This window comes from Podarcis erhardii (genome assembly GCF_964252035.2).
Source record: "Podarcis erhardii genome assembly, chromosome: 15".
Classification (NCBI taxonomy): domain Eukaryota; kingdom Metazoa; phylum Chordata; class Lepidosauria; order Squamata; family Lacertidae; genus Podarcis; species Podarcis erhardii.
This window is the reverse complement of record NC_138505.1, coordinates 40,966,343-41,254,700: the sequence shown is the minus strand read 5'-3', so window position 1 is coordinate 41,254,700 and position 288,358 is coordinate 40,966,343. Positions and strand designations below refer to the sequence as shown.

Sequence of the window (288,358 nt, the reverse complement as noted above, 5' to 3'; positions counted from 1 at the left end):
TCCTCCCCCTTCCTTAGATAAGAAGGACTTAAAGCATCCCTGTGCTTTGCTCCAGTCAGTGATGGAACCAGGAACCAGGATAGGGAACTTCTTCTTGGGAGGTCACTCTTGTCTGAGAGAAAAGGAGGACATTTCATTTTTAAAAATCTTAAGGTTAAAACTTAAAAATATGAACAGTTAAAAATAAAATCCAGAAAAGTATAAAACAATATACAGTACAAAATAACTAAGATGCTTGTTCAATAACACAATAAATGGGACAAAGCCTCAGTGTTAAATGTGCAATGGATCATTCAATCTGTGTATTGTTTTTAAGGATTACTTGGTGTGTAATAATCTGGATATGGACTCTTCACTGTCTGTTGTTTGCTTTCTTTACATATGGTGGCCTTGTTCATTTGTTTTCATTCCATAAATAAAATAAAGGACAAGTCCTACCTCATCCCACTAAAAAGCAATCCACAGAAAGAGACCACCACTGCAAAGGCCTGTCCTCGTGTGCCTGCTCTCTGCACCTCCCTCAGGTAAAGCAGAGGTAAATCCTGCTACTCTGCACAAACTGGCAGCTGTTAGAACACAGACTACCCTGGTTGCTGTGGAAATGTGGATAACTGAATTTAAGACTGGGAAAATGAGAACCTCAAATTAACAGATCCATCCATCGTGACACCTGACTTCACTCTGATATTGGGAAACAGGAAAGATAACTGCTGATTTGGGGGTGCTTGTATTACTTGTGAACATTTAAAAATTGGTAATTTAGGCTCTTCCACCTGACTTGGTTATACCTCCTGTTTGGACGTCTGTTACATGTAGTTCTTTTGGCCATAGAGTTCTGGTCATAATTGTCAACAAATGCAAAGCAGGGAGAGCTCAAAGAGACAGGGAAGGAGAGTTTAAAATCTGAGTCTTGGCAGATCTGATTTAAGAAGGCTATTTTGGCTAAGTTTGCAACCCTCTCTTGTAAAACCCAGGAACTATAATCCACATTTTCCCAGTCAGTAATCCCTCATTTGAACTTTGACTCACAAAACCAATTTCCATCAGACATTTCCTTGACATTGAGATTATCCCAAATGGCTTCTGGGCCTCCAGTACTATTTGCTGAGGTTTAAACTCAATGGATTTGAGATAAATCAGTTTTTTATAGCTATTTTTAATGGGAGCTGACGCAGAATCAACCCGCAGACTTTTTAGACTGGTAAGTGCTTAAGAAAGCAAGAATATTGCCTTCCCATCATGTTCTACTTCTGTAAAACCAGAGTGCCTGAATATTTTATGGAAAAGGCATTTAAAGGCTCTTTCCTTTTGTCTGACAAGGGTTTATGTAATGAATCTCATACTGTACTCTCTGAAAAAGAACAACAAGGAAAAGAAGTGGAGGCTTAAAAACGTTATGTGATACCCTTTTGGAAATGCTCCAATGGATTTTTCAGCAAGCATTGAACTGCTAGTACAAAGACAGCACCGTTAAGGTTGTGATCTGAAAAGGCTGTGTTTCCTGACAACAACAAGTTTAAGATATACAGTTGTCACATTATCCCTTTGATTAGGTAAAAGAATAGTCTTGCCAACTGTTAGGATTTGATCCAGACATTTCAGGTTTCCCCAACCAAAGAAGCTCACAGGAGGAGCTGCGTATATTCTCTCTCTTCCACCTGGGGATGTAAGAAGCCCTGCTCTTCTCTTCTGCCCTGCTATCATTCATTGCATTCAGCACGGTTTCCTTTCCGCTCAGGACTGCCTTACCTCAAGGGGGGCGGAGTGGTTATTCTTATTTTTTGTTATTATGGCATATATGTTTGTGTTTTTGTATTGTAAAGCGCCCTGTGATCTTCCGATGAAGGGCGGTATAGAAATTTAATGAACAATACTGAATAATACTGACCCAGACCCCCATGATTATCAATGGAGACCCTTCTTTGTTTGCCTCCTCCATGAGAAGCCCAGAGGGCAGCAACAGGAGAACAGGCCTTTTATGTGTGGTGTCAGGGACTGGGCAGAGGAGGAGGAATGGTGGAGACCACCTCAAAATCCAGGGAGGAGGAAGAGGAAGATGGTATAGATTTACAACAGGGGTTTGCGGGAGCTCGCAGCTCAGAGGCATATGGAGGGAAAAGTTGGGAAATCATGGGAGAGCCAAAGTAACACCCTTCTGACATGTTGTCACTAGACCCTCCACCTCCCAGAACCCGGCGAGCCTTAAAAGTAGGGGAGCTGTTATGTACTGAGTCGAATAGGATCCAAACTGCAGCAGTCTGATTGGTCCTAGAACAATAGGATCCAAAAGGCAGCAGTCTGATTGGTCCTAGAACAATAGGATTCAGAATGCAGCAGTCTGATTGGTCCTAGAACAATGCAGCAGTATGATTGGTTGGCAGGAACCACCCAATCATGCTCCAGATTGAAGTGAATCCACAACCTGATTGGTTTACAGTACAATTCCGGAATTAGCCAATCATGTGCAGCCCATTGTGTAAATAATGTATATAAGGCAGATACTTTGAGGGGACATTCATTCATTCCTCCTCACCACTATGAGCTGAATAAAGAGCATGAAATCACTTTGCGACTCCGAGTATATTTCACTGGCGACGAGGATGGGATCCCGCTGAGCTGACTGCCACACACAGCACCGCAGCACCGCCACCTGCCGCACCGCTGCCTCGCACCGTGTATCCAGGCTTCAGCTCCGGGACACAAGGAACTCAGAATGGCAACTGACAGCAACTTCTCGCCGTTCAACCCAGCATCTGGAGACTGGGAAGCGTACGCCTCCCGTTTCACCTTCCTCCTAGAAGCCAAAGGGGTCACCGATGATGAAGACGCCAAGAAGAGGGCAATATTCTTCAGCGTCTGCGGAGAGGAGACATTTGAAATCGCCCGGGCTCTCCTTGCGCCTGAAGACGTTGCTACTGTTCCATACAAAACAATAATGGAACAGCTGAAGGGGCACTTTTCGCCACAGCCCTCAGTGGTGGCTCGTCGAAATGCCTTCTACGCAAAGCGGCAAGCCCCTGGGGAAACCATAACTGGGTTTGTGACCTCTCTCTGCCAAGCCGCCCGGTTCTGCAACTTCTCAGAGCTGGAGAACATGCTTCGTGACCGCCTCGTCGGTGGCCTGAGGGATGAGAAGCTGCAACGACGCCTCTACGCTAAGAAGAACCTAACGTTCCAGGTCGCTCTGGAGGAGGCCCTGGCAACGGAAGCTGCCGAGAGGTCGACACAAGAGGCACGGCCGAGCCAGCCGTCCCAACCGAGGGTCCACCATGAAGACCTCACCGACGACTCAGGATCTGACAGGGAGGAGGTGCACCGAGTACAGCAGCGCACTCAAGCAGCCCACATACCACAGCTGCCTCGACGAGAAGGAGGGAACTGCGCAAGCTGTGGAGAAAGTCATGAGAGGAGGACCTGCCGTTTCCGCAATGCAGAGTGCAGACAGTGCAGAAAATCGGGACACATCGCCCGGGTGTGTCGGGCTCAGCCCACCCGACACCAGGCATCAGACGACCAATCCAAGAACCCCAGGTCCCGGGGCCCAACGCACCAAGGCAACTCGACAGAGCTCACGGACTTCCAGGTATACCAGTTGCCCCACCCCAACATAGAGAAAATTTATGTAGAGGTACAGATAGAGGGGGCCCCATGCCGCATGGAGCTTGACACGGGTTCAACTCTATCCATAATCTCGGCAAGGACCTTAAGGAAACTGTGTCCTACTGGGGGTCCCAAACTCAGGCCGGCCCCATTCACCCTCCGGGACTTCCAGAAACGTAAGGTCCCCACAATGGGGGTGGGGACCTTCAGGGTGCAATACCGAGGGCGGACGCGGCAACTGGACTTGCTTGTGGTCAAGGGCCCCTACATTAGCTTACTGGGATTGGCATGGTTTGGACCACTGGGGCTAGCTGTCACCGGGGTGAACCACACTAGCTTACAAGTGGACGTGGACGCCATATGCAAGGAATTTCCGGGGGTTTTCGATGGGAAATTGGGACAGTATACGGGCCCCCCCATTGCTCTACAGCTTGACCCCGCAGTACGACCAGTCAGGCTCAAGGCCCGCCGGGTCCCGTTCGCTCTGAAACCCCGTATAGACGAGGAATTGGACCGGCTCGTGGAGCAAGGAGTGCTGGAACCGGTACCTAATGCCCCCTGGGAAACCCCAATCGTCACACCTGTCAAGCCTAATGGCTCAGTCCGCATCTGCGCAGACTACAAATGTACCATAAACAAGGCCCTCACGGCCCATGCATACCCAGTGCCAGTGGTCAGCCATGTCCTTGCCACCCTGGCTGGGTCGAAAATTTTTGGCAAGCTGGACTTGGCCCAAGCATATCAACAGCTGCCAGTAGATGAGGCAACAGCAGAGGCACAGACGATTGTGACGCACAGAGGAGCATTCAGGGTAAAGCGGCTGCAATTCGGTGTCAGCGTGGCACCAGGCATATTCCAGAATCTAATGGACTCTCTCCTTAAAGGGATTCCTGGCGTCACCCCCTTCTTCGATGATGTGTTGATTGCCGGGCCCACACCAGAGGAGTTTGAGGACCGCCTCCGCACCGTTCTGCACCGTTTCCAGACAGCGGGTCTCAAGGTAAAGCGGGAAAAATGTCTACTAGGAGTGCCCCAGGTGGACTTTCTGGGATTCATGGTGGATGCAGAAGGGGTCCACCCGACTGGGGACAAGGTACGGGCCATTTGTGATGCCCCAGCGCCCAGGAACAAGACTGAACTTCAGGCCTTCTTGGGACTATTGAACTTTTACCATTCCTTCCTTCCCCACAAGGCGGCGGTAGCGGAGCCCCTACACAGACTCCTGGACAAGCGGGCCCCTTGGGTGTGGGGCCATCGCCAGGAGGCCGCATTCCAGGCAGTCAAGGACTTGCTTGTCTCAAACTCGGTCTTGGCACACTTCGACGAGAGGCTGCCGGTGGTGCTAGCATGCGACGCCTCACCCTATGGCATTGGCGCTGTCCTGGGACACCAACTCCCAGATGGAAGAGAGGTACCGGTGGCATACTTTTCCCAGACACTCAACGCAACCGAGCGGAACTACTCACAAATCGACAAGGAGGGCCTGGCAATCGTGAAGGGAGTAAAAAAATTCCATGATTTCTTGTATGGGCGGCCCTTCACCGTGGTGACTGACCACAAACCGTTGCTTGGCTTGTTTGCCCCCGAAAAGCAGACCCCCCAAGTGCTGTCTCCTCGTGTCCTCAGGTGGTCAATTTTCCTTGCCAGCTACCAGTATGCACTGATTCACCGCCCTGGGAAGGCGATGGGCCATGCGGACGCCCTCAGCAGGCTACCACTACCAGAAACAGGCCCCGACCCGGCACCTGCACAAGAGGTTATGAGCCTGGAGCTGCTTCCCGACCGCCCCATTCAGGCACAAGAAGTTGCACACCATTCCAAGAAAGATAGGGTCATCTCCCGGGTCCTGGACTGGGTGTGGAGGGGATGGCCCAGCAGCAGCCCCGGGCCAGAATTCGCCAGCTACACAACCCGCAAACATGAACTGTCGGCCCACAAGGGGTGCCTGTTATGGGGAAGCAGGGTCGTTGTTCCCCAGCCCCTCCGCAAAAGGGTCCTCACAGCCCTACACGAGACACACCCAGGGGTAGTAAGAATGAAGGCCCTTGCCAGGAGTTATGTGTGGTGGCCGGGGATCGACGGAGAGATAGAGGCCTGGGTCAAACACTGCCAGGCCTGCCAAGAATCCCGCCCAGATCCCCCAAGGGCCCCAGTCCAGTCCTGGGAGTCTGCCCGAGCACCATGGTCACGCCTGCATGTGGACTTCGCTGGCCCCTTTCAGGGGAAAACATTCTTCATAGTGGTGGACTCCTACACCAAATGGCTGGAAGTCGCACTGGTACCATCCACTTCTACATCCGCAGCCATCCGGGTACTACGCAGGCTGTTTGCAACGCACGGGCTCCCTGACACTCTCGTCTCAGACAACGGGACTGCATTTACGTCAGGAGAATTCCAAACCTTCACAGCGCAGAACGCCATCCGCCACATCCGTTCGGCGCCATTCCACCCTGCCACCAATGGCCAAGCAGAACGCATGGTGCGGACCACCAAGGACACCCTTCGCCGCATGACGCAAGGGGATTGGGAGTACCGCCTTGCCACATTCCTTCTAGCACAGCACAGCACCCCCAGCTCAACGACTGGCCGGAGCCCCGCTGAACTACTAATGGGTCGGCGCCTTGCAATCAGATTGGACCGCCTTCACCCCGATAGAGCTCAGGATGAGGTAGGGGTGGGGGAAGGCAGGAACCCCCGGACCTTCGAGGCCCAGGACCCAGTGTACGCAAAGAATTTTGGGGCAGGCCCTGCATGGGTACCCGCCACAGTCACCAGGGTCACTGGCCCCGTGTCGTACGAGGTGCTAACGGATGGGGGGCAATGCTGGCGCCGCCACTGTGACCAGATACGGCGACGATTCCCGGGAGAAAACCAGGAGGAGGAGGACAGGTCAGAGGAGTCCCAGGGGAACAGTGGGGCAGTGAGGCCCATAGAGCAGCAGGGGCCAGCAGGAGAGGCAGAACCAGTAAATACAGAGAGGTCCCGGGAGGCTGAAAGGACACCGGAACCAGAACCACGACTGAGCGAGCCGGTTGCGCCAGACCAAACAGCCCCATCACAGCCAGCATCCTTGGAACACGAGCCAGAACCAGAACCCCGGACCAGGGAACACCCCAGGCCGCAACGCACACGTAGGCCGCCAGCGTACCTTGAGGACTATGAATGCGACCTCCCGGGCAGGACTGGAACTTAGAGGGGAGGGGTGTTATGTACTGAGTCGAATAGGATCCAAACTGCAGCAGTCTGATTGGTCCTAGAACAATAGGATCCAAAAGGCAGCAGTCTGATTGGTCCTAGAACAATAGGATTCAGAATGCAGCAGTCTGATTGGTCCTAGAACAATGCAGCAGTATGATTGGTTGGCAGGAACCACCCAATCATGCTCCAGATTGAAGTGAATCCACAACCTGATTGGTTTACAGTACAATTCCGGAATTAGCCAATCATGTGCAGCCCATTGTGTAAATAATGTATATAAGGCAGATACTTTGAGGGGACATTCATTCATTCCTCCTCACCACTATGAGCTGAATAAAGAGCATGAAATCACTTTGCGACTCCGAGTATATTTCAGGAGCAAAGAGCTCAAAGACAGAGGGCACATAGCAGCACCCGTAGAGGAGACGATGACCAATGAGGAAGTGGGAGAGACAGGGTGGGGGTGGAGAGTCACTCAGGACAACGCCATTATCCAAGAGGCTGGGGTCTATAGCCTCTCTCTGTAAAGATCAAAATAAAAAAGGACTGTAAGAAACTTTGCCTTGTCTTTATAATTTCCTAGGCAACCAGCCAGGAGCCGCTGACAGCCAGGAGCCGCTGACAGCATCCTGACAGGTGGCTCCTCATTTGCAGAAGGCTCTCCCCAGGGAGAGTCGCCTGGTGCCATCATTATATATCTTTAGGTACCAGGCGAAAACATTCCTTTTCTCACAGGCCTTTGGCTGATTAAACACTGTATGGCTTTCAGACCCTCTGAGTGTCCCTATTTTCCAGAGACAGTCCCAGATTTACAGAAGCCCTCTCAGTTTCTGATTTGATCCTGGAATGTCCTGCTTTTCCTCAGGATGTCCCTATTTTATTTGGACAAATGTTGAAGGATATGCATTTATGTGACCCCCAAATGACATCTGAAGGCAGCCCTGTATAATGGGGAAGTTTTAAAAATGTTTAATGTTTTATTTTGTTTTTATATATGTTGGAAGCCACCCAGAGTGGAGTGGCTGGGGCAACCCAGTCAGATGGGGGGGTGGTGGTATAAATAATAAAATTGTAGTGCTGGTGGTGGTGGTTATATAGGATGTCCCCATGTTCATCAGAGAAATGTTGGAGGGTATGGGCTTTTTAAATGTGTGTGTGTGTGTGTGTGTGTGTGTGTGTGTGTGTGTTGTTTTGTTTGCTTTTATGTTCCTGCATTGCAGGGGGCTGGACTAGATAAAAAAACCCCAGAATAAATAAGGATGTCACCAATAAATAGGTCGCAAGCAGTGCTTTCTCTGAGGGCACTCAAGGGTATGCAGTACTGGCACCTGGTTACAAATGTGGCGCTTACGGTAACAACTTCATAGTGATTACTGGAACCATGTTTTCGAGAAGAAAAGCACTGGCCACAAGTATCTAAAGCCCTCCAAATCAAGGGCCAAAAGCCCAGGTAATAAACATTTTTTTTACTGGTGCCTAAAAATGGATAGTGATGGTGCCTGGCATCTGTCCCTGGAGAGAGCATTCCATAGGTGAGGAGCCCACAGTGGAAGCCCCCATGTCCTCGCCCTCAGGAGAGGCACATGGAAAAGAGCCTTGGGTGCTGAATGGGTTGGTTCATGCGGGGTGAGGCAGTTCTCAAGATATTGGGGGTTAAAACCAGGACCTTGACTTGAGCCCAGAAACTAATTGGTAGACACTGCAAGTCAAATGACATCAGGAAGGATGCGATTACCCTGTCCCTGTTTTACATGAGAACTTTTAGTGGGTGTTAGAAGTGGGTCTGAGACTCTCAAGATAAAATCTGAACAAAATTGGTGAAGTAGCAAAGAGTTTATTGATTACAAAAATATTATTGCAAGAGTGGGTGTCCCAAAAGTAGGCACACCCTAAATTGATAAAACACAAGCTTATATTCCCTTTACTGTACTCCATACGCAGGTCTCTTGTCTCCCTCGGGTGGCGACTATCACCACCGCCTAATTACCCATTACATTATTCATTATTTCCCTTATTTGGTCTATTTCCTATGCAACTATTTGCTAATCCAAGCAAAAACACCTGCATTGATCTCTATACTTGCTGACGCTTGTCTGCTTATCACACCCACACTCTGACCACCAGCAGGTGTCAGGAAGTTCTCGACTCGCTGACGCCTGCTAAGCTAAACTATCTAAAATTATCTAGTGCTACAGCCTTGCGGCCCAATGTGAAGAAAAGCAACATTCTGTCCAAGGCTGGCTAGTAGCTATGGCCTTGAGCAAAGCAGCGTTTTCATTTCTTATGGTCCATGTTTCTTGCGTTTTTACACATTGACTCAAGTGATAACGCGGCATCCTAACCACAAGCTATTCTAAAGATACTCCCTATAAGCAAGTCTGTGGCTGCCCAGCCATTGCAATCCTTATGGCCTTTTTATTCCTCACAGTGGGCATTTCATTACATCATTTCATTATTTTATAAAATTCAGTTTTCCACAGTCATTTTGTCCCTGGTCTGTACCGGGTCAGGATCTCAGGGTACGCAGGTTATATGTGGGCCCAATATATGGAGCTGCACTACATCTTTGTGGGCTTTGCAGTCACATACACACCCTGCCTGTCATAATTAATCTATTCTATATATGACTTTCTTTCTTCTCTGCCCTTTAGCAGCTCACAGAGATAGTAAGAATAAATCCTATTTCCTACAGCCTGGAAATCTGTTTTTGGTTAGCTTGGAACTGGGGGACATCAAGAATCCAGGCACTTTTAATCATTTATTTTTGCATCAGTGTTATCAGTGCTGGCGCTCGATCAGACACATCCAAGCAATGGATCCAGCTTTGAGAACCTGCCAAAAAGGAAAATATTAAAATATTAAACTATCTTATGTCTCAGTTAATGACAGGTAGGGTATGTTCGTTCTCGTTCTCTCTCTCTCTCTCTCTCTCTCTCTCTCTCTCTCTCTCACACACACACACACACACACCCCACTCTGAAAGGGCCCAAATCATCACTAATTTACAAGAACCACCAAATTGTATTCCCCATGTATCCCTTTTCAAGAGGAGTAGGTAGATTGCAATTGTTATGTACTTAAACTATTACAGAAGAGCAGCCTTTCTGAATCAGGCCAACAGTCTGCCCACCCTGTTTCCCACAGTGGCAAACCAAAGCCCTCAAGCCGGGCAATGGCCCTCACTCCCTGTTGTTCCCATGCTGTTGGCCATGCTGAGAAACTGGGCTAGATGGGCTATGGGCCTGATCCAGGAGGCTCTTCTTGTGCTGTCTTTCTGTGCCCCTGAAGAAGCAGAGGCAGAGAAAGCTCAGCTACTTGTGAGAATCCCTGTCCCTGTAGGAATTCCTGGCTAGTAGGTGGGCCCTCTACCTGAGGAGTTGAGTCTCCTCAGTTCCCAGCAGAAGAGAGTCCATGTGCCCTTACAAGGCAGAGGAGTAACAAGAACAAGTCCAATCCAGGGGCAGGGGCCAAGTTTGGCAAGTCTGAGATTTGTAACAAGAGTTCCACAATTGCAGGGGAGCTGTGGAGTTCTTCCAGTGAGTTTCCCTGCCTACTTGACAAACTTTTTAGCAGAGGTAGAACATGCTCAACTATAATCCCTGTCTGTCTGGGAATTCTTGACCTGCAGGCAGACATTCAGCATGGGGGGGGGTGAGTCTCCTCTTTTTTAAAAAAAAATAGTGACTGTCTGGAAACACCACCAACTGTTCAGGCCGCTACTGCAATATGGGAATGATAACTGTCATGGTACTTCTCCTGCCACATTCATTGCAAACACCACACCCCAGATTCTGTCCTGGTTCCATCCTATGCACTGAGGGGGTTGGGGGCTGAATTTCAAATATTGGCAGGTCTAAGTACAAATTGCATTGGCCTATGTCAGTGCATTCTCTCTAAATATACATGCATACACACATATTTGATAATAGCTCTACCTTTTAAAGACAGTGCCTCTCATCTGTTCCTGATTTTTAGAAAAAATCATGGTGGATGTTTTGAAGATCCAGTTTCCTTGTGCTTTGAGGAAGGCAAAAGAATAACATGTGGAATAGTCACGAAGTGAAATTCAGGTCAGAAGTTGGGTAAGTTCTTCCTTTAAGGGATTCCTGCTGTTTTTTTAAAAAAATGAACTTTGAATTATTGCGCTTCAAAACTTTTTAATGTCTCTGGTGCCTCCTTCCTCCCAAATGCTGTCTTGGTTTGTTCTGTTGTGTGTCAAGGGGAGCCCTTTAACTCAGAGTGTTCTGAGCATCATACACAGATGTCCCAGGCCTGCTGGCTTCTTCTCTGGTGGCTGTGCAGTCATTGCTGAACCAGGGAGCAGAGGGACAGAGGAAGCTGCCTTGTACTGACCCAGTACCTTCACCCTTCTACCTTGGCATGGTCTTCAGTGGCTCTCCAGAATCTCAGGCGGGGGCCGTTCTCACTGCTGCCTGGAGATGCTGGGCACCGAAGCTGGTGCTTTTGCACAGCAGATGTTCTACGCACTGAGCTTTGGTCCTTCCCCAGAAATCAGTTTCCCATCCACAAACCAGTAACTGATTGAAGGATGAAACTATGGAAATAAATGACATAATTGCTGAGAACAATGTCACCCATTGTCTTCCAGAGGAAATACATAAGTGTATTAATTTCTCTGTCCCTTTGTCTTAACAGTTGATTTTTTTAAAAGGGAGCATACAAGATTGTTACATAGCAATTATCAAGTAATCTAGAGGGTGTGCCGGACTGAGATCCTGCCACTGCTTGGGCATTTTAGTTTGTTTGTTGATGCATTTGACTGAGAATAACAATGGAAACTGAGGCATGTCTTTGTCAAAGTAAGTTGCATTGATATCAGTGGAACCTCCTCACAGGGGAAATTATTTGGGATTTGTAGCCTCAAATATTTTTAAGTGAGGAAGAATTATCTGGGCCTACCTACCTGCTGCCTGCAGATACATACATTTAATAAAATACTCCCTAAGAAAATAAGTAAAATGGATGATTTGGCCGTCACACACATATTTTTAAAATCTTTTATCAAATGCTTTTAAATTAATAACTTGATAAAAGTGAAGATCAGCTGGAACCCATGAGAAACCTGATCTTCTGGTACAACAAAGGATTGATTGAATTTCCTCTGGCTATTATAACATTAAGCCCTGAAAATTAAATTTGGCTATAGTTTCTCTTCTGGAAAAGCATTCCTTCTTGATTTGAAAGCTATGAGCAAGTACCAGTCTCTGTCACAGCCACCCACACTCCTTCTCTTGGTAGTGTTTACTTTGTAAGTTTATCAGAGCTGAATTATATTTTCTCTTTTGTTTTCTCATGTGCTTATCACAATCTTTGCAAGATGAGGGCTGAATCTCTGGGATCAAAAAGGAATTCCTTCGTAGAAACGTAACAGATTTCGGAGAGGAAGGGGGAAATCAAGTGAATAAAAAGTCAGTATGGTGCAGTAGTTGAGCCTGCCAAACAGGGACCTGAAAGACCAGTGTTCAAATCCCCATTTGCCTAAGAAGCTCACTGGGTGACCTTGAAAGCCAGTCATGGGCACAGCCTCTCAGCCTAACCTACCTCACAGGGCTGTTGTAGGGATTAAATGAGGAGGGGAGGAAATCGCATATGCCACCTTGAGCTCCGGGAAGAAGAAGCATGGTACAAATGCAATAAATAAATTGTTGTTGTTGTTGTTTAGTCGTTTAGTCATGTCCGCCTCTTCGTGACGCCCTGGACCAGAGCATGCTAGGCACTTCTGTCTTCCACTGCCTCCCACAGTCTGGTCAAACTCATGCTGGTAGCTTCGAGAACACTGTCCCACCATCTCGTCCTCTGCCGTCCCCTTCTCCTTGCGCCCTCCATCTTTCCCAACATCAGGGTCTTTTCCAGGGAGTCTTCTCTTCTCATGAGGTGGCCAAAGTATTGGAGCCTCAGCTTCACGAACTGTCCTTCCAGTGAGCACTCAGGGCTGATTTCCTTAAGAATGGGTGCGTTTGATCTTCTTGCAGTCCATGGGACTCTCAAGAGTCTCCTCCAGCACCAGAATTCAAAAGTATCAATTTTTCGGCGATCAGCCTTCTTTATGGTCCAGCTCTCATTTCCAATAAATAAATACATGAAAGCAAAGAGGGCATCTGGTTCCCGAGATCTACTTTTGGGGGAGTCCTCCAAGGAGGAGGGAGCCGCTGTACTCCAAATGAGCTTTCAAGGCTGGCCATGTTCAGTGTCTTGGAACTCCATGACCTCTTCATGTTTCAACACTCACATACTTGTGATTTGCTGCTATACGTAAACCACATGAGGACACCAAGGTGAGACATTGGTAGTGCAACCTAATTCCTAGGTTGTTTGTATCTTAGCAAGGGAGGGACAGATTTTGAGGTGGAGAGTTGGTCATGGGCCATTGCAGCCCTCAGCTCCCTCCCAAAAATAGTATCAATCAGGTTGCCATCCCTGATTTTAAATGTACTCTGAGCACGTGCAATTTTGCGCTTTAAATTTACTTAAATTACAGAACTGACACGACTACAGAAATAAAATGCAGTTTGCTTCTGCTGCCCAGATGCTTGACACATTTACTTGGGAATCCTCTTTGCTGGAGAAGATGATATACTCAAAGTTAAAAATAACAAAACGAGCATCTGCAACTATGTATATGCCTGGCCCGCTGCCCCAGCCCATAAAATTTAAAAATAAGAAAAAAGGAAGGGAGATGTGGAGAAAGGAAGGGACCAGGCCCGGAGGTGTGGTTTTGCTGTCTTACTAGTAATCATTGATAGAATAACCTTCCGCAAATTTGTCAAATCCCCTTTTAAAGCTGTCTAAGCTCAATGCTATCTCCATCCCTTCCAGCCCTACAATTATTCTCTGTCTTTTGCTAGTGATCCCGTAAGTCTGCATCCCCGGACCTGATGCTTTTCATATATTGCTGGACTCAAACTCCCATCAGCCCTGGCAGCACTGTCTAATGGTCATGGATGATGGGTGTTGCAGTCCAACATAAGGTTACCAGATTGTTTTCAATGAACCTGGGGACACACTTCAACTACAATGGATTGTGTATGGGGACTGATGTGTAAATCCGGGGACTGTCCCCGGGAAACGGGGATACCTGGTAACCTTAGTCCAATAGCATCAGGAAGGCACCAGGTTGGAGAAGGCTGTCATAATTATGCACGGGGTTATTTAAAAAAGAGAAAAGACTCCTGCCAGTCCATTTTTTTGCCTGGCTCCACAGCCTGGTTTCACCTTCAACCACCCAGTACTCCAATCAGCATTAGGCAGCTGAATCTGAAAGCCTCCATTTTGATTTCCCATAGCATCTCCCAACGTAGCAGCAATCCAAGGCATGCTCTGGGATTCAGTGGCATAGCATTGGGGGGGGGGGCAGAAAGGCTGTTGCCCCAGATGCAAAATTGGGGGGGGCACAACATTTCAAAAGAAAAATAAACCACTTTGAGGGGTTTTTTAAAAAACAATTAAGTGGTGTAAAAATGTCATTAAATAAATAATAAAAATAAAATAAATGGCTGCTGTCACCTCCCCAGCTTCCCCTTCCCTGCTGGAAAGACACTTCTTGCCCATCATTGCCACTGCCACCTGACCCTACAGGAACCACGGGTTACGGGGCGCAATACCTGCCTTGCCCTGGGCACTGGCAACCCATGTTACACCACTGCTGGGATTTCCACGAAGCAATGCTGCATCAGGAGCAGTGTGGGAAACAGCAGCTCTCAGTCACCTGGTGTTGATGGGAGTATTGGGTGGGGGGATTTTTTTTCCAAAGAGGGGGCACCAGCTGGGTGTCAGTGGTGGAAAACGCTGGCTGCTGCTGGTGGTTCTGCTCAACCAGCCCAGGGTGCAGCTCTCTGTACATATGGATTATGCAATAGGAAGGCTTTAAATAGTGCCCTGATGCAGCCACAGGGAATTCACTTCAATAGCAGCTCAGCGGCTCTCCCCACCATTTCCCAGAACTGTGGAGAAACCAGCCATGCTTTGCAAGCAACAAAAATAAATGTGACTTGAAATGAAAGCTGCTTGGCTTCAGAAAGTATGCAGGCTCTGGGCATTTTGAGCGCATCTCAGCTTTCTTCTTTGTTTCGCTTCTAAATGGCATTGATTCATTGACCGCCAATGGTGCATGACCACCGCACATCTGGTTTGATGGTTAAGGAAATGGCTGATTGAATCGATCCCCTGAAACGCAGTCGACATGAGTAAATAAAAAGGAACTCTGGAGGGCTCTATTGTTTTCCCAGCTCATGCTGAGGCCCAGATTCATTTCAGGGAGTGGGAATGATCAACATGGGGTAGAAAGTGGCATTAAGGTGTGAGGTGGGTTTAGTGTGCTTTATCAGTCTTGTGGGTCCCCCCCCCCTTGGCAAATCCAGGTTTCTCCACTTCTGTTTCTTAAACGCCCACCAGTCTTCTCCACAGCTTAGCAAAGCCTAGCAGTGTGACAAGGCCACTTTCGCCCCAAAGCCTCCTGGGGGAGCTGCCTCGGCCCTTGTAGGACCCTCCCTTGGGGCCCCATTTTAAACTGCCACTTTTATTTCCCACAATGCTCCAGAGTGATGCTATGTGGGGGCGCTGTGGGATTGTATGAATAGCCCACCAAAGGCCCACCAAGTCATCACTCTTGTTCTCAAAGTGGCAAAAAACTTGCCCCTGGGAAACCCAAAAGCAGGACATGATTTCAAGGTCTCAAATGGATCAGAAGACCCAGAATGTTTTTACGCTCTGTGATGGGACTTTATTTTGTATACTTTTGGAACTGGTGCAAAAAATTCTCTGCAGGCACTGATGAGGGAAATCTGGTTATGATTGACTGTTTTCCTGAAAATCCAATGTATGATGATAAACTGACCTTTATATTCCACTCCTGTATTCTTTGGTTTCTTTATTGCTTAAATAAAGTTTTATAATTTTGTTAATGCACATACTGGGGTAAAGTGTGCATGAGAATGCATATATTTATGAAAATGCCATACAAAAATGCAATATAGTATGTGAATTGCTTGCAAAAATGTGCAGATTAGGAGCAATTCACACTAACATGCTGGTGATTTTTTAAGTTAGACCTTTAAAATATGCCCTTGTGAGTTCTAAAACTTCCCTCTACTTTTAGCATAGAAAAAGACCACACACTTGGTAAGTTTTAAAAGGTTTACTTACAAACTCTCCAAAGGTCAGGTTCATGTGGCTTTTCCATACAGCAGTCAGAAAAAGTTGCACAGGTAGTAAAATTTGGCTTAGTTACAGAGGTGAAAGTTTCTAAATTATTTGTATAGGAATACAAGAACAGCTTATGAAATCTATGCTGAGCTTCTCAGGTAGACTGAGGTACAGTAATACCTTGGAAGTTGAACGGAATCCATTCTGGAAGTCCGTTTGACTTCCAAAACGTTCGAAAACCAAATTGCAGCTTCTGATTGGCTGCAGGAAGCTCCTGCAGCCAATCAGAAGCCATGGAAGCCCCATTGGACATTTAGGTTCCAAAAGAATGTTCACAAACCGGAACAATCACTTCCAGGTTTGTGGCATTCGGAAGCCAAAACGTACGAGTTCCGAGGCATTTGGGATCCAAGGCACGACTGTATAACAGTAGTCCTGATTACCTTCCTCCCGAGGTGAGAAGCAGACATAGCTAAGTCTGGCAGGACAGCTCCCTCTTTGGCATTAACCCCTTCATGCACTAATTAGACTTAAGCATGTTATCCCACACCCTCGACACGCATGAAGCCCTTGAGCTCCCCTTATCACTGCCCCCTTGGTTACGAGCTGATAAGGGTGGTTACCTTTTTCTCCCTTGAAAAGTAGATAAGAGCTGGTGGAGGAAGTCTGATCCGCTTTTTCTTTTGACTATATGTTCTTGTCAGGTTTCCAACTGGGTCCAACTTTTAAAAAACTAAGTTTGTGTTTGTGTTTCCTGATCCAGATGAGTGAGGGGAAAAGCGAACAGAGGTTGTGGCACTCATCACACTCGATCAAAAATCCAAATGTGCCACCAAAAGAGGTTGCAGAGCCATGAGTTAATGCGTTGGGTGAGAGCAGAAGGCAGGCATTAAATCTGCTCCGTTTTTTTAAACCCAGCTGCTAATTCATGCATTTAATCATTTTGAAAGAACGTGACTTTACTGTAGCATACAAGCACAAAGAAAATGCAATAGCCAGTGTCTGTGTGTGTGTGTGTGTTACAAAATGAGCATGTAGAAAACCAGATAAATAGTTGCAGTGGCAGGCAGGAAAATAATAGGCCAAGAGAACTGGGCCCCTGGCTATGAAAACAAAGCACGGGTTTAAGAAAGGCAGGCATTGTGGTTTTGAACTCTTTATTGTATAATGACCGGGGGGAGGGGCTGTGGCTGATTCCCTGGATGTTATTACTTTTGCAGCTCCATGCCAAGGTATCTTTGGCTAAGGAGGGGTGTGTAACAAATGTTGGCCATAAAACAGAGTTGCTTTCTGGAGAGCTGAGAGAGCTGAGGAATGCTAGATAAAGGAATTTGTTAAGCCCCTTCCTCAAAATTAATGATACTGTAAATGGACCTTTTCACATGAACAAGGCCTAGAAAAGCAGAGCCAGGCCACATTATGGGTATTACCAAATGTGCTCATTCTTTAGAATTGTGTTTTGGAGTTTGCTGGTTAGTGTGACAGGGTGTGGGAGACTTAAAAAATTACACACAGAGACAGACAGACACACACACACACAGCAATTCCTCTCTGTCAAACAACAAATCCATTTGTAAAATATAAATATGAGCTTGCAGTAGAGGTACACACAAGATTCTAAAACAGGGAGAGAGCCAACGCACATATTGCTGAAATCTCTTTACAGATGCTGCCCGCCCCCAACCACACCATGCAGAAAGCAGCCAGGGTGGGGCTGGGGAGGGAGGCCAGCAGCTGTCACTGCTTTCTCTCTAGACAATTACAATCACATGGGGGAAATTCAAGCAAGTTTGCATTTGAAGGCAAAGCTGCCAAATTCGCATTCTCTGAAAAGGTATGCGAAACAAAACTCTGCTCTCTTTTGAAATTTGCATGTCTCTGAATTTCACAATGCACTACTCCGGCCATAAAAAAATGCATGTACTAGAGTAGAATGTGCATAAAAGTGCCTCCTGGCCTCCATCTATCTCAAGAGACAATGGAGTGCGCCTCCAGGGGTGTGTTAGCAGCACCAGAGTCACCTCTCTGGGGCACAAGCCTGGGCAGTGTGCATGGAGGACCTGGGCTGTGAAGTCGCATCAGTCTCACTGATGTGGTCCAAAGGAAAGCAGAGCAAGAGGTTTGGCACCAGCTTGGCTGCAGGAGTTGCCAGAAGGAGGCGTACAAGGCGCCATCCAACCCCCTTAGGGACTCCACTCCAGATGTGTGTAGGGCTTTCTCCTTAGCCCTTTCTTCTCCCAAATATGTCCCATAAGGCAGTGGAGGTTTAGGACCAGAGTTTTCTTTCTCCTAGATGGGTTCCCTTCCCAGTTGCACAAGCCCCAACTGCCCCTCACTTCCCTCTTTAACACATACAAAAACCACCTTCTTGACTGTTTTATTCAGGGGTCAGCAAACTTTTTCAGCAGGTGGCCGGTCCACTGTCCCCCAGTGCTTGTGGGGGGCCGGACTATATTTTTTTTGGGGGGGATGAACGAATTTCTATGCCCTGTGAATAACCCAGAGATGCATTTTAAATAAAAGGACACATTCTACTCATGTAAAAACACGCTGATTCCTGGACCATCTGCAAGCGAGCAATTTGATCTATCTTTAGATTTAGGGGAGCTAGTCTCAAACGTTTGTTGGGGGAGACCTAGGGTTTTTTGGGGGGGAGTTACTTGTCCTGTCTGCACGCTTCTTATGATGGAGGACCACTGTAGCCAGCCCCAACGACACGTTCTCAAGATGGAGAGTGAGGGAACAGCTGCAGTCGCCTGCGGTTCCTGCACAATGTTTGCCATCTTGCCAAAGGTTGCAGGCAGCTTTACCTGCAGCAATTGCATGTTGATTGCCCTCTTAAAAGACAAAGTCCAGCAACTGGAGGAACGTGTGGCTACGCTCGAAAGAATTAGAGAGCTGGAGCTCTTCTTGGAAGCAACAGAGCACACCGTCTCCACCAAGGAGGAGACAGGGGACTCCCCTGAGAAGGAGGCTAGTTCACCAACACAGGAGCCAGATATATGGAGAAACGTGACTCAAAGAAGTAGGAGGCCCAGGGTTCGCTCTGATTGTTTAGAAATACACAATCGCTTTGAGGTCCTCTCCCCTAGAATGGAAGACGAAGAGCAGACTCCATTTGAGGATCTCTCCCTCGTTACAGTCGATCAGGTATATGAAGACGAGCAGCAAAGTCAGTCCTCAGGGAATGTGCAGGCGACCTTGGAACGGACAGATCACGGAAGAACCCTGACCAGACCTAAGAGGAGGCGTGTAGTGGTGATAGGGGATTCCCTACTGAGGGGAACAGAAGCAGTGATCTGTGGGCCTGACAAGATGTCTCGGGAAGTGTGCTGTCTCCCCGGAGCTAAGATCCAAGATGTAACTGAACGACTGCAAGGAATCATAAAACCCACTGACAAATACCCCTTCCTCTTGGTTCATGTGGGAACCAATGACACTGCAAGCAATAGCCTCCAGAATATCAAAAGAGACTATGAGGCTCTGGGCAGGAAATTGAAGCAATTAAATGCACAAATTGTCATCTCATCTGTCCTCCCAGTTGAACGACGTGGCCCAGGGAGAGAGAGAAAAATAGTGGAAGTGAACAGCTGGCTTCGCAAATGGTGTAAACAGGAACGGTTTGGATTCTTAGATCACGGACTGCAGTTTCTTGAAGATGGACTTCTGGCAAGAGATGGGCTGCACCTCACAACGGTTGGGAGGAATGTTTTTGCCAAAAATCTCAGAAATCTCATCAGGAGGGCTTTAAACTGACTAATGTGGGGGAGGAAGACAGTGCTCCTGAAGGTAGGAGTCTATCAATTGATGAAGATGATCATCCAAATGTCATAGACCAAATGGAGCAAACAGCACGCAGACCTAGTGGTGGGAGGAAAAAATCCTTAAATAAGAGACACGGGGGAATGATTAATGGACTTCAATGTCTGTACACTAATGCGCAAAGCATGGGTAATAAACAAGATGAGCTTGAGCTCTTGGTACAGCAAACTAAATATGACATAATAGGCATCACTGAAACCTGGTGAGATAAGTCCCACGACTGGAATGTAATAATGGAGGGTTACAATCTATTTCAGAGAAACAGACCAGACAAGAAAGGAGGAGGAGTGGCGTTATATGTCAGGGATGTGTATACCTGTGAAGAGATCCAAGATTTAGAACCTCAAAGCCAAAGTGAGAGCATTTGGGTCAAAATTAAGGGAGAGAAGAATAACAGGGACCTCATTGTGGGAGTTTACTATAGATCCCCAAGCCAAACGGAGGACATAGATGATGCCTTCCTGGAACAGATGGCCAAGCATGCAAAAGGAAGGGAGACAGTAGTAATGGGGGACTTCAATTACCCGGATGTTTGCTGGATGTCAAACTCAGCCAAGAGCATAAGGTCAAACAGATTCCTCACTGGCCTTGCAGACAACTTCATTGTCCAGAAAGTGGGAGAAGCAACAAGAGGAACAGCCATTTTAGATCTGGTCCTAACCAATGTTGATGACCTGGTTAGTGGGGTAGAAGTGGAAGGATCATTAGGCGCGAGTGATCATGCTCTTCTGAAGTTTACTATACAGCGGAAAGGAGCAGCCAAGCATACTAGGACTCAATTTCTTGACTTTAGGAAAGCCGCCTTTATAAAACTTAGGGAAGTGCTGGGTGAGATCCCATGGACAGTAATATTAAAAGGAAAGGGAGTTCATGATGGCTGGGAGTTTGTTAAGAGGGAGATAGTAAAAGCACAACTTCAGGCAATACCAATGAGACGGAAACATGGAAGGTGCCTAAAGAAGCCAGGGTGGCTATCTAAAGAACTTTTAACTGAGTTAAGATTAAAAAAGGATGTGTACAAAAAATGGAAAAGGGGGGAAACCACCAAAGAGGAATTCAAACAAATAGCCAGCACGTGTAGACACAAAGTCAGAAAAGCTAAAGCACAGAATGAATTCAGGCTTGCTAGAGAGGTTAAAAGCAACAAAAAAGGCTTTTATGGGTATGTTCGTAGCAAAAGGAAGAACAAAGAAACCGTGGGGTCACTCAGAAGAGAAGATGGTGTAATGCAAACAGGGGACACAGAAAGGGCTGAACTCCTCAATGCCTTCTTTGCCTCAGTCTTCTCCGATAAAGAAAACGATGCCCGACCTGAAGAATTTGGAGCAAAGGATTCAGCAGAGGAAACACAGCCCAGAATAACTAAGGAGATAGTACAAGAATACTTGGCTAGTTTAGATGTATTCAAGTCTCCAGGGCCAGATGAACTGCATCCAAGAGTATTAAAAGAACTGGCAGATGTGATCTCAGAACCGACCGCCAAGTATTATAAGACATTAAAAGACTATTTGATTCAACCAATGATGGAGGTCAGCAACGAAATCATGGAGGGGAAGAGGGCGCCGGAATCGTGGAAGGAAGCTTTCATCACATTGATACCAAAATCGGAAACTGAAAAGACACAACTCAAGAACTATCGTCCCATCTCCCTTTTAAATGTGGATTACAAAATATTTGCAGATGTCTTGGCAAGCAGACTTAAAAGAGTTTTAAATGAAGTAATCCATAAAGACCAGGCAGGCTTTCTCCCAGGTAGACACATGTTTGCTAACACAAGGAACATTATTGACATCTTGGAACTTTTGCAAACAGACATAAATACAAAAGCAGTGTTAATTTTTATAGATGCGGAGAAGGCCTTTGATAATATCTCTTGGAAATTTATGAAGGGAAATCTAAAAGAAATGGGAGTGGGACGGGGTTTTGAGAATGGGATTGATGCAATATATTCAGAACAAAAGGCTAAATTGATAGTTAACAATGTGGTTACAGAAGAGTTTAAAATTGAAAAAGGAACACGACAAGGCTGCCCGATTTCCCCTCTGCTATTTATATTGGTTCTGGAGGTGCTCTTGAATATGATCAGAGGGGACCGGTTGGTGGAAGGGATCTAGGTCGGAGCGAAACAATATAAACTTAAAGCCTTTGCAGATGACCTAGTTTTGACTTTGCAGGAGCCAGAATCTAGTACAAAAAGAGTATTGCAACTGATACAAGACTTTGGTCGGGTAGCGAGATTTAAACTAAATAAACAGAAAACCAAGGTGTTGGGGGAAAATTTGACAGATACAGAGTCAGAACGGTTTCAGAGAGAAACAGAACTAACTGTGGTTAAAAAAGTAAAATACCTAGGGGTAAATATAACAGCAAAAAATCTGAGTCTATTTAAGGATAACTATGAAAAATGTTGGTCTGAAATTAAGAGAGACTTGGACAGTTGGACAAAATTGAAGCTTTCTTTGTTAGGCCGAATTGCTGCTATTAAGATGAATGTATTGCCAAAAATGTTGTTTTTGTTTCAAACATTACAGATTGTGGACAAGACGGAGTGCTTCCGGAAGTGGCAGAAAGATATCTCTAAATTTGTCTGGCAGGGCAAAAAGCCCAGAATTAAGTTTAAGATATTAACTGATGCGAAAGAAAGAGGGGGCTTTGCCCTGCCAGACTTAAAGTTGTACTATGAAGCCGCAGCTTTCTGCTGGCTAAAAGACTGGCTACTTCTCGAAGACACTGATGTACTGGATTTGGAAGGTTTTAACAATGCTTTTGGTTGGCATGCATACTTATGGTATGACAAGGTTAAGATCAATAAGGCCTTTAAGAACCATATTGTCAGGAAAGCAGTATTTAATGTCTGGACAAAATACAAAGACTTATTGGAAAACAAAACTCCAAGGTGGCTTTCACCTCTGGAAGCTAAGGCCCGAAAAAGACCCAATATGGAGGCCAAATGGCCAAAATATTGGGAAATATTAGAAAAAGATGGAGACAATTGGAAATTGCAGAGTTTGGATAAAATGAAGGACAAAGTGCGAGACTGGTTACATTATGCTCAGATTAAAGAAGTCTTTAAAAATGACAAAAAGCTAGGGTTCCAGGTGGAGAAATCGAAATTGGAAACAGAATTGTTGGAACCAAAAACTAAGGTACTTTCAAGAATGTATAACTTGCTGTTAAAATGGAATACACAAGATGAAATGGTTAAATCAGCTATGATAAGGTGGGCACAGGACATTGGGTATAATATTATGTTTGAGGACTGGGAAAGGTTGTGGACCACTGGGCTGAACTTCACTGCATGTAATGCTTTGAAGGAAAATGTAATGAAGATGATATATAGATGGTACATGACCCCAGTTAAACTTGCCAAGATATACCATTTGTCTGATAATAAATGTTGGAAATGTAAAGAAAATGAAGGAACATTCTTTCACCTCTGGTGGACCTGCCCTAAGGTGAAGGCCTTCTGGGAAATGATATATAATGAGCTGAAAAAGGTATTTAAGTATACCTTTACCAAGAAACCAGAGGCCTTCCTTCTGGGCATTGTCGGCCAGAAGGTGTTAAAGAAGGACAGAACATTTTTTATGTATGCAACAACGGCAGCAAGGATACTCATCGCTAAGAATTGGAAAACTCAAGAACTACCCACACTGGAAGAGTGGCAGATGCAACTGATGGACTATATGGAACTAGCTGAGATGACTGGCAGAATCCGAGACCTGGGAGAGGAGAGGGTCGAAGAAGATTGGAAGAAATTCAAGATTTATTTAAAAAAATACTGTAATTTGGTTGAATGTTAAGAAAGGATGCTAGATCATAAATAATTGTGCACCACTAAAATAGAAGGAATTAAGATGATAAGTAAATTTGAGGAAAAATTATAAACCTATTGGAGAATTTATAGATTATATTTAAATGAATTTGACACAAGAGTGTAAACAAGATGATAAATTGCTGGCAAGAATTGAAAATGATGCAAATGAGAGCGGGAGGCGGGAGGGAGTCCATAGATGTCAAGAAAAGATGTTATGATATATGTTATGCTGTTTTTATTTTTGCATTTATGTTTAAAACCCAAATAAAATATATTTTAAAAAAAAGATGTGATCTCAGAACCACTGGCAGTCATCTTCGAGAATTCTTGGAGAACAGGCGAAGTCCCGGCAGACTGGAGGAGGGCAAATGTTGTCCCTATTTTCAAAAAGGGGAAAAGAGAGGACCCAAATAATTACCGCCCAGTCAGTCTGACATCAATACCAGGGAAGATTCTGGAGCAGATCATTAAGCAAACAGTCTGTGAGCACCTAGAAAGGAATACTGTGATCACCAATAGTCAGCATGGATTTCTGAAAAATAAGTCATGTCAGACTAACCTGATCTCGTTTTTTGACAGAATTACAAGCCTGGTAGATGAAGGGAACGCAGTGGATGTAGCCTACCTTGATTTCAGCAAGGCATTTGACAAGGTGCCCCATGATATTCTTGTAAAGAAGCTGGTAAAATGCGGTCTTGACTATGCTACCACTCAGTGGATTTGTAACTGGCTGACTGACCGAACCCAAAGGGTGCTCACCAATGGTTCCTCTTCATCCTGGAGAAGAGTGACTAGTGGGGTGCCACAGGGTTCTGTCTTGGGTCCGGTCTTATTCAACATCTTTATCAACGACTTGGATGATGGACTCAAGGGCATCCTGATCAAATTTGCAGATGACACCAAACTGGGAGGGGTGGCTAACACCCCAGAGGACAGGATCACACTTCAAAACGACCTTGACAGATTAGAGAACTGGGCCAAAACAAACAAGATGAATTTTAATAGGGAGAAATGTAAAGTATTGCACTTGGGCAAAAAAAATGAGAGGCACAAATACAAGATGGGTGACACCTGGCTTGAGAGCAGTACATGTGGAAAGGATCTAGGAGTCTTGGTTGACCACAAACTTGACATGAGCCAACAGTGTGACGCGGCAGCTAAAAAAGCCAATGCAATTCTGGGCTGCATCAATAGGAGTATAGCATCTAGATCAAGGGAAGTAATAGTGCCACTGTATTCTGCTCTGGTCCGACCTCACCTGGAGTACTGTGTCCAGTTCTGGGCACCACAGTTCAAGAAGGACACTGACAAACTGGAACGTGTCCAGAGGAGGGCAACCAAAATGGTCAAAGGCCTGGAAACGATGCCTTATGAAGAACGGCTAAGGGAGCTGGGCATGTTTAGCCTGGAGAAGAGGAGGTTAAGGGGTGATATGATAGCCATGTTCAAATATATAAAAGGATGTCTCATAGAGGAAGGAGAAAGGTTGTTTTCTGCTGCTCCAGAGAAGCGGACACGGAGCAATGGTTCCAAACTACAAGAAAAAAGATTCCACCTAAACATTAGGAAGAACTTCATGACAGTAAGAGCTGTTTGACAGTGGAATTTGCTGCCAAGGAGTGTGGTGGAGTCTCCTTCTTTGGAGGTCTTTAAGCAGAGGCTTGACAACCATATGTCAGGAGTGCTCTGATGGTGTTTCCTGCTTGGCAGGGGGTTGGACTCAATGGCCCTTGTGGTCTCTTCCAACTCTATGATTCTATTCTATGATTCTATGATTTATGTATTTTTTGAGGTTTCTACTGTATTTTTTTTTAATGATATTTTATTAAATTTCCACAATAAAGAAATTATATATATATATTTTTTAATAATATTTATTAAATTTTCCAGAATAAAGAGGAAAGATAGAAAGAAAAAAAAAATATAGTTTACACTTAGTTTCAGTAACATTTTTCCCGGACTTCCCCCCCTCCCCCTCTTGTATTCCATTTCCCTTAAGTTGATTCCACAAATTCTTACCCCAAATTTTAAAGCCTTATTGTAATTTTAAATAACCCATTTATTCCAAATTAATTTATCTTATTTATCTTATTTAACCATTTCTCCTTATATTTTATATACTTCCCTAAGGTCGACCCCATTTCCCTTCCACGAATTCCCCTAATTTCAAACAACAGACAAGAAAAAAAGAAAAGAAAGAGGAAAAAATATATATGTAATTTTACAGCCTTTGGCTTCCAAATCTCCCCCCCCCCCCCCATTCCCTGGTTCCGATCCCCAAAGTTCATCCATTGTCTACTGCCAGCCTGGTGCATCCACATCTATATCTCAGTTCCACTTTGCCGTCTTTTGATAGCTTTTAATTTCAGAAAGTCCAATCTTGGAGAAACTCTCAGAAAAGATCATTCTTCTTCCATCCAGACCTCTATATTTAAGAGTATAACTCAAATTCTGTTTCTTGATCCTTTTAAAGTCTGGATGTTCCAAATGCTCCAACTTCAAGTTTAGTCCAGCTCTTATTCCTCAGGTTGTTTTTTCCTGTTCTGCTGCAGAAACCTTCTAATTCAGAAACTTCTTGTTCTCCACAGAGGCTTTTGTTATTCAGGAACTTAAACTTACGTCAAGTCCCTTCCTTTCTTCAATAGATAAATCCATTGTCTCCTTTAGTATAGAGACCTCTGTAGACAAAATAATGCTTCGTTTTTGCAGCTTTCCCAAGAGATAACGAATCCTGCTCAAATTCATAGTATTTTTCCACTTGCTGCTACTGTTGCAATGTCCCGGCCTCCCTCTAGAGGGAATATGGTAACTTAATTTCTTTCCAGATCAGACCCAAAAGTCAAATAACTTGTTGCCTTTATTTCCAGTAATTTATGTCCAAATTGTAACAAATCTAACCAGCAAAGCCATCGTAACAAAGTTCTCTTTTGTTTTCCTGCTTTGACAGCTACTTTGACAGCTGTCAAAGTTTCTGTGTCTCCTCGCCAGTCTCTCATAGCGGATCGTTCCCGGTTCCCGGGGGGGTTGCACTTTAGTTCCCACAAACCAATCTTCTCCTCCAGCACAATTATTGTAATTTCCCTTCGTGAAGTTAATTTTTTTTTTTCAAGTAAGCAAGTTCATCTCTCGATCTTAGTTGTCAAATCCTTGCGTTAAGCCATCAACAACCGGGGGGGGGGACGGGACTTCCTTTTTGCACCTCCCCCGCTCGCTCCATTTTAAGTCCAATAAATTTACTCACGGGTTGTTCTTTTTAATCCAGATCCGAAATTTCCAAAGAAGAAGTCGTTGCTCTCCGCCGAATGGCATGCGGCTTCGCTAGGCAGGGGAAGCAGTGGACTCATGGCACCACACCCCCCCCCTGTCACCCGCTCCGTAGCCTTTAAAAAGGCTCCTTCGCGGGTCGGGGGGGCGCAAACGGTGCCCGCCGAGTCACCAAGTCCATGGGCTTCTCCGCCCATGGTTTTTGAGGGTCCCCGCGTCGCCAGCGCGGCAGGACCCGACCCCTACCCAGCAGACTCCCTCCGGAGCTCGGAGGGAGTCCGCCATTCGGCGATGGCGCGACCCGGAAGTCTCCACAATAAAGAAATTATAAACAATAAATAGGAAAAGCACAAAAGAAATACAAACCACAAAAATACAAACACTTAACATAAAAAAAGAAAAAAAAGAAAAAGAACACTCTTTTCAAATTCATGTCCTTCATAGCCTTATTTTCTTGACTTCCACCCGCCCTCCTTTCTTGTATTCCACTTCAAATTTAATTTAGCAAATTCATTTATATTAGTTTTATCCTTTAAAAGTTCCTTCAAATATTATATTATTCAAATTTTCATCCAATATCTATCCCTTCTTTCATATTCTTATTTATCTTAGTCACTTGAACCTCTTCTTTTCATTTCAGTGTCCTCAACATTCAAAGATTTTGCAATGTTTTTGTAAGTAGTTTTTAAACTTCTTCCAATCTTCTTCCACCTGCTCTTCTCCTTGATCTCGTATTCTGCCAGTCATTTCTGCCATTTCCATGTAGTCCATTACTTGCATCTGCCATTCTTCCAAGGTGGGTAGATCCTGTGTCTTCCAATGCTTTGCAACAAGAATTCTTGCTGCTGCTGTGGCATACAAAAAGAAAGTTCTATCCTTCTTTGGCACCAATTGGCCGACCATGCCCAGGAGAAAGGCCTCTGGTTTCTTCAAGAAAGTATATTTAAATACCTTTTTCATTTCATTCTAAATCATCTCCCAGAAAGCCTTAATCCTTGGGCATGTCCACCAAAGGTGGAAGAATGTACCTTCAGTTTCTTTACATTTCCAGCATTTATTATCGGGCAAATGGTAAATTTTAGCAAGCTTGACTGGGGTCATGTACCACCTATACATCATTTTCATAATATTCTCCCTTAAGGCATTGCATGCCGTAAATTTAATTCCAGTGGTCCATAACTGTTCCCAGTCAGCAAACATAATGTTATGTCCAACATCTTGTGCCCATTTAATCATAGTAGATTTCACTGTCTCATCCACAGTATTCCATTTCAACAGCAGATTATACATTCTTGATAATATCTTAGCATTGGGTTCTAACAATTCAGTTTCTAACTTTGATTTTTCCACCTGGAAGCCAATCTTTTTATCTAAATGATAGGCCTCTCTTACTTGAAAATAATGTAGCCAATCCCGCACCTTATCTTTGAGTTTTTCATAACTCTGCAATTTCAATTTATCACCCTCCTGCTCCAAAATTTCCCAGTACCTTGGCCAATTGGTCTCCATGTTAAGTCTTTTCATGGCCTTTGCCTCCATTGGCGATAACCACCTTGGGGTTTTGTTCTTGTAATGGGATAAGGGGTTGCTTGTGCGTAAGCGCTAAAACGCTCCCAGTTTTGTGGTTAGTTTTAAACTCTCCCTAACCGGACAGCCATGAGTGCGTGGCTGCCTTAATCACTGGCAGAATCCGTCAGTGGGCATTTCCTGAATTTCTTCCAACATAAAAGTTCTTTGACAGAAAGTCTCCTCCTTGATTCTCTGCGCGACAGCTTTCTGCGCAGAGTGGGCGTTCCAAGGGGAGGTCCTGGGCTCTCACCACTGGTCTCGCTTGAAGCGTCTCTGAGCCTCACCTCCGACGCTGTCTTTTCCTTCCCTCCTTCTTCAGCGGAAACTCTCCCTCTCCCCCTGCTGGTTCCCTCCTCAGCATCCGAGGGTCTCCCAGCATCCGAGAGCCTCTCCACCACCCTGAGCTCCGATGGCAGTTCCCTGACATCCACCTCCCCTCCAGGACCCCCCTCTCCCCCTGTCCTCCCCTTTTCTTTGGGCAGTGAGGCTGGGAACCCCCGGAAAGAATCTCCCCCATCTTCTGATGACTCGAAAACTGCTCTCCACCTACTACTATCCCGTCTTCCTGAAAAATCTTCCCAATCTGATTCCCCCTCTTCAGATTCTTCTTCCTCTTCCTGCCCAGAGTCCGGAAATCCCTCAAACTCCTCTTCATCGTCGGTGGTGCCAAATTGCTCCTCCCAGAACCTAGCTAAGGGTTTGGGCCTCCTTGGGAACCTACGGTGAAACTCACCCAAGAGAAACTCATCCTTGATGGTTTCCGCTGGTACCCATGCATTTTCTGACTCCGGTTCCCCTTCCCACGCCACTAGGTACTCCACCTGTTTACCCTTCCACCTTGAATCAAGTATTTCTGCTACATGACTGCTGCGTTCCCTCTCTTCTACTTGTGGTGCCGCGGGAACCTCTCCCTCTAGTCCCTGCAATTCCCGCCCTTCCCTGTATGGTGATAGTAAGGATCTATGAAATACTGGATGTAGTTTCATGTTGTCCGGCAGGTTGAGCCTAAAGGCCACCGGATTCACCTGTTGTGTAACCTTGAAGGGGCCCAGTCGTCTCGGTCTCAATTTCTTGCAACCTCCCTTGAACGGTAACCCTTGTGTTGACAACCACACCCAGTCCCCAACCCTTATGGTCTCTCCTTCCCTCCTGCTCCTATCTGCCTGCCTTTTGTACGCTTCCTTGGCCCTCTCTAAATTCAACTTCAGCTGTTGGTGTATTGCTTCCATTTCTTCTACGAAATGTTCCGCCGCCGGTACACTCCATCTTTCCTCCCCTCCCCCTGGAAAGGCCCTAGGGTGACAACCATAATTGGCCATAAATGGACTCATGCCCGTGGACACATGCTCGGCGTTATTGTAGGCAAATTCGGCCAGGGCTAATTTTTCCACCCAGTCACTCTCCCTCTCATTGACATAACACCTCAAGTATTGTTGCAAAATACTGTTTGCCCTTTCCGCTTGCCCGTTGGTTTCTGGGTGTCTGGCCGTCGAGAAATTGACCTCCAAGTGCAGTAGGCTCATGAGCTTCCTCCAGAACCTGGACGTGAATTGTTTTCCTCTGTCAGAGACCACCCTCAAGGGGGCGCCATGCAACCTAAAAATGTGTTCTACAAACAGCCTGGCGGTTTTCTCTGCCGTCACCGCATGTGAGCAAGCTATAAAATGACACATCTTAGTTAACAAGTCGACTACCACCATGACTGCTGTTTTCCCCCTAGATTTGGGCAAATCTGTCATAAAATCTATGGACACTGCCTCCCATGGCCTTTCTGGTGTGGGTAATGGTTCCAGCAACCCCGCTGGGGTTGCCCTCTCCCCTTTGGCTCGCTGGCAGCGGTCGCACCCCCTTACATATTCCCGTACATCTTCCCTCACCTTTGGCCACCAGAACTGCCTGGTGACTAGCAACATGGTTTTGTGTTGACCAAAATGTCCCGCCGTGGGGCTGTCGTGTAATTGTTTGAGTACTCTACTCCTCAATTGCCCCTCTGGTATATACAACGCCCCCCTGTAGTACAGCGCCCCATTTTTTCCCCTCAACCCCCCCCGGGTTTTCCCCTGCTCCCCTGAGCTCTCTGAGCTTGTTTTGGGCATACTCGTCGCCCTCGGTCCCCTCTACCAGTTCTCGTTGCCCAACCAATACTGCCCCACACACCCAGTGGTCCTTGGGTATCACATGTCTTTCTTCCGGCGCTCCCTCTCCCTCCATATATTCTGGCTTCCGGGAGAGAGCGTCCGCCCTTACATTTTCTTCTCCCGGTACGTAGCAAATTTCAAAATGGAACTTGGAGAACTCCTGTGCCCATCGCACTTGTCTCTGGTTGAGTACCCTTGCCGTCCTCCAGTATTCCAGGTTCTTATGGTCTGTGCACACCTGGATCTTGTGTTGTGCCCCTATTAGTAGATGTCTCCAGCGTCGAAATGCTTCATAAATGGCCAGCAGTTCCCTGTCGTACACTGTGTAGTTCCGTTCCGACTTGTTCAACTTCCGGGAGAAGAAGGCACACGGTCTCCAGTCGGACGGATCTCTTCCCGGCTGGAGCAGTACTGCCCCTACCGCTCGGTCTGATGCATCGGTCTCCACCCTCATTGGTTTCTGCAGATCCACATGCAAGAGCTGTTCTTCCGAAGCGAACGCTTTCTTTAGTCGGTCAAACGATTGCTGCGCCTCTTCCGTCCATACGAACTTCTTCTTGCTACTGAGGCAATCGGTGATGGGTGCAGTTAAGTGGGCAAAGTTTTTGATGAACTTCCGATAGAAATTTCCAAACCCCAGGAATCTCTGCACGTCCTTCCTGGTCTTAGGTGTCTTCCATTCCAGTACCGCTTGTACCTTGCCCGGATCCATGGATAATCCCTTGTCGGACAACCAGTACCCCAGGAATTCCACCTCTCTTGTATGGAACTGGCACTTCTCCAGTTTGACCCATAGCTGGTTCGCCTGTAACCTGCTTAGCACTTCCCGGACATCTCTGACATGCTGCTCCTCGTCCTCTGAGTAGATCAACACATCATATAAGAAGGCTACACAGTTCTTGTACAGCAAGGGTCCTAGAACGTGATGCATGAAAGATTGGAAGCATGCTGAACCCCCTTGTAATCCAAAAGGCATAACGAGGTACTCGAAGGCCCCCAGGGAGGTAAACATGGTGGTTTTCCATTCATCCCCCTCCCTCATTCTGATCAGGTTGTACGCCCCCCTTAGGTCCAGCTTGGTAAAAATCTTTCCCTTCCTAACCCTGGTCAAAATGTCGTCAACCCTGGGCATGGGGAAGGCTACTGGTTCTGACACCGAATTGACGGCCCAAAAGTCCACTACAAGCCTGGGCTTATTAGTGTCTTTTTTGTCTACAAAAAACACTGGACTGCCCCCCACTGCTCTCGACTCCCTTATGAAACCTCTCTTTAGGTTCTTGTCTATAAATTCCCTTAACTCCTGCATCTCCCTGTCCGACATGGCGTACAGTTTGCCCACTGGCAGCTGAGCTCCCGGGAGTAGGTTGATTTGACAGTCAAAGGGCCTATGAGGGGGTAGTCTATCTGCTTCCTTCTCACTGAAGACGTCACGCAGGTCGGCGTATTGCGGTGGTATCTCTCCTTTTTCCCCCACCGCCAGCCCTGCCAAACTGGCCATTGCCATCCCCGGGTTTCCCCCCTCCCCCATGGCAGTGTTCCAAGCAGTGAGCTGACCCGAAAGAGACCGTCCGCTGGTGCCATCCCACTAACGGATCATGTAGCGCCAGCCAGCTCATTCCCAATATGATGGGTGGTCCTGCCAGGGTGGCTACGTGAAAGGCAATGACTTCTGTGTGCCTGGCCACCCTCATTCTCATGGGGACCATCTGTTGGGTTACTTCTCCCCCCAGAAGTTCCCTCCCATCAATCGTGGTGACTTGCAAAGGACTACTTAGGGGCAGAGTCTGTATCTGATGCTCTGATGTGAATTCCTTACTCATGAAATTGCAAGAGCTGCCTGAGTCTAACAGAGCTTTTATCGTGAGTGGATGTCCGTTGGGAAGCTCTAGCACCACCCCTATGGCGATGGCTGCTCGGGGGGGGTCAGGCTTGGGCACGTTCACTGGTCCTTGGCCTGGCTGCTGTGCCCTGTCATCGGCAGCCAGGCGTTGGCTTTTACCTGCTCCTTAACTCCCTCCTCCTTACTCCCAACAGCCCCCACCATTCCTTGCCATGCCTTTCTTTGAGGGCAGACCCTGGCAAAATGTCCTGGCTGTTGGCAGAGGAAACACTTTTTGGCGGCTTTCCCCTCCTTCTTCCGCCCTTCGTTTGAATTTGAAGCCCCACACGCGCGCGCGCCTCCAATTTCCATTGGCTCCACTGGCTGGGAAGACTGTTCTGGCATCTCAGGAATGCGGAAATCATTCCAACGCTCTCCTCTGCCTTCCCGCTTCTCTAGAGCCCTCGCTTCCTGTCGCGCCCCAATCGCAAGTGCAGCCTTGGTCAGCTGATCCATCGACTGCGGGCGGAGCGCACGGGAAAGTTCATCTTTCACTACAGGGGCTAGGCCTTCTTCGAATAACATCTGTATCGGGTCCAAAGCCAGATCCCACCCCAGTCTGTGTATGATCATGGCAAATCGCGCCCAGTACTCTCGGACTGATTGATTCCCTTGTTTGCACGCCATTAACTGCCTGCGTACAATGCCCTGCTCAATCTGGCTGGAAAACATCAAGTCCATAGCTAAAAAAAATTTCCTCAAGTCTTTCAAGGCGTCATTATCCGATGCCATCAGGGGTCTAACCCATTCTCTAGCCCCCCCTTCCAGGTGTCCGATCACAAAGGCTACTCTCGCCCCCTCGTCGACAAAGTCATCATACTGCAGGTTCAGTGCATACTGCATCTCTGTCTTAAAGGCTTGGTAGTCCTTTGGATCACCCCCGAATTTATGCACCAGTCCCGGTACCTTCCTTGCAATGGGGGTGGGTTTCCCCTGTGCATCCTGAGCTCGCCTTTCATCGAGTCGCGCTGCTAGCAGAACCAGCTGGTGTTCCAAATCTCTGTTTCTCTCCTCCAGAGTTGGTCCTCCTCCGGCTCCCTCCACTCCTCCGACTCCCGTTGGGTTGCTCATGATGCCCTTCCTTCGCACAAACAACGTCAAAGACTGACGGATTGCTGTAAAGGGATAAGGGGTTGCTTGTGCGTAAGTGCTAAAACGCTCCCAGTTTTGTGGGACTCTCCCTAACTCTCCCTAACCGGACAGCCATGAGTGCGTGGCTGCCTTAATCACTGGCAGAATCCGTCAGTGGACGTTTCCTGAATTTCTTCCAACATAAAAGTTATTTGACAGAAAGTCTCCTCCTTGATTCTCTGCACGACAGCTTTCTGCGCAGAGTGGGCGTTCCAAGGGGAGGTCCTGAGCTCTCACCACTGGTCTCGCTTGAAGCGTCTCTGAGCCTCACCTCCGACGCTGTCTCCTCCTTCCCTCCTTCTTCAGCGGAAACTCTCCCTCTCCCCCTGCTGGTTCCCTCCTCAGCATCCGAGGGTCTCCCAGCATCCAAGAGCCTCTCCACCACCCTGAGCTCCGATGGCAGTTCCCTGACAGTTCTCCAACACATCTTTATATTTAATCCAGACATTAAATAATGCTTTTCTGACAATATGGTTTTTAAATGCCTTATGTACCTTAACCTTACCATACCACAAATACGCATGCCGTCCAAATACATTATCATATCCTTCCAAATCTAAAATGTCCGTGTTTTCAAGAAGTAGCCATTCCTTCAGCCAGCAGAAAGCTGCTGCTTCATAATATAACTTAAGGTCCGGCAGGGCAAATCCCCCTCTATCTTTCACATCCGTAAGTATCTTAAATTTAATTCTGGGCTTTTTGCCCTCCCAGACAAATTTAGAAATGTCCCTTTGCCACTTCTTGAAACAGTCCATCTTGTCTATAATTTGCAATGATTGGAACAAAAACAACATTCTCGGCAATACATTCATCTTGATGACAGCAATTCGTCCAAGTAAGGAAAGCTTTAAATTTGACCAAATTTCAAGATCCTTTTTCACTTCTGACCGACACTTCTCATAGTTATCCTTATATAAGTTAACATTTTTAGAAGTCATATTCACCCCCAGGTATTTTACTTTCTTTACCAATGATAAATCTGTCTCCTTCTGAAACTTTTCTTTCTCTATTGGCGTTAAATTTTTCTCCAATACCTTAGTTTTTAACTTATTCAGTTTAAAGCCAGCCACCTGACCAAAATCCTGGATTAATTCTAAGGCCCTTTTAGTACTGGGGACTGGCTCCTGCAGTGTCAAAACTAGGTCATCTGCAAAAGCTTTAAGTTTGTATTGTTTGTCACCGACCTGAATACCCTGGATCTGTTGGTCCCTTCTAATCATGTTCAGCAAAACCTCCAGGACCGAAATAAAAAGCAATGGGGAAATTGGGCAGCCTTGTCGTGTCCCTTTTTCAATTTTAACCTCTTCTGTAACTACGTTATTAACTATTACATCTGCAAGCGAGATTTAGAAGGCGCTTGGGCTGGATCCGGCCCCCGGGCCTTAGTTTGCCTACCCATGGTTTTATTGCTGTCCGTGGTAAGTAGACATATTAGGAGACCAATAGTTTTTCTGCATGTGTGGACTGTATTTCTAAGTTCTGCTAACCCCATCTATTTTGGCGATGTCTTGGGACTTTTTGGAAGATCACCCTAACAACAAAATGCATTGGCAGATGAAGTTCAGCACAGGTTTTTGTGCATATTGATTTAATAAATATGCCCTTTAAATACTCTGGAAACACTCCCAGATTCTGAACAAGACTGTGCTGAGAATGGGCAACAGCGAAGGAAAACACAAACACACAAATGCAGCAGGAACTGAAAGCAAGTTATTGCAAAGATGCAGCAATAAACTTAAGTTTGCTAATGTGGTGTAGTGCAGGGGGGGATAAATTGCTGCCCTTGTAAAGCAGAGGCGGATTTCAGAGCAGCACAAATGGGGCAGAGGCACTGGGCACAGAGCCGAGAAGGGCGCCTTTGCCAAGTAAGCGCTCACCGTGCTTTGGGAAGGAGGCATGAGGGCTCTAGCCGGGCACCTTGTTACCTGGCTTAAGCTGGCGCTGTGATGGCTGCAATGTTGCTCCTGCACAGGGTGGCATATTACCAAGGTCAGCCCCTGCCAGAAGTTGCTGGACTGCCAACTCCCATCACTCCCAACCAGCACAGACACTGTTTTAGACGATTATGGGAGTTGCAGTCTGATGACTGGGTTGCCTCTGCCACTCTGGGCAGGTCTTATGCAGAGGACCACAGGTTCTCCACTTTTGCTGTAGTGGATAGAATATCCACATGTAGGCCCCACCTGACCATCTATTTAAAGCAGTATTGTAGCATTTTAAATGCAGTTGTTTGGAAGAAGATAAGCAACTGTATTTTACTCTCTTTCTAGAGCTCAACATTCAGCCTTCTGTATAACAATTCAACCATCCTTTGCAGCTCCTATAAGAGATTTCCACTTTTCCCTTCGATCAGAAAAGCCCTCCAACACTCTGTTCAACTTAGCACAGTTCACAGCGGATTCTGAAGCACAGTCATCTTGCTTCACATACAATGCAGTTGCTTCTTCACTAGATACCTCCCATGTCACCAACATTAGCCAATCACATGGGAACTACTAGAGAACTCTCTAGAATGCAAATACCAACCACTGGTGTTTTATTCGATTTGTATTACTTTTGATGCAAAAGCCAGTAAAAGACCCCAGAAATGAAGCAAAACCAGAAGAGGCATACAAATATGCAAACTCAATGGAAGAGAAGCAAAACCACCTGTTGGACAAATCTGCCCCAGGGATCTTCCCCAGAGAGAATCAATTGCTCTGTGAGAAGAAGGAGTCTGACCCCGAGATCAGCCAAAAACACAAGTTTCAAGACAGCGCTGCAGGGGCTCATCCTGTAAAGAGGGAGGGCCCCGTCCTGTTCACATCAAAGGTACTTTATGTCCTATAGAAGTCCATCCGACTTTCCCTCCTACAATCTCCTATTGGTTAGGAGTAGCAGTTTACAGACTTCCCGGTCTGCCTAGTACATGTTTTCCCCTTGATATGTACCCCCACCATTACATACATCCCATGTTTATGGTGATGAGCTTTAGTTCCACCAGGGGCAGTTTGACTAATATTCAAAACCCTTTTAAGCATGTGCAATAGCTTTCTAACTGTTCTCCTCCATTTTCCCTTGTGATTCCGAGTCATCCACAAACTGTCTTAAGACCTTATAGGGCATTAACTTTTGGCTACTCTCACCGATTTCTTAACTTAATGTATTATGTATTACCACGAGTTTCCTTTTTCTTTGCAATGGAAGCAGTTACAACAGCAAGGCAAGGCATGGTCATTTCTGCTAAGCTTTTCTTACCCGTTTATCCCACACCACCAGAAACAAAAGAACCGAATGGCCAAGACGCAAAACCACCACAAAACCAATAAATAGGCTGCTAATGGAAAAACGAAAACACTAGAAGCCCCAAAAGCAAGTAACTCACTCTGTTGTACTTTTGAGGCTAGAGAAGGATGCAGCATAAAGTACCTGGGCCTCTATTTCAAATTGAAATGCCGGAAGTGAAAAAAGTAAAGATAAAGAGGAACCTTTTGGAAGAGGTATAAATCCTGAGAGGTCTAGTTTCTTAGGGGTGCTGGGATTTGTAGCTGTATGAGGGATAAACTGCAGTTCCCACAATTCTTCAGGGGAAGTAATGAGCTTTAAATGTATTCTGTGTATGAAACCTCAGACGTATCCAGTGGGGTATCTTCTTGTATTCTTGGACCAACGGAAAAGGCTCTCTCTCCCCCTGCCCCCCCCCCCGCTTATTTTGACTGCTTCTAGGTGGCTGCTGTTCTGTGGGTGGGATTAAATTGCATATTAGCCAACTCGTGATGTGCAGTTACAGTGGATTTGACACTCTTGCACAACATACGGTATCTACTTATAACGCCCCCCCCCCGACCTCTTTCAGTAAAGAGAGTGGAGAATCACAACTGCTTGGTGCAATGTTGTACTACTTCTCTCCTCCCACTCCCACCAAAAAAGAAAAAGTCAGAATTAATGCTCCATAAACAGCAAATACCATATAACTGCCTTGCAAATTTTGTGCAAATTGATCAGGATCAATGCTCTACTAAAAAATCACCCGGAAGTGACCATCACAACCACACTATACATTAAAAAAAACAAATTTATTGATTTTTTAAAAAGCAATCACCAAGCACAAAGTGTTGTCTTCCAGAACAAATACATTTACAGATGTTAAGTCTTCCATGCAGTCATCAGCATGGCATCAAAGGATGTGGAAAATCTTTTACATTACCAAATAAGCTCACATCCACATGGTATACTTCAATCAAGAGCATTAAGATAATTTCTCCATAGTGGCTTCTGTGACTGAGACAGGAAGGAGATTACTGTACTATTGTTCATAATATATACCACTTTAACAGTTGTGGCTTTCCTCAAAGAATCTTGGAAACTGTAGTTTGTTCAGGGTGCTAGGAATTGTAGCTATGTGAAGGGTCTCCTAACAGTTCTCAGCAGCCTTGACAAAGTAAAGTTCCAATGATTCTTTGGGGGAAGCTTTGACTGTTAAGGTGGTATAAGAGAATAGAAACACCGCTACCCGACCCCACCCCCATCCATCTCCCCTCCCTCCACCCCCCTTTCTTTCTTTTTTTTTTCTTTTCTTTTTTCTTCTCTCCCTAATGCCTCAACAAATGAAATGGATTTGTAAAAATGTTACATGGGGGGGAAAAATACGAGGCATTACACTTACACTGTAAAACAAGAAAACCCTTAATAATAATAATAAAAGGTGGTATAAGAGTTTTTTAAATGTATGGTGTGTATAGTTCAGTTCCAAGAAGGTGATGTGCTATTCTCATAACTGTCAACCTTCCCTTTTTTTTTGCGGGAAATTCCCTTCTTCCAGCGCCATTTCCCGCTGCTTTCTGCTGCTATCCTGGATTGTTAGATATCCCATAGACTGTCCCCGGGACAGGTGAGGCTGCTGATCCCTTATTTTCAAATCTGAAAGTTGACAGTTATGGCTATTCTTGTTTGTAAATGCACCACGTAAATCTTTGGTAGTTTGTGAGGAAGGTATGCAAGGAACAATGTTTCAGAATCCTTCCTTCCTTCCTTCCTTCCTTCCTTTAAAAAGCTAGGCGTCCAAAAATAAATGTGAGGCAGGCAGCTTGAGCCAAGATTAATGACTCTGTACAGTATTCACTCTGTCAAGGTTGGTGAGAGAGTAGTCATTCAGTCCATGCTATGATGGATGAGCATGAGGAAATAGCTGAGAGTTAAACAAGAGAGAGAGAGAGTCTGTTGCAAAAATGCTTTGCATATTGGGGCCATTATTCAGTTATAGAAAGGAAATCCTTTCAACAGAGATACAGCTACTGCTGTTCAGTATTTGTCCAGCCCCAAAGTGAACTTGAAACTGTATAAAAAGCAGCTCCAAAAGTGAGCTAGGAATCTAGGAAGAACACACTGCCTCCATATGCAATTTCCCATACATGAAGATCTTTAGCAAGAGTCAGTCTCTTAGTTGCTCAGATCTATGAGTAAACCTGACATGTAAGAAATACATCAGGAAGAAGGTGAGGGACAAGGCACAGCCAGGGGTGCACAGATATGGGACTCATAAAATACTCCTTCAAACCTGAAATGGGGGTCCAGTCTTGGGAGATGCTCCTTTTAAGGATAATTCCCCTAAATGTCAGATAAAGGCAAAAATATGCTATAGAAATCCTTCTCTGCTGTACTTGGAGTTTGATGTTTTCATGGATTGTTATATATGCCTCTACTGTTTAGATGTGGTTATGCTGTACATGCTATTTTGGAATACTACAGTACTCGTTTTTTATAATAAAGTTTTTTAAGAATTTTTTTAAAAAGAGGACACAGATTTGCACAATACTTTCATATGGGAAGTGAATATACAGAGAAATACAATGCAGATTTTTGTGCCTGCACTTTCTGCCGCCTAGGTGCTAAATGTTGGTGACCAACATTTTCTTCTGCTTTTCTCCCTTCTTGGACTTCTATAACTTGAAGCTGGACAGCCCTACAAGCAATGGACATATTCTCATTTTTTATAAATAGTTTTTATTAGTTTTCAATAACAATAATCCAATATTCTTCATTGTATCAATACCAAATTATAATATCAATTCCAATATCAATCAATCAAATACCCAATTACATAATTTAAGTGCCCCCCGTGTGCTAGAATTGAAGGTTTGATAATTTACTTTAATTCTGCTTCCAAACTCTTATTTAATTCCATTACTTTCCACTCGTAATAATAACTCCTTATACAACAGCTGCAATATTCCTAACTTTTATTCGTGTTAACACATTTAATAATTTATAAGTCTACCAGTGAAGATCAGTATCCTTATTTTTCCTGTGTGAGGTATTTATTCAGTCCATATTTTCTTCTTGTCCTTGCTGGATATTATGTCTCTTTTGGTTGCTGCTGCTCTCCATGATGCCTTGTGCACTGCTGATGTCCCAGTATTGTTCCAAAGGCATGTCTCTCAGTCAGAACTGAGCTCTCTTTTTTCCACAGTCTCTGGCTGTGGCAGCAAGAGTCCGTGACTTTTTCTCCACCATTTAAGGAGTAATGTGGCAAAACCACCAAAGTCCTGGAAATTCTCCAGATTTTTTCCTTTCTCTGTCCAGCCAAAAGAATAACACGTCTGGTGCCCCACCAAAGCCTTGGCAAGTCCCCAACCTCCATTCATCTCTCCGCTCAGCCAGAGATAACAAGCTCAAAAAGAGATAATTGGCCCAGTCCAATTTGTTTAAGTTCCAAGTCCTTTCAATATTATTCCATTTTGTTTTATTTTTTCACACACACAGTTCCATTTAATACTGTAATCCATATTTGTAATCCTGTTCTCCCCCAATTCTTCACTTGCTCATATTAAAATTGTTTGTCCTTCTAGGGGGGGTTGCCGAGTAAAGAGAAGATAAAACTGATGTAAAGAAACCGTAGACTCCCTCTCTAATGAACAGGAGAACCTCTGCTTCTTAATGGCGCCGTAGGAGGGTTACCAACAGGCAAAGTGCTTTTGCAATCAGTGCCTCCCTGCTTCCCGCATTCCATGCCGGAGCAAAAGTCAGGTACTGAGACAATCTGTGAGTGCAGCCCATTCCCCCCTGTCCCTGAGGCAAGTTTGCAAGAATAATTACCCTCAGTCATCATTGTTTAATCTTCGCCAGTGATCTCCCATTGTCGTGGGAGCTGGTTCCATTAAGGCGCACCGGAACCGGAAGCTGCCATGGACATATTCTCAATGTAAGACAGCAGAAAGCATTCTCACTTCACATGGGCCACTTCACATGGCATGCTCCAAAAGTATCACCCAGAATTCTCTGCAATGCCCAAGGATCCTGTGGCAGACCTGCCAGCGAAAAAATTGATCTCTGAAAGCCAAATTCTTGACAACAACCAACAGCATGATTTGTTTTCTTTAAATATATAATTTTTATTAAAGATTTCTTAGTTTCCAAAAATACATGATTTGTCTCTTTTTTGAAGTTGCGTTTTCTACATATCAGTTTTATTGGTTATGAGACATTAGTGTTGCATGCAGTATTAGGTTAGGAAGGAAAGAGGAGGAAAGAGGGGGCGGGGATGGTGAGTGGGGTGGGGTGGTCATGCTTCTATTCTTCTACTTAGTGTATGTGTGGGGTTCTGTCTCAGTGTCACTTGTTTGGGTTCTCTTTTCTTAGATATTTTTATTGAGTTTTACATTATTGTTTTTTCCATAATCACATCATGACAACTAATGACAAATTAAATTCCCCCCCCCCCATGACTTCCCTCAACTTCCCCTTCCGGTTTATTAAATTTAAACTTGTCCTGCTTACCATACTATATTTCAATATTATATCCTTAAATTAAATGTTATATTCTCATCATTTTAACTTCCTCTTTACTACTTCTATGTTTACAGTGGTACCTTGGTTTACGATTTGGGTTATGAACTCCGCAAAACCAGAAGTAGTGTCCCGGTTTGTAAACTTTACCTCGGTCTCCGAACGGAATCTGAACGGTGGACTGTCTTAGAACTGATTTTTTAATAAGCTGCTCTGTGAGCCTTTTTAGTTAAAGGACAAGGTATAAATGCTGCAGATAAAAGACATTATAAATCCCCATAGGGCATACTCTCAGGTAAATGCATATGGAACTGTGGCCTGGGAATTATTAACTTAACTTTTCCGCACTAAAGCAGCATGTAAAACATGCATTGTCTTGGTAGGCAGTTGTAGCCTTCCATTCTTATGCCAGAGGCTGGCACTGGGTGCCACAAGTCACCGCGTCCCTTCTGGAAAGGCTCCACCCGGCCGAGGGAAAACGAAATGAAGTCTTCCCAGGAAACACAGCATAGTTCCATCCCACCAACTCCTGTGTTCTTTGCCAGTGGCTGCTGTTCCCTGGAATTCAAGCCCCCAAATGGCCAATATTATTCTATATATTTGCAGAAATTTTCTGAGCTTTTGAAGCAACTTCCCAGGCCTTGCTCCATGCTGTGTCAAGCCAAGCATCTCTCTTCAATAATACACATTGTCACAGGCATCTTAAGGTCAGGTTTGTTTTTCCAGCAGAAGGCTCCTTTCTGTGCAGATACATTGTCCTAAAAGACACGGTGTTCCCATTTTAGGATTTCTCATGCTGGGCAAAGGCCGCTGTCCTCCTGAGAAAATAAATACAATTTAAAATGAAATGTGCCTGGGCAGTAATCCCCATGATATGGGAAGATGGGGAGTTGCCTATGGCCTGCCTGGGTATTTGTTAATCTGTCCCAGGATAGTCTCCTGTAGGGTTAGGAAACTGGATCTGTCCAGCAGGCTGGATTCTGTTCTTCCTCATCTGCCATGGGTCAGAGTTTAGCTAGTGGGTGGGACTGCCAACTGCCCACCTATCAGTCACCTGATGTCATGAATCCCATGGAAATGTCTTGGAAGGGAAGGTTGGGTCCTGAGGAGGAATGGGAGGAGCTCAGGGAGTTGGAGCTACATGAATTTGACGAGGGTCCCCTAGGATTGAGGAAGTAAAACTGGAATCCCAGGAGGTGTCTGAGTCAAGCAAGGAGCCTGGATGTTGAGGGATGCAGAGCTGAATCCAGAGGAGGGACCAAATGAGCTGGCCGAATAGTGTTCCATCTCTGTGACAACAGACATCCTCCTGCTGCTGCCAAGATGCTGCCCCCAGCACACTCCTCAGTCAGTGAAGAACCTTTTTCTTCAGGGAGGTAGCAGGGAGTAAATTGGAGACTGAGTCACCCCCAACACCACCTCCATCTCCAAACAAACCTTGCGGACCCAACACTCAAATTTCCATGAGGACTTCTCATTTTGTAATTGCAAACTGATGTGGAAATGTGAAGATTGGGACAGATCTGCTCAACTCTACCTGAAAGGTGCAGTATAAATAATTGTAACAGCAGCAGCAGCAGCAGCAGCAGCAACTGAAGGCCCTCCTGGATTTGGGGCAATGTCATACAGAACATAATAAGCTCCATAGAAATGGAGCTGACTCTGAGGGAAGTTAGAAAGTTGACTCCAACGGAAGTTTGTCTGCCATTTATGATCTTTTAATTCAGAAGCCCCTGATAAGCATCTGAGTACCTCCAGGACAAAGTCCCTAAACACTGGGATTAGGAAAAAGGGATTTCATGGGCAAATTCCTAACAGCCTTGAATTGTGCTACTCTAATTTCACTTTCCTAGCCGTAGGCCCTTGCAACCAAATAAATCTTTTGTTCAGGCTTTTCTGAAGCTCACACTGCAGGCTGGAAGCCTGTTACATCTGTGCTCAGGAGATATATATATGTATGGAGAGCATTGCTTGTGCTACCCCAGCCAGCATCAAAAGCACCACCCTAGCAGAGGCCGTAAAAAGGCAATGATTGTTGCTTTCGCATTCAGTTCAGATGGATTTTTCCAAAAGGCATTGCAAGACACCTACAAAAGAAGCACTGTCTACCGGGGTGGAAATCCTTTCCAACTGCATGTTGGAATGGAGGAGGTGGAAGATGGATAAATTAATTCCCGCATCTCTCCAAGCTACGTACGAAAAGGATGGGCTTGTTTCTGTAACAAACCTCTTAGCATCAGTTAGTGTGGGAGGTGCAAAAAATTTTGAAAGTCAGGCCTGCAATATCTAAGCCAATACATTTTGGCAATATATCGTGGTTCTAAATATAAACAGCTATAGATTATAGGCAAGAAACCAAAGATGTTGTTTCTAGATTGCAATCAAGTTATAGTTTTGTGCATTTCATGGCCACGTGGAAGCACAGTGGGTGGGCAAAATGGAATGCGTGAATTTTTGTTAAGATGGCAATGTTTAGTTGATTAATCAGTTAGGCTAATCAACTAAAAAACATTGTGTTGGATACAGACTTACAGTGCAGTGCTAATTGTACTGAGAAGTAGGGACGTCAGAGAATGCTGACCAAAACAGAAACGGGAGGAGACATTGTTTTTTGTTTTGTTTTTAACATATTTTTTATTAAAGATTTCTTGGTTTACAAAAGTATGTGCAATGTCTCTTTTTTCAATTCTTGGTGATTCATTGCTTGTCCAGAACAGAAATAATTCCGGAGAATACAATGGGTGCTTGCTGTGGCTGTTGCATTCAGATTGCAAACAACATGCACCTGATCACAGTCCCCCGGCCGCCTGTTTGCATTCTGCTTTCTTTGCATTGTAATGAACGGAGTGGAATGACATAATGACAGCACATAATTTTGCCACAGTAGACAGCAAGACAGATAACATAGTTTTTTTGTGTGAAAGACAAACTGCAGCAGAACACAAACAGGGCTGCATGTGACACATCCAGTGCATGTCTGACCCAGCAGTGGAAAGCAGGAGGAGACTGGGCACAGATTCCTTGCCCCTCTCCTACCCTCTGTGCCCTGCTCCCCTTGGGCACACGCCTCCTCCTGGGCAGTGCAGGCATACGCACCACCACTGGATTTGGGGATGGCATAAGGCATGGATGGCGGAGGAGAGAGGGGGAATCCTTGCCCTTCCAATGGGTTAGTTGACTACAAATCCCCACTCAGCCATTAAATTCACTGGATGACCTTGGGCCAGGAACCACCTCTTGACCTAACCTACCACACAGGGTTGTGTCATAAGAATAATATGGATGGGTTAGAGCCATGTATCCCACCTTGAGCTCCTTGGATGAAAGGTGGGGTATAAAAAGCAAAAATTAAAATATTACAAGCTTATAAAATCTACAAGTGTGTGAGCGAGAAGGGGAAATGCCTTGTTTAAGATGATTCTTGCTGCCACACGTCACACCTCCTCTAAAATCAAAGGGTGATCTCCAATTTTAATCATACTTAGGGTAGACTCATTGATATCAATGGACTTAAGTAACAAGCCCATTAATATCAATAAGTTACTCTGAATGTAACCTAGCTTGATATCACCCAGAGTACGTGTTTTTTCTTATCTGATATAATAATAATAATAATAATAATAATAATAATAATAATAATAATAATTTATTATTTATACCCCGCCCATCTGGCTGGGCCTCCCCAGCCACATGGGCTGCTTCCATAGAAACCAAAAATACAGTAAAATATCACACGTTAAAAACTTCCCTGAACAGGGCTGCCTTAAGATGTCTTCTGAATGTCAGGTAGTTGTTTATCGCTTTGACATCTGCTGGAAGGGCGTTCCACTACCGAGAAGGCCCTCTGCCTGGTTCCCTGTAGCTTTGCTTCTCGCAATGAGGGACCTGCCAGAAGGCCCTCGGTGCTGGACCTCAGCATCCGGGCAGAACGATGGGGGTGGAGACGCTCCTTCAGGTATACTGGACCGAGGCCGTTTAGGGCTTTAAAGGTCAGCACCAACACTTTGAATTGTGCTCGGAAACGTACTGGGAGCCAATGTAGGTCTTTCAAGACCGGTGTTATATGGTCTCGGCGGCCGCCCCCATAATTATGCAGATTTAACCAATTAATCAACTAAAACATATGAATGATTAAGATTCTCTGGAAATCTTACTTACTCTCTCTCTCTCTCTCTCTCTCTCTCTCTCTCTCTGAGAAAAACCAAGTCTATAGTCCTTAAGGCTGAAATGATGGCTTGCAATGCCCATCGCGGCAAAGTCTTAGGAACCCAGTACAGTGGTACCTCGGTTTAAGAACAGCCCTGTTTATAAACTATTCGGTAAAAGAACTCTGCAAAACCAGAAGTAGTGTCCCGGTTTGCGAACTTTACCTCAGTCTACGAACGGAAGCCGGATGGTGGAAGGGCACCGGTGGTGGGAGGCCTCATTAGGGAAAGCGCGCCTCTGTTTAAGAACGGTTTTGGTTTAAGAATGGACTTCTGGAACAGATTAAGTTCGTAAACTGAGGTACCACTGTACTTGATTTCCTAAAAATCCCATTGTCAGAGTGCTGCTTGAGTGCCCTGCCATGTCTAGCAGTTCCCCTTGTCCAGCAGGATCAAAACAAATTATGCAAACAAATCGGTTTCCTGCATTGAAGGGGGTGGACTAGATGACCCTTGTGGACACTTCCAACTCTACAGTTCTAGGATTCTATTATTCTATGACTTATGTACAGTCATACCTCGGGTTAAATTTGCTTCAAGTTGAGCGCGTTCGAGTTGCACTCCGCGGCAACCTGGAAGTAACGGAGCGCGTTACTTCCGGGTTTCGCCGCTTGCGCATGCGCAGGCGCTCAAAATAATGTCACGTGCATGCGCAGAAGCGGCAAAAAGCGACACGCATGTGCGCAGACATGCCGTCGCTAGATACGTTTACCTCTAGATGCGAACGGGACTCCGGAATGGATCCCGTTCGTATCTAGAGGTACCACTGTATAATTATTTACCGTATTTTTCGCCCTATAGGATGCACCGTCCCATAAGGCGCACCTAGTTTTTTTGGGGGGAAATAAAGGGAAAAAAATTATTTCCCCCCCCCAGGCGCGGGGCTGGGGCGGGGGAGGCCCGAGCTTCCCCCGACCCCAGTCCCCAAACAGGCAACTCTCTGCAAGCCGTGGGAGCCCAGGGCTGGCTCCCGCTGCTTGCGGAGAGGTTCGCGAAGCCTGGACGCGCTGATCTCAGCGGGCGCAGGCTTTGGCATGCAGGCAACTCTCCGCAAGCAGCGGGAGCGCTCCGCTGCTTGCGGAGAGGTCCGCGAAGCCTGGAGAGCGAGAGGGGTCGGTGCACACCGACCCCTCTCACTCTCCAGGCTTCAGCGAAAGCCTGCATTCGCCCCATAGGACGCACACACATTTCCCCTTCATTTTTTGAGGGGAAAAAGTGCTTCCTATAGGGCGAAAAATACGGTCATTTACATAATCTACACAGTTTTAATTTTAGGGTTGAAAACAGATTTCAGCAGGCAGAAACATATTCCAAAAGAAAACTCTCATGTACCAAATGTTAACCATGCTCGAATCCTAACTGGTGCTGTGGTTTATGCTCAGGACCAGTTTCCTCTCCTGGTCATTTTTGCAGGCCAGTCACATGGGTGCTGCTGATTGGCTAATCAGGGATTGCCCGTGGTATGGTGACGACGTGGCATTGCCAGTCAGACTGAAGTTCTGTGTTCAGTGGAAGCAAGAGATGACAATGGAGAGAAGGAGAGCGAGAGAAATGCTGGAAGTGCCAAGGGAAATCCTCACAAAAGGGAGCAGCAGGGAGGCAGGGGAACATGAAGAAAAAGCTCCTCCAAAACTGATGAATTTCAGCACTATTAATTTGTTCCCACTCTTTAAAAATATTGTCACACTGGGCTGTGCACATAGAAGAGGTGGCGTTCCACACACTGGCTACCTCAGAACGGCTGCTAGCTGCGGTCTGCTGCACTGTCTGAAACATGTATTAAAAGCCCCGTTTCAGTCAAGGTAACCATTCTGCTCTGGCAGCCAAGACAAATATTAGGTTTATTTTCAGACCATTAAGAGCAGTCGCCCTCAGCAGACCTGGTTTCCTCTCCTTTTTGAACAGGCTCTTTTCAACTCCATAGCCCCCGCACCCTTGAGCTGTATGCTTGAGTTGGAACCTGACACAAAAATAAAATAAAATTGGCTAAGTCTTGGAAGATATTTCCCAGATCCCGCCCTGCCTGTGCTACTGACTACTAATCTCAGTCTTTCATGGGGAAGCTGAGATTTGTAACAGACAATAGGCCCGGCCCAACGACAGCAAACAGCACCCTCAGGAATGCCCAGCGCCTGACAGAGCCTGTCCCTGCTGATGCCTGCCCTGGACCTCCTGCACCATAACCCAATTTCCCACGATGCTCTAGAGCAATGCCATTATCAGGGCACTGTGGGAAATTCAAAATGATGGCTCTTAGCTGTCTGCAACTGATGCCAGGTAAGTAGGGAGGAGGAATAAATTCAAATCAGTTCGTATTTGAAGGTAGTCAATAGCTATTTTAAAGGGCTCAGGACCACAGTACCTCACGGACCGCCTCTTCCCATATGCACCTACCCTGAGAACATCTTTTGTGTGTGCCTCCTCCTCCAGAGGTCCGGAGGGTAGCAACACGAGAACAGGGCCTTCTCTGTGGTGGCTCTCCATCTGTGGAATGCTCTCTCCAGGGAAGTTCGCCTGGCGCCTTCATTATTCACTTTTAGGCACCTGGCAAAAACATTCCTTTTTAACCAGGCCTTTGGTTGATGTTATTAACATCCAACACCCTTTTAGAATGTGGTTCTTTTGGGGGTGTTTTATTGGGTTATTGTTTTTGGTTTGATTTTATATTTTGTGGTCTTGTTTGTGAACCGCCCTGAGACCTCCGGGTATAGGGCAGTGTATAAATTGAATTATATTATTATCCTCTCCCCCATGCTTTTTAATATCTATATGAAGCCGCTGGGAGAGATCATTAGGGGGTTTGGGCTGGGTGTTCATCAGTATGCAGATGACACCCAGCTCTACCTCTCCTTTAAATCAGAACCAGTGAAGGCGGTGAAAGTCCTGTGTGAGTGCCTGGAGGCGGTTGGAGGATGGATGGCGGCTAGCAGATTGAGGTTGAATCCTGACAAGACAGAAGTACTGTTTTGGGGGGACAGGGGGTGGGCAGGTGTGGAGGACTCCCTGGTCCTGAATGGGGTAACTGTGCGCCTGAAGGACCAGGTGCGCAGCCTGGGAGTCATTTTGGACTCACAGCTGTCCATGGAGGCGCAGGTCAATTCTGTGTCCAGGGCAGCTGTCTACCAGCTCCACCTGGTACACAGGCTGAGACCCTACCTGCCTGCAGACTGTCTTGCCAGAGTGGTGCATGCTCTGGTTATCTCCCGCTTGGACTACTGCAATGCGCTCTACGTGGGGCTACCTTTGAAGGTGACCCGGAAACTGCAATTAATTCAGAATGCGGCAGCTAGACTGGTGACTGGGGGCGGCCGCCGAGACCATATAACACCAGTCTTGAAAGACCTACATTGGCTCCCAGTACGTTTCCGAGCACAATTCAAAGTGTTGGTGCTGACCTTTAAAGCCCTAAATGGCCTCGGTCCAGTATACCTGAAGGAGCGTCTCCACCCCCATCGTTCAGCTGAGGTCCAGTGCCGAGGGCCTTCTGGCGGTTCCCTCGCTGCAAGAAGTGAGGTTACAGGGAACAAGACAGAGGGCCTTCTCGGTAGTGGTGCCCGCCCTGTGGAACGCTCTCCCAGCAGATGTCAAAGCGATAAACTACTATCTTACTTTTAAAAGACAACTGAAGGCAGCCCTGTTTAGGGAGGTTTTTAATATTTAGGTGGAAGCCACCCAGAGTGGCTGGGGAAACCCAGCCAGATGGGCGGGGTATAAATAATAAATTATTATTATTATTATTATTATTATTATTATTATTATTATTATTATTTGCACTTTCTGAAATAGATGAATGAAACCACAGCTGCACTTCAAAATTTGCCCTTGTCTGAATTTTGCAGTGCAGTTCTCCAGACAAGTAGTGTGTATACAAATGCAAATACTAAAGTGTGCAAAAGTGCATATTTTAGTGAACATGACATACAAAAATGCATTATATAGGGGGATATGGTTTTGCAGAAAGGTGTATATTTGGCAAAATTGCACATGAAAATGTTTACAGTAGGATAAATTTGAACAAAAAATGCTGATTAATTTTAAGAATCTTTAAAAAAAAAATATCATAAACTATGTGGAAATGTGGAGAACTGAGCCTAAAACTGGAGAAAAAATGAGAAAGTAAGAGAAACCTAAATTGGCACATTCATCCATGACTATTATTGAGTTTATTGAGATTTGGGATGGTTGCTTTTAAAGAGACTACAGATAGCAGCAGGTCAAAGGAAATGAGAAAGGATTTTATTTTAAGCCACATATCCATGGGAAACCAAGACTCTTCATACACACCTGGGAGTTAAATTGCAGGGAGCTGCCATCAGCCTTCCAAGCTGCCTGTGGGAAGAGCAGACCTGACCTCTTAATGTGGACATTGTTGTCTACTCAGCCACTAGATTTGGTTGGGGGGGCTGAAGCGGAGGACCCAGACAAGGGGGAGCCCTGATCCTGAGCTGTTATTGCTGCGAGGCATACCTGAGGGTGGAAGAGAGGGTAGCAGGGTGGGGTGCCCACCCCCATACTCTCTGTAACAGAAGCCCAGGTGGCAGGGATTTATTCATTTATTTATTTGATTCCACTTAGGAATTGCTTCCCATAAATATTCCAATCGTGATTTCACAGTAAAAACATCAGTGACCCAAACAATTCCATATATAAAAACAATTTCAATCAGTCATTTTTGAGTACAGTAGAACTTAGTTGGCTATAAAGCCATATATTTTTTTAATAATAAAAAAAAGATATCAGAGGGTAGCATTCAACTAAATTTTACTCAAGGTAAACTACTTGGTTGACCACAAACTTGACATGAGCCAACAGTGTGACACGGGTCACCTTCAAAGGTAGCCCCACGTAGAGCGTGTTGCAGTAGTCCAAGCGGGAGATAACTAGAGCATGCACCACTCTGGCAAGACAGTCTGCGGGCAGGTAGGGTCTTAGCCTGCGTACCAGGTGAAGCTGGTAGACAGCTGCCCTGGACACAGAATTGATCTGCGCCTCCATGGACAGCTGTGAGTCCAAAATGACTCCCAGGCTGCGCACCTGGTCCTTCAGGCGCACAGTTACCCCATTCAGGACCAGGGAGTCCTCCACACCTGCCCGCCCCCTTCCCCCCAGACTCAAGGAAGAAAGGTTCTTTTCTTGCTTCGAACTGGGATTGGGGTGTGTTTACTACTGACCTGACTTCAAAGACTCAAGGAAGAAAGGTTCTTTTCTTGCTTCGAACTGGGATTGGGGTGTGTATGTGTGTGTGTGTGCGTAAGGCAGAGAGAGACTGTGTTTATTTTGGAAATGCATCCAATGGAAAAAATACTTCCCAACACATTTTGCTTGGACACAGGGCCTGTTTTATTTGGAGAACAATTGATGATGATCAGGAGTGTTATATATGATTGTTTGCCTGACAGGTTTTTGACCAACTCACATGCCAGGATAGCACATTCCACATGTCAGGGCAAGTGCATTAAGAAAAAGTGGGGGACCTTTGATTTATGGAACCACCTAGCAGCTGTGCTAGCCAGAGCGATGTGAAGAATTCTTTACTAAAACTGCCTTCACCATTATGGTGCCCACCAGATGTGTTGGTCTGCTGGTTAGCGCTGGTCAGATTTGAGGTCCAAAACACCTGGAGGTCACCAGGCAACACTAGACTTAGGAGGGCATTGGCACACACACGACAGGATGAGGTGATGGAATGGGCAGGCCGGGTGGGAAATGCTGTCTCCCCCCCCCCCAATTTAAAATTCACATTAATAAATTTCAGTGATATAACATTTAACTGAATATAAAATTATACATCTGAATGCCAAAGATTATGCTAACAAAATACTTCCTGGATTTTTTCCCTTGTTCTTTTTTTTAAAAAAAAAAACCATTAAAGAAATCCAGAAGAGATCCATGGATGCCACTCTGAATTTATTGAAGTAAATACATGAACATGTGTGTGCTGTAATGAATACATGGGCATACTGGCTTGTATTCAATGTAGCACTAAGTTAAAGCCACTTGGCAGTCTACGTCTTCTACTGGATAAATGTTTTGTGACAGTGGAATGTTGTTGCACAAGGGAATGCATAGGCAAGTTCATCATCACCATCATCTTATTTGTATTCAGGCTTTCCATAGTTAAAACAGTGCTCAAGGTAGCTTACAACATAAAATGATTTACATAATTACAGTGTTGTTGTTGTTGTTTTATATAAAAAAGGTGCCAGTACTCGCCATGAAGTTGTTAGATGAAGTGCCACACTTTTAACATCGGGGGGGGGGGGCTGCCAGTACTGTGCACCCTTTACCCCCAGAAAAAAGCACTGATTACAAACATAACAAAAGCAGTCATAAACAATAAACAAAACAACATAAAAAGTACACAACCAAAGTGAACAATTTCAAAATGAATCATAAGATCTAAAAATAAAAATACAAAAAATAGTATCAGCAGCAACCAAAAAAATCCTAAGAAATACCCCAATTGGAAACTTTATTATACAATCAATTGTGCAACCTGTTGCACGATGAGTTTCCACTAGTGCAACTGCCACCCTGGATTCCTTTGTTGTGCAACATGAAATCCACCCCATGAGGCAGAGAAAATTGAAAATAGGTCTCTGAGTCCCCCTTGATTTATTGGTCCCCTTGGGGCTTCCAGTTTCAATTCAGAAAAAGGTGTGCCTCACGGCTGGCAGAAGGTTAGGAAACGCAGGTGTGTGGATGCATCACCTCTCCCTTGGCTCCATGTGACAAATTTTAGCTCAAGCCCCTTGCAGGATCAGATTCCCATTGTGTGGGGGGACATGTGTGCCTTGTGGCCAAACCACTTCCTGGGTGTCGCCTAATGTGAGAGAAGAAACTGGTGAGCAGTTCCACATGCCTGAATGTGCTAAGGAGGGAGGGGAGGGGAGGGCTCACCATTGGAGGCAATCATCTTCTGAATGCCTGTTGCTGGAAACCAAGGGACGGAATAGTCCCCTTGTGTGCTGGTCCTGCCATTTTGCCTTTGGTGTTTGCTATAACTATTGATCTCTCTCTCTCTCTCTCTCTCTTTCTTTTTCTTCTTCCTGGGATGTCTGAAAGGGAAAGACAAGGGATGAAAAAGGAAGTAGTAGATAAACAAAGGGATGAAATCAGAGCAAAGGACCCAGAAATTGGTCTTGATAAGGAGGATGTGGAAGCTGTAAAAATAGCTCGAGTGGCAGATGTGACTCTTACCTTTGTCGGGCTGCATTCCAGCCAGTGGTCAGTGGCCTGAGGAGAGTCCATATTTGGCCCCTGCACCTGAGGCTTCCCACCCCTTCAGGAATCTAGAAGGAAGAATTTGGGAACCAGAATCTGTAATCCACTGAAATGGAAATTGACAGAGACATAACCCCTCCACATATTTCCTAGCATATTACACTTTTCCTTATATTTTAATTGTAAAACTGCTTTAGTAGTCAATATTGGCTGAAAAGCTAAACAAACAAACAAACAAACAAACAAACAAACAAACCCAAATAATGCAAGCAAGGTATCATTCATGTACCTGTTCCAAACATTTCTTTAGCTATGAGCCTCTCTCCATTTTTTTATTTTTAATCTTCTTTACGATAACCTACTTTTCCCTCTCCAAGAATTTAATTTAATTACTCGCACTGGAAACACAGTAACAGATGGCCACAGAGATCAAAGTTAATCACCAGTTGGTGATTCATCTGGTTTTAGCAAAAACTTTGCCCAAAAGCTTCCTGATATTTAAGTTCAACCACACAAGTCAGTGGAAGACTGCATTTGCTTATTGGAAGAGCAATGGATTGGTATAAAATAGACCATCTCTGTTTTTAAAGGTACCCAGGGCAGAGAGGCAAACTGGTGTTTGCCTGGTCGCCAGTGGCAATTACGATTCACCTCTTAGCAGGTGAGCAGGAAGAAAGGCTGCGAAAGCTTATTCTCTGCTTCTGTTGAGACAGAAATGTCTAACACTGCAATCCAAAGTACACTTGCCAAAGAGTAAGCCCCAATGAACACAGAGGGACTGACTTCTGAGAAAATGTGCACAGAAATGCATTGTGCGGATGCATTCCCTTAAAAAAAAAATTTTTTTTAAATTCATTTTTCATTAATAACAATCCAATATAAACCACATTAATACAATGCCAAATCATAATTCAGTTTAAAAAGCCAATTGTCAGATTCCAAATTAAACATTTTGGTTGACTTCCCATGTTCTGATTTTAGGAGATTTTCCTTGTTCCTGCTCCAATTCACTTATTTAATCCAATTAATACAGTTCTGATGTTGATATTTTATTTTAACAGCCACTGATGTGTTGACTTTCATTCGTATTTAACTATTCCATATCCTTTAATGTGCAAGAGGAGTTTATATCTGGTACCTTTCTGTGGGCTTGTATACTGCTGGCACATAATAATGGCTATTAGCTAGTTTCAAAAACTTACTATTTGTTCCTCCCCCCAAAACACACATTATTGATTATTCCCATTTTATAACTGGGAGACAGAGGCTGGGGGGGGGGGCTGTGTCCAGCATTCGTCACATGGAAGTCAATGGACAGGATTAACTTAGGTTTAGAGTTGCATGTGTTGGAGATGAGAGGAGCTCAGATGGAACTCTCTGCTGATAGCTGTGGCAGCTGCTGGAATCATAAACCTCTGCAGTCACCAGGATGCTTCTCACCCCATGGAGTCTCATGGACAGGCCCTTGTGTGAACTGGGACCCAAAAGGGGTCTTTTGGGTATCAAACCCAACTTTCTGCTTTGGGGTAGAAAAGCCTAGATGCTCCCATGCTTCCATGTACAAGTATTCCACATAGGGATGGGGAAGAATTTGGATTCAGTTTGCATTTAAATCTAAATCTATCAAATTCACACTGAGCAAAACAACATGAGAACCAAAACACTGCCATCATTCAAAATTCACACTCACCTGAATTTTGCAATGGAATTCTTACAACCAACATTTACACAAATCTTTATGTTAGGAAGAAATATGTATAAAAATGAATATATTTGTGAAAATAACCTACCCCAAATCCATTGCATTGGAGAAAATTATATTAGGAAAAAAACATTGGGGGGGAAATGTGTACATTAGTCAAAACTGCAGGAAAAAAATGGTTTATTAGGATAAATTCTCCCTAAAATGCTGGATAATTTTCATTAATTATGTGATTGCAAATTGCTGCAGAAACCTAGAGAATTGAATTCAAGATTGGAAAAATAAGGAACAGAGATAACTGAAATGGACAGATCTTTCCATCCCTATTTTCAGATACTATGCTCTGCAACTGATGGATGAATTCAGCATGCCAGGCAAGCAGATAGTATTTCCTGGGGATCTGTGACCACATAATAACATTTGATTGACTCATTGGTATTTCCTGGAATAATGTTACTGCAATCCAAAGCCAATACTATGGTGCCAGTGCTGGCACAGTTTCAAAACGAAGTTTATCGGCTCTGTGTTGCCTTTCCCTGACTTCCAGAGTGAGTGTAAAGTCATCCACTGGTCTCTTGGATTCAGCCATAAAGCCAGCATTTGGTGACGTTTGTTTTGTCACCCAGCCTTTACCTATTCCCAATAAATCTTTTTTTTTTTTTAAAAAAATAATTTTTATTGATTTTACAACATAAACAAAAAACAAATAAACATAACACGACTTCCCCAAACCTCCCCTTCCCTGCATCCATATTTTAAAATTTTTAGCAATTCTTCATCCCATTTTTATATTTAGTTCTCTTTAAAAAAATTCTATTTTATAAATTTCAATTTATAGCTGTAATTCTTTGTATCCAATCCCTTGACATCTTAACATTCCGAAATTTTACAACAATTTTTAAGATAGATTTTAAATTTTTTCCAGTCCTCCTCCACTGTCTCTTTCCTCTGGTCACGGATTCTGCCGGTCATCTCTGCCAGTCCCATAAATTCAGTCACCTTGGTCTGCCATTCTTCCAGAGTAGGTAATTCTTTAGTCTTCCAATACTTCGCCAAAAGGATTCTTGCTGCTGTTGTTGCATACATAAAAAAGGTCCTATCTTTCTTTGGTACCAATTGGCCGACCATGCCCAGGAGAAAAGCCTCCGGTTTCTTTACAAATGTCCACTTAAGGATTTTCTTAATTTCATTATAGATCATTTCCCAGTAGGCCTTAATCTTTGGGCAGGTCCACCAAAGGTGATAAAAAGTTCCTTCACATTCATTGCACTTCCAACAATTGTTATTGGGCAAATGATATATCTTTGCAAGCTTGACTGGAGTCATGTACCACCTATAGATCATTTTCATTATGTTCTCTTTCAGGGCACTGCATGCCGTAAATTTAATACCTGTGGTCCATAACTGCTCCCAGTCAGCAAACATAATATCATGACCAATATCCTGTGCCCACTTAATCATAGCTGATTTAACCGTTTCATCCTGTGTATTCCATTTTAGCAGCAGATTATACATTCTAGACAAATTCTTAGTATTGGGTTCTAGCAATTCTGTTTCTAACTTTGACCTCTCCTTCTGAAATCCTAGTTTTCTGTCCTGCTTAAAAGTTTCATTGATCTGGAAATAATGTAACCAATCTCGGACTTTAGGTTTCAATTTCTCAAAACTCTGTAGTTTCAACTTTTCACCATCATATTCTATAATTTCACAATATTTTGGCCAATCTGTATCCATGTTCAGTCTTTTTACCGCCTTGGCTTCCATTGGTGACAACCACCTGGGGGTTTTACTTTCAAGCAAATCTTTATATCGATTCCATACATTATACAATGCTTTCCTAACAATATGGTTTTTAAAATTTCTATGTACCTTTACCTTATCATACCATAAATATGCATGCCAACCAAAACTATTATCATAACCTTCCAGGTCCAGAATGTCTGTATTCTCAAGAAGTAGCCATGGTTTCAGCCAGCAAAAAGCTGCTGCTTCATAATAAAGTTTTAAGTCCGGCAGGGCAAAGCCCCCTCTATCCTTTGCATCAGTCAAAATCTTAAATTTTATTCTGGGTTTTTTGCCCTGCCAGACAAATTTAGATATGTCTTTCTGCCACTTCTTGAAACAGTCCATCTTATCTAGAATTTGCAATGTCTGGAACAGAAACAACAATCTCGGCAATACATTCATCTTGATAACAGCAATTCGGCCTAACAAGGAAAGTCTCAATCTTGACCATATATCGAAATCTTTCTTCACTTCGGCCCAGCATTTCTCATAATTGTCTTTAAATAGGTTCACATTCTTAGATGTTAAATTCACCCCCAGATATTTTACCTTTTTAGTAATTTCCAAACCAGTTTCTCTTTGAAAACTATCTTTTTCCCCCACCGTAAGATTTTTTTCCAACACCTTTGTCTTATGTTTATTTAATTTAAAACCTGCTACCTGACCAAATATTTCAATAAGTTCCAGAACTCTTTTTGTACTGGTTTCTGGCTGTTGTAATGTCAAGACTAGATCATCTGCAAATGCTCTTAACTTATAATGTTTAGTTCCGACCTGTATACCTTTAACCAGCTGGTCTCTTCTAATCATATTTAGGAAAACCTCCAGTACCGATATAAACAATAGAGGGGAAATTGGGCATCCCTGTCGTGTCCCTTTCTCTATTGGAATTTCGTCCATAACCATACCATTTACAATTAGTTTGGCCTTTTGCTCAGAGTAAATTGCACTTATACCATTTTCAAAGTTCTTGCCTACCCCCATCCCTTGGAGATTCCTCTTCATAAAGCTCCAACAAATGTTGTCAAAGGCTTTCTCTGCATCCACAAAAATCAAAACAGCTTTTCTATTTATGTCAGTTTCCAGAAGTTCTAAAATGTCTATAATATTCCTCACATTGTCTGACAATTGCCTGCCTGGTAGAAAGCCAGTTTGGTCCCTGTGAATCTCCTCTAACAAAACTTTTTTGAATCTTTTTGCTAAAATGTCTGCAAAAATTTTATAATCCACATTCAAGAGTGATATAGGGCGGTAATTCTTAACTTGATGTTTCTCAGTTTCTGTCTTCGGTATAAGTGAGATGAATGCTTCCTTCCACGATTCGGGAGCCTTTTTCCCTTCCAAAATTTGATTGCAAACTTCTTTCAATGGTTGTATTAACCAATCCTTCAGTACTTTATAGTATCTCGCGGTTAGTCCATCTGGTCCTGGTGATTTTCCCAGCTGCATATCCTGAATGGCGCTCTCTATTTCTTGATCTGTAATTTTCTCATTCAAACTCCTTCTATTATTTTCAGAGATTTTTGGTAAGCCGTATTTTCCAATAAATTCTTCTATCTCCTGTTCGTTTTTTGGCCCTTGTTTGTATAATTTCTTGAAGAAACTTTGAAAACAATTACTTATCTCATTTGGTTTATTAATAGACTTCCCATCTACTTCGAGTGATGTCACTGTATTCAATTTTTGCCTCTTTTTCAATTGCCAAGACAGTAGCTTCCCACATTTATCTGCGGACTCAAAAGTCTTTTGTCTCATTTGTTTAATTTTCCATTCTATTTCCTGATTCATCAATTCCATATATTGTGTTTGATAGAATTTTATTTCTCTTAATATCTCTTGAGATTTAGGCTTAGATCTCAATTTCTTCTCCCCTTCTTTTATTAGATTCCAAATTTTCTCTTTCTTCTCATTCTGTTTTTTCCTCTTTATTGAATTCTGTTGTATTAGGAAGCCACGCATCACGGCTTTACTTGCATCCCAAATAACTCTTTTTTCAGTGTCTGATCTCAGGTTAATCTCGAAGTAGTCTTTAAGTGTCTTTTGGGCCTTTTTACAAATTTCTTCATCTCCAAAAAGAGTGTCATTCATTCTCCATCTAAAGGTTCCAGCTGTTGTCAGTTTCATTTCCATCTTGACAGCATTGTGGTCAGAACAGGTCTTTGGGCAGATTTCTATTTTTTTAACTTTTGATGCCAGATTACTAGAAGTCCATATTTGATCAATTCTAGTCCATGTCATTTTTGCTTCAGAGAAGAAGGTCCCCTCCCTTTCCAGAGGGTTCCTAGTTCTCCAAATGTCAATCAGGTCCATAGTGTCAGTCAGTTCGAAGAATGTCTTTGGTAGTCTTCCATCATTAGATATTGTTTGTCTTTGGGCCTTGTCCATGTTTGTGGAGACGACTCCATTCATATCACCCATCATTATAATTTTAAAATCCAAAAAGTCCATTAAAGTCTCGTGCAACTTCTTGAAGAATTCAGCCTTCCCCTCATTTGGTGCATAAACTCCAACAATCAAAATCTTTTCTCCATGAATTTGAATTTCCACTGCCAGGTATCTTCCTTGGTCATCCTTAAAGATCAGTTTTGGTTCAAATTTTTCCTTGACATAGATCACAACTCCTCTTTTCTTAACTCTATCTGATGAAATAAATTCTTGTCCTAATCTCTTATTTGTTAAAAGTTTTCTATGTATCCTGGCAATGTGAGTTTCTTGTAGACAGATTACATCTAGATGTTCCTTCTTTAATAGATGGAATACTTGACCCCTTTTTCGAGGGTGGTTCAAACCATTACAATTCCAGCTGAAGAGTTGCAGAGACATTTTTGTTACTGGGTAGCTCTTCCACCGACTGCACCAAGTTGTTGTTCCTCCTCGGTCGGTGCTCGGTTCAGTCCAAATGATAGATTTGAAATGTCCGGTACTTCCCCCTCACTAACAGTTCCTTTCTGAAGATCCTCTTGATTTCTTTCCAAAAAGAGTTCTTTATCCTGGTTTGTTTTTATTTTAATTTTCTTCCCTTTAAAGTTAAAGGACAGCCCTTGTGGAAATTCCCACCTGAATGGGATATTATTCTGTTTAAGTAGATCAACTAATTCTTTAAATTGAGATCTAACCTCCAAAAAGTATTTAGGAATATCCTTGAAAATCTGGATCTGAGAATTTTTAATGACCAAGGCCTTCTGGAAATGTAGGTTCAGTATTTTGTCTCTTTGTTCCTTTGATCCCAAGGTAATTAAACAGTCTCTTGGCTTCTTCCCTTGCTTCCTGCCAATCCGAAAGGCTGAGGTTATCACAAATTCATCTTCTTCTCCATCTAACTCATCATTCCAAAAGTCTTGAAATTTATCTGTGAGGAATTCCCCAAGCTTGTCCTCTTCCTCTTCTGGAACCAGTCTTAATTTCAGGTTCTTGCTTTTCCTTTCCAGTTCTAGTAGGGCTAATGCTGTATCATGTTCATGTACTTTTTTTGCAATAGGCGCAAACTTTCCTTTGGTTTCTTCGGCAGTAGACCTAGCACTCTCAGCTATTCTTCTTGTTTCCGTAGACTCTTGAACCAAACGGTTTATAGAATCTGTATTAGATGAGATTGTTGTTGTGTTCAGGTCTAGTCTTGTTGTCAGCTCCGTCAGTTTCTTAGAGTTCTCTGTAGACTGTTTAGTAAGTTCTGCAGATTGCTTGGTGAGTACTTCTAATGACTGATTTATTTTGAGCAGAGCCTGTGTCATTGACTCCATTGATGCTGCTGTTATTTTTTCTTGTGCAGCTGCTGCTCCTGATAAAGAGCCTCTTTTTTGAGCTTGTTTTTGAGCCTGCTTTGTTTTACTTCTTGTTGAAATCTCTTCTGGCGGGTTGCTCATAACTCAAGGTCATTCACACAGGAAAGTTGCAAGTGGAAAATCCCGCTGGATACACCGTAATACAACTAAAGCCCTCTAGAGGAGGAAATTGTAGCCATCCAAAGGCACCCACAACAAAGAAACAGAAAGTCCAAAGGCAAAAGTCCCACTAAGAGTCTTTAATTTGTAGCACTTTACTGTTAAAATTGTAATCCACCAAAGTCCCGTTAATCTGTTTCAAATAAGTCTTATTTTGTAGCCACTGTCTTTTGACAGCTCACTTGACAGTTCCTTTTTCAGGCGATCGCTGCTCCGGCAGCCTGACCAGAAGTGTCAGCAGCAGAGGTTTTTTATTCCTTATCCCTTTCTTTTGCAGGTTAAATTAATTCTGTTTCCTCCCCCCCTTCTCCTGCACTACAGGGGGGAGATCTTTTCGATGTCTGGTTTAATAAGAGTTAAAAGGAAAGTCCGTTTAAACACAGCTCAGTCTTTCATTGCTCCGTTAATCATGCAGATCCGGGAGGCTGACTTCCTTAATTTTTGCCTTCCCGTTTTCAGCCAAATCTTCTAGATTTTTAAGTCCCGTTTTAATTTTGCGTTCTTACTCACGGGTATTGTTGTTGCCAATCTTTAGTTTCAGAAAGGAATCGGCGCTCTCCGTTAATGGCGACGCGGCTTCACTCCGTAAGCTGGGTAGCGATCCTCAGCACCGCGCTCACCCCGATGCCGCTCCGGAGCCTTTAAAAAGGCTCTTTCACGATGCCGGGGGGGCGCAAAGGTGCCCACCGAATCTCCTTGCTCACAGGCTTCAGCGCCTGTGATTTTAGGGGTCCCCCGCTTGCCGTAGCGGGTAAGACCCGAACTTACGGAGCAGTCCTGCCTCGGAGCTCGAGGCTAGGACCGCCATCAAACGCTGGCGCCGACCGGAAGTCGCTCTATTCCCAATAAATCTTGGCCCAGTCATGTTGTTTTGACAGCTGTCAAGTATCTGCCTCTTGGCACTTTCCCTTTCCTCTTTTCTTTTTTATTTAATTGAGTTCAACTTAGAATACAAGCCAAGCCAGATAGCCCCAGGTCTATCTTTCAATATGGCAACTGGGAGATGAGGAATGCAGGGGTTAACAATAGCCAAAGGAACACTTACTTTGAATTTATAGCTTTTTGGCATACCTGCCAAATTCAAAGGAGAGACTTCCTCAGCCCTTGAGGTTAACAGTTGCAAACCTGTCTTGAAAGGCAGATTGTATATCAGTGAAAATTGTAGGAGAGAGAAACAACAGTGACCTTCCTGTGGTTGTCTGCTATAGACCTCCAAGCCAAATTGAGGATGTGGATGATGCCTTCCTACAGTAGATGACCAAACATTCAAAAAGGAGAAATGTAGTAGCTATGGGAAAGTTCAGCTACCCCAGGTATCTGCTGGAACTCAAACTCTGCCAAGAATGTAAGGGCCAGCAAATTCCTCAGTTGCCTCACTGACCATTTCCCAGAAGGTGGAAGAAGCAACAAGGGAGAGATCTTTCTTGGACCTGGTCCTCACTAACAGGGAGGAACCGCTCAACAAAGTGAAAGTAGAGGGAACCTGGGTTTCAGCAAGGGAAAGATGAATGTAGTCAACATGCACTTTGAACGGACATTTCGAAAAGCTTAAGGAGTGACTGGGTGAGATCCCATGGTCAGAAATACTCAAAGAGAAGGGAAGAAGAAGAAGAAGAGGAGTTTGGATTTGATATCCCGCTTTATCACTACCCTAAGGAGTCTCAAAGCGGCTAACAATCTCCTTTCCCTTCCTCCCCCACAACAAACACTCTGTGAGGTGAGTGGGGCTGAGAGACTTCCGAGAAGTGTGACTGGCCCAAGGTCACCAGCAGCTGCATGTGGAGGAGCAGGGAAGCGAACCCGGCTCACCAGATTACGAGTCCAATATGAAATTGAAGGCACAAAGGCTGACAATTCCAATAAGAAATAAAAGTGGGAGGCACCTAAAGAAACTGGTGAGAGTTAAGAAGGGCATGTATAAGAAATGGAAGAAAGGGGAAATCACAAAGGAGGAGTAAACACAAATAGCCAATATTTGCAAATCTCAGAATGAACTCAGGCTTGCAAGAGTGTTAAAAATAATAATAAAAGTTTTTTTCAGCTATGTTTGAAGAAGGAGGAAGAACAAGCAGATATTAGGTCCCTTGCATGGAGAAGATGGAAAAATGCTATTGAGTGACAGAGAGAAGGTGGAAGTGCTCATTAGTCCCAACTCAAGGGGACTAAAGGAGATTGCAGATGGAATCTCAGAGCCTCTATTAATGCCCAGTGGCACGGGGCGGAGGCCCCTTCTCCCTGCCTCCATCCCGCACCTGCGCCCCCATCCTGACCCCATCCACCACTTTTGCTGGGTGTCCTTCTTGGTCCTCACCCTCGGAGGTCAGCTGCCGCCACCACACACACTGGCTCCCCTCAGGCAGCCTTGGGGCAGGCCGGGCAGTGGCCCCATGTGATTTCCAGGGTGAGAGTCTCTCTCTCTCCGTCTCTCTCTCTCTCTCTCTCTCTCTCTCTCTCTCCTTCCTGCGCACCCTCCCTATTAAAGTGGGGTGTTCCTCACATTACATGATTTCACTTAGGCAAGCAGGGGGCCTGGAACGTAACCCCTACAAAAGTGTATAAGTGCCTGTATAAGGCAGTTGCCTATGTAATGTAATTCTAGGAGAATGCAATGCCCTTCTGCAATATATTCTATTCAATCAATGTGTTCCAGCTTGTACATGGTGTTCAAGCAGAAATGCATCATTTGTCCACAAGATGAGCCAGCACTGCCTGTAGAATCAAGATCACCCTCATTAGCCAGAAAAGGGAGGGTTCAATACAGTCAAAAGCTTGATGTCAACTAGTTAGACAATAGCATATTACAGTAAATTGCCTTCCTGAGTATCATAGGAAGTTATTAGGGGTTGCTTAAAGTTCCCTGGTGCCAAGATGCTGTATTTCACTTAAGATGCTGCACTGAAAAATCAAGACCCTGACCATTCAAAATATTGATCAGCTTTTGAAAACAACAACAATCCATTAAAAAAAATCCAGTAAGAATACCAGTTAGAATCATAGAATTGTAGAGTTGGAAGGGACCACAAAGGTCATCTGCTATACAGGAATCTTAAACCAGCTTCATAGCTTATATGGAGTTCAGGGCTGGGGGATGGGGAGTCTGGCCCCCAGGACTCTTCCCAGGCCAAACCCATCATTAGCCACGCTTTATCCTCTCCTTGAATGGTTCACACACACAACCCGCCTGGCTAGGATGTGTCTGATAACTCTTGCTTGCCTGGATGTAGGGCAGAGAGTTGGTGTTGAGTGTGTATGTGTGTAGAAAGCAGTGGCCTGCACACATTGCCTTGGTACGTGCAGTGTTGTACACATTGCTTGGCTGAAGAACTGCATTGCAAAATTCAGAGCTGAGTGAATTTTGAAAGGATGGTTCTCACATTGTTTCATAAAGTGCAAATTAGGTCTAGTTTGCCTTATTTACAAACTGAATTAAATCTCTCGCCCAACCCTGGTACAGGGTAGTGCTCAAACTGCAGTTAAGTGATTGGCTGCATGGGCCCTGTGGATACAGGGGACGAAACATAAGCGACAGTCAGAGAAAGTGCTTGAAAATATCCTGCATGGTGATGCAGCTACGCTGCTGTTGTGTCCGCAACATCCTTTTGCACTGTGATGCTCTGCACAGCTTCTTAGCATCCTGTTTGCCAGCACAATAACTGCTACTTATCTGCCCTTCTTTCTTGAGTGTGACACAGAGGAACCCATCAATGTTTTATTTAAATGGATTGCCTTAAAGTAACTCTGCAAACGTTGTAAATGTTCCATTTAATAATAGCTCAGAAACTTCAGTGGCTCCCAAGTGCAGTGGCCAGACTCTTCTCTGGCGCCCCATGCCCAGAGCACGGGACTCCCCTCTTTGCCCGAGCTACAGGGTGGTTTACAACAAAATCACAGTGCCAATGCAACAAAAAGAATCCATAAAATGACGCAATCATTAAAATACACAACACAGCAACTCGTAACAACTCAGCTAATGTAGCATAGTCCTTAAAAAGCAACACAATAGCTCATAGCAACTCATAACGATTGCACAGTCCTTAAAATACACAACTCATAACAACTGACTGGATAGCATTTCGCTAATAGCAGCAGCAACTAACCCACTGAGCTGCAGTTCAGCTTAATTTACACCAGACCAGAATACTCTGAATTTAATGGCACTTTTCCACTACAAGAAGTCTAAAAATGTTGTCTAAATGTGTTATTCTGTCAACCTGATTGCCTCAAGGACTGTCTGTTCCCCTACAGGCCTGCTAGGGCTTTAATTTGGGTAATCTGGTGAGCAAGTACAAGAGACAGGGCCTTCTCAGTGGTGGGATCACAGCTCTGGAATATCCTGATGAAAATTTATCAGGTAATAATAATAATAATAATAATTTATTTGTGCCCCACCCATCTGGCTGGGTTTCCCCAGCCAATCTGGGCGGCTTCCAACAAAGATTAAAAATACATAAATCATCAGTCATTAAAAACTTCTCTAAAAGAGGACTTCCGGGTTAGCGCGAACGGCTAATGGCGGATTCCCTCCGAGCTCCGGAGGGAATCGGCTCTGCTGAAGACGGGTCTTGCCGTGCCGGCGACACAGGGACCCTCAGAAACCACAGGCGCGGATGCCTGCGGACTTGGTGACTCGGTGGGCACCTTAAGCGCCCTCCCCGACCCACGAAGAGCCTTTTTAAAGGCTACGGAGAGGGTACGGAGAGTGGCGTGGTGCTGAGAGTAGACCGCTACTTCAGTGGAGCGAAGCCGCAAGCCATGGCCGGAGAGCGCAGACTTTCTTCCCAAAATTTGGACTGGATAACAAAGGACCCGTGAGTAGTGGAATTTGGACTTAAAAATTTTTTTTTATCCTGTGAATTCGGCACGATCGGGGGATGTGTTAAAGGGAAGTCCGCACCCCCTCTACTTATAGACGATTTAAAGCAATGAACGGAGAATTAAGGCGGAATGAATACTGTTTTGATGATTTAAAAGTTTTTCACAAATTCGATAGAAGAAGATTTTGTGCTGGAGAGAAAGGGAGGAACTTTGGAACTTTGTGTGTAATCCCCCCCCAAAAACCCGGGAGTGTCCTATTTGGGTGCCGGAGGAAGAAGTAAAAGGAGTTTGACAGCTGTCAAAGAAGCTGTCAAACGGGCGGACAAAGTAAAGAATTTTGTTATTTAACAACTCTTTGAATTAAAGGTGATACATTTGAACTGAGGCGATTGGAAACAAAGTATTGATAATAACAAAGTAACAGATTATTGGAAAAGGACTACTAAATAACTGAAAGCCCCCTAGGGGGAATTAGTGACATTACAATGGCTGCAGAGGGAAAATTACAGGCGGAGATAGAAAAAATGTTTTTTCTCGTGGGAATCCTGCAAGAGCAGAGTATGGCTCTGAGTAAAGTATTTATGACCTTGAATTCTGAAACAAACAACTCTGCTGAATGCACAAAGGAGACGTATGATAAAGACTCTGCAGCTGAGCAGGAAGAGATGCCTTTGGAATTGACAGAGAAGAAAGAAGGAGTTCAGACACTACAAGTGGAAAATATCAGCCAGGAATCTACATTGTTAGAGTATGAGCAAGAAGACCTTTGGATTACAAACCTGCGAAAGATGAGAAAGAAGAAGAGGGAAGTCCCTGGAGTACTTGGAATATTAAAACTAAAAAGAATAAAGCAACATGATTGGGACTTTCCTCTTGAGTATGGAAAACTGGATGGTTCTTCGCAGCAAATACTTTTTAACATTCTGGATGAAAGAAAATATGTTGTGACTCTGACTGAACTCCTTCGGGGTCTTAGGACCAACAAAGAGGACTACCAATATAGTTGGCAGAGAGGAACTGACAGAGAATCAGACGCCTCGGACGTGAGGAATCCGGGCTAAGAACTATTTTTTGTTTGTTTTTTGGACATTTGTTTGGGAAGGGACAGAAACCGGGGCGGGGGGGAGAGAGAGAATAGAATTATAAAATGTTATGATTTGTTTTATTTGGTCAATGTGACCTATAATTAATATAATAAAGGGAAAATTTGTGGAAGGGAAGTTAGATCGACCTTAAAAAAAAAGAAATTAATGATTATAAGAGAATTGGATAAGTTGAATATAGATAAACAAAAAGAATTAATTTTTTAAAAGCAATATGAATATGTTTAAGAGGTTAGGTAAGAACTTGCTGAATTAATTATTGGAACTGGGATGTAAGAGGAGGGGGTGGGGGGAAGTCAATGAAAGTGGGTAAAGAAAATTAGGGTATGTAATTGTATTTGTGTGTCTTTGTCTTTGTGTGTGTGTTTGTTGTTATAAAATGTAAAAACCCAATAAAAATTATTTAAAAAAAAAAAAACTTCTCTAAACAGGGCTGCCTTCAGATGTCTTCTAAACGTCAGATAGTTGTTTATCTCTTTGACATCTGATGGGAGTGCGTTTCACAGGGCTATATTTTAGACAGAAATTGAAGAAAATTGATTTATTTCTTTTTTAAAAAAAATATTTATTAAAGTTTTAAATGTTACAAAAAGAGGAGAGAATTCCAAGTTAAACAAAAACATAACAACACATCACAGTAAAAAAAGAAGAGAATAGAAAAAAGAAAAAAACCCAGAAAAATAGAAACAATTAAAAAACACAACGAACCTTTCCCATAACTTATCTTTCATTTACTTGTTTCCTTGACCTCCTCGCACCTCCCTTTTTTGTATTCTAGTTTGGTTAGCTATTTCAGCAAATCCTTTCCATCTTTCCCAATTTTTATCCTATAATTTATCTTAATATAATGTAACTTTACCTTTCCTCCTTTCATCCATTAACAATCTATTTTTACTTAATCCTTTGTAATATTTCCGCTAAAGCCACATAACTTCATTCCATCCTCCTTCTAACATTCCGAAAACTGATTTATTTCAATGGCCATTTAATGTTTGATTCGGTTACAGGAAAGAGATTTTTTTTTTCAATTAACGATTGCCTTCAAATTGTATTATTTTAAAATGTATGCTTCTGCAATTTCTGTTACTTTGTTTAATTGTTTATACAGCACTGTGCAGGACGGAATGCTCATCAGCAAAAGAAAGGGATGATAACAACAAGAACAACAACAATTTGGAATGTATGCTTCCATGATTGCTGTTATTTTGTTTTAATCGTCAAATTTCCTCATATAAGTAAGGTGCGTGGAATACTCTAGCATGGAAGGTTAGGATAATGATGATAATAATAAAAGTAATATTTAGGGATGAGGGAGAAATTTGGTTCAATTCACATTTAAAGGCAAATCTATCAAATTTGCACTTTCCAAAGCTATATGGGAATTGAAACACAGCCATCCTTTGAAACCCACATTTATCTGAACTTTGTGATGCAGTTCTTCAACCAAAGTATGTTTAAAGAAATGCATATATCAGTGTAACACGTGTGTTAAACTGAATTTATTAGTGAAAATAACATTTAAAACTTGCATTGTATTAGGGGAAATTGCTTGCAAAAATGTGTACGTTGGTCAAAACTGCATGTGAAATTGTGTTTATTAGAAGAAATTCACATTAAAATGCTGATGAATTTCATGAGGATCTCTTTGAAACTTGCAGCAGAAATGTGGAGAACTGAATTTAATACTGGAAAAATGAGAACTTGAAAGAACCAAAACTGACAGATCCATAAATCCTTACTACTAATACTATTAAAAATAATCATTATTATATCTGATGCAAACAGCATAAGGTACTCTGGAATTTTACTTGGCATGGCTTTCAATGTTAACCTCTCACTAAACTTAATAAAACTTGCTTTAGAGTTTCGTGTAACTTTTCTGCCACCTGCTGTTTATTAATCAAACAACAAAAAGTATAGACCTGCTACAAGTATTACTGGATCCAGAAAACGATTGAACCTTGCTTGCTTGCTTCCTTCCTTCCATCCATCCTTGAACACCTCCCCATTGCAGCCAGGTGGACTGTTGCCCGCTCTGCCCTTAATGCCATATAGCGAAGTACTGTAGTAACAGTTGACTTAATGTTGCCCCAGTCACTGCCAGGAAATGAAATTATCTTCTGGCTAAGATCCCTGGGGAACCAGCCTATTCTGTCTGTTCCTCTGACCTCTAAATGGATCCTGCATTAAGAACCCAAGATGCTGTGTCAGGGCTGCTTTTTCCAGCAAGCTTCTTTAAAATGTCTGCACCTGGGGGATGTGAAAGAACATGTGAGCCAAAGCAGAAGGAGATCTCAGGTGAAGGCTGAATCTCTCTGCACCTATTTTTTGTGCTATCTGATGGGTTTTACATGATAGGTGAGGGAATGCAATTAACTATATTATACTGTATTTGTTTACAGACCCGCGTGTGGCTATTAACAGACAAAAAGGACCACTTGCATTTAAATAAACTGGGCAGAGCACCTTATGCAGTTTAATTGAAAGCATAGGAATTAGCCATTAGGCTGAACTCCCCTTTTGTTACCCCGTTCTTCAAAGGAACAGGCTACAGACTGAAAAGTTTAAAACATATATTTTACTCACAGTCAATCATTCATCCTTAGCAGCAACAGCAGTAAAATAAATGCAGGTAAAATACTTTTATTTACAGCAAAAACAGCTTAAGATATGTGCCTGAGGATGGAGAAGCTGACAGACATCTTTTTCTATGGTTGGTTGAAGAGAGAAGGTGGGGGAAGGAACAGGAAATACCTCTTTTCTTCTTCCCCCAGTGGCCAATCTGAATTTTTTCTATGGTTTATTTCTGTCGATTGTGGCAGCAGGACAGTTGGTATAATTTGATATAAAAAGAGACTCCAATTATGAAACATTCTGACCTTGGTACTAGTTCTTAGCTAAACCTGATGTACTATATATTTTGGAAAGTGTTTTCTCGGTCAGCTTGTTTGTTCTGCATGTAGTAATGTCAGCTTTAAAAAGTTTGTGTTTTGCTGGTCTATGGTGGGAGGGAGGGAGATTGGACCATGATGGGAGGGAGGGAGATTGGACAAATAAGAGAGAATTTTTTCTTCCTTGTTTGCCTTTTGCAAGATTTCAGAATGTTTTCCTGGTCCCGGTCCCCTCCCCCCATCATTTTGGGGTCAAAATTCTGCAGTTGGAAACGCATTGAAAATCCCCCCCCCCATAGGAATTAATGGAAATCATTGACTTGTTATGTGAACGCTCACCTAACCAATGATTTCCTGAGAAGGCCTTGTGTTCAGATAGTGGGACCTGCATGTAATAAACCAATCTTTCTTTATTCCTCTTGTGTGCGTGCACTTATTCTAAGCATAAGGTTAAGGGTAAACACGTATTCATAAGGGAGGTATGTTAGAATTTCAATACATCTTCCTCAGACACACACCTTGTAACCTAAGTACAGGAAATCCTCGTTTTGAGTGGGGGCTCTGTTCTGAAACACACACCCCTGGTGTCGGGGGGGGGCTGCATAAAGCGTTCTGCTCCACTCCACCTGTTCTGCCCCACCCTTTCGGTGACGTTTTAGCGACGTTTTCGGGTCACTTCCAGGTTCGGCACCTTCCACACCTGCACGATCACACATCAATCGGACACATGTAAATTGGTTGTTGCCAGAAAAACCTTAAGTTTACTTCTTCTTTCAACCAGCATTCTTACCAAACCATTTACTGCTGCTCTATATTTACCAGACTCCATACAGTCATACCTCATGTTACATTTGCTTCATGATGCGTTTTTTCAGGTTGCATCCTGCGGTGACCTGGAAGTACCAGAAAGGGTTACTTCCAGGTTTCGCCGCTCGCGCATGTGCAGAAGTACTAAATTGCGCTTTGCGCATGCACACAAGCGCCAAATTGTGCCGCGCACCTGCGCAGATACGGCGCTTCAGGACACGGGCTTTTCATGTTGCGAACGGGCCTCCGGAATGGATCCTGTTCGCAACCAGAGGTACCACTGTATATTGTTGGACTCTGACTCCCATCGAGCTCAATTGCCAGGAATGATGAGAGCTGGAGTCCGCCATCTGGGGGGCTGCAGTTTCCCCTCCCCTGTTCTAGGGAATGAGATGCTTTTAATGTCTTGTTTAAGGATTCTTGTGTCTGATGTCTGACTGGTTTCAGCTGCTTCCTGTCAACCCCAATTCTTTTAAAGTTTGGAATGATAAAAAAAAAAAAATCAGCAAGTTTTGAGATTGTATGAAAAGCAAGTTGCTTACTTTTCCAAACTGAAAAATAAAAGTTAAATCTGATCATGTGAAAATCCTCCGGTAATAATTCCAAATGCAACATTTACTTCAAATCCCACCATTAAAAATGAGGTAACGAGAGATAACATGGGCTTTGAAAACCTTTTTACAGGCAAATGGACACATAATAAGAGTTCTGTTTCTCTTTTGTATAAACAATTGGGCTCCTGTGTTTGAGCCAAAGAGCCAATTAATATTAAAAGAGGGAAGGAAGACATAGGCATCAATCCTGACATAGGCACGGGACCTTCAGTGTCTTTTAAATATGCCTTTTAAACTGCTTATGAATGCAATCCTATACATGCTTCTATAATAATATAAAATGATTGTTAATTGAGCACATATATTATTTCTTACAGTATTGTTTCTTATATTATTTCTATACCTTTGCCACCAAGAAACTCAGTGTGGCTTTCACTCTCCCCACCTTATCCGCACAACAACCCTGTGAGGTGGGCTGGGCTGAGAGGCAGTGACTGGCCCAGAGTCACCCAGTACACTTCATGGCTAGGGGGGGACCTGAGCTTGATCTCCCAGGTACCACTGCATCCCTCTGGCTCCACAGACCACTCGACAGCATAAGCCATTGAAGTGGTGGTGTGCAGGGTGAAAGCAGAACAAAATGCAGAAACAGCAAGCTCCAGGCATAAAAAATCAATTCGATAGACTTTAAAAACAATTAAGCAATTCCATCAGATATAAAACTGATCTTTCATAAATGACCAAGACACACCTCAGGGAAAAGCTTCTTAGCCAAAAATGTCTTCGGGCACTTTAAACATCTTTGCACCAGGCACCTCTTTGATTTTGGCTGCTAATTTATTCCAGAAAGCTGGGGCTGCAACGCTAACAGCCTGGTTTCTAGCACAACTATCTTCATTAAAACAAGAGATAAAAATCAACAAAACTTTAAAAACAGAACCACAACAGTAAATTATATGTGTGGGCTGGCTTGGCAAAACAAAAGTTTTCAGCAAGCACCTAAAACAATGCAATTAGGGTGCCTTTTAGCCTCCCCCCCCCCCCCGCCTTCCAGGCTGAGTGGACATAGAATGTACCGAGAAAATCTGCAGGATTGTTTTGCCTGATGCTGACCCTATACACAGATCAGAAGGAAAGAGTCTATTATGCTCAAGAGCTACAAAATTCCAGCTCTCCCCCTATTCGGTGAGTGAGTGTCAGACCGTGGGAAATGTTGTTGTGGTTTAGTCGTTTAGTTGTGTCCGACTCTTCGTGACCCCATGGACCAGAGCACGCCAGGCACTTCTGTCTTCCACTGCCTCCCGCAGTTTAGTCAAACTCATGCTGGTAGCTTCAAGAAGGTCCTCTCCCCTAGCATGGAAGACGAAGAGCAGACTCCATTTGAGGATCTCTCCCTCATTACAGTCGATCAGGTATATGAAGACGAGCAGCAAAGTCAGTCCTCAGGGAATGTGCAGGCGACCTTGGAACGGACAGCTCATGGAAGAACCCCGACCAAACCTAAGAGGAGGCGTGTAGTGGTGATAGGGGATTCCCTACTGAGGGGAACAGAAGCAGTGATCTGTGGGCCTGACAAGATGTCTCGGGAAGTGTGCTGTCTCCCCGGGGCTAAGATCCAAGATGTAACTGAACGACTGCAAGGAATCATAAAACCCACTGACAAATACCCCTTCCTCTTGTTTCATGTGGGAACCAATGACACTGCAAGCAGCCTCCAGAAGATCAAAAGAGACTACGAGGCTCTGAGCAGGAAATTGAAGCAATTAAATGCACAAATTGTCATCTCATCTGTCCTCCCAGTTGAACGACGTGGCCCAGGGAGAGAGGGAAAAATAGTGGAAGTGAACAGCTGGCTTCGCAAATGGTGTAAACAGGAATGGTTTGGATTCTTAGATCACGGACTGCAGTTTCTTGAAGATGGACTTCTGGCAAGCGATGGGCTGCACCTCACAACGGTTGGGAGGAATGTTTTTGCCAAAAATCTCAGAAACCTCATCAGGAGGGCTTTAAACTGACTAATGTGGGGGAGGAAGACAGTGCTCCTGAAGGTAGGAGTCTATCAATTGATGAAGATGATCATCCAAATGTCATAGACCAAATAGAGCAAACAGCACGCAGACCTAGTGGTGGGAGGAAAAAATCCTTAAATAAGAGACACGGGGGAATGATTAATGGACTTCAGTGTCTGTACACTAATGCGCAAAGCATGGGAAATAAACAAGATGAGCTTGAGCTCTTGGTACAGCAAACTAAATATGACATAATAGGCATCACTGAAACCTGGTGGGATAAGTCCCACGATTGGAATGTAATAATGGAGGGATACAATCTATTTCAGAGAAACAGACCACACAAGAAAGGAGGAGGAGTGGCATTATATGTCAGGGATGTGTATACCTGTGAAGAGATCCAAGATTTAGAACGTCAAAGCCAAAGTGAGAGCATTTGGGTCAAAATTAAGGGAGAGAAGAATAACAGTGACCTCATTGTGGGAGTTTACTATAGATCCCCAAGCCAAACGGAGGACATAGATGATGCCTTCCTGGAACAGATGGCCAAGCATGCAAAAGGAAGGGAGACAGTAGTAATGGGGGGCTTCAATTACCCGGATATTTGTTGGATGTCAAACTCAGCCAAGAGCATAAGGTCAAACAGATTCCTCACTGGCTTTGCAGACAACTTCATTGTCCAGAAAGTGGGAGAAGCAACAAGAGGAACAGCCATTTTAGATCTGGTCCTAACCAATGTTGATGACCTGGTTAGTGGGGTAGAAGTGGAAGGATCATTAGGCGCGAGTGATCATGCTCTTCTGAAGTTTACTATACAGCGGAAAGGAGCAGCCGAGCATACTAGGACTCAATTTCTTGACTTTAAGAAAGCCGACTTCATAAAACTTAGGGAAGTGCTGGGTGAGATCCCATGGACAGTAATACTAAAAGGAAAGGGAGTTCATGATGGCTGGGAGTTTGTTAAGAGGGAGATAGTAAAAGCACAACTTCAGGCAATACCAATGAGACGGAAACATGGAAGGTGCCTAAAGAAGCCAGGGTGGCTATCTAAAGAACTTTTAACTGAGTTGAGATTAAAAAAGGATGTGTACAAAAAATGGAAAAGGGGGGGGGGATGTGTACAAAAAATGGAAAAGGGGGGAAACCATCAAAGAGGAATTCAAACAAATAGCCAGCACGTGTAGACACAAAGTCAGAAAAGCTAAAGCACAGAATGAACTCAGGCTTGCTAGAGAGGTTAAAAGCAACAAAAAAGGCTTTTATGGGTATGTTCGTAGCAAAAGGAAGAACAAAGAACAGTGGGGTCACTCAGAGGAGAAGATGGTGAAATGCAAACAAGGGGACACAGAAAGGGTTGGACTCCTCAATGCCTTCTTTGCCTTAGTCTTCTCCGATAAAGAAAACAATGCCCGACCTGAAGAATTTGGAGCAAATGATTCAGCAGAGGAAACACAGCCCAGAATAACTAAGGAGATAGTACAAGAATACTTAGCTAGTTTAGATGTATTCAAGTCTCCAGGGCCAGATGAACTGCATCCAAGAGTATTAAAAGAACTGGCAGGTGTGATCTCAGAACCACTGGCAGTCATCTTTGAGAATTCCTGGAGAACAGGCGAAGTCCCGGCAGACTGGAGGAGGGCAAATGTTGTCCCTATTTTCAATTCCCTGTATCTTTCACTATCTCCCTCGCTTTTTGCTTGCCTTCTCTCCCCCGCTATTTGTAAGGCCTCGTTGGACAGCCACTTTGCTTTCTTGCATTTCCTTTTCATTGGGATGGTTTTCGTTGCTGCCTCCTGTATAATGTTGCGAGCTTCCATCCATAGTTCTTCAGGCACTCTGTCCAGCAAATCTACCGTATTTTTCGTCCCATAGGACGCTCCGTCCCATAGGACGCACCTAGTTTTTTGGGGGGAAAATAAAGGTGTAATGGGGGTTGGGGTTGCTTGTGCGTAACCCGCAAACTGCTGCAAGCTGAGTTGTTTGGTTAAAACCTTTCCCCCGGCTGGACAGCCTCCACTCCGTGGCTGTCTCAATCACTGGCAGAATCCGTTAGTGGGCGTTTCCTGAACTTTTTCCAACATAAAATTCTTTGACACCAAGTCTCCGCCTAGCCTCCCTGCGCGGAAGCTTTCTGCGCAGAGTGGGCGTCCCAAGCGGAGGCTCTGTGCTCTCCTCGCTGGTCTCGCTAGAACAGTCTCGGAGCCCTCCCTCCGAAGCTCCCTCAGCCTCCCCTTTCTTCCTAGCATCACGCCTATCTCCTTCCCCAGCGGAAGCTCCCCCTCTCTCCTTGCTGGTTCCCTCTCCAGCGTCATTGGGGAGCCTTACCTCTACCCTTGGCTCTGATGGCAGTTCTCTGACAAAAGGGAAAAAAATTTCCTTTATTTCCCCCCCCCCCAAAAAAAACTATGTGATGGCCTGGGATTCCGATTCAGAGGATGAACCAGAGGAATCCCAGCCTGCACAGGAGTCCCCGCCTCCAGGGCCGGCTGAACTGGGGCAAGGCCTAGATGCTGAAGAGCCTGCACCTGTGGCAGAGCACCAGGAGCTGGCCCCAGGTGAAACCCTTCAGGCCCCAGAGGGGCTTGAGGACTCAGTGGCTACAGGTGAGCCTCCTCCAGGGCCCAGTAACCCTTCGGCCTCTCCTGATCTGCAGAGGCTTAGGGCAGAGAGGCGAAGGGAACTGGTTGCTCCCAGGAGGAGTGCTCGCCTTAAGGCCAGAGGAGGCGGGGCTCCTGGGGGCCGGGACCGCCCCTGGCCTTAGAAGAGGATAAAAGCCCAGTCAGCCCGGTCCCAGGTTGCGGGAGCAACGTCGTTGTTGGCTTTGGACCTTCCTGTGTTCTTGATCCCTGCTTGGCCTCCTGTTCCTGACCATCCGGTGCTCCTGTTTCCTGCTCGGCCTCCTGTTCCTGACCATCCGGTGTTCCTGTACCCTGCTCGGCCTCCTGTTCCAGCGTTCCTGTTCCCCGCCCGGCTCTCTGCCTCGGACCTCGCCCCTCTTCGTGTGGACTCAGACTACGCTCAAGGTACCTTTCCCCCGGGTCCAGCACAGTTTGCTCCCGCCACACCCGCACTCCCCCTTTGTTGGGGTGCGTTCGGGAAGAGCCAGAGGCCATGGCTGACCAGGTGGCTGCGCTGGTGGCTTTGGCCCAGAAGAACCAGGCCTTGACTCACACCGTGCAGCAGCTCAGCGACGCGGTTACGGCACTTCAGCAGCGCTTGGAAGCCCTACCGGCTCCTGGGGCCGACGCCCCGGCTCCTGGCAAGTACCCAGTGGCTTTGCCCGAGAAATTTGATGGAGCCCCGGCCAGCTTTCCCATGTTCCTCGCCCAAGCCAAGCTGTATATTCAGGGGCGAGCCCGGAACTTCCCTGACGACCGCACCAAGGTGCACTTTTTGATTAGTTTGTTAAAGGACCAGGCGGCCAAGTGGGCGTTGCCGCTACTCAGGCAAGACTCCCCCTTGCTGGCAGACTATACGGGGTTTTGCAATCTTTTGGAGGCCGCGTTCGGCAACCCCCAGAAAGGGAGTCAAGCCAACCGTGCGATTCGGCAGTTGAAACAGGGCGAGTCCACGGTGGCCGCATATACCACGGAGTTTCGGCTGTTGGCACAGGACTTGACCTGGAACGACTCGGCATTGCGGGACCAGTATCTCGAAGGGCTTTCGGACGAGATACTGGACCAGCTGGCCACAATGGAACGCCCCACCACGCTAGACACTCTCATTCAACGGAGTCTACAGATAGACGACCGGCTGGAGGATCGTCGCCAGGCCCGGGGCCGACGACACCTCCAGTTCTCGGCACCAGTTTCTTCCGGCAGCCCCACGGTCACAACTGAGTTATCGGAGGAGCCTATGCAGCTCGGGGCAGTGCGTCCACGCCTTTCCCCCGCAGAGAAGGTGCGGCGTCGGGAGGGGAATCTGTGATAGTTCAGAACTTAACTGGTTAAGTGTTCTGAGATGTGCGTCACTTTCCGACGTCAGCTATGGAAGCTGGGAGGAGTCTGGGAGGAGTCTGTATTCTTGTTGTTCCCTCTGTGTATCCGGAGAGGGAAGACATGTTTTGCAGCAATGGCTGCCAGCAGTGACGGACTTTGATGTTGTAATGTTTTAATAAAGACCTGTAAATAGACACACTGTCTATGTATGCTTGCATGGAGAAGTAAGGCTGCTTTACAACGCTGCGTGTTTCACTCTGCTTAAAGCCGTGACTGAAGAGACAGCAGAAGAAGCGTGCCGGACCGCTGTAAGTGATTGATTGGGATCGTAAAGCTGTCTGAGATCGCGGCTCCATCGATCAAGCTCAGAGATCGATTTCCGCATAGGTTATGGGAAGGTCAGACAACGCTCGTAAAGCAGTCGGTGTGAGCTCCAGGAACGCTTTGAAGTCAGCGTGGATGCCGGTGAGCAAGAATGATTAATTGCCTGCTTCCGAGAGACAGTGAGAGCTTCTGATACAGAGAGCTGGCCGGAGGCGGAGGCTGCTTTCAGTGAGTCTTGCCTGATGCTGGAAGGCAGAGCTGCTCAGAGACAGAGCTAAAAGCTAAAAGGCAGCTGAAAAATCGTTTCTCCACGGAGAAGGGAGAGCCCGGAGGAGCTGGTACTGAGTTCTGAGTAAGTACAGCTTGAGGGGCACCTTGGGAGAACGGGAGAACATGGCAGAGAGCCAGGCTCTTGTGGACATTCCGTTTGCAAAGCTAACTTTAAAAAGTTGGCAAGAATGGTCAAGAAGAGTCAGGGGTTGGTTCTTGGTCACTGGGCTTTGGGAAGGAAGCCAGTCAGAGCCAGCTGAAGCAGGCTGTGAATCTGCGGTGCCTGGAGATGGCAAGCAGAGAATGCAACAAGAGCTGAATATGCTCAGAGCATGCGTTGATGCTTCACTGAGACCCCACTTGGAAGGTGTACAGACACCAGGGGCTGCCTGGAATGTGCTGCGAAGTTTGTGTGAAACTGCAGCAGGAGGCCAGGGCCCTGGAGAAGAAATGGAGAGCCCCAAGATGGCTGCGGCCCCAGTTCCCGGTACTTCAGTCTCAAGGAGCACTGTTGGGCAGATCGGGGGGGCGAAGAGTTCCAAAGGCAAGTTTAAGAAACTTTCCACTGTTGCTGAAGCGGAGAGCAGCTTCAAGGGGGGCCAGGCTGGTGGGAGGTGCCGTTCCAGGAGAAGGAAGGCCAGGCCAGCTGGGAGGAGCCCCGGGCAGTGTTTTTCCACTGGAGTACAACGTCTGCATGGCAGCTGCCCCCACCGGAGCAGAGAGCCGATGCAGGATGTTTGCAAGGACACTTCCCATGGGAATCAAGCGGGTTTCCATGGCAACAGGCCTGGGAAGACAGGCAGGCGTGGAACTGAGCCAGGTGGTCGTGGTAAACAACAGGAAGAGGCTTATCAAGTCTCTGCGAGTATGGCATTGTTCGAAGACGGCCGAATGGAAAATTTGGAAATGGCTTTTGTAATCGACTCTGCAGCTAACCGCAACATGGTTCCAGAGACCCCTGCAGGCGGGATGTGGAATTGCACGCCAGTTCCGAAGGGACAGACTGTTACATTCGCGAATGGACAGAGAACTAAAATTTCCAAGAGCACTAATGTATTTCTTTCTGTTTTACAGGAGTCGGTGGATTTTTGTATTGTTCCGGAGGTTCATCACTGTTTATTATCTGTGCCTTATTTGTTAAATAAGGGGTTCAAAGTTTGTTTTGAAAATGATGTCTGCACAATCTCCAGAGGAGGGAGGTTACTTGCCAAGGTTAAGAAGGGGCAGAATGATCTTTTCATTCTTAAAACGTCTCTTGGGGGTGAGGGGAAGGTTGAGAGAGCACAGGCGCAGCGTGCTACAGTTCCCACTCATGTTCAATGTGCTTGTGCATGGCATCAGAGGACCAATCATAGTCCTGTAGAGGAACTGCAAGTGCTTCCTGAGGTTACCAGAGGGTGTAAAATTAGAGATTGTGGACGTGCCATTAATTGCACCACTTGCAAGCAGGCGAAGGAGAAAGGGTGCAGTTACCCAAAGGTGGAACGGATTGCGACTAAACCTTTTGAGCTGGTTCACATAGATTTGGCCGGTCCTGTCAAGGAACCAAGTCTGGGAGGGGCCAGGTTTCTGCTAACTTTTTTGGATGATTTTTCGCAGAGCACCTGGACCCACGGCCTCAAATCCAGGGAGGATGCAGCACAGCTGATCAAGAGCTGGATTGAGGGGGTGGAACAGAGATTCTCCACCAAGGTGCAAGCAATCATCAGTGACAGAAATGCTAAGTACACTGGTTCTGCTTTGCAAAAGTTCTTTCGACAGAAAGGGATACTTCACACAGTTACTTCTCCCCAGCAAGGGGGGGTGGCAGAGCTACGGAGTGGAGCTCTGGTTAAAGCTGCACAGGTGATGCTGAAAGAAGCTAGGTTACCTCCTAAGTTTTGGCTGGAGGGAATCCGATGTGTGTCTTTCACCTGGAATCGTGTCTACAACTCACTGGTAGGTGACACACCGTACTCTTTGTTGAATGGCAGAAAACCCCAGGTTCATTTTCTGCGCAAGTTTGGATCTCCTGCGGTTGTCCCTGTGCCTAAGGCTTTGCAAGGGCCAGATGGAGCCAAAGTCCAGAAAATGATCTTCTGTGGGTATGAGCCAGACGCTCGTGCATGGAGATTTGCTTACCCGTCAGGTGATCAGAGTAAGGTGCTGATCAGTAAACACGCTGAATTCTTTGAGCAGGATGAAAGGCCAAAGATTTCTGCACAGCGTGATGTTCTTTCAGAATGTCTCTCTGATCCAGAGGACAGTTCCGTTGAGGAGGAAGAAGGGGCTGAGTCTGCTGATGACGACCAGGTCACTGACCAAGGTCAGGAGCAGGATGGGGCGTCTCCACAATTTGCCCCATCCATGGAGAATCTATAGAATCTATGTCTCTACTGTGGCGGAAGTGGACACTACGCTCGGTCCTGCCCTGAGAAACGCCAGCCGCAGGGAAACCGCCAACCCCCAGTAGCTGATGGCCCTAGCTACCGGGGGTCCCAAACAGCGCAGAATGGGCCCGCACCAATGGACTTGCAACATCTTATGGTTCCGGTACGTTTATACCCTCCAGGTGGGCCCTGGATTCTTACCCATGCTTTGGTGGATTCAGGAGCAACCCGTTCTTATATGGACGCTGCTCTTGCTGCCCATCATCAGGTGCCACTTCGGAACAAGCCAGAACCGGTCCAGGTGGAAGCAATTGACGGACGGCTTCTACGTTCAGGAGCCGTTACTCAGGAGACCCAGCCCCTGGTCCTGTGTCTCCAGCAGCACCGGGAGTTGCGAACTTTGGACATTGCCTCTATGCCCCGGTTCCCCCTCGTGCTCGGGATGGACTGGCTGGAAGCTCACAACGTTCAGATTGACTGGGTCAAACGGACTGTGCACTTCCCAGACCCATGTTCCCATGCTCAATCCGAGACGCTGGCGGCCGCGCCCACGGAGGAGGCAGCACCCACGCTCCCAGCCGTGTACCAGGACTACCAGGACGTGTTCGAGGAACGGGGGGCAGACCAGCTGCCGCCGCATCGGCCTTTTGACTGCGGCATAGACCTCCAGCCCGGAGCGCCCTTACCAGTGAGTCGCTTATATTCTCTAACAGAGCCAGAGCGCGAGGCTTTGCAGGACTTCTTGCGCAAGAACCTGGAGCGTGGGTTCATTAGGCCTTCCACCTCGCCTACCGCGGCACCAGTGCTCTTTGTTAAGAAGAAATGTGGGGAACTTCGCCCTTGCCATGATTACCGAGCCCTGAACAAAATTACCATCCCAGACCGGTACCCCTTGCCCCTTATCTCGGAGTTGCTGGAGCGGGTGCAAGGGGCACAGGTGTTCACCAAGCTGGACCTCCGGGGGGCCTACAACTTGATTCGGATCCGAGCCGGGGATGAGTGGAAGACAGCATTTGGGACCCGGTACGGGCAGTTCGAATACTTGGTTATGCCTTTCGGTTTGTGCAACGCGCCTGCTGTGTTCCAACGCTACATCAACCACGTGTTCCAGGACTTGTTAGACAAGTACGTGGTGGTGTACTTGGATGACATACTGGTTTACTCCCGTGACCCGGCTCGCCATGAGGGACATGTCCGGACCGTGCTGCAGCGCTTGCGTGAGCACCGTTTGTACGCAAAGCTCAGCAAGTGCGAGTTCCATCAGCGGACTGTGGACTTCCTTGGACACCGGCTCTCTCCAGATGGACCCTGGGAAGGTGGCAGCGGTTCGAGAATGGGCGGCACCCCGGAACCGCAAGGACCTACAGCGTTTCCTGGGGTTCGCCAACTACTACCGGACCTTCATCGCAGATTATGCTCATCGCACCACCCCGTTGACCCGGCTACTGCGCCCAAAGACGCCGTTTTCCTGGGACAAGGAGGCAGAGGAGGCGTTTCAGGGGTTGAAGGCCTGTTTCCAGAGGGCGCCAATCTTACAACATCCTGACCCCTCTCGACCCTTTGTGGTGGAGACCGACGCCTCCAGTACGGCTCTCGGTGCCGTCTTGTCTCAACAGAATGGACCTGAAGCGCCACTCTTACCCTGTGCCTTCTATTCCCGCCAGCTCCTACCAGCGGAGCGTAACTATACTGTGTGGGAGCGGGAACTACTGGCCATCAAGGTGGCCTTTGAGGTCTGGCGCCACCATCTTGAGGGGGCACGACATCCGGTGGAGGTGAGAACCGACCACCGGAACCTGGAGTACCTCCAGACCACCCGCAAGCTGAACCAAAGACAGATCCGGTGGGCGTTGTTCTTTTCCCGGTTCCAGTTCCGGATCCGCTACATCCCTAGCTCTCAGAACCAGAAGGCGGATGCCCTGTCCCGGAAACCTGAAGACAACTCAGACACGGTACAGCAAGCAGAACCCACCACGATCCTACCTCCAGCTGCATTCCTGGCCACCCAGGAGGCGGAGCCACTGCAGGCTCGGGTGCGGAAACAGCAGCGGGTCGACGCTTGGGCCCAGGAACGACTCCAGGAGCTGGCTGAAGGGTCCAGCCCACAGTATCCGGGGCTGGTCCTGCATCAGGGCCTTCTGCTGCACCACGGTCGTCTGTACATCCCGCCAGGGCCACTGCGGCTGGAGGTTCTCCGGATGGCCCATGATGCCCCAGCAGCGGGGCACTTTGGACGGTATCGGACCACCCATCTGGTCAGTCGTGAGTTTTGGTGGCCCCGCCTGAAGGCTGACGTGGCTCGATACGTTGCTGGTTGTGATGTCTGCCGGCGCGCCAAGGGCCCTACCGGGCGACCCCCCGGCCTACTTCAGCCATTGCCAGTTCCACCGCGCCCTTGGCACACGGTTTCGTTGGACTTTGTAGTGGACTTACCCCCGTCTCGTGGTTGTACCTGCCTCCTAGTTGTCTCCGACCATTTCACCAAGATGGTGCACTGCGCCCCCTGCCCATCTGTACCCACAGCCAAGGAAACCGCTCAGCTGTACCTTCAGCATGTCTTCCGCCTGCATGGCCTACCTGAGCGCGTGGTGTCCGACCGGGGCGTTCAGTTCACATCCCGGTTCTGGCGAGCATTACACCAGACCCTCGGGACAGAGGTCTGCCTCTCGTCAGCCTACCACCCACAGACCGATGGCCAGACGGAACGGGCGAACGCGGTGCTGGAGCAGTACCTCCGGTGTTACTGCAGCTACCAGCAGGATGACTGGGTCGACCACCTGGCATTGGCGGAGTTCGCCTACAACAACGCGGTGAATGCGTCCACCCAGCAGACCCCGTTCCAGGCCAGTTACGGTTATCATCCACGACTGTTTCCAGATGTGCTGCCGGCATCCGCGGTCCCGGCGGTGACGGAGTGGCTTCAAGAGCTCCAGTCCCAGCAACAGCTTTTGGTGGAGCAACTGCACCAGGCCAAGGAAGCGTACAAAGCCCAGGCCGACCGCCACCGCCAGGTGGGGCCGGAACTTCGCGTCGGTGACCTGGTTTGGCTCTCCACTCGCCACCTCCACCCTTCTCGACCTTCGCGGAAGTTGGACGCCCGATTCACCGGCCCGTTCCCTATCGTGGACCAAGTCTCTCCTGTGGCATTCCGTCTCCGGTTACCCGCAACCCTGAAGGTTCACCCGGTCTTCCACAGGTCCCTTCTGAGTCCAGTGGCCCCACCCGACGAGTTCCACCCGAACCGTCCCCGACCGCAGCCAGTGTTGGTTCAGGGAGAGCCTGAGTACGAGGTGGAACGCATCCTGGACTCCCGATACCGCAGGGGAAAGCTGCAGTATCTCATTGACTGGAAGGGGTACGGACCGGAGGACCGTTCCTGGGAACCAGCGGCCAACGTCCACGCACCTGCCTGCCTCCGAGAGTTCCATGCGACGTACCCCGGCAAGCCGGGTCCGGACCCTCGGTTGAGGGGGGGGCCTGGGAGGGGGGATGGTGTGATGGCCTGGGATTCCGATTCAGAGGATGAACCAGAGGAATCCCAGCCTGCACAGGAGTCCCCGCCTCCAGGGCCGGCTGAACTGGGGCAAGGCCTAGATGCTGAAGAGCCTGCACCTGTGGCAGAGCACCAGGAGCTGGCCCCAGGTGAAACCCTTCAGGCCCCAGAGGGGCTTGAGGACTCAGTGGCTACAGGTGAGCCTCCTCCAGGGCCCAGTAACCCTTCGGCCTCTCCTGATCTGCAGAGGCTTAGGGCAGAGAGGCGAAGGGAACTGGTTGCTCCCAGGAGGAGTGCTCGCCTTAAGGCCAGAGGAGGCGGGGCTCCTGGGGGCCGGGACCGCCCCTGGCCTTAGAAGAGGATAAAAGCCCAGTCAGCCCGGTCCCAGGTTGCGGGAGCAACGTCGTTGTTGGCTTTGGACCTTCCTGTGTTCTTGATCCCTGCTTGGCCTCCTGTTCCTGACCATCCGGTGCTCCTGTTCCCTGCTCGGCCTCCTGTTCCTGACCATCCGGTGTTCCTGTACCCTGCTCGGCCTCCTGTTCCTGACCATCCGGTGTTCCTGTTCCCTGCTCGGCCTCCTGTTCCAGCGTTCCTGTTCCCCGCCCGGCTCTCCGCCTCGGACCTCGCCCCTCTTCGTGTGGACTCAGACTACGCTCAAGGTACCTTTCCCCCGGGTCCAGCACAAACTAGGTCGGGGAAACCGAACCAGGTCGAGGAACAGCAGGATGGCGGTGCTGTGCCTCCTTGCTGTCCCCCGAGCTTGTGGGGCTGGCCGATGTCTGTCTGGCGCGCGGGGCGCTCTGCTTCAGGGTGCCTTGCACGCCGGGCGGCAGGCTGCTATCCGCAGCGTGGATAGAGTGGATAGAGCGTGGGGAGTTCCCCGCAGGGCTCCAACACGTTGCGGATGTCTGTCTGGCGTGCGGGGCGCTCTTTTTCAGGCGCACCCGCCGCTCCGGGAAGCAGGCTGCTATCCGCTGCCTAGGCTGCGGATTGTGTTCCTGAGGCGGCGGGCGCTCTGCTTTCAGCGTGCCCGCCGCTCCGGGAAGCAGGCTGCTATCCGCAGCCTACACATCCCTGTGGGACCTCCCGCAGGGCTGCCTGGGCTGCAGATGTCTTCCTGAAGCCTGCATTCGCCCCATAGGACGCACCCAGATTTCCCCTTCATTTTTGGAGGGGAAAAAGTGCGTCCTATGGGGCGAAAAATACGGTAAATCCTTAAACCTGTTCCTCACTTCCACTGTGTATTCATAAGGGATTTGATTTAGATTGTATCTTACCGGCCCAGTGGTTTTTCCTACTTTCTTCAGTTTAAGCTTGAATTTTGCTATAAGAAGCTGATGATCTGTGCCACGGTCAGCTCCAGGTCTTGTTTTTGCTGACTGTATAGAGCTTCTCCATCTTTGGCTGCAGAGAATATAATCAATCTGATTTCGATGCTGCCCATCTGATGATGTTCATGTGTACAGTCGTCTCTTGTGTTGTTGGAAAATAGTGTTTGTGATGACCAGCTTGTTCTCTTGGCAGAACTCTATTAGCCTTTGCCCTGCTTCATTTTGATCTCCGAGGCCAAACCTGCCAGTTGTTCCTTTTATCTCTTGACTCCCTACTTTAGCATTCCAATCCCCTATGATGAAAAGAACATCCTTCTTTGGTGTCACTTCAATAAGGTGTTGTAAGTCTTCATACAATTGGTCAATTTCAGGTTCTTCAGCACCAGTAGTTGGTGCATAAACTTGGATTACTGTGATGTTAAAAGGTCTGCCTTGGATTCGTATCAAGATCATTCTATCATTTTTGAGATTGCATCCCAGTACAGCTCTCGCCACTCTTTTGTTGACTATGTTGTACTTGTCCTCCGCTCTTCCTCAGTAGCATGTTGGACGCCTTCCGACCTGAGGGGCTCATCTTCCAGCGTCGTAACTTTTATATGCCTGTTGTCTTTGTCCATGGAGTTTTCTTGGCAGGGATACTGGAGTGGCTTGCCGGTTCCTCCTCCAGGTGGATCACGTTTGGTCAAAACTCTCCACTATGACCTGTCCATCTTGGGTGGCCCTGCATGGCATAGTTCATAGCTTCTCTGAGTTATTCAAGCCCCTTCGCCACGTCAAGGCAGTGATCCATGAAGGGGGTGGGAAATGTTAGTTGCAGATAAAATTTCATCACACTGGGTGGAGCTTCTAATACTTTTGACAAATTACAGTCCTTTCCGTTCAAGCAATTTCTTGTGGAAATGATTTCCATCTTTAATTTTTGTTGAATCAGCAAAGGCTTTTAGTAGAGAGGCTTTGTTCTTTATTTCTTTAGAGGGAGAGTCATTTATGAAACTTGAATGTATTGTTTTGTACATTGACTGTTTTCTTTTCCTGCCTGTATTTTACAATTTAATTATAGGTGCTTATTTTAATGTTTTTATGAAATTATTTTAATGTGCATTTTAATTATATGTGCTTTTTATAATTGGTTTTATACTCATCAACTGCTTAGAAGCTACCTTAGCAATTAAGTGGCATATTAAAAACGATAACCACCACAACGTATCTGCCTCTTTTGCTCATTTATATATTTCCATTATCTCCACTTTTGGTAATTGGTTCATTATTACTTTACTTTACGTTCTTTACTTTTGTTTAGATATTAAAAAATATATGAAATTGTTCAAAAATAAAGTTTTTATATTATATTTTTATATATTAAAATAATTATTTTACTTTGACAAATTACAATCCATGGGTAAAAACAAAGGTTTTTTTTTTTAAATAATCAGTAGGCATTTATTAAATTTATCTGATTTTATTTGTCTCTTTTGTAACTTTACGGTATGTCACTTAGAAACCATGATGCTAAACAGTATATACTGTAAATTGTTCAAAGAAACAAGCTACACTCAGAGTAGACCCACTGATGTTAATAGACCTAAGTTAGTCACGCCCATTATTTTTAATGGGTCTACTCTGAATAGAATTAACATGGGATGCAACCCAGTTGCAATTAAGTTTATCCGTTTCTTTTTCAGATACTGAAGGAGGTGCCACTTCAGCAAGAATTAATTGAACAAAATGACTACTAGTTTTTCAATAGAAATGCAATCTTGACAAATATGTGGCTAAATAATCATAATCATAATTTATTACTTATACCCCGCCCATCTGTCTAGGTTTCCCCAGCCACTCTGGGCAGCTTCCAACAAGAGATTAAATATGGCTGTTAGTCATAATGGGGAAACAGAGCCGCTCTATGCGGTGGGATTAGACCACGATATTTATTTGGGCCATGGCTCATTGGCAGAGCACATGCTTTGTGTGCAGAAGGTCCCAGCTCCAGGGAGGGCTGGGGATCTCTCCTGTTGGAAACCCTGGAGCAACATCTGCTGCCAGCCAGTGTAGGTGATGCTGAGCAAGATGGAGAACTGATGTGAGTCAGCAGGGGCGCCGACTTATAAAAAATATTGGGGGGGGGCCCATACCGACTTATAAAAAATATTGGGGGGGCCCAAGACCTCCAAACCGCTGCTGCTGGGGGAACGAAAGGGGCGAGCCCCGGGCTGCCCCGACCTTAAGTGAACCTGTGAGGGCCCGCCCTTTGCGGCAGCCGATTGGCTGCCGCCGTGGGCGGTGAATATTAATGAGCTAGGGGAAATCCCCGCTTCTCGCGGGGCTGACGCCAGCCCCGCGAGATTGTTGATGGGTCGAGAGCCCGCAACCCCACCCCCTCTCTAGATCGGGAGTGGCTTTGTTTTAACTCATTACTGAATGTATTTTAAAAGGTAACTATCGTCAAACAAGGAAAATAAAAAATACCAACATAATTTTGTGATTTTACAAAGCATAATATAACTAATAATTTTCTTAAATTATTGGGGGGGCAGAGCCCCCCCAAACGAATTTTTGAGGGGGCTGGGGCCCCCTCAGGCCCCATGGAGTCGGCGCCTATGTGAGTCAGCATAAGGCGGCTTCCCTGTTGGTTGGATTTTAAACCTTTGCTGTAAGCGCGTTCTGTTTCGATGCAGAAAGGTGGCAAAGATATTATTTTAACACCACTTAAATCCAAAGAAAATCCCATTAAAATCAATGGCACAAAATTAGTTGAAACTGCTGTAATAAGTAGTAGTAGAAATAATAATAATAATAATAATATCACAACAATTATGAGGTAATGGCTGTGAAGCGTGGTTTGTTTCCTGGTTCTTGTTTTGTACTGTTTCGCCCACCTTTTTTCTTTTTTCCTTATTATTACCGATTTATTTCATTTTATTTATAGATAGATAGATCACTTGATTGTAGGGAATAATCTTCAAGCCTATTACAAATAAGATAAAGCAAGAGACGGGCTTCTGGCCAGATCTACACCGGACGGACTTCCGGCTGCTCTGGCAGTGGGCGGGGCTTGGAGGGAGGCGGGGGGAGAGGAAGCCTCAACCGACGCCGGGGGAAGCGCCGGCCTGGTTGCCCCGGCAACGCAGCTGCTGTTTTCGCCGCGGCTGCACCTGAGCCTCCGCGCCTGCGCAGTTCCTCTGCCCTCGACGTCACCCCGGCCCCCTCCCTCTTCCTCCCTCCCTCCCCCCCGGCAGGGGGCAGCGCTTGCCCCTCCCTCAGCCTCCCTCCCCCCCTCAGGACCCGAGTGGGGCGGGGGGAGCGGCGGCGGCGGCGGCGGGTGAGTATGAGAAGCGCCCCCTCCCCGACCCCTCCTGGCGTTCTTCCCAGCATGCACCGCCTTGTGGGACTGACTCAGCCCGCCCTTCCTTTCACACGTTCAGTTGGCGGGGGGTCTTGACGCCCCCTCCCCCATTTGCGTCAGAAGAGGTGGAGAAAAGGGACCCCTCTTCGCGTGGGGGCAGAAGAAGGTGAGCAGCTGCTTCTCCTCCAGGACTCCTCCTGTTATGGGGAACCTCCCTCCCCTCCCCTGATCAAGGTGGGTGCAGGTGGCACCCTTGGGGGGCTGCCAGGGCACACGAAGGAAGGGGCCTTCTGGCGCCTGCCCTGCCCCTCTCTGCTTACCTGCTTTAATGCCCATCACTTGGTCAGCTTGGTCAGGGCACCCTCTTGGGTTCCCACAGACCCCACCTTGTGTCCCAGGGCATTGTGGGAAATTCAGCTCCCCCTTTCCGCTGGCAGCGCCCATGGAGGGGAACACTTTCTGGCGCCCGGCCTGGGTGGTGGGTGCCTCTTCTCCAGTGGGTCAGAGCTCATTTCCCCCTCTCCCTCCACCATATGGAAAGGGTGTAAGGGGGGACAGGGGCAGGAAGTAAGACTCCAACCGCATGTTCTAGCCTCCCCATTTCCTGGGAAATAATGGGCATCCTCATACCCAGGTGAGAAGTCCACTGCCCCTCCCCACTGTGGGGTTGGAGAGGACAGTTCTCCCTCAGTTCAAGTGGGGAGTGGGTATTCCTCCAAGTGGGAGAAAGACTCCAGGAACACATTCATGTTTCAACCAACCACCTCACCTTGGTATTCTTGCTCATACCAGAGAGGGCCAGAGGCACATCCATTTCCTCTCCATGTAAGTTTGGTATGAGTATTCCTGCAGAAAGGAACTTTGGGGGAGAAAGTACCCATTCACTTAAGTATCCCATCCTACCTGGCGAATTAGAAATCATAACACTTGTATCTCTTTAGTTAGTAGAAGTGGAGAGCAGATGCTCTTCCAAAAAGAAGTGGGAAAATAAAAAAGACGCTCACATACCCATGTAAACCCTGAATTGATTGCATGGGAGTGTCCCCTTTCGTAGAATTTAGGAGAGAACGTGCATGCAATGGGCCTCCCCAGCAACCCAAAAGAGTTCTTGCAAAGAAGATTAATTTAGAGGCAGCCCATATGTGGGCTAAAATGGGACACACTTCATTTGGGCATTGGTTTCCCCACAAACAAACAAATAAATAGGTTTTATAGAAGTGAATCCTCCTCCAGGAGGGATACTGGAAAAAGAGACACATACACACACTCACACTCCAACTGTATTGGACTGAAGACACACTAGGATCTTCATAGGGACCAGGGAAATGTTCTCATTCTGGCTTATGGATGTGTGGCTGAGGTGCCTGGAGGGCCAAGAGAGCCCCCAAAGAAGCCTGCTGGAGTTGGCTTTCTAAGGAGGATCAAAACACCCCATCCTGACAGATGAGGAAAGGGAACCCGCATATGGGACAGATAGAGAGATACCACCATACTTTAACCTGCTTCACTTTGTTTCATCTCTGCCCTCGTATTCTTTTCTACCCCACCCTAGATTTAAATCAAGATTGTGGAGCTGGTGGGAAGAGAAGAGAAAGATCTGGGCATTTTCTTCCCTATAGAGCTGTGGTAGGTTATCTGTGGTATTCCAGATGTTACTGGACTCCCAACTTCCAGCCGCCCCAGCCAGCATGGCCAACGGCTAGGGATGATGGGAGTTGTAGTCCAGCGACATCTGGAGGGGCACAGGTTATTCACCCCTGCTATATTTGGGGGTGGGAGAAATACCCAGAAGCTTTTGCCCAAGTGTGGGATCAGGGTATGCCTTGTGTTTTCCATCTCTATGTAAGTGTTTGAAGGGGGATGGTTGCAAGTTTTCCCTAAACCGGTTAAAGAGTTATGTTGTGGGTGAGAACAAGGCAGTCTCCCCTGAATAATTAGCTCTGGGCGTGATCTCAAAGGGGAGGGGTTCAAAGCATCCTATTCTTGTAAATGAATAGGACAGCTGGCTTATATAGCGGGGGTGGGTAACCTGTGGTCTTCTGGATGTTCTTGGACTACAGCTCCCATAATCCCTGACCATTGGCTATGCAGATGGGGGTTGCTGGGAAATGGCAACCCAGCAGCCTCCCAAAGGCTACTGGTTCCCCATCCCTGCCATATAGCAAAGAGGTGAAGACAGTTGGAAAAAATGAGGCCGCTCACTGTCCCTTCCATTAGATAGAGAGAGAACTCAGGGCACTCCTTTTTAAAAAAGGAGTGACAGTGGGGCTCATGTACAGTTAAAAAGGCAGCAAGGTCTCTCTCCCCCACCTTCGCCTTCCCCAAGTCAGGGAACTGATTCTGCCTTTTCAGTGCCTTTGGCTGCCTCTTTCCAACTTGGATTTTTCTTCAAGCGGAAGGACCAGTTTGTGCATCTCTCTTTGATTAGGCAACAAAGGTGGATGTTTCCCCTCCTGCCACTTGGTTTCTGCAGTGACTTTGCTTCTTCCCCTGCTCAGCATTCCATGGGGGAATTTGGATTCCTTTCTGGAGTCTCTTGGGAGCAGTGGCAAGTGGGGAAGAGGGGAGTTGCCTGCTCTGCTGCCCCTCTTTCTCAGAATGTGTGACCCCACTGGCAAAAGTGCTAGCCTCATTTATTTAACTCAGCATACATTGGACTCACATTCCCTCTATCCCTGCAGGAATCTTGTTCCGTGGGAACTGTCCTTTATCAAGGGTGCTGGGAATTGTAGCTATGTGAGGGGTAAACTACAGTTCCCAGGATTCTTTGGGAGAGGGTGCTTTAAATGTATGGAGTTTACACAGCCTCCTAACCATGTCTAATGTGAAGTCTTATCCCCACCCCCTTTGCCAGCTCTGGTCCCAGTGTTGTATTTTGTCTGGAAAATATAAATACTCTACGCTGGAGCTGTTGGATTTCAGGGGAGAGTTGGCTTTGGTCTGGTTTCCCTTTCAGCTTAGAGAGAGGAAGGATTCTGAAGGGCAGCGCTGTGCTTGAGCTGCGGGTGGGGAGGGGAAGAGGTGACCTTATCGCCATCATCAGTCGCATCGCAGTCGCATCGCGTGGACAAGCAGAGGGGAAAGATGGGAGTATTGTGGCATGTGTGGGAAGGAGGGCTTGGGTCTGGGCGCAAGCCCGTCTGGTTGTCCTGTCCTTTGTGGAAATGCTAAGAAGGCAAGGCACGGCACGCTTCTCCCCGGAAATGGAGTTCCTCCCAGCTACCAGGCTGGCCGGCCGTGCTCTGCATATTTCTTCGGCTTAAGCCTAAGGTGGGACATAAGGGTGGGTGGGTTTTAGTTTTTGCTAATCACTGGAGCTGACGCTGGCTGGGAAATGTGAAATTTATTAATGTATGTTGCTAAGTTGTGGCAATGCGTTTGGAAATGTAACCTAAGACGGAAGTAGAGAGGCGCTTTGGCATCTCTGAGGGGGGGTTGTAAGACTGCCGTCCGCATTGCAGGTTCATAAGAGATCCAGGAGACTTTCCTGCTTTGGGGGATGTGGAATGCTTGAGCAAAAGGTATTTCTCTCTCCATTCTTTAGTAGCAGTAATTAACCATCTTAATACTGTATTGCTGTTGCTGGCTTTCAAACTGGACTTGCAACAATCCCTCCCGTTTCTTAATTGTTTCTTCTTTTGACTATAAATAAATCATGATTATTCTGAGATTGATTGTGTGAGAGTCTTAGTTTGTAGGGGAACTGGTCTATTTTTGATTAACAGAAATATTTGGTTTTCCTTCCTCATCTAAATTAGTTTAATTTACCTTAAATCAGTTGCAGCATGTGCCTCACACACATACCCCACCTGTATTTTGTAGAATTTGAAGTCTGACCACAATCTTTGTTACTATATGTTTTCAACTTAAAAGGTGGGGCAGCCATGTCTGAGGGAGGGGTTGCCTTTGTAAAAGAATTGGTAAAATTAATATATTAGACATTAGCAATAATACTTGGCCATCTTCCTAATAATTTTTGCATCTGCTATCCAGTTTTAGATTTTATACAAAAATTGCTATAACATATAAATCAGTGCTAGTTTGTAAAGTCTGAGTACAAATTTTGATTAGTAATGGATTTTTTTTCAAGGCCGTTGCTTTTTAATTGGTCCAGTTGAGCTCTACCTATGTAAAATAGAAAATTGCTACTGTTAAGAAGTAATGAATGGGACACAATCCCTTGTGATTAGATGGGCAGGAACAATGGGCAGCCCCCCTCCCTCCTGACTTCATTCTTGTCAGCTGGCAGGTAATTGGAATCTGTTTACCTTTGAAGACTGTGGAAATGACATAAAGCTTTAGAATAGCAGAAGAAATAAAACTTTCTTCTGGGTTTGGTACAGATGACACTTGTAGCCTGTCATTCCTTTTATTTTAGATGATTGAAGTACTCAAAGTTGCTGAAAGTTAAGAAATGGCGTTAAGAGGTACATTTAACTTTAAGACTAATTTGTAAGTTAATGCTGGTGCAGCCTACTGTAGTAATTAACTTATTAGTATTTGTTATATAGCCAGTTTTTAATGGTGGAAGACATTACTTGTTTGCTTGCAGTCAGTGATTAACACTGTGTGTGTGTGTGTGTGTGTGTGTGTGTGTGTGCGCGTGTGTGTGTGTGTGTGCATTTTGTAAGACAAGGGACAAATGGCTCGTTCACTAAGTTTGATGTTCATGGGGGCATTGGACTCTATTGGCTGGAAAAGAGTCTGTCATAATTACTGTGTAGATGATTGTGGTGTCAGCTTTTAATAATTTTAAAAAGAGGTAAAGATTTTTGGAATTATCTGAGGCTAAACTTTGATGACTTGTTCCTTTTGCAGGCATTCCCTCTCTCCCCTTTACTGCAGTGCACAGTTGAAAGCCATCATATTGCAGCAACACCCCTGCTGTGTCTCACAAGCATCTCCACCTTTTCAGAACTTGGCTGGAATATTTTTCCAACTGAATTCTTTCCCAGGCTGCTTCTGCTACATCACTGTAAAAAAACGGTGCTGCTTGGGTGAGGCTAAGCAAGACAGGTTGCCCTCTGTCTGTAAAAGAGAAGTATCCTTCTCTCTTTGCCCTCAAAGCTGTGCAACTAGAACTTGTTGATTCGGCTGTGCAGATGGTTGTCTGCTAAAGAAACTTTAAAGCAACCTCACTCCCTGCCTGCTTCTTACGTCTTTGTTTCAAAATTAATGTAAAACAAACAACTTAGTAGTGATTATATTTTTATCTGCACAGATAAAAATGGTTCGCACTCATTCTTCTGTGCTTTACTTGGCTTCGATTCCCATGAACACAAGCTTTTGTGATTTTAAAATAAGGAATAAGTTTCTAGTCCTGACTGTTGAAGTGGTGAATTTCTAATGCTGAAGAAAGTTGTCCACCTCAGTTGGAGAATAAACTGATTAAGGCAGAGTAATGTAGCCCTGGTGGCTTCATGGGTTTCTCTCTGCTGAGTTGTTGGGTTGCCTGTAGTGGGATCTGGCATTTGCCAAGGCCTTGTCTGCACTATGCTGTCAGCAAGTGGCAGGTTGCCATTCCGCCTTAGCAGCAGAATGCTTGCCTGCTTTGGGGATATGGATGGAAGTGTAGTGCTTGCATCGTGATGGGAAGAGGTGCGGGGCCAGTGACTGCCTTCTTTGTGAAAAAGGTATGTTGGGCTAGATGGATCCTTGATCTGATGAAGTATAGATTAAGAGGTTTTAAAAATGTAATGCATAAAGATCTGTTCTGCTTGCATGGCATGACCAGAGTGTGTTTCTGCAAAAGTGTGGAAGAAGCCCTTATGCTGCAGGGAGACAATAACTTTTAAGAGTTGAAAGTGGTATGTTCAGATGTCTGTCGCTGCTTCCACGGTTTACACACTACGCTCTTTCATTCTCTTGAATAAACGGGTCTTGCAAGACAGAATCAGAATTCAAAATAACCTTAAGAGATTGGAGAAATGGGTGCAAGCTAACAAAATGAATTTCAATAGGGACGAATGTAAGGTTCTGCACTTGAGGAAGAACCAGATGCACAAAGATCGGCAGGGGGACACCTGGCTTACTAGCAGTACATGTAAAAAAAAATCTAGGGGTCCTTGGTGGACCACAAGCTTAACATGCGCTAACGCTCTTCTAGGCTGCATCAACAGAAGTATTCTGCCTTGCTCAGACCACACCTGGAATACTGTGACCAGTTGTGGACACTGCAATTTAAGAAGGATGTTGAAAAGCTAGGAAGTGTGCAGAGAATGGCAACCAAGATGATCAAGGATCTGGAAACCAAGCCTTTACGAAAAATGCTTGAAGGAGCTGTGTATGTTTAGCCCGGAGAAGAGGAGATTGAGAGGAGAGAGCTGTCTTCAAATGTCTTAAGGGCTGTTACATGTAAGAGGGAGCATGCTTGTTTTCTCCTGCTCTTGAGGGTAGGACTCAAGGCAATGGCTTCAAGTTACAAAAAAGGAGTTTCCGACTAAACATTCGGAAAAACTTTCTGGCAGTGAGAGCTGTTCGGCAGTGGAGCAGACTCCCATGAGAGATGGTGGACTCTCCTTCCTTGGAGGTTTTTAAGCAGAGGTTGGGTGGCCATCTGTCAGGGATGCTTTAGCTGAGAGTCCTGCATTGCAGGGGGTTGGACTAGATGACCATTGGGTCCTTTCCAACTCTAAGATTGTATGATTCTAAGCTCTTGGAGCGCTGTTAGAATTTGCAAGTTGTGGTGATAGGAAGGTGAGTGTGGCTTGCTTACCATGGGCAACTATGGTCCTCTCCTCTCACCTCAGCTTCATGAAAAATGCTGCCCATCTCCAGCCTCAGATAACTTCCCACCCAGGAAGGGTGGAAGTATGTTAATTTCAGGGCTTTGAGATTGCAGCCCAAGATGTCCCAAAATTATCCAAGATTCATTGATAGTATACGGAGTGTGTTGCTTCAGTTCTTCCATATCTTCAGCCCTAATAACCACTTTTAGGAAAGTGGTGTTTTTTTAAATGTCAGCACACACCACTGGGAGGTGCAGCTGTCCCGTCCCCCCATCCCCCCCCCCCCCCCGTCCCCAGATTGTGCCTCAGTATCTGTATAAGCATTTGCAGGTTCCACTTGCTACCATTCCCACCCACCCATGTCTGTATTTTAGGAAAAGATAACAGCACTAAAGGCTGCCAGAAGCAACCTCTCTGACACCAGTAACACCCCAAGTTTTGATGTTAGTTGATATGGAGGCAGGATGGAGAGATTCAGCATTCAGAAGTCCCACAGCCATACTAGAAGTGTCTTTGTATTTAATACGCATGGGTGTTTCATGTCGCTGCCATCAGCTCCGGGTTACGTTAGGCAGGGAGGGGGGTCTCACCTTTCCTCCTTCTGCTTGGAGTGCTGAGGATAATCCTACCAGATGCTGCTGTGTTTGTTTTTGGAGGGTGGGGGATCCCTCATTAGCACCAGTAAAGGATCCCTTCCTCCCCCCAAAAAACAACACCTAAATACCAACATTACAAGAGGGTTATTCCTCAGGATTGCAGCAGGGGAGGAAAAGGTTAAATCCCCCCATGCGTGATCCCATTAATTGCCTTCCAAGTTCATGATGATATTTGCATTTTTTAAAAAACAAAAACCCTGCATATTAAGTGAAAAGATGTATTTAACCTCCCTCTACTAGGAGTGTCAGAGCTTCAGAAATGACAGACACACATTTTTTCTGAGTGTAAACAGAATCCTTGCAACAGAACAGCTGGTTCAAACAGTCCCCCCACCCTGAAAATGTCTCACAGTGAGAGCATCCCTCTCCTAGAATCTGCAAAGCACCCACTTAACAGTAATTTCTACTGGAGAGGCTGTTTGAAGTGGGCTAAAAATAAACACTTTTAAAAATTCAGCCACTCAGGGCTGCTTGCAAGCATAAGCAGAGGGTGGGGCAGTTTGCCGCATCTCTGAAGCCAGTAGACTACAGCCATCCAAGATTAAATTTTCAGAAGTGTTTTTGCAGATGAGTATAGACTGCTGGGTACCTTTCAGATGTGGTTTTGGTGATAACATATTTTGAGTGCATATGGATGTATACCTTTCTTTTCAGTTTCCGGCTGCTCAGAAGAGACTGCTGTAAATTTGCCATTTTTTGTTCTGCCCAGAAAATTGGGAGAGTAGGGAGGGATAATAGTACAAACTATGCAGAATGAGGTGGTAGAATTTTGGATTGTGCTACTTTAGGCTGCTTTAGGTGAGGTAGTCTCATTTTTATTAATGTGTTGTTAAAAACATATATTTGCATGCAATTAGTGAAAACTAGCATGTTGAAGAGTCGGCCTTGAAGAGTGGGCCATGCTAAGCCTTTTCCCCGGTGGACTGATTCTAGTTCAGCCTTTGCTACCCTGGTGACACCAGATGTTTTGGACTACAACCCTAGCCAGCACATCCACATTTACTGCATTTACTGCATATACATTTACTTCGCAGGTGGTGCTGGGGGTTAAACCACAGAGCCTAGAGCTTGCCAATCAGAAGCTCGGCGGTTCGAATCCCCACGACGGGGTGAGGCCCCGTTGCTTGGTCCCTGCTCCTGCCAACCTAGCAGTTTGAAAGCACGTCAAAGTGCAAGTACGATAGGTAAGGTAAGGTAAACGGCATTTCCGTGCGCTGCTCTGGTTTGCCAGAAGCGGCTTAGTCCTGGCCACGTGACCTGACAGCTGTACGCCGGCTCCCTCGGCCAGTAAAGCGAGATGAGCACCGCAACCCCAGAGTTGTCCGCGACTGGACCTGATGGTCAGGGGTCCCTTTACCTTTACTTCCTCCCAGTAACTCCATGTTCTCTCAGTTTTTTAGAATGACAACACAGGACAAGCCCCTTGTAGGAAGTGGTTTGCATTTATGCGGGGAGGGGGTGTTGATTAAAAAATCAGACACAAGACCCACTTGCCTTTCAAAGTGACGCAGCTGCAAATTTCACCATGTTCTTCCACATAATCTATAAAATGGTTCTGAGGGAGCATGGGGTGGTAGGAGAAGAGTTTGTTGTGGATGCTGACGTGGCCAGCCATGTGTCTTCAGTCTCTTCCCCTCCCATCTCCTGTCTCTGCACACTTTTTTGATGTCTGGCTGCCAGTATGTGAGCCCTGGTGTGCACTTGACAGCAGGTGGTGGTGATAGGAACCTGAGGTGGTAGATTGACTTTAGACAGAGAAGAGTTTAGAAGTGGATTTCCCTAAGGATTAAAACAAACAAACCACCCACCCCTTGGCAAGTAGAAATATAGCACAAGAGAGGGAGAGAGGGAGATGGATTAGAACATTTCTCCCTGATGTACTAGTTTTCCATTTGTAGGTGTTTGGGGAGAGCATAGAATGCTCACTGAAGTGGTACAATCCACTCTGTCCCCTCATGATTGTTCTACATCGTTCTGCTTCATGTGCAGACCAACCCTCCCTCCTTCCTGCTAGCACTCTTGGCTGTTGCACCTCTGTGCATCCATTGTTGCGCAGGGATGGGAGACCTCCAGATGTTGTTGGGCTGCAGCTCCTCATCAGTCCAGGCAGCATGGCCAGTTGCTGGGATCTGTAGTCCATCAACATCTGGAGGCCACAGATCCCCCACCTTTGTTGTGAAGGAAACAACATGGCCTGGAGCTTTGGAGGGCCTGGAGCCCCAAGAATTATAATATGCAGGGCACAAATTGCACAAAGTGGCAACAGCCCTTGGGCTCCACCCAGATGGAGTAATTTCATTGCATTAGGTCACATGAAGGTGTTTGTGTTGTCCTGGGCGTTGGCACCTGGTTGTCTTTCTAAGATGGCTGTTGCAACATTGGCTCTCAGGTATGAGCTATATTAAACTGCACCTACCATTGTTGGCCCAACAACCCAACACCCTCCAGTTCTAGCTGGACTTCCAGCACCCCTGACTTTTGGCCATGCAGGCTGGATCTGATCAGAGTTGGAGTCAAATAACATGGAAAGGGCCAGTGGTCAGCCACACCTGGCCCTGTGACAATCTTCCCTCCCTGATTTAAAGTAAATTGCATCAGTTTTCCAGAAAGCATCTTGGGGGAAATTAGAAAAGCGTCCCTATTGCTTATCTCTGCTCATTTCCTGAGTGCATTGGGGTGTTCCTCTTGATAGCCTTTGAGACTTTCTCCTCTTAATTGTTCTTCCGTTACTGCTCCATCAGAGACTTGCCACAGTACCTAAAAATAACTCCACAGTGATATTAAGACCTGAGACATTCAGAGGTCGACTGAAAGGAGACTACAGCATTCTGTCTGGGAGATTGGGGTGGTGGTTCATAAAACATGTCATATGCCTTTAAAAATAGAAAATGTTTAGAGGCTTTTTATATTCTTTTGAAAAGAACATGAGCTCACTGAGCTTCTTAAAGGGCTGGTTCCATATTTTTCTGGAAACTCCCTGTGCCTTTTGGTTGTGAACTCAACCAGTAAGAAGACCAAGTATTAGAGTGCTGGCAGAGGACACATTTTTAAGTGTCTGGGTACCAGGATCTAATGTTTAGTTGCTTTGGTGACTAGATGCCTTGGATTTTCATGCTCTACTAATTTTATTTCAAAAACTAAAAACAACTTTATTTGGCATTACCTATGACATATGCCTTTGTTTTGCTGACTGGTCGAAATCATGCCCTTCACCCAGTTGTGGATGGTTGGTGGACTGAGAGGAGCATCTCCCAGGGGAAGAAGCTGGTAGAAGAAAGGAAAGCTCCCAGATGAGAGCTAGCAGGGTGGGGTCCAGCCTCTCTGTGCGAGACAAGGCTTCAGAGCTGCCTTTGGAAGAGAACTCTGCACTTTCTTCTCTCTCTCTCTCTCTCTCTCTCTGTGTGTGTGTGTCTGTGTGTGTTTTTGTTTAGATTAGTTCCTTTTATCTTACAGTATTATGAAAAAGCTGTAATCAAATCTTATTAAAAGGAATCATGCCCCCTTCACCCAGCCCTGCTTTAAAAATCAGCATTCCTCCTTTTAATTTATTGCCCTATTTAATCCTGCTCTACATAGCACTTACCCATGGTTTCCACAAAGCAGTTCTGGAGACAGTTCCTGTTCTTGTTTTATTTTTATTATTTTTCCCTTTAGCGTGTTTATTGTTATTGTATTATGATTTACTGGTGCTGTTGTCCTTTTAAAATCTTAGTAATAAAAGGTATTTTTTTAAAAATAATAAATCTCAAAATCTTTTAAAACATCCTTCTTGGGTGGCACTGAGTTATCAGTGGAATGCTGAAACTGGTGCCACAACTGTGTTTGCATGCTTGCATTTTTTAATAGTTTGTTTAGTTCAGGAGTTCTAAAAATGACACAACTGGAACATTTTTGCGGTACTTGGAAAAAAACCAAAACCCTGCAATAGCACCTGCCATTATTCCCCCCACCCACTTTCCTCACAGGTGCCCAGATATGGAAGCTCAGTGGCAGAGAATATGCTTTATTTGAGAAAGGTTCAATCCCCGGTATGCCCAGCCAGGGCTGGAAAAGACTCCTACCTGAACCCTGCAGAGCCACTGAGTGGACAGTACTGAACTAGTTGGACCCAGGGGTCCGAGGCAGGTTTCCTATGTAACTAACCTGGTTCGGGGTCTTATGTTTTCTTCTGCCGCCTCTTTCTTCCCTTTTCTTGTAGGTGGGCCAGGAGATGGCATGAAATCTGTAAGGGCAAACGGGGCCTGCACAAAACGTTGCAGTGCAGAGCACTACTGCTCAGGTTTCCAACCAGCCAGGCATGCCCGTTCCAAGAAAACTCAGTTTCTGGACACCCCCCCCCCAGTTGTTGTTGTTTGGGGAGGGAATACCCGTGCAGACCTTGGGATTTCCCCAAGCCTGCTGATGCCACACACACTTTTGTGTGTGTATGTGGAAGGTGACGGTTACATAAGGACCCACACTCAGAGAAGTGGGTAGCCTAAATGGTGCCTCTCAGGTGTTTTGGACCACAGTTCCCCAAATCCCTGGCCATTGGCCATGATGACCAGGGGTGATGGAAGTTGTGGTCCATGACATCTGGAGAGTACCAACCTTGGCTGCCTGTGATACAGGATTTTGGTGGTGGTTAGTGATGAATGCTTTTGTTGAAATATAATAGAAATATAGAGTTTAAATCCATGGTTCCCAAACCACCCCCTCATTGTAGAAAGTGTAATGCTGTGTGATTTTCAACTGCATTTTTACAGACATGCTGCAGACCACCAGAATGAAGCTTGTGCCCACGGTAGTCTGCAAAACACACTTTGGCAAACCCTGCTCTAAATGACTCAGTTAATCCCTGTTTTTTAAAGGTTTGTTTTTTACCATGCAAGTTCATTGTAATGGATGGAGTGTGTTACCTGCTTCTGGGTTGCCTTTGTTCTTTAGGTGAGTTCTGCTGTATAGAGAAGGCATGCAGAACCTCTTTTCTGCCTGATAGCTGTATTCTTGTGTAGGAAACCTTCCAGGGGTTGCATGCCAGAGGCAAACGTGGCTGGGGTAGTAGAGGCAAATGTGGGGTAGACCAGAGGCAAATGTGGCTGGGGTAGTAGAGGCAATTCTTACTTCTGTGCAGCAGGCTGCATTCTAGCCATGCAAGAGGCAGAAAGTCCTACATGCCCACACCATGCTCACCTCTCCATTCTTCTTCCAGGCAGCAAGTGCTGTTATCCTTGTTCTAAGAACACATTACAGGAAGGCAAAAGCACTTAGGAAAGTGTGGAGCCGGGTCAGTGAAAGCTGTAGCTGGAGGTGGGGTGTGGCCATTGAGAAGAAACCTAAGAGCTGGACAGAGAGGCCTGGGGGTGGTACTTGGACCCTGGGCCAAAGGTTCCCCTCCCCTAGTTTAGAGAGATGGTGTGGGGAAGAGGAGAGGAAGAGAGAAAAAGGGATGAAAGGTTTGTTCTTTGTACAGTGTAGAGTTCAAAGTCAGCTTTAGGCTAGACCACTGCTGCTTTTTTTGCTTTTTTTTTGTGTTGGTACTCATAAACGTGCCGTGGGTGCCAGCACAAAATGGCTGCCATGTGCAGAAAGAAAGAAAAAAGAGGTTCCAGTGAGTTCTGGAAGGCTACTGAACAATCCTTTTCCAAAGGCCTCCTTTCTCCCTCTAGAACAAGCAGAGGCGTAGCAAGGTCAGGCAGTACCCAGTGCGGAATTTTTTTTGTCACACCCCCACAAGTTGGGAGTGGTGGGTGGGCGATATGGCTCTTGGGCAGCTGGAAGGAGCAAGGGAGGGTCAGTTGGGCTCCGTGGGGCATCTGCTTCGCTCTTGGCCGGCCTCCAGCGCCCTTCTTCTCCTTCCTCCTCCAGGGCTCAGGATGCCTTACAAGCACCATGGGGGCAGCCAGACGGGAGAGGATGTGCTGCCCCCGGGAGGGACGCCAGGGGGAGCCCGGGGAGCACACCAAATATCCCTCCAGAGCACACCGCCCTCAGACAGAGAACGCCCAAGCCTCCCCCGAGCTGTCAAAACGAAGCGGGGAGGCCGCCGGCAAAGCGGCGCAGCTCCCCCCTTCCCCCAACAACTCAGGGTAGACTTGAGTGTCGTGGGTGTCATGCCAAATGTCACCCCCCTCAGTGATGACACCCAGGGCGGTCTGCCTCCACCGCACCCCCTTCCTACGCCTCTGAGAACAAGGTGGTCCAACCTTTCATACCAAGTAGGCCACAATAGTACTTTGACATGGAACCCATGGGCTGCACACTGCTTTGTGTGGGGGAAGAAAGTCCACACACACACACACACACACACACACACAAACACACACACACACACACACACAGCAGCCCTCATGCTGCCTTCTTAAAACCTGGTAAGCACTTGCCCAGCTTCAGGAAAAAGATCGGAGAGCTCTGACAGGGTAGATGGTCGTTTTGTATAATCCCGATGGTCTCAGTGGAGCTGGACCTGTACAAGCTGTTATTTCCTAAGCAGCTGATAAATTTATAATCCATTTTAGCAGGGGGGTGGGGTCTTTGCTTGCCAGGAGATACTGTCATTAAGGCACCTGCCAAAGGATCTCAGATGTTGAAGTCGTAGATCTTCCCCGTAGAACCTCTTCCTTGTCTGTTTTCAGTACTGTGAGAGGGGCATTTGCTTAATTAATCAAAGAAGAATGGGAAGTAGCAGAGGATTTTGGAGGCTCTTCAAAGGGGTGGCGGGTAGGTAGGTAGGTAGGTAGGTAGGTAGGTAGGTAGGTAGGTAGGTAGATATTGTGGGTTGTGGTTAGCAAGGTTGTTCTGACTTTTCAGCCAGCAATATCAAGGTGTGACTATATAGCACTGGAACGCCTGGGTTTTTTTCAAAAAAAATCTCAGATAAAATGAAATAATTTGGTTTGTTTTTGTTGCTGATCACTGCTCGAAGAATGCAGTCGCCAAGAGTGTGATGGGGCCGTAGCTCAGTGATAAGAGTGCATGCTTTGCCTGCCAAAGGTTCTGTCTCTCCAGCTAAAAGGGTCTTACGTATCGGGGCTGAGAGAGAGAGCCCTCAGTGAGGCCCACGAGAGCTGCTGCTAGGAGGATAGATTGCCCAAAGGGTTTCATTTGGCCAAAGGTAGCTTCAGATGTCGGTACATTCAGATTTACGACTGATTCAGACATCGGACACCTCAGGTTGTATCCAACGTAGTGCTAAGTTAAAGTCACTTACTGGTGTAACTTGTTCCTCTGACAAAATGTTTTGTGCCGGCAGAAGATTGCTGGCAATGAGTTTCCGCTAGTGCAGCTGCTGTGTTGGATTCCTCTGTTGTGCAACATTAAAACTTACCCGCCTGCGAGCATAAGCACCCTTGCACTAGCAGACAGAGAACTTTGGCTACAGCCCCTCACGTGGACCACCAACAAAGGCTGTTGCTGGTGCCTGGAGACTCGAATGTCAAATGCTCTGAGTGCCACAATGTGGAGGCATGTTTCATTTAATTCATTCACTTGCTGTGTTTGTATGCTGTCTGTTGCCCAAAGAGCTTAAGGCAACATATGTAGTCTCCCACCACCCCGGCCGCCTTTTATCATCACAGCAGTCGTGTGAAGGTGAGCTGGACTGAGAGACAGTTCCTGGCCAGTGAACTTCATGACTGAGCATTTGTGTGTATGCGTGTAGGTGTTTGCCTGCACTTTTAGGTGGCTTCAAACTACCATTTGATTAAGTACTTCAGGATAAAGCCAGTCTCTTTAAGCTAAAACTGGTTAGCAATATTTGGTGATGCTTTTCAGCAGTTAATTGTGGTTTAGCTTCTAGTATTCCACAAAGGGAGGAAACCTATTCCTTTCATAGACCAGCTGCTGGGCAACCAGAGTCACCCCCCCCCCCCTTTAAGCTGGAAATGTCCCCTTTCACTGCTTTTGGACTCTGGCACTGGACTCTCTTTCGCCTGGGCTGGTAATGCTTCATTGGTAGAGCAGATATTTCACATAGCGGTGAAGGTCGGGAATCTTGGGAATGGCTCTCTCCCTCCCTGGCACACAGACCTCCATGGCAGGAGTAGAGAGGCTGCCTCCTGACTAATCTGAGGCTCTTTTCTGCTCTCGTCAGCTCAAGCCAACTCAGGGAGCTGTAGCCCAAAGCAGCGGAATGGCAGCAGTTTAGGGAGCGCTGAGGCACGCCCAGGTGTGTGGAATGCTTCCGCCTGCACCAGTCCCTCCATCTGCCCTCCACTGGTTGCCAGGGCTTTGGTGTCTCCATAAGTGAGCATCAACACACCTTGTTTGTTGGGGGGACGACAACAGCAGACTTCCCATGCTCCCAGGTGTGCTTTGGCAGCACTCAGTCCTGGGTACAGGAAGCTGCTATCTGGTTTTGTCCTTGGAAGAGCCCTGGAACTCTGTGTCTGCTCTTGTGAAGGTGTTGTCTGCAGCAGCAGCAGCAGCAGCATCCAGCAGTTGCCTCCTTTCTCCAGATTCCATGAGTGATTCTTCGCTAGTGAGCTGCGAGCTTTAACAATTCCAGTTCTTTGCCATCTTAACTTCAGGCTCCCACCTCCTATCTCCATCAGGTGTCGTCAGCAAAGAAACAGTAAATGCAAATGTTTACATAGAGTAACCAGAATAAGATTTGTTGGTTGAATGTTTCCAGGAGCACCAACTGCTTTGTGCATGCTGGCATATACTGGAAATGCTACAGAGCTAATGGATTTAGTTTTTGGGGTTTTTGTATTTCAGTGGGAACATGTTTTAAATTAATAATGTGTGACTTGCACAAAACAAAATCTTCCACTTGCGCTGCTTGTTGGTAAGCCTCTCCCCTGCCCCACTCCCACCCCCACCTGCTTTCAGAGTGCAAAGGGCTTGCTGCGAGACGATTGGTTGGGTGAGTCGTACCATGCCTAGGAAGGGAGCACCATTTCCCCGCTATATCACCCACTCAGTGGGAATTCAGCAAGCACTTAAGGAATCTGAGATGCAGTAAAGCTTTTAGCTGTGCAGACAAGGCTGGCTCATTGGCGAGAGATAATGTAGCTAAGAAATATTGACAGCGTTAGTGAAGGATGGGCCTTGAGGCCATGAACAAAATGGAATGGGCTGTTTATAAAGGCCCCCCCTGGGTTTTAGCCAAGGATATGCTGCTTCAAAGCAAGTCAGAGATGGCACTGCTGTACTCTACACCGTGTCTCCATTGCTGCTTTTTAATTTTGCTTTTTTGAAGTCTGAATGCATACAACTTGGGCAAGTTAATGTATTCTTTGACAGACTGCTTGATAGGTTTGGGGAGTTGAGCCTTATGCACAAAACTAAGAGAGAGTGGGTTGCCTTCAGGATCTGAAGCTATAAAAGAAATGGGAAAACAAGGACTGTCTGTGGGTTCCCATTATTTACCAATGCTTTGCAAAATTGCCTGGGCACAGTTTCGTGGTAGCAGTAACCCTCAAGCCAACTAGTTAATTGAGGTTGTTCAATTCACAGCCGTGCTTTTGTGATTCTAAGGCAGTTGCAGAAATCAAGAGTTCCACCAGAACACTTTTGAGCTGTGTCTCTCCATTGCGAAGAGATCTTTACTGGAGACCCTCTCTTGGTTTAGAATTGGTTAAAAAACTTAATCCTGATCCAGGATCCTTCTGCTGTAAATTTCATGAAAGTTCCATTGTTTTGTGGAACAAACTTCTGCACAAACTTGCTCTTCGATTTCTGCAAGGGTGCTCTGTTTTGGGGGGAGATCTCCAACTCCCCCTCTCCTGGCCTTTAATCTATCAAGGACACACATGCTACCAGAACTACAAAAGTTAACTCAGACCTTTGAGTGGTCCAAGTGGCTATATGAAGTCTTTTAAAAAGTGAGGTTCTTCATTCAAGAAAAAGCACTAAAGCAGGCATGTCCAACAGGAAGATCGTGATCTACCGGTAGATCACTGGACATCTGCTGTAGATCACTGGTAGATCATTGGCTTCCCACAAGGAAGCTGAACAACTGTGGCTTCCCTAAATAAAGCTCAACATTTTACCTCCTCCTTGGAAAAACTCAACAACTTTGACCCAAACCCCCCAAAAGGGGGTAGATCACTGCCAGTTTTTAACTCTGTGAGTAGATCACAGTCTCTTGGGAGTTGGCCACCCCTGCACTAAAGCTTATCATAAGGGAAGGATCCTCAGTGATTGATCACATTGCCAGTAACATAAGGGTTCAATTCCTGACATCTTCAGTTAAAATAATCAGATAGCAGGTAATGTGGAATAGCTTTCTCTGCCAGTGACCCTGGAGTGATGCAGCCAGTCAAGAGTAGACCATCCTCAGCAGATAAATCAGCTTCATGCATGTATCACAGCACACTTTAGACATTGATGAGGCTCCAAAATATCCAACCAAGCTCCAGACCATAGGCTTACTTAGAGTGGACCCATTGAAATCAAAGGACCTCAATTAGTCATGTTCAGTGATTTCGGTGGGTCTATTCTGGGTAGGATGTTTGCTCTTAGTTTTTCATGCAGAAGTAGAGCAGAAGCGGCACACTGTTTGAGGGCTGGTAGTAGTCTGGCACATGTGTTTATAACATCGCAGTATTGGTTTCTGTCTAGACTGGGCTGCTGATGCCAGTAAGGCCTCCTCTTGGGGGAATGTTGTTGTTTAGTCGTTTAGTCGTGTCCGACTCTTCGTGACCCCCTGGACCAGAGCATGCCAGGCACTCCTGTCTTCCACTGCCTCCCACACTTTGGTCAAACTCATGCTGGTAGCTTCGAGAACACTGTCCAACCATCTCGTCCTCTTCATCCCCTTCTCCTTGTGCCCTCCATCTTTCCCAGCATCAGGGTCTTTTCCAGGGTGAATAGGAGCTGTGATAAGACAGAAACAGGATTGTCTTTGGTGTCGTTTGCCCTCTGCATGGAAGAAATGAGAGTCTGTGTCTACAACCCAGGCTGCATAGCTTTTGTTTTTATAAAACAAGTATGTCAAGTAAGCACCTCTTGTGAGTGAGTGGTAGGCTGGAGGGCAAGTGTCCTCCTACCCGGTTTGAGGGTGGGCCCCCATGCCAGTCATTGCTTAGACAGAAAGCATCCTGGTTTGTGCCCCCCCCCCTTGATTGCAAACAGCATCACCTTAAGTTACAAAGAGACTGGTCAATCTCCATAGCTGGTCAATTAAAAAAAAACCCATAACCTATTAGCAATCATGACCTGTTGCTACTAGCTAATGTCTCTAGCATTTTTACTGAAATGTTTTACCGTCTTTATTTCCACAACCATTCTCTAGCCTAAGAGGTAAGCTAGACCAGACTTCTCCAAGCTGTGGGCCTCCAGGTGTCCAGAACTACAGCATGTGCTGGCTGGGGCTGATAGGAGTTGTAGTTCAGAACATTTGGAAGGCACCAGGTTGGGAAAGGATAGCCTAGGCCCTTCCCTGAAGTCCCAGGTGGTGTCCACGACAGTGGAACAGGCCTCTGAAACATGGTTCAGCTCCTCTGCCGCACACCTTCCCCCAGTCCATGCTTGAAGCTTCATCTCAGCAGAGGCTGCTCCCAAGGTCTTGCTGCTTTTCTCCAGCAGCTGTGGGTTGCAGTAAACTCTGGCCCTGGTTCACTGACAGACCATGCAGTAACCCTTTCCGTTCATCCAATCCCACTGACTGTAGGTCTCTCAGAGTTGGTGTGTGTTCTGTTCTGCCCTGTTAGAGATCACTAGCATAGTGCTGTTCAGATGCTGAACTCCCACCAAACCCAGCCAGCATGGCTAGTGGTCAGGAATTACAGAAGTTGTAGTCCAACAATCCCTGGAGGGCCACAAACTCCCCATTCCTGCTCTTGGACCAGAAGCAGCTGAAGCATGAGTGTCTTATCAGCTGTGGCAGCACACCGACTACAGGTAGATGTTGACACAAAAAGGTTTCCTGGTGGTGATGGGTTTCCTTGCCATTCTGAGCTGTTCAGTGCTGCTCAGTGCTGCTCAGCTGCAGCCTTTGCTGGCCCTGTGAATGTTTGTTTGCTGTTGGTTTCTAAGATCATGGCTTATCGGGCGGGCTTCCCCGTCTGAGGGATTATAGTCTCTCTCTAAATGTAGCTCAGGGAGGTGACTGGCAGCTCATACCAAGAAGGAGGCCACACACTCCTGGGTTTTCTCAGAACTCCACTTCAGTCTGCTAAAGGGATTAGTGCCCTGAAGTCTGTCTGGCACTAATCCTTTTAATATGCTAACTGCAAACAAATGAGCACCTGGTGGTATCCTCTGCCCCCACCCCCATCATGAACATGACTACCCTGAATGCACTGGGGTTTCCACTATTGGAAACATCCACATCCTAGTTGAAAGTGTCCATCCTGCAGAAAGGGAATGGCCTTCTCTGCACATGGGCTCATTTTGGCGCAGCTGCATTGATCAAAAGCTCACTTGCTTTGCCCTGGACTTGGAAACTGCAAGGAAAAAGGCCCCTGATTTGGTCTCAAGGTGCTGTGTTTCCCCTCTTCTGCCCTTCACTCATCAGGTTCACTGGATGTCAGGATGGCGGCATCAAACCTGGAGAACCAGCTGCACAGCGCCCAGAAGAACCTGCTCTTCCTCCAGCGGCAACACGCAGACACCCTCAAGGGGCTGCATGCTGAGATTCGGCGACTACAGCAGCACTGCACAGGTAATGTGGCCCAAGCACCTTTGCTTCCAAGCAGCTTCCCTTTGTTCTGCTTGGGGCGTCTCTGCTCTTGTCCTCTGCTTTTCTCCAATGTCAGTCCCCTCTTCATGCTGTCCCCACATTGCTTCGTACTGGAAAGGCCAGTACCTTTTGACAGCAGCATCTGGGGTTTGGGACTTTCTCCCCAAAGAGCTCTGTGTGTCTACCTCACTGCTAGCCTTTCGTATGCATCTAAACCTGGCTTCCCAGGGAAGACTCTCAGCTGATTTAGAGTGACCTAAAGAGTTTGGGTAAGACAACTAGTCATATTAGAGTAGACACACCAAAGTCAATAGACTGAAGTACATTAACTCTAATGGGTCTGCTCTTGAGTAGGATGGTTTGTTCAATTTTTGTTTTGTTTTGTAACCCACCTTTTGTGCCAGGGCAGGAATGTTTGACATAAAGATCCTGCTGCAATTGATCACCCAGTTCTGTGAGCCGCAAGACTTTGAATGTTTTGTGAAAATGTTCTGTTTATGAGTTTTGCACATGGGCAAGTTTTCTCCAGCTTTCCTAACTCTGCATGTTTTTCAGATCTGACGTACGAGTTGACTCTCAAAAGCTCAGACTCAACAGGTGAGTGGTCTCAACCATCTTCTATTTAGAGGGTGTGGAAAGTGCTGGCAATGACAAGGAGAGAATCTTGAGCACTTTCTAGACACCTTCTTGGAGTGTTGCATTGAAATTGTTTTGCAAAGAAGTTCAAATGAACTCTCTAGGCCAGGAGTTTGTGGAACTTTCTTACACTGAAGCCCTCTTTCCATCAGGGAGAACCAACGTCAAGGCTGATCAAGACAAGGAGTGGATGCTGTGGCTGGTGTTGTTCACTCTTGTGACAACTAGCAATGTTGCCTCAGCTTCTGGTTGTGCTAATTCACTTCCCAGCATTTTCTTGAATGTCAGTGTTGGCAGAAGTGCTCCCATAATCTCCCCCAAAACAGGCTGGTTCAAATTGCATCTCCCTCTTCACAGATTTGATTTTCATAGAATCACAGAGTCATAGCATTGAAAATAACCACAAGGGTCATCTAGTCCAACCAACTGCAATGCAGGAATATTTTGCCCAACATGGACTCGAACCCACAACCTTGAGATTAGGAATCTCCCAGGTAGCTTTTTTTTTGGGGGGGGGAAATAGACTGTAGAAGCATAGGTTGCCATGCGTTCGAAACTTCCATTATTCCAGGTGCAACAGGGAATTTCATTAGCGCAAGTAGTTTCTGAGCTCTGGGAGCAGTGCTGCACCTAAGATTTCAGATTAAAACTGCGGAGTGGAAGGAAAGGAGGATCTTTTTTGGCATCCCCACTTCGGCATTTTCCTTCCTTCCTTCCTTCCTTCCTTCCTTCCTTCCTTCCTTCCTTCCTTCCTTTCTTTCTTTCTTTCTTTCCTCAGCGGAAAAAAGGAAGTGTTTATACCCTCCCCCCTCCATAGCTTTCTTCCATATTTAAAAGGAAGGAAGGAAGGAAGGAAGGAAGGAAGGAAGGAAGGAAGGAAGGAAGGAAGGAAGGATATTTATTTATTTATTTGAGAGGGGACTTCTGTGTCAGGGGAAATGGAGGGGATAAGATTTAACTGGTTACCTTCTGCTGAAATGGGAGGTTGGGTACTGAGAGAATGGTGTGGAGGGTGTTTGTCGGTAAGCAGGTGTCTTGCCAAATGCAAAGTGGTTCTTTTAAAATGAGATTTAGAAGTAACACAAAACACAAGTGAGTGAGAAGATTAAAATTTCATTCTAAACAGCAAGCAATATATACATACCAAGCAAGTACTTAAACCTGCCACCTGGAAGCCCTCAAGAAGCGGTGAAGTGACTCCCCCAGGTAGCCTCGGGTGGCACGACCCCACAGCCGGATCAGTCAGTGCTCGAGCTTCTCCCTAACTCTGCCCAAAACCATTGATTTATAGCTAGCTAGCTAGCTAGCCTGTGTGGCTTGCCTGACTGGCTAAGTGCAGATTATTCATTACTAACTATGTGCAGATTATTCATTAGCCACCCACTCCCAATGCCTCACTTTCTCAAAACAATTGCCAACATCAACATCACTATCTCTTTCTCCTAACTGATTAGGACTTTATAGGCTGTTCTCGTGCCATGAAAGACTATCAAAGACAAGGAAGGGGAAAGGAACAGCGGCAGGAAGAGGGCAACCATGTCAAACCACTAACTCCTCAAAATACAATCCGCCACTGGGAATGTATATTGTGATATATCACGATATTGAAAAACAGTTATTCCTCAGCCCTAGGGGCAGGGGAAGCATGGCTTTGTTTTTTACAGTCTTCAGATGAGGAATAGACCATGTGAGAAATGAACACAAGTTTTTAGCTGCAGTTCATTCATTTTAGCTTTGTATTCTTGTTATAAAAAAAGTTTGCCTAGACATTCCATTGTGGCGCCCATAACTAGGTTTAAGGTGCCATTTCACTCCTAGCTTTCATATCTCTGTTTCTAACACTGTAGGTTGCATCCATGCTTAAGAACTACTTGCTGTTATTTATCTGTGTTGGAGAGTTGTAAATGTGTGGAAGTGACTGGCAAGACAGACCCTTCCTAGTCATACTGACAAATTTAGAGCCCTTTCGTCTAACCTTTTTATATTTTCTCAAACCTCAAAAAAAATATACTGTCCCCTATACTTTATTTTCCATGTCTCTCCCCAGCCTTGAAGCCTCACTGAATGTTTCTATTTGGCTCCTATACTGTCTTCTGCTGCTGCCTCCTTGCCTTTACCCCTCTGCACAGAGTCACTCTCCATGTGCACACACACTCTTTCTGAGCCCATATCTCTTTCTTTACACAATCCCCTCTCCTACTTCAAGTATATTCTGGTAATTGGAACTGCTGGATTGCCCCCTGTTGCCTTCCTGACAGTCTGATGGGATTATAATGCAGACTCTTGGAAAGTTTGTGGCTTGCGTGTTTATGGGCCTGTTCTGTCAGACATGCAGATTTTGTAAGCATATCTTGCTGTTTTATGTTTCTCAGTTTGAGAAACGCCAGCATTCTAAGAGCTCTCTGAGATTCTGCTACTAAAGTTCAGTGATTCTCATGCCTTGAAGAATTTGGGAGAAGAGCAAACACTTCAGCCACTTCCTTCCAAAGAAATGCCTAGCATTTTCTTATTGTTCCAATGTTGTGCAGCTGCTTTTGCTCTGGTTTCTTACCTTAATCACCTTTATGGCAGGAAAACATGTTTCTTAGTGAGTTTGCTTGACTGTACATGGTGTAAAACTCTTTGCCTGCCTGCTCTTTCAGAAAGTGGGACTTCAAGAAGTGAAGAACTCAAAAGGAAGTGTGAAGAACTTGAGGCCCAGCTGAAAGTGAAAGAGGCTGAAAACAATGAGCTATTAAAGGAACTGGAGCAAAAGAATGCAATGATAATGGTGCTTGAGAACACCATCAAGGAGAGGGAAAAGAAGTATTTAGAAGAACTGAAAATGAAAAGCCATAAGCTGAACATGCTGTCGAGTGAACTGGAGCAGCGCGCCAGCACGATTGCGTACCTCACCTCACAGCTGCACGCAACCAAGAAGAAGCTCATGAGTTCAAGTGGGACTTCTGACAGCTCTCCATCTGGGAGCCCAGTGCTGTCCAGCTACAAACCAGCCCCCCCCAAAGATAAGCTCCCAGAGACTCCGCGGCGCAGAATGAAGAAAAGCTTGTCCACCCCCCTCAACCCTGAATTTGAAGAGGCCTACAGATTAGGATCGGATAGCCGCAAACTGCTGTTACGGGAGCCTGTTGATGCTATGCCTGATCCCACTCCCTTCTTACTGGCAAGGGAAACTGCCGAGATCCACCTTATCAAAGAGAGGCCTTTAGTCATTCCACCGATTCCTTCGGAACGCACCTCTGCTGAGCCACACAGCCCAGCCCGGGAGAAGCAGCACAAGGCTCACGTTGGGGTGGCACACCGAATCCACCACGTTGCTTCACCCCAGGCGCAGCCAGAGGTTGAGACACTAGCAGTGGATCAGGTGAATGGGAGCAAAGTGGTCCGAAAACATTCAGGGACAGATAGAACTGTTTAAGCATACTGTCTGGAGGTGACTCTCTTATGCACTGTGATCACAAATAGGGTTAATTGCATCTGCAGTCACTCCCCCCCCCTTCAAATCCCATATGCATGCCAAATTCTTTCCATCACTAGAATAACCTCCTCCAATGGATTCCCCAATATGACTATCTACTTAATGAAACGCTGTGGCCAAACTCAGGTGTCTGCCTGACTGCTTGCTTCCAATGCTCCTTCATTTATTCTAAGCGCACTTGTGGGCAAATGCCCAGGCAAAACAGTCTGCATTATTAATCAATAGTAATGACAGAGTCTGATAGCCTCCTAATGATAGCCCTGCAGCACTGTGTATTGGCTGTTAATGGTTAAAGCCTTCCATGTATGTATCACTTCACACAGTCATGACAAATCCTTCTTTTTGGGGAGGGGCAGCGCTGACCACCAGTGTGAGAAGAAAAAGAACAGCTGAGTGACCCCTCCTCCCTCCATCACATGGTCTTGATCACAGTGTTCATATTTTCTGTTACGTTTTTATCTACAGCTACTAAAATCCCAACAAACTCTATTTTATTAACCCTGGCTGATCTTGTTTTGTGTCCTTTGTTCAATATTTGGAATAGTTTTCCATAGTTACAACTGGGTGTTTCCTTTTGGGGCAGGGGAAAGAAAGGGGAAACCTACAAACACAGTGTAGGTTTTATGGTTTCTGCTTAGTAGAGAGGACAGAAAGATCCTTTAAACTTTGGAGATGCAATGTACTCCTGCAGGCCAGGCTTCTCCTCCTGCCCGTGTGCCTGCCAGATGGAAACTTGTACAACTTGAGCAGTTTGCGTAGCTGACATGTGGAGGAAGAGGTCCTTACCTTTTCTATGGAAGATTCCTCCAGTTTTGGTTGTGCCCAATCAGAAGTGCAGCTTGCTGCTTTACAGCCATAACAAGAAAGACTCATTTTTCAATCTTATGATGACTGTATCTTTGCTGACAGAGGAAAGCCTATCGTTTTAGAATTTTCACCCCCTATTTAAGTTTATAAAATAATCACAAGTTTATTTTGTGGGGAGAGGTTATGCAGTTTGTTTTACATTTTAATCTTAATGATAAAAAGTCACCTCTTGGAAGGTTTAATCAAAGCACAGAGCAGAAGCACCAGTTTCTGGTGGTTTTTTTAGCCTGCTCAGCCAGAAGCCTAAAACTAACTTCTTAAACTATATGGCAAAGATGGAAAGCTACAGCTGGTATCAGCAAATAACATTTTCAAAATGTTCCTCATTTAAAATGTGCCTTTAACTGAAAATCCAGCCCTTACGATACGAATGGTGATCCTGTGACCCTCCAGATGCTATGGACAACAGCTTCCCATTGGCTTCAGCCAACATAACCAGTGGTGGAGGATGATGGGAGTTATAGTCCAGCACCATCTAAAGAGCTACAAGTTCCCCATCCTTGCCTTAAGCTAACCTACTGAAAAGTGCTTATTACTTCATCTTAGGACAGCATAGCAATACTGCTAAATGGAGCTAGTTTCAAAAACAGGGAAATTCTTGAAATGACCAATTTCTCCTCTTCTTCCAAAATCTATTTCTTAAACTCTGTTTCAGATTGATATTTTGCACACACCCCTAGAAAAATCTGAAAAGAAGTACAGTGGTACCTCTGGTTATGTATTTAATTCGTTTTGGAGGTCCATTCTTAACCTGAAACTGTTCTTAACCTGAAGCACCACTTTAGCTAATGGGGCCTCCCACTGCTGCGGCACAATTTTTGTTCCCATCCTGAAGCAAAGTTCTTAACCCGAGGTAATATTTCTGGGTTAGCGGAGTCTGTAACCTGAAGCATATGTGACCCGAGGTACCACTGTATTTGCAATGGGAACTCCTGCATGTGCCACTGTCTACTCTCACCCAATAGATTCCTACTGTGCCCATGCATCTAGAGGGCTTCATTTCTAGAGAAAGCTGCACATGCATCTCACAGCTCTGCAACTGCAGCAGCCCCTTAGTCTATGTTCCTAACTGCCAACCCTTTATCAAAGTGTCCTGTAATATCTGCCAGCCCCCTTTTCCTACACTATATTTGTGTTGCTTTTCTGGAAGAATTTGACCCATATGTTTGCTTTTTGATATTCCTTTTTATGTTGGGATTTTTCTTTTTAGTAAACATTAAAGCTCTTCGTGGAGAATGTTAAAGGAAGCATATACTTTTGACAAGATACCACTGGTTTGGATCCCTTACTTACCTATATCTCCCAGTTATTCATGTGTCCAATGCTGATGACAAGCATCCATTCTAAGATGCTGAGAAAAGTACACTATGAAATTAAAAATTGGGCTTAACCTTTCTTACAATAATGCAAACCAATTAAATAGTAATTCTTGTGTGGTTTGACTGGGGGTATTAAACAGCACTGAATCTGAGGAAGGATGGCTAAAGAACAAACAATGAAATCAAAGTATTTACACCTGCTGGCTAACCACAAACACCAAAGAAAGGTTTATTTTCAAACAAGTTGCAATATATAAAATGTAAGGAATCCTACTCAAAAATTAGTTTTAAACAAATCTACAGTACATATCTTCAGCAGCTGGAAGCAAGGAGATTCCAGTTTTTCTGTATCTTCTCTCATCAACAGAATGTGTAGCCTTTGCATCTGGCCACTAATCAGCATTCAATGTGAGGCAAACTCCTTGAAGTACCCAGTGAGAAATATGTCTTGTGGTATAAAGATCAGCTTCAAAGACCAAGCCAACGCCCATCGCGTTCCTCCGCATAGATGTTGTGTACACTGGAGTCCGGAAGGTGTTCTAGAGAGAAACAAAGTCAAAGTGTTACTATACACACATACACACATTGTATTTGCTCTGGTTGCTAAAGGCATATGATAAAGATTGCTGATCACTAGGCAAAACTGATTCTGTGCTCTGCAGAGCAGTACACTAAGTATATGGGAGGGCACTGAGTGACTGCTTTCATAATTACAAGGTAGGGGGAAATGAAAGGGCCTTTTCGGCAGTAGCGCTCTCCCTGTGGAATGCCCTCCCTTCAGATGTCAAGGAGATTAAGAACTATACAACTTCTAGAAGACATCCCTGTATCAGGAGGTTTTTAATGTTTGATGTTTTTATTTTTGCTGGAAGCTGCCCAGAGTGGCTGGGGAAACCTAGACAGACGGGCAGGACATAAATAAATAAATAAATAAATAAATATTTATTTACTTACTTACTTACTTACTTACTTACTTACTTACAAGGGAACTTGAGGGGGGGAATATAGTAGAAGCTTGTCTTTAATTTTCCTAGTACACTTAGCAATGTTGAAATGCAGACTGCAATGGAAGGGCGGCCATATTCCAGTTAATTGAATTTCCTAACAGGGTGAGGTTGAGAGAGGGAAAGCGCTGCAAAATCTGCCCTTTGAATCCTGTCTAAAATGGTGTGGCAGCCAGCATTAGTATGGAAACAAAAGACGAAGTCTCTGGAGGAGGGAAGCTTCTCTGAACCAGCTCATCCCAAGTAGTTTGCAGTTTAAATAAAGCTTTAAGAGCTGCTCTTGGCAGCTTGTACCTGTAGCTTGAGACGATGAGCCTCGATGGGGATTATCTTCAGAATAGGTAAGTCAACCACCAGCACTTTGGGCTTACTCTTGATGAGGCAGCTATTTTCCAGGTCCCAGTCAGCTCCTTCCAGGTACAGGCCAGAAACAAAGCATCCTGGGGAAGACCAGAAAGACTGTTCAATGCTCCATGTTTTGAGACTTCAAATAGATGATCCAATAAAGCCCTAGGTGTTTATCTATTAGGGAACTTTTGTTACAAGACTTCTATGGAGAAGAGGTGTGTCATCAGTTTCTCCCTTTGAACAAAGAACCATGAAAGGCAGCAAGCAATCCTAAACCTGCACACTCAGCGTAGTAATATACCAACAGTCCATTTCCAAGTTCCAAGCAAGACAGCTCTGGGGAAAGCCCTACCCTGTCCAGGACGCTCTGTGACTTCATCGGCAGTCCTGTACTTGGTCACTTGAGTATACAAGGTGGAGCGGTCCAGAGGCCAGCCGTTCTTCCTGCAGGTTGCTTGAACAAGTGCAGTGAGGTACGACTCGGGGATATGCAGTCCCGACAACCACATGACGCTTGGTTCGCCCTCCTCAATCTGAAAGCAGAAATGTATATTAACTGAATCTTTCCCAAGTTGAATTACCATGGCTACAGTCCAACGCAGCTCCTGAGTTAAGTGGCTTTAAGGGCATCTAGCCTGGGGCTGGATTGTGGCCTTAGTGTCCCACACAGACCGGAAATAATGCACAAGGGGATTACCAAAAGCTGCCTTGCACACCAGATCAGACTTGGTCTCCTGTGACTGGCAGCATCTGCCCAGGGTCTTGAGCAGAGAAGGATCTTTCCTATTGGGTGCTGCCTGATCCATCTGGAAATGCCAGGGACGGAAGCTGGGGTGGTCTGCAAGCAAAGCATTGGCTCTGCCACTGAGCTATAATCCCCACCCCCCAATTAAAGGACATTTTGAACTTTCACTTACCCACGATGTGTACTGGAGAAACCTGTTCTTAAAATAAATCATCCAGTTGCCAAGTGTCTTCAGGGTATCTGGGGCCAGCTTTCTCCATATGCTTGGGATTTGCCCGTTAAAGAGAGCACGGGCCACCTCATCCAATTCATTGCTCATTCCAACCTCCCCAGCCAAGGCCTGGTGAGAGAATTGCCAGAGAATCCTGGTTACATATCTCTACCCAAGGAGTGGGGACAATTTAAAAAAAAAATCTAAACAGCTTTACTTACCCTTTGCAGTTCCGCCAATGATCTTGTCATGCGAGTTATGAGCTTATTAAAGCGCTCCAGTTCCTGTAGCAGCACCACTGTCGTCGGTGAAATTTCCAGTCCAAAACCCTTTCTTATCTGATCAATGTCAAAGATCTGGGGCATTTTGTTTTCTATGTCCTTAGCAACCTGGCCAATATATTCATCTCGACTTATCCCTGTACCAGATTCACCTAAAATTTATTAAGCTGAAAGTTATTAGAATTATCTACACTGGCCACCAGTCTGCATAAGGACTATGGCACTATTGGCACAGTTATTGACTATCAGGCTTTTATTAATAAACAGTTTCTTAGTGCCCAATTTTATTCACCTCTAGATGCTCACAAATACAGCTAACTGATGAATCACCCTACAACTTCCTTTAATAATTTTAGTGTCCATGTAAACAGGCTGTCATCTCACAAATCTACATTTCCTAGAACTCCAGGTTGTGGGCTGGGGAGCCATGACAGAAAAATAGGTCTAAACAGATCTAAAATCATCTGACATTTGTAGTGAACCTGACTAATCCAAACAGTTTTCCACTGGATTAGAATCTCCTCTGTAAACACATTTTGGAAATTGCAGAAGAATGGGTGTGTCCTTGTGGATGAACGGTAATGTTATTGAGCTATACAGTGGTACCTCGGGTTACATACGCTTCAGGTTACAGACTCCGCTAACCCAGAAATAGTACCTCAGAAATAGTACAAATAGTACCCAGAAATAGTACAAAGTTAAGAACTTTGCTTCGGGATGAGAACACAAATCGTGCTCCAGCAGCGCGGCAGCAGCAGGAGGCCCCCATTAGCTAAAGTGGTGCTTCAGGTTAAGAACAGTTTCAGGTTAAGAACGGACCTCCGGAACAAATTAAGTATGTAACCAGAGGTACCACTGTATATAACAAGCATCTGCAAAATATGGGTAGATGATTTTGTGAATGGTTCTTTAGTAGCAGGCATTCCAAGTTAAATTCTGTCAGAAAACACGGATAGCTATAGTTTAATGAATGGAAGATTATTCTTCCACCTAGCCCAGGATTGTGACTGGGAGCAGCTCTCTGCGGTCTCCCCCTTTCCCATCCATTGTTACTTGATCCTTTTAGCTGGATTGGACCTGGGACGATCTTCATACAAAGCAGGTGCTCATCACTGCCTCGGGTCCCTCCTCTCCATTTCACTGATGTCCTCAATAGAGTTGAGGTCTAGTTCTAAATCTTTTGTTTCTTTCATCACTACATAGTTCTAACTGGGCAAGAGTCATACCTGTTTGAGGCTGCAGCTCCAAAAGATGTGACCACATGTCCCGAGCTGCCTGTGTATAGTATCCAATTTCAGCATTTGGGTGTAGGCCAAATACCTCTGGAGTGTTAGCAAGTGGAAGTGACTCTATTTCATCTGTAAAATGGAGGTACAAAAGGGGGGAAGAATTGAAGGGGGTGGAATAATCAAAGATGTCGAAGTCAGGTTCACTTCTGCAAACTAAAGAACATTCATCCTCTAAAATTTGTGCATGATTTTGGCCTTCTGTGGTGCTTTTAACATATAGTATAACATTCTGATGTCACTGTATTTTCATAGTTTAGGTAACTAGTAGCCAATAATGGAAAAAATAGGAGCAGGGACAAAAGATGGAAGGAACAGGGGGGCTAAAGGAGAACCTTAACAGAAAAGGAGACCTTACAATGCTTCTGAAGCAGTGTGAAATTAAGGGTCATTCACCTGTGCTCAGCCAGCAAATTTACTTACTTACTTATTTAATATACTGCCCTATAACTGGAGGTCTCAGGGCGGTTCACAGAACAAAATCAGAATATGAAACCACAAAATATATAATCAAAATAAAAACAACCACCCAATACCCCCTCCCCCCAAAACCCACATTTTAAAAGGGCATAGGATGTCAATCAAATCAACTGAAGGCCTGGTTAAAAAGGAACATTCAGGCAGGGAGCCAGTGCAGAGAAGGCCCGTTCTCGTGTTGCCACCCTCCAGACCTCTCGAGGAGGAGGCACACAAGAAGTGCCCCTCAGAATATGATCTAAGGGTCTGGGTAGGTTCATATGGAAAGAGGCGGTCCTTGAGGTATCATGGTTCTGAGCCATTTAAGGCTTTATAGGTCAAAGCCAGCACTTTGAATTGGGCCTGGAAACTAATTGGTAGCCAGTGCAGTTGGACCAGGATCAATGTAAGATGCTCAAACGTCTTGCTCCAGTGAGCAACCTGGCCACTGAATTCTGCACTAGCTGAAGTTTCCAAAGTGTCTTCAGAGCCAGCCCTACATATAACACATTGCAGCAATCTAACCTTGAGGTTACCAGAGCATAGACAACTGTAGTTAGGCTATCCCTGTCCAGATAGGGGCGTAGCTGATGGAAGGCACTCTGGGCCACTGAGGCCACCTGAGCCTTGAGCAATAGCAAAGGATCCAGGAGGACCCGCAAGCTGCGAACCTGCTTCCTTCAAAGGAAGTGTAACCCCATCAAGAGCAGGCGACCTTCCACCCATCTGGTCTAGGGAACCACCACCCACTAACAGTGCCTCAGTCTTATGTGGATTGAGTTTCAGTTTGTTGGCTCTCATCCAGTCCATTACTGAGGCAAGACCCTGGTCCAGCACTTCCACTGCCTCACCAGCAGATGCATACTGCTGACAATGTACTCCAAACCTCCAGATAACCCTACCCAGTGGTTTCATGTAGACATAGGGATAGGATTGAGCCCTGCAGAACCTCACACTGAAGGTTCAACAAGGCTGAAAAGCATTCCCTCTGGGAATGACCATCCAAGGAGGACTGGAACCACCGCAAAGCAGTGCCACCCACCCCTAGTTCAGACAGCCGCTCCCGAAGGATTCCATGGTCGATGGTATTGAAAGCCACTGAGAGGCTGAGAGGAATTAACAGGGACATGTGTCCCTTCTCTCTCTCTCTCTCTCGGTCATCATAAAGGGTGACCAAAGCTGTTTCTGTGCCCAAACCAGAGGTCGGCCAGGGCTTCGACGGGGGCGCCAGTCCTATCAAGCTGGAAAACCCCGCAAAGCTGTTTGGAATCCCACTGGATCCCTCAGCCTCTGAGGGTGGATCTTCCTATTAGCTTAGGCAGGGAGGCTGCTGGGCGGTAAACCAGCAGAATCCCCAATCCCGATTGCCCAGTGCCCGGAACACACATTCTAGATTTGCCCCCACCTGGACAGAGAGTCCGGAGATAGAGAATCTATAGACCACAGCAACTCCCCCTCCCCAACCCTTGAGTCTGCCCTGATGCTGCCCTGAGTACCCAGGTGGGTACAGCTAGGTGAGACCAACTCCACCCAGGTTTCAGTGATACATGCCAGATCAGCCTCCTCATCCATAATCAGATCATGGATGAGGGAGATTTTATTCTGGGCTGACTTGGCATTCAACAGCAGCAGTCACAGACCTGAGGGCTGGCTGATAGGACAACCACAATTCCCCAGGTTGGAGGAGGGGCTGGCTGGTATAGTTATTCATGCCCTGAATAACTATACCTACAACATGCAAAACATATAGGAGATCAAGGCTACTTAAGATGTGGCAGTAAAATAGATTTGGAAGTCAAGATGCAACAAAGCTTTGCTTACCAACATACTCATCCTTGGAAGTCCCTTCAGGGATTTTATAGTCAACATCCTCATCATGGAAAAAATGGAAGGGTTGGAAGGTGTCAAATATGAAATCCCCCAGATACTCATCCATGTAGGTGGTAAGGATGCGCCGATCAAAGCTGTCGATGGCCCGTCCACCGTACATCACCTGGAGTTTGATGAGATGACTCTTAAGGCCATTATCAACAACTTGGGGGTTTTCCCATCAATTTGACCTGAATTTCCTTCCTCAAGTCATTCCTAGCAATAAACAGTAAACTTCCACAGACTTTTGATACTCTCACTTTTCATTTCTTTAAGACTAGCTCTCATGGGTCAAAGGAAAACTCTAATGATAAGGTCATGCTTTATCTCTCAAAAGCCACAGAACCAGAAGTAAACACTTCATATTTGCTTCATATTTAAAATAGCATTAAAAAGTAGTCTGATGCAGTCAGCTATGTACCTGTAACATGAGGTTCCCCTTTCTTATAATAAGAGTTCCACCTGCTTTGCACATTGATTGTAAACTTTGGCACCTCCAGTTAAAAGGGCCTCATGCAGCAGGACTTTTTTGGGGGGGGGGATCTTCTGGAAAAGGCAACATGGTGCCCTCCAGTTCTGGACTTCAGCATGTTGCCTTCCCCTGAAATAGGCAATGCTGTGCTTGATGGGCTTGGTATAAGGCAGCTTTTTCCTGGCTCAGAGCAATTTGGCAACGACACGCTTGCTTACCTCTCCAATGAGATACTTGAGGCTCCCCCAAGGAATTTTGTCATCATTTTGCTGGAATGCTTTTGTCAAGTATGTGTTGAGGATCTCCATGCAGACCTAAGGGAGTTATAGCAGTGGGCAGGATAAGGAGGTGACTGTTACTGAGACATTTGTAGACACTGGCTTGCTTTAGTTTCAGACAATGCCACACTCAAAGCCAACAGTGCCTTCTTCCTCAAAACAAAATGGAAACTGGCTATGAACTGACTCTGAACAGCCCAAGTGACTCTGAACAGCTGTTCCACCTGGCTGCAGCAGAGGGAGAGAAGAGACAGGAGGGCCTGCACACACCAGTCAGGGATTGGAGTCATGCTCCTCAGGAGCCACCTTGATCATCTGAGATATAAATCTAAAGAATCTTTTGTAAATTATAATGCTGCATCTATGTCCTATTCAATATAAACCAGACTTTTAAAGACTGAGACCTATCATGTAAACAAGAAAGCAAAGCTGGAAGCTATTGATTCTTTTACCATGGAAGATGCTGGCCTGCACAAGTTTCTTACCTGGAAGTCAGATTCATTGAAATCATAAGGCACATTCCAACCGATCTTCCCAAATTTCCTCCTCTCCTGAACCACGGCATGAAAAAATGCTAAGACATAGACCAAAGCCTTGAAAGCAGGATGTGGGCACTGATCAAGGGCTTCATGGGAGATTTTGAAGTAGGTGGATCTCATATTCAGTTTCAACCCATTGGGTGGCTCTGTGACAACCTAATGCATTGGAGAAAATGAAGGTTTGCCTGAGATTTGCCAGATAAATTGACACTGAGCTACTCCTTTTCCTGAGGGTGCTTTTAGTGGCCTCCTTTGCCTGTGCAGCATGCGCACTGCGCCTGTATTCTCCACCCCCCAGTCCTTGCCCCAAATGTACAAAATCTGCAACCAAGAGAGTTTCAATTTAATTTATATACCTTTGGCCAATATGCAGAGAATTGTTTGACTGCAGGATTTGTTTGCTTTTCTGTTTCTTTAAAGCTGAATTCTTGAGCTCTCCATGTCACTTCTTCCTGGCTATGAAATTATACCCACCCCTGAAGCAGGGCCACAACCCATGTATGAAACTGCCTTATATTCGTCCTTTGCCTTGGGCCTTTATTAAGGTCCAAGGGCAGGGAGGGCACTGCTCATTTCGCCTCAAGCAGCAATACAGGCTGCACTGCCCCTGCATCTTAGCCAGTATTGTCCATGTGACTATCCAAGGCCTTAGGTTTTTCCAGACCCTGCTGCTTGAGATCCTTTTAACTAGAGATGTTGACGGAGGAGACCAGAATGTTCTACGTGCAAAGCATGGGCTTTGACACTGAGCTCTGGGCCCTCCAGAACTGACAGTATTTCCTGAAATCCTGTTTCCTCTGTTTTTGAGACTGGAGACTGGGGAGGAAAATTTCCCCTAGTTAAAGTTACTTAAGTGTCACTCTGCTGCTCCAACATCTGCCTAGCAAAATGATTAGGTTTACATGAGGGATTTACAGGAGGAGAAACCAAGTCACTGTTGAAATATCATTAGTGGAGCTTCACTGGCTTGTGATTTAAAAATAATCAGCTCAGCTTGCTTGTGATAAATGCCTCTGACTTAGGATAAAAGCAACCAGCTGCTTCCTATAAAATCATTTGCCCTACTGACACGGAGGTGAAGCTTGGCACAGACATCAGCCCAACATGTTCAAAGATACAAAATGTATCTGAAAATGGTGAGACAAAAACTGGTGACTCTAGCATATTTCAAGCTGATTGGTCACCAAGTTCCAAGGCCTTCCCCTCAACACAGAAAGTAGGGTTGCCATTTTTCAAATAGTGAAAAGTTTTTGAGCTATTTTAAAGGGAAATCGCCATACGTCCGGGCGTCCCCTAACATTTTACCGATTTCCACCCAGACACTGCTTCTGACTGCAGTATTCCAGATGTGTCTGGGCACATTCCGGACACACAGCAACCCTATGGAAAGGCAAATAAAATATTGGGGCATGAAGCCAAGAGTTTTCTTATCTCTGACTTTTTAGCATCTGATTTTAGATACATGAGGACAAAACCGTATTCAGAGAAGGTCATCAAGCCCTCTTCCTGAAGTTACACCATCTTATTTGTACCTTTAGTGATTTCTGGAGGATCCCAATTGGAAAGCCCTTTGTAGGGTCTGTTGTCAACCACAAGCGGAAATCTGGGTGTGGCTTAACAATCCTTTCTAGAGCCTTCTCCAGATCAATCAGCCATTTCACCAAGAGATGACAGTTCTGCAACATTAACCACTGTCCCCGGGCCACAGCATTCTCCAACAACTGTAGGGCAACCTGGAAAGGAGAGGACCTGAGTCAAGATGCAGGTTTAGTCTAGCACGAACTGAATCCTTAACCAAAAGTGAGGACTTCATTCCACAGAGAGATCCATTCTGAAAAAGTCTGTCAGGAAGCTAGTTTACTCATTTTACAGACCTAAAAGAGATGTCAAACTGGGCTTTAAGTAAGCACATCTACCTGATCACTAAAGCCCATACAGGAAGTGTGTTGATTCACGATAGAATCATAAAATTGTAAAGTTGGGAGGGGCCCAACTGTCACCTAGTCCAGCCCCCTGCAATGTATAAGTGGCTCAGTCCACACAGAAGACGCTCATGCAACTCTCTGGCCTTGCTTCCAGCTTTTCAAATTTGTGCTTGGGCGCTAAGCAGGTAGCACAAGAAGACTGAGAATGTGCAAGACAACAGGAGGGAAGAGACAAAAGAGACAAGGCGCTGGCTTCTGAATCCCTCGCTCGGGATCAAGGCAAGGCCTCACTTGGCTGACCAGTTCTATTGATTTATTAAAGCAATGGTAGACTCTCTTTCCACATACATTATGCAATTGCTTGGGAAGAAGGGATAGATTTTTTATTTTTTTATTGGCAAGAACATTAAAATTCCTTTCCAAAGCACTGACTGGAGAGGAAGCACCTTGTTTCTGATCAGGTAGGACTGGTAGGGGCCTCCTCAGCATGAATATGAAACTTAATTTGCATTAGCCCTGCCTCTAGAGCAAGTAGGAGGAGCTAACCAACTCCTACCCCATCAATGCAGTAAGCATGCCTACATGCACCAAGGAGGGGAAGCCTGCTGACTTGAGGTTTCATATCAAACTTGCCTTCTCCTGCCCTTGTCCCATAGCCAGGAACTTGAGTCGGTTCCCTCCAAAACCTGTCCGATCTGCTAGTTTCATCAGGTCACTGGCAGGGTCAGAGCCAGGACTTAGAATGAAAACAATGGGTGAATTTGGGGTGCTCTGCTCAAAGATGGCTTCAAAGCTGATCACTGGAGGCTGAACATATCTGGGGAGGAAGAGAAAGGGAGCACAAGTGAATGATTCATGGGGAATGGGGACTTTATCTAGTTGTGATGATGACCCAGGGCTCACACTTTGTACAGTAAACTACTATTTTTTAAAAAAAGGAGGAAAAGAGCAGCACTTACTTCACACCCATGGTGACAGTAACATAATCAGTCACTGCGCGATAGACACGGTCCACTCGGAAGCAACGCAAAAGCAGCAATTTCTGGAAGTCACTGAGACTGCTTCCATAGTGCATGGGATATGGGGTTTGTTCCAGAGCATCAATATCATACCACTGGTAAAAATGAGAGGTCAAGTCAGTATTCCATGAGCATTTGATTTTCCTACTTAAAGGAGGAGAAAATAACTAGGGGTTCTGAAAATCGCTCCATGACCCCACTACCCTTCCACAAAGGTCAGCTTGGGTGCAGCCGAATCTGGCCTGAAGGCAAAACATCTTAAACCTGGTATTGCCCGCTCAAAAGCCAGTCACAAGGAACAGACAGTGGCCCCACCCCCAACACTCAAGGTTGACCATTCAGTATGGAGAATCTTGCTCACAGCTTTCCACTCATCTGGATTCTCCTCCAAATCAGATGCAAGAGATCCAAATTCTTCTGGGAACAGTTCAGAGACACGGATTACGTCCTCCCAGCCTTGATCAGAAAGCCAGGCACAGGGCTTCTTTCGGGCGCTCTTCTCCAAAGAAATATTGCCTTGAAACAGGACAGAAAAATGTGAGCACCACAATCCATGGATAAGGAGACAGGATTTAGAAATTCACTTGTCTGAATGGCAAATATATTTCATTAATATGTTGAAGAACTGAATTGTTCACTTTCCTGCCATCATGTAAGAGAAAAATCACCCGAAACTGAGAACCTCACATAGCTGGAAAGAGTACTCTCAATTACGTAGACTTACTGAAAGGGGCTTTACATTGTAGGTGGTCCTACAAAAGCTCATGGAACTGCACCTTTGTCAAGTCTCACCTCTGCATTAACAAAATCTGTTTTTATAAAAAGGTTTCCATCCTAATGGATAATAAGGACCAGAAATCCAAGCCAATAAATAAATAAAAAGACTGATGAAAAGTCTGGCTAGACAATAAGACACTTTTGTATCCAGCAATACTGTATCTACATTGAGTTCTGGGAAGTATTTGGCTACCTTTTAAAAAGAAATCCAGTTCTTCCTGAGGGACTCTGTGATCAGCTTGCTCAATCTTGATTGTCATGTTAAAGGAGAAGAGTAACTTGTGCTTCTCAAACAGGCCTGTGAATGAAACCCCAATAGCTTCCATTATTAAATGCAAGCCCAGGTGTACTATGATTCCGATCCACAAAATGACAGCACGCAGAAGGGTTGAACACAGGCATTCTGGGACTGAGGTAACTGATGCCTTAGAATCTTATTAGGAGACCCTCCCTCAGAAGATCAGTGAGCTGTGCTGAAAGATCACTTGCCCCTCAGTTCACACTTGCCTCTGCAATGAACAACCAAAAAGAGCAGTGCTGGCTGAGTTTCACTGCACAGACTCTCTGCTGATGCAGAGACATGGTGAGGAAGCCTCACGTTCAGTGAGTGTACATGCTAAAACATACACCAGAGGGAATTCATGGTTGATGCCCAGGAACTCCTCAGCAGACGAAATGATACAGAAAAGGATTCTATGGAGATGGAGCATTTTGAAATCTGTAATTCTACAGAAGTGACTAGGATCTAGGAGTCTTGGTTGACCACAAACTTGACATGAGCCAACAGTGTGACGCGGCAGCTAAAAAAGCCAATGCAATTCTGGGCTGCATCAATAGGAGTATAGCATCTAGATCAAGGGAGGTAATAGTGCCACTGTGTTCTGCTCTGGTCAGACCTCACCTGGAGTACTGTGTCCAGTTCTGGGCACCACAGTTCAAGAAGGACACTGACAAACTGGAACATGTCCAGAGGAGGGCAACCAAAATGGTCAAAGGCCTGGAAACGATGCCTTATGAGGAACGGCTAAGGGAGCTGGGCATGTTTAGCCTGGAGAAGAGGAGGTTAAGGGGTGATATGATAGCCATGTTCAAATATATAAAAGGATGTCACATAGAGGAGGGGGAAAGGTTGTTTTCTGCTGCTCCAGAGAAGCGGACACGGAGCAATGGTTCCAAACTACAAGAAAGAAGATCCCACCTAAACATTAGGAAGAACTTCCTGACAGTAAGAGCTGTTTGACAGTGGAATTTGCTGCCAAGGAGTGTGGTGGAGTCTCCTTCTTTGGAGGTCTTTAAGCAGAGGCTTGACAACCATATGTCAGGAGTGCTCTGATGGTGTTTCCTGCTTGGCAGGGGGTTGGACTCGATGGCCCTTGTGGTCTCTTCCAACTCTAGGATTCTATGATTCTTTGACTATGTGAGCAGGGGCCCGGTGTCTGTACAGCCCAAGGTATCCAACCAGAGTAGATCCACTGAAATCATTGCACCAAGTCGCAAACAATGGACCTACTCTGAGCAGGATTGGATACAATCCTCTGCATGGCTGTCAAAGAGAGGGATCTTGATTGGCCAATCATATACTGAGGCCCATGTAATGGAACCTTGCCAGGACAGCTTTGCAGTTGCTTTGGCTGGCATTTCTCAAGCTATTCTCTACTTCTCCACCCTTAGCCTACACCCCTGGGGAACCCTTTTCTGTATCAGTTTGCTGATCTGATCACCCAACCCTGACACTATCTATTTTCAGGAAAAGCTTGATGATCACACAAATTTTCCTGGGCACTAAGGAGGATTCTTATGCCATACCTCCCCAAGATCAGCCCACATTATTCAGGTGACAGTGCAGGGCCAAGGAATTTGCACTGCACCAGAGAAACCTGAAGGGAGGAGGAATGTACTTCATGAAAATCAAATGTTATAAAATGGACACCATTTTGCACTGCACCGAAGATGCTTCCCATAATACTTTCTGCCTATAGGGAGGTTTCAGTCACACCAACCTGTGCAACCATAGTTGTATACATTAAATGTTAACGTGTCCATGATGTTCCGCAACCTCTTTGCAACAATGGTGTCAGGTATTGATTTCCGAAGAGAGAGACCAAAAACATCCAAGAAGGCAGTCAAGGAGTACTGGTACATCGTGTTGACAAGGGCCATCTCGGACAGCACAAAGAACAAGATGGCACCTCTCTTGGCAGCTGCACGGTAACCGTCTCGCAGTCTGTCAATATCTGTTGCTGTTTTTTCAGCCAGCTTGAGTTTCTCAGATACCTATTTTGCACAAAGAAGTAAGAATTTGAATCTGTTGCAAAGGCTGAATTGAACCCACTAGCATGAGGAAATCTAAACAATATTGGGGGCAGTGGGAATAAAATATTCTGATGTACAGTGTAAACTGCAGTTGATCATCGTAATGAGTAAACATGTAATCCATGTACCTCGTTTGAAAAAAGATCTGCACTGTACTTCAGACATAGTGCTAAAATAGTATTTCTTGCATGGATATGTAGGGTAAATGAAACAAGTGAAGATTTCCTAAATCCATTCCCCACACCTCAAATATTGTTCCCTAGACTATGTAGCCTTGAATGTGAGCTGCTTTATACAGAGCCAACTTGTTGGTCCATCTAGTCCAGTAATGGCTTTCCAGGGTTTGATATTATATCTTTCCAACTCTTTAACTGCATATGCAAGAAATAGGACAATTGGTCCCAACCCAGCACCTGCACATGAGGTCATGAGCCTGGAACAGCTTACTGACTGCCCCATTCAGGCGCCTGAAGTAGCACGCCACTCCATGAAGGACAGGGTCATCTCCCGGGTCCTGGACTGGATGTGGCGGCGATGGCCCAGTAGCAACCCTGGGCCAGAATCTGTGGGCTATACGACCTGCAAACACGAACTGTCCGCCCACAAGTGGTGCCTGTTATGGGGAAGCAGGGTGGTCGTTCCCCAGCCTCTGTGCCAAATGGTCCTCAAAGCCCTATACAAAACACACCCAGGAGGAACAGCCCAATCCAAACACTTCATCATCCACTGTAATAAATTGAGCATGCAAAATGCATACTCTACAATATTAGCCCCCTCCCACCCCCTTTATGGGTGTGCCAGTAGGAAAGCAAACTCATAAAGGGATGGAGACTATTTTCTCAAGACTTAAAAAGCAGGCCTACTCATGCATGTACTTTCCATGGAATGGTTATGTTTCAACCAAGAACTTCAACCAAGTGTGAGGAATCTCAGGCCTGGGGGCCAAATGCAGCCAATCCCGGCCTCTTTATCTGGCCCTTGGGACTCCCTCTAGGCCATGCCCTCTATTCCTAGCCAATGCCTGTTATTGGCTCTCCACTGTGCCCTCCCTGAGTGCTTATGCCCGGCTGGAATTTGCCCTGGAACTGTGATCGTGTCTCTTGTTTGCCTGGTTGGAAGATGGCGAAGTATGCATCCAAGTGTAGAAACCTGGCTGGAAAATAGTCTACGGTACACAAGCAAGTCACATCTATTGTTCCACCCATCTTGCAACTGCTATGTGCCCCCACTGCCTAAAGGTTGTCCATAAGGGCTGACAAAGTTCCCTCATCCCTACCTGAACTGAAGGAGACAATACTATGAAAGTGGGGCCCAGAGAAAGGAAAACAGCACTCTGGTGGACTATGCGCATTGCCCCTACCTCAGTAGCTTTGGACTTTGTCTCCTCCAGAGTATGCACCAAGTCTACATTGTCCAACATATTCCCAGTGGAAGTTGCCAATTCACGAAGGAGGGAGTCTTCCAGATCCTTCAACAAATTCTTGTTTTCACTTGTTTCCTGGATGAGATGTTCTCTCTGCTCTTCCAGTTCACGCCTTTCAAATCCTACAATAACGCTTAGTAGCTGGTCTTCTAAACCCTTCAGAGTAACTGGAAGGAATTTAACAAGGTCACTTAACACAAGGTTAGTTTTCCAAAATTACTTTCACTCAACTTTAAGATGACAGTTAGAAATCTCTTAATAAGGTCAAAGGTGCCACAGGTTATGTTTTGCTTGCAGACTTTCCCTGTGGTCACTGTGGGAAAGAGCAGGGCTCTTCTTACATTCTCATGAGTACTGTTTGATCAGTCAAGTAGCTTTGTTGGTAGTTATTGCATTGGTTCCAAAGACTGAGATGAATAAACCTAGGGCCAACTTTTCATCAGTTCCCACTAAACTCCATGAAGATTCCCCCGCCAAAAAAGGCTGACCCAACAGTAAAAGTTACAGAGCAAGGTTTCATATCTACTGCACAATTTGAGAGTTGAGAATGCCTTGGGAATGGAGGCTCTCCCAGGAATGGTCTGAAGCTTCAAGGTCCGCCCTGGGGCAGTGTCTCCATTGGAGACTCTCAGGGAAGCCCATGTTTGCCAGACTGAGTGCCATGGAAGAAAGATGAGGTGTAAATCTTGTATCTCACCTTTCCACTCATGGCTCCAAGGCAGCAAATAAACAACAGGAAAACTATGTAACTCAGAAGAGCCACCTGCAGCTTCTTCAAATGCCTCAGATGGAATGGCTGATTGCCAAATGATCAGAAAGGCCGTATCCAAGAACATGAGTTAATTTACCCTGGAATGCTTGTATCACTATCCTAGCATTGCTTAACTTCAGCTCTTGAACTTTGAATATTCACAACTTTAGGTCAACAAAGTAGGATCTACATCCATCTAATTCTGCTATGAATTTCCCACCTGACTACAAGGTGTCTAGATTGGTGAAGGTTATAGATCTTTGCTGAAGGAATACAACCAGAGACAATTCATAATCCAGTGGGTGGGTAGAAAAATTCTGGACTGATTGCCAGCCCAATTAATTTGCTCACCTGTGTAGTTGATGACCATGGCTTTGCCAAACACTGATGGTGAATATTTAGGATTGGCTAGTTTGGTGTTCAGATACAGCTTGAAATTGGCATCATAGTCAACCTCCTTGTCTCCAAGAACGATGAATGTTCGGCCCTGGGCACATTTTATGTTCTTTTCTAATACATTATCAATTACAGGGTCAATGTATTCATCAACATCATGGAACAAGAAAGGATTCCCATATTTTATGGCCATTTCAAGTTGCTTAAGGAAATCAGGATCATTGAAGGAAGCCATCTGAGAAATAATGAGATATGGATATATGAGCATGATGAGTAGTTAAATTGCTTAATGCAGCGCTTCATCTCCTAAGTCCTATTTCAGCATGATCAAAACAAGCATTTTAAAACTGAAAGGTTATGCTCTCTGCAACAGCATATTTTTATTTCATTTGACAGAAAAACTAAGGGTAGGCCAAATATCTGAAGTAAACTTCAAGTAGGCCCAATCATTTGACATCCTCCACTCCAACAATACAACACAGCTTATTGAGAAACCTGAGGCAGGTCCCTGTGTGACGGACAGCAGAGTCAGACCAGAGTCTGGTGATGCAATGCCTCAGAATTCTGCCAGAGAGCTGGAGCCTCTCTCTAATTGGCTACCAAGACAGCTAGTCGGGGGGGGGAGCAGCACTTTGGGTGGGAGAATAAAAGGGGCAGTTTCTGAGATGGAGATGGGGATGGTGTAAGAGAGAGCTGGAGGGAGAGAGGAGAGGGAGTTGGTTCTGGATAGAAACACCCACTCTGAGGAAAATATCTAAAGCTAGAGAAAGGATTCTCTGAGATTAGATTGGAAGACATTGTTTAAGGTTTTGTGAGAGTATTCAGTTAAGTGGAGGGCTGAGTTTGAGCCAGGAGAAGTAGAAGCTATGAGGACACAGTCTCCTTGGGTCTCATTCCAGTCAGGGAAGGAGAGATCTTCTAGAAAGAGAAGACCATTTGGAATAACTTGGGAGTGTGATTGTTAAAAGGTTGGATAACTGACAAAAAGTACCACCTTCTGTAGGAACTAAAGTGCTAAGCTGTGAAGGAAGCTGTGTATGAAGTTTGTATATGAACCAAAGTATTAAGCTGTATCACTGAAGTAATTAAACTTAAGGAATGGAAGTAAAATAACTCCATATAAGCTGAGCATTTCCCATCTAGTCTGGAAACCTGTAACAACTATCTGAAGTGTAATAACTGAACTTAAGCAACTGAAGTTTGAAAGAAACTGTGTGTTTACTACTTTGTTTAGAAGCCTGTAACATCCATTAGATTTAGTATACTTATTAATAGGTTAACTGTTTTCTGAAAGAACATTACTTCCTGATACATCCTTTGTTTTATCCATTTTATTCTATATAATAAATCTTTCTTATTTGTTCAACTTCTGCCTGAGTCTCCACGTATCTAGGATTTCCCTCAGACAAAATCCAGAAAGATAACTTGTGGTGGTTTATTTTAGTGTATGTAGTTTGGATCCACGGCAATCAGTTACAGAGGTGGGATCCACTACATCAGTAAGAGTCACCTATTACTGAGCTCCATCCATGTACTTGAACCTACCTTGAAGTTCTAGGTCAGGGGCCACCAACCTTTTTGGATTAGCAGGCACATTCTGCAAAATGCTGCAGGCACCAGTAACAAAATGGCTGCCATGGGAGCATAGTTCCGCACAAAATGGATGTCATGGGGTGGGGGCATGGCATAAAAGAAAATGAGAGACAATGCAGTCATTGTTTACTTCCTGCCCCCCACCCCAGCACATAATGCTGTTGCTGTCTAATAACAACAGAGAACATTCCCCAACACCGGGAAGCGCACACACCAAAAATGTAATAATCTAAAATTTGTTTTCTAAAATTAAGAATACCCTAGGCCACCCACCTGGTGCCCATGGCTGCTGGGTTGATGATCCCTCTTCTAAGTCTACCTTAAAGTGTTCTGTTGGCCTTAATCAGTCTGTCCCTTATTCTCCAGGGTGGTTCACTGGCCAATTTCCAGTAATATGGAAAGGTTTTAAGCTGTATAATTTCCTTTTAAGTGAAAAAATTAGCCTTACCCTGAGGTTATTTCTTTCTTCTTTCCTCTTGATCCAATTTAACGCTTGTTGCTGTGGGTCAATACATAGCGGGAAACGGCTGGCCCGTGTGGTGAGAATACCATTTTGAATTGAGAGCTCATCAGGAGGTAGACCTTGAGACCCCCACCTGAAATTAGAGCAATCAAGGGAAGCCATTTTTGTATGGCGAAAGAGAACCCATCAGCTGAAAAAATAAGTGTGAATGTTTGTGTGTGCTTGAGCTATGTCAGGGGCAGAGACGTACCTAGGAGTTGGTGAAACCATAGGCCCTGAGGAGGCACAAAAATCACCTGGAAATCACTGTGTGTGGTATGCCTCTGAGCTTCGGTCCTTTTGCCTTTCACAGCCCACCTTCCTTCTCTTTCAGGGAAGTGTTTAGCGCCTCTTGAGCCCTCTCCCATCTGCTGCTTGGCTCCCTTTCCCACCCTCCCCAATTTGTTGTTTGGGCTTCACCACTTGGCCAGACTGCCCTTCTGCAGCCTTGGCAGGCTTGGCTCCCCTCCCCATCCATAGCTTCCATCAAGCTGAACTGTGTGCCAGGAAGCAGCAGCCCTGAGACCCTGGGAAGACCAGCCAGCTGGGTTGAGTCCAGAAGACCCTGGACGCCTCTCCCATCTGCATCCCCAGTCCCAGATGAGAGAGAAGGGAAAGAGGTGGAGAAGTGCTTACTAGAAAGGGGGGTTGCACACTCCCCAGGGTCCTTCCTTCACCAAACTAAAACTGCCACAAAGGCCCAATTTAAACTGCCATGCTTGAAGACCCTTAGTCACCCTGTTTTGGAAACAGTTTGTTGGGGTCAGTTAAGCAAAAAGCTTCACTGCCAACTTCACCCTAATTGTCTGTTTTGAAATCACTGTGAGTGCACTATGGTACAAAGACATGCAATCCCCCCCCCCATCTTTCGTCCTCACCTCACCCTCCCTCCAGATGCTTTGAATACTTGGATCGTGTAAAACCTAGTAATTTCTAATGTGGATATTGTGGTAAAGTGATTTTTTTCTGGAGAGCAGTGTCAATACAGCTCCTTGCCCATGGCACAAGGGACCCTAGGGACTCTAGTCAGGGGGACAAAATAGCCGCTGAATGAAAGGGTGCGTAATATGCTGTGGAGGGAGCAAATCATCAACTGAAAGGTGGTTTGGCCTTGGCTCTGAAGCCCATTGGCAGGAAGATCCTGTGGAAACCACAAAGATGTTAAAACTGAGACATAAAAGGAACAGGCCCATCCCTACCTGCTAATCTCAACGTCATCAGTCAGCAGGTTTTCTAATCTGAAAGGCTTGCTGAGAGGAATATCTCGCTCATGGATATCTGATTGCCAAACCTCCTTAATCATCTCGTCACGAAACTCCCAGGTAAAGGCACCTTCGTAGCTCAGGAAGGCGGCACATAGCAGGCAGTCTCCCAACAGTTTCACTTGTCGTTTCTTTAATTCTTCCAAATCATTCATCCACCTGGCCAAAAATGAAGGAAAACAGAGCTTGTCTAGTAGATTAATAATAATTGAATTAATCCAATGAAGACTGCACCATACCAAGATCCCTGTTGCCTTGCCCCTCGCGGTAAGCAGCAGGAACACTTACTGGGAGAGCAACGCAGCCCAACCCACCCTGCCAGCCACTATTGGATGACACTGCTACCCACAATTCTGGAATACTTCCTCCGCCAGTTTCATGCTGATATTAAAAAGTGTGGGAACAGAACAGAATGTGCAGCACCAAAGACCACAAGGCAAAGCAAAAATTCCTTCGCACCAACCACTGAGTCCGTCTTCTCAGAAAACACTCAAAGGCTAGCCCAGCCCAGCAAGACAACCCAGAAAGATACCATGGTTGATGACATCAAAAGTCACTGAGAGGTTCAGGAGAAAACTTAACATTCTGCATTGATTGACTGACATGGCTTAACTAGTTGAACAAGCAGAAAAAAACAACCTATCTTCAGGATAGGTTTCTCCATGGTAGGAGACAGCTTGTGTAGCAGGGGTGAATTGTAGGCAGCTTCTACAAGCTGTGCAGCTAGAAACAGCAATCTATGTAGTCGCTGGCACAGCTAAAACTCCCCTATTTTGGGATGACAAATTTGGGAAGCCATTTTGGCAATCCTGTCTGGTTGAGAGAGAAATTTTAGTAACATGCATCAGGGTGTCATTTCTACCAATGTGTGAGAACTATGATGGTTGTGGAGAACTGCAGGTATCATTTCCTCCATCATTAATACCATCTTCTCCTGGCTTATTGAATAAAAATGGGGCAGGGAGACATTATGGGGGAAATGGCAGCTGCCAAGTAACCAATAGACACCAAAAGGCACCACTTGTAACAATAGCAGAACTATATTTGAAATCAACAACTACAGACAACATATTAGGGATGATTAAATCTGTTAGTTTTAGTTTCTCTCAGTTTCTCCATACTTCCCCAGCAGTTTGTGAATTTTTTTAAAAAGTGCTCAGGAAAATTCATCAGCAAACCTCTCCTAATAAACACATTTTTGCATGAAATTTTGCCTGATATACACATTTGCAATTTCCTTTAATGCATTTTTGTATGTTATTTTCACAAATAGATGCATTTCTATACACACATTACCCTACTATAAGTATTTTTGTGCAGATTGGTTGGCTGGAGAGCTGCATTGCAAAATTCAAATAAATGCAAATTTTGAAGGTGGCTGTGTTTTGTTTTACATGCTTTTTTGGAAAGGCTGATTAGGCAGTCTCACCTTTAAAGGTAGACTTGATGAAATTCCTCCCCATCCCTAAGAAAAGATGGAGAGAGAAAACTGTTTCTCTTAGTAGGCTGCAGTTCTACAGATTTACTAGATATTTCCCCTCCCCCAAAATATGCAATGAGATGTTGCTAAACCTCCCCTCCAATTTCCACTCTAAACATTCAATAGAGAATTAATGGTGCTGACTATAATGTACTTGGCCCCTTCAGAGAAGCCTCACTTGCCTTATATTTTCAGATCCCAATCCTGAGATAAGTTTGTCAGCAGCAATAAGACGCCGTTCCATAAGTTCAGCTTCCTCCTGAAGCTGCTGCTTTTCCCTTATGGCTGCCTCGTACTTATCTCCCAGAGCTTTCAGCTCATTCTGGATGGCTGTCAGCTCATTCTGGATCTTCTCCAGTTCACGTTTACTTAAGAAGAAATTCCGTTCCAGTCTGGCCACCTGTGCGGAGGACAATCAGCTGAATAAGGCAGCAGCTCAAAGATACAGCAGCCCTCAACCATCAGCCCACTTTGAAAAGCTTTGCAAAACATTCAAGGCCCAGCTGATTTCCATGGGGACAATCTGCCTCTGACCACATCCAATAGTTTCTCCAACTTTCAGCACTTTGATGCCTGCCTCTTCCATGTGAGCTGTCTGTACAGCTGGAATGGCATGAAAATAGCAGGATATGGAGTTTGGGGGGAGGCTGCTTCACTAGCATAGCAAGCTCAGAAGGAATCATAGGAAGCATCTCGTTTTAAAACATCTGATCTTCTATCTGCCCATCACTGAAAAACTGGGGTGCGGGACAAACTGCAGCATGCATCACAGGACAAACTGCAGCATGCATTTCACAACAACAATAGATTAATGTAATCCATAAAATATTGTTATGGCTTTGCAGGGGGGAAGGGACTCCCTAAAATTCCTTGGTGCCAGGTTCTCCCCACTATTTCTGAAATTAGAAAATGTGGGGTTAGATCAGTGGATTTAGCAAGGCCTAAAACATAAGTCAAGACAGCTTCCTCAGGAGATTAGCTGAGAGAGGTGCTATCAAAGAACAAAACAGGTGATGGCAGAGTCATTACACTGACGAAAGTTGGGACATTCAGTCTCAGACCAGAAGGGGGGGTTGGGTTCCATCCCCCAGCTGTGTGTTAGGTAGCAAAAGGCAATAGCAGAGTTGGGAAGGGGAGGTTTCCCAGGTTACAAGAGGTGTGATGTCACCACAGAAAGTGTCCTTTTGCATGGGGATTAGGTTATGTTTTAGCAAAAGTTTTGGGAAAGTAGAAAGGTAGGGCCAGGTGCCATGCAGACTGACAGAGAGAGAAGCTGTGTGGAGGAGACACAAAGATAGTGTTTTGGTTGTCTTTGAATCCAGTGCTGTGTTGCTATGGGGAGCAAGCCTCTCTTGAGATGTGATGCTTGGAACCTTCTCTCCATCAAGACTTAGCTATAAATATGTGTAAGTGAACAATAAATCATAACGACACTACAGTCTTCCTTATGCCTAATTATCCAACAGAAATACAAACCCTGATTAAGTGTCTAGATCTTTGGAATTTTGCATCACTCAAAAGAGATTGGGGCGGCCAGTAACAATAGGCATTACAGAGCACCATGAAAACAAGGCAAAGTGAGGCAAGGAAAAGGATCTCTAACAGAAATTCTCAACATCCTCAGAAAACAACAATTCCCAGGACTCTCTGAGAGAAAGTATGGCAAGTAAATTGGTATAAAATAAACACGTTTGTGGTGCAGATGAAAAAGAAGACATGTTCCACCCTTTAGCTATGGTGGTATAGTCCCTAAAACATTTTTCAAAACTCTTTGGATATGTAGCTTCTGGTAATCCCCTCAAAACAGCACCATGCTAGATGTAATGTGTGACTAAAGCTCTCAACATAGACTCAACATAGAGCATGAGACTCTTAACCTCAGGGTTGTGGGTTCGGGCCCCATGTTGGGCAAAAGATTCCTGAAATGCAGGGGGTTGAACTAGATGACCCTCGTGGTCCCTTCCAACTCTACAATTCTATGAAAAATCCAACACATGGGGTCCAATTTGGAGCCTCAGTGGCCTGGATGGTGTCCCTGTACTGATTCCCTAGTGTAAATCACACCCCAACATAGTTGCGCAGAGGCCTGTTCGGTTTCCCTTTCATGGCTATCAAGAGCAATTCTGGGGAGAGTGGTGCCATGGTGTGCCAAATCAGACCCCCTGGAACTTTGAAAATAAATAAAATAAAACATCAGTCATTAAAAACTTCCCTGTAAGTTCAGTTCTCCATACTTCACCATTAATTTGTGGATAATTTTTTTTAAAAGTCCTCATATATACATTTTTCTATGCATTACTTGGCTGGAAAACTGCAATGTAAACTTTGGAGAAGTGCCAATTGCAAAGGATGGCTGTGATTTGTTTGCATATTGTTACAGAAAATGCAAATTAAGTATGTTTGCCTTGAAGTGCAAACTGAATCAAATTCCTCCTCCATCCCTCCTCCCAAGTCACATTTAGCCTGGCCCTCATTCTGTTTACTGCCACTTCCATGTTTTCCCCTTGTACCTTTTCTCTCTTTGGCTTGACCTCCTTAGCTACATCACAGTAGCTCATAACGGCATCCACAAATTTCAGCATCCCTAAACCGGCTCTGCTGACAACTTCCATTTCTTCAAAAGTTGTGTTCAAGTTCTTTAGCAGTCCTCCAATTTAAAATGTCAGAGTTAATTTACAGTTTTAAGGCTAAAACACTTATTTCCCAGGACCAGAAGTGGATTGAAGTGGGAGGAACAGAAGGTTGCCTGCTTGCACACAGCTCAGGTGTGGGGGATACATTAAGTGAGGTATGGGGCAGGGCCTCTCTGTTGCATCAACTGCCTCATCAGATGCATACCTAAGAGTAGCTGAGAGATGTAGGACTGATGGACATGCCTTTCCCTATCTTGTACTTTTGACAACAAAGAGTTAATTCCTCACTCACTCCCGTCAGGACCATGACAGACTCCCATCATCCCTGCCCATTGGTTAAGCTGGCTGGGGCTGACAGGAGCTGGGGTCCAACAGCATATGGAGGCTCCCCATCCCTGATGTATAGAATGCAGTGGATACATTAATGCCACACACCTAAAATAAAACCAGCATAGCTGTAGCAAGAGTACTTTGCTCCCTCCCTATCCACATGGATGCTGGTGTCAAATGGCTTTGGGCATGGGGGACAGTCAACTGGAGAAGAGGGGGCGGGAATCACCAGTGCCTGTTTCTGGTGGACTGCTCTTTCCCCTCCCAGAGGTTCTTTCATTACCAAAAACCGTGTGGGGTCCAGGTAAGTGTCAAGGCAAGTTTGCTATGACCTGAGCTGCCCCAAGAACCAGCCCTGACTTTGAGAAACAAGAAGTGCCATATACAACTATGGACCTTCTTCCTTAAATATATGAATCCCTGAAAAGAAGACTGTGTGACATTTGCAGTATCAGACTGTAAAATGCAGTTTCAAGGGTATGATTAATTCTGCCGCTTAGAAATTTACCTCGGACGGATTTCACTTGACTCTGATTAATCGAATCAAAATCGATTTCCATAAGGGAGCGTAGGAAGTTGGCCTCTGACATCATTCCTTTGGCTGTCTTCCAGTTGAGTTCTTTGTAGCCTCTCATGATGAGGATGCACTCGCAAACAGTCTGCACCTGCTTAGGGGGCTTAGCAAAGGACCTGAAATGCAAAAATAAATCACAGAATTTCAGAGTTGGAAGGAACCCCTGGGGTCATCTAGTTGAGGCCCCTGCAAAGCAGAAATCTTTTCGCCCAATGTGGGGCTCAAACCCACGACCCAGAGATTAAAAGTCTCGTGCTTTTACCGATGGAACTATCCAGCCAATTGCTTACAGATTTTCTCCCTCCTTGAAATGTTGAGTCTCGGAAGACCTTAACTGAGCTGCACTGGGCTAGGCTGGGAATGGCCAAGGGGGGAGCTCAAGCCTGCCTCTGAGTAGCACAGACCAACTGGACACACTCTTTGACGGCCTGCAAAGAACTCTAGTCAAATTCTTTGTACTTATGTTTTCATGTTTTTTGTTCCTTCATTTTCCAGAAACCGCACGTCACGTGTGTGGTTTTCAACAAGGCTGGCTTACCCATCAAACTGACAGGAAAGGAGGGGGAAACTCTCTGCCCTCCTCCCACCTGCCAAAGATGAGAATCTGATAACATTCCTGCCAAAAGTAACAGGAATGAAAATATTTAAATGTGAAGGACAGAGCTTAGGTTCAGCAGCCTAGACCAAGAGTGGTTAACCTGTGGCCCTTCAGATGCTGCTTGACTATAGCTCTTATCATTCCTGGCTATTGGTCATGCTGACTAGTGCTGGGAGTAGAGAGAGCCACAGGTTAATTCCACCCCCACCCCCCGACCTGGACACAAAAAGAAATGTATTGGAAAAGAGAGTGGAGGGAGAGAAAACCCCAAGAAAACCGCATGCCCCTAGTTGCTGGTGAGTTGCAGGCAGCCGGTGAGCTGGAGGGCCGTGTGTAATCTGTCTCCCCTTTAGCTACTGAAGGCAACTAGTCCTCTGTCCCCAAGGAGAGGACAGATTGTCTCCTACAATGTGATTGGAAACAGATGGTAAGCAAACTTTAAATAGGTGCAATATGGATACAAAATTGGTATTAGAGCTGGTGTGAGCGCTTATGATGAGCAATGGACATTTCATAGAATCATAGAACCATAGAGTTGGAAGAGACCACAAGGGCCATCGAGTCCAACCCCCTGCCAAGCAGGAAACACCATCAGAGCACTCCTGACATATGGTTGTCAAGCCTCTGCTTAAAGACCTCCAAAGAAGGAGACTCCACCACACTCCTTGGCACTCCTTTCTGTGTAAAGTTGTTTCCTGTGCCAGGACAGCCGCAGTTCAAGTACCTGATCTCAGTGACATCAGATTTGTCAAGCTTCTGAAGTTCTAGTTTTGCGGCCTCCAAGATGGGCATGGCTTCTGCCAGGGCTGTTTCGGCATCCTTCTTCTCCACTGCAATGACTTTGTTCTGCTCTTCTATTTCTATGGCTTTTTCCACAGCCAGCTTTTTCTTCTCCTCAGCTAACAGGGGTGGACAGGGATGGTTGCAAAAATTACTCCTCAGAGCTGGCATCAGCTTCTTCAACACTGCTACAATAGTGATGCACTTTTACAATGCAGGCGAGGGGAAGCTTTTGGCATTGCTGGGTTGTAGTCCAACAACATTTGAATTCCAATGCAGGGGTGAATGAAGGCGATGTGACACCCGGAGCGGGGCATCGCTACGTAGGGCACATGTGTGGCGTCGCTATGTATGACGCATGCGCCGTACGTAGCGACACCACACATGCGCTGTACATAGTGGTTTGCAGTGGCTGCAGCCGCAAATTGAGGATCCTCTACATGCGGCAGTAGCAGTGCTGGAGGAATCCCACCACCGTCCGTACGGAGCTCAAGCGGCACCAGCGGCAAACTGCTATGTACAGTGCATGTGCGGCGCTGTTATGTACAGTGCATGCGTGCAGCGCCACACATGCACTGTACATAGTGGTTTACCACCGGCCCCGGGATCCTCTGATCGCGGCTGCAGCCACCAACGGAGGATCCTCCACATGGGACTGCGGCGGTGCAATGGCTGCTTGCGATGCCACGGTGAGGTGAGTCCTCACAGGAGCCTTCTTGTCACCCCCCCCCAGGTACGGCACCCGGGGCGCACCACGTGCGCCCCCACACCCCCATTGCAACACCACTGTTCCAATGATGGCTTTTCTAAAACCATCGCTTCAGTTGTGGGAGGGAGGGGAATCATGCAACAACACTACAGTGTGGGGTGTGTTATTCAGATGAATTTGATAGAGATTATTTCCTTGCATAGTTTTCTTCATCATCCCAACAGTTCAGACCACAGTGTGCCATGCATGGAAGGAAGTGTTACATTTTTAGTTGGTTTAACTCCTCTAATGAAAGGTTACTGGTAAATTTAGTTAGGGTTCTTCCTAAAGGTACTGGATGATTCTTCCTCTCCCCACAACCAAAAATAAAAAAGCAAGAAATTCTTTGGGACTTGATCCATCTTTGGAGAAACAACAATTTATAAATGCAAATTTAGAAAGATGCAATAATAGAACACACAATCCTAAATTGGCTCAGCACATGAGAATTTCTAGGCTTAGCAGCCTGTGATCTGCCAGGGAATAAAAATGAATAAAAAGAGAGCCACCCGAAGAGAGCCCAGTTTAGTTTGTGGGGTAAGTCCTCTAAACCTGAGTGAATTATGACTGTAAGAAACACTTGCCAATTGCTGTGTTAGTTGCAATCTCCTGTAATAAGGCTTCACAGGCCGCTGATTTCTCTGCCAGCACTATCCTTTGCTCAGCAAGCTTCAGGTTGAGCTCATCCAGCTGAATTGTAGCTTCTTTAAGTTTGTCTAAACCACCCTCCAGTCGTTTGCACTGAGCTTTGGGAAAGAGGAGAAGAAATGTTGTCATAAAGATGTGTGTTGTAAAATAAGATGTGGCTGTCCTGGCTGCACATGTAAAACAATGTATTTGCTCTTAATTTACGTAATTTACAGTACAGTCCTACTGAATTCAATGGAGCTCACTCCCAAGTTAGTGCAGTTATGATTGCAGCCATAGGCCATGCACAGAACTGACTTTGCACAATATTTTGTATGAGATTTGCAAAACTTCTTAAGAACACAGATGTTACCCCAAATGAACTGATTCTTTTCATCCAGCAGTTTGCAGTAGGTGTTGATGAAATCAAGATAATTTTTGGGGGTGACGTAGTTGCTCCGTCTGAGTTTCTGCTGAAATCTTTTGCTGTAGAGCCCCACTGAACCATGGACCATGACACTGTGTTCAATGACTGCCTCAGTTTTTTCAGATGGGATCAGTGGATTGTTCCCTGGGAAAGAGAGAAAAAACACGCTTACCCGCAAAGTACAGAAGGCTAACAGAGTATATGCTGGAGGTCAGTGTTGCAACACACAAACGCAGTAGAGACACACACAAGTTGTTATTGGTCTTTCTGGCTCAAAGAAATTAAGAAATACTAGTCTCTGTCATATCAAAGGTGCATTTCACTTAAGATGAACCCACACAATTAATTATGAGTAGTTCCCTCCACTCCAGTGTTTTCTTTTTTCTTTAATTAAAGTAGTTTCTCAGGCTGCAATCTCCAATAGAAGATTGGTGGAGGCTAGTGGGGCATGGGTGGAAGATAAGGTGTCTTAACCCTTTATTCTCTTCCAGTTTTTCATCTCCAAAATCAAGTGCCTCTCCACCCCAAGCTGCTTTTGGCCTCACAGAGGAAAACGAAGGGAAGGGTATTTGCTTCTTTCCTCCATAGGTAACAGCACTGGGAGAAGAGATAAGAAGAGCTATGGCAGGTCATAAGTTAAACAAGGAATAGGAAAACAGTAAAGGAAGGGGGAAATTAAGGCACGGGGAAGAATATGTTTCCTTCAATTACATGCCCATTAGCCTCTTGCTTCAAAAATGTTTACATACCCAAAAAGAACTTAGCAACAGCATCTAGAGCCTGAGGTGGCCAGGGCAAGAACCAGTCGATCCCAGTGTTATTGACAAGACCTTTGAAGAGAAATAACAAGGTTGATACTAGTGATGCAGGGCAGCAAGTTGATCTTTTCCCTTGTGATAGGAATTTTGAGGTCTTAGATATATGGTAATGTTCATAAGTGTATCAACCAAGCACGTACATAGATCAGCACAGTAAGACCGACCTGAAACCATTTTGATTCCCAAACTGAGCAAATGTTTTCTCTGCAAGGTCAAAGTGGCAAACCTCCCCATTGTCTCTTTCCTCACAAATCCTGTCTTAAGGGCACATTTAAGGTATGAATAGGGTGTGAGCCTGTGACATGGCCCAGGAACTAAGTATTTATCATTACAAAAGACTGGCCAGGCTCCCCAGGCCATCCAATCAAGTAACTTGCCAGAAAGGAGATAAACAACAACAGGAGAAAAACAACATTCAAATTTATGTTGTAGACCGCCTTTTCTGTGATGTAGGTATGATGTATCTGAGGGGTGGTCTTAGGTTACACCCCTTCTGTGATGTATGTATGATGTTTCTGGGGGTGGTCTTGATCTACAGGGTGTCAATTTCAAAAGTCCATATAAGGCCTTGCGCGCCATTGTTCTGGGTTCCTCCTCCTTTCCTGCGTGTGAGGGGAGCACCCTGTTGTATCAGATCAATAAAGATCAGGCTTACTAGCTGCTTTGCTTCTCAATAGTCTCTGGTTGGCCTGTTATTTTCTCCTACCAATAGGGAACCTACGTAAGGACTCTATATGGGCTCTTGGATACCCCATAAGGGAAAAGGGCAATTTTTGTTTATAACATCCTCCCCCAGTTCTTCCTCCTCTTACATCTTTACTCTGTCATAGCTATACTAAAAGGGGGGATGATTTGCCAAAATCACAGTTGCCTTAATACCACCCTGTGTCAGTGGCAAGCCTGATGCAGACAAATTAAATGATGCCCATTAAATGAACTGGTTTATAGGCTTGCCGCAAAAGTTTTCTGTGGAACTCAAAGCTTTGATACCTTGCTACACCTTGGGCTTTCAAACTTTCTACCTTCAAGGAATTCCTTTCGTGTTGCCTTGGCTTCCAAAGATTTCCTGTGTTCCTGCCACATGACACTGTATATTGTAGAGGATCCTGGGTAATTTTCTAAGACACAGAAACTGGTCAGGCTTCTTAGGCTTCAGTGTTGCCTTGTGAACCCTAAAATCACACTCTAAAGCAGCCTCTCTCCACCTTGGCTCAAGATGTTGCTGAACTACAACTTCCATCAGCCCCAGCAAGCACAGCCAATGGTCAAGGATGATGGGCTTTGTAATCCAACATGATCTGAGGATCAAAGCTTGGGAAAGTCTGCTCTAAAGCACAGCCAACACCTTCCCATGATTGCACACTTCAGGAGAAAACAAGTAGTTGTAGTTATCTGTTCTCAGGGATTCTTATCTACTTTCTTTAGGTGTCAGGCAAAAACATTTATTTTTCCTGCAAAATGGCCCTATATTTCAGTAGCATTTTAGGGGTAGCTGAGTCAGAAAATGTCAGCATGAGTCTAGTGTGCTGGGGGTCTGTGCAAAGCAAGTTTATTGCGATCAGAGTGTTGCAATGGATATTTAGTAAAAGCTTAAAGTTTCTCTTCACACTGTCAATTGATTTCCAGTAAGGCAGCATACCATTAAAAGGATATATATTGAGAGCTACTTGAGTACTTTGTAGGATCAGGTCCCTACTTTCGCTTTTGTTGTTTTTAGTATTTGTAGTCTCGGTTATCAACCTGCAGTCCGCTGGCAATAGGAGTTCAATATGGGTATGTCTTTAAGTTAACATCCTACATCAAAAACCTGACAGTACCTAACTACCGAAGGCTTTTCACCAAAGCCAGACTAAATGTCTTCCCCTCTGCAGTGTTGGATGGTAGGTTGAGAGGAGTTCCCTACCAGGACAGACTTTGCTCGTGTGCTCAAGACATCGATTCCATAAATCACATTTTGTTGCATTTAACAAAATATGAGCAGGCCAGGGTTGAACTGATACTACCCTTGCTGGTACCTTTCCCGGGAAAATCAAAGGCTCACTATGTCAGGTTCCTACTGGAAGACCGGACAAAAGCTAGAACGTTAGCAGTGGCAAAGTTTTTATCGGTGGTTGCAAGAACAAATGAGCCCTATATTCTAAACAAAATGCTTGATTAACCTGGAGGTAGGCTGTATGAATTGTATATTGATTTGTAATGATTTGTTGGGTCTCTGGACCATAATAAAGACTGATTGATTGATTGGTTGGTTGGTTGATTTTTCGCCAGGCCTTTGGTCCTTAATAATCAGTGGGCTCAAGTGAGTGGAATGTTTTACTCCTGCCTTTTAAAAATCTGTTAGATTTCTATTTGTCCCGCTCCCTCCTTTCATGTCAGTTTCAATGCATGTGCTCATTTTTATATTGTAAGCCACTTTGCGTTACCTTGGGGATGAAAAGTGACCAATAATTTTGAAAAATAGTAATAATAATTTCAAAGTTCAACAGAACAGAGATTCAAAACCATTGCTCTCCACTTATGAAAACTAAGCTAATACCCACTTTTCAGTTTCATTTATCTGCATCCCAGGGGCAGAGAGGGGATGCCTGTTAACATACATACATACATACATACATACATACCTGGAAAATTTCGGCAACGTGTTCTCAGTGTTTCACCAACTGGAGACATCCCAAGGACAATATGGAGGTTGTTGGCACTCTTGTTTATAAAGTACTGCCAGACGCTTTCTTTGGCTGGGGCAGCTCCAGCTTTCATTGCTTCATTTGTAATCTGATTTAAAATATTGTCTCTTTCGTCATCTGGGAATAGGGCTGGCACCATTCCTATTAAATGAAGATAAGTTAAAAGAAGCTACTACTCCATGGTGAACATCCTGCCCACCCTACCACCTCCGGTAATCTGCTGTCCGGGTTATCTCACCCAATAAACTTCAGATTACTATGCATAATGACCATGATTATTTTATGTGATGCAAAGCACACTCATCTTCTTCCAAGTGGGATTTCCTACCATTGCACAGAGGCAGATGGCTACAGTGCCCCCCACACCCTCCAACTCCACTCTATAAAATATGAAGAATCGTAGAGAATTAAGGCTCAGCACTTTAAAGAACAAGAGAGCAGACCAAGACCCCATCTGGTACAAAATCATGTTCTTTCAGTGGGAAGCCTGCAAGCAGGATCTGAATGCAACATCAGTCTATCCACTTGTGATTGCCAGGATCATTTGGGTTGCCCTTTTCTGAACCTTTTCCAAATCTAGAATAGCCTTTGAGGTTAGGTGACCAGAACTATACACATTATTCCAAGTGTGGATGCACCATCAGGGTCAACACAAGACATTTTGGAATGTGAGGTGACCACAAAATGGCTCCTCCCCCTGGAAAGAAGAGGTGAATAAATATCTACATCAGAAACAGGGGGGGGGGGAATAAAGATCTGCATTGGAAACAAGGGTGGGAGGAGACCAGCAGTGCCTCCTATTCACCAAGAGTCTGTTGGAGAGGTGACAGTTCCAGACTCCAAGGGGTATTTGCAGCTGTCACTGCCACTGTGGCTGTGGCGGCAGCAGCAGGCAATGCCCCTGCAAATCCTGGCAGCCAAGGCTGTTGCCTCACATTGTCTCATGGGTGGTCCAGCCCTGTACACCATGTGGTCACACCATAGGTATGTCGTTACCTGATGTTAGCATGTTGTTGATGAGTTCCAAGAACCCTTCCTCTGCCACATGAGCATCAGTAAATAGGAATATCATTATTTTATTCTCAATCCCAAGTTTTACATACAAAGATTTAAGATCTTCCCGCAAATTGTTTTCTCCATAACCACGGCTCAGAACTATTTCAAAAACCTAAAAGTAAAGTATGAAATTAGTTGTATTATTTTCACCTGAAGCACTGATTGGTGAAGTGCAGGTAGGGACATTCCCTTGAGTTGCAATTCCTTCATTTAAGAAGTAAAACAAAACCTGTTTCTGTCTCTCCCGGGGTGATATAAGGCCATTTTATTTAGGCGAGTTGGTAGCTGACAATTTGCCTTTCCCCCCCAGGGCTTTTAAAATTAATTACAGTACTTAAATCCAACTAAGTTGTACTCAGAACAGACATACTGATATTAATGGATCTACGTTAGTAGTGTACATTAACGTCAGTGGGTCTATTGTGAGTAGGACTAGCTTTGGGTACAACTCAAAGCTAGTATGTAATCCAAGCCCTCAAGGACAGGGAAAGGTGATCATCTAAAATAAAAAAGCAAACTAATGACCCACTAACCTCGCATCCTGCTGTATAAGCTGCTAATCTTGCCAGGGACTGCTTCCCTGAGCCACCAACTCCAACAAGTAAAGCGTGACCACGGTCCATCCTTATGATGCGATGAACACGAATCAAATGCTCCAGGGCATCGTCAAACAGCACCAGGTTCATTTTAGTATTCAGTTCATTGTACTCTTCAAGAATCTCCTGCAAGGGAAAGGCGAAAAGAGTGAGCTTGTGGAAGGGTTTCAACACCAAAAGAGCAGGGTGTTAAACAACAGCAACACTGGGATTACCTGAATCCTGATATCCCTGCTTAATCACAGGGATCATTGGCAGGAGTGTTGCTGATTGTTCCCTGAGTTGGTGAGGCTAGTTTGACAACAGTGGGAAATCGAGCATTTTGTGTCATTGGCCCAGTCCTGTGGAACCCTCTGCCACTAGAGATTTAGCAGGCACCTTATCATAGAATCATAGACTTGTAGAGTTGGAAGGGACCCCAAGGGTTATTTAGTCCAACCCCCTGCAATGCAAAAATCTCAACTACAACATCCATGGCAGATGGACATTCAACCTCTGCTTTAAAACTTTCAAGGAAGGAGAGTCCACAGTCTCCCGAGGAAGACCATTCCACTGTCGAACAGCCCTTACTGTCAGAAAGTTCTTCCTGATTTTTACTCAGAATCTCATTGCTTGTAACTTGAATCCATTGGTTTGGGTCCTACCCTTCAGAACAGAAGAAAACCTTCTGTGCCAACTTTTAAATGCTTGCTGAAAACTCTTCTATTCTACCAAGCCTATGCAAGCGGTTAAAGAGTACATCCTTCCATAATGGTTTACTGGTGTTTGTTTTCAACTTTTTACGCATTTACTGTAAGGTTTTACGACTTTATTGCTGCAAACCGCTTTGATATATTTGAATGCTCTGGCGGTATACAAATATTTTTAAATAAATAATTAAATGCTGGAAACACTGAATGAAAAGAATATCAGAATTTTACAATGTAACCCTATACACATTTACTCAGAAATAAATTCCAGTGTGTCCCATGGAGATTACACCCACGTAAGTGTACATAAAATTGTAGTCTTAATTTCTCACTTGGCCAAAAGAGAATGCTACTTATTTTTGATGTCCACTAATAGTCACACCCAACAGGTGAATTAATAGTAATGATAAGGGCATACATAACAAATATCCAGTTGTTATAACCAAGTAACATACACAAAAAATACAGGAAGAATCCCATATATGTGTCTTTTAATCTCCTTTTCTATAGTGAAATCTTCAAACCTTCTACAATGAAAATAAATACACCATACACCAATTTAGTCTCTATACCTGAAAGAGAGCTTTGGCAGCATCGTAGTCCTGAATATCTTCATAAACACGAGGCTCACTTTCATTTAAGGCCATCCTAAAGTCTCCAAAAAGTATAGGGTCTCTCATAACATGCTCTAAGTCGTCTTTGAAATTGCTTTCCACCAGGGCTTGTATATGGCCTTCAACCTTATAATATATAAGAAAAAAAGAAAGAAATTTTCAATTATTTAGGACCAGTCCTCTCCATTCTGCCTCACAAGGACTCATGTACTAACTTGATTAAATAAAAACCCCCCACAAAGGTCTGCAGAATTCATCCCAAGGAATGTTTTGTGCAAGAATCTAATCAGAACCTATGTGTATGGGAAGTTGCTTTATAATTCATCAGGCCATTCAATCAATACTGCTCTCCAAGGCTTCAGGCACAGGTCTTTCCCAGTTCTGCTACCAGAAATCCTTTGAAATAAAGGTGACTGGGACTGAAACTGGAGTCTTCCATATGAAAAGCGTGCAGTTTACCACTGAGCTCAGTCTCAGAGTACTGATGATGCCAATGGATTGTAAATTCTTAATGGCAAGCAACATTCCACATTGTGAGTCTGTGAGAGAGAGACAGGAACAGCAAGAGTGGCAGAAGGGAGAGATTCTACAACTAATGTGTGTTCTGCAGATATAGCAACTATGTTCAGGGGTTTAATTTACATGCCCCTTTAATGGGGTGACAATGTTTACTTTTGTGGGATTTTGAACATCTTGGTGTTTATGGTATGAAATGTGAGGGAAACACTAGGAATGTGACTATTTTGGAGGCTCTGGATTAGCAGAGGGATTGAGAGGCTGTTTTAAGGTTTGATATGGATTTAAAAATGACTGCTACAGCTCCCAGTTCAAGCATGAAGCCAAAAACAAACCTTCCTGTATCAGTAGAAGTAACAGTCCATGGGGCACTAGCTCCTGCCTGCCCATACGACAGTGTCCATTCTATGTTATCGCAGCTCAGTTCTGAAAGCCAGTCTTTAGTAGGAGCAACCCTCTTACAAATTCATGGGATACAAGCAGTGCTATTTTTCTAGAAAACGAGGTGCCAGAAGTAATCATGAACGCTTCCCTTGTTCTCTTAGAATGGCAATGGTCCCCACCTGAGAGGTGCCAGAACCAACCTGAGAGGTGTGAGTTCTTGTGAGTTCCAGCTGAAAAAGCTCTGGATGCAAGTGAAGCAACTGCATCATACAGAGCATTGCTTGAGCCGATGATTTTATTTCAGAGTGGCACACAGCTGTCTTAAAGTAGCCAAATGGATATTAAGTCAGCAGCAGTAAAAAGGATGGAACTCACCAGAGCTTTGTCAACTTCATTAATCAGCCTGTCATGGAAAACCCGCAGGCACTCATTGCGCCATACTCTCACCATCTGTGCAACTGTCTGGAACCTATAATAAAACAAAAACTGGGTCAAATCAGTAAATACAAAACATGGGACTTAGTGGGCTGCCTTTCACAAATGCAGAATTTGTAACTTATCTGTTCCCACTTCTTCCAATTTGAAGTAACTTTTTATGAATTGATATGCTTGAACTGAATGAACAATTTGAATATTGTTACAATTCCAGTGAAAAGCTAGGTGCCTGTTCACTCACCGTTCTGGTGTTGTTTGAACAAGTCCATTGTAAACTCTGGACAAGTCCCGCAGGTTAAAAATGTAATGGAATTTTGAAGGAGTTGGAGGTAAGTCACGGACTATCATTTGATAAAGTGTCAGTGTAGAGGCTGTCATCTTGTCAGCAATTGCAGCTATCAATTCATTGAAAATCTGCAAACATAAAATAGGGGAAGATGTTTTCAAGAGACAATTGTGAGAAGGGTTTTTCTTTAAAGCTTACTTTTTCTTGCAATGTTTTCCATCAAACGACAGCATGGCTACAATTTTTGACAATGGTCCGTTACTCTGGGGCAGGGGAGGTTTGAGGGCAATTCTTAGACAAGTATTGAAATTCTGTACAGGTCTCTCAACAATAATTTAATCAATATCTCTCTGTATACATAATTCAGATTACCGAAGTATGGCCTTTTAAAATGGAGGCGTATATCAAGTGCAGTGACGACTCTGAAGGAAATGGCACGTTGAAAGCGCTAAAGAGCGAAATGAATCGTGGGTCAACTTCATTACGGCCTCCCCCAGCTTTGCCCATGGCAGCAATGAAGCCAAGGTCACGGAGATACTTGCAGTTCATCTCCTTGCCACGATCATACAAGGCGCCTTTCTCTAAGAGTAACTTCAGCAGCGCAATAGGCTGTTGGGTCCCATATTCATCAACCTTTGAACAACAAGAAAGTTAAAATGCTTAAACAAAAAACAAAAAACAGAAGGGCTACCAACAAGCAGCTTGAGTTATACGCCTCTTTTCAACTACCATCAACAATATTTATAAACCTCCCTGTCAATGACAGATGACTGAATCTGATGGCTTTGATTTCACTCAAGTTTTTCAATCTTAAATTCAGTTTGCCCCAAGGCAGGTTCCACAAGGATGTGCATTACAGGAAGCTGACCTCAGGCACCTGTTGGCAGACCGACTCTGTGTTATAAAGATGTCTGCAAATGTGGTATGAAGGCCAGCAACTTGAACCCCACTGTGTGGGAATCCTTTGCAGACAACTGCAGTGCCTGGAGACACAGTCAGGTTGAGTATCCACAGCAGTGACCAGAGGAGAAATGACTGCTGGGAGGAACGCAGAGGAAAAAATGTCATGGTGTATTTGTAACAGTGAAACCAGATGCCTTCATCTTCCCCAGCTGCAATAAAGCATGTCTCTCTCATATTGGTCTCTACAGCCACAGCAGGCACTGTAAGGCTCCAGCAGTTTGACTTTACCCCCGATGGCACACTCTTCAATTACCTCTGGAGACAGACGGATGCCAAGCAGGCCATGGTAAGTGAAAATGTATTTTTGTTAATGTCTCCTAATATACATATTTATGCACACAATTTGCCTAGAATACATTTTTGTATGCTGATTCAGTAATACAGGTTTTTTTTTGCATTCTTTGGCTTATGAACTGCTTTGCAAAATTTGGAGAAGGGAGAATTTAAAAAGAAAGCCTTGTTTCAATTTGTGCATTGGTTTGAAATGTGTAAAATTTGGGAAATCTGCATTAAGATGCAAACTAATTATATTTTTTCCACATTGCTACTTTCCACACAGGTTCACAGTAAGGAATAAATGTTCATATGTGAAAATTCAACACAATTTTCACATGCCTGGAGAAGTAAGCATGCCTTGATCATAATGTTGGTCTCTAAGGTGCTACTGCCCCCCAAATTCTTTTTTCTTTTTTCTTTATTTTGAATTTAATTGATAAATTGTTAGTAAACCTTGAAGAGTGATCCATTATTATTCAGTATTTATTATTACTACTACTACATTTATATCCCACACCACCTCCAAAAGCTCAGGACAACATACATGGTTTTTCCACCTGTCCTATGACAGGTTTTCTCTTTTTCCTATGAGAGAATGATAGACCCAATGTCACCCAGAGAACAGAACCTTTGTCGCTCAAGTTCTAGTCTGACAATCTGACCACTAAGTTGCATGGGCTCTCTTTTACAAATGTACCAGGTACATTTTCTATCAGGTGACAGAAAATAAACAACGACTGCAACAAGAAGGTACAGTGCCTTCCTCTTACATCCAAGTTGTTTGCTGCAAGCTTTGATGGTTCTGTAGAAGGATTAGACCAACCTTCCAGATGTTCTGCATTATAACTTCCATCATCTCTGACCACTGGACATGCTGGCTGGAGTTGATGGGAGCTGCAGTCCAAAACATCTGGAGAGCATCATGCAAAGGAAGGCTGAATCACAGTAAGTTAACAGAAAACATGTTGGGCAATTAGTTGTAACCAGCCAAATTCCACTCAGATCAAGACTAATGGACCTAAATTAGTCATATCCTTTAATGGGTTTACTCAGAGCCTGATTTATATTGTGAGTACTCCAATGACAATAGCCATGACTAGCCCAATGGAACCTTTTGTGATAGAGGCGGTGTTCTTTGATTGCTAGAAGCTGGGGGCAAACCACAGGGCACTGCTATTATATCACTGTCTGTGAGCTTCCCTTGGCATATAGTTGACTACAGTTAGGGTCCTGGATTAAATGAACCCTTGGTCTGATCCACAATAGCACCTCTTACACATGTAAGTTTCTTCAGAAACAAAGGATGCAAAGCATTCCCTTCCCGGCATCAGCTCCATTAAAAATGCTTGAATGTGTCTTGAGATGTTCTTGCATACTTGTATGTATATTCTTACCCTGGGCATGTTCATATCATCCATAAAGACAATGAGGCGCTTTCCCATTGGGGGACCATAGGTCTCTTTGGTCCGTTTCTCCACGTTTGCTTCCATATTCCTTTGAATATCCATGGAGGTAGTGCGAGAGGAGAAGTTAATGATAAGCAGCACCTGGAAGTGGAAGATTAAAAATGAGTTATTGGGAAATGAAGGCTCATGCCAAGGACTTCCTACTCAGCAGGCAGAGGTAAAAAGCTGAAAAGGGATTATATATGTGATAGTTAAATTAAGACAGAGTGTCTCTATCATTACAGAGAATATATTAATTTCAGGAAGTAGACACAATCCCAGTAGTATTTCTCCACTTATTGGGGAATTGTGATTTACAGATTCATTTCAGTGTTTCTGGTTGATGGCAGCAAAAATGTGTTAGCGCTCAGTTCTCGAAAAGAAAAGTTTTGTGGACAGGCAAGGTATAGGAGATTATGGTAATAAGAATGTCTCAAATTAGTTACTTTTATTTATTTACATGTTTATCCTATCCTTCCTCCAAGGATTTCAGGGTGGCATACATTATCACCTTCCATTTTATCATTGCAGCACCCTTGTGAGGTAAGTTTGCATGAGAGAGGGTGACTAGTTCAAGGGCAATGATATCAGGTAGATTTTGGGAAAATATAAAATGGTTTAGAAAATTCACACTACAAATAACACTACCTAAAATAACACTACAAATAAGTCAAGAATGTACGAAGCAATTTAGTTATATTAGTCATATTAGATAAATGTAATGTTTGAAAACTTGGGAAACCTTCTGCTGCTGCTATAGAAGAGGATTTTTAAAAAATAAGATTTAATATTTACATAAAATAAAAAAAAATTTCTTTCCAGTAGCACCTTAAAGACCAACAGGCCAAACCTTACGCCATACTCAGTTGGTCTTTAAGGTGCTACTGGAAAGAAAAATTTTTTTATTTTGTTTTGACCATGGCAGACCAACACGGCTACCTATCTGTAACTGGAAATATTTACATAAACTCTCTAAAATTTGTTCTAAACAACAAAGGACATTAATCTAAAATCTGAATCATTCTAATGTTCTTTGATTTGTGGAAGATTATCACATTTGTACCAGTTTGCAGAATAAATAACTAAGTTTAAAAATTGCTTTTAAAAGCGTCTTACTGACTTTGATACATTCTCTCTCTTAAAATGTCAGGCCAAGTGGATATACTGTTTAATAAAATACTAAAATATAGTCATTGCTGGAGCAGACTAAGTCTGCAAACTTATACACATTTACCTGAGGGCAATAAACCTCACTGAACACACTAGTTGTTTCTCAGTAGACACTCATAGGACATGACTTAAATAGGCAAAAAGGGGTATGTATGAAACCAGAGATTCTGGGGACCTGCGTAGCAAAGGATCTGTCCCCTATACTCATCCCTCAGCTTTTTGCTCCTTCTCTCCTTTTTGCAACAGGAGAATGAGCTTCTTTCCTTATCTGGAAGTGGAGTAAAGGTGTAGGGCTAATTACATAAAATCTGGACCCTTACATTTGTGTCTTGATTTAGTTTCTTAAGAAAGTTCTGTGTTGTTGCCGTCTTTGAGGTTCCAGATTCTCCAACCAGAACAACGGGGTGTTTGATTTTTACCATCTTTTCTAGTAGCCAGTTTGTACGGGTTGTGTCCACTGTGGGAACTAAAGAGTGTGTATGTTAACTTGGAATACAGAGAGCAAAAGAAAACCAAGCAGCTTTAAAATGATAGATTTGCATAGATACTCAATGCACAATCACTCCAGTAACAGAATTCATTTAGAGACACAAGACCCATTGTCTGATCCAGGGGTCGTTTGTTCCTCTAGCACAGTGTTTTTCAACCACTGTTCCGTGGCACACTAGTGTGCCGCGAGATGTTGCCTGGTGTGCCGTGGGAAAAATTGAAAAATTCAAAAGATTTAAAAATAAAGTATTTTATAATTTTTCATATTTCTGTTTACTTACTATTTCATAATAAAGTAATTATAAAATACTTTCTTTGTGTTTATTTGATTCCTATTCAAGAGAATTACTATATATTTAGTCAATATAGACACAGAGTTACATTTTTTAACATTTTCTAATGGTGGTGTGCCTCGTGATTTTTTTCATGAAACAAGTGTGCCTCTGCCCAAAAAAGGTTGAAAAACACTGCTCTAGCAGCTTAGAGGATAAAATAAAAATGTTTCTAGACACACTATTTTAGAATGGAGCATTGGCCCCTTATTGCCCAGTCTTAGGGAGATATCCAGAGATGGGTTGTCTCCACCCATAGCCCAGGAAAGTCAAGTCTCATGTGGTGATGTTTCATATGCCTAGACTGGCTCAGGAGGCTCCACAGTCAAGCAGAGAACAGCACATGTAAACTAAATCTGAGGCGGGGGGAACATTAAAAGAAAATAACAGAAGCTTCCTCTGAAAAGGCCAAGCAGAAGTGGATGAAAGTACAGGGTGGCCAAACCATGGTCATTTGGGTAGACCAAGCTGTACCCATTTGTAGTATGCTACCTAAAGAGGATAAGCTGGATAACTCTATGAATCAGAGGAACTTTCATGGTAAGTGACCAATGTTTGTTCTGTTCAGTGGAAGGAAGACATCCAGAAATGGGACATGTCCAATCCTTATATTGAAGGGCTGAAGGTGACAGATTAAAGACAGGATGATGATGGTGGTGGTGGTGATGATGGAGGGTCACCAGAACGTGAGAAGAAGAAAAAGAAGAGTTTGGATTTGATATCCCGCTTTATCACTACCCGAAGGAGTCTCAAAGCGGCTAACATTCTCCTTTCCCTTCCTCCCCCACAACAAACACTCTGTGAGGTGAGTGGGGCTGAGAGACTTCAGAGAAGTGTGACTAGCCCAAGGTCACCTAGCAGCTGCATGTGGAGGAACGGAGACGCGAACCCGGTTCCCTAGATTATGAATCTACCGCTCTTAACCACTACACCACACTGGCTCTCCTTAGAGAAGGGACTCTAAGGAAAAACAGGTAGCAAGAAAGCTACAGATACGAAGAAACTGGTGGTGGAAACGCTAAGTAAAGGAATCTGCTCTGAACTTGGGCAAGGCAAGGCAGTAACTGGGGTGGAGCCTCCTGAGCCAGCTTAGAGCTACAAGATGTTGTCATGTGATCCTGCCTCCCAGGGATGATCAACGAAGATGAGCCATGTAAGGATGCCTCTCATGTAGTGGACAAGGCATAAATAGGTTTGCAAGCTGCAATTGATTAACTTGTGACATTAATTACTCCCACTAAATTATGCAAAGCTTTAGTCACACTTACCCAGAATATCGATAAATTTCACTTCGGGTGAGTGGATATATTCAGGGACCAATTTGCTCCAAGGCACCCACTTTTTCATCAGTCCCTCAAAGTGAAAGTCATATAAAGTTGGAAGCTGGCCTGAAGATAAATAAATTATGATAGCTTAGACCATACTTATGGTCAGAGATTAGTCATTCATGATTACTGGAGGTATGTTGCAAATGAGACATCCAGTATAGTATGCAAAGCAACATGCTGAACACATTGTCCAAATTATCAGAAAGCACTAGAATTAGGCCCAAAAGACTGGCAGATAATGTATGTGTATACCTTGGCCTTAGTATGAATTTTATGCTCTCAATATTACTGTTGTAAAGCACCTGTTTCAGGCAGAATGTTATTATGGTTCAGGGACTCTACTTTCTCCCTTGGGAACTGACTGCACCTGCCTGTGGTTCCAAGGATAGGACATAACCTTAATCCACTGAGGAGAAGATACCATAGTAAGTGCAACAAATCTTTTTATTATTATTATAGGGTTATCCTGAGACAGGTTCTTTTTCCTACTTGCTCCATAGACAGTACCATGTGACTCAGTGTAGATCATGAAGTTTCCATTGAAGGAAACTCAGTTTCAGTAAGTAATCAAGCAGAAACAGAATATGTTCTACTTTACATAACGATTGTCTGAAAAATCTATTAACATTTCTTATTTACTTCAAATAACTGAAGTCCTTACTCAGCAGCCCCCCAAGTCCCGTCTCTATGCTGCGTAGCATAGTTCAAAGAAGGTAAAAATTACCAAGATGAAACTCCCTCAGTGCCACAGGGCTAAACAGAAAAGGCATGGGCTTCAGAGTTTTTCACTTGGCTTGCAGCAAAGCCCTATTCAGCCACTGTAAAGGATGTGTACACCTGTGTTGAACCACAGGTGAGACTAGTCAGTATAACCCCAAAACTAATTGCTAGTTTTTGCAAGGATGAGTTTACATGTGTTTATCTATGCACTTGCTTTGATATATGCTAATAAGCTTGCTTTGCTGCTATGCTTCTTGGTGGGCCCTGGAAGGCTGAGCTCTTAGCTCATAGGGTAGAACTATCTGTAAGCCTTGGATAGTTGCCACCTATGCCCTCATGGGTCAAGTGGATTGATGTCATTCCTCAAATCTGAGTCATCTCTCAGAGGCTGCTATTAGGCAGGCTAAGAGAAATACAGGTGCCTGTTTTTTCCCCTCAGTTGTGCTAATAGCAGCTTGGGAGCAGGAGCAGGAAAATCTTCATTGTGGGATACGTGCTGAACTGCAGAAGGCAAGTGAAGCTGCAGTACCTAGGAATTCCTTTCAGAAACAAACCATGTCATACAAGACTGATTATATCCTACCTGGCAACTCCCCTGGTTTAGCTAGAGTCATCTCATCATTAACAGTTGACATAGAGGAGAGACGTTTGATAAAGTCATCAAATTTTGATCTTCCAGCTTCAAGGAGGCAGGCTCCTAAAGAAGAATACAGAGCTTCAAGGAAGTAGCACTCGAGCACATCAGGGTCATCATATTCTTGCTCAAGGAGAGCATCCAGCATCTTGGTCAACTGTGTCACCTGCCATATGAAATCACAAAGCAACAAATACTATATTGGTGAAAATCTTTTGGCGCCTCTCCCCTCCCCTGCAACACACTGCTATAAACTGTCTTTAAAGGGGGCACCAAGTTGAGAGCAACACTAAAAACAAATCTGGAACTGAAGAAGAGAGATGAGCAAGATCTTGGAAGGTGTTTCATTATTACGTTCTATGAGCAGACCAGCAAAGGATTTTCTTCAATGTAGGAAGCAGCTTGCAAGCAAGGGCAAAATGTCCTGTTTCACCGCCTGAAGCAAAATGAAAAGTGCTACTTTGCACAGCCACTCCTGCCCCCAGCCACCTGCTCCTGCCACCACGGTCTGTTCTGCTGCCACTACACATCCTGCCACATCTGACACTGGCGGAGAAGTGGTACTGCCATTGGTGCCAATTTGGGGGCATGATTGCACCAATTCTCTAAGATCTCACCCAAAATTGTGTGAGATCTCACACAAAATGGACACAATCTTGCCCAAAATTGGCATTAATGGCGGTGGTGCCACCTGGGAGCACTTCTGCTGCCTAATTGCTAGGCCAGCTCTGTTTGAAAGTGTAGCATGGCAGAGAAGATAATGCAATGACCACTCTTCCAGAGTGTTATGATTTGGAGATCAGTGAAGAAATTGTTGGAGAAAGGCTCCCTACAGAGTCTAAGGAAACGTGGCAGGTTTCAAGAATTAAATGTAACACTATTACAATGAAAGTTAGTGTGCATTTGTGTGCAACATTAAACAATTACAGTGGTGCCTCGCAAGACGAAATTAATTCGTTCCGCAAGTCTCTTCGTCTTGCGAGTTTTTCGTCTTGTGATGCACGGTTTTCCATAGGAATGCATTGAAAATCAATTAATGCGTTCCTATGGAAACCGCCTTCCCCCGACCTCTTCTGGCGGGCGGCATTTTAAAATCGCCCGGGACAGCGGAGGACTTCTCCGCTGTCTGGGCGATTTAAAAGCCCCTGGGAAGGCAAGCAGGGGGGACAAAGACTTTTGCCCCCCGCCTGCCTTCAGAAGAGGTCCAGGACAGGCTTCGCGGACCTCTCCGCAAGCAGCGGGAGCGCTCCTTGCGGAGAGTTGCCAGCGCGCCCAGGCTTCGCGGCCCCGCCGCCCGGCTTCGGGACATCGTTCTGATGCCAGGCGGCGGGGGGAGGCTTTCTCGCCCCGCCGCCCGGCATTGGGACGATGCCCCGAAGCCGGGCGGCGGGGGGAGGCGTTCCTGCCCCGCCGCCCGGCATCGGGACGATGCCCCGAAGCCAGGCGGCGGGGGGAGGCTTTCCCGCCCCGAAGCCAGGCGGCGGGGGGAGACTTTCCCGCCCCGCCGCTCGGCTTCGGGACATCGTTCCGATGCCGGGCGGCGGGGGGAGACTTTCCCGCCCCGCCGCTCGGCTTCGGGACATTGTTCCGATGCCGGGCGGCGGGGGCAGACTTTCCCGCCCCGCCGCTCGGCTTCGGGACATCGTTCCGATGCCGGGCGGCGGGGGGAGACTTTCCCGCCCCGCCGCTCGGCTTCGGGACATCGTTCCGATGCCGGGCGGCGGGGGGAGGCGTTCCCGCCTCGCCGCCCGGCATCGGGGCATCCTTCCGAAGCCCGGCGGCGGGAGGAGGTGTCCCCGCCCCGCCGCCAGGCTTCGGAGGAGGTCCGAGGACAGCGGGGAAGACGAGCTGCGCTTCCCCACTGTCCCGGAGATTTCCCTATGGGCTGTCGTCTTGCGAAGCAAGCCCATAGGGAAATTCGTCTTGCGAAGCGCCTCCAAAACGGAAAACCCTTTCGTCTAGCGGGTTTTCCGTCTTGCGAGGCGTTCGTCTTGCGGGGCACCACTGTAATTGGTACAGCTAATTTATTTAGAAATCTTTTTAATCAACTGCAAAGGCAACCCCCAATTAATCAACAAAAGATTGCTTTTTATTTTTAAATAGATTTTTATTAATTTTACAATACATTTATACATTTTTAACCAAATTGTAACAAAACATCTCTTTTGGACTTCCTTCAGCTTCTCTGGCAATCATCCATGTTTATCTCTTAATTACGCATTCTATTTACATATATTGCCGTTTGTCTTCCCTCTCCCTTCTATTTCTTTTTTAACAATATCTCTCAGTTTTTACAACGCCTCTAGAAACCCCACTAGCGTTGTTTGTATATCGCATACATTTTTCAGATACTCTACAAACTTTCCCCAGTCTTCGATGAACCTTTGGTCTTGGGCATATCTGATTTTGCCAGTTAATTTGTCCAATTCCGCATAGTCTGTCAATTTCAATCTCCATTCTTCTATTGTCGGTAATTCCTCTTGTTTCCATTTTTGAGCCAATAAAATGCTTGCCGCTGTAACTGCATACTGAAAGAGTTTACAGTCTTTTCTTCTTATTTCTTTTCCTGTAATTCCTAAAAGAAAGGCTTCTGGTTTCTTCACAAAAGTAAATTTTAACATCTTTTTCAATTCATTATAAATCACATCCCAGAAACCTTTCAGCTTCTTACATTCCCACCACATATGGTAAAATGTTCCTTCTTTTTCTTTACATTTCCAACACTTATTACATGTCTTATACATTTTTGCTAATTTTACCGGCGTGATATACCATCTGTAAAACATTTTCATAACATTTTCCTTCAACGCAGTACATGTGTGCTGGACCCGGGGGAAAGGTACCTTGAGCGTAGTCTGAGTCCACACGAAGAGGGGCGAGGTCCGAGGCGGAGAGCCGGGCGGGGAACAGGAACGCTGGAACAGGAGGCCGAGCAGGGTACAGGAACACCGGATGGTCAGGAACAGGAGGCCGAGCAGGGAACAGGAGCACCGGATGGTCAGGAACAGGAGGCCAAGCAGGGATCAAGAACACAGGAAGGTCCAAAGCCAACAACGACGTTGCTCCCGCAACCTGGGACCGGGCTGACTGGGCTTTTATCCTCTTCTAAGGCCAGGGGCGGTCCCGGCCCCCAGGAGCCCCGCCTCCTCTGGCCTTAAGGCGAGCACTCCTCCTGGGAGCAACCAGTTCCCTTCGCCTCTCTGCCCTAAGCCTCTGCAGATCAGGAGAGGCCGAAGGGTTACTGGGCCCTGGAGGAGGCTCACCTGTAGCCACTGAGTCCTCAAGCCCCTCTGGGGCCTGAAGGGTTTCACCTGGGGCCAGCTCCTGGTGCTCTGCCACAGGTGCAGGCTCTTCAGCATCTAGGCCTTGCCCCAGTTCAGCCGGCCCTGGAGGCGGGGACTCCTGTGCAGGCTGGGATTCCTCTGGTTCATCCTCTGAATCGGAATCCCAGGCCATCACACCATCCCCCCTCCCAGGCCCCCCCCTCAACCGAGGGTCCGGACCCGGCTTGCCGGGGTACATCGCATGGAACTCTCGGAGGCAGGCAGGTGCGTGGACGTTGGCCGCTGGTTCCCAGGAACGGTCCTCCGGTCCGTACCCCTTCCAGTCAATGAGATACTGCAGCTTTCCCCTGCGGTATCGGGAGTCCAGGATGCGTTCCACCTCGTACTCAGGCTCTCCCTGAACCAACACTGGCTGCGGTCGGGGACGGTTCGGGTGGAACTCGTCGGGTGGGGCCACTGGACTCAGAAGGGACCTGTGGAAGACCGGGTGAACCTTCAGGGTTGCGGGTAACCGGAGACGGAATGCCACAGGAGAGACTTGGTCCACGATAGGGAACGGGCCGGTGAATCGGGCGTCCAACTTCCGCGAAGGTCGAGAAGGGTGGAGGTGGCGAGTGGAGAGCCAAACCAGGTCACCGACGCGAAGTTCCGGCCCCACCTGGCGGTGGCGGTCGGCCTGGGCTTTGTACGCTTCCTTGGCCTGGTGCAGTTGCTCCACCAAAAGCTGTTGCTGGGACTGGAGCTCTTGAAGCCACTCCGTCACCGCCGGGACCGCGGATGCCGGCAGCACATCTGGAAACAGCCGTGGATGATAACCGTAACTGGCCTGGAACGGGGTCTGCTGGGTGGACGCATTCACCGCGTTGTTGTAGGCGAACTCCGCCAATGCCAGGTGGTCGACCCAGTCATCCTGCTGGTAGCTGCAGTAACACCGGAGGTACTGCTCCAGCACCGCGTTCGCCCGTTCCGTCTGGCCATCGGTCTGTGGGTGGTAGGCTGACGAGAGGCAGACCTCTGTCCCGAGGGTCTGGTGTAATGCTCGCCAGAACCGGGATGTGAACTGAACGCCCCGGTCGGACACCACGCGCTCAGGTAGGCCATGCAGGCGGAAGACATGCTGAAGGTACAGCTGAGCGGTTTCCTTGGCTGTGGGTACAGATGGGCAGGGGGCGCAGTGCACCATCTTGGTGAAATGGTCGGAGAAAACTAGGAGGCAGGTACAACCACGAGACGGGGGTAAGTCCACTACAAAGTCCAACGAAACCGTGTGCCAAGGGCGCGGTGGAACTGGCAATGGCTGAAGTAGGCCGGGGGGTCGCCCGGTAGGGCCCTTGGCGCGCCGGCAGACATCACAACCAGCAACGTATCGAGCCACGTCAGCCTTCAGGCGGGGCCACCAAAACTCACGACTGACCAGATGGGTGGTCCGATACCGTCCAAAGTGCCCCGCTGCTGGGGCATCATGGGCCATCCGGAGAACCTCCAGCCGCAGTGGCCCTGGCGGGATGTACAGACGACCGTGGTGCAGCAGAAGGCCCTGATGCAGGACCAGCCCCGGATACTGTGGGCTGGACCCTTCAGCCAGCTCCTGGAGTCGTTCCTGGGCCCAAGCGTCGACCCGCTGCTGTTTCCGCACCCGAGCCTGCAGTGGCTCCGCCTCCTGGGTGGCCAGGAATGCAGCTGGAGGTAGGATCGTGGTGGGATCTGCTTGCTGTACCGTGTCTGCGTTGTCTTCAGGTTTCCGGGACAGGGCATCCGCCTTCTGGTTCTGAGAGCTAGGGATGTAGCGGATCCGGAACTGGAACCGGGAAAAGAACAACGCCCACCGGATCTGTCTTTGGTTCAGCTTGCGGGTGGTCTGGAGGTACTCCAGGTTCCGGTGGTCGGTTCTCACCTCCACCGGATGTCGTGCCCCCTCAAGATGGTGGCGCCAGACCTCAAAGGCCACCTTGATGGCCAGTAGTTCCCGCTCCCACACAGTATAGTTACACTCCGCTGGTAGGAGCTGGCGGGAATAGAAGGCACAGGGTAAGAGTGGCGCTTCAGGTCCATTCTGTTGAGACAAGACGGCACCGAGAGCCGTACTGGAGGCGTCGGTCTCCACCACAAAGGGTCGAGAGGGGTCAGGATGTTGTAAGATTGGCGCCCTCTGGAAACAGGCCTTCAACCCCTGAAACGCCTCCTCTGCCTCCTTGTCCCAGGAAAACGGCGTCTTTGGGCGCAGTAGCCGGGTCAACGGGGTGGTGCGATGAGCATAATCTGCGATGAAGGTCCGGTAGTAGTTGGCGAACCCCAGGAAACGCTGTAGGTCCTTGCGGTTCCGGGGTGCCGCCCATTCTCGAACCGCTGCCACCTTCCCAGGGTCCATCTGCACCCCATCTGGAGAGAGCCGGTGTCCAAGGAAGTCCACAGTCCGCTGATGGAACTCGCACTTGCTGAGCTTTGCGTACAAACGGTGCTCACGCAAGCGCTGCAGCACGGTCCGGACATGTCCCTCATGGCGAGCCGGGTCACGGGAGTAAACCAGTATGTCATCCAAGTACACCACCACGTACTTGTCTAACAAGTCCTGGAACACGTGGTTGATGTAGCGTTGGAACACAGCAGGCGCGTTGCACAAACCGAAAGGCATAACCAAGTATTCGAACTGCCCGTACCGGGTCCCAAATGCTGTCTTCCACTCATCCCCGGCTCGGATCCGAATCAAGTTGTAGGCCCCCCGGAGGTCCAGCTTGGTGAACACCTGTGCCCCTTGCACCCGCTCCAGCAACTCCGAGATAAGGGGCAAGGGGTACCGGTCTGGGATGGTAATTTTGTTCAGGGCTCGGTAATCATGGCAAGGGCGAAGTTCCCCACATTTCTTCTTAACAAAGAGCACTGGTGCCGCGGTAGGCGAGGTGGAAGGCCTAATGAACCCACGCTCCAGGTTCTTGCGCAAGAAGTCCTGCAAAGCCTCGCGCTCTGGCTCTGTTAGAGAATATAAGCGACTCACTGGTAAGGGCGCTCCGGGCTGGAGGTCTATGCCGCAGTCAAAAGGCCGATGCGGCGGCAGCTGGTCTGCCCCCCGTTCCTCGAACACGTCCTGGTAGTCCTGGTACACGGCTGGGAGCGTGGGTGCTGCCTCCTCCGTGGGCGCGGCCGCCAGCGTCTCGGATTGAGCATGGGAACATGGGTCTGGGAAGTGCACAGTCCGTTTGACCCAGTCAATCTGAACGTTGTGAGCTTCCAGCCAGTCCATCCCGAGCACGAGGGGGAACCGGGGCATAGAGGCAATGTCCAAAGTTCGCAACTCCCGGTGCTGCTGGAGACACAGGACCAGGGGCTGGGTCTCCTGAGTAACGGCTCCTGAACGTAGAAGCCGTCCGTCAATTGCTTCCACCTGGACCGGTTCTGGCTTGTTCCGAAGTGGCACCTGATGATGGGCAGCAAAAGCAGCATCCATATAAGAACGGGTTGCTCCTGAATCCACCAAAGCATGGGTAAGAATCCAGGGCCCACCTGGAGGGTATAAACGTACCGGAACCATAAGATGTTGCAAGTCCATTGGTGCGGGCCCATTCTGCGCTGTTTGGGACCCCCGGTAGCTAGGGCCATCAGCTACTGGGGGTTGGCGGTTTCCCTGCGGCTGGCGTTTCTCAGGGCAGGACCGAGCGTAGTGTCCACTTCCGCCACAGTAGAGACATAGATTCCCCTCCCGACGCCGCACCTTCTCTGCGGGGGAAAGGCGTGGCCGCACTGCCCCGAGCTGCATAGGCTCTTCCGATAACTCAGTTGTGACCGTGGGGCTGCCGGAAGAAACTGGTGCCGAGAACTGGAGGTGTCGTCGGCCCCGGGCCTGGCGACGATCCTCCAGCCGGTCGTCTATCTGTAGACTCCGTTGAATGAGAGTGTCTAGCGTGGTGGGGCGTTCCATTGTGGCCAGCTGGTCCAGTATCTCGTCCGAAAGCCCTTCGAGATACTGGTCCCGCAATGCCGAGTCGTTCCAGGTCAAGTCCTGTGCCAACAGCCGAAACTCCGTGGTATATGCGGCCACCGTGGACTCGCCCTGTTTCAACTGCCGAATCGCCCGGTTGGCTTGACTCCCTTTCTGGGGGTTGCCGAACGCGGCCTCCAAAAGATTGCAAAACCCCGTATAGTCTGCCAGCAAGGGGGAGTCTTGCCTGAGTAGCGGCAACGCCCACTTGGCCGCCTGGTCCTTTAACAAACTAATCAAAAAGTGCACCTTGGTGCGGTCGTCAGGGAAGTTCCGGGCTCGCCCCTGAATATACAGCTTGGCTTGGGCGAGGAACATGGGAAAGCTGGCCGGGGCTCCATCAAATTTCTCGGGCAAAGCCACTGGGTACTTGCCAGGAGCCGGGGCGTCGGCCCCAGGAGCCGGTAGGGCTTCCAAGCGCTGCTGAAGTGCCGTAACCGCGTCGCTGAGCTGCTGCACGGTGTGAGTCAAGGCCTGGTTCTTCTGGGCCAAAGCCACCAGCGCAGCCACCTGGTCAGCCATGGCCTCTGGCTCTTCCCGAACGCACCCCAACGAAGGGGGAGTGCAGGTGTGGCGGGAGCAAACTGTGCTGGACCCGGGGGAAAGGTACCTTGAGCGTAGTCTGAGTCCACACGAAGAGGGGCGAGGTCCGAGGCGGAGAGCCGGGCGGGGAACAGGAACGCTGGAACAGGAGGCCGAGCAGGGTACAGGAACACCGGATGGTCAGGAACAGGAGGCCGAGCAGGGAACAGGAGCACCGGATGGTCAGGAACAGGAGGCCAAGCAGGGATCAAGAACACAGGAAGGTCCAAAGCCAACAACGACGTTGCTCCCGCAACCTGGGACCGGGCTGACTGGGCTTTTATCCTCTTCTAAGGCCAGGGGCGGTCCCGGCCCCCAGGAGCCCCGCCTCCTCTGGCCTTAAGGCGAGCACTCCTCCTGGGAGCAACCAGTTCCCTTCGCCTCTCTGCCCTAAGCCTCTGCAGATCAGGAGAGGCCGAAGGGTTACTGGGCCCTGGAGGAGGCTCACCTGTAGCCACTGAGTCCTCAAGCCCCTCTGGGGCCTGAAGGGTTTCACCTGGGGCCAGCTCCTGGTGCTCTGCCACAGGTGCAGGCTCTTCAGCATCTAGGCCTTGCCCCAGTTCAGCCGGCCCTGGAGGCGGGGACTCCTGTGCAGGCTGGGATTCCTCTGGTTCATCCTCTGAATCGGAATCCCAGGCCATCACAACATGCAGTAAATTTCAGATTTTCTTTCCACAATTTTTCCCAATCATCAAATTGTATATTATAACCGAAGTCTTTGGCCCATTGTATCATTGCCGATTTAACCTCTTCATCTTTCATGTTCCATTCCAACAGTATTTTATACATTTTTGAAAAAAAATTACATTCATTATTTATTATATCTACTTGAAACTTTGAATCTTTTTCTCCATATCCACATTCTTTTATGTCTTTTTAAAACATTTCTGTCAGGGAACTGACATCAGAGAGAAAAGCGGAGGCAGGGCTCCAGAGCGATGCCGGAGAGGGAACCAGTCGGGGGGAAGGAATTCAGCGTGACACCAATAGAGAGGAGAGGGAGATGGAGGAATCGGTGTCAGGGCTCCGAGACCCTTCAACCGAGACCAGCGGAGAGAGCGCTGGCACGCCCTTGCCGTCCCCTTACCTGTGCAGACGTGTTCCGCGCAGGGAACATAGGCGGAGACTTGGGGTCAAACAGCTTTTATGCTGGAAGAGATTCAAGAAACGCCCACTGACGGATTCTGCAAGTGACTAACAGGTCACGGAGGGCGAGCTCTAACCCTTAACATGGTTGAGCAAACGATCAAACTGAAGTGAAGGCAGTTTACACACAAGTAACCCACCCATAACCATCACAATTTCATTAACCTGTAAATAATGCAACCAATCATATACATGTTCTTTAATTTGTTCATATGGCTTTAACTTCCATTTTCCCTCCTCTTTAATCACCATTTCACCATATGTGATCCAATTACCTCTCATATTAATTTTCTTTACACTCATAACTTCTAACGGAGATAGCCAGTGTGGAACTTTTGGTTCCAATAAATTTTTGTACCTGTCCCATACCTCTATCAACGAATTCCTGAAGATGTGGTTCCCAAAACCTTTATGAATTTTCTTCTTATCACACCATAGGTAAGCATGTCATCCAAATCTGTTATCAAAACCTTCAAGGTCTAATAATTCCTTATTGTCTAATTTTATCCATTCTTTTGACCAGCAAAGACATGCTGCTTCATAATACAGTTTCATATCTGGCAGGGCAAAGCCTCCTCTTTCTTTCGCATCTGTTAATAACTTATATTTTATTCTTGACTTCTTGCCCTGCAAGATATACCTTGAAATCACTTTTTGCCACTCTTTAAAGATCCCTATCCCCTTTATAATGGGGATAGTCTGAAATAAAAATAACATCTTTGGAAGCACACTCATCTTTATCGTGGAAATTCTGCCCCAAAAGGACAGTTTCATTCTGCCCCACACCTCTAGATCTTTCCTTATTTCCTTCCAAACCGGTACATAATTATTCTGGAACAGGTCAATATTTTTGGGTGTTAACCAAATCCCCAAATATTTTACTTTTTTCACAACCTCTATCTCTGTCTGTTGTTGCATTATTTCTATCTTATTTTGTTCCATATTTTTAGCAATTATTTTAGTCTTTTTCTTATTCAATCTAAATCCTGCCATTTTTCCAAATTGTTCTATTTCCTCCAAAACTTCTTTTACACTTTCCAGTGGTTCTTCAATTGTTATAACCAGATCATCGGCAAAGGCTTTCACTTTATATTCATTCTGCCCCACTGTTACCCCTTTAATGGATTTATTTTGTTTAATCACACTTAAAAAGACCTCTAGGACCGTTATAAATAATAATGGCGAGAGCGGACAACCCTGTCTTGTTCCTTTTGATATTTTTATACCCTCTGTAATTACATTATTGACTAGCAGTTTAGCTCTCTGTTCTGTGTATATTGCCTTAATTCCATTGAAGAACTCTTTCCCCACATCCATGTACTCTAAATTTTTCAGCATAAAATCCCATACTATATTGTCGAAGGCCTTTTCTGCATCCACAAACATTAATATCGCTTGTTTCTCATTCCTGGCAGTCAGATATTCCAAAATATTAATTATATTCCTTATATTATCTTTCATTTGTCTGCCTGGAAGGAAACCTGCTTGATCTTTATGGATGATTTTCAACAATATCTTTTTCATTCTCTTCGCTAAAATCCCTACAAATATTTTGTAATCCGTATTCAATAATGAAATAGGCCTATAGTTTTTGACTTGTGTTAAATCCGAATCTTGTTTTGGAATCAAGGTAATAAATGCTTCTTTCCGTGTATCTGGGATCTCTCTTTTAAAATATTATTCATAACTTCTTTCAATGGTGTCGACAATACATCTCTCATTTCTTTGTAATAACCTGATGTAAATCCATCTGGTCCCAGGGCCTTTCCTCTCTTCAATTCTTTTATAGTCTCCTTTATCTCGTCCATTTCTATTGGGGCACTCAGCTGGTCTTTTTGTTCTGTCGGGATCTTCTGCACCTTTTTTTCTTTTAAAAATCTTTCTATTTTCTTTCTATTGTTCCTTTCTTTATTTTTATATAATTGTCTATAAAAGTCCAAGAATCCTTTTCTGATTTCTTTCGGATTAACTATCTCTTCACCATTTACAATGATTTTATTAATTGTGTTTTGTTCCTTTCTCTTTTTAATTTGCCACGCTAACCATTTGCCTGATTTGTTAGCAAATTCGAAGTTTTTCTGTCTCAACCTTTTTATGTTCCATTCCACTTCTTTGTTTATTATCATTGCAAATTGAGTTTGTAAGGTCTTGATTTCTTGTTTAATTTTTAGGTTATTTGGTTTTCTAATTAGTTTTTGTTCACTGTCCATAATCTGCTTCAAAATTTCTTTTTTTCCTTTTTCTCTATTTTTATTCCTCAATGAATTCTGCTGAATGAAAAAGCCTCTCATAACTGCTTTGCTTGCGTCCCAGACCACATTCATCTTTGTCCCTTTGTTGATATTGTCCACAAAATATTCCGTTAGTTTCTTTCGTGCTTTTTCTAGAGTTTGCTGATCATCTAATAGGTGTTCATTGATTCTCCATCTATAAGTCCTTTCCTCAAAACCTTTTAATTCCATTTTTATTGGATTATGATCCGAAATTACTTTAGGTTGTATTTCAATTTGTTGGATTCTTGGTGTCAGTTCATTCGAAACCCATATTTGATCTATTCTAGACATTGACTGATTTGGTTTCGAATAATAAGTAAATTGCTTCTCCAATGGGTGTCTGAGTCTCCAAATGTCAATCAAACCGCAGTTCTTAGTCATCGTAAAAAAAGTCTTAGGTAGTTTCCCTTCCTTATTTGTTCCTTTTCTTAGTCTGTCCGTTTCTAATGAAATAGGAAATCATGTCTCCCATTATTATAATTTTTTGATCCATATAATCAAATAGTTTTTCTTCCAAGATTTTGTAGAAATCAGTCTTGTTTCCATTAGGTGCATAGATCCCGACAATGATCAAATTTTCACCTTGCCATTTGATCTGGACTGCTATAATTCTTCCTTCTTCGTCTTTAAAGATTTGTTGAGATTCGATTTTATTTTTGATATATAGAACTACCCCTCTTTTTTTCTTTGTCCAAAGATACAAATTCATTCCCTAATCTTTTATTAATCAGTATTTTTCTATGTTTCCTTGCCACATGTGTTTCTTGTAAACATATAATGTCCAAATTTTTCTTTTTCAAAAATTGTTCAATTTTATTTCGTTTTTTCTTATCATTCATCCCATTAAGATTCCAATTCCATAATCTTAGCGCCATGATGGATTCCAATTAAATAAATTTAAATTAATTTTCTTATAACGTATCCTTTTCCTCTCCTTCTCCTTCTTCTACCTCTTCATCCGACTTCTTTCCATTCTCTTCTTTTTCCTCCCCCGATTCTGACTCTTCCTTAGATCCTGCCCCTCCGTTTGCACCCTTGGCTTCTTCCTCTTCTGCCTTTAGTTCCTTGTATTTTCTCAAAAAATTCAGTTTCTTCTGGGTTTATTAACCTGTGCTTCTTACTTTTGTAGAAAAACGAGACTCCCTCAGGGAATTCCCACTTAAAATCAATTTTGTTTTTCTTAAGAATCTGTACCAATGGCTTGTATGGGTCTCTTGGTTTCAGCAATCTTATTGGTATATCTTTAAAAATGATTATGTAATTTCCATCTATGTACAATCTTTTCTCTCTGTTCTTCTGTAATATCAAACTTCTCATTTCTCTGTCTTTAAATGTAATTAAACAGTCCCCTGGAAATTTCCTTGCTTTGTTTGATCTCACTTTCATTCTAAATGCACTTTATACTGTTTTTACAACTCCTTCTGCTGGTAACTCCAGCCATTGCGCTAACTCCATTATCAATCTCTCTTTAATATCTTTGTTCTGTATCTCCGGCACAGATCTCAGCCTCAGATTCACCTCCCTCTGTCTCAGTTCATTAACAGTCATCGCATCTTTAATATCTTCCTGTGCTTTATTTATTTCCATCATCTCCACTTTCATCTTCTTTTCTTCCCGTTTCACCTCTTTCATTTCTAATTTAACCTTTTTCATCCCTTCTTCAAATGATAAAGTTCTTTTTTAAACCTCTCTTATTTGTCCTTTCAGTTCACTGACCGTCTCATCAATTTTTTTGTCCATTTTGCCAATTTTACTATCCACTTGCTCTAATTTTGTTTCCAGATTCTTTTCACTTTGCTTAATTTCTGCAAACATTTTCAATATTTGTGCTTTGAAGTCCGATTCTTGCTTAGATGCTCTCCTTTCTGTCGGTGTCACCCCCTCCACCCCTTTCTTCTGTTGGTGTGCCATTTCTACCTTCTACAACCTCCCTCCCCAATCCTTCACTGAACTGCTATACAGTAGAAAACCCTGTTCATTAAATTAGCCAATAGTCAATTATTGTATACCAAATTCAGCTGATACACTTTAAACAATTAATTTCAATTTTTGATTTATGATATGTCACTTCCAAAAAAGTAGGGAGTAGAGTAGGGAGTAAAATAGGGAGTAGAGTAGTAGTGAATGATTTTAAATTGGTAAAAAAAAGAAAAAAGAAAAATACAGTATGTAGGGAGGGGTGACTTTTGAGAGAAGGGGTACCCAGATAGGTAAATTGTCAGATTATCTCCTTTTAATAACTTCAAAGGAGAAAAGGAGAGGCCAAATCCAAAATCCAAACCAAAGTATAGGACAGTCTTCTTGCCCCCAATCGGGCTAATCCTTAATTAGAATCTTCTCTTGCACTTCCTCCCATATAAAATTGTAATCCATTTATGATCCAAGAAGATCGTAATCCAAATAATTTCTTTTATAATTCAAATATAATGTCCAAATATAGTTATTTTCCAAAAATGATTTTTCAAAAATCCAAATATTTTATAGCCTCTAATATCAACTCAGAAAAATGATTCTTAATTGTCTAGTTGGTATTAATTCCAAAATATATTTAAATACTTTTAAAGATGAATCAGTAGAGTCCCAGAAGGAGTATTCCACATAGCACCCAAAACATGAAGTGGGAGAAGTCAGATTTCCTGTTTCTTAAAAATATTCCACTGGCAAGGAAAATCATAGAAAAACAAGTTGTAATGTCTCATTCCATCCACTAGGGAACTGAAGTCCAGATAAGTGGCGTAGATCTAAAATTCATATAAATGTCAGTCTCAAAAGGAAAAAAATAAAAATAAAGGGAAAACCACATCAATTCCAGATTATGCTATATTTAATTTTGTCCTCTTAAGAGTCTATATCGACCAAAAGATGAAGAGAGGCTTTAATTCTCCCTCTACAACAGCAGCCTTTTAACTCTTAACAATGGAGTCGAAGGCTCTCCTTCCAACGCGGCTCTTTGTCTCTAAAAGTGAAAGTGGGAAAATGCTTCAAGCCTTCTATATCCTCCGCTACACCAAAGACGTCTATTTGCCACTATAGTAACTTTCTGATCCCCCTTTTACTGTAATAATCTTCCTGTGTCCTTGTAACCTCTTCCAAAGTCTCTTTTATACTTTTTAACTTTAGTTCTAAAAGTTTAGAGAGAAACAGAAACAATAGCCGCTAGCGGCAACTCACTTTCAATTTCCAGCTCTGCTTACAATGCTGCGTCTGCACTGATTCCAGATGACAGCTGAACTCTGTATTAATCCTTTTTAGTTACGGAACCTTCCTCAATGTTATTTCTTCCAAATTATAATTTTGTTGAGTCTGAATTTCTTAAATTTGAGAGCGGAGCGCTGTTCCTTGCAAGGTCGGGGCTTCGCTAATCGGCCATAGCAATGGCTTCCCGATAGCCTGCTGATCCTCCCTCCATGCTCTTCGCCCCTTTTCGGGGTTACCTGATGGCCGGTAGGTTAGCTCTAGGCACTGCCGGGAACCTGACCCTCTGAACACCCTCCAGAGGCTTTATGGGGGGGTTATTTCACCCAATAACCCCCCGTTTCGACCGAAAGAGCTGGGATTCCTCTAGCGGAAAAATCCCTCGCTTGCGACGGGCTCGCGCTCCACCGGAAGTCCCCAAAATATTGCTTTTTAAAATGTAAATACTTATTTAAAAATTTGCAGATGACAGGTACCTCTTAGAAGAGGAATTGCCCTTTCTTCTCACATAAAAGGGAATGACTCTTCTAAAATGGCAGCTGCTGCAATATGCACCACCTAAAATACAGTGTATGAAATCCAATGATGCAATGGAGTACCTCCATGGGGTTTCTACCCACTCCAGCCACCTGCATGCCCTCCAAATCTGCTTAGGGAAGTTGGGGTCTTGCCAGAGCAGAAGTGGGGGCTGGAGAGTAGAAACTGGAAGTCCCATTGTGCAACTGGAGTTCCTTTTGCACAAGCAGGTGGACGTAATTCAGTAGAAATCTTGCACTGATCTTGCAAGCTGATCTTACAGCTTGAGTCCAAGACCCCTAAGGACTGTCTAAACCTGGTCATTGAGATTTTTTGAAGTATTATTTATTTATTTTTAAATAATTTTATTTTCATTTTTTATTTATTGAATTTATAACCCACTTTTTTCTCTAAGGAGCTCAAAGTGGCATCCGGTTCTCTTCATAAGGATGAGAGTCAGTGAGCTTCATGGCTGAGCAGGGACACTCTGGCCACTATAGCACACTGGCTCATGCCCTGATCCCTGAGATTATCTAGAGCAGCACTGTTGGTTGTGCCCAGTATCACAGAAGCCACAATGGCCTCAACAAGAAATCAGACATTTAATGATGTTGGTCCCATGCTATAGAAAATTCTTTCAGGAGAGATTCAGCAGGTATCCTTGCTTCTGACTTTCAATCATCTCTTAAAGACTTTAATGCCAATAGGCTGATACAGTTGTTTAAAACTTCATTGAGTAGCCAGTTTTTTATTGAGTGGTTTGCACTGCTTTTAAAGGTTTTTATGCTGATGTACATCACCCTGATTATAAGACGTAAAGAGTCTTATAAATAAAAAAAATCTTACCCCTTATACATTTTGTTCAAAAACTATTGTTTTAGTCCAATGCACATTTGTGCACATTTAATTTATTAGGTATTCAATTAAAACTCATTTGATTAGACAACTAATATTCATTTTATTAGTCAAGAGCCCTAATACTTAAGTGCAGTAAACTGTGATGCTCGGAGCAAATGTCATAAATGGAGCTGAGCTATTTCTCATTGTTGACCAAACCCTGAAGGAGAGTTTTTCTATTTCAGACCATGTCTTGGAATCTTCCGTAAAATTTCAAATTCAGTCTATATAAATCTCTCCAAATCTTACTCTAGTCCAGAAAAGGGGGCGGGAAGGGTAGTCCTACTAAATTCTCCTTAGACATATGCCTGAAGTTTGAAAAGTTTATTGCACTGTTCACTGCTTGAAGAACCTCCATTGTAAATGTTTATATTAATTTGCAAAGCCGGTATTTCTTACCATATTGAGATCTGTCTGTGGAAGAATGGTCTTTAATTTCTCCCCTTGCCGTCCATCGACAATTCCTTCTACGATCATTTCAATCAGGTAGGGTACATATTTGGCAAATAATCTATCTAAGAGTTGTTTTTCTTGCTGAGGAACAAAATCAAAACAAAGTAATTCTAATGTATCCATTTTATTTGTATCTTCCTGTACAGAGGGATATACTCTTCCCCTCTTGTGATTGTGGATCAACCTCTTCTAAATACAGTGGTGCCTCGCAAGACGAAATTAATCCGTTCCGCGAGTCTCTTCGTCTAGCGGTTTTTTCGTCTTGCGAAGCAAGCCCATTGACGGCTTAGCGGATTAGCGGCTTTTAGCGCCTTTTAGCGGCTTATCGGATAAGCAGATAAGCGGCTTAGCGGCTTAGAAAAAAGGGGGGGAGGGGAAAAAACCCGCAGGAACTCGCAAGACATTTTCGTCTTGCAAAGCAAGCCCATAGGAAATTCGTTTTGCGAAGCACCTCCAAAACGGAAAACAAGATCTACTCCATGGAAGGGAGGGCACAACACACCTGCTCTTGTAAGTCAGAAGTAAGAGCAGGAAAGCCCAAATGCCATGGAGGACACAGGACTGGAATAGGATAGGGTGATTTCCAACCAAATCTTAACTATCTATCTGGAATTTGCCACCAAGCCCTCATGGCACCTAATGAAATTCCCCAAATTGTGGATTTCCCTGCCCCATTTCTTTGTTGTTGGCAGTTGCTAATAAGGCATGACTTCACATCACATTGTGAGTCATAGCTGTCAACGTTTCCCTTTTTTAAGGGAAATTCCCATATTCCGAATAGGATTCCTCACAAGAAAAGGGAAAAGTTGACAGCTATGTTGTGAGTTCTCCTAAAACGTCCAAAGTAATGAGATTTAAAATAAAAATAAAAATTGAAAGGTGCTCCAGTGAATTACTCAAGGAAGCTCTTCATGTGGGAGATTTCCACTTTTCTGTCAACCTCTCAGAACCTCTGTAGATAGGTTCTGTCAACCTACCTACATGTTCCAATATTGTAGCTAGACAGGCAGTTTTTTCAATTCTGCTATCAGAAAGGAACATTGTTGTCCATGGGTAGGCAAACTAAGGCCCGGATCCGGCCCAATCGCCTTCTAAATCCAGCCCGCGGACGGTCCGGGAATCAGTGTGTTTTTGCATGAGTAGAATGTGTCCTTTTATTTAAAATACATCTCTGGATTGTTTGTAGGGCATAGGAATTCGTTCATTCCCCCCCCCCGAAAAGTATAGTCTGGCCCCCCACAAGGTCTGAGGGACAGTGGACCGGCCCCCTGCTGAAAAAGTTTGATAACCCCTGTATGTTGTCCAATAAAAACATCTTTTAGATGGTACCAGTCTGTTAGGTAGGCCCCAACACCATCTAGTGTCCAAAAGCAGAAATGTTCACAGAGTCAAGGAATACGATATACAACCACCCCGACCCCAATTCCAGTCCCTTTCTTGATGAGACCAACACAGGATATCATCAGAAGCACAACTGTAGGAGCAGAGAAGAGAACAGCAGAGACTTCCTCAATGCACTACCTCAAAAAAGACTTCTGCATCTATTACAAGGATAGGTAAAGGTAAAGGTACCCCTGCCCGTACGGGCCAGTCGTGTCCGACTCTAGGTTTGTGCGCCCATCTTACTTAAGAGGCCGGGGGCCAGCGCTGTCCGGAGACACTTCCGTGTCACGTGGCCAGCGTGACGAAGCTGCTCTGGCGAGCCAGCACCAGCGCAGCACACAGAAACGCCGTTTACCTTCCCGCTAGAAAGCGGTCCCTATTTATCTGCTTGCACTTAGGGGTGCTTTCGAACTGCTAGGTGGGCAGGAGCTGGGACCGAAAGATGGGAGCTCACCCCGCTGCGGGGATTCAAACCGCCGACCTTTCGATCGGCAAGCCCTAGGCGCTGAGGTTTTACCCACAGCGCCACCCGCGTCCCATTACAAGGACAATCAACTGCAATAATATTGATTGACATGAGTAAGAACTGTCTTAGCATCCTAAGGAAAAAGCAGTCCAAAATGCCATATTTACACATATCCAGAAACTAATAATGTTGCTCAAGCCCATGGAGGCTTAGTCATTCCTGATTCAAGGTTGCAGGGAGAAGGGAAGGAAACCTGTGAGGAAAAAGTGAGTGCTTTTGTTGTTTTTCAAAGAGAAGAAGGAGGAAGAGTGATCGAGCTGGGAGAGAAAAATCAGTAAAAACATTGCAGAGTGAGAAATGCAGAGAGACAAGTACAGCTGCTGTGACCAAGGCAAGATAGCAAATGAACTGGGCTGGATCCTTCTCAAAGCTGCATCATGTGACCCTGCCTGTCCTAAGTAGTTATGGAGACAACCCATGTCTAGATGTCTTCCTCTCACTGACCGAAGAATAATACACACCCAGGTGTGTAATTCTTTTCCTGGTATGGGAGCATGTCAGGGGACTGGGATGGCTGTGGGTCATTTGGATCCCAGCTGTTTCTTGGTCCTCCCTGGGCATATCTGACCCAAACCCTGACCCAGAGACCCTGTGCCTCCTCTACAAGAGGTCTGGAAGGTGGCAACATGAGAACAGGCCTTTTCTGCAGTGGCTCCACACTTGTGGAATGGTCGCCCCAGTGAGGCTCACCTAGCACCTTCATTGCATATCTTTAGGCACCAGGCAGAAACATTCCTCTTCTCCCCAGCTAATTAAGCCATCTGTGCCCTTTTAAACTGTGTAGTGCAGGGTACTGTTTTTGTTTGTTACTATGTTATGTGTGTTTGTGTTTTTATATTGCAAACCACCCTGTGATCCATTCTTATTATTTATAATTATATCTCCTTTGAGCTCTACCAACATCAGAGCACCCACAGTGGCTAGGCCTGTGTATCAGAGGATTCAGCAGCAGCAAGAAGGGGGGAATCCAACTTAGGATTTTCCTCTCCAGTGCTGGAACTCCATATCCAGAGCTGGACAGGGGTATCTGATATATCCTGTGGCCCCTGGGACACCCTCCCAAATCCTGCACCCCAACCAGAGAACTCAGTTTGTCTGGAAACCTCACAAAAAAATTAGCTTGTCTGGATATACTGGAAAACCAGTAACTGGTGATTTACAACAAATGCTTCCAAGTTCAGTCTAAGGAGACATTTTCTACCTTGCTTCTTTGGTTCGTCCATTTCTCCCAATAAGGTTTGTATCTCAAGTTCTTGGGGTCCACAAAGACCATCCCACAGCGTGATACCGTCGCAGGTGAAGCATACTGTAAGTCTCCAACCTAGGAAGGAAGCACATTTACTGGAAACTGGTTGGAGGAGTGGCCTCGTGCCTGGAGAACCTCCACCACAAAATGGAAGCTGGCATACTGCATTCTGTTTCTGAAGTGAAGTAAGTTTGGCCCTAATGAACTTGGATATAGGACTGCCTAGACCCACATGTAACCCACTCTGCGCAATTCAGAAGAAAAGCTGAGTGTAAGAGTAAGAAAACAGTAAAATAAATAAATACGATAAAAATGGAGAAACACCACCACCTCCCAAGACCAAAATGGATGGATAACGGGTCACTTGAGCTGTTATATTTAATGAAATGTCTGGCCATCAGTATCTGTTGTTTCAAAACTTCAGAAGTGACTTCCTTACCTCAAATAAAAGGGCACAATGGGCTTGGAGTCTGATTCGTTCCCCATTTGCCAAAGTCAACAATTTGTTATCATCCATCACAGAATTCATGTTTTCTACCCAGAGGGCATCCACATCTCCATCAAATAAAATGTACCTGTATACAAAGATTAAAGAAAGGCACTTATATAATGACACATCCCCAAAACACTTCTATTCTAATTCATTTTGATCTGTGTACTTTCACTGGATTGCAGGAAGGTTATTGGGAAAATGAGGGGAAATTACAGCAAAACAAATCTGAAACTATTAAGGACCCGCAAGTGTAATGTCTAACCCAGAGGTTTGCAATCCTTTTCCCCTACTAAATAATTCCAGTAATGGAACAATATCCTGTGAAGTCCAACTCCCCCCCCCCAGAAGCATTAAACAAAACAAAACAAAACAAAACAAAACAAAACAAAACAAAACAAAACAATAAAAACATGAAAACAAATAAATTAACCAAAATTTCATAGAACCCCTGACGGAAAGCTCACTCAACCCAAAGATTCCACGGAGCCTTGGTTGAAAAGTACTGGATAGGAGAAATTATGTTTAAAGAGCTGATAATCTTACTGATGGTTGCTAGATTAAATTTAACAAAATACTGGAAAGTATACCAAAAAGCTGATCAATTGCTTTGATGGGAAAATGAGCACATAAAATGAAAACATTGAGAAAAAAAGCAAAAGAGCCAGACAAATTTGGAGAAATATGATATCATATTATTGCATTCACTTCTGACAAGGAAAACAATTTTATTCTACCTCAAACTCATGCTGATTTGTGAATAACTGATTTTGGCTGTGTGGGAAATTGCAGTCAAATATAGCTAGCAAGAATACGGCTTGCATGAAGTGGTTAAGGTAATAGAATTGCATTCCTAGAGTCAGCTAGGCCATGCCCCTCACCTGGAAGGAAGTTAAGCTTCCTCCTTTGTTCATTCTCTTTCACCTTGTGAACTCACCAAGATAGGACGTGTCTGAGCTTGCTCTCTACAAGTTGTTTGTGTGCTCAGAAATATGTTTCTGTATTTTGTAAACCCAAAATACAGAATACTACCTGCGTTTTTCTTGCAGCTGTATGGAATAATGCATGAATCATATCTTACGAGTTAAGTAAAGTATTCAAACTTATTAATGGTGTGGGAAGCAGTGTTAAGTGACTAGAACAGGATATTTAAAAGGTCTAACAGCCTATATTCCTCACACTTCAGGGTGATGCATGATTCTGTGTTTTAAAACTCTGCTGGGGGCTCTCACTTGCTGGAGAGTATGTTTAGCTCTGCTCTTTTGATATAGGTATCCAGCCAAGTACTTTATTAATGACCCCACAATGATCCCATGTTATCTCTTTTTCCCCAAAAGCTGATTGTATTGTCTGCATTTCTTTGAATCTGATTCTCTTTAGTTTTCCCTTCTCTGTTGTTGTCCTGATGATAACATTACAATGTGCTCTTGGCCTTGCATTAATTCTCTTGTAATTTATCTATAATCTGTCATTTTTCTCTTATGTTTGTTTGGTTACAAAACTTAATAATGCAGTTTAAACACAAATACAAATATTGGTCTAACCCTTAAGAAATTACCTTCTCTCTTTTTTATCTGTGGGTTTATTGATTTCCCTAAAGATGTTGGACAAAACTCCATCAGTCCAGTCTCGTGTGGTGGGGTCTAGGATTCCGTAAAGCTCAATAACACTCATGGCTTTGGGGTTCAGCGTGTAAAGTTTGGTCACCAATGACAGCCTAAATGGACATCAGAGGTGCAGTTAAGAAGAAAAACACATTGCAGTAGAACTTGCCAAAGCAACTCCTGTATACAAACACTTCACAATTCGTACCCAATAAAAACATGAGGTGCCCTGCTGAATCAGATCAAAGTAAATCAAAGCTTGATCCTGCTTTCCACAGTGGCTACCAGATATCCCTGGAAAGCTCATAAGCAGAGCTTAAATGCAGTAGCCCTCCTCACTGTTTCCCCTCAGCAACTGACACAATTGGTCAGTTCACGGAAGCCACACCTATTGCTCGGTGGGGTTGCCAATTGCATTGCTAGAATGCACCACAACATCATCCATTTCAAATATCTTGATTGTTTCTACTTTCTGGTTGAGTATTTTTATTTATTTGCTTGATTTAGGGAGGCGAAGCTGCTGCCTTTCTCACCCCCTGGCTATGCCCATGAAAGTGGAGGAAGCGAGGAAGTCTATTCTCATCCTCTTGCTCTTTGGAAGGGGTAGCAACAAGTCTTACCAAGTTATCGACCTGTATTCATAATCTGTACTCACTTGGTCTGAGCCTGGCACAAGGTATTGATAACCACAGACTTGCCGCCTCCTGTCGGCCCAACCACCATTGTAGTATGACGAGTCAACATAGTTTCATACATTTGGACAACTTTATCCACCTGATAAAAAACCATTAAAAGGCCTCATAGAGCATACATCAGCTAAACTCACTATTAGCCTTTTTTTTCTAATAGTACTGTATAAATCAACAAAATTTCATTTTAGGAGAATTTAAGTCAAAAGATATAACCCAAATACCCCAGGTTGAAAGTAAAAGAAAGAAAAGAAAATTCCAAGTCATCATAATCTGAATAGATGATGGAAAGAAGTGTCTTCCGCCACCTAAAAGGATTATTATTGCTACTTATGGACTGGATGGAAGACCTCACTGCAGCAGAGCCAGGCTTGAAGGTTGCCTTTTATACAGGCTCCCCAAAATGTGGCCTGGCATTTATGATACTTTCCATTTTGCTGTGTTTCTTTTTCATACCTGAATTGGCAGGACAACGTAGCCTCCTTCAGCCAACACTTGCTCAACAGCATCATTAAAATTAGGGTAGCGTACTCGAGGGCAATCAAGTCCAGGAAACAGGTCAGAGATGAGGCCAAGAAAAAGAGGAACATCTTCAAAAACAAATTTTGGGAGATTCATGTCTCGCAGAGCTCTCATCAGGACCACATCCTAGGGTGATGGTGGTTGTAAAAAGCAATTAACATGTTTAGTGAGCAAAATAGGTTTTCTTGAGCACCCTGCCCCCAATTTAGTAGCTCCCTCAAATAGCTGCTGCCTTTCACCACATAACAGTTAAAGGTTTGAGGCTGAAACAAGACAGAAGTACTTTTTTGGAGGGACAGGGGACGGGTGAATATGGGGGGCTCCCTGGTCCTGAATGGAGTAACTGTGCGCAGGACCAGGTGCACAGCCTGGGAATCATTTTGAACTCACAACTATCCATGGAGACACAGGTCAATTCTGTGTCCAGGGCAGCTGTCTACCAGCCTCATTTGGTACACAGGTTGAGACCCTACCTGTCTCACCAGAGTGGTGCATACTCTAGTTATCTCCCGCTTGGACTACTGCAAATGGAGCTACCTTTGAAGGTGACTCAGAAACTACAACTAATCCAGAATGCGGCAACTAGACTGGTGACTGGGAGTGACCGCCAAGACCATATAAAACCAGTCCTAAAGGATCTACACTGGTTCCAGTATGTTTCCTAGCACAATTCAAAGTGTTGGTGCTGACCTTTAAGATCCTAAACGGCATTGGCCCTATATACCTGAAGGAAGATCTCCATCACCATTGTTCAGCCTGGATACTGAGATCCACCTCTAAGGGCCTTCTGGTGGTTCCCTCGCTTTGAGGAGTGAGGTTACAGGGAACCAGGCAGAGGGCCTTCCCAATAGTCGCACCTACCCTGTGGAACGTAGGGCAGTACTTCTGTCTTGTCAGGATTCAACCTCAATCTGTTAGCCGCCACACATCCTCCAACCACCCTTACAAAGCCCTATACAGCTTAGGATTCTCCCATGTGTATCATTCCCAGTCTTTCTGCCAAGTATTCACTCTGCAGCAACCTATCAGAGGGCATTCTTGATATATGCATGTTGAATGTTGAATGTCGAATGCCCTTCCTTCACACTAGACTGACTTTGATGGCTTTTAAGTGCCAGTTTAAAACTATTTTATTCATCCAGGCCTGTGGCTGAATTGCTTCATTTGTGGGTTTGTGCCCTTGCCTGACTATCTGGGTTTATTATTATTATTTTATTGCTATACTGTAGCACATATTTGTTTTTATGATAAATTCTTGTTTCAGTGTGTATTATGATTTATTTGAAATTACACCTTGCTCTGGGATGGTATTTCACAAAGTGCGTTAGAAATTGCCTGAATAAATAAAAGGCCAACAGCTTCTGGCCAAGCACTTGCACCAGGCTACTTTTGCTGCCCCAGATGCATAACATCCACAGCCAGCGCAGAGGAGACCAAGGAAATGAACACAGGAGAATGGTATTGAGTTGAATTAGGCCACAACTTTATTGATTACAGGTAAGAGTAGGTTTGGCTACGCGCACGTATCTGACATTAGGCAGCCTACACGCTGACTGATAGGAACCCAGGGGGTCAGCCCTGTGCTGGGGAGTTATTGGGTGCCACAATCTCGCACAGGCCTGCCATTGGGAGATGTGTTTTGGCCCATCAGTCCCTGTGTGGACTCCTGGCAGAGTCAACCTCCTGGATGCCCTTAATGGAGTGCCCATGTGGCTAAAGATCCAGTCCAATGCCCACATGCCCATGCCCTAATTGGCTTGCAGGCAATGCCCACCTCTAGCAACTATGGTGGCTCATTCAACAGAAGTAATATATTTTGCATTACCTGTGGAAATTTATACTTGATTCTGACCAAACTAAGCTTACTAGAGCAAAATAAACACCAGGATTATGCCCCTAAAATATATATATCATCGAAAAATAAAATATTGGAACACAGCTAGGGTGGGCGCACACCATTTTCTCTATATTGTTCACATAGTACATTTGTGACTAAAACTGAAACGTCTTGCACTCAATTATAGAATCATAGAATCATAGAATCATATGTAACACAGGCCCAGATGAGACAGTTTGTTTATGATTTTTTTTCTTTAGTGACAGTGACATGAGACATACAGTGGGAGGGGTGTTTCTCTCTCTGAAACATGAAGTACACTCTGAGTATTTTGTTTTCTTTCATGTTTGATGCTGTTAAATCGAATAAGGAGGGATGAAGGTTTTATGGTCATATTTGCAGGGGCCGGGCAAGATGACATATGGGGGTCCCTTCCAACTCTACAATTCTATGGTTTTATGATATAGTGCTAGAGGGCTGTAAAAATTTGTGTCCTGGGCTTTTTAGACTCGTCTACCTATGTACTATCGGGAACCAAAATGGCACATTGGTTGCCAGATGTGAATTTTTTTTTCAGCTCTCCCACCCCACTAATAGGGACTAGCCCATAGTCATGGGGTCATGTGAATAAGCCCCCAGATTCTCTATTTTCCAGGATGCCAGGATAATGGATTAGGATAGGCTTACCTCATTTAGATCCGGTGAGCCTCTCTTCAATTCCCCTGCCATCACCAGTACTGACTTCAGAGCCCGAAGCCCAAAATCATAGTGATGCTGTTTTGAAAGTTGTTCCCTTGCTAGTTTGTAGAGCACTGTCATCTTCTTGGCCAGGGTCTTGCAGACAAAATGCAGCATGAACATATAAATGTGTGGGTTTTTTAAATAAAAAAAGCCCTGAACCTCCCCATGTGCACTTTATTCATACATGAACATAACTACATGAATCACGTGTGTGAATGAACCACTATAGGTTCAACACCTTAAGTGAAACTTGCAATATACATATATATAATATTCCCAGTTTTGAAAAGCCCTCAAATTGGCTAACAACATTCACAAAACACTACAGATATGTAATAAGCATTATGAATGAACCAGCTCTTTGTGAAGGCACTGACCTACCTTTGCCAAAAGAAAACCTTCAGAAAACAGCATGATTTCACAGATTTGTTGGAGATCTGGCACAATTACTACTACAGGTCTGAAAAGAGCCTTAACGGATTCAGGGAGCTCAGTACGGCCTGCGTAGCCAGGATTCATGGTGATGAAAATGCCCATTCGCGGATCCAGAGAAATTTCTTGCCCTTCAAACTGAAACATAAGTGAAATATACTCAGAGTCGCAAAGTGATTTCATGCTCTTTATTCAGCTCATAGTGGTGAGGAGGAATGAATGAATGTCCCCTCAAAGTATCTGCTTTATATACATTATTTACACAATGGGCTGCACATGATTGGCTAATTCCAGGATTCTACTGTAGGCCAATCAGGTTGTGGATTCACTTCTATCTGGAGCATGATTGGGTGGTTCCTGCTAACCAATCATACTGCTGCATTGTTCTAGGACCAATCAGACTGCTGCATTCTGAATCCTATTGTTCTAGGACCAATCAGACTGCTGCCTTTTGGAGCCTATTGTTCTAGGACCAATCAGACTGCTGCAGTTTGGATCCTATTCAACTCAGTACATAACACCCCTCCCCTCTAAGTTCCAGTCCTGCCCGGAAGGTCGCATTCATAGTCCTCAAGGTACGCCGGTGGCCTACGTGTGCGTTGCGGCCTGGGGTGTTCCCTGGTCCGGGGTTCAGGTTCTGGCTCGTGTTCCAAGGATGGGGCTGTTTGGTCTGGCGCAACCGGCTCGCTCAGTCGTGGTTCTGGTTCCGGTGTCCTTTCGGCCTCGCGGGTCCTCTCTGTATTTACTGATTCTGCCTCTCCTGCTTGCCCCTGCTGCTCTATGGGCCTCACTGCCCCACTGTTCCCTTGGGACTCCTCTGACCTGTCCTCCTCCTCCTGGTTTTCTCCCGGGAATCGTCGCCGTATCTGGTCGCAGTGGCGGCGCCAGCATTGCCCCCCATCTGTTAGCACCTCGTACGACACGGGGCCCGTGACCCTGGTGACTGTGGCAGGTACCCATGCAGGGCCTGCCCCAAAATTCTTTGCGTACACTGGGTCCTGGGCCTCGAAGGTCCGGGGGTTCCTGCCTTCCCCCACCACTACCTCATCCTGAGCTCTATCGGGGTGAAGGCGGTCCAATCTGATTGCAAGGCGCCGACCCATTAGTAGTTCAGCGGGGCTCCGGCCAGTCGTTGAGCTGGGGGTGCTGTGCTGTGCTAGAAGGAATGTGGCAAGGCGGTACTCCCAATCCCCTTGCGTCATGGGGCGAAGGGTGTCCTTGGTGGTCCGCACCATGCGTTCTGCTTGGCCATTGGTGGCAGGGTGGAATGGCGCCGAACGGATGTGGCGGATGGCGTTCTGCACTGTGAAGGTTTGAAATTCTCCTGATGTAAATGCAGTCCCGTTGTCTGAGACGAGAGTGTCAGGGAGCCCGTGGGTTGCAAACAGCCTGCGTAGTACCCGGATGGCTGCGGACGTAGAAGTGGACGGTACCAGTGCGACTTCCAGCCATTTGGTGTAGGAGTCCACCACTATGAAGAATGTTTTCCCCTGAAAGGGGCCAGCGAAGTCCACATGCAGGCGTGACCATGGTGCTCGGGCGGACTCCCAGGACTGGACTGGGGCCCTTGGGGGATCTGGGCGGGATTCCTGGCAGGCCTGGCAGTGTTTGACCCAGGCCTCTATCTCTCTGTCGATCCCCGGCCACCACACATAACTCCTGGCAAGGGCCTTCATTCTTACTACCCCTGGGTGTGTCTCGTGTAGGGCTGTGAGGACCCTTTTGCGGAGGGGCTGGGGAACAACGACCCTGCTTCCCCATAACAGGCACCCCTTGTGGGCTGACAGTTCATGTTTGCGGGTTGTGTAGCCGGCGAATTCTGGCCCGGGGCTGCGGCTGGGCCATCCCCTCCACACCCAGTCCAGGACCCGGGAGATGACCCTATCTTTCTTGGAATGGTGTGCAACTTCTTGTGCCTGAATGGGGCGGTCAGGAAGCAGCTCCAGGCTCATAACCTCTTGTGCAGGTGCTGGGTCGGGGCCTGTTTCCGGTAGTGGTAGCCTGCTGAGGGCGTCTGCATGGCCCATCGCCTTTCCAGGGCGGTGAATCAGTGCATACTGGTAGCTGGCAAGGAAAATTGACCACCTGAGGACGCGAGGAGACAGCACTTGGGGGGTCTGCTTTTCGGGGGCAAACAAGCCAAGCAACGGCTTGTGGTCAGTCACCACGGTGAAGGGCCGCCCGTACAAGAAATCATGGAATTTTTTTTACTCCCTTCACGATTGCCAGACCCTCCTTGTCGATTTGCGAGTAGTTCCGCTCGGTTTCGTTGAGTGTCTGGGAAAAGTATGCTACCGGTACCTCTCTTCCATCCGGGAGTTGGTGTCCCAGGACAGCGCCGATGCCATAGGGCGAGGCGTCGCATGCTAGCACCACCGGCAGCCTCTCGTCGAAGTGTGCCAAGACCGAGTTTGAGACAAGCAAGTCCTTGACTGCCTGGAATGCGGCCTCCTGGCGCTGGCCCCACACCCAAGGGGCCCGCTTGTCCAGGAGTCTGTGTAGGGGCTCCGCTACCGCCGCCTTGTGGGGAAGGAAGGAATGGTAAAAGTTCAATAATCCCAAGAAGGCCTGAAGTTCAGTCTTGTTCTTGGGCGCTGGGGCATCACAAATGGCCCGTACCTTGTCCCCAGTCGGGTGAACCCCTTCTGCATCCACCATAAATCCCAGAAAGTCCACTTGAGGCACTCCTAGTAGACATTTTTCCCGCTTCACCTTGAGACCCGCCATCTGGAAACGGTGCAGAACAGTGCGGAGGCGGTCCTCAAACTCCTCTGGTGTGGGCCCGGCAATCAACACATCATCAAAGAAGGGGGTGACACCAGGAATCCCTTTAAGGAGAGAGTCCATTAGATTCTGGAATATGCCTGGTGCCACGCTGACCCCGAATTGCAGCCGCTTTACCCTGAACGCTCCTCTGTGCGTCACAATCGTCTGTGCCTCTGCTGTGGCCTCATCTACTGGCAGCTGTTGATATGCTTGGGCCAAGTCCAGCTTGCCAAAAATTTTCGACCCAGCCAGGGTGGCAAGGACATGGCTGACCACTGGCACTGGGTATGCATGGGCCATGAGGGCCTTGTTTATGGTACATTTGTAGTCTGCGCAGATGCGGACCGAACCATTAGGCTTGACGGGTGTGACGATTGGGGTTTCCCAGGGGGCATTAGGCACCGGCTCCAGCACTCCTTGCTCCACGAGTCGGTCCAATTCCTCGTCTATACGGGGTTTCAGGGCGAATGGGACCCGGCGGGCCTTGAGCCTGACTGGTCGTACTGCGGGGTCAAGCTGTAGAGCAATGGGGGGGCCCGTATACTGTCCCAATTTCCCATCGAAAACCCCCGGAAACTCCTTGCATATGGCGTCCACGTCCACTTGTAAGCTCATGTGGTTCACCCCGGTGATGGCTAGTCCCAGTGGTCCAAACCATGCCAACCCCAGTAAGCTAATGTAGGGGCCCTTGACCACAAGCAAGTCCAGTTGCCGCGTCCGCCCTCGGTATTGCACCCTGAAGGTCCCCACCCCCATTGTGGGGACCTTACGTTTCTGGAAGTCCCGGAGGGTGAATGGGGCCGGCCTGAGTTTGGGACCCCCAGTAGGACACAGTTTCCTTAAGGTCCTTGCCGAGATTATGGATAGAGTTGAACCCGTGTCAAGCTCCATGCGGCATGGGGCCCCCTCTATCTGTACCTCTACATAAATTTTCTCTACGTTGGGGTGGGGCAACTGGTATACCTGGAAGTCTGTGAGCTCCGTCGAGTTGCCTTGGTGCGTTGGGCCCCGGGACCTGGGGCTCTTGGATTGGTCATCTGATGCCTGGCTTCGGGTGGGCCGAGCCCGACACACCCGGGCGATGTGTCCCAATTTTCTGCACTGCCTGCACTCTGCGTTGCGGAAACGGCAGGTCCTCCTCTCGTGACTTTCTCCACAGCTTGCGCAGTTCCCTCCTTCTCGTCGAGGCAGCTGTGGTATGTGGGCTGCTTGAGTGCGCTGCTGTACTCGGTGCACCTCCTCCCTGTCGGATCCCGAGTCGTTGGTGAGGTCTTCGTGGTGGACCCTCGGTTGGGACGGCTGGCTCAGCCGTGCCTCTTGCGTCGACCTCTCAGCAGCTTCCGTTGCCAGGGCCTCCTCCAGAGCGACCTGGAACGTTAGGTTCTTCTTAGCGTAGAGGCGTCGTTGCAGCTTCTCATCCTTCAGGCCACCGACGAGGCGGTCACGAAGCATGTTCTCCAGCTCTGAGAAGTTGCAGAACCGGGCAGCTTGGCGGAGAGAGGTCACAAACCCAGTTATGGTTTCCCCAGGGGCTTGCCGCTTTGCGTAGAAGGCATTTCGACAAGCCACCACTGAGGGCTGTGGCGAAAAGTGCCCCTTCAGCTGTTCCATTATTGTTTTGTATGGAACAGTAGCGACGTCTTCAGGCGCAAGGAGAGCCCGGGCGATTTCAAATGTCTCCTCTCCGCAGACGCTGAAGAATATTGCCCTCTTCTTGGCGTCTTCTTCATCGGTGACCCCTTTGGCTTCTAGGAGGAAGGTGAAACGGGAGGCGTACGCTTCCCAGTCTCCAGATGCTGGGTTGAATGGCGAGAAGCTGCTGTCAGTTGCCATTCTGAGTTCCTTGTGTCCCGGAGCTGAAGCCTGGATACACGGTGCGAGGCAGCGGTGCGGCAGGTGGCGGTGCTGCGGTGCTGTGTGTGGCAGTCAGCTCAGCGGGATCCCACCTTCGTCGCCAGTGAAATATACTCAGAGTCGCAAAGTGATTTCATGCTCTTTATTCAGCTCATAGTGGTGAGGAGGAATGAATGAATGTCCCCTCAAAGTATCTGCTTTATATACATTATTTACACAATGGGCTGCACATGATTGGCTAATTCCAGGATTCTACTGTAGGCCAATCAGGTTGTGGATTCACTTCTATCTGGAGCATGATTGGGTGGTTCCTGCTAACCAATCATACTGCTGCATTGTTCTAGGACCAATCAGACTGCTGCATTCTGAATCCTATTGTTCTAGGACCAATCAGACTGCTGCCTTTTGGAGCCTATTGTTCTAGGACCAATCAGACTGCTGCAGTTTGGATCCTATTCAACTCAGTACATAACAATAAGCCTAATTGAAGTTCAGACAGATACGTAAGAGAAAGAAATGGACCCACTAAAGGATCGTCATTTCCCAAACTTACATGCATGTACATATTAGTGCACCTGAAAACTAATGCAACCCTTTATGCACAAAATCATCTTCCCTGCCTCTTTACCTGAAATGTTTTCAGCTGGTTCATCAGAGCATTTCTGATGGTTTGAATCTGTGAAGAGATGACTGAAAGCACGGAGGCATCAATCCGATTAAATTCATCGAAGCAACCCCACGCACCACATTGGGCAAGACCGGAGAAAATCTTACCCACTGCCTAGAATGCAAAAGATGAAGAAGCATTAAAACTGAATGGCAGCCATTGATCATGAAAGTCCCTTCTGGTTCAGAGTGAAAAAGACATCCAGACTTAAGATTTCTCTTACTGCTACCCAGGAGAGCCACAGTCACATGACAGATATTTGAGGTCTTAGGCACCCTGAAGAAGTTACACCCCAGTTCCATCCCATGGCTGAGGCTTCACCTCCAGGCTTCCTTCAGTGCTACCTGCAGAGTGCAGCCAGGGGAAGCATGGCCCTGCTCGCTTACTCTGAAGTAAGCACCACTGTTGCATGGGACGGTGCTCCCTCCCTCCCTCCCTCCTGAGCCCAGCGAGCTCCAGGCAGGTGTGCATGCCTCCAGCCCCAGGCGGGGAAGAGGGCAGAGGCACAAGCAGCTAATTTAAACTGAATTACCAATTAAGCGCAAGTTTAATAAATAAAGGGACAAAGAACGGCTTGTCCTGGAGCCTGAGGGATGCTGATCCACTATGTCGTAGCTGAAGGCTGGGTTTGTGCTGCTGGGAAGGAGTTTGTTTATAGGAGCCCCGCACATGGTAAACGGAAGAAGGGGGGAAACTTCTCTCAACTCTTTCAAGCCACCAACGAACCCTGTCCCAAAGCAGCCACCACTGCCTTGATGGCTTTTGGAGAGGGACTTATCCAGACAAGCAAGGACACAGAGCACACTTTGTCCTTGAGTGGCTGGAGATGGAAGGTGGTTGTTTTGCAGCCGCTAGGCTCAAAGCACAGGTAGCCTAAGCTGGGAAAGACTCTCTTCTTCCTGTGGGCGCTTGGTAGCCGCACTGGGGGGGACGGGACTTCCCTCTCCCACCCCAAGGATGTTGCCGGTTTTATTTTTCACTGTGGACTCTGTAGACTCTTAGGGTTCATAGAAATAGAAAAGTGACCCTAGAGATATAAAAAGGTAGTCAAGTGATTCTAGAGATAGAAAAGTGTAGAGTCAAAAGCAATTCAGGACATCCAGGGTGAGGTTAGAAATCCGTGATTGCTCATGTGTTTCCATGATTGTCCCAGCCAAATCATGGCAGTTGGAGGGCATGGAAGTGGTTTTCTGTCATTAAAAAGAGAGCAGTACAGGAATGCAGAGGTGATATTCTTACCTTAAAATCCATGCCTTCTCCACAATTAGTTACTACACAAAGCAAGCCCAACGCTTTGGCAAGATCTTTAGTTGTTTCAGTCTTCCCAGTTCCTGCTGGACCTGCAGGTGCTCCACCCAAATACATGGACAAGGCCTTTGGAGGAAAAGTCATAGAAAAGTGAGGCAAAGAAGAAGAAAATCTACTTTGCCATTGCAATGAGTTCTAGATTCTCCAGTCTCTAGTAATGAATGACTGGAGAAAGACAATCGTCTTTAAGAGAACTGAAAACGAGTTAAAAGATTTGCACTCTTTATGGTGTGCATGCATAGTTATTTTCCCCTGCAGTAGCCTCAATCAAACAGGTTTGGAAGATTTTGAAAATAACACAAAAAACTGCAGAACCAGTTTATCAGAAGTGAAAGATGAGTGTACACACAATGAGCAACCAACTCCTGTTTCAAATTGCTTTCAGTAGGACTCCTGTTGGCCAACATCAACAAGGTCCTCGGGCCAGTCCCCGCACCGCCAACAAGGCTTGCTGCTGCAAGCGGGGGGGGGGGGAGCCAGCAGCACCCAAGGCGAAAGTCGTGAGGGCTGTGCAGAGCCCCCAACCCCCTTCCCCAAAAATCTCAGCCCCACCAGGACTGGAATCACCTGGCAGCAATCCAGCAGAGCTCAGAGGTCTGGAAGTCTCCACAGCTGAGCAGACAGAACAGCAGAGCTGCACCCCCAGCCTAGCACTCACCAGCCTCCATCGCCACGGCCACCCCTGCTGCAGCCAGGGGGGGGGTAGGAGGAGACTGGGAAAGCCAGGGAGGCCACATAGAAGCTCCCCTATTACCAATCCCATATTCTGAGCTTGAATCATTAGCTAAGGGACCAGAATCCTGCATCAATGACACTTCCATCCATGCATGAATAGATCCTTTGTTCAAAGCCAAGACACTAACTGAAGGAAAGTTGTATACTGTATAGGCAGAATATTCTTATTATATACTTATTATTTATACCCTGTCTTTTTCCCTGACAGGACTCAAGGTGGCTTACAGCTAAAATGAAGAACTGTTAAAAACATAGAAAAAACAATAATTAAAAAACACTTAAACATTGAAAGAATTAAAACTTTCTCTCTCATCTATTAAAACCATACAAATAATTACAATAAAAACAGCATGGCTTTGAATATACATTCCAAACTTACCTTCCATTGTTTTCAACAGCACTTAAGAACCTAAGCTAAATGAAAAGCCCCTTTATTGGTTTACCTGTGTGAGTGTTAGATATATCCGGTCTGTGAGTGGTGTGATGACCAGTCTCCCATTTAAGCCCATATATTCATAGCCATAAGAAAAGGCACCAGTGCACTGGCGCACATTGAGTTCATCTGGTTCTCGGTCCCAATAAAAACGCAGCTGACTTTCCCACTCAAATTCACGAGCTTCCATGATGCTAGAGAGAGAGAGAGAGAGAGAGAGAGGTTCCAGGCTTCCATGAAACATACAACATCAAAAATCAAAAGAGGTCAGCAAATGGCATCAGGAGAAATTAGAAAGGGACAGAAGCACAGAAGGGACCTCAAGAATGGTTTCATTACTTTTATTAAACAGAGCAATCTTACTAATCTGGACCCTGCAATTACCTGTCTCTTACAAATATATCAACTATATCCCGTGCATGGACATCAATTATGAGAACGGTATTGTATTTTTTCCTGTCATTTTTGCTTAGTGGTTTGGTGATTCGGGTTACTAGCGAGTCAATTTGGAAGTGCATTTTCTTGGCGTAGTTTTTCATTGCCTGTTTTTCTCCCTTTTTCACTTTACGGAAGACGTCTTCTACTTCCCAGGTCCACCACACCTGATTGGCAGCCAGCACCATCATACCTTGGTACATCAGCATCCAGTCAACTCTAAGGAAAAAGCAGAATCACTTTGCCAGGTGACCAGCTGTAATCAAGTAAAACAAAGATAAAAAATATATATCTCAAAGAATCATTATAATATTGAAAAGTACAGCATTCTGGACGTAGCAGGAGAGCTGAGATGGCAAGGCACCATCCATTAAGCCTGGCTAGGCTGCCTTCTAGCTCACCTTCTTTCAGAAATGCCTCAAATAGTAGACATGGTGCCTGACTTAAGAACATGGATAACACATCACTTATTGGATACAAAAACTGAATCACAGGGCTTCTGGATTGACCCGAGACATCCATGTTGAGGGTTGTGTTCTCTAATTTGACAAAGGTACATCACTTAGTCTATATTGGCTATCCTCCCTCCAGTTGCACTTTCAGTTTTCAGCTCAATTAGGAGGATCGCTAACCAAGAGAAATAAAACACCAAGAAGGCAGAGATACAAAGGGGAAGCATACCCAGCATGGAGATGCATAGCCAAGCCTGAAGCTGTATGTGTGGTGACAGCCCATTCCACTATTAGGATATAATTGTGAATGTCTCATTATGCCAACCCATTCACAGTAGATGGGCAAATGCTCCTTTCTCAGGTTGTTATGTGAAACATCTACACCGAGGGATTTGCAAAAACTACATCATATGCTACAGTGAGTATTACAATGTGGAGGGCACATAGGTGGGTAGAATAATGTTCTGTAGGACTCTTCTGTGAAAACCACCACCGAACTATAGAGTTCTTGTTTGTAATGTCTAGTGGAGATGTTTGCTGACAACCACAGGGCAGCTTGGCAAATGTCAGTAACAAATGTCAGTAACTGCCAGAAAAGGTTGCTGAGCTTAAATGTGCAGTACTGTAATGCAAAGAAAGAAGCATAAGGAAATGTTGAGACTCATCGGCAAGGATTATACAGGCCCTGATCAGTCAGGCTATGGTGGTTACAACCCTAGGGATGTGGAATGCAATGGCACAAATGTTAGATCTGTGTGCAAAGCAACATAGCCCTTATGGCAGATGCAGAGGTTCCTGTTGATCAAAAGTGCACTGATCTCTGATATGCATCATGCTGTGATTACAGCAATCAGGAAGAGCAAGGACAACCAGAATCAGAAGGCAGCAGTTCCCAGCCAAGATGGACAAAGATTCTGGATTGTAAAAGCCTAGCATGTTGGTGCAAATAAGATAACAATTTTTATACCAGAATGTTATCTTACATGGATAGAGAATCCCATGTTCATGATTGAGCAGCACAATACTAAATTAAATTGTAGGAATTATGTATACAATATGACATTGTGGAGACTGAACAGCCCATCCTGGCCCTTGAGGTTGCCACAACTTTCACTGCAGAAGGCATTGTCCAGACATTTTGGATTACAGCTGCCATCATCCATGATCCCTGGCTATGATGAGAATTACAATCCAAAAACATCTTGAGGGTGCCAGGTGGAGGAAGCCTGGCATAAAGAGATGCCATGGAAATACTATCATACACAACACTGTTGTTGTTGTTAATTTATTTATACCCTGCCTTCTCTTCTGACAAGACTCATTCAGCTCACCCTGCTGCCAACCAAATGTGTTGCATTAGATTACCTCACCTGCTTCTGTCCTCACAGTACCGAAAAATGGCTTCTTTAGTAAGAAGTCTGTTGGTCCTCCTCATTTCAACAAGTACAGCAGTCATCCAGTTCTCCACTCTACCTTCAGCTGGGATAGCCTTTCGAAAATCCATCACTTCACCTTCAGCAGAAATCATAGCAGTAGCTATCTTCATGCCACTGTCATCTTCATGAAACCTCAGAGCGGCTACATTGTCATACATCTGAAACATACCAGGAGGAGATAACACTGAAGCAATGACACTACTCACCTAGGAGAATGGCATCACCAGTATGAAATTCAGGTATATTCTCCTGATTAAAGATTTGCTTCAGATTCAAAGATGATTCAAGGCCTTATCCCTGGTTAGTAGATGCAAGTTGTTTATGGCCCTAGAAATACCCATCAAGAAAGTAGAGAACTCCCAAATTTACAGAAATACATAAGCCACACTTTCGTAAATAAATATTAGGAACTGGAAGTTGAATTTTCCATGTAGTTCCACTCTGATATTCAGGGCAGGAGGCCAGGCAGGAAAAGGGTGGAAAACAAGAACAGCAAGTCTGATTCATTCTTAGGATGCCCTCAATGTGCCAGGAGTTTCCTTACTAGAACAAGAAGATGGGTTAGCCTTTCCTGCCTGCTCCTTTGCCCTGTGACCAAGAATAATACTGACAGCTATTAAGTCATCAGATATCTAACCATTTTGGAAATGTGAAATATACCTGTGATCTAGTTCTGTGTCTGGACAAAATATACAGTTAGTTAAAACTCTCTTAAATGAACTAAAGGAAAGCTGGCTCAAACCAAATTCCCATCTAGTTGTACATCCAGGTACCTACAGTGGCCAATCATCTGCTTTTGTATTTCTGCTTAAAAGCCAAACGGTTATAATTTAATAATAATCAGAAGTCCACAAGCAGAACATGAAGGCAACAACCCTCTCCTCCCTTTGCTCCCCAGCAACTCGCACTGAATAGCAAATTGCCTCTGAACATGGTGGTTCTGTCAGCTGTTACAGCTAACAACAATTGATAGGTTTATCTTCCCTATATTAGTCTAATCCCATTTTGAAGCAATCTAGCCAGTGGCCACCACTGCAACTTATGGCAAGGAACTCCATAGATTTACAATATATCACGTGAAAAAGCATTTTCTATAAACATCAGAATCTTTGTCAGAAGCAGGACAGGCCTGGAAATTCTGGATAATTTTCCTGCTCCCTTGGATACCAGTGGGAAGCACCCATAGTGCCACTGCCTTCTGCCTCATAATCCAGCTGTATACACCACTTGCTGCAACAGAAAGGGAGAATGTGAAAGGGCCCTTTAATGGTTTCTTGGATCAGCCCATTATCCACCTTGATCATGTGCTCCTGAACACACAGCGGGTCACTGCTGCCCAGAATGCTAAGCAGTTCGTCATCTGATATGAAGAAGAATCTGGGGAAAGCATTTCTCTTGGAATCCAAGTAATCATTCAAGCTCTTCTGACACTTCTCCAGGCCGTCACTTATATTCTGTAGGTCTGAAAGACGATTCGGAGCTTCACAACATCTCTTTATTACTGGGTCTTTGACCGTTTCTGACATTATCTGCAGGTAAGAATAAAGAAGATGAGAAGCTACTGATAGCTAACACCATGGATTACAGGTGTGTTTGTGCATATAAGATGCATTCAAACCATGTATACAGTCAATATGCTGTCCTTCAATGCTCCCATTAACCCACAAGTCAGATACTTGCCCTTTTAAATATCCTGTCAATGTTGTCAAATTTTTTAGCTTCCTCTGGCAGTTGAGATCGTATATCTCCACCAATAAATATACTCTCCAGATACATCCATTTTCGCTGAACTATCATCCAGACCTAGGAAAGTCAAATATTGCTTTTTTAAAAAAGAAAAAAATCTCTGTTCACTTGCCTGTGAGTTGGACAGCAGTTGTGGCACAGCAGGGCCCACCACCATCCTCCTCTTCCCTGTGCTAGGCCCCCATGGCTGTTGGGAGACACAGCTGCCTCTCCCATCGGCTGAGGGAATTTCTAATTTGCCTGCCTCAATTTGGCCAATCACAGCCAGTGGGGGCTGCTTCGAGGGAGGGGGGGGGCAGAGCTGACAGAGACTCATACAGAGTCTTCACCCAGATCTGCTCCCTGGGGGTATAAAGTGGCCAATTGCCTTGCCCGGCACTGCAGTCACCTTCCAGGTGTACCTCCCTCCCTTGTTTTGGTATTTGCTTGACCTTGCTATGGATCATTTCAGTTGCCATATTGGGGGCCAAAGAGGAATTTTGCCCTTAGGCTAATTGAGCCTATCTGGGGTTTTTTGTCTCCCTCATAGCAAGCATCACAACTTTGGCAGTTATGGCATTGGATATGATCCTTTTTCCTTGCCAGAGGGGGGAACGCGGGCGGCGTCCCTATCATTCCATGGCAGCGGGATATCACATTAAAAGGATCCTGAGGGAGGTACTTCTGTCTTTCTGCCCAGGTGGGGGCAGAGTGCCACAGCAATCCCCAGTGTGGCAAACCTGTCAGGTCTTTGATGTATGTCATAGGACATCCTTTATCAGGTTTGGCCACCACCCCCAGATTTCTCCAGCAGGTGGGCTAGACGTAGCAGATGTGCCCATTGCTATGCCAAACACTTACATTTGTAATCAATAAAGTTGTGGCCTAATTTGAACCCCAGATGCTTGTCCGAGTCCTTCTGTATTTGTTACTTAAGATAAAGGGACAGTGGGTTTCATCGCCCGGCACACGATAACAGGTAAATGAAAGAGACTACAAAACCACTCATGAAGTAGACTCTGTTTTACTTCCCTACCTCAATCACTTCACCAATCAAGGAGAGAGTTTTTTCCCAGCTGTGAACCAGAGACAGGAAAGGTCCTACAAATCTGCTCCCCGAAATACTCTGGAGGTTGACTGCATTGTCATCCAGGATCTGAATTATGTCATCTACGGCTCCCAAAATGAAGCCCCGTTCCTGAGTGCCTTTGAAGTACCTTTGCACAGTAAATTTCATGTGCTCCCAGGTTTCTACTATTTCCTTTACACCCTATGAGAAGACAAAAAAATAAATTCAAAGTTTCTAACCGTTTGCTGTAGCTATTGCTGTAAGAGCCCTAAAGAAAGAGGAATAGCAAAGGGGAACTTTACCTTCTCAATGCCAAGTTCCTTCACAGCAGAACTAACTATCTCATTGATAACATCAATGTGTTTGTGCAGCTCCATGGCAAACATATTCTCCAGAGTGAATGTTTCTGTTGCCATATCGAAAAATGTATTTGTTCGGCGCATCAATTCTTTCCAGTGCCTGAAAAGTATTAACAAATCAACAGTAAGGTGCTTTGGTTCAAGATATGTTGCCTTAGGAGAAAACTGCACATTACACCCTGGGGAACCTGGTCCCATACCCATACTTGCCACTGCGATGCAAATGCAAGGGTGGTGTGTACATTTGGAGGCTCCCCCCTCAAAAAAAAGTCCATATACTGCCACACCGTGGTTGTCAAATGCCTTGGTACATGGACGTTTTGGCTCCCAAATGCTGCAAACCCGAAAGTGAGTGTTCCGTTTTTTGGAAGCCAAATGTCCAACAGAGCTTAAATGGCTTCCAATTGAGTGCAAAAAGCTCCTGCTGCCAATCGGAAGTACGCCTTGGTTTTTGAACCGTTCTGGGAGTTGAACGGACTCCCAGAACCGATTAAGTTCAACAACCAAGAGACCACTGTAGAGGACATTTAAAACAGCAAGGAATTTTATTACAAAAGAAGAGAACTAAAAGTGGAATGATATCAGAGTTGTGGTATTCATTAAGTCTCAGTAGCTTCTTAGCATGGGAATTTTGCAGCAAGGATATTTCTATGCCCACATGAATTTCTAATATCATCAAATGCATTGGCCAGAATAGCAGAGACAAAATTAGAAAAACTTGCCTGTTTTGACAGCTTTGCCCACCACAGAGTAAGAAACAGGCGTGAAATGTATCAGGTGTAGATTCAAATCACTGAAATGTTTGGCTTTAACATGCAACCGTATATTAATGAATTGAAATCAAACCTCTCTCTCAATGCTTCATTTTTCAAATCCAGCAGCAAAGGAATTGAGTCCTTAAATGCCTTCATCTTCATTTCCAGATGATAGGCGACAGGCACACTTCGGACATGTTTTGGCAATTTGCGAAGGTTTTTTAGATACCCTTCAATACCATCCTGCAGCACCTGCACATTGAGGTTCACCCACAGAGTCTGAGACCATTCTTCTTTAGCAGCCTGGAAACAGGAAATAACTTATAAGAAACATATTGTTATAGATGTGGGTGAAATTAATAAATGCTAGGATTTTGGTTATTTGTGGTATGAAGGGAGGAATATAAGCTGCAAAGGAATTCTTGGGTAGCCTGGCCAAGCTAGGAACAATAGAGAGCCATTGAGGGTTGTTAACAAGAAAAGATAACTTCTTGCCCCAGGTGTGACCACAGACTAGGGATTTGGAAGGTTGCCAATGTAACTGCTCTGGGGGAGGGCAAGGGGTTTCTGGGAAGGAGGAGGAAGGGCTGAGATCGATCTTATGCTGCTGCCTCTTGGAATGACTGCAAGATCTGGACCCCCTCCATGCAGACTGAAGGTGCAAATAGGTGAATAAACCATATTTCTTAAAGCACGGCAGTTTCCAAAGGGACACAGACACTGTGTGTTTGCCTGTAGCTCCATGAACTCTTGCCACTGCTTGGCAGAGAGAGGGGCAGGTACCAGGCTTTTGTAACAGTATCTTGCTGATTAGACAGAGATTTTTATTTTATTTTATTTTTATGAAGAAAAGATTAAGAATGCCAGGCCTAGGCTAAGTAGATCTTTAAAGCAAATGTTCCCTTATTCACCTCAACAAGGAATTTACAAGAGACACATGGATGATAATAATAATTCCCTTGGTAAATTCTAATTAGCTGAGGGGGAAAATCTGTCAAGCCAAAAAGTGAAAAGGGAGAAATATTGCAAACACATTTGTTGCTCTTGATGGTATAAATTCACAACAGTTTTACATCATTTATTATTATTATTATTATTATTATTATTATTATTATTATTATTATTATTAAACTAACTATCAAGTCTGATGGCCAGAGAAATGGTGGAGACTTCTAGTCCTCTGCCAGTTCTTGAATCCATAAAAAGAAAAACAGGTGGGACAGTCTATTTTTCAAAAACTAGACATAGCTTCCAGGCGCTGAGAAGGAAGTAGAGGTCTGGCTAAGTCATAACAAAGTCAGAGAATTGAGCTAATTTGTACCTTCTGAACTAATAAACAGTCTGGAATATAATTATCCTTCAGCTTTCATGTTTCTTAAGTTTTGCAATACAGTTCTCACTTTTTTAAAAAGTACCAAAATGCACAAAGAAATGTATTAGTGTAAAATATATTTAGAAATCTTCACACTGAGATATATATTTTGTGATAAAATATTTATCTTAAAAACAAATCCTTGTACAGACAACAGAGACAAATGTGCAAATGGGATGGGACAGAATTATGAATGAAGTAGAGGAAACAACTGATTAACATACATGCAATTGATGCATGACCATGCATGCGCACATCGTGGCAACCTAGTAGTAGCTGAAAAAGGGGGCAAGGTGGGGCAGTGTCGTAGCAGGGTGGAGCAGGTTTATGTGCACTCCACCATCCTGCATGATGACCTGGAACGCTGCCTGTACATGAGAGATTGATAAACCAGAAACAGACTGATACATCTATCTCTAGATAGTAGTCTAGATGTTGTGTATACTAGCTGTCACCAACTAGCCTCCAAGTCCACCCAATGTTTCTCCTGAACTTTCCCTCTGGAGAGAAAAACCTGGAACCTGGATTATATTACCAACCGTCAAAGGACAGAAGTGACTACCGTGCACACACCAAGACTTTAATTTGTCATAAGTTGCTTTGGAAGCCAATCTCTGATGAACTGAGGGATTCAAATGTAATAAAATAAATACCTACAGCTACATATAATGCAAAACTTGTTCAAAATACAGTGTAGACACACCCTAAAAAGGTACTGCTCTCCCCTACCAGTCCAGAAAGCACTCTTATTTTTAAAGCTTAATGTACAGATAGTAGATAATTCCATTTGACTTTCTCTACCCAATGGACCGAGCCCCTGCTTACAGATGGTTGGAATGAAATAGGCCATACACTGCAATTTCGTGCAGGTGTGCCATCTATGCGGGGACATGGGGGCCAGTCCCCCATACTTTTAAGAAGGGGGCCCCCAAAATTTTGTTGCAATCCTCAAAAGGACGCACCAGGACCAAGATGTTGCGTCCTTTTGAGGCTCCCCAGGGATGCAGCAGTGCAAAGCATCTTCCCCCGTGTGTCCCTTTGATGAACGCTAGAGCACCTCCCCAGTAGGCGCACTGGCAATCTCTGCCAAGGACATGCAGGGTGAAGCATCTTTGCCCCTTGTGTCCCTTTCATAAAGGTAAGGCAGCTGGTAGTGGGTAGGGGATGGTGGGCTGAGTTGGTTCTGTCTTGGGCTCGGTCTTATTCAACATCTTTATCAACAACTTGGATGATGGACTCAAGGGCATCCTGATCAAATTTGCAGATGACACCAAACTGGGAGGGGTGGCTAACACCCCAGAGGACAGGATCACACTTCAAAACGACCTTGACAGATTAGAGAACTGGGCCAAAACAAAGAAGATGAATTTTAACAGGGAGAAATGTAAAGTATTGCACTTGGGCAAAAAAAAGGAGAGGCACAAATACAAGATGGGTGACACCTGGCTTGAGAGCAGTACATGCGAAAAGGATCAAGGAGTCTTGGTTGACCACAAACTTGACATGAGCCAACAGTGTGACGCAGCAGCTAAAAAAGCCAATGCAATTCTGGGCTGCATCAATAGGAGTATAGCATCTAGATCAAGGGAAGTAATAGTGCCACTGTATTCTGCTCTGGTCAGACCTCTCCTGGAGTACTGTGTCCAGTTCTGGGCACCACAGTTCAAGAAGGACACTGACAAACTGGAACGTGTCCAGAGGAGGGCAACCAAAATGGTCAAAGGCCTGGAAACGATGCTTTATGAGGAACGGCTAAGGGAGCTGGGCATGTTTAGCTTGGAGAAGAGGAGGTTAAGGGGTGATATGATAGCCATGTTCAAATATATAAAAGGATGTCACATAGAGGAGGGAGAAAGGTTGTTTTCTGCTGCTCCAGAGAAGCGGACACGGAGCAATGGATCCAAACTACAAGAAAGAAGATTCCACCTAAACATTAGGAAGAACCTCCTGACAGTTAGAGCTGTTTGACAGTGGAATTTGCTGCCAAGGAGTGTGGTGGAGTCTCCTTCTTTGGAGGTCTTTAAGCAGAGGCTTGACAACCATATGTCAGGAGTGCTCTGATGGTGTTTCCTGCTTGGCAGGGGGTTGGACTCGATGGCCCTTGTGGTCTCTTCCAACTCTATGATTCTATGATTCTATGATTCTATGACCTGGCCAGGTTTGCGGGGGCGTCACACATGTGATGCCATGCATGTGTAACAGGACCCCCCAATGTTGGGCACAACACGGCGCCACTGACCTGGTGTGAGATTTGAAGCATGAACCTTCTGTGATTCGGACAAAGCCCTCAGCTATGAGAACTCTCTCTCTCTCTCTCTCTATATATATATATATACCGTAGATTGCGGCATATTAGGCGGCTGGGCGTATTAGATGACCCCCCAAATTGGCAGCTGCCAATTTGGGGGTTCGTCTCATAAGCCCAGTCACCTAACACACTGGGCAGCTACGTGCTGGGAGGAAGCCGCCCAGCGAAGCCGGCTTAGCATCGCTGGGCAGCTTCCTCCCAGCGCGGAGCCCACCGCCCGCTGCTGCGGCAGCTTTGGCAGCTTCCGAAGCAGCAGTGGGCGGGCTCCATACCCGGCGTATAAGACGACCCCTGACTTTTTAACCTCTTTTCCGGGTTTAAAAAGTCATTTTATACGCGGGAATCTACGGTATACACACACACACACACACACACACACACACACACACACACACTTATTTAAAACAAACCCACTTACTCGCTGCAACTTGTAAATATCATAGATCTGCCTCAGGCCCTTCATCTCCTTCTGGATTTTCATTAAATCAGGGTACATTGTGATTGGAAGGTCAAATAGTTTTTCAGCATTTGCCAGTTCCTGACGATTTTTCTCATGCTTCTCCAGTTCTTTTTCAAAAACTACCATGAGCTCTAACCCTGCAGATGGCAACAGAGAATATATGGCATCAAGGGATGAGTAATAGTCACCATATGTAGCACTCTTAGCTATAGACATCCCCATAGGTGAAATCTCTACAAGATCTGATCCACAACAGAAGCTCAGGTCAGGTCTAACTGTGCTTTTTGCTTCTTGTACAAAACACATTCTGGCCCAGAACACTTTCCCAGGAAATCTACCAGCAGATTCTCAATGAAAAGATCAGTAACGGGAAACAAATTTCCCTATGAGAAAGTTTGGTCCCCATTACTGACCTTCTCTTCCAATGGAGAGATGCAAGCAAGCTCTGGGTGTTTTCTTCTACAGTGCCCTCTAAGTTCACCTGAGGCTATAGTGAGTCCCAACAGAGACTTAGGATAATTTTTATTCAGTTCACACTTAAAGACATACTTACCTAATGCGCACTTTCCAAAAGGAATATGCAAACCAAAACTCACCTTTTCCTTGAAACTCACATTTTCAGAATTTTGCAATGCACTTTTCCACATGGGTAATATGTACAAATTTAGCATAAAATGTGCGTAAGCATATATATATATTAGTGAAAATAACATTCAAGAATGCATTATACTAGCTGAAATTGCTTGCAAAAATGCTTATTATTAGCCAAAATTATTCTCATATAAATGTATTAGGATAAAATTGCACTAAAATGTTGATATATTTTAAGGAAGATAATTTTAACTAAAATTTGCAAATTGCTGTGGAAATGTCAGGAACTGAATTTAAGACTGGCAAAATAGAAACTGAAATTGACAGATTCACCCATCCCTAGTTTCACCTGGACAGAACAGAGCTTTCCAGATCTCCATCATTGTCACCAGTCCATTCAGGATTAACATTTTATCTTTTGGTATTTTAGTATTCCCTGTTTAGCTCAATATAATTATCTATAGAAACTCATAAACTGATCTCTTATTTCTTTAGGGTTTTCCACAAATCTACCTTCCTATATTAATTTTATTTATACAGGATTTTTCTTCTCTTTCCTTTATTTGCCATGCTAATAATTTTCCTGGTTTGTTAGCTTTTTCAAATTGTTTCTGTTTTAAATATTTAATTTCCCACTCTACTTCTTGATTTATTATAATTGAAAACTGTTTGCAATATTTTAGTATCCCATTTCACTATCTCTTTTCAAGGAGAATTTATTCTTTTTCTTTCCTTTTTATTTCTTGTAAAATTTTCTGCTTTTTCAACTCTCTTCTTTTTTTGGTATGCAAAAAATTTAAAAAAAAAACTTGCATGTTCACATTGCTCGCATCCCATACTACCTTTAGAATTGTCTCCTGATTTAAACTAACTTCAAAATAATCCTTTTGTATTCCCCCCCTTTTCTAATATTCCTTGATCATTTAATAAATTCTCATTTAATCTCCATCTCATTGGGAAATTTTGTGCTGTTCTTAATTCCACAATGATAGAGTTGTGATCTGATAATGTCTAAGGTAGAATTTCTACCTTCTTTACCTTAATATACAATTTTTTAGAAAGCCATACAGCGTCTATTTTGCTTGCACGCTCAAATAAAATGTGAACTGTCTGTACAGTAAGTGTTTTTCTCTCCACATATCAATTAGACTTAAATTGTCTGTCATCTGAAAAAAGGCCTTGGGTAGCTTCCCTTCTTTTGTATCACTTTTTCTTATATTTCTAACCCATTCCAGGGAAGCTACTCCCATCAGGATTATCTTTTCATTCATATATTCAAACAGAATTTCTTCAAGTGTCTTATAAAAGTCATTTTTTATCCAGAAATTATCCAGAAACCCTCCACAAATCATGCAGAGGCTCATCCATGGCAGGGACACACTCCCAGGTCACTCCCATTCTGCCTTTCAAGTTGGCAGACACAGGATTACGTGGCACTGCAGGATACAGTCAACCCCCCAGGCCCCAATGGGGGGCATTGCGAGGATTTATGCCTTATAAATCCTCCTTCCCCTGCTTGAACTTCTTCATAGCCCCCAGAGAGATACAAAGAACAACCACCATTGATTTGTAAGCGTGGCCGGAAACCCATGGTGTTTATATTCTCGTATAAGAAGGTCTGAAGAATTCTGGGCCACTGCAACATTATCCATTGTTTATTCCAGCTGCCTAATAAGAGGAGTACTAGCCCGCACACATTCTTACCTCTGTCAAGATTCTCACCAACAGAACCTGGTCCTTCAGTGATAAACCTATGGTAAAAATCATCAATTTCTTTACTGTAGTTTGCAATCTGCTCCCTTGTGATCTAGAGGGAATATGATCCAAATTAGTTTAGCTCCTCTTCCAAATGCATTCATCCGATTCTACAATATACGTTAAAGGAACAGTACCTCAGTAAATGTCTTTTTGATGCTTCCAAGGCTGTGATCAACTGCTGCTGCATCATTAAAAAGTGTATCCCACATTAGCTTCATCTTTTCCACCAACTGCTGTTCTTCTTCTGTTGTCTAAAGCAAAATAATATTTCCATTTTAAAAAGTGTGTCTGAGGCTCCAGATCGTGTCTAAATCTGCTGGTGTGCAGCCCAGCATGATATCTGGGGAGTCACTCCCAAGACATTTTGTTTGGTTCTTCTATGAGAACTGCTAACAGCAACCTGCCCTCTTAGAATCACAGAAGGGACCATGAGGGTCATCTAGTGCAGTGTTTCCCAACCTTGTGCCTCCAGCTGTTTTTGGACTACAATTCCCATCATCCCTTGCCACTGGTCTTGCTAGTCAGGGATGATGAGAGTTGTAGTTCAAAAACAGCTGGAGGCACAAGGTTGGGAAACACTGATCTAGTGCAACCCCCTGCAATGAAGTGAAAACCCACAACCCTAAGATTGAGTCTCATGCTCTACCAACTCACTTATCCTCAAGGTCTCTATCTGCAATAGCCCTCTAAATTTCCAACAAGCCAATCCATGTTGTTATTATAGAACACACAAACCAATCTGTATTCTGCCATCCTACTTTCAAGAGTTCCCTGCATTTTGATTCCTTTTGCCATGCTAGATTTCTCAGATCCACTGTACTGCAGTCACTTAAACAACACAGTTGGATGACAGAGAAACCAAAACCCTTTATAACACTTTACTTAGCAAAAACAGTGTCTAATTTAAGGACACTGTTCGAGCCTTAGTTCAGGTCTTTAACACTAATAGAATGAATTTTTAAGTTACTATCTGAATGATCTTTGCTGTTGCACTTCTAACATGCAGTACCAGCTTTGTTTATTGAGGTGGCTCTAGCCCTTTTTCATCAACATTCTTGTTGCACCTTAGCCTGGAATAGCTTAGCCTGGAATAGCTAAGTTGGGAAAGAATCACATGACCTAGAACCAAGTCAAGCAAATCCTAATTAAAGTAGCTCATGAGTTAAAGTTGTAGACTAAACTACTAGATGTTACAAATTTGAAGGCTGCAAATATGAGCAGAACATAAGTGAGGAGGACAGAAAGGGGTTGTTTAACCCTTCTCTCCCTGGTTATGTCTTCACACTTCGCACTTGCAAGTAGAAAAGCAAGCTATTACACATGCCTGCCCTGTGGGGTCTAGTGTGACCCTGCAATTCATCATCTTGCCCATTTTGTTCATGTGCATCAATATCAAGTCAGACTATTTGTCCATCCCATCTCGCACTGCCTACTATGACTAGCAGCAACTTTCCAGGAGAAAAGGGTCTTGATCTCCCTCTTTAAACCAGAGATGCCAGTGACTGAACCTGCCACTTTTTGCATGCAAAGCTGGCACTTCACCACTGAGCCCATTCCCATAATAATTTACTGTCATATAAATCAGCGCAGATTCCCTAAGAACAGGCTTCCTCAAACTCGGCCTACAACTCCCATGATCCCTAGCTAGCAAGACCAGTGGTCAGGGATGAGGGAAATTGTAGTCTCAAAACATCTAGAGGGCCGAGTCTGAGGAAGCCTGTCTAAGAATGATCCCAGATTTGCCAAACTCTGAGGTCCAGTGTATGACCCAGAGCTGGTCCTTCAACAATTCCCTGATTGCCTGTGACTCATTAGGTCTGGGGACATGAGACTTTCAAAAAAGTCCCATCCTCCCAGTCCAACAAATGGAAATTATAGAGCAAGGTTATCTTGAGATTCTGCAGCACTTATCACAAATACTGCAGCATTTCACTTACAGGAATATTATACATTTCAAGGGTACGGTATCGCTCACGAATATCCAAGTATTTAAGTTCCACTTCTAGAGACATATCTTTGATCTCGGCAATTGTGCCCAAGACGAATTTGAGATCTTCCAGGGTACTGGGAGTTGTCTTAAGGTTATGCGATAATCTCTGGGGAGAATGGTTCATTAAAAAGAAACATTTAGCTGAAAATACTTTCAATAATTCATCAGTATCATTAACTAAGCGATGATTTGTTCATGAAAAATACAATTATAGATCCTCAGGATCTTGCAGCAAACTATATTATGCAAGAATATGAAAATGAAGTAGCTTGGGGTTGCAAAAATAACGTGTATTGTGGTTACAATATTTGTTTGTTATATAAGTGGAAGGCAGTGGGTTGCAACAATTTATGCACCACCATGGTTGAGAAATCAAGCCAGCTTCAATCAGGGCTACATCAATCCCAGTGGAATGACCTCTGCAAAGGGTGAAACAGGGGGATTGCAACCTTGCTCCTGTTTCTCGATCTCGTCAGCTTTCGATACCATGGCATCCTCCTGGACCAGCTCCAGGGAATGGGAATTTGGGGCACTATTTTTGGGTGGTTCCGGTCCTACATTTGGGACTAAGTCCAGACAGTAGCATTGGCAGCTACATTATCTTATTCCCAATGCTATTTGGTATCTATCTGAAGCCACTGGAAGCAGTCATCAGGAGATTCAGGGTGAGGTACCGTCAGTATGCTGATAACACATAGCTTTTTTTCTTCATAACATCTGAATCAGGAGAGGCCATACAGTCCCTGGGGCAGTGTTTAGATGCAGTGGTAAGGTGGTGAGCCACTTTCCCACATGTCCTCCAGCCTCCTGCTGGCCTCAGAGCTTCAATTCTAGTTGTGGATATTTTTGGATACAGTATTTTTGGCTTAAAGACGTGTTGTCTTTCCTCTTCTATGGCCTTGGATTCACTATTTTTCCCTTATGTTATTTTACTGAAAGAAGTCAGTGGGGAATGTGCTGCACAGTCAGAAAAAGTGTGAACACCTTTGGAGTGTCTGAGATGACAGAGACTAATAAAATATGGGAACTTTTGAAGAAAGAACATAAAAATGTTTTAGGGAGACGGAAAGGGTTAACAAGAGAAGGAACTGCTTGCCTGTGGAGCCATGGTACAATTTAAAGCAAACTTTCAGAAGAACAAACTATCCCCTTCAACTACTCCCCTTTGCCCAAATGAAAGAAGAGTGGACTTAACATGCCAACAAATTACAAAAAATTATTGAAGCTTCGCTACATCCTTCTGTATCCATTCCCCTATCCACCTGACCATATTCTGCAAACTTAACTGGGCAGTAGAGCTGATAAGGGCATTTTACAGCCTTTGGCCTTTCAGATGTGGCTCCCACCATCCCTGAGTACTGGCCATGGTGGTAGTGGCTGATGGGAAGTGGGCGTCCAAGAACCTCTGGATGGCCACTGCTTAACTACCCCTGATAAAAATGATTCATTGCCAGTCAAATAGTTTCTTACTTCAATATTTTCTTGGAGTTCGTAAAGTGCCTCTTTGGCTGATTCGTTGAGCAGTTTCCCGAGTGAAGCCATCCAACCTTTAGCAGTTTCTTGCACTGTAGAAGCCAAAGGTTCGAGCTGAAGGCGAATGCACTGCTCGTCTTTAACCATGGGCTGCTGCATCACTTCTTGGGCTACCTTCAGGTAGAACTGCAACTTGTCATCAAAGACGACACAGGCTGGCTTTTTGGCAGCAAACTTTTCCATAACAATGGCCTTGTCTAACTTCCATAGAGGGCGGTACCTCTTCCACCGGTTCAGGTATTTTGTGAGGGAGCCCAGAAGCTTGTGCATGTTCTGAGAAATGAGGATGGCCTGCTCAATGATTAAAGGGTTCTGGGAGATATCGCTAAAGAAACTAAAGATGATGGGTTCGTCGTCACCAGTTTGCTGTGGTGGACAATCAATGCAGGTGCCATGCATCCAGCGAACAAAATGCTGCATTGAAGACAAAAGACCTTATTGGGTATCAGGTTTTGCATCAGCAAGGGAAGGGGGGGGGCTATCATGGAGATCAGTTGCATTTGCATCAGTGATGCCAGCATAGCAATATGAGAAGACAGAGGTCTTTGCTAGACTCCCATAACTCAAGGCCCTTCCTGCTCTCTCAATACAGTGGTACCTTGGGTTACATATGCTTCAGATTACATAGGCTTCAGGTTACAGACTCCGCTAACCCAGAAACAGTACCTCGGGTTAAGAACTTTGCTTCAGGATGAGAACAGAAATCATGCTCCGGCGGCGCAACGGCAGCAGCAGGAGGCCCCATTAGCTAAAGTAGAGCTTCAGGTTAAGAACAGTTTCAGGTTAAGAACGGACGTCCGGAATGAATTAAGTACTTAACCCAAGGCATCACTGTACATCCCATTCTGTTTTCCTTACCCTTCAGGGTTTGCATAGCCACTCCTGAATTTCTACTCCTTCCTTTCCACTCTCTTGCCAACACCTCTCTTATCAAACTACTGTCCTGTGCTCCTCTTCCCCCTCCCTCATGCTCATTTCTCTTTGTCACCATTATGAGATCATATAACTTTGTTGATCCTCCTTGTGCCTCCTCAGGATTTCTCCTCCTTCCAGGTCACTTGACTCCATTTCTATCAATCCCTTGATGATGTCCTGGTCCAATGGAGCCAGCCTTAATGCAGTATTTCAAAGCATTGATTTGAACAGTGGGTCATTCATTTGCTGAACACTTATGAGTGATCCTTCCCTCACCAGTTCATACTCAAACTTATTATTGGCCTAATGAATAGAAGTGTAGCCAGGAAGATTATTTTCTCTTAAAGGGGCAGGTTGCATAAGTAACAGACTGAGGATCCCACTACTAAAACACTTATATTTTTAACTAGGAGGCTGGATTATACATCATACAAAAATCAGGCTACATCATTTCACTGACTTCTTCTGATCTGTAAATCTGTATCTTGATGAAATATACCTAATTGAACCATGCATATTTAATTTTAATGCCCCTAAATCATTGTAGGTAGCATGGTATTCTGCTGTCTTGTTACATAAATCAAAGAAAAGGAAATTCACCTAGACCTCATTGCAAATTGACACAGAATACTCACTTTAGTAACTTCCACACAATCTCGAATGCATTGTACACACATTTTTTCAATTTCAGGAGCATTTGGCTGGAGGATGATTTCAGGAGCTGATAAAATTGTTTCTGCTTGAAAGAGAGGGGTATTCCCTGTCACAGCGGCATTGAAAGACTGCAAATTTCTGCAAAGAGAAACAGAACATTGGCACTTATCATTGATGTTCCTTCCAGGAAGTGTGCATTATGTGTCCAGTAAAGAGCGGGTTAATATCCCCCACCACCTAAGCCAAGAAGCAGCTTGTGACACAGCTTTGTAGACTATGCTCAGCTCAAAAGCCCCTGACACAGTTCCAACAGGAGCTGAGTCAGCCCCAGAGTATGACGTGTGTAGAAGAACAAAAGGAATGTGAAGGGCAAAGCCCCTTCCAAACAGTCCTGATAAAAATGAACATGAAGAACATCCTATGGCAAACTGCAGGAGTGTCTCTGAGGACTCCTTGGAAAGAACATGCATAAGAACTGCACAATATTCCTTTCCCAATTAGCATGCGGTAAAGAGCAGAATTTGACTCAGCTAACCAAAGGAGATAATTATCTAGGAAATTATCTAGGAATTATCTAGGAAAGATAAAACAGGGAAATAGCAGGAGATTTGACCTAGGAAAAGGAACTGGGGCAGGGATTCAGGAGTTGAGCCTAGTCGGCAAAGCTATGTCATATGAAGAGGCTTTGCCTAAGTGGTGGGTGATGATAACCTATTCTTTACTGGGTGTCTCCTGCACACCAACCAGGGAAAGATGAATGAAAGTTGCACTCAGAGAGCAAACAACTAGACAGAAGAGGAAGAAATATGTTCAAACAGACTTACTTGAGAATCAGGGTCGTCAAGCTCTGGTAAACTTTCTTTTCCCAAAAGGCATAATAATGAACCAGTCTTGAGGCCCTGCCAGTGTTTGTGTTCACAATAAGCCCCTCCATTTTTGTTAGCAGGGGGCCAATGGAAATGTACTTGTGTACCATATGTTCAACATCCCTGGATCTTTCATGCTTAATGTATTCAAAGTATTCTTTCGCCCCTGCCAAGGTGGGTTGCAAAATTAAGATTTGTCAGTTGCTAACAAATGTACAAGATAATATGCTGGGATTCTCCTTGAAAAATTCACTCCACATGAAGAGTTATTTGGAATTCATACAAGTTACAGCTTCAGTACCAGGGCTAACTCTTTAGACTTTCTTAGGTGCCCGTTTACACAATGTGTGGGTAAAATAATATCTAGAGGAGCCACTGGAATACCAGCTTTCATTTTCAAGGTTTCTTCATAACTTGTCCTCAAGCACATGGGTAATCAAACAATCTTAAGCAATGTTTATGAGGACAGTAACTTCACATAACTAAAAAAACACACATAACAGTGTTTAAACCTGGGCTGTTCAATGTAGGAGGAAGAAAGGGGTGCACAATCTCCTTTTCAAAAACAAATAGCATTAACACCAGTACTGCTTGTGCATGCAAACACTACAAGGAGTCTGTGCCTCTCAATTCTTTCCTAGGGGGCCTTTACCTAGTGCAGAGAGAATGGCAACACATACAATAAAAAGCAATGACAAGGAAGCTCTAGGATATCCCAAAATCAATGAAGAAATGGAAACAGCAGCATATTATATACACACCTATACACGCATAGAAATAGCAAACTCAAGTGCAGAGTTATGGTGGGTATGTAGCCGAAATGGGACTACAGAGAAACAAGAGAGAGATATTAGCAAACTAGGAGGGACTCCAAAGTTTGCAGAAGTAGAAAAAAACCCGCACCTAAGGGAAACTCCCTCTGAAACAGTCCAATGAAGACTGAACATGTTCAGTGGCCACAGTATCAGTTGGTGAGGGCTGGGAGATAGAAGGAAAAGGGTAGGGAGAGTAGAATGGAATGTCTTGAAGGAAAACACAACTAGTTGGAACACTGAACCATTGTATGCTTTTATAATTTTAATGTGCACTGCTTAGAGATTTCAGAAATAAGTAATATATAAATAAATCTTAAATATTGTTTTTAAAAAACAATATTTGGAACAATTTCCTGAATAGCCCCTAGAGAAGCAGGAAACACTGTTCGCTTCATGTTCATGTGAACATGACCTTCAAGGACTGCTTCAAGCCATTTTCTTCACAAAGAAAAGGTGTGTACATGGTAGCATACAAAGTGCACTGCAGACTTTTGTTTTTACTTTAAATCCATTATCAAGCAGCAGAAACAAATCATATCAAATCACATTTCACACCTTATTACGTAAATACTGTTCCTACATGGAGACTGAATTTATCTACCTGAAACCTAGACTCTCTGCACCACACCAATGACTGTACAAGGCCTAGAATCAGCAAAAACAGACAGGCTTACCAGGAAGATAATCTTCAAATTTGGAAGCTGGGCTTTTGAACAAATTGGTGGATTCTATTAACAAAAGCTTATTAGACATGTCTTCAGCATTCTTGTGAATTTGATGGACAAGTGACTCAAACTTCCCAATGGACTGGGTACATCGCACAATGTAGTCACCAATACCTTTGAAACAAAAGGGAGTCCAGATCATTATTGTGTCTTTAGTCCACACCCAGTATGCAGGTATGTATGTATTATTTATTAGTTTATATACTGCTTATATGCCAACATGGCTTCTAAGCTGTTTACAACTATAAAATCAATACATAATTAAAATACATGATACCATATCCATTGGGCATTAAAACATCCTTAATTAAATTATGTGATGCAACATTTAAAAGACAGGTTGAACTATAGAACCAGAAGTTCAGTCCAGGGGAATGCTTGCCTAAGCAAGTGTGTCTTCATCAGCCATATGTATGCACTGCATTCAAAATATGTCTCTCGTGGCTTTCCATTAGCAAGTCCTCAAGGATGTCAACAAAAAACAGCAGAAAAATCCAAAATATTGTATCAGTGATAGCAATCCAATACATCTGACAGAAACTAATCGAAGCAAGGATTGAAAAACACGCACATAATATCTCAAATGCTGGAGTGAACAAAACCATTCTGAGACCTACACTAAGACAGAGCTTTCCAAACTTTTCATGTTGGTGACACACTTTTTAGACATGCTTCATTTCGCAGTGCAGTAATTCAGTTTTACTAGCAAACTGGAGGTTAACTAACTCCTTTCCAGCCCCAGGAGGAGTACGGGGAGCTTTCGCACGACACACCTACACACTGCAGCTGACACACTAACAAGCTGCGACACACAGTTTGGAAAGCTCTGCTCTAAGATATAGCAAAATTGGCACCAGTATAAATAGTTCTTCAGAGGGGCAGCTACAAATTACAAGAAAGGAGATTCCGACTAAACATATTGGAAAACTTTCTGACAGTAAGAGCTGTTCAGCGGTGGAGCAGACTCCCATGAGAGATGGTGGACTCTCCTTCCTTGGAGGTTTTTAAGCAGAGGGTGGATGGCCATCTGTCATGGATGCTTTGGCTGAGATTCCTACATTGCAGGGAGTTGTACTAGATGACCATTGGGTCCTTTCCAACTCTAAGATTGTATGATTCTATGGACTTCTACTCCCATCATCCCTGACCACTGGCCAAGATGGCTGGGACTGAGGGGAGCTGGAAGTCCAACAGCATCAGGCGGGCCACTATACCCATTCTTTTTTAAGAAGAACTAAAAATGTGTTATTGTTTCTTTAATTACCATACAACAAGGTACAGCTTATACCCATGAACCTTACTTGGATACCTATTTGGACATACAGACAGACTTTATTCATTTATATGTTTAACTCAGGACTGATGGAATGTTTTTATTGTTAATGGCAGCTGATGGTACTTCTTTTTTCCTCTGTTATATTTAAAAAGAAAAGAAAAAAGAAAAATTACTATATATCTCAGATAAAACCCAAGTGTTAGGTTGTTCTCTTTATAGGATGGAATGGCAAAAGGAAAATGATGTCAAGTTCTAGCAAATTTTAACTGATAATTATTGCCTTAAAGTTGTTTTACAAGGGAAAATGTATTACCTAATGAGTTCCAGTTGAGCCTCTTGTAACCAGATCTGAAAACTCGCCAAAGTTCTTGTATCTGTTCATCCAGAAGCTGGGTCTCTGCTTCATTCAGTGTTCCTATTAATGCGTGATAGCGATCCAACATCTGTTTTATGCCATCAGTATATCTAAAGAAAGAGGCACAAGGAAACTGTTAAGAACTGCTTCATTCAGGCATCACCTCATCTTAAGATACTTGACAAAGACACATTTGAGTGGTTACAGGTGTGCCAATTTCACATCAGTTTGTCTCCAAAAGACAGATTTCTACACGCTTTGAGAAATCAGCACGCATTGAAGTGTCTAAAAATGGGTAACATCTGAAAGAACAGTCTTAAAGCCATCAAAATAAGCCTAATGTCAGCTCCCAGTGACTCTGCTGTAGATATTGCCTTTTTGGATATAGGGCAGTAGGAGTCTGCCACAGGAACCCTGAACACCTTACGCAATGGTGCAGTCTGAAAAAGCATCCCATCGGTCATGCAAAGAATGAGAACCTTTGTTGCTGAGACAGGAACAAAGGAAGCAGGAGAGCTCAAAGGTGCAACAAAAACAATGCATTCAGGTCCAAAGCATTTTTGAATCATAAGGCTCTTCTTCAGGGACAAATTAAATACATATCCTATCGGAAAGCATACAAGTTTGATTAAGTTGCTCCTACCAAGGATCATACAATCCAAATTATACTGGGTCTTAAAACATTGTTTCTAGTTAACTTTTAAGGTTTTTTCTTTTTTCCCATGCTGGTGCTTTCCCTCCTTCCTCAAGAAAAGAAACTATAGTTCCATTGCTTCTCTGGATGCCCCTTGCTCCCATTTAAGTTCCAAGCAGAGAAGGCAGAGGGGATCAGCCAGCAATACCAGTGTACCAGGTTCCAAGCCAGAGCTCTGTCTTTAAATTCTAAGTAGCTCTCAGCAAAGGTACTTAACAGGCCTGTGTTGCTACTGTATTTAAGTACTCAGATCAACAACATTCATCTTCCTTGGGAGTTTGCAGTGTGAGCTGTCCCAGGTCCTGCACACCCTGACCCAGTCTTAGCTTCCTAGAACCTTAATACCAGCAAAACACTGCTTGACTTTCTCTTTTCCCGACTGGATTCAACACTCTGTGGGCTCACAGCTTCATCACACCAGGGCCCTCCCAGAAAGGCACACAAAGGGCCAAAGAACTGATTGTACCCCTCCCCATCTCCGTCAGAGTGAAATAACAGCCCGTGTGTGGCAAAAAAATGCGACAAAATGTCATGGGAAAGGAACACTGGATTTACCATGAAGACTTATTCTGATCAATGAAGTGTGTTCTGGTGTTAGCTGCTCCTTCCACTTCTTCCAGTAGGCAGGTCCATGCAAATTAATAATATATCCCTTTAATGGGAGGACAACCCCCATCCCAAGATCTGGGACAAATGTAATCTGTCAGGGAACTGCCATCGGAGCCAGAGGAGGAGGGCGGGCTCCAGAGGGATGCCGGAGAGCGTCCCAGGAGGGAGAGAGGCAGCCCATCTGCGGGGGAAGGAAATCAGCGTAGCACCAGTGGAGAAGGGGGGCAGATGGGGGGATCGGTGAGGAGGCTCCATGACTCCTCGCCGGAGACCAGCGGGGAGAGCACGGGTCCTCCACTGCCCACACCCTCCCTGCGCAGAAGACTTCCGCGCAGGGAGAGTAGGCGGAGACTTGGCGTCAAAGAACTTCTTTGCTGGAAGAAGTTCAAGAAACGCCCACTGACGGATTCTGCCAGCGTTTGAGACAGCCACGGATGAGTGGCTGTCTGGACAGAAAGGGTTCACCCAGGTGACTCAGCCAGGTGTGGCGACGACTTACGCACGAGCGACCCCTAGAACCATTACATAATCAAAAAGAGGAATCTTCAAATTGTTCACCAAACTACCAAGGCCTGCCCTGTGGAACACCCTCTCATCAAATGTCCAAGAGATAAACTACTATATGACTTCCAGAAGAAATGTGAAGGCACTCCTGTATCAGGACGTTTTTATTGTTTGATGTTTCATTATGTTTTTTATACTCTGTTGGAATCTCCCCAGAGTAGCTGGAGCAACCCATTCATATGTGCATCATCATCATCACCATTCCATGTGCAGTGTATGCTACCTGACCAAGTTCTACTCAGTTATAAGCAGGCCTTCCTTTTCATAAGTGGCCTTGGAAGCTACCTTGCCCCTTGAAAATTCTCAGCGACTCTTAAGGACATTACATTGTGTGCAGTACTTAGCCATCTTTTCCCTTCTGGTGACAGTTGGGAGCAGCTATTATTACTTCTTCAACAGGGCAAGCCCAATATATTTTGCTGCCTGAGTTGAAGGATATGATGGTGCCCCACACTGAGTGATGACCTTATCCCATATATATCCCATAGGTCTCTTTCCTTCCAGTTGGAAACATACCAGAAGCCTGCTCCACAGTAATTTGGAGCAGGGCTTTCAGTGTGGCTGCCCCTATTCTGTAGGTTAGCGTTCCTGCCAAGTCACAATGCACTTTCCAGAAACAGTTGAATACTTTTTTTGTTCCATGGGCTTTCTCAGCTGGATGGAAAATGTCATGGGTGTCAACTTTGTTTTGTTTTTAAATTTGCCTTCTGTTTTTTTCTCATGCCATTTTAAAACTTTTTTTAAAAAAATATAGTTTGTACATTGCCTTGGAACTTAATTGGAAGGTGATTGATAAATACGAACAATAACAAATAATGCATACACATGTCCCTCTCAGAACCAGCTGCCCAAGGCAGACGCCCACTCTGCCTAGTAGTAGGCCCAGTCCTGCCCTTTGAACAACAGTTGAAAGCGTCAAAGAGGTGAATCTCTGCCTTTCCTGCCAAGACCAACCTGCTACTGAGCTGAGCAAGCAGCAAGCCAAAAACACAAAGATGGAGGAAATCTCCTCTCTAAGCCTGTGAGCACTGAGCAGGCAGGGCCAGAACTGAAAGGGCTTTCCACCAATTGAAGCAACAAAGTCTACCGATTTGCTTGACTCTACCAGAGGAAACAGGAGGAATGATTTGCAACAGAATGCTCTCCACCAATGAAGGAGAACCAACAGCCTCACCTTTGCATGTACTCTGACAAGAGTAGATTCACATGATATCCTTACCTAAGCAATTTGTCCTCCTGAAGGGCCACATTCCTGGCTATTTCAGGCACTGGAAATCCAAGTTGTTCCATATATTTTGTTTCATTGATTATCTCTCGAAGCTTGGGAGAAAAGTTAACTGTGAAACGAGTAGTTTTCTCTCCAGTGTCCATCTCTTCAGTACGTGGACTCTACATCCCAGAAGATCAACCACCACGGAAAGGAGGACAATGTGTCAAAACATAAACCAAAAGGGGAAAGAAATGTTGCCAAATAGAAACAGAAATTTATTAAACTGAAAATTATTATGCAAGATCCTTATCTTCCCAAGGATATGCAAAGGGCTGGAACAAGAAAAAAATTATAGCCACCTGCTCACGGGTCTCTGGATTAGCCTGAATAATAGCTCCAGAAGGATGAACTTTAGCAAGGAGAGTTTTTTTCAATAGAATTGGGAGTTTATCTTCTGTGTTATCTCTCCACTGGTCATATTTCAAATCTTCATATTCTTTCATTCTCTTTGCCACTTCAAGATATTTTTGTTTCACCTAAAATACCCCAGGTCAGACAAGAGAGCTTTTACTTTCTGCAGTTCATCTTTTCATTTTTATTCATTGAACATTCTTCTGTCTTGCTCTACATCCCAAAGCAAATCCCAGAGCAGCTTACAGAACAATGAAAACAAGAATGTTATTCAGCAACTTCCCATTCCAAAACAATGTACTTTGAACTTCCCAGTTCACTGAAATGCTGTTTCTGATATATACTAATGTGCATTATTATTCACTAGTAACAAAACTCCAGCCCACCTCCTTTCCACGCTCACTAGCCAGCAGCTCCTCTACTTCTTGGAATCGAACAATGGTGTGCTTTATGCGGTAGAAAAGAGTTCGGGCCCAGTAAATTGCTCCTGCCACTGGAGGGTGGTTTTTGCATAAAGGTGGGTTGGAAAGGTTACTGACGAATATGTTGTTAACTATCTCAACCTGTGAATTAAAAAAAAGAGATATTTATCATCTTACTAGGCAAAATTCTTTGTTTCATCATTAGCAACATCTAAAGATGCTACATGTCAGATTTCAGTAGGGTCAGGCTTCAGGCAGCCAAGATCCAGGAAGTGAGGGAGTCACCTCATACTCCAAATGGGGTCAGAAGTAGCTGCATGTCCAAAACAGGTTGGGACAAGTCCCAGAACATCAAACAAAGATCAGGAGGGCCAAAGTCAGGTGAGTAGACAGAGCTAGGCAGGGAGCAAGATCCAAGCTAGCAGTTAGGGAAAGGGAACCAGAACCTAGTGTCCTCAACCTAGGGGCTAGTTGCTCAGACTGAAGTGCAAGCACTGAGGCTTCAGACAGCCTGGTGGACATGGACTAGCTAGAACTGCAGTTTGGAGGGTACCTACAGAGCCTAGAGCTCACTCTGCCCAGTTTTCAGTGGTAGCTGAGCACTGGTGGGGCAGGAGTTAAGGTGGCAGAGTCTAACTACTGGATATGTTTGTTTCAGACACCCTCCCAGTACCTTACAATATATAACCTAGGCCCAAGGGATTTCAAAATTCTATTAACAGAACTGACCATTTCCCATACACTATCTATATAAAAAGCCACATTTTTTGAGGCTTTTTAAGCTCTGAGAAAGATCTGGGGGGAATCACCATCTTCGGAAGTTTTTGTGCCATGCTGTTGCTGCAGAGGAACTGCCTTGTCCCAAAATGCAACCCCTCAATTACTCTTAGTAGAGAAACAAGACTCTCCCCCCCCCCGACAGAGTCCCAGAGCATTTTGATAGGTGTGTGTAGTTGCTTGAGTGTCTCAGTGCCTATTTGAATTGTGCCTATGTCATCTATATCAACAAGATATACCACTCACTCATATGCTCTTATTACTAGTGCTTTAATGTGATTTTTAAACAAACAAACAAAGGGTGACTACTTCCCTGTGAGCAAAGAAATCCAGGAAAGTCACCCCTGTTGTTAATTATTATGGTATCAAGACCAGTCTCACCACTGGGGGAGTCCTTAAGATTGATGCAGCTAAGAGAAAGGAGGCCTCAACATCCGTGGCTGTTGATGCGAAGCAGCTTGGGTGGGGCTCTGTTGTTTCCCAGCTTCCCAACACAGCAGGTAGCTGGTGTTTACCCAGGGAGAGAGGTGCTACTGCTTAACATGCAAGGCAGGATAGGGAATAAGAAGGGAGTCACCAGTCTCAGCAGCTCCTGCATAAAACCTTGAGGTGAGATGCTATTTCACAAAGGGCACCAAAAGATCTAAGGAGTCATGGCTGGAAAGGAACAGCAAATACCTCTTTACAATACTGTGCCAAAATGTCATTGAATTTCATCATCATCTGCTTATTAATGGCCTCTCGAGAGCGGATGTGTTTGAAGTTTAAGAGCATGTCAAAAGCAGCTTCCGCTGAACGAAGAGTCTTAAAAGAATCATCAATGAAGCTCTTTGCTTCTTTTTCTATATCCTAAAAATTAAGAAAGGGAAGTTAACAAGGGGGGCATTCTCATTTATCAATGGCAGGCATGGCAGGCAGTCCTAACGCAATAAAATAACCCCTCAGGTTTCCAAACGCCATACTAAATGCAAACTGCTCTTTCACAGATCACTTCATAGAAGGACTGAAGGGGCTTGTAGGTCAAATTCTTATTGTTCATGGGTTCTAGCAGGAAGACAAGGGGTTCTAGTGAGTAGCTAGAAAAATACAAATCAAAGCTTCTGCTCCTTACCAAAACTTCCATTTTAAATTCCTCCATAACTATCTTCCATTGAGTTGCACATCTGATGTTGAAAGGCTCAAAGGTCAGAACCTCCATAGGACTGACAAGACCGTCAACTCGTCGCAAGACTTCATCAATGCGCTTTGGATCCCCAGTGACAGCTTTCAGTTCAGGACCAAAGATGTTGTAAAACTCTTCCATAACCTATTAGGGTACAAAAAAAGCTGATGTGTAGGCAGATATAATTTCTAGTGGCTTTCAATTTGTGCTTTATTTTTCCCAGAAAGGAAGATGGGAACTGAGCTAGTCTGAGAAGCCAGACAAGAAACCCAGAGAGTTTCTGGTTAAGGATCGGCCATCAAGCAGCTGACAAAAACTGTCTGAGTGCTGTGAAATTGTCACTTGAAGTAACTAAGAAGTTGTTTCAGCAGCAAGACAAATGATCCTGAAGCACAGGCACAGGTCTAGCTAGGTCTATACACGATGCAGAAAGTGGTGACTGAATGAATTGTATCACCTCAGCCAACAGGTAAGGGATAGCACTCTCCCAAGCAAAGAAAAAAACTTACTGCAAACAGAAACTAGCCTATCCTTTTTGCCTGCTGGGCTCCTTTTCTGCTTCTATGGAGGGTTTTTTTGTTTGTGTGCACATGATTTTTTTTTAAAAAATTGCATCCTTACAAACTATGAAATGTTTTTATTTATTTTTTAAAAAAATATGTAATGAAGAAAAGGAGAAGAAGGGGATGGGATACAAGGGAAAAGAAGGTGGGAGAAGAATGCACAAGTATATTTATGACAACAAAAAGGAGGTACGGATTAGATAATAACAAATGCACTTCATTTAACAAAATTTATATACCTTTTGATTGTAATAAAACCTGTAAAGTGATTCACTCTTTTAAAAAACAGAAGATAATTAAAATAAACAGTAAGCTAAAAAGAGATTAAAACATGTGTCAACACTCTACATTTCCGAGTTGGCTTGCCAGCACACAAAGATGTATTAAGCAGGCACCGAAAGGAGTATGGCAAAAGAGCCTGCTGCATGTCAACAGGCAGGGAGTTCCAAAGTGTAGGGGCTGCCACACTGATAGATCAATTTATTGCAAGTAGAGAATGAGTATTATGTAGCACCTGTAATTGTAGCAGTTCTGCAGACCGAAGCAGTTGCATGGACATATTCAACACTCAAAAGATGCAAAAGATGTGAGGAAAACCTGTGCGTCTTTGGAGCTCTGAGTGTGTCTTGAAACTCAAGCACACATTAGGAGACCTTAGACTGGGCTCAACAAATGATGTAAAGAAAACCCTATTCTTCAGTAATTCATGCATGCTCTTACCTGCAATATGTTATAGAGGTCTTGACAGATTATGGCCATATAATCTGTTTTTTCAAATAAACGCTTCCTGTCAAATTCCCATCGTGCGTCTCTTCCTGAAGCTTCAATTTTGGCACGGATGTCAAAGTAGGACTCCTTCCAAATTTCAAGGGTCCGTTTGGCTTCTATCATTTTGGTTTTTGCAAGTTGCCTGTCTTCCCTATGAGCCCATAAAAAAGCACGGGGGAAAATTGATCCAAAATTCAAAAAGAAAAGACAGCCATATTCAACACTCAAAAGATTCAATGTATTTCTTGCCTTTCATCATAGAAACTAATAACCTTTGGACCCTGGCACTACAAAAAATGGCATGTTGTGCTATGCAGTGGGTGTAACTCTAAACAATGGTCTAGAGATGAGGCAGGTAAGTGATGAAAAACCAGATTTACACTGCAACACACATTCCTGAGGATGGCTCCTGATCTGCAGGGAGTCACACTCAACCTGGGTGTGCAAAGTAACTGGTGCAAGGTCCTGAGAACAAGACTTTAGCTTAGTTTACAGAAGGAAATGCCACATACTTGAACAAAGTCCGTAAATCCACAACCTTGCAGACCCTTGCCGAGATCTCCCAGGCAATCCTTTCCATTAGGGGGATCATCCTTTCATCCTTGTTGTAGTGCCGTGAAATAATCCACACCATTCTCAAGGCATTCATCAGTGAGGGAATTGTATCCAAGACAATGTTGAAGCCAGTGCCGTGTGTTAAATTCTGTTGAGTCAATGGCAAATATTGTAAAAAAAAATATCAGTATGAAGGAATAGGACACATGTTTTTGGAAACATAAAATGAGGTACAGCCCAAAGAATGGAAAAGGAAAAGGGTAGGGAGTGCATAGTAGGGTCACTGAGGGCCCCCAACAGAAAGGTTCTACTGAATTAATTAAACATATCCAAGATGGTAGCTGATCAGGAACACTACTCGGGAGAAAGGGCGTCTCCTTATTTCATCTCCAAAGGCTTTGAGCAGCCTTGGGGCTGCTTGGCTGCACCATACTGAGTCTCTAATACTGTTGTCACTATTTACAAACTCTGTCCAGGAAGTGATGCAGGCTATTCCAATACATAAAAGGGGGGAAGTTGTTGGTACCCTTAATTGCATCTCCAGGTTGTTGTTTTTTTAGAGGTGATACATGAGATGGTTTGCAAGCAAATGGCCCTAGATTCAGTTCCTGGTAGCACCAATGATTTAAGACAAAGGCCCTTTGCTACAAGAAGCAGCTGCTATTGCTCCTTGTTGATAATAGAGTGTTGTTGGCTGTGTTTGCACTCTGCAATAAGCCATTAACCATAGCTTACTGTGCAGTCCCTCTTTGCCCCTCCATGAATATGCAGAGGCAGCAAACAATGAACCATCCAAACCAGGAATTGTGCTTTGTTTTGCTTAAACAAAGCACGACTAGTAAGCCAAGAATAAACCTTAGTGTGCCACCATAGCTTGTTTGGAGGGAGCCAAACCACAATCCCTGGTTGGCTCATAACACCAAGCTAGAGGAATGTGACTTCTTTCCTCTCATTGCTAGTAGACAGGAGCAAAGGGGGCACGTTTGGCAAAGCATGTTTTATGGCTTACTGTGATGTACAAATGAGTCATCATGAGGTGTTAAAAAAATTATGAACTCTGTATCCAAAACTTTTGGACATTGTTGGTCAGTGCCCTGCTGCTACTGAATCTTACATATACAGCTGATAAAAACCTACCTTTAGGTGTCGTTCAAGAGTAGAAAGGAACCTCACATTATCAACTGCCTCCACATGGTGCTTGCAGAGCTCATTTATGACTATCTGCAAGCTATCCACAATTGCTATGTTAGCTGCCGTGAGCACTTCCAAGACCTTTTTGACTAAGGGCAGTTTGAGCTGCTGAGTGAGGGCACTCAACGTAGCATTTCTCTCTCGCCACAGGTCAATCTCAGCTAGTGGGCCATTCCCCTGAGGATGAAAGGAACTAAGATGAGACCAGGTACTTTGGAATAAAGGCAGACACATCACACAAACTCTGATCAGTAAGCCTGCAGGGTGTTTTTCCCATGGACCCATATACTGCAACATTTTTGTGTCCAGCCGGTAGCACACAGGGAAGCAAGCTGTATAGTAAAACAACTACAACAGGGCGGTCCAACCTCTGAAACCAAATGAGCCACAAAAGTCCTTTGACACAGAACCTGGGGGCCACACACAAAATTAAATTTCCATATCAGTAAATTAAAATGTTTGCAATATAGTTAATATACACAATTAATGTATTTAATTAAATATAAATATTTAAATACAAATTAATATATTGAATTACATACACAATTTAATATATTTATTGATTACACAGATTTAATACAAAACAGACGCATGCGCTTTTGTTAACAACACAGGCATCAATAAGATGTTTGAGCTAGAGAATTCTTCACAAGTTGATCAATGCCTTGAGGTTAATTGTTGACATCCACAGGCAACTCTCAAGTGAATTGTCTGCTAAATTGTTTCAAGTTTTGGACTTTATGAAGTTCACAGAAACCCACCCAAAGCGCAAACTTCTCTGTATTACAAAAAAGAAAGCGAAGTATTCCATACTGAAACATACACAGATATCTACCCACTCCACACTTCTCCTCTGCATTGTTTGCTCCCTGGGGGGCTCTGGTGCTCTGGAGCCCTGGGGACACAGCTATGCTCCAAGTGTGCTCAAGAGCGCAGACTGGTGGCTCCACAGAGCTCCTCCAGCAGCAGAGCAGCAGCAGCCTGCCTTAGGCCACCAGCCTGGCTGTGCTGCCCTGGCAGAGGCAGAGGGTGGGGAGCTGGAGGGCCGCCAAAAACAGCCTCGAGGGCCACATACAACCCAATGGGCCATGTGTCTGACCACTCTGAGCTACACAATACATACAGACATATTCACTTCTAGTCATTTCACCTCAAAAATGGAACAAATAAAACCAGAAAATGAAGGTCATAGAGCTGGAAAAGGCATAACTATGGGTCCTCAAATTTGGAATGCCCACTGGACCACTTGATAGTATCATTTAGGTGACAGCTTTTAAGAACTGATAATATCAACTCGAGAGCAGTTTTTTATTTTTACTGTCTGTTTGGACAATTACTGCTTTGTTAGTTTATATGTGTGTTTTTATTTTTCTGTTTTTATTGTATTTTTACTTTCTCTTACTACTTTGCTAGCTGTCCTAAGTTGCAAGACATAATTCGTGCAAATGAAATAGATCTGTCAATGGCCATAAACCTTGAAAAGTAAACCGAACCTCTACATTTAGAAAGGAGCTTCAGGCACTTACCATGAAAGTTCTTTGTGGTTTGGGTTGAACAAGACATCCATTAGAATGTCAGTCAGTCAATCCAGTCAGAAGGGCGGGGTATAAATGTTACTACTATTCCTACTACTAGTTAACTCCCTCTATTGCCTAATATGGCAGGGAAACTGTATGATAGGTTTTTAACCAGGTGCTGGTGCTGGTCCTATGAGCGCCTCCTCTAGACAGAAAAGTGCTGAGAAGATGTCCCCCTTTACATATCAGGTCCAGAAAGAAGCAAAAGAGGGAAACCCCTCCACTTTTGAGGAAGCCTAGCACAAGCTAGAGTGACTTAGGGCAATAAATCAGGGTGTCTTTGCATTTGCTGAAGATGCAACAGGTCCAGGAGTTTCAAAGCACTCCTAGAAGCTCTGAAACGCTATCTGTGAAATAAACATCTGGGTTTACCAATTGGCAGCTCAGGAAGTCTGCAGCAATACTGACTGTGTTCTTGATGTATTTGAGGTAAAAGAAAGAAGTATAAAAAGCTGAGAAGCTGCTTGGAAGTGTTGCTGTCCTGGTTGAAAGTGGGAAAAGAGCTGGAGGAGGAACTCATCGGATTAGCATCTGGTTAAAAATCAACCACACAGTTTCCCTGCCTTTCTATGTTAACCCATCCTCAGACACCTAAGACAGAGAAACAATAAACCTCAGAATATCAGATGCTAGGAACAGACCACAGGAGAAGGGGTGTTACCATCTTGCCTGCTTGTGGGCTTCCCAGCAGACCTAACTGGCCACTGGGAAAACAGAATGCTGAAATAGATTACCTGGGGGACCTTTTTCAGAAGCTCTTCATCTGCTGAGGATATCAACGTGAGCCAATTGGCTGCAAGTGTCTCCAGTGTATCAACCACATCCCGATCATTGGCAAGGTCATTCACATCACCATCTAAGCTTATGGTTGGCATTTCTAACTTAATTTCCCCTGTTGAAAGAAAACATTATTAGTTACAGTAAAAATGTCCCAATCATTAATGAAATAGACAAGAATATTCCCTAGCTTGTCGGTTTCATCAGAAAGCAGAGAAGACATGGCATTATAGATTATACTGACAAGTCTCTTCTTGAACCTTCTAAATTTCTCCAGAGAGCAAAGAATGGAGAAAAGGTGAAGGTAATAAATTTGGGTGAAGCTAGGCTTGCCATATTTCAAACACTGAAAATCCGGACAGAAAAGTTGTTGAGCTTATGACTGCAGTATTCCAGATGTGTCTGGGAAATTCCAGGCATATGGCAACCCTAGGTGATACCAACAAGCATTTCCTCCTACACATACTTTTGTACAGAGAAGAGATTAAAATATATAAAAAGGAGAGTGAAGAATAGGGAGAATGCACCTATGCCCATTTTTACACAAACAGCGCTGGAAGATTAGAATGCAGCTGAAAATCCATCTTCCTGAATGTCCAACAGCTGGTTTTGAAACTGGATACAAACTCATTTTTGCATTTCACACATTTACACCACCCAACCAGTAGTGCTTTAAGAAGCCCACATAAGATCAAACTGAGACTTACCTTCTATCTGCTGTATGGTTCTCTGAATGTGGCTTAGGAATTTCTGCATATTCATCAAGAACTCATTCCTTAGGCTATGCAAGCTGTCCAATGCTTCTGGTGATGTTTTTTTCTTCACAACAGGCTGAGCATCTTCACCTTCTGCCTTTTCTGGTTCTGGGTGAGGAATGGACTCATCCATATCATATTGGTTATGACACATTGCAGGCAGAAAGACCTGAAAATACAAGCATGTTTTGTTTAACTGTGTTCTATTTGCTTTCATTTAAAATATAATGGCTAAATTCATTTGTAACTTTGAAACAGTTAAAAGCAAAAAGTTAGAAAGCTATTGCCTCAGGCAATCCTAGTTGCCATTGGATCCAGTTATAGCTGCTGCTATGTGTGAAAGTAATGACAATCCATCTTCTCTGGAGGAAGAGGGGACAGCTAGCCCAGCATTATTGATATAGGTCTAATACATATCAGAAGATAGTCCCACTATGTTATTTCCAGGGGAGTTTGTGCAAAAGAAGCAACTCTAGGGTGTCTTCTTAGGCTGCATGCAGTCAGTGGAAGGTCCCCCGCCCCCAATGAACTCTGCTCTTCCTTTCATAACTTCACTCCCGTAAAAACACATATTCAGACTATGGATCCTGATTGCCCTTTCTTATTCTCTTCAGGGGAGTGGCCCACCTTTTTCTCCCTCTTCTTCAAGTGCCTGACATGTTTATTTTTTAAAAAAATCACTTTAGGGTTTTACCCTGTTTGTCCCTCCACAGAGGCGTAGCAAGGTCAGGTGGTACCTGGTGTGGAAATTTTATGTCACCCCCCCACACACACACACACATCAACAGCTCAGGGTAGGCTTGGGAGTCGCGGGCAGGTGGCACGCGGAATGTCACCCCCCTCAGCGATGGCACCCAGGGCGGTCCAACCCCACCGCACCCCCCTTCCTACGCCTCTGTCTTTCCCTCTCTGTATAAAACCATTTCTTGTTGTTGATTAAAAACTGGAGCTTGGAAATTGAAACAGCATTTTTCTTTGCTTAAGAGAAGTTTCCTGGGATAAAATAGCTGTCAGGAGGGGGAGGAGTCCATAATGGGCTCTTCCTGCTTCTTCCTGCTATTTTGTCTGAGACTCAATGTGTTTCTCTCCATCATTTGTGATAGGTTGAACCAAGAACTTTTTTCTGCAACAAAGTATGGTGAGGTCACCACTGGTCAAACACATAACCCAGACCAGTTAGCATAGAAAGCTACATGCCATCATCTGGGGGGCTTTTCTACTTTAAATGCTATGTAAACTCTGGTCTATTTTTAAAAAATGATGCTTAAATTATTATAAACCTTTACCTTGGAGTCACTCACTCTCAAACCCACTCATGACTGCTTGGGCTAATATCCAACTTACAAGTTTTGAATTACATCTAAAAATGGTAGTTCACTAAAATGAGTTGCTGATAAGGTAGTCACCAGAAATATATTGAAATTTTGTATGAGGTTTGAAGGGAGTGTCTATAGCACAGGAGCCAACTCCTATGGGCCGAGGTCCCTTCGCCCCCCCAATAAAATATTTGAGGGGGCTGGGCCCCAAAGTTGATGGGCACTGCCATTCAAATAGCCACATCTTGTAATCAATTGACCACATCTTGTAATCAATTATGTGGGGCAGGGCTTACATGCCCCCCCCCTATTTTATTCATGTTGGCATCCCTGGTCTATAGCAAGCATTTCCCCCATTGCTGTCACACCACACTAATAATGTGCTATGATTGATGAATGTAGAATTATAATTGTTTATTCAGCTATTACTTCTCTTGAAACCACTACCTTTACCTCACAGCTCGAGTGATTTCTATTATCACATGCATTTTCTATGATTCTGTATAAAGAGTCATTAAATTCTGTAGAAAACCTGTGGACTCAAGATCACTGAGTTTGCAGCACCTCGGTCTCAGGGGTGGGGGAGCTATTTTTGAAAAAGAAATTTAAAAACAAACAAAAACTTTCACCAGTGCAAAAAGCTGCTTCAGCATCATGAGGGTATGGCCATTCAGTATGCCGTACTCCAGTACTTCCGGCAGGACGTCCTTCGCTTCAGCCAAGTCATTAGGTTCACTAACGGTTTCTAAGCAGCAAAAGAAGGCAAGGATTTGTTTAAAGAAATATTCTAACCCAACACTCCCGGTAAGTTCAGGAAAATCATGTGCCTTCTGGGACACTACTACATCCAAAAACAGCAGGTGAGCTTTTCTTTCTGCACACAGAAAACCAGCTAGCCTAGCCTAGATGTTTTATGCCTGGTATGCCAACTCCCCAAGGGCAGGCATATTATTTATTTATTTTATTTATAAAGAATCATTTAAGCTGCATGTCTAGTGTTATGAACTCCTCAGGATTGTTTCCAACAACTTAATACTGTACAACTATTTATAGGAATGCACTCAAAGACCATCTACATGCCTAGGAAAGTGTGTAGCTCTTCCACTGGTGGTAATGAGAGCTTTTTACTCAAAGTCTAACTGCAGTACAAGATTGTGGTGGGGGAAAGAAGGTTAAATAAAAATTGAGGCACCTCACACCTGTAATTAATAAAGAAACAACTACTACTTCTACAAAATACATTGTTAGGCCTTTTCGCTAGCACACTGGTTCCTATTTTAAAAAACAAACAAACAACCCATGTATTTATTCTTTTCCATAGATCTCCATTTTACAAACAGTGACAACTTTAGCAAACTTCAAAGCAGAATGCCTGGTTTATCAGTACCTATTTGCAGTACTCTAGTTCCCACACAAGCGTAGTCACCTGTAATGAATCCACTAGCATATATCCTTGCGTGTGTTCATTCTTTCATTGACAAACTTTTAAGAAGTAGCTGTTCCAACATCTCATTATTTTTTAAATTTTTTAGTTTTTGCTGCAGGGAATTATAAATCTGCAGCCAGTGCTACTTGGAATGAAGATAAACTTTCTGATCCAGTCTTTAGATTACATACCACCATAGGCACACACTCAGGATAAGGATGGTTTGCTCATGGCAGGCAGGCTTTCTCCCAGGAAGACATTTGTTTGCCAACACAAGGAATATTATTGACATTTTAGAACTTCTGCAAACAAATATTAATACAAGAGCAGGGCTAATATTTATAGATGCGGAGAAGGCCTTTGACAATATTTCTTGGAAGTTTATGAAGAAAAACTTGGAAGGGATGGGAGTGGGACGGGGATTTGAAAATGGGATAGATGCAATCTATTCAGAACAAAAGGCCAAATTGATAGTTAACAATGTGGTGACAGAAGAGTTTAAAATTGAAAAAGGAACACGACAAGGTTGCCCTATTTCCCCTCTGTTATTTATTTCGGTCCTGGAGGTGCTCCTGAATATGATTAGAGGGGACCAGTTGGTGGAAGGAATTCAGGTCGGAGCGAAACAATATAAACTTAAGGCTTTTGCAGATGACCTAGTTTTGACCTTACAGGAGCCAGAATCTAGTACAAAAAGGGCATTACAATTGATTCAAGACTTTGGTCGGGTGGCGGGATTTAAACTAAATAAACAAAAAACTAAGGTACTGGAAAAAAATTTGACAACTTCAGAGTCAGAAAGGTTTCAGAAAGAGACAGAGTTAAATGTGGTTAAAAAAGTAAAATATCTAGGGGTGAACATAACAGCAAAGAATCTGAGTTTATTTAAGGACAATTATGAAAAGTGCTGGTCAGAAATCAAGAGGGACTTAGAAAGTTGGTCAAGACTGAAACTTTCCTTGTTGGGCCGAATTGCTGCTATAAAAATGAATGTATTGCCAAGGATGCTGTTTCTTTTCCAGACTCTACAGATTGTGGACAAAATGGAGTGTTTCCGGAGGTGGCAAAGAGATATCTCTAAATTTGTCTGGCAGGGCAAAAAGCCCAGAATTAAGTTTAAAATACTAACTGATGCTAAAGAAAGAGGGGGGTTTGCCCTGCCAGACTTAAGGTTGTACTATGAATCAGCAGCTTTTTGCTGGCTGAAAGATTGGCTGCTTCTTGAAAACACTGATGTTTTAGATTTGGAAGGATTCAACAATGCTTTTGGATGGCATGCATATTTGTGGTATGACAAGGTCAAGATTCACAAGAATTTCAAGAACCATATTGTAAGGAAAGCAGTGTTTAATATCTGGACAAAATATAAAGACTTATTAGAAAATAAGACCCCGAGGTGGTTATCACCTATGGAAGCTAAAGCAGTGAAGCCGTGGAAGAAATTCAAGGACTATCTACAAAAACATTGTAAACTATATGAGTGCTAAGAAGGATGAGAGATTTGAAAATAACAGGGCCCATAAAGTTAGTTGATAAGATTATGAGAATGAGTGAATTTTACGAGAAAAATAAATTTTGAATAAACATTGTGTTAAAATTAGGTATTTAAGACCTAGATAAAAATATTCAAAGTTAGGGACAAAACATTGGAAATGTGTATAATAAGAATTGAAACAAGGTGACAAGTTGCTGGCTAAAGTTTTATAAATTTGGAATGCAAGAGCGGGAGATGTGAGGAAGTCCAAAAGATGAAGAAAAGATGGGTATTACAAGATGTTAAATTTTATGTTTGTTCTTTTTTCTGTCTATTATCTGTTTATTCTGTCTTTTCTCTACTGTATCAACAAAACTCTTAATAATTTTTTTTTTTTTTTTAAGGATGGTCTGCTCATGGTTCACAAACTACACTTTGGCAATCAAATATCAATAGGCTAACTAGGTAGGATTCTGACTTTATGGTTCTCTGACCTATAAAATAATATATAAGACAGATCAGATGATATCTACTGTGGCAGTTGATCGGAATCTAATGCAAGTGTAGGGAATCTTTGGCCCTCCATATGTTGCTGAACTATAACTCCCAGCTATGCTGGTTGGAAAGCTAATAGAAGTTGGAGTGCAGCAACATCTGGTGGGCGAAAGGTTCCCCACTCCTGATCTAATGCTGGATTGCTGGATGATTAGCTATAGCCACGCAATAATTTCTCATCCTTAAACCTTAAATAACAGCAGCAACAAAAAGCCTTAAAAACCCCCTCAAAGCAATTCATTAGAATCCCTGATTTCTAGGAGTTGGGATACAGATATGTATTTGTATATGAAAGATCTCCTAGCTGAGGCTCACGAGGAGCAGTTGTTAGGTGTCATTGCCTTGGCTCCCATCTTTATCCCTTCTTACCCTGGCCTCTCCCTCCTTCATTCAACCTCAAAACCAGAAACTTGTTGGAGCAGAGACCTGTATTTGTTGCTTATGTGATACACCTCCACCTCCACCAGTTATACTGTGTTAATAAAAATAAATCATTTTGTTGCTTTTATTCTTGTAATAATGATTATATTTGATAAGGGCTGGCAGGACTGAAAAAATGGATGTATGTACAGTATGTGTTGTACAGGAGACGAAATGACAGAGGAGTAATCATTTATCAAGTGTGGCTGGTAATGATAATAATAATAATAATAATAATAATAATAATAATAATAATAATAATAATAATATAAAAATAAAAATAAATTATTTATATCCCACCCTCCCCAGCCAAAGCCGGGCTCAGGGCGGCTAACAACAATCAAATAATCCAACATTCTAAAAACATTTCATTATAAGAATGAATTAAAATCAAATTAATGGCAACCGTCAAGCAAAAGTTCTGTGCAGATTGCCAGAGGAGGGAGTCAGGCTGCGCCTTGACCAAAGGCCTGGTAAGAACTGAAAAGGGACTGAACAATGGGTAGACCCAGCGGTGGAGCATATGCCCACGCTGCCCAGGGCGGGCATGCTCCCAAGGGGGGAGTGGCACAGAGGGTGCCCTCCCAGGCGCGGGACAGCAGCTCAGGTGCCCAGAGTGGCACACATGCCCTGCCGCTGGGGGCGGAGCAAGCTGCCCATATTCAGTGCACTGCCCGCCCATGACTCCCAAGCCTCCTCCAAGCTGTCAGAACGAAGGAGGAAGGAGGGAATGCCGCCGGCAAAGTGGCACAGCTCCCCCCTTATCCCAATGGCTCGGGCTAGGCTTCAGAATGTCACCCCCCTCATTGAGGGCACCTGGGGCTGTCCGCCCCCACTGCCCCTCTTCCTACAGCCCTGGGCAGACCACACTACATACGCAATATAAAACTTATTGACACCTTTAAGCAAAATCACACCCACTTTTCTTCTGAAATATTGTTGAAATATTGTTTGAAATCTTGAGCTCCTCAGGTTGAAAACAGCAGGTTTTGAGGGTGGATCAAGATCTCATAGGATCCATCTGGAAAGAACCTAATCTATTATTAACCATAACTTCCTTTCTTAGCCAAAACTTTCCTTCCATGTAAAATACCTGCAGTGTCTCTGAGAAAATACACCATGTCAGTCTCCACAAAGTCTTCTGGGATATTGTTCATAGCCATGTGATAATACAGGTTATAAACCTCCCGCTTTATGGTTTTCTGAAATAGAAAGGGACAAATTGACAGGAGGTAAGACTGTTTTCAGGGATCATGCTGGTGCCTGTCCATCCATTATCAAGAATTGCAATCTAGAATTACCCATTGGATTTTCCAAAGATATGGCAGGAGGGAGCACAGGAGGGAAACAGGAAATGGAGCAAGAGACAGGGGAAAGAAATAAAAGTACAAGCTGAGAAAAGGAAGAAGGAAGAAGGTAGGCATGGCAGGGGTAAGTTAATTTTTTTTGTTAGAAGTTTATTATAAGTTCAGCAGTTTCACATCTGAGTTCTTTTAAAAAAATTGGATGGATGCCACTCAGACCTGGGGTCTTCTTTGCTTAAATTTGTCAATAAGGCCTATGATACAAAAAAAAACACCTTATTTTGCCTATGTGCCTGCATGACTGGCTGGTTCCTACACAGGCCAGAGAACTGCAAAGCCATTTCCAGAGTGCTACACCACACACAATTGTGTGCATTTATTCAGAAATTCAAGAAGTAGGTCATGACTGAAAATAAAAAGTGAGAAGCCATTCTTTAAAAAAAATAACTTTAGTAAAAAGACAAAAGAGATGGGAATGGGCACAGAAAGGGATGAGAGGTATATTCATGCTTGCAGTCTACCATATACAAGTGGAGGGAAAGCTCACAAAATAGAAGGTCTGCAAAATGTCAAAGATGAAAAGAGAAGGATAATTCTATAGTGACCAGGCTAACATTCATAAGCTTTTTAACATAATATTTTGTGTTTTAGCTAAGATTATTTAACCACAATTAACATTAAACTATTTGTTTGTAATCTGCCTTGATATTCCCTACAAAAATAATCAAGAAGTATGCCACAGACAGTTTCAATGCTTCTTTAAAAATTTGTTTTCAAAGATGCTCAATAATCTATCTGTAACTTTGATAAATGTTTTCTCTAAAAGTTTGAATCACATTTTCCCCAACAGTGGCAATACAGTGGTACCTCGGGTTACAAACACCTCAGGTTACAAACACTTTGGGTTACAAACGCTTTAGGTTACAAATTCTGCTAACCCAATAGAAGTACCTCAGGTTACAAACTTTGCCCCAAGATGAGAACGGAAATCGTGTGCCCATTAGCGAAAGTGCACCTCAGGTTAAGAACAGTTTCGGGCTAAGAATGGACCTCCGGAACGAATTAAGTTCGTAACCCGAGGTACCACTGTATACACTAAGAGCTGATGTTTCATAGGAAACATACCGTATTTCCAATACCATATGTTTTGTGGGGGGTTTGGGCCAAAGTTGTTGAGCTTTTTTTTATTATTATTGGAAACTGTGGAAAAAAAGTTTTCTTACAAATCTCCTGTGGCCGATGTAATATGGCCAGTGTAACATAGGAACATTCTTTGATACACTCACAAATAAATGCCTCCAAAGCAAAACACTGTGCATGTTACACTTTACTAGGTATTCACGAGTTGCTAGTCAGCATCAATTCAGCATCAATTCCATGTGGAAAGTTGTAATGCCCATGGTAATTCAAACTTAGCTATGGCAATGCTCTAATGATTTGTTTCCTAGTTTCAAACACAACAAAAACTAAGCTGCCAACTGACACCATATTTGCACGGCTGTTTCTGCTTCTGCACTTTGTTTCAGCATAACCAGTTTCCATAAGGACATTATACCCTGTGCTCGTGGAGTTTACATGCAGCAGGTCCCACTTTACAAATGTTCACTAACCGAAAATTAGCTTATCCGAACATGAGGAATTAGTGCCCAAACCTCACTATACACACCACAGATTCAGATACCCAAACAGAGAGCATTTTTTGCTTCCTTGTTTGCCTTTTGCTGGCTGGCTGAGAAACAGAGGGAGGAGGGAAGGGGAGTGATTAGATAAATAAGATAGCATTTTTCTGGATTTTCCTGCCTTTCCTGAGGGTTTTTAGCTTTGGGGGTTAAAATTCCATGGTTGGGTACATATTAAGAAATTTTCCCATAGGAATAAATGGAAACTGTTGACTCGTTATGCAAACACTCCCCTAATGAACAATTTTCAGGGAATGCATTGTATTTGGTAAGTGAGGCCTATGTGTGTTTTAGGTTATGTTAAAATTCATTTATATGTGTGCCTTCAACCTTTTACAGTGTTGCAGTGTTTTCTAAACCAAGGCAAGAGACCTTCAGTTCCTAATTCTAGATCAGGAGTGAGAACCTCCAGCCCATGAGCCAATCTTGGCCCACCAGACTTCCATTTGGCCATGAGGCCATTTTGGGCCAGCCACACCCAACCTCCCAACAGGTGACATCTTACAGGTAACAGCAGGGCTTGCCAGGAAGGGTGGGGCTTGGTTGTCAGGAGCCTTTGAAGCTCAAATGGGGTCAGCACTAAACAGGATTGCTCCCCCTTCATATCACCCAATACAAATAGGGAGTGATCCTGCTGTGTTTAGGGGTGCAAGAGAGCTTCCTACATGAGGGTGAACCAAGCAGGATTGCTCCCCTGCCTAAAATCAGGAGAGATGATCCATCTTAGCACTCCACTCAGGGAAGTAACTGGGCACACCAGCAAGTTCCCTGCAGGGAGTTCTAGGCTCATCCAAACTCAGTGTAAAAGAGGAGGAGGGGGAAGCCTCTTCCCTTCCCTTTTAAGCCTGATCTTGCTGCAATCTTAAAGGGTAGTAGACTCATAAATTATTATTATTATTACTATTATATATTTGTTTATATACAGCCTTTGGGAGTCTCCCCTCTCTTTTAGACTGCAGAGAGATTGAGCTTAAAGGGGACTCCCAAATTTTCTTTCCTCCACTTCCCTTTTTAAACCCAATATTGCTCCAAGGGGAGCAAAATTCCTCATACCTCTCTAGCCTAGCTAGGGAATGCCAAACAGGATGGGCTTCCCTCCCTGATGCCTCTGAGGGGAAGTTTGTAGAAGCTTGTACATGCTTCAGGAAAGAGGGGTGAGGGTCTAATAGAGAAATATAAATTCTACAATTTTCTAAACCATAATAAGGTTTAAAATAAATAAACCTTAAAAGGGTATATGATTGCTAAACATATTAACACATAATTAGATTATCTCCATCCTCAAAGTATTAACGTATCTCCACCCACTTGTCTGACTTGTCTTTAAGACTGAGAGCTTGTCCAGGACAGGAACCTGTCTCAGATGGTATGGTACAAATAATAGGCTTTGGAGGCATTCCTATGGCCAGATCTGTTGGAATGAGCAACTTAGGATGCAGTGGATTTCCGGTGACACTAAGTCCTTGACTCAACCAAAGATATGAAGTGTAACTTGGTCACCCTGACTCCGCTGGGCCATGTGACTTGACAACCCAGTATAGAACACTATTTTAAAGGTTTGTTTTCCCCGCTGCCATGTTTAGGCAGAGCAGCAACTGCCTTGCTGCTGAACAGTTTGGATCCAGTGTAACAGTACATCAGCGTACTGTACTCAACTTACACTGGCTTTACTTTTCATGGGGGGGGGGGGCACGGGGAGTGTGCTTTTGTAACTAATGTAACATGCTGAACCAATGTAAGTTATATCGTCCTAAGCTCTTATGATTTTATTCTGAACATAACATTTCTTGTCTTTCACCAAATGAGAAAGCACCGATATCGATACAATAAAGTATTTAACCTATTCTCTATTGTCTTTGGGAGATCTTTGGGAACAGATAACTTCTGAGTCATCTTGCATGTCATGCTTCTGGCTGTTTTATTCATGTTCAAAATGTGATTTTGAAAAACTCTTGCCAGATAATGAAACTTCGGAGAATTATATTTAAAATTATATAGAACATGTTAACTATGTATGAAAATGGAAAATGAGCCTGAAAGTTGAGATTCTCATGAAATTATCTGGAAATGAAATGAAGGGCTTCTCAATGGAATTCATAACGAATGTGTTGCTCCAGGTATAGCCATTCAAAATGGACATGCCTAACTTAGATGAATTCATTTCAGGGGGTCTACTGTAATTTAGTTGGATACAACCCATCTGTGCAAGGTTTCCTAATACACTGAGCAGACCTATTTGCTTTGACTTTTCCATGGAAAGCCCATGTTTTCGGTGCACTGAAAAGCCAGCACTGAAGACAAACACACTTACTTTATACATCCTAACTGCTCCACCGCCCATACCCAGTTCATGCTCTATATCAGTCAAGCTCCCAAGGGAAGCTGCAGAAGAATGGTCCACCACAGGTTTCTCGCCAGTTTCGGGCAGAGAACTTTTGCTTTTTCGATCTCTCTCTAAAAAAGGAATATTTGGAATAAGAAGTCAGTGGCAAACACGAGTGCGACATATCAATCATGCAACCTGAGCTATAGCAGAGGGCTCACTTCAAGGGGGCCCAAGTACAGCGAAATAGAGCCTCCTTGTGCAGAAGCAGTATACCTCTGACGAGATACTGGGAAGTCAGGAGTGTGAGGGTAAGTTCCCATTGGCCCCGCTGGCGTGGCCAATATTTATTTATTAATTAATTCATTTATTTGGGAGGATTTTCATCCCACCTACCAACCAAAGTTCTCGAGGCAGCTTATATTTAAAACACAATTAAAATAATAATGGCACAATGATTACTCACTCTCTTCTGGGCAATCTTCCAAGGGCCACATCCCAGCAGGGCCAGAAGCAAAAGTGGGCAGGAAAACAAATGTATTCCGCCTCCCTTTTGTACACTAGGTTAGTTTCTAAATATACTCACACACCTCTCTCTATTCTCCATCCAGACAAGCAAGAGTTCTTATCACAGTTCCAGTCAGGCAAAAATATTAAAGATGTGAAGCAGAGCCAGTGAGTGGGGGTGGCCTGGGAAGAGTTTCAAGGACCATATGGAGGGATCTGGAGGGCCACATTTGGCCCTCAGGCCTGGGGCTCTCCACTCCCTGAATATTGAAATATCTCCCCTACTTCTCCAAGGCTGTAAGTACCACTCTGCAACTGAATCTCCCAAGAATTAATGGTTGAAGCAACCAGATGTTGGTCCTTATAAGCCAGGGCTTCTACACTTGACAGCAATTGCTATCTCTCAACTGGGTCTATGACAGATACAGGAGGTGCTGGATCAACAAACGCGTTAAAAGCTTTTCTCCTAGCCTTCAGATTTCTAATAGTCTGGGATGATGGGAGCTGTAGTCCAGCAAGTTAAGCCCCTAAAAATATTTGTTGTTTAGTCATTTAGTCTAAACAACTCCTCATGACCAACTCCTCATGACCCCATGGACCAGAGCACGCCAGGCACTCCTGTCTTCCACTGCCTCCCGCAGTTTGGTCAAACTCATGCTGGTAGCTTCGAAAACACTGTCCAACCATCTCGTCCTCTGTCGTCCCCTTCTCCTTGTGCCCTCCATCTTTCCCAACATCAGGGTCTTTTCCAGGGAGTCTTCTCTTCTCATGAGGTGGCCAAAGTATTGGAGCCTCAGCTTCAGGATCTGTCCTTCCAGTGAGCACTCAGGGCTGATTTCCTTAAGAATGGATAGGTTTGATCTTCTTGCAGCCCATAACCAGAGACTGTTATCCTATATTCACTTACCTGGATACATACCGTGTTCCAGAGTGCTACATACCTTCTGATCCCACAATTCATTTTTAAAAACAAAGAAACTGTGATCCTAAAACACGTCTAATTTAACTCTAACTCTTTCTGTAGTTGAGTCTCCAGCTGTTAGTGAGGCTTTTTCTAAATTGTTTCCTTTACGTACTTGATTCTACCATTGAACTGCTGGACGCTGCAGCCATCTTCTCTGAACGATTATCTTCCTCGTCTTCTTCATAGGGAACATCTGTTTCAGAAAGAAACAAAGAAAAGCATCACAGAGAAGTTACAAAAAACCGAAGCTGGATTCGTGAGCCCAGCCCAGAGCTTTGCAGGGACTCTGAATGCACACAGGAAACTCCTCTGTCCACTGACAGCCAAGTAAGAAGAGGCTCCATAAAGGAATCCTCTCCTTTGAAATTAGCAGGTTCAGAAAGAAAAACTACTCAGAGTGCACAATTTGAACCAGGGCTTCAACCTGAAGCTTGTTTGTGAAGTCAAACTAAGCCCTGGAATATATAAAATAATGGTTACATTGTATTATATTGTTACAGTTGAACAGCTGTTCTTCAGTTGTAATTTCTGACATCCCGAAACAAAGATGCTGGGGCTGACTACCTGGGAGAAACTAAGGAAACTTTGGACCTGAAAGTTATGATGAGGGAAGGACTGAAGATTGTGTTATTTATTAAATCCATACTCAGTCCTTCCTCACAAAGGCGCCCAGGGCAGCAAACAACAAGCGATAAAACAATACAAACATTTTTAGAACAATTCCAGTACAGATACAGACTGGGGAAAATCACAGTAAAGTGGTGAGAAAGCACTCTGAGACATGCAGGAGGGTTTTTCTAATATATATAACTCTTTTACATAGTCAAGGCAGAAGATACTGATGTCGGAGGAAGGATGCAAGGATGTTGCTACTCAGCAACTGGGTCAAGGCACTCTGTATATGCTCAGAGACACTCTATCATTTCTCTGCCTCTAACAGGCAGGTGTTTGTGGCAAATGAAAGGAAATGGCACACAAGGCTATGGTCATTCTGTGTGCGGAGAGTTAAGGCACTCAGCAAATGCCCAAAGGCTCTCTTAGAGCACACACTTTCTGTAGGTATAGTGCAGGTGCCGTCCCAAGACCCCCTATCTAAAACCCTGGATAACTACTGCCACTGCCAGTTAGTGCAGGCAACACTAGGCTGCACTGCCGAATTATCTGACTTGATAGGAGGCAGCTTCTCCTATGTTCCTATGAAGGGGAGTGGTGAGAGGATTCCAGGGACAGCCAATGTGCCACCCCTCCAGATAGATATATAACTTGATTGCTGTTTAATTGGCTTTTTAATTGTTGGATTCCCCCCCCCCCGCCACCGTTTGCAGCGCAGCAGTTCCCTTTTATCCACAAGTCGCCTTGAGTCCCTTCAGCGGGCAAAGAAAAAGAAGAAGGGCGGTTGTGGACTACAAATCCCATCAGCTCCAGGACCGCTGCAGCCTAAAATATCTGGAGGGCGGGGAGCCCGTGGGCTTTCCCTGAGGGGTCCCTGCTCGAAGCGGGGAAGGGGGCGAGGCCCTCTGCCCACCGATCTCGACGTCGACCTCGTCGAGGCGGATCTCCTGGCGGAAGAAGAGGGCGGCGGGCTCGCCCTCCTCGGCGCTGGCGCCCAGGTTGAGGAAGCGCAGGAGGATCTCGGCCTCGTCGCCGTCGCTGCGGTTGAGCAGCTCCTCGAAGGGCGCCGCGTCCTTCACGCCCAGCGCGCTCTGCAGCCGGTCGCCCACCCACTGCACCCGCACGTCGTCCATGGCTCGCCCCGCAGGCCGGGCTCCGGCGAGCAGGCCGACCCACGCTCCTCCGGCGCCATGGCAACGGCGCCAGGCCGCAGGGGGCGCGCGCGCGCGGCATCGCGGCATCAAGAGCCTGAGGAAACACGGCGCGCGCGTGTTCAATGTCCATAGAAAAAGGGGCGGAATTCAAGAAAGAACATTGATGGGAAATAATTTATTACGGACTGTGTGTGTGTAAAACTCATCGTGCAGAAAAAGGGGTCTCTGGCTTAAAGGCGGATCCTCATGGATCCTCCACTTTTTAAAAAAGGGCAAGCCTAAATTCTGTAAGGGTAGAAATCAAACCTTCCAAGCTAGCATGAGCCTTAGCAATCTCCAACAACATCAAGCCTTTACCATGAACCATCATTTCAATGGGCTATTTGGAACAGGTAAATTTGGGAGGGACAAAATGGTTTCAGGACTTTTTCTGCGCGCTTCAGACATGTGGTTTGTGTTCGTGTGTGTGCTTAGTACATTTATGAACATTTATTTTATATATATGTACGACCTTAAAATTATTAAAACAATAGTAATATTTGATATTATAATATGAATGATATAAGATAATGATAATAATTATTATTTTATTTATACCCCACCCATCTGACTAAGGCTGCCGGAGCCACTCTGAGCGGCTTCCAACATACATCAAAACATAAGAAAACATTGCGCACTTCCCTATACAGGGCTGCCTTCAGCTGCCTTCTAAAGGTTGCATAGTTACTTGATCTTCTTGGCTCCAGGATCACACGACTCCATGCCCTCACGACGTTTCTCTCAGGGATATCATACCACACCCTCCAACATTTCTCCGAAGGAAAAGCGGGACTTTCCGGGATCAAATCAGAAACCAGAATGGCGTCTGTAAATCCAGGACTGTCCCTGGAAAGTAGAGACAAAAAGCATGAGGATTCATGGGGATCCGTGCTTCAGAACCCCATTTTGGGGCCATAGTTTCCAGGAAGCCGTGGATACGTGATTTTTGTGGTGCAGGTTGTGCCCCTGGACATGATGTGTGATTTGACAGTGAGTTAGGGGTGGCCCAATGCAAAAAGTGTGAGGATCCATGAGGATCCGTGCTTCAAAATCACGTTTTTGGGCCATGATATGGCCAGGAAGCCGTGGATCCAAGTTTTTTGTGGTACAGGCTGTGCCCCTGGCTATGATGTGTGATTTGACAGTGAGTTAGGGTTGGCCCAATGCTAGAAGTGTGAGGATCCATGAGGATCTGTGCTTCAGAACCACGTTTTTGGGCCACGTTCTTGCCAGGAAGCCGTGGATCCGTGATTTTTGTGGTGCATGCTGTGCCCATGGCCATGCTGTTTGATCTGATGGTGACTTCGGGCTGATCTAGTGCAAAAATCATGAGGATCCGTGTTTTTTAACCATGTTTTTGCGCCATTGCAGTACCACGAAACAGTGCATGCGTGATTTTTTGGGTTCTGCCTATAGACAAATACGTGGTGTAGAGTATCATGGTGTTTTTATTTTGTTTCAATATAAAAATCATATGAATTCATAAGGATCCATGTTTTTGTGGTGCTGCAGTGTTGGATCCACGTTTTTGATAGTCCAGTCTGTAGGTGTGCCTTCCAGATGTGTTTTGACACTGGATTTGTTGGAGTCATTTTTTTAAAAAAGTGGAGGATCCATGAGGATCCATGTAGATCCGCCTTTAACCCAGACCCCTTTTTCTGCACAATAAGTTTTACACACACACACACACACACACACACACACACGCATTGAAGACACCATCCACCTCTACTCACAACCAGAGTAGCCCATTCTTTTTCTTCCATTTCTTCAGTAGATTATCATGGGTGACAAGGGAGAATTTAACCATTAAGGTGTTACACCAGAATGGTTCCAGACTACATTAATCTAAGGATGTGATATTTTTTACTGGGCAGTCTCTTGTATCCATTGTAATGATTATATTTCCTGAACAATACAACCCACTCTCATCCTGCCACCATCCCTACAATAAGAGTTCTCCTCCCACCTCTTGTATTCGCCCATTCTCATCCAATCATTTTCTCTAGGGACTCATATCCTCATCGGCTGGGTGAGGACTGCAGGGCCTGCTCCCTTCCAGGGCCTTTTCCAGCTGGCCCAGGGGACGTGGCCCAGGCCCTTATTTGGAACAAACTTTTTGGGAAGGGTGGGAAGTGTTCTGCCATTGCTTTCCTGTTCCAGGTGGTTAATGTGCTTTAAAATGTCCTCAAGCAGTCGGTGGCAATTTAAATTTTTATTTCTTTTTTTCCTTTTTTCCATTGTTGGGGGTGGGTGGGATGGATATTTAGTTGGGGATTAATTTTAGTATAATTGTTCTGTTTCTTTTTGTTGTTGTTGTTGTTGTTTTATTGGTTCTGTATAGTTTGTGTTTTGTTTTTAAGGGGCGGGATCAGGGCTGCCTGGGAGTGGGGCCCCAGCCAACACGATGGCTGGGACAAGTTCCACAGGGGGGGGAAGCACTGGGACATCCGATCTCGGTGATCATGGGCAGGAGGCGGAGTTATGCTAAGACCAGACCATGTCATTACCGAGGAGGCAGGTTTAGTCGTTGTTTAATAATAATAATAATAATAATAAATTTTATTTATATCCCGCCCTCTCCAGCCGAAGCCGGGCTCAGGGCGGCTAACAACAATCAACAATCAAACCATCAGATATTCACACATTCTAAAAATATTACATTATAAAAATCAATTAAAATCAAATTAATGGCAACTAATTAAGCAAGATTCTAAGCAGGTTGCCAGAGGAGGGAGTCAGGCTGCGCCCTGACCAAAGGCCTGGTGGAACAACTCTGTCTTGCAGGCCCTGCGGAAGGATGTCAGGTCCCGCAGGGCCCTAGTCTCTTGTGACAGAGCGTTCCACCAGATTGGAGCCACAGCCGAGAAGGCCCTGGCTCTAGTTGAGGCCAGCCTAACCTCTCTGAGGCCTGGGACCTTGAGGATGTTATTATTTGCAGACCGTAGGTTTCTCTGTGGGGCATACCAGGAGAGGCGGTCCCGTAGGTACGAGGGTCCTAGGCCGTATAGGGCTTTAAAGGTTAAAACCAGCACCTTAAACCTGATCCTGTACTCCACCGGGAGCCAGTGCAGCTGGTATAGTACCGGTTGAATGTGATCTCGCAGCGAAGACCCCATAAGGAGTCTCGCCGCGGCATTCTGCACCCGCTGGAGTTTCTGGGTCAGTCTTAAGGGCAGCCCCACGTAGAGCGAGTTACAATAATCCAGTCTGGAGGTGACCGTCGCATGGATCACAGTGGCTAGGTCAGGGCGAGAGAGATAAGGGGCCAACTGCTTAGCTTGGCGGAGATGAAAAAATGCCGCCTTTGTTATAGCTGTAATCTGCGCCTCCATAGAGAGGGAGGTATCGAAGATTACACCCAAACTCTTAACGGACGGTGCTGGCACTAATTGCACCCCCGCAAGAGATGGGAGTTGCCCCCTCAATCCCATATCATCCCGCCCCAGCCAGAGGACCTCTGTCTTCGAAGGATTTAACTTCAACCGGCTCCCACGTAACCATCCAGCCACAGCTTCCAGGCATCTCGCCAGTGTATCGGGGGCCGAGTCAGGATGGCCATCCATCAACAGATAGAGTTGGGTGTCATCGGCATACTGATGGCAACCCAGCCCAAAACTCCGGACAAGCTGGGCGAGGGGGCGCATAAAGATGTTAAAAAGCATTGGGGAGAGAATCGCACCCTGAGGCACTCCACACACCAAGGAGTGGCGCGATGACAATTCCCCCCCGAGCGCCACCCTCTGTCCCCGACCAGAGAGAAACGAGCGCAGCCATTGAAGGACTGTGCCCTGGATTCCCACGTCGGCAAGGCGGTGGTCCAGGAGTTCGTGATCGACCATGTCGAAGGCTGCTGACAGATCTAGAAGAATCAGCAGCCCCGACCCGCCTCGATCCAGCTGCCTACGGAGATCATCTGTTAGGGCGACCAGAGCCGTCTCGGTCCCATGACCAGCACGGAAGCCGGACTGGAATGGATCCAGAGCAGATGTTTCATCCAGAAACCTACCAAGCTGTTCAGCAACCGCTCTCTCAATCACCTTACCCAGGAATGGAAGATTCGAGACCGGGCGGTAATTGGATAGATCTAAGGGATCTAATGATGTTTTCTTTAAGAGCGGACGCACCACTGCCTCCTTCAGTTCCCCTGGGAATATCCCGGTGCCAAGGGACAAATTGATGATATCCCCCAGGGGGGCCCTGTTTGAAGACTATCCCTGCCTCCGGGTCTGGCCTTGACCGGATGGATACTGGAATCAACAGGGGAAACCTACATGACCTGAAGGTGTTGCTGTGCAATGCCAGGTCAACGATGAATAAAACCACTGCTGTCCACGACCTGATTGTGGATGGAGGATTTGACCTGGCATGTGTGACAGAGACCTGGTTGGAGGAAGCAGATGGGCCTGTCCTTGCCGCTGCTTGCCCACCAGGTTTCTCTTACGCACAGCAACCCAGGTCATGTGGGCGGGGAGGGGGGGTTGCAGTGATTTTTAGGAAGTCACTAGCTTGCACCAGGCGTCCTACTGGGAAGATCCAGTTTTCTGAGTGCATGTTCTGGAAGTTGGGCAATAGGGGCAGTACAGGATTCCTTTTGGTGTACCGACCTCCCCGCTGCACCAAGGATTCCCTGTCTGAGCTGCTTCAGGTCGTGGCGGATTTTCTCCTGGAGACACCTAGTTTGGTTGTCCTAGGAGATTTTAACATCCATGCCGACATGACCTTACAAGGGGCTGCTCGGGACTTCGTGGAAAGCATGGCCTCCATGGGGCTGTCCCTGAATAAGTTTGGCCCAACTCATAGTCATGGACATGCCTTAGACCTGGTGTTCACCTCTAGTGACGTGGGTGATCTGACACTAAGTAAAAGTGAAACAAAAGAAGTGCCATGGTCAGATCACTTCCTGGTGCAACTGGACTTCTCCGCGACCCTTCCCCTCTGCAGGGAGGTGGGACCAATTCGGATGGTCCGCCCCCGCCACTTAATGGATCCAAATGGTTTCCAGAGAGTGGTAGGGGATGCTTTATCCCATGTTGATGGCCTTTCAGCCGATTCCCTGGTGGCCCGCTGGAATGCGGAGTTAACCAGGGCTATCGACTGTCTGGCTCCGAAGCGCCCTCTCCGATTGCATGGAGCCCAGACAGCTCCGTGGTTTTCTTCGGAGCTGAGGGCGATGAAACAATCGCTGAGACGGCTAGAGCGTCGGTGGCAAAAAACTCACTCCGAGTCTGACCGGACACAGGTTAGAGCTCAACGTCGAGCCTACCAAGTGGCGATAGCGACGGCGAAGAAGACTTTCTTCACCGCCTCTATTGCATCTGCAGAAAATAGTAGCAGGAGACTCTTTCAGGTGGTTCGTAATTTAACGGAACCACCTTTACCACCGGGGCCTTGTAAAGACCCCAAGATCTCCTGCAACGATTTTGCAAAGTTTTTTGCAGATAAAATCACTCATATTCGGAAGGAGCTAGACACCACCGTGGGAGCAGTGCCGGGGCGGGAGAGTGCTAGAGCTCTGTCTGGTCAAGTTGCATGGAATCAATTTCAATCCGTTACCCCCGAGGATGTGGACAGGCTGCTTGGACGCGTGAAACCAACCACCTGTCTCCTGGATCCTTGCCCATCCTGGCTAATAAAAGCAAGCCGGGAAGGGCTGGGCGATGGGCTCTGCGGGGTGGTGAATGCTTCCCTCTGTGAGGGAACATTCCCAGATCCGCTGAAAGAGGCGGTCATTAAACCGCTTCTTAAAAAACCATCTTTAGACCCGGCCAGTATGGCCAACTATCGCCCAGTCTCAAATCTTCCTTTCTTGGGCAAGGTGATTGAGCGCGTGGTTGCTGAACAACTCCAGGCACGCCTGGAGGATGCGGACCATTTGGATCCCTTCCAATCGGGATTCAGGCCTCATCATGGGACTGAAACTGCCTTGGTCGTGCTGGCTGATGATCTCCGGCGAGCTAGGGACAAAGGTGAGAGTTGTTTCCTAGTTCTGCTGGATCTCTCAGCGGCCTTTGATACAATCGACCATAACATCCTTCTGGACCGTCTAGAGGGGCTGGGAGCTGGGGGCACTGTTATACAGTGGTTTCGCTCCTTCCTCCTGGGCCGTGTTCAGAAAGTGGTGGGGGGGGATGAGTGTTCAGACCCCTGGGCCCTCACTTGTGGGGTGCCTCAGGGTTCTGTCCTCTCCCCCATGCTTTTTAACATCTATATGAAGCCGCTGGGAGAGATTATCAGGGGGTTTGGACTGGGTGTTCATCAATATGCAGATAATACCCAGCTCTTTTTCAAATCAGAACCAGTGAAGGCGGTGAAGGTCCTGTGTGAGTGCCTGGAGGCGGTTGGAGGATGGATGGCGGCTAATGGATTGAGGGTGAATCCTGACAAGACAGAAGTACTGTTTTTGGGGGACAGGGGGCGGGCTGGTGTGGAGGACTCCCTGGTCCTGAATAGGGTAACTGTGCCCCTGAAGGACCAGGTGCGCAGCCTGGGAGTCATTTTGGACTCACAGCTGTCCATGGAGGCGCAGGTCAATTCTGTATCCAGGGCAGCTGTCTACCAACTCCACCTGGTACGCAGGCTGAGACCCTACCTGCCCGCAGACTGTCTCGCCAGAGTGGTGCATGCTCTAGTTATCTCCCGCTTGGACTACTGCAATGCGCTCTACGTGGGGCTACCTTTGAAGGTGACTCGGAAACTACAACTAATCCAGAATGCGGCAGCTAGACTGGTGACTGGGGGCGGCCGCCGAGACCACATAACACCGGTCTTGAAAGACCTACATTGGCTCCCAGTACGTTTCCGAGCACAATTCAAAGTGCTGGTGTTGACCTTTAAAGCCCTAAACGGCCTCGGCCCAGTATACCTGAAGGAGCGTCTCCACCCCCATCGTTCTGCCCGGACGCTGAGGTCCAGCGCCGAGGGCCTTCTGGCGGTTCCTTCATTGTGAGAAGCAAAGCTACAGGGAACCAGGCAGAGGGCCTTCTCGGTCGTGGCGCCTGCCCTGTGGAACGCCCTCCCATCAGATGTCAAAGCGATAAATAACTACCTGACATTCAGAAGACATCTTAAGGCAGCCCTGTTCAGGGAAGTTTTTAATCTGTGATATTTTAGTGTATTTTTTGTTTTTGTGGAAGCTGCCCAGAGTGGCTGGGGAAACCCTGCCAGATGGACGGGGTACAAATAATAAATAATTATTATTATTATTATTATTATTATTATTATTATTATTATTTCCCCCACAGCTTGGTTCCCCAGAGGTTTAAATCATCACCATCATAATTCATTGCTAGCTACAATTTAACAGGCACAATGTTTGTTCTCAAAATGAGTGATTAGCTTTTATTTAAGATGAATATGAAAGAAGGCTAGATTTATTCTGCTGGCAACTATAAAACTCGGTAAGGTGAAATACCTCCATTTTCATTTTGAAATTAAAAAAAACTTTTAAAAGGTAGCTGTCTTCACCGAGTATAAACAAGTTTCATTCAAATTCACTGCTGTGTCAAAAACAAAATTAAACTAGAACCTGATTTTGCAAGTATTAAGTTTCAGCAATGGAATGATGTGCATAAATGGAGTGTGTAATTGTTTTCTAAGAACTTGTACTAACTCAGGTAGTTTGCCATTCAACACTGAACAAAAGGTATGGGGATATCCAGACAGCAATACTGAAGAAACGTACATAAGCATATACTTAATTTCAATGAATCTTTTTTTCATTTAAGCAAATAAGGTTTAAGTTCCACCAGGAGTTAAATTAGAATATTTAATACCTTGCAAAATAATTTCAGGTAGCAATATTGGAAGAGAATTACTGTGAGCCCCTATAACTTGCTCCTTGGTCAACTTAACAGGCATTTCCTTAAAAAATTCAAGGCCACAGGCTTCCAAGTTTTTTAGTGAATCCAAAAGCTGGCATGGCTTTCAAATCCTTCCTCTTATATTCAAAATGTAGGATGTGAAATGGCAAAAAAATAGCATAGCTCTTGCTCAAACCAGAGGCAAAAAGCTTTTTAACAATACCTTAGCCCATGTATTAGACTGCATAACAAAGTCTTAATAGTTTCCTGTAAATACTGAAAGGTATGCAACTTCATTCTCAGCTGCTGCCTGATTTTCTGAGCTATGAGTAATCATGAAGGTGCAGTAGTACTAACAGGAATGACAAGGCAGAATGACAAGGCATTTTTCAGTACTGAACTCAGGTTCAATGGGGCTTACTTCCAGTTAAGGGCATATCGGATACACTGTAAGGGTTTACAAAAGAAAACAAACTGCTCTTAAAAATACCTGCAGCATTTTTAAAAGCAGCAATGAGATATTTAGAATCAGTTTTAAAATCAATTTATATGTGCTCATGACTGGAAAACACAGACATTTTTGTGACTATTTACCAGAAATCCACGTTAGCAAAATCCAAATGTGAGGTTATATATTACAAAATTATTTGGCTGCATTGTAAGGCAATCAGTGTTTTTCTTTTCTACAATGAACTGTACAAGAATGACAAATAGGTACATGATTATTTTCAAACAACTCTAGAGATGTACCGACTACAGCAGCCAAACTATGCAATGTATCTATTACAATGTAAAGAAATGTCTTGAAAGGAGAAAGGTGTGAACTTGTATCCTTCGCCTGCGTAGAACTTGTTCTGAAATTCTACCCTGTAAAAAGAAAAGCACTACATTAAGATAAAGGCAATCACACGGACCCCGTTCAAAACTGCTAGGCAAACATGCTCTGAATCGTATCCACAATGAATAATTACTTTCAAGTGGAACATACTTAATGTCAATAAAGGATTCATTTACGTTAAAAATAAAAATAAAAATTAAGCTTTACATTTTTTAATTAAAAAATCCAAAATGTTTTGCTAGCAAGCCACACACACACACACGTACGTATATATTAAAAGGAACACACATACCAGTGAAGTCGTACAGCATGTAGAAAAGCAGAAAGACCTTCCATGACTAAAAGAATGAATATTGTTAGAACCATAAATAAGGCTGAAACTGGTATCAGAAGGATGATCCCATAAGTCGCATCCACACGAAGGCCCACTCTCATGATCATTGCCCAGAGGACTTCCGATAATTCTAAAAATAAAAACACAATAAACTGTCCCAAATCCTGCTTCTTAATACTTTACCACATGACATGCCTAAAGGACAAGTAATTTTGCCAGGGACACATTTCTCATTATTAAAAGCATTTGAAGATGTAATACTTTAATCATGCCCTGTTCAGACGAAACAGGAAACTATGGCTTTGGACTATGTGGATGAGTTGTGGAAAACTTTTAGCTTGCATGATCTGTTGTCCCCACTTCATACTGGCGAGACTGGAAGATTTGCTTCCGCTTTTAAGTTAAGTGTATTTCCTATGGTGTCTAAATTTAGGGAAATGCAGTTTGCTTCTTCACCTTCAACCCAATACTGCCCATACCAACAATGTATCATGCTGAATGTAATTGAACCGTATGATTTGAACTCTACCATTTGAACACAGATACTGAATATACTTTTGATACTCATGAAAAATATTTTAATAAAAAAAAGCTGAGGTCAAACCATGGTTTCAGATTCTGACCTCTTTACTAACCACAGCTTCAATATACCACAGTTCTCCAAGTTCATACATTATAGGGAACAATGATTATAGTTTAAAGCTGAAAATGGATGCTTCCAATCTCCTTGCAGTATGGAAAGAGGAGAAGGGATAGTTGAATTCATGCAATCCATTCACATAGTAGGAAACCAATTTTTATTATGTCTGAACAATGAATATGCACATTAGAATTAAATACGTTTTATATTTGTTTTAAAATCAAAAGCGGGGGGGGGGGGGGGGAGAGAGACTCCTAAAGAACCAAGGTGGGAACAAGAAAATAAGAGCGTTTGAGACTGCATGCAGGATATACTTACGTGCATGGGCCAAACTAAGAGCCCAGAGCCTGAGGTATGAAGCAGAGTTGGAGATGCATCCTAGACAGTATTCAATGGTATGGATAGCTTGATCCATGAATACATCTGTAAAGTTAAACTAAAGCAAAATAATATGTAAACATACAGATGTACTTTAGAATTCCCGGGACACATCAAATTCATTTCAGTAGGTGGTCTCCAGTGCTAGTCATATTCAGAGTAGACCCACTGAGATCGACAGGCCTACAGAGTATGACTTTGTTGGGTATCAGGAAGGACCAAGCAGAAGGTCCCAGGTTTAATCGCCAGCATCTCCAAATAGGGCTGGGAGAAAATCCTGCCTACAATCCTGGAGAGCTGTTGCCAGCCAGTGTAGACAGTAATGTGCATTGCCACGTCTCAGTCAGCCTGTCTGAACTTGCTCTATGGTGCTTTTAACTGGTATTCCTTGGGCAGTTTTTACCCTTAATGTAAAGGTAAAGGGACCCCTGACCATTAGGTCCAGTCATGGGAGACTCTGGGGTTACAGCGCTCATCTCACTTTATTGGCCAAGGGAGCCGGCGTACAGCTTCCGGGTTATGTGGCCAGCATGACTAAGCCACTTCTGGTGAACCAGAGCAGCGCACGGAAACGCCGTTTACCTTCCCGCCAGAGTGGTACCTATTTATCTACTTGCAGTTTGACATGCTTTTGAACTGCTAGGTGGGCAGGAGCAGGGACCAAGCAACGGGAGCTCACCCCGTTGTGGGGATTCGAACCGCCGACCTTCTGATCGGCAAATCCTAGGCTCTGTGGTTTAACCCACAGCGCCACCCACGTCCCTTGTTTTTACCCTCACTGCCCCAAAAAAGCACAGAGAAGCATTAGGTTTTATCTTAGGCACATACTCCATGCATGGGACCATAGAGGCTTCACAGCATGCTGTGTCAATCATGCAACACTATCCTGAATCCTCTGCAATACGCAGTAGTTCTAGAGTAGTCAACTCAGCATGAAAAGGCTCTCTGGAGGCAGAACATTTGAAAAAACTATTGCTAGAAGTTTTCTAGGGGATATTTAGATAGCACCCTCAATAAGCCCAGCACAACACAGTAACAAATTACAAGATGACAGGTCCCTTCCCCAAGGAGCTTACAATCTAAAATTTAACACAGGGAGAGGCAACTGAAAGAGAGGAAGGGATTTATGGGCAAGGGTAAATGCAGGGGGATATGCATTAATTTAAATGCCAGGGTGCAGGACACGCTAAAAAGGGCGTTTTGAGGAGGAGTTTGAAATAAGAGCCAGCATCCTGTAGGTGGCCTGCGAGAGATTATGTAACATCACATTTTGCAGTCTTCCAGATTGCTGATAAATGCATAACAAGCCACAGGGGGGCGGGGTGGTCCTTCCGAAAGAAATATAACACCACAAACTGAAGGGGAAGGTGAACACGCCCTGTGCTGCACTGAGATGATTCCTTTTACATAGCTCCAAACTACAGGCAGTGTCTGTGAAACACACACATCTACCTCTTCTTTCTCCTCATCTTTGTGCTTGTGGTCCAAAGAGCTGCTTCCTTCTTCAATATCATGAGTTCTCAGCAGAGCAATTTCTTCTTCACTTTCTTTTCGTACTAACCGGTAGCCTTTCTGGAGAATTTAAAATAAAAAATTGAATTGTATCACTCACCCCACCTCAAGTTGGATTACAGCAACCATGCAAGCCCTCTCCACCAGCCCCCCAAAAACCCAAGTGCTAAAGATTTAGTTCTCAAGAAAGGTGACCAACTTTTTAAAATGCAATGAAGCCTTCTGTATTTCTATCTCAGTGCTACCCAAAATTTTGAGAGCTGAAACACACTCTACCCACAACCCTCTACTGAATTAAGGTTGCTTTTATAGTGTGTGAAGAGTAAGAATTAGCTGCACTTTAGGGAACCCTCACAGTGGCACAACCTAGCAAGACCTCAAGGGCCAAAAACAGAATCATAGAATAGAATCATAGAATCATAGAGTTGGAAGAGACCACAAGGGTCATTGAGTCCAACCCCCTGCCAAGCAGGAAACACCATCAGAGCACTCCTGACATATGGTTGTCAAGCCTCTGCTTAAAGACCTCCAAAGAAGGCGACTCCACCATACTCCTTGGCAGCAAATTCCACTGTCGAACAGCTCTTACTGTCAGGAAGTTCTTCCTAATGTTTAGGTGGAATCTTCTTTCTTGCCTCACAGCAGAATGACTGTTCACAAGATCAACAACCAGTAAGGGTCATGTCAATACCTGGGCCAGCTTGGCAATCCTTGTTTTTTTAATAATAATAATAGTGATAATAATAATACAGGTGTCTCCCCACTTTCATGCATTTAACACATGCGTGACCGCACCTGCACAGTGCCAGGAAATAAAATCAATTTAAAAATGCAAAAACCCACAAAAAAGGCAAAAATGGCCCCAAAACAGTGGGGAAAAGGCCCGAAATGGTGCAAAAAGAGCAAGAAAATGGTTAGCAATCCTATGACCCTTTGCACTGATATTTCAGGCTGTGGAGAGTTGGAGTTTGAGAAAGGAGATTTGGAGAGAACAATTGTGGTGGAGTTGGGTGGGTTTTTAGAGTAGTTTGGCTTTTAGATGGTGATCCCAACTACACAAGATTTCACATATGTGTGTGATACCTGGGAACGCAACCTCTGCCTGTAGTCATAGGCTGGTCAGTTGGGCTACACTGTTACAGAACTTCATTTTATTACTTTTGGCTTGGAAACATATATATGTCCTTTTCTGTAACAAAATGGTGTTTATTCTTATCCTTTTTTCCTTGCCCCTTAACCAAAAAGAAAACGTGTTTACAGAGCCATCAAACTAATTCAGAGAACATACATTTAATTGGAAGAAGGATTTTGCCAATCTTATAACACACATGCTATCATAGGCAGTTATTTCCAATACATACTCTGTATGCCCCGATGCTTTGGCCTCCATTGCTCAACCAGTATAAATAAAGTGGTTTTCCAAAAAGCAGCACTGGAACTGAAAGCACAGCAACAGACAGGAGAAATTTCTGTAGAACCATCTGTTTTGAAAGAGAGGAGGCAAAAAAGACAAAGCTGTTTTATATGGAGGCTGATTCCCTCCTCCCTACACAAAACCACTAAAACTCTCCTAATGGCAACTGCCGTGCCTCAGAATGCGACAGTTCCCCCAGTGCCCTGAAGGGTGGAGAATCTGTGGACATCTCCAGGAATCACTAAACTACAACCCCCACAATCCCTGAATGCTGGAAATAGAGCTAATGGGACTTGGTTCCAACAACACCTAGAGGACCACAGGTTCCCCACCCTTGGCATATACATTACTGAAAGGATTCAGACAGGTGTCAATTCTTTGCAGGAAAAGGATTTGCATGACAACTGACTTAAATGCCAGTTTGGAATTGGGGTATTTTTTTTCCATTTACTTTTTATACCTTATTAATTTTAATACAATAAAAAAGTAAGGCCACAACATTTATTTATAGTTAAAAAGAACCCTTCTGATCCCCTGCCAAGGTGACCATATTAATCAGGCAGATTTTTTAAATAAAAGAGTTAAAGTTGTGTTAAAATTGCAGCTGGCAAATACCATCATAGAAGAGGGAGGGGAAGAAATGACTTTCCTAATATGATGCCTCCTGCAACACATGTAAAAATTTATCAGTTAACTAAAAACTGAGATTATGCATTGATGATTCAGTTCTATGCATGCTTATTCAGAATTCACTGTGTTCCATGTGGTTTACTTCTCAATACGTGTATTTAGGACTGCATTTGAAGATTTTTTAAAAACTGGGTTACAAGCCCTAAAATGAACACTTTTGTATGGCTGTCTGTTCAATTCCATATATTTCTCCAACTGCCTCTCTTCCTTTCAAAGCATCCACTTGCATCTCCATACACACAACAAAGACAAAAACCAAATCAGTGCAGAAAGAACAGCAAAGAGAAAAATGTGGGGAAACCACATATTAATATTGCCTTGTTTATACATTGCATACTTCACTACAATATTTCCACATTTATGCTTTTTCTTCCATGCCACAACTTTCATATGCCACTTCATCCCAGGCCACTGCGCCCACAAAATAACTTCTGATTTAGTCTTATCTTTTCATTTATGCAATACTGAGTTGCTAAAAATGAAGCGTTGCTCTTATCATAACATTTTATTCCTTTCTCTAGAATCAAAAAGATGGCTCCTAATTCCAACATACGCACTGCCCAGGCTTGCACCCCGGGGAGGTCACTTTGGTGCTGCTAATGCAGTGGTTTGACTTCCATCGTCTCCTGAGACAGATGGATGCCAACAATACCAGCACAGGGAAAGACTATCTTCCATACATGCCTAGAACCAAGTACAGTGGTACCTCTGGATACGCACACTTCAGGATGCGAATGCGGCAAACCCAGAAGTATTTTTCCAGCTTTCGCCCCGTGCACATGCACAGAAGCGCTCTTCCACGCCACACGCATGCGCAGAAGCGGCACCTCTGGTTGGGAATTCCTCAGGATCTGATCGGAGCTCCGGAACAGATCCTGTGCGCAACCAGAGGTACCACTGTAATACTTTAACCTAACTCTTCCCAAAATTCAGTAACTACTGCACATTCCCAGTACATATACCCCAAAGTGGCTCCACTCCCCACACCTTCAGCCACATTAGAAAAGATACATTTAAGCAACCTAAATTAGGTACTGTTAAAGATCTGTTCATTTCAACTAAGGAAATTTAAGTACATGCCTAACTATTCCTTTGAAATCAATGCAGCAGAAGAGTTGTGTGTTTTGCTTTCTCTTTAGGAAACCCTGAACTGCAAGACCGGAGACAGGCAAAGATAAGGAATTCTGTGACTATCTTTCAGATTATAAGGCTTACCAACCTGTCCTTCGAAAAAGATGTGTGGTTCTCTCTTATTAGGAAATAGGAACATGTTAATGAACAAAATCAAAATGCTGGGAGCCGTCTCAGAGTTCTTCGCGCTAAAAGCCAACCATTTATAGATGATCATAAAAACCAGGTATCCAAAGATGGAAAGAATGAACAGAAGTTGAGGAATGAACACCAAATAAATATTGTACTTCTTCCTGAAATGCCTGGTGGAATAAGAAAAAAGGTGGATTTCGTTTCATTTTTGTATTCAAAGTGGAAATCAGTTTTACAGAGAAAGCTTATACATACATAAATATACTGTCTATGCCAAGAAAAATGAAGCAACCTCCAGATGTTAGACCACAATTCCCATCATCCCTGACCACTGGGCCATGATATGGGAAGTTGGAACTCAACAACAGGAGTACAGTTACCCCATCTCTGATCTGAAAAATGAATGCCAAGACATTTACTGCCCCGCAACAATCTTCTGCAATGTTGGATAAGCTGCTACTTACAGACCTAGGAGAAAACTGTTCTTTGCCATTTGTAGCCACAGGATAGATGTCTTGGAAAGAAAGGTGGTAGGAGCAGGGAAGGGAGCAGAGTAGGTCATGCCCGCCCTGTGGACCCCCCTCCCCGTTAGATGTCAAGGAAATAAACAACTATCTGACTTTTAAAAGACATCTGAAGGCAGCCCTGTATAGGGAAGTTTTTAATGTTTGATGTTTTAATTTGCTGGAAGCCACCCAAAGTGGTTTGGGCGACCCAGTCAGATGGACAGAATAATAATAATAATAATAATAATAATAATGATGATGATGATGATGATGATGTTAAAAAATAGAGTAAGGTCATGTATAAGGTTCCCTACTAGCTAGGGAGCTCTAGGGAGCCTTAAACAGTAGGCTAGATCTTGAATAATAGCTGTGCTTGTTCATCAACTTGATTTTTAAAAATAGGTTATACATAAAAGTTATTCCAAGAATTTTCCACCTCGAATAAAAAGGCATACCAAATTGTTGCAAACAACTGAAGCACACACAAAAAACTATCAACAAACAACAGAGCTAAGGAACTGGTGTATTAAAAACACAGAATTATTTATTATAATGAAATAATTATCCTATATACAAACACTAAACCTTTACTAGGCCAAATCCTATACTTGACTGTATATTTCAATATATGCCCAAAGTGTTTCAACACAAAGGTTTTCAGTGGAAACCTTATTTAACAAAGAACTCAAGCACAATAAATCTATAAAAAAATAAAAATATTAATAGCCCAGAAAAAACCCACTGTACATAAAACACAACAAGCTGATACTCACCAATAGGCTTTGATCCTTACATATAAAATTTCAGAGGAGAGCAAAGCAATTCACCTCAAACCTCCACTGTACACAACTGTCCTGGATAAACTGATAGTTTTCAACAACCACCAATTAAAACCACATAAATATATACCTTCAAAAATCCCAAACCTCAAAATTAATCTTCTCAAGACTTATCAATTCATTACGACCCTCAGTACAAACCTTCCCAAGCCTCATGTAACGTAACTAAGAAGGAAAACAACAGAGGAGTGATATAAACTTGCTAACAGCTAAAGGAGAAATAGTTTTGACACACCTAGCACCCAGCAAAGGCTTTGAATCTGGAGCAGCAAGATAAATCTGGAGGGAGAATGTAGGTTATAGTAATTGTCATGGAAAAGTTTGCACTAATAGTCATTGATAATTTGGTAAGCTTCAGCTTGTTGCTTTATGTAGAGCTGTTTTCATTTTATCGTAAGAACAGGAATTTTAAAAATACATTTATGCCTTTTACAGATAGGTAGCCATGTTGGTCTGCCATAGTCAAAACAAAATAAAAAAATTCCTTCCAGTAGCACCTTAAAGACCAACTAAGTTAGTTCTTGGTATGAGCTTTCGTGTGCATGCACACTAAGAAGTGTGCATGCAAACAAAAGCTCATACCAAGAACTAACTTAGTTGGTCTTTAAGGTGCTACTGGAAGGAATTTTTTTATTTTGTTTTATTTATGCCTTTGTTCTGCTTTTGGTTGCTGCAATTCTCCTGTGAAGACACACACTTACAAGTGGTTAAGTCCTCCTAAGATGACCCCAAACGTCATGTGGGTCACTCCAATAATTATAGACATTTTCATTTTGAAGGAATTCAAGAAACTGAGACGATTGTTCGCCAGGTTCCAAATCTGGTGAGAGAGAGAGGAGGCAGACAGAATCAGACTTAACCGAGGAAGAGGAATGAGATATTGGCTCAGATTCTAACTACAAGCAATGATTTATAGAGCACAGTATGGAGTCCTTCTCCAGCATTCCTGTATGCAAGGTAAGCAAGAAACCCCATGTAGCTCTTTTACAAACACACTTTAGTTCTCTTGCAAGTTAGAAAACATGGGACACGCAGGATAATATCCTTGAAATGGAAAACCATGCTACAGTGGAGACAGCAAGGTGGGACTATGCTGAGAATTCTTTCAGGGAGAGGTTCCAAGGGGGCAAACTGAAATGAGAAAAAGGCGTTACTAAGTGGCTCTCCTGACAAGGGTGGGAGGTGACCAGGTATAGGGAACATGAACATGGGGGGGGGGGAGTTTCACAAAAATAGCACATAGTGCCTTTGATCAGCTACCTTCTGTGGGACAAAGCTGTTAGGAACGCAGGGCGCTGCCTTATCCCAGAAACAGGCCCTTGGTCCAGCTAGTATTGCCTATGCCAAGGGTGAGTAGCCTGTGGCCGTCTAGGTGTTGTTGGGCTCCAACTCACATCAGCCGCAAACAGAATGGTCAATGGAAAAAGATTATGGGAGGTAGAGTCCAGCAATAGCTGGGAGGGCCACATTTTCTCCATTTCTGATCTACTGACAGCAGCTCTCCAGGGTTTCAGGCATAACTTTCTTCCCAGACCCACCCAGAAATGTGAGGGACTGAACCCTCCACCTTTTGCATGTACACTTCCTTAAAAAGTAAGGAACAGCTGCCAACCCTATAGGACTATCCTAGCAAACAGAAATATTTACAAAAATTAAAGCTGTAAATCTGTTGACCTATGATTCAGAACCATAAAACTGCCAATTCTTCTTTAAAGGGTCATCGTTGCCACACAGTGGAAGCTCCAGGGAAGAACACTAACCGGATCTATGCCAAAAGGATAAGGTCCTATGAACACTCCAGTCGCATTTGGATTTAACATCAAATACTGATTCTTCATGTCCTCCTCACTGTTAGAAAAAAAAAGTACACAGCAGAATTAAGACTTGAACAAAGATATTTGTATCACCACAATAGGCTATTTGCTGTCAGAAGCTTCCGCAAGATCCCACAAGGATCTTGTGACATCTTGCAGGTAGGGCTGGGGAACACTCCCATCTGAAATCCTGCCAGTCAGTCACTGTACACAATGTTTAGCTACATGGAACAATAGTCCAACTCAGTATTTACAGCCTTCCAGAGGCCTTGTGCAACCTTCCCAGGAATTAAAAAGAAAAAATCACCTGGAAGTCAATCATGAGGGAGAAAAACACACCTCACCTGGGAGAGCATTCCACAACCACGGGATGGCCACTGAAAAGGCCCTGTCACAGGTCAATCCCAACAGAGCAGCCCCTGGTGGTGGCACCACCAACAAGTATACAGGTAGCTAGTAAATATGTCCTTCAAGTGAAGGACATATCCCTCTCATTAAATGATTGAGAAAAGCTACCACAATATTTTAGAATGGCAGTTACTGGCTGTTGCTTTCCAGTAAGCCATTTATTATTCTGCACACCACAAAAGATGCTTCATAATTGAACTGAAAGGCTAAAAAAATTAATCATGAAAATGGCAGGAACTGGAGGCACATTTCATTTACCGTAGAACATGGGTAGGCAAACTAAGGCCCAGGGGCCGGACTGGCTCAATCGCCTTCTAAATCCGGCTTGCGGACAGTCCAGGAATCAGCATGTTTTTACATGAGTAGAATGTGTCCTTTTATTTAAAATGCACCTCTGGGTTATTTGTGGGGCCTGCCTGGTATTTTTACATGAGTAGAATGTGTCCTTTTATTTAAAATGCACCTCTGGGTTATCTGTGGGGCCTGCCTGGTATTTTTACATGAGTAGAATGTGTCCTTTTATTTAAAATGCACCTCTGGGTTATTTGTGGGGCCTGCCTGGTATTTTTACATGAGTAGAATGTGTCCTTTTATTTAAAATGCACCTCTGGGTTATTTGTGGGGCCTGCCTGGTATTTTTACATGAGTAGAATGTGTCCTTTTATTTAAAATGCACCTCTGGGTTATTTGTGGGGCCTGCCTGGTATTTTTACATAAGTAGAATGTGTTCTTTTATTTAAAATGCATCTCTGGGTTATTTGTGGGGCATAGGAATTCATTCTTTTTTTTCCCCCCTTCTTTTTTTCAAAATATAGACTGGCCCCCCCACAAGGTTTGAGGGACAGTGGACTGGCCGCCTGCTGAAAAAGTTTACTGACCCCTGCTGTAGAATGAGTGAAAAGTATGCTGTGACAGGTTTAGGACATTGCACAAGTGGGGAGATACCTCTGAGCTTCCCATCTCAATTCAGTAGGTTGCTTTCACACCGCACTGGGTTTAACAAAGGAGTCACTCACCGCCACTCCACAGCAAACATTTGGGAAACGTTCCAGTGGGAGTCAAATATATTCAAAGACTTTGAAAAACAGTCATTGTAGATCAGGCCAGTGTATACAGAAAACAGTCCCATCAGCAAGATGATGTATCGTCCTTGAAAAAACATTTTCATGATCTGCAAATGTTAAAAAGGACAGGCCCACTGACTGCCATGTGAACTTCAAAGATAAGACCCTTTGTTACATGTGCAGCACATAAAAGCTTTGATGCACTTCCAAACAATGTATTTGATGTGGTGCAGTGTCCAGATACGCCACAATTCACAATTCCCGCAATGTGTGGTAGAAATTTATTAGAAGCAGCCAATCTTAGTAAGGATGCAGTGTGCTTTGTGCATAAAAATATAAGAAACTGCTCTGCTGGATGCATTCAGCTTCCAAAAGTGGTCCGCCAGATGCCCCCAGGATGATCACAAGCGAGGCATGAGGATTTGCTGAATTACATCTCTGCTATTTAGAATTTACCATCAGTTTATGCATGCCTTCCACATTAGAAAAAGTTGTCACCTTCCATACAACAATGGATGAATGATTTGCCCTCCCTTGCCCAAGTCAAGAAGAGAAAAAAAAACGAGCTAATGATGCACTGCAGCTCCATCCACCCCAGGCAGCTTGGCTAATGGTCAGGACGATCAGTTGTCCAAAAACAACTGGAGGGCTTTCTGCAATGTTTTTGAACTACACTCCCATCATTCCTGACCCAGTCCTGACCACTGGCCATGCTGCCGGGGCTGATGGGAGCTGCAGTGCATCAGGATCTGCGGGCCCTTTGCAAGATGCAATTCAAGTTCCAGCTTCCACCATCCCTGACTAGTGGCCATGCTGCCTAGGGCTGCCAGAAATTGGAAGTTCAGCATGATCTGCAGGGACGCAGGCTGCTCAATTCGGCCTTAAAGTATTCCCCCTTCTATGTGGCAGATACACAGGAAAAACTCCAGTGGGGGGGGGAGAGAGAGAACTAAGGGGCCGTTTACAGAAACAGAAATATTGAAAACAATACTAGAGGAGGAGGAGGGGGAGGGGGAGGGGGAAGAAGAAGAAGAAGAAGAAGAAGAAGAAGAAGAAGAAGAAGAAGAAGAAGAAGAAGAAGATTTCATCTGTACCTCGTCTTGTGATCGCAGAAGTTTGGGGTGTTTTTCATATAATACCATGAACAAAGCAAACAGGAACATTATGAAACCATGTCCACAATCTCCAAACATCACAGCAAATAAGAAGGGAAAGGTGATGATGGTGAAGAGAGCTGCAAAATGAGAGGGACAGGATTTCACCTTTATAAGCAACTATACATAATGCATAGTATCCAAATTCTCCATAAGCTGCCTATCTTAGCTTACTCTAAGTCATTGTTTGAAAGTGCCAGAATTTGGCTCATTTTGGCCCTTGAAAGAAGGGAGGAAAAGCATAATCCAGCCACTGCTCTGCTCTCCCATGTTCCCCCCCAAACCCGGCCTTTCCATGAACATTTTTGACACACTCTCTTAGGCTATATGTCAAGCTTGTTGATTTCAGTGGGTCTGCTCTGACGTGCCAAATGCAATCTAGTTCTCCCCTATTCCAGTCTACTCTGCTCATCTGCTGCCCAGGGGGGCATCTCCCCTCTGTCCACCTGGATGTGTAACCAGCTGAATTTACTTTGCGCTCTTATGCACTCTGCAGCACATGACAAACCAATGTTGCTAACAAGTGTTAAATAGCAGACACTTTTCCATGCCTTATAGAGATTTCTTAAGAAACTCCTGCAACCATTCCTAACAAAGGAGAAAAAATAAATCCTGCTTCTCAATAAGTATCTTTCAATTCATGACCCACCTGGATTAACTTCCCTGTAGCTCCCAATCCCATAAGCATCAACAATGTCCTGGAATCCAGAGGTGAATTTATTGGTACGTATCAAAGTTGGAGGCGTTTCTTTTGTTGGTATCGTGTTCATGAACGAGGGGACAGACGCTCCACTTTCACTCTGGTTACAGAATTTAAAAAAAGGAGACCTGTATCATTTTTTGAGACACTGGAAAAATAACACTGATTTCCACATTCTGTTATCCAGACAATGAGCATGAGCAGAAATGGGGTGGGGATGGGCAGAGTCAGACTTGAGCCACCCCAGCTCTGATGATGTACACATACAAAACTCTCCATGTCATTCACATGCTAGAGTACATGCTTCAGAACTAGGTGTGCAAACCCCTCCTCTGTAACCATGAGATCCAAATGTATGTATGTCAGCCAGGGCGAGCCTGTGCAACTCCAGCCTTCCACCTCACCTGATGTCCACAGAGGTCTACAGACAATCCTCAGAAAGCCTTGCTGTTTGCTGAACTTCAGCCATAACCTGTTCATGCAAGGCACCGAGTTTCATTACCCACGCAACTCAGAGCCTCCTCCCTTCTATTTATAAAGAAATGCATGTAATTTATCATTCATACTGAAAACCCTGAATGCTACATGCTGCCAGTGCAACATTCTCTCCTACCATTCAGTACATTCAGCGCAGTGCAGTGGGTCCCAAGCCCACTCCCTCCCTGCTGAGATGAAGACAGACAGTCTCCTTGCTGAACGTCAGGCACATGATGCAGACCTTTTTACTCCAGCAGGCACTTTAAGAGGGTGTCTGGTTTTATGATAAATTTTATTGTCCCATTTTCTGTGCATTGTTTTTACGTACATTGATTAGAAATGTTAATAATTAAGTGGTATAAAAATAAATAAAGCAAACTAAAATTTAAATCACTTACAGATCCTTCCTCGAGGGCTCGGCGCATGTTTGGCAGGTCAGCCACTGGGCACCAGACCTCAGCAATAAGGCATTTGTTGGTGACATCAAAGCTGCAGAGATTCAGCACGTGGTAAATGGCTTTCATCTTCTTCACTTGGACATCCCAGGTGTAGATAGACTCAGACGCCTTGCATAAAACTTGCCGTAAATAATCTTCAGTTTTATGCAGTACCTTTGTGGTTGTTTTTAGAAAAATATTTAAAACTATAACAAGAACACTGAACGATCAGGGCAACTTTATACAAAGTTCACACAACTGCCCTCGCTAGCTATACTCACATAGGTCTTTCAGTATTGATTTTATCTACTGGCAGCTCAAAAGCTATTCCATCTGGCTTCAGGCAGCCCAACTAAAAATGCTTTCAAGTTGTAAGAAATAGAGTAGGGTTGTACAGTCTTTCCATCAAGGGGCACATTCCCTCAGGTAAAATCGGTTTCTGGATTAGCTACTCCAGAATAAAGGCCGCCCTAATACAGTTCACCCACATGCCTACCTCCAGTTTGAACTGCCAACACACAAACGTAAGACAAACCAAGTGGAGCAGCCCAATGGCCCATCTAGTCCAGGACCTGTTATCATCATGGCCAGTGGGAAGCCTGCAGTCTGGTTCCATCCCAGATCAAGTGGAGCCCATCCATTTTGCACTGGCCCGCCTTGTATCGGAAAGTTATCCAATATCTAACAAACCCGAACCACTCCTCCCAACACCACTGTCTCATCCACACACTGAGACTACAAAGCTGCACCTGTCTAGCTGGCCCTTTGTTAGGAACCAGCAGAATTTTCAGAGAGCCTCTGCAGATCTACCCAGAAGTGAGTCCCACTGGGTTGGATGGGTATCAAGAGAAATTATTTTCTTAGTACAACAGACCAGTACAGCTACTGGAAAGCAAGTAATTATATTCTGGCTTGAGTTTATACACATGCTTTCACTCTCTCTTACAAACACACACACACACACACACACACACACAGAGAGAGAGAGAGAGAGAGAGCGCGCGCACAGATGGCAACCAATTTCTTTCCAGGCAGTTGGGGAAGTGTCTTATTTTCTCCAAGCCATACAACCAAGATTTTTTCCCCAAGCAGTTTATTTTTTATCAAATAAAGTATCGCCCTTTTTATTTGTTCTGAGAAACTACATAGAAAGAGGAGAGGAAATGCACTTTAAAAGGCAAAGGGAGGGGACCAAACAGGTAGGAATGACCTTTGATAGAATGGAAGAGTGCGGTAGCTACAACAGGTGTCAGGTGCTGAATAGAAGAGGTCTGTCTTTTAGATTTCTACACATTTTATATGTAAAATCCTATGCCTGAGTACACATATAACAGCTCATAAACTGTAAAGAGTTCCCAGAAAGCAGAGCCACTGTTGCCAACACCTGTAAAAAAAGTGGAGCTGATCATCCCTCGTTTACATTAAAGTCCATATGGTTGAAAGCTGGCCCAACCTCTTCCTTTTAAACATGCACTCAGAACTGTAGGTTATGTATTAACCTTCTTCCATGAGACGATTTGTGCCTCCAAGGTGCACCAGTAATTTTCTACTCACCATATGAAGATCCTGAATGCGAACCTGGAGTCCTTCCATAACTGTTCGGCGCTCCTCAGGGGTGCTGGGATAGGGGTAGACATGGCAATGGTAGCTGGCAAAAAAAACAAAAATAGTCTACATAAAAGAGCCCAACAAAGAAGAGAAGAGCAGAACTGCAAAACAAAAGCAGTGGGAACTTAATCTGGTCTTGCAAAAACAACACAAAAACAAAGCCTAAAATAGTTCTGGAATTTAGGAAGCTGCTTTATATTGAGTCAAGAACGCTGGTTTATCTATCTCAGTATTGTCTACTCTGGCTGGCAGTAGCTCTCCCAGGTTTCAGGCAGCAGCTTTTCCCAGCCCTAACATGGAAACACCAGGGAATGAACCTGGGACCTTCTGCATGCAAGGCAGATGCTCTACCACTGAGCTGCAGCCCTTCCCCAACTTTGGATACAGAGCTGAAGAAGTCTGCCAGGGTGATGGATCAGCACAGCAGCTGTCAGACTGTGTACCAGGAAACAAAGGCGCCTTGTAAGTTTTATCAGGGGTTCTGGGTTGAGAAGTTCAACAATGGCAGACAAACTCTACTTAAAGACTTTTTGCCAAGAATAATTTGCAGGTATGCAGTAAGGATCAGGGTTATGGTCAAATCAATATTACTGTATTTAATTGAACGTAATGCTCACCATTTCTGGCCAAATTACATCACAAAACATAGGGTGCACATTAGATTTGATGGAGCATTAGATTTGATTGCAAGCTTGAAAAACACTGCTAACATAGCAAATACTTTTTTGGTTTCAAGGTTTCGAAAACTGAGGTGTGCATTAGATTCACATAAATATGGTATGCTGCCACCTTACTAAAGCTAGGCAGGCCTGGGTCTGATCAATGCCTGAATAAGAAACCTCCAGAGAACCCTGTGCAAGTCACCTTATTGCCACTGAAGAAATGCAAGATACAAATGCAATTAATAAGCACATATGTAGCCACAAAAGTCATGTTTTCAGGTGCACACTCAGTTTCCCAACGCCGATGCTGTTATTATTTTACAAAGTGGTCAAAATATAAAAATATCAGTAGGAAAAAGTAAAGCAAATTAAAGTATGTTAATTCTTACCAGTCACATATTTTCTTAACTTTCTGGCCTATCTGTTCACCCCAATAAGATATTAAGAAAACAAACCATTTGGTAGGTTCGCCCTGAAAAGTAAACATAAATTGTTCAATTAAACTTTGGCCTACAGTTCCACTTTATTGGTGATCGACTAACCACTCATATTGAACCAACTGCACAATTTCTTTTAAAAATGAATTCTGATACACAAAAAGGGTCGATAGGGGTTTTCTGTATTCTGTGAATAGATTCCACATGCACAAAGCTCTGGTACAAGCTTAACTCTTAAAATCCCCAATGAACAGCAAAATTATGGCTAACCTTATTGAGACTGCTCCCATTTGCCTAGTGCCCGTATTTGAACAATATCACAAGAAACCATTTTTTGCCAAGACAGGAATGAACTCTGGCATAGCTGCGAGGAGGGGTTCAGAACCTTTCATTTCCATTCTTTATTAACTGTACCTTGTCAGTTGATCTTAAGCCTTTAATCAGTGCTTTTTAATATTTTTAAAGAAAAAAAGTCCCAGTACTCACCATGAAGTTGTTACAGTAAGTGCAACACTTTTAACATGGGGGGGGGGTACAGCATGCCCCTGAGAAGGGGTAGGCAAACTAAGGCCCATGAGCCACAAGCGGCCCATGGGGGTCGTTTAACCGGCCCACGAGTCGCCCCCAAACCGAGCCGCCCGCTCGGCAAATCCCCATGCACTGCGCTAAACCGGCGCAGCATGGCACAGGGACTTGCTTCTGCAGTGCCAGAAATCGCACCTGCGCAGATGCTGAAAATAGCAGGCGCACACACTCACGCGTGCGCAATCCAGCCCACGGAGGGATCTCCGTTGGAGTGAAATGGCCCAGGCATGGTAAACCTTGTCGACCCCTGCCTTTGACTATCCTCAGAAAAAAAATACTGCCCTTAACTATGGTTTGTTTGAAGCTTCAGACTGTGAGCTACAAAGTTAGCTTGTTTCAACAAGCCATCATTAAGATTAACCATACTTTAAGGTTCAGATGAAACACATTGCATTTTATTCAAAACCAGATGTGAAAGTTTGTAATCTCTTCCTCAGAGCTACCTTTCAGCCATGGTTTACTTCTTGCAGAAGTAACTCAGTTCAAACCCAGTTCAAATCATGTTGTCATATACTGTACTGGTTTGTAGCTGATCTTTAAACATGCTTTAGCTATTCAGACATAAAAGCTTAAGCATGGTTTAGAAAAACAAGTCACAGTTAAACATTATGGTTTGGATATTAAGTAAGCAAGTCACACTTTTCACATAGTGGGATAAGTTATTGTAAGCTGTCTGGAAGCCTCTTCAGCTAAAAAAACCGAATAGAAATACTATTAAATAATAAATACTACATTTCTACAGGATCCAAGTGTGATGAACTTGCTTTGGATCCAGCCATAACACCCGATTAGCCACATATACTTTGCATGCAGATGTCTAATTTAGATGAGGAGGTGGGCTGATCCAGCACCGACCTTCAGAAACAGGCTGCATTATTTATCTATCCTGATTACTCACGGTATCTGGATCTTCTAGGCACTCATCCAGTTCTGAATAAGAAACAATTGTATATCCTTTGCAGACTCGCCATAGCATTTTTTCAAAGGCTTCAATTTTTGCTCGGTGAACTAAGCCAGATATAAATCTACATTAAAAAAAAATACAAAGTATACTATAGAGCAAACTTTAAATTTTATTACATGAGCATTTGGACCAGAAAGGATACCATATTCTATCATTACATGCCAGTGAAGTTAGGAAGGGCTGGGCATTCACAGATTATCTGTAAACTAAAATGCCTCTTCCACTGAGGTGCACATGGAAACCACTAAAATTACACAAGGTCATACCAAGTGAGCTACAAGATTCCAGCACTTATAACAATTTTTAAAATCTACTAATCTCCTCCTTACTTAAAAACACAATAGGCACATGAAGGAAACACAATTGGCTATCAAATATCAAACCATGTAGAGCTCAATTCAGTACGACACTGATTGGTGCCAAGTGTTAATACTGTCAATTTGAAGCTCTGAAACGGTTTTTAGGCTGCAAATCTGAACTCACTTACTAGGGAGTAAAATCCACTGAGGTTATTGGGATTTACTTTGGAGTAGGCAGGTTAACTACATAAAACTATGCTCATGCAAGCACTCACCCGCATGCATGACACATAAACGAATAGGATTAATGCAGCCTCACTTCCTCACTAGAAGGGAAAGACTAAAGAAGAGCTAAATTATTCCAAAAATTTGCCATATCTGTGGCACCATCGAAGCAGTCAGGTCTTCATCTTCATATAAATGCGAAATGATTATTAACAGTTAAGTGCCCAGTTGTACGTCGGACAATGAACAGAATCCGTTCCGCAAATCCATTCAACTTCCAAAACATCTGGAAACCAAGGCAAGTTCCTGCAGCCAATCAGAAGCCGCATCAGACATTTGGATTCCAAAGAACATTTGCAAACCGGAATGACGGTTTGCACCATTCGGAGCCAAAACATTCAACTCGCAGGGCATTCAGATCCAAGGTATGACTGTATAGACTTTTTCATCACTTACCCCAGTTTGGCACCAAGTCTATGCATGCAGTTGTAGTCGACTAAGCGGTCCGTTTCTAAAGTTGGGAATTCTTCATAATTCGTAAGTAAACAGGACTCAAACTAAAAAGAAAAAAATGAAAGGAAACACTTCTTCAAATGTGCTAGGGCTGTGCCCAAATCACAAGGGAGTGATGATCACCAAGAGAGATGGGAAACAAGGCTTAAGGCTACTGCATTTGCCTGCATTCAATGGCATTCAGTGCCTCACAGGACTGCAGCAAGGCCCACTGCTGCAAGAATCCTGCAGCCATTATCAGGTACTAGGTGGGCCCCGGAAACTGGCCTGTGGCTCACTGCCTCCCTTCTGTACACCCAAGTTAAGGAGCTTTGCCATGCAACGGTAACAGTACCTCAGCAGTTCTTCTGACAAAGGACCGGGTGACCCGTAGCATGTGGGTATATTCCGTCAGCTCAAGGAGATTCTTCCTCAGCTTCTCTTTATTTTTCGTCACTTCTCTCAACTCCACCTCCAACTTCTGCAACTGCTCCTGTAATACAAGGGCAAAAGTGCATTCCCATTCTGGCTCCAGATGTTGTATGGCCACAAGTCCCATGACAGTCATACAGTGCTGGGCTAGCACTGGGTCTACTGTACAAAATCCTCAAGGCTCAATATTACTTTCTGAAATAAGCTTATTGTTGGCATCTGTCTGTTTCACAAGACATTGGAGGAGTACACCTTTGGGGGTCATGTCAAACCACTGGGGAGTTAGCTAATCACTCTCAATCTCAATTGAGTCTCAGTTCCATAATGTAAAATTTGGTAGCTTCACAATAGTCTGCTTCTCAAACTCATTCCTGTCTGTTTCCCTTACCTAAAGTATACAGCTTTCCCTTCTTCCTCTCCGTCTTTCCCCTTCCTGCAACACTGCACTGCTCTTTCCTCTTCTCTGCCTCTGTCTTCCATCCCTGGCCTTTTGAAGTGGCCAGTCCTTTGTGACTCTGCCTGCCCCCTTCAGTCAACCAGTTGCACCTCATGATGTTTGCAAGCTCTGGGCACCTGCATATATCATAAGTAGGTACCACAACTCACTGGTATTCCCAATCAGTCCCACTACTGTGACTCAAACAGAAGAAAACCCACTAAGCCCCAATTTACCACACAAAAATGAAGATGGTATTTAGTATTTCTTTGGCAACTATTGATTTAATTCTGTACCAGGATGAAAGATCTGTACTCTCTATTCAATGACTCTAAGCTCACTGGATGGGCCCAAACAAGTCAGTGCCTCAGCCTAAACTGCTTCACACGGTTGTTGTTACAAGATTAAAATGCTACTCATGAGCTTCTTGAAGGAAAGTTGGGACTCCGAGCATGCAAGCTCTCACAATTGGCCCAAAATAAAGGAAAATAAGTGGATCTATGACTACCATTTAATTCCAGAAGATCCCCATTCCACAAAGTACCTGAATCTCCAGCATCTGCTTAAACGGAGGGGCAGCAGGGGTAACATCTCCTTCTGGTAGGGGAATGTCCGCTCTCTTAATTTCTTGCACAAGGTATCCTGGAATAGAGGAAAGAAATTCTTTCAAAGAAGTATTCTAACTCAAGGAATATTGTTCCACGAAAGGTTTGCTAGGGAATAGGGAATTTTTTCAACTCTCAGGGTTATTATCCTTGGGGAATTCTTGGCCACATTTGGCTACTGCTCTGGGAATACTCTGCACTGCAGAGGGTGCTAAATACCTTCCAGGGCTCCCAAAGCTCAAGGAGGCCTCTCCATAAGCCTGTCAGGCCACAATGTTACACCATGTGAACTGAGATGTACAGTAGAATGTGTTCAATTCTTGCCTTGCAGAGGCTGCAAGCTAGAAATCATCAATAATTTATTTATTTGCCTTTATTAATCACTTCCTATGAAAGTTCCCAAAGTAATAAGAACATATATACAAACAATTAAAAGAATTTAAATATAAAACAATTCCGAAACCAATACAGACTGGGACAAAAATCTCCACTTAAAAGGCTTGTTGAAAAAGGAAGGTTAAAAACAGGGAAGAAAACTTTAAAGTTTCCAATTGTTTCTTTGCTGCTGTGTCTCTACCCACCATGCATTGCAGGGGGTTGAACTAGATGTCCCTCAGGGTCGCTTCCAACCCCACAATTCTATGATTCTATGTGACATAAGATGTAGAGTAGTTGGGCCACTGGGACAAATTTGGTCCACACGCCAGAGGTTCCCCACCTCTGTCTGAGAGCATCTTTTCCCAACGTAGTGCCATCGAAGTAATTTTGGACTACAATTCCCATCAGCCCCAGCTAGTTTGGTCACAGGTTTGGTCCCATCAGATGTCAAGGAAATAAACAACTATCTGAATTCTAGAAGACATCTGAAGGCAGCCCTGTTTAGGGAAGTTTTTTAATGTCTGATGTTTTATTGTATTTTTAATATGTTGTAGGAAGCAGCCCAGAGTGGCTAGGGAGACCCAGCCAGATGGGCAGGGTATAAATAATAAATTTATTATTATTATTATTATTATTATTATTATAGATTGCAGTAGTTCAAAACACCTGAGGGCACTAGATTAGAGGATGCTACTTTGGATAATTGGATCTTGGGCTTTACAGATGGTGATTCAACCAAGTTTCCCTCACACTTAGTCATGTTCATTAAATTTCACTGGGTCTAAACTGAGAGCATAGCTGAATATCCCTTCAAGGTCTTTTTAGAGCTTTAAAGGTCAGATTCACCCCTACAATTTGAGCCCAAAAAGAAACTGATTTGGATCCACACTGTTTGTTGCACTTACGCCTCACTGAAATCCATGGGACTTAATTCACTGACATGTCCCATTAAGTCCCACTGATTTCAATGGGAACAAAGTGGAATTTATTTCTTCCAGTAGCACCTTAAAGACCAACTGGTCTTTAAGGTGCTACTGGAAGGAATTTTTTTATTTTGTTTTGACCATGGCAGACCAACACGGCTACCTATCTGTAACTGGAATTTATTTAATCTGGATACAATCCATTGGCTACAAGAATAAGTTGCACAGAGCAGGTGTTAGTTATCTGATCATCATACTCCTATCAACATCCCTGCAGCCGCATTTTGAACCACTTGATGTTTCCAACTTAAGAGCAACCTCATGTAAAGAGCAATGCCATAATCCAAGCAATACACGTATGGAGCAATTTAACACTTGACAAAGCTGTTGAAGGTGGGTCACTTACATAGTCACCTGACAGCAAATTTCAAAATCTGAGCACTTGGTAAAACTAACAACTGTGTCAAGCCAGCAGTTTAAAAGCATGAGAATGCAATCTGGAACACAGAGCAATGCTTTCAGCAATGCTAAGGATTTAAATAGCTTCTAATCACATTGTTTGTTAATAGGCTTATCTCATTTCCCTGAAAGGCCAAGGGGAGCGGGAAATGATCGAATGAACCAACAGCTCCGATTTTTGGAAAGGGAAATAAACATGAAAGCTGAAGCAAGGGTGGCTTCAAGTAACAAGAACTGGGCCTGGACCTCAGCCACTATTCTTGCCTAGGTAAACTCAGTTTCAAATTGGTAGACTACAGAATACACACCTATCTCAGTGAAACATGAGCCCCCCAAAAGCAGCACAAAATAGCTATTGTTATTCCAGGCTGCATCAACAGAAGTATAGTGTCCAGATCAAGTGAAATACTAGTGCATCTCTATTCTGCCTTGGCCACACCCCACCTGGAATGCTATGTCCAGTTCTGGGCACCACAGCTTAAGGATAGAGGCAAGCTAGAACGTGTGCCGGAGGGCGACCAAGATGATGCAAGGGTCTGGAAACCAAGCCTTATAAGGATCGGTGGAGGGAGTTTAGCCTGGAGAAGAGGAGACTAAGAGGAGATATAATACCCATCTTCAAATAAATGAGGGGCTGTCAAATGGAGGGTGGAGCAAGCTTGTTTTCTCTTGCTCTGGGGGGTAGAACCCAAACCAATGGATCCAAGTTGCAAGAAAGGAAGAATTTTCTGATGGTAAGCACTCTTCAGTAATGGAGCAGACTCCTTTGGAAGGTGGTAGACTCTCCTTCACTAGAGTTTTTTAAGCAGAGGTTGGAGATTCCTGCATGCATTGCAAGGGGTTGGACTAGGTGACCCTTGAAACACCTTCTAAGTCTACAATTCTATAATTCTATGACACATGTGAAATGTGACCCTGAAATGGACCTCCCTACAGAGGAACAGCCTTTTGCCGGGGTAATCAGGTATGTCTCCCTCCCCCAGTGTTTAATGCATGATGAAGAAGCAGTCAGCCACCCTGCAGTTCCCAAGTTTACCAAGTATCCTTTCCATCTCTTCACACTTCTTTACTTCACCCACATATTTCCGTTGGAAGACACTGGTGCTTGGATTGAGCTGGAAAAAAGAAAAATGTTATTTGCCCCAAGATCCAACTTAAAAGCCCTTTGCATCAATATTTACAGTAGGGGTGGGGAACCTGGGGCCCTCCAGATGCTGCTGAAGCACAACGCCTACAATCCTGGACTATGCTGCCAGGGGGTGATGGGAATTGGAGTCCATCAATGTCTGGAGGGTACCAGTTACAGGTAGGTAGCCATGTTGGTCTGCCGTAGTCAAAACAAAATACAAAAAAATTCCTTCCAGTAGCACCTTAGAGACCAACTAAGCTAGTTATTGGTATGAGCTTTTGTGTGCATGCACATGAAAGCTCATACCAATAACTAACTTTGGAGGGTACCAGATTCCCATTCCCTGGTTTGCAAAAATCAATTCTAGAGACACGTATTACAAAATCAGCTGAAACTGGGTACCCAACAGCCATTCTATTTTCACCTCCATTCTCACTCCACTGCTGGAGACAGGATGCTTCTGAATGCCAGTGGCTGGGAATCATGAGTGGAGAGAGAATGGTGGCATCCTAGTTGGCTCACATGGAAACAGGATGCTGGAGTCATGAGCATTTGGCCTGATCCCTCAGAGCTGTTCTTATGTTCACAATCAAACATCCAGGTTCTGAGATCAACCCTCCCTCACCCCTAATCCTGCTAAAAATACTTTTCTTCTTTTAGAAGAAATTCCATTAAAAAATTGAAGGGTACCCAAGCATTAGTACTACATTACAAGTTTATACCACTTTTCTGTGAACAGAAGATCCCTTGCATTGCTTTTGAAATTCTCAGTCTCAAAAACCTATGTGTGCCATCGTCCGGGGTATGTTAATTAAAGGAATAGAAACCCAAACCCTCCTTAAGCACACAAAAATATTTTGCATTGTATAAATCCTGGCCAAAGGGCTCCATTACAGTAAGTAAACACATCTATGTATGGGGTGTATTATAGTATTTAAATTCTGAATACAGCTTTTGTTTACAAAATTATGAAGGCTGCAACATGAATAGTCATCTACACGACTACACTAGTAATTTACAATTCTCTAACATAGAACCACACAAAAGTGTAAGACAATCAACATAACCAGGGGCTAAATAATTTTCTCTACAAGTAAAGGTGAATGAACCCTAACATGAGGGAAACCCACATGGATGCTCAGTTTCCAGGTCTGAAAATTGGCTTTCTACAGTATTAGTAAACATGTGTAGAAGTTTGGGCTATAAGTGTTAAATAGTACAAAATATCTATGGTGCTTAATTATTACATATCACAATACAATTTTTTAATGAAAAAACATCTGAGGATGCAGACTCTGGTACACCAAAGTTTATGGTGGTATAAATATAAAGTGCAGCAAGCTAACAGCTACCCCTCTGGAAATTGTATGATAAACTATGGTTAAAAGGAGGCTAGTGAAGATTATCGACTCCTCCAAACAAGATTGTAAAAACAATGCACTTAATTTTAATTTACAGGTGAGTCCCCGTTCCATTCTGGGCCTGTGCACATATACAAAATCACATAAAATGGGGAGCACTCTGGAGAGTCCTCCTCAAACAAGCCCCGTGGTCCCTCCAGCTCATGCAAGATAGAGAGGCAGCAGAGCTGGGACAGCTGACACTCACAGGAGCTGGCTGATAGCGGGGCTCAGCTGACCAACACGTAGCATCTGGGCCAGCTCCGCCACACCTCCAGCTCCCACAAACTGGAGGGGCAGTGGGGCTTGGTTGACCAGGTGCTCCCCATTTCCAGCTACCACCTCCAGGTACCTAGCACTGTGCAGGTGCACAGGAATGAACAAATAACAATGCACATAAATGAGGATTTGCTTGACCCTTTGTTTTACATCTGTCTTCCTGCAGTTTTACAGCAGATATGCAAAAACCACATTAACACTTGAACTAGTTTCAGTTTGAGCCTTAATATATATATGAATAAATATATATTAAGCCTCAAACTGAAACTAGTTCAAGTGTTAATCTGATATTAGTGCTTCAGTGAGAAAGTGGTTTTTGCAAAAACTGCAGGAAGACAGATGTAAAACAAAGGGTCAAGCAAATGATTATTTCAACACAATAAATTATGAACTAACATCTTAAAGACCTTTGCTCAAGAGCCAAGCCATAATTCCATATTCTGTTCACCAGCTTCTAAAGGTAGGCTTAGAATGTCTGAGTCATAAAACCAATAAGCAAATGTAATAAAGACAAGGAAATAATGAACTTCTCAAACGACTTCTGTTAATCAGTAAATGTTTTGGACCCTGGCCATTCCTATTACCAGCATGGAAGAAATGTTGTATGGAGCATCCCAAATGTTGGAAAGTAGGACCCAATTAAACAACAAAACCCACAACGGGGGCCCCTAATACAATGCATAACAGCAAATCATTCACTATTCCCAGTTAAGCACCTGGTTATACAAGAGCACTAAAAGTTTTTTCCTAGACTGTTTTTTCCTAGGCTTGTGAGAACAAAAAAATTGGGCTCACACATACAGAACTAGCTGGACGATACAATGGATCCTGGCCATCTTTATAAATAATTTGGATAAAGGTATTGAGGGGATGCTGATCAAATTTGTAATTTTAACTTTCTGTTGAAAGCCCCCCAGAGCGGAAACCCAGCCAGATGGGCAGGGTATAAATAATAAATTATTAATATTATTATTCTTTGCAAGTGACACCCAAGTGGGAGGGGTAGCCAATGCCGCTGAAGACAGAATTGGGATAGAAGGTGACCTTAACAAGATTGAAGAACTGGACCAAAACTTAAATAATGAATTTTAACGGGGACAAATATAAGTTTCAACACTTAGGCAGAAAGAACCTACAATCCTGTGAGGTAAGTAAGCCTGAGAGATGGCAATCAGCCCACAAGAAGACTGAGCTGGGAGCTGAATCCTGCCCTCCATCTCTACAGTATGCGTCCTCCCCAATATTTCTGGGCAACTCACCGCTATCTGCAGACTTTGGCCATGCTGGTTGAGGCTGACAGGAGCTGGAGCCTCCAGCGTCAACTGTAAGGAGCACACCTCTTCTCCACTTATTCACAGGGCTGCCCGGTTTCTTTTTAAGACTGCTCCACAACTTCAGCCTTTCTCAAACTTCGGTTCACAGATGTTGCTAGACTCCAAGTCCTTTCATCCCTAGCTAGCAGGACCAGTGGTCAGGGATAATGGAAGTTGTAGTCCAACAACAGCTAGGGGCCCAAGTTCAAGAAACATCAGTTCAGAGCATGGCAGCACCAATGCTCTGGAACTCCCTGCCTATTGATATTAGGTAGGCACCTTTCACAGAATCGCAGAATTGGAAGGGACCACAATGGCCATCTAGTCCACCCTCCTAAAAGGCAGAAATCCTATCCACAGCTGTCACTAGGTGGGCTTGAACCACTAACTTTCTGGTTAACAGCCAGACAAGCTGCATTCTTTTCCGGGCCTGATGGAAGAAGAAGCTGTTACTTAGACAAACCTGCCCAGGTGCTTAGAAAGACTGTAGGGGCTTTTAGTCTCGATTCTATGCAGGCCTTTAACTTTCTGCATGTTTTAAAGCAGTGTTTCCCAACCTTGGGTCTCCAGCTGCTGTTGGACTACAATTCCCATCATCCCTGACCATTGGTCTTGCTAGCAAGGGATGATGGGAGTTGTAGTCCAAAAACAGCTGGAGACCCCAGGTTGGGAAACGCTGTTTTAAAGTAATGGTTGTAAAAAATAAAAGTGATAATTTCATTGTTCTGTCTTTTTGTAAACCGCTTTGAGGGGTTCCTTCTCGGCACGCCCCCCCCACGACAATCAAGCAGCCTATAAATTCCATGAACTACCAAACAAAGGCGCGCGCCTCCCTCTTGTGGCCTCGACTCACGTCTCGGAAGTGGGCGAGGCCGCGCTCGCCCAGGGCGCTGAGGCACTCGTAGGCCGAGCCCGCCTGGAGGAAGAGCTGCGCCAGGCACATCGTCTCGCTGCGGAAGAGGGAGCCCATGGCGGAGGGAGCCCAGGCCGGGCCTGAGGAGGCGCCGGGGGAGCGGCAGAGGCGGCGTCACCGGTCTCCTCGGCGCCGCCTCCGCTCCGCCGTCGCCGCTGCTGCTGCTGCTGCCGTCCGGCTGCGGAGGCGGCTCCGGGGACTGGCGGGTCCCCCGCTGCCCGGGGCCATGGAGAGGAGGCAGGCGAGGGGGACGGAGACCCGAGTCGCCCCGAGTCCCGCGGCTTCCGGCTTCTCCTCACAGGTCCAGGCGCCGCCGAGAGAAAAGGGGCGGGGAAAGCCTAGAGCGGCCACCGCACGCTCACCTCGGAAGTTCCGGTCAATAAGACAGCGCCATTGGTCCGGGCGCTCTGCTCCTCGGCACCTCTATGGCGGGCCCAAATGCCGAGCGAGGAGCTGTTTCGTCTCTGTGGTAGGGAGGAGTAAAGAAGGGCCCAGCCAGGAGGGCCGAACGAAAGCGAGCCCAGAGTTCCTGGGCTTCCCTGGTGGGGCCCACCATTGCCGCTCCCTTGGGAAGGGCGAGGGAATTCCCAGGCTGCAGCCTCTCGCGCTGGTGCTCCAAACAAACTGGGGGCGCGAAGGTGCAGGACTGGGGGCAGGGGGGGGGGGGCAAAGGCCTTTGTTGAGAATTTGTAGCTTGCCTCAAAGTCAATGTTCCAAAGAATTAAGGAATCGAGGGGTAGCTTAATAAACAAGAGCTGCTCCTTATTTTATTGTTTCGTTGTACTGTCCGCCCACATGAATTTGAAATATGAAACTTGTCTCATCTTGTTATGCAGCAAGTTGCCCTGTGGGTGTTTAATGCAAGAAAGCACAGAGATTTCCTAAATAAGGCCTAGTGCTGAGCTAATATCCTCTCAGGCAGAAATTCAGCAGCTTCTCATGTTAGGAAGATCTGTGCTCCAGAGGTAGTATAATAATAATAGTTATTAAACAAATTATAAAACTACAGTAAAACATGAGCCTCACCCCACTGCCCCTTATTATTGAGGAATCGAAAAGATTTCTCCATGCAAATCTCTCGGAAACAATGTATTTCATCTGGAAAACTAATAAAGATTACTTTTTATTAAAACCTTTGAATGTGTTTGAACTGTGAGTGCGCAGAGAATGATTTCACTTGAAAGCAATGCCCTTAGATTACAGAATCATGGAAGAGTTAGACGGGACCACAAGGGTCTTCAAGTCCAGCCCCTGCAGGAATCTTTTGCTCTACGTGGGGCTCCAAGGACGGCCCTGAGATTAAAGGTCTCGTGCTCTACTCAATCAGCTATACGGATTGATCTAAGTAGCAAACACCAATTATTTATTTTTTACAATTTACAGTGGTGTAAAATAAAGGGTGTAGGAAATGAAATGATTGGTGCCTTTTCATTGTTTAAAGATGTTTTGTTAAGACTTTTGATTCAACACACTTATTTCAATATACAGTTGTACCTTGGTTTTCGAACTTAATCCGTTCCGGAAGTCCGTTCTTAGACCAAAGCGTTCTTAAACCAAAACGTCCTTTCCCATAGCAGCAGGGGACTCAATTTACAAATGGAATACACTCAACAGGAAGCGAATCATGTTCTGCAGCCAAAAAGCACTTTTTCACCAATCAATCAATCATTTATTGTATTTGACTAAAAGGCATTACAAATCCAGTTACAAAAGCACCAAACCCAATTAAACCTATTAAGAAATAGGTTGTCCAACCCCCCTGGAATGCAGGAAATTCAGCTGAAATTGAGGAAATATTTGTATTTCTGTATTGCTATTAGGAATACTCGAAATGTGTACCCACCCACCTCCCTTCATTTGGGGTGGGGGTTCTCTGCCCGGCAGCTTCCCTGCCTGCTAACTCCCCCTCCATCATCCCACTGGCATTTCATCCTCCCCCAGCCCCCACCCCAAAATGCCTGCTGCACCCCAAGGCATTTTGCACTCACCTGACCCCTTGCAGGGAAAGGGGTGGGGCACAATGGGAAGGGGTGGGACAACCAGACTTTTTAAGCCACGCCCCCTTTCCAACAGAAGCAGCACGGGGGGGGGGGGGTCAGTATCCAGAATCCCCTTCTCTGCTTCTCCCTAAGAGAAACTTGAACTCTTTGACTTTAACTCCAAAGGCAATGAGGCATGTCAAGGCTGCCTGGGGGGAGCCAGGTTTGCAGAAAGCGGTTCTCTCCGTTTGTCGTGATGTTACTGTTTTATCCTTTCATAAACCACTTTTTGGGGTTCCCCTCTCCAATATAGCGGTGTATGGGTTTCACGAAACAAATACTGTAAATGAAAACCGTTCTATTTTTCCTACATGCTTTGCGTCCAAGAAAAAAGGTCCCAAGCTCAGCCCCCGGCATGTGGGAGAGACCCCCGGCCCGAAGTCCTGGCTTGCTGCTGCCAGTCAGTGAAGACAAATGCTGGCTCCATGGACCAAGGATCTGACAGCACCTTCAGAAAAAAGGTTGGACTTCTGGACTCCCCCGTCTCCCTAATGCACTCTAAGCGGGAAGAGAAAGGACACTAACCGTATCCCAAACGGCGCCCCTGATCAGTTCCTTTTAACCCTTGGCAAGTCGAGTGCACCCAGCTCTCCCCTCTCTCCCTCTGCAAAACAGGAGTCCCGGGCATGGCCTGCACCCAGGGAGGTCGTATTTGGGGCACCCTCTTGGCTGGCTTCTGAGCTCTCCGGGCACCAGCCTGGCTTTAAAAAGGTAAAGGGACCACTGACCGTTAGGTCCAGTCGCAAACAACTCTGGGGTTGCGCGCTCATCTCACTCTATAGGCCGAGGAAGACAGCGTTTGTGCGCAGACAGTTTTCCCGGGTCATGTGGTCAGCATGACTAAGCCGCTTCTGGCGAACCAGAGCAGCGCACGGAAACGCCCTTTACCTTCCCGCCGGAGCAGTACCTATTTATCTACTTGCACTTGATGTGCTTTCGAACTGCTAGGTTGGCAGGAGCAGGGACCAAGCAACGGGAGCTCACCCCATTGCGGGGATTCGAACTGCCGACTTTCCAGTCGGCAAGCCCTAGGCTCTGTGGTTTAGACCACAGTGCCACCTGTGTTCCTATCTTTACTCTGATGTAAACTGCACCTTGAAAGGACTGAAACGCTCAAGCAAGAAATAAGGCAATGCAACATTTAACTCTGAGGTCAAGCACTGTCTAAACCGTGTGAGGCTCTTCTCCACCCATTTCATTCATTATTACTCTTATTTTTTCTTCCTAATAAAGCCTTTTGCTCTTAGTATTTGCTACTTTCCATAATAAAGACAACGCTAATTGTGACTTGTAGAACCTCTAGATAAATATGTGTATAACTCTTATGAGAAACTTTATTTCTCTGGTCTCGTTAAAATGTAACAATGTAACGGCAAACCCCTTTTCTATGACTATTTTTACACCCGCAAATCTTCTTAAAATTACACCAGGATTATTAGCGTGCATGTTAGAGAGTTAGGAACTGCAAGGCAAAGAATGATTGTGTTATGTACTGAAGTTCTCACCCTGGGCCAGCAGGGGGATACTGTAGATAGTTATGCAAATGAAGGATCGAAAGTGACATTCAGTGATTGGATAGTTTGTATGCAAATGAAGGATCAAAAGTGACGTTCAGTGATTGGATAGTTTTAGAAAGTTGTTACAGTAACAAGGTACCTGTACTGGAGCTCTATATAAGCAGGCTGACTGAGCCCTTCAGTTCAGTTCTGTTCTGGCCTTTGAATAAACGAGAGCTGTTTGAAGATTCGCTGTGTCATCTGATATGTTCGCCCACAATTTAACAGATTGTACTGTAAATACAATCAAATAATTTATTTTCAAATAATTTATTTTTGTTGAGATTTGTAAACTATTTTGCAATTTCTTTTGAAATATGAAGATGAATTAGATGAATAAAAATAAAGTAATAAAGAAAACCCATAGCCTTTTACTATCACAATCACTTTTGCTGTCTTTAGGAAAAATAGTTGTTAGTAAGAGATATTTGTTAATAATCCACAGTACAAGGAGAACACAAGGGAAACAATTCAAAGAATCCATCACATAAAGTTGCATGGAATATTCAGGTGAAATAATGTGTGTGTGGGCTACCTGTGCTACATTAAATGTTCACACATTTTAATATAGGGAGTTTGCAGATACTGGGGATAGCCATCCTGTAACTACTTAGGCCCTAACCCATTTACATAATGGATGTGAAGGGCTATATAAATATTAGGCTCTGTGTAAGCACAAAGTAGAAACAAGAAGCAAGATCCAATTGCATCCATAAACGTATTAATTTCAAAAGTCGTTAGTGTTGCCCATTCTACTGTGGCCAGCAGGTTTATTTCCTTATAAAGAAAGTCGTGAGGCCCAGTGACTCAGTGTCACACACGTTAAAAAAACCATAGGTAGCTTAAGCCTGCATAACTTCAAGGAAAAAGACTTCAAACGACAGTTGGACAATCCATTACACTTTTCCATATAGAGTATATATACAGAGTAATTCAACTAGAAATTGAGAGAGAGAGGCTTGCAGAATACACACAAACCCATGGCAGAGAATGGAACCCAAATCAGTGTTATTTGTTCTTACAAACATGGACATGGCACCACTGTTAAGGATAGTAGGTGAGAGCATTAGCTGTGAGCCAGGAAGCTGTTGGTTCAGATGTCACTTGATTAAATAACTGCTAATTCTCAGCCATTACTGTAATATGGAAATACAGCATGGTGCCATGAATGAACATTCCAGACTTGGACGGAGGAGACCTGGTATAAAATCCCTAGTTATCTTAGACAAGTTGATATTTCTCAGACCAGCCTACCTCACAGGGTCATTATGAGGTAAAAGAGGAATAGGTTCCATGTAAGACCCCAAAATATTCCAACTTTTCCTCCACAAACCTAGCATTTTATCCCCTTAAACATATTTTGGGAAGCCCATCCTGATCCTATGCCTGTTCACTAAGAAGTCACATTGTATTGAAAGTAAAAGCCCATAAGAAAAATTCCAAAATCCGTATGTGTGCAAATGGGAGAGGAGGTAACAGACAACTGAACTTGGAGAATGTTCCCTCACAGCCCTCTCCAACTGCTATGTGAAGCTGTCTAGTTTGGCTTCTATTTACTTTTACTTACCAAGCCACCTAAACTTATTTTCCACTTTTACTCACATGAAACTTGTCTGGTTTCCTTGATTCCCGTTTTCCACCTAAAAAGAAACCTATCTATGTGTTTCTCCTAAGGATAGAGACAGAGCTGGGTAACAGCCAGTGACATAATGGTCAGTAGACTAGGGGGACTAGGCTAGTCCTCTAAATGTTCCCCTGGTGCCTCCTTCCCAAACCCTGGGAAGCTTCTGCCCAGGTTAGGGAAGGAGGTGTGATTCTCACACCCAATTGTCCTCGCAAGCTGGCACCTCTGGCTCTAACTGTCCCCCGCTAAATAATTTCCCGGCATGCCACTGGTATCAGCCAAGTTTGGTGATTCCATGGATGGGAATCAGCCATTACACTGCTTGTTCCCAGAAGCCTTGGTGCAATTCGATACTTGCACAGCCCCTAAAGAGCTTCCTCTGAATGTCTGCTACAGTGCTGCCCAAGGCCGGCCCAAGACATTTTGGCACCTGAGGCAAACCACAGAATACTCCCCCTCCCTGCAGGGAAGAAGAGGTGTAAACTAAGAGCTATGTCAGGAACAAGGGAGGAATAAAGATCTACATGGGAACAGGAGTGGGAATCAAGTCAACCTTACTTGACGGTTGAAGTGGAAATCAGGCCATCGCAGGAGGGGAGGGGCCCACTTTGTGAATCACGCCAGGCAGGTGCAGAGCCCAGGAGACCCCAGAGAACAACCCCCGCCATTCCCTCCCTGGGATGGGAGGAGACCAGCAGCACCTCCTATCTGCTCTCCTTCCCGGGAGGTTTTTAAGCAGAGGTTGGATGGCCATCAGTCATGGATGCTTTAGCTGAGATTCCTGCATTGCAGGGGGTTGGACTACATGATCCTTGGGTCATTTCCAACTCTACAATTCTATGATCCTATGCTGAAAGGCTGCTGTAGAGACGGCATTGCATGGGTGTGTGGGGTGTGGAGCTGTTTATGGAGGAGGCACATCCAGCCTACAAGGAGCATGCCGCAGTTGTTGTTGTTGCTACCACCACCACAGCAAGAGCAGGCAATGCATTCCTTGGAGATCAGATCTGCTGCCTCCATGTATGGTTGTGACCTGTCCCATATAATATAGGATTGTCCTGTATTTCAATGTAAAATGCTACGTCCTGTATTGATACAGTTTTGTTCTGTATTTCAGGTCCTCTCTCTCTCCCAAGAGAGAGAGAGAGCTCACAGCAGAGCAGAAATACAGGACAAACTGTGTCCTGTATTGATTCAATACATGACCTAGAATTTTACACTGAAATACAGGGCAATCCTGTATTATATAAGACGGGTGGCAACCTTCGCTGGGCAGATGAAGGTATCTGGTTGTGCTGGTGCTGATGCAGCATCACTGTGCTCCTCCCAGCGGTCATTCTTCCTTTGGTCACTACCGTGGATACACGACTTGACCGCCCGTCTCCAGGCACTGCTGTCGTCTGCAAGAGGTTAGCACAGGCAGGGTCGCTGTTGCCAATCTTCGTGTCATATTTGTAGGCATATTTGTAATGCATGGTTGGTTTGCCTAGCGGCTAGCTCTTCTGTTGTGACGTGGGGTTTGTGATTTCAGCTCTCTTGACATAATATGCTGGAGACAGTTCTCTAGTAACACTTCTTTATTAACGCAACAAGACTAAGGCTTGAGGAGGGGAGAGCTACATTTATAGGGACAGGGAACTAGATAGAAAGGATACATTTTGGAGGGAACAATATCAGGCAATCACAGTCCTGCCTTTTGGAGGCAACCAATAAGACAGAGGATCCAAATACAGCAGCTTAAATGAACCAATAGTAGCTGTACCCTCTGGAACCAAAAGGCAGTTACTTTACCCTAATGCAAATACAGACAATAATAATACAGATATAAAATCCTTTGACTCAATACACAACACCCCTCCCCCCCTAGTGAGCACAGCAGACGTAATCTCTCAGGTACTGTGGGGTCCTACAACTTCTACTTGATCTCCTCACAACAGGTGTTGTCGGTTCTGGATTGGGTGTCACCTGTGGTAGGGGGGCTGCTATAGGGGTTTCGTCAGGAACAGATGGAGTCCCAGACATCTCAGGGTCCCCTACCTGTACCTCACATCCTGAGGACTAGCAGACCCTGGTTCATTTGCTGAAGCCCCTGGTGATTGCACCTCTGGGCCATTTTCACTCTGGTCTTGCAGCTCTGCGTCGTTAGCCAGGGATGAATTATCAGACTCCTCCCTGCTGAGCGCCCGGCGCCTCAGCTGATCTATATGTCTCTTCCAAACTTGCCCATTTTCCAAGGTCACATAATAGGACACAGGTCCACTAGCCCGGGTGACCACACCAGCCACCCACCGTGAACCTCGTGAATAGTTCCTCACCCAGACCAGATCTTCAGGGGCGAAATACCTTGTTGTGTCAGTCTCAGCCTGGGGGTTTGCTCTTGAATTACGGTTTGGCATTTTATCCGGGTGGACATAATCCAGCACCGTTACCAATCTTCTACCCAAGAGCAGCTCAGCTGGCGACTTGCCCGTCGCAGTACATGGCGTTGCATGCTGCAAAAATAACATTCGCGCGATGCGAGCTGACCAGTTACCCTCCATTAAGCGCGCAATGGATTCTTTGGCTGTTCTTACCATGCGCTCCGCCTGCCCATTGGAGGATGGGTGAAAGGGCGCGGATGTGACCCCTCTTATGAAGTTATCAGCCAAGAATGCCCTGAATTCCTGGGATACAAAAGCTGCCCCATTATCTGATACAATGGTCTCAGGTAACCCGTGGGTTGCAAACAGCTGCCTCAACACCTTGATTACGGCAGCTGATGCCATGCTAGGGACCATCGCCACTTCTAACCATTTGGAATATGCATCGACGATAACCAAAAAGACCTTCCCCTGGAATGGCCCAGCAAAATCTAAGTGCAGCCGGCTCCAGGGAGATCTGGACTGCTCCCACCAGTGAACTGGTGCTCTGGCCACTTCTGGCCGCACCTCTTGGCATGCCTTGCATGTTCGTACCCATTGCTCTATGTTCTGGTCCATTCCAGGCCACCACACATAACATCGGGCTAGCGACTTCATCCTGACCATTCCCGGGTGTCCCATGTGAAGCGTCTCAAGAACCCTGTTTCTCAGTGGTGCTTGGATGATCACCCTATCTCCCCACAGGAGACAACCCTTATGCATGGATAGCTCGTGCTGCCTTGTTGCATAAGGCCTGAATTTGTCTTTATGCGGACCACCTGGCCACCCCCTCCCCACCCAAGTGAGCACACGGGAGAGAACAGCATCTTTCCTCGTTTTCTCAGCAATATCAGTAGCCGTTACAGGAGCCCCCGGAAGTGTTTCCAGCACCATTATGTGCTCCGCTGGAGCAGGATCCTCATTGCTCCCGCCAGGAAGGGGCAATCGACTCAGCGCATCAGCGTGGCACAACCGTTTCCCCGGCACATGGGTCAAGGTGTACTGGAACCCGTTCAGGAATATAGACCAACGCAACATTCTGGGGGAGAGAATTTGTGGCGTTTGTTTGTTCGGGTTGAACAACCCCAACAGTGGTTTGTGGTCCGTTTCAATGGAGAAATGACGACCGTACACATAATCATGGAACTTTTTGATTCCTGCCACAATTGCAAGCGCCTCTTTGTCAATTTGAGCATAGTTGCGCTCCGTGGGCGACAACGTACGGGAATAGAAAGAGATGGGCTTTTCCGACCCATCCGGTTCCCTATGACTCAGCACCGCCCCCAGACCGTATTGAGAGGCATCACATGCCAGGACCAGCGGCTTCGATTCATCATAATGAGCAAGGACGCTCTTGCTACTCAGCATTCCTCGCAAGGAGTCAAAAGCCTTCTGCTGCTCCTGCCCCCATTGCCACACATTCTTTTTCTGCAACAGTCTATGTAATGGTTCAGCTACCGAAGCTTTCTGGGGTAAGAACGAATGATAAAAGTTAATAAGTCCCAGGAATGACTGCAACTCCGTCTTGTTCTGTGGTCGTGGTGCCTCGATGATGGCCTTAACCTTAGCATCTGTGGGGTGGATGCTTGATGCATCAATTTTAAACCCCAAGAATTCCACAGTTGGCACCCCAAAACTGCATTTTTCCTTTTTTAGTTGCAACCCCACCTCCTTGAACTTGAGCAACACTGCAAGGACACGCGCAACCAGTTCCTGTGGGTCTTTTCCAGCAATCAAAACGTCATCAAAAAATGGCAAGACCCCCGGCAGACCTCTTAACAGGCGTTCCATGAGCCCTTGAAAAATCCCTGGGGCCACACAAACTCCAAATTGTAATCTGTTAACTCTGAACGCCCCTTTATGTGTGACAATAGTCTGTGCTTCCGCTGATTGTGGGGTTACTGGCAGCTGTTGGTAAGCTTGTGCCAGGTCAAGTTTGGCGAACACCTTGCCCCCAGCCAGTTTAGCCAACAGATGTGATACGACTGGAATGGGGTATGAATTTCCCCTGAGTGCCTTATTGATAGTACATTTGTAATCAGCACAGATCCTAACTTCCCCATTTGCTTTAAGGGGCGTGACGATTGGAGTCTCCCACTTAGCGGAGTCCACGGGTGAGAGAACTCCCTGCTTGACCAATTTATCCAGCTCTGCTTCGATCTTGGGTTGCAGTGCAAATGGCACTCGCCTTGGTTTGAGTCGGATTGGGGCCACCCCCGGGTCCAATTCGAAGTCAACTGGGGGCCCTTTATAACAACCCAGTTTTCCATTAAAGAGACCAGCAAATTCTTTGTATAATGCCTCGCTCATCTCGGGGCAGGTTTGGATTGAATTAAGCCCTGATATACTCAGTCCCAGGGCGGGAAACCAGTCAGTGCCCAAGAGACTGGGGCGACTGCCCTTCGCAATCACCAGTTTGAGTACCGCCTGTTTGTCCCGGAACTGTACTCTCACGGCACACATTCCCATGACATGGATGCGGCCCGCTGAGTATGACTGCAAAGTTGCCGGGAAGGGCTCCAGAGGGGGCAACTTACCCCTGGGGAAGAATGTCCTCGCGGTCTGGTCCGACACGATAGCGAATCCAGATCCGGAGTCCACCTCCATGTCGCACAGCTGACCCTCAATCTTCACCTTGACGTGTGCCTTGCCTTGCGCTGGAAACTGCACGACCCTCCCGTTGATCTCCGTTACGTAGTTGCAGTCCTTTAGAACATGGTTTGCTGTGGCCGATCTGCGATGCTCCAGTCTAGGTGCTCCTGTCGCTCCCAACGCCGCCGATCTACAGACCCTGGCGATGTGACCTGTCTTTCCGCACGTCCGGCACATAGCATCCCGGAAACGACAACTCTTCCGCTCATGGTTTCCGCCACAACCAGGGCACCTGCCTCGGTGATCTTTGTGCACTGTGCAGGCCTGACGCACTGACTCGACCCCACGGACTGGGCTCTGGCTCGGAGTAGCCTCTAGCTCGTCCATGGCATGCGCAACTTCTATCTGTGGCTTAGGGGCCCTGCGACTGGCATCAAGCTCTTCTCTTTCATAATTCTCAGTGGCGGTGGCCTCCTTCAAGGCTGAAGCAAGGGTAACCTCTTCTTTAGCCACAATGCGTCTTCTGGCTTTCTTGCTGCTCAGACCACCGACAAACCGATCCAGGAAAGTCTCTTCCAGATCTTGGAAGTCGCAGTGCTGAGCGAGCTTCCGCAGTTCAGCTAGAAATGCAGATACAGACTCCCCAGCACGCTGCTGCCTCTTATGAAACTCCATCCGCCGGGCCATCTTGGTCTCAGTAGGCGCTAAATGGCTTGTTAGGCAGGCAAGAATATCTTTGAGAGATGTCTCACTTAGCTTCGCTGGGGCAAGCAATGCCTTGGCCAGCTTGAAGGTCTCAGGCCCACAGTAGCTCAGGAATGTGGCCCTTCTTTTGCTGGCATCGGTGATCCCTTGAGCCACTGCGAAGAACTCGAAGCGTTCGACGTAGTCTTCCCACGTGTGGGGCTCTGATGGCTGGAAGGGCTCCAATACCCTTGGACTCTCCATTGTCCTGTGGGCAGGGTCGTCTTCTCAGCTGGCCAGTGAGTCTTGTTCTTAGCTACAATCCGGACTCTGAGGCAGGGCTGCGTTTAACCGCTCCTCAGCATTCCGGATCCCACCTTCGTCGCCAGTTGTTGTGACGTGGGGTTTGTGACTTCAGCTCTCTTGACATATTATGCTGGAGACAGTTCTCTAGTAACACTTCTTTATTAACGCAACAAGACTGAAGACTGAGGAGGGGAGAGCTACATTTATAGGGACAGGGAACTAGATAGAAAGGATACATTTTGGAGGGAACAATATCAGGCAATCACAGTCCTGCCTTTTGGAGGCAACCAATAAGACAGAGGATCCAAATACAGCAGCTTAAATGAACCAATAGTAGCTGTACCCTCTGGAACCAAAAGGCAGTTACTTTACCCTAATGCAAATACAGGGTGTTATGTACTGAGTTGAATAGGATCCAAACTGCAGCAGTCTGATTGGTCCTAGAACAATAGGCTCCAAAAGGCAGCAGTCTGATTGGTCCTAGAACAATAGGATTCAGAATGCAGCAGTCTGATTGGTCCTAGAACAATGCAGCAGTATGATTGGTTAGCAGGAACCACCCAATCATGCTCCAGATAGAAGTGAATCCACAACCTGATTGGCCTACAGTAGAATCCTGGAATTAGCCAATCATGTGCAGCCCATTGTGTAAATAATGTATATAAAGCAGATACTTTGAGGGGACAGTCATTCATTCCTCCTCACCACTATGAGCTGAATAAAGAGCATGAAATCACTTTGCGACTCTGAGTATATTTCACTGGCGACGAAGGTGGGATCCCGCTGAGCTGACTGCCACACACAGCACCGCAGCACCGCCACCTGCCGCACCGCTGCCTCGCACCGTGTATCCAGGCTTCAGCTCCGGGACACAAGGAACTCAGAATGGCAACTGACAGCAGCTTCTCGCCATTCAACCCAGCATCTGGAGACTGGGAAGCGTACGCCTCCCGTTTCACCTTCCTCCTAGAAGCCAAAGGGGTCACCGATGAAGAAGACGCCAAGAAGAGGGCAATATTCTTCAGCGTCTGCGGAGAGGAGACATTTGAAATCGCCCGGGCTCTCCTTGCGCCTGAAGACGTCGCTACTGTTCCATACAAAACAATAATGGAACAGCTGAAGGGGCACTTTTCGCCACAGCCCTCAGTGGTGGCTTGTCGAAATGCCTTCTACGCAAAGCGGCAAGCCCCTGGGGAAACCATAACTGGGTTTGTGACCTCTCTCCGCCAAGCTGCCCGGTTCTGCAACTTCTCAGAGCTGGAGAACATGCTTCGTGACCGCCTCGTCGGTGGCCTGAAGGATGAGAAGCTGCAACGACGCCTCTACGCTAAGAAGAACCTAACGTTCCAGGTCGCTCTGGAGGAGGCCCTGGCAACGGAAGCTGCTGAGAGGTCGACGCAAGAGGCACGGCTGAGCCAGCCGTCCCAACCGAGGGTCCACCACGAAGACCTCACCAACGACTCGGGATCCGACAGGGAGGAGGTGCACCGAGTACAGCAGCGCACTCAAGCAGCCCACATACCACAGCTGCCTCGACGAGAAGGAGGGAACTGCGCAAGCTGTGGAGAAAGTCACGAGAGGAGGACCTGCCGTTTCCGCAACGCAGAGTGCAGGCAGTGCAGAAAATTGGGACACATCGCCCGGGTGTGTCGGGCTCGGCCCACCCGAAGCCAGGCATCAGATGACCAATCCAAGAGCCCCAGGTCCCGGGGCCCAACGCACCAAGGCAACTCGACGGAGCTCACAGACTTCCAGGTATACCAGTTGCCCCACCCCAACGTAGAGAAAATTTATGTAGAGGTACAGATAGAGGGGGCCCCATGCCGCATGGAGCTTGACACGGGTTCAACTCTATCCATAATCTCGACAAGGACCTTAAGGAAACTGTGTCCTACTGGGGGTCCCAAACTCAGGCCGGCCCCATTCACCCTCCGGGACTTCCAGAAACGTAAGGTCCCCACAATGGGGGTGGGGACCTTCAGGGTGCAATACCGAGGGCGGACGCGGCAACTGGACTTGCTTGTGGTCAAGGGCCCCTACATTAGCTTACTGGGGTTGGCATGGTTTGGACCACTGGGACTAGCCATCACCGGGGTGAACCACATGAGCTTACAAGTGGACGTGGACGCCATATGCAAGGAGTTTCCGGGGGTTTTCGATGGGAAATTGGGACAGTATACGGGGCCCCCCATTGCTCTACAGCTTGACCCCGCAGTACGACCAGTCAGGCTCAAGGCCCGCCGGGTCCCATTCGCCCTGAAACCCCGTATAGACGAGGAATTGGACCGACTCGTGGAGCAAGGAGTGCTGGAGCCGGTGCCTAATGCCCCCTGGGAAACCCCAATCGTCACACCCGTCAAGCCTAATGGTTCGGTCCGCATCTGCGCAGACTACAAATGTACCATAAACAAGGCCCTCATGGCCCATGCATACCCAGTGCCAGTGGTCAGCCATGTCCTTGCCACCCTGGCTGGGTCGAAAATTTTTGGCAAGCTGGACTTGGCCCAAGCATATCAACAGCTGCCAGTAGATGAGGCCACAGCAGAGGCACAGACGATTGTGACGCACAGAGGAGCGTTCAGGGTAAAGCGGCTGCAATTCGGGGTCAGCGTGGCACCAGGCATATTCCAGAATCTAATGGACTCTCTCCTTAAAGGGATTCCTGGTGTCACCCCCTTCTTTGATGATGTGTTGATTGCCGGGCCCACACCAGAGGAGTTTGAGGACCGCCTCCGCACTGTTCTGCACCGTTTCCAGATGGCGGGTCTCAAGGTGAAGCGGGAAAAATGTCTACTAGGAGTGCCTCAAGTGGACTTTCTGGGATTTATGGTGGATGCAGAAGGGGTTCACCCGACTGGGGACAAGGTACGGGCCATTTGTGATGCCCCAGCGCCCAAGAACAAGACTGAACTTCAGGCCTTCTTGGGATTATTGAACTTTTACCATTCCTTCCTTCCCCACAAGGCGGCGGTAGCGGAGCCCCTACACAGACTCCTGGACAAGCGGGCCCCTTGGGTGTGGGGCCAGCGCCAGGAGGCCGCATTCCAGGCAGTCAAGGACTTGCTTGTCTCAAACTCGGTCTTGGCACACTTCGACGAGAGGCTGCCGGTGGTGCTAGCATGCGACGCCTCGCCCTATGGCATCGGCGCTGTCCTGGGACACCAACTCCCGGATGGAAGAGAGGTACCGGTAGCATACTTTTCCCAGACACTCAACGAAACCGAGCGGAACTACTCGCAAATCGACAAGGAGGGTCTGGCAATCGTGAAGGGAGTAAAAAAATTCCATGATTTCTTGTACGGGCGGCCCTTCACTGTGGTGA

At 45.0% G+C, this 288,358-nt stretch overlaps 3 protein-coding genes across 4 annotated transcripts; 1 reads left to right on the top strand and 2 right to left on the bottom strand.

Moving 5' to 3' along the window:
* Nucleotides 1–87,336: 87,336 nt before the first annotated feature.
* On the top strand, nt 87,337–112,053 carry CCDC92 (coiled-coil domain containing 92). Its single transcript, XM_081841640.1, has 4 exons — nt 87,337–87,421; nt 107,272–107,418; nt 107,992–108,033; nt 110,715–112,053. Exons 2-4 carry the CDS (start codon nt 107,289–107,291, stop codon nt 111,488–111,490), a joined length of 948 nt encoding a protein of 315 aa, XP_081697766.1. The 5' UTR covers nt 87,337–87,421; nt 107,272–107,288; the 3' UTR covers nt 111,491–112,053.
* A 1,888-nt stretch (nt 112,054–113,941) lies between these two features.
* Nucleotides 113,942–237,972, bottom strand: DNAH10 (dynein axonemal heavy chain 10). Of its 2 annotated transcripts, XM_081841542.1 has the most exons (79): nt 237,748–237,972; nt 236,335–236,415; nt 234,740–234,882; nt 230,539–230,647; nt 226,200–226,315; nt 224,207–224,423; nt 223,457–223,614; nt 221,092–221,322; nt 219,912–220,102; nt 219,352–219,550; nt 218,018–218,212; nt 217,585–217,755; nt 216,094–216,270; nt 215,656–215,832; nt 215,306–215,475; nt 212,178–212,329; nt 210,538–210,702; nt 209,007–209,214; nt 208,164–208,320; nt 206,551–207,027; nt 205,028–205,186; nt 203,225–203,341; nt 203,037–203,139; nt 200,700–200,878; nt 196,693–196,904; nt 195,790–195,946; nt 195,455–195,688; nt 194,374–194,496; nt 193,989–194,222; nt 192,628–192,851; nt 190,755–191,024; nt 190,381–190,564; nt 189,134–189,268; nt 187,856–188,008; nt 182,557–182,745; nt 182,122–182,268; nt 179,532–179,723; nt 179,042–179,160; nt 178,341–178,499; nt 176,732–176,867; nt 176,248–176,367; nt 173,084–173,218; nt 156,768–156,984; nt 155,405–155,524; nt 153,636–153,781; nt 152,095–152,247; nt 149,834–150,094; nt 149,417–149,589; nt 149,116–149,209; nt 147,799–147,966; nt 146,475–146,663; nt 145,882–146,053; nt 144,823–145,026; nt 142,133–142,213; nt 141,330–141,527; nt 140,914–141,075; nt 139,526–139,700; nt 138,138–138,319; nt 137,177–137,313; nt 134,849–135,066; nt 133,124–133,345; nt 131,871–132,018; nt 129,785–130,064; nt 128,620–128,849; nt 126,947–127,220; nt 125,140–125,244; nt 124,531–124,685; nt 124,110–124,264; nt 123,784–123,967; nt 122,758–122,958; nt 121,172–121,381; nt 120,627–120,722; nt 119,889–120,060; nt 117,552–117,683; nt 116,266–116,477; nt 116,006–116,173; nt 115,441–115,621; nt 115,035–115,180; nt 113,942–114,275 (listed from the first exon to the last, which is right to left on the bottom strand). In XM_081841542.1, the coding sequence occupies exons 1-79, from the start codon at nt 237,965–237,967 to the stop codon at nt 114,129–114,131; spliced, it is 13,863 nt and encodes a 4,620-aa protein (XP_081697668.1). In that variant the 5' UTR covers nt 237,968–237,972; the 3' UTR covers nt 113,942–114,128. The 2 variants fall into 2 exon arrangements, with proteins under 2 accessions (XP_081697668.1, XP_081697669.1); XM_081841543.1 differs by lacking the exons at nt 236,335–236,415; nt 237,748–237,972 and adding an exon at nt 235,342–235,453.
* A 7,369-nt stretch (nt 237,973–245,341) lies between these two features.
* ATP6V0A2 (ATPase H+ transporting V0 subunit a2) lies at nt 245,342–274,418 on the bottom strand. Its single transcript, XM_081841604.1, has 20 exons — nt 273,777–274,418; nt 269,839–269,917; nt 266,982–267,079; nt 265,925–266,062; nt 265,534–265,634; nt 264,488–264,614; nt 262,957–263,039; nt 261,852–261,945; nt 260,259–260,471; nt 259,333–259,483; nt 258,624–258,763; nt 257,482–257,636; nt 256,004–256,091; nt 254,945–255,063; nt 252,855–253,068; nt 250,893–251,012; nt 249,472–249,591; nt 247,960–248,077; nt 246,960–247,131; nt 245,342–246,696 (listed from the first exon to the last, which is right to left on the bottom strand). The coding sequence occupies exons 1-20, from the start codon at nt 273,891–273,893 to the stop codon at nt 246,597–246,599; spliced, it is 2,547 nt and encodes an 848-aa protein (XP_081697730.1). The 5' UTR covers nt 273,894–274,418; the 3' UTR covers nt 245,342–246,596.
* Between the last annotated feature and the right edge of the window lie 13,940 nt (nt 274,419–288,358).

What these genes read in the sequence shown, in the direction of transcription:
- CCDC92 (XM_081841640.1), top strand. Translation starts at nt 107,289, where the DNA reads ATGGCGGCATCAAACCTGGAGAACCAGCTGCACAGCGCCCAGAAGAAC. An exon ending in ACTACAGCAGCACTGCACAG is followed by an intron (nt 107,419 to 107,991) that starts GTAATGTGGCCC and finishes CATGTTTTTCAG; the next exon opens with ATCTGACGTACGAGTTGACT. An exon ending in CAAAAGCTCAGACTCAACAG is followed by an intron (nt 108,034 to 110,714) that starts GTGAGTGGTCTC and finishes CTGCTCTTTCAG; the next exon opens with AAAGTGGGACTTCAAGAAGT.
- DNAH10 (XM_081841542.1), bottom strand. Translation starts at nt 237,967, where the DNA reads ATGGACGACGTGCGGGTGCAGTGGGTGGGCGACCGGCTGCAGAGCGCG. An exon ending in CTTATACAGCAGGATGCGAG is followed by an intron (nt 146,054 to 146,474) that starts GTTAGTGGGTCA and finishes CTTTACTTTTAG; the next exon opens with GTTTTTGAAATAGTTCTGAG. An exon ending in TGTTGCTAAGTTCTTTTTGG is followed by an intron (nt 141,528 to 142,132) that starts GTATGTAAACAT and finishes TCTCTTTCCCAG; the next exon opens with GGAACAATCCACTGATCCCA.
- ATP6V0A2 (XM_081841604.1), bottom strand. Translation starts at nt 273,893, where the DNA reads ATGGGCTCCCTCTTCCGCAGCGAGACGATGTGCCTGGCGCAGCTCTTC. An exon ending in TTCTGCGATCACAAGACGAG is followed by an intron (nt 257,637 to 258,623) that starts GTACAGATGAAA and finishes TAACATTTGCAG; the next exon opens with ATCATGAAAATGTTTTTTCA. An exon ending in TCTTAGTTTGGCCCATGCAC is followed by an intron (nt 247,132 to 247,959) that starts GTAAGTATATCC and finishes TTTTATTTTTAG; the next exon opens with AATTATCGGAAGTCCTCTGG.